Raw genomic sequence first — 247,974 nt, 5'->3', positions numbered from 1 at the left:
TTGTTTGTTTGTTTGTTTGTTTTTGAGAGTTTTTGTTTTGTTTTGAATTTTTTCACTTTCTCTTTCTTCTCTTTTTTTTTAAAGATTTTTTTCATTTATTATTATTTTATGGTACAAATTTCTACCTGCATGTATGCATGCCTAGTGCTCTTGGAGACCAGAAGAGGACGTAGCCCCTGGAACTTGAATTACAGATGGTTTTAAGTGTATGTGAGTGCTGGGAATCAAACCCTCTACAAAAGCAGTATGCTCTCAACCACTGAGCCATCTCTCGCCAGCCCCATTCTTTCCACTTTACCCTACCTCCAAAAATTCATTAAGGAATACATTTTTCCTTTTTTTTTTTTTTTTTTTTGGTGGGGGGGGGCGGTGTATACAACATCTCACTGTGTAGCCCTGGCTGTCCTGGAACTCCCTCTGTAGACCAGGCTGGCTTCAAACTCACAGATATCAACCTGCCTCTGCTTCGAGTGCTGGGATTAAAGGTGTGCACCACCACCGCCCTGCCACTTTTCCTTCTTAATATTTAAAGAATTTTCTTCTTTCTTCCAATAGTATCCCTTTCCTAGACATCAACTGTAAAATTCAACATTATTTTATGCCCCACATCTTAAAAAGCAGTTATAAATGTGATTATAAATATGGTGCATTTTCTTAGCCTTAGAATTTTTATTTTAGATTTATTGAGAACTTGGGTTTGTCTGCAGTGTAAATTTTATCTCATCTTTGGGCATTCATGCAAAGGAAAATAGAAAATAACATAATAACGAAACACCTACAACTTTACATTCAGAGGCTTTTTTTTTTTTTTTAACAGAGGCTCTTGTAGCCCATGCTGGCTTCAAACATGATATGTAGCCAAGAATGACCTTGAAGTTCTGGTCCTCCTCCTTGCACTTCCTAAATGCTGGGATTACAAAGGTGTGCCACCATGCCTAGCTTCTGAGGTGTCCTTTTGCATGCTAGCCAGTCACTCTGCCAACTGAGCTACATCCCTATCCCCCAAAGACTAGTTCTCACTGATTCACATTTTTTATTCAGATGTCCACATGTTAAGTCTTTGGTGATGCAGCATTTCCTAAAATACTAAAGATAGCCCTCTTCTCCCTCTGGAATTTTCTTTCAAGCCTCTGGCATTCATTTTTAAGTTTTGATGCTCATGAGGAAGTATGACAAATACAATGTGAGTACTACCTGACTAATAGCTACAGCAAAGCGTTCCAATTTAATAGATGCCAAAATGACAAAGAAAGAGGGAAGGGAAAGGAGGCACCCTAGAATCAAGCCTGTGTCCAACCTTGTGACCAGGGCACCTCTCTAAATACTATAATCAGCATACATGACATTTATTCTCTTTTTTAAAATTGATACTTTAAACTCTATTTTTGTTTTGTTTTTGTTTTTCAAGACAGGGTTTCTCTGTGTAGCCCTGGCTGTCCTGGAACTCACTTTGTAGACCAGGCTGGCTTCAAGCTCAGAGATCCACCTGTCTCTACCTCCTGAGTGCTGGAATTAAAGGCGTGCACCACCATGCCTGGCTCTTAGATCTTTTTGCCTCTTGGAGGATTTGACTTGGTTTGGTTTTCTGAGATGGATCAAGTGATACTCCCACTTCAGCCTTCCAAGTGCTGGGATGACACTAATGGGCACTTTAAAAATATGTTCTTGAGCTAACAAGAAAGTAAACATGGTCTAAAGACCAATGCAAGTGAAAGCTGATACTCCTAGAGGCAGCTGAGCATTGAGCTTGAGCACAGTGGCCTCACAGGGTGCCATTGTACCATAGGAAACAACATGAAGGTCTTCCTCAAAGTTAGAAATCGAATAGAAAGTCCCTACATGAGGCTGGAACCCCTATATTGGCAACTAAGACAACTAAGAGCTTTAAAGTGCTGGCACTCATGTTCTGCAATTTCTGCAAAAGAAATTATTTGCAAACTAGGTGCCTGCTGAAGCGCTCGCGCTCTCTCTCTCTCTCTCTCTCTCTCTCTCTCTCTCTCTCTCTCTCTCTCTCCCTCTCCCTCTCCCTCTCCCTCTATGTCCTTTTGAATATTTGAATTCATAACCTCAAACTATGTTTTTAATACTTTTGCCTGAAGTCCCTGTTTTAGTCACCGTTGAAAGCTTTAGCATCTCCTCTTCCTAAAATCAACATGGCAAGAATTTCCAAGTGGTCTGGGGTTGACAGAACCCAGCACCAGCAGGAGTGATGCAGACCTCCCTGGAGAGCTCCCTTGCAATGAGGCCCTGGGGAATTTCCACAGAGACAGTTCCAAGAGGAATAAATTGTGGTCATATGCTGCAAACAAATCAGGGAAGAAATGCCAAGAATCAGAGAGGCAGAGACAGGAATTAAGGAAATTAAAAAATCATGCCAAGCAGTTCAATGTCTGAGTAATAAAGTATCTGAAAAGGAGAAAACAGGATATATGAGAAAAGGAAATGAATGGATATGGAATTAATTACAAAATAAATGCAATAGAAGCTTCCAGAATTAAACAAGCCTTTCCAGACTGAATAGTGGGTTCTAGCCACCACAGTGAAAGAAAAAGAATCACACCAAAGATGCATCTCTCTGTAATCTCAGAACAAGGGAGGAACACAGGGGCTTAAAATCTTTCAAAAAGAGAATAAAAATGGAACAGGAAGAGAATGGCATCGCAATACAGGAAAACACAGTTGCTGGCTATTTTAAGGGTCACACCAGCTTCCAGGGGCTAGAGAGATGCTCAAAAGATCAGAGCACTGGCTGTTCTTCCAGAGGACCCAGGTTCAGTTCTCAGTGCCCACACCGTGCCTCCCAACCACCTGTAACTCCAGGGCCAGGGGATCTGATGCCCTCTTTTGGCCTCCACAGGCACTGCACACACATACACATACATACGCAGAAGTGAACACACCTTCACATATACATAAAATAAACATTTTTACCTGGGCAAAACAATTACTAACCTAGAATTCCTTGTTTTTTTGTTTTTTTGTTTTGTTTTGTTTTTTTGAGACAGGGTTTCTCTGTGTAGTTTTGGTGCCTGTCCTGGATCTCACTCTGTAGACCAGGCTGGCCTCGAACTCACAGAGATCTGCCCACCTCTACCTCCCGAATGCTGGGATTAAAGGTGTGCACCACTGGGCTTAACCTAGAATTCTATAACATCTCAGGTATTAATAAAGGTGAGAGGAAACTGGGGCTGGTGTCATATGCCTGTAATTTCACCACACAGGAGAGACTGGACAAGAGCGTCATTTGAAGCCAGAAGGTCAAATCAGCACCACGTGCCCTGACTAGATTAAGAAAAAGTACACCCTATGATAGACAGTCCCCACACAAAACACTAATGAAGTATCTGACATGCTTAGGCATTTGAAAGCTGGTTTGATTAGTTTTCCATTGCCATGACAAAACACCATGTCCAAGGCAACCTATAAAAGAAAGTATTTAATGTGGGGGCTACTGTGGAATATTACTTTAACTACGCAAAGATGTGTTACATTTGTTTAATTCTCTAAAGATATGTTGCTGTTTTATCTTGCCTGCCTAAGGCATCTGATTGGTCTGTTTTATCTTGCCTGCCTAAGGCATCTGATTGGTCTAATAAAAAGCTGAATGGCCAATAGCTAGGCAGAGGAGGGATAGGCAGGGCTGGCAGACAGAGAGAATAAGTAGGAGGAGAAATCTAGGCTCCAGAGAGAGAAGAGAAAATGAGAAAGAGAGGAAGACACCGGCTACCAGACAGACAGACATGGAAGAAGCAGGAAAGTAGGACATACAGAATGAAAGAAAGGTAGAAAGCCCTCGAGGCAAAATGTAGATGAAGAGAAACAGGTTAAATTAAGTTATAAAAGCTAGTGGAATAAGCATAAGATAAGGCCGAGCATTCATAATTGGTAATAAGTCTCTGTGTCATGATTTGGGAGCTGGATGGTGGCCCAAAAGGAAGCCTGCTTCAGGGGGCTCACAGTTCCAGAGGGTTAAAACGACAATCACAGCAGGAAACTTGGCAACAAGCCAGCGAGACCTTACATTGGCCCACAAGCATGAGGCGGAGATAGTGAGAAAGCTAAGTCGGAATGGCTGGATTTGTTAAACCCCAAAGCCCACCCCCAGTGATACACCTCCTCTAACAAGGCCAAACCTTCAAATAATTCCCAAAGAGTTCCACCAACTGGGGACCAAGACATGAGCCTATGGGGACCATTCCCATTTAAGTCACCAGAGAAACTAACCTGAACAAATGTTCCACAGATCTTATAGGGTATAACTTGAAAAGAAATAAGGCTAATCTTCAAAAAAAAAATCAATTATGGTGTTGAGTACACAGCTCTAAAGAGACAGAAGCTGCTGAAGTGGGAGAATTACAATGTACTCACGTTAATCTCTCTCCCATCGCCCTATAAGGTGGTTTCCCACGACTTTTTCTTCCTCTTTGAGGTCTTTCCTCTCACTGGTGAGCAGCCCTCACCGTTAAGGTTTCAGTAGACACAAGATCCACCCAGAACAAGGACAGGGCTACACCATGACTAATGGGAAGGTTTTCCAAGTTCTTTTCTTTCTTTTCTTTTTTTTTTTAAAGATTTATTTATTACGTATACAGTATATGTGTACCTGCAGGCCAGAAGAGGGCACCAGATCTCATTTCAGATGGTTGTGAACCACCATGTGGTTGCTGGGAATTGAACTCTTAACCTTTGAGTCATCTCTCCAGCCCTGATTTTCCAATTTCTTAAGGCAAAATGTGAGTGCGAGTTCCTCAGCCTTTTAAACTGGCGTTTAAACTGCTGAGGAATTCTCAGCAGGTAAAACTGGACTGTCCACTACAGAAAAAAAAAAAAAGAAAAAGAAAGAAAGAAAGAACAGTCGGACGAAATTCCAAAGAGAAGAAGCCTCCACACAGTCAAAGCGCATCAGGCCATCACCGGTGCATCTTTTGCAGATATGATGGCCAAGAGGAATCAGAAACCAGAAGTTAGGAAAGCTCAGCGAGAGCAGCTCTCGGGGCTGCCAAAGACGCAAAAAAGTCCAAGCAGGCATCAAAGGAGAGAGCACCTAAGCGGAAGGCTTGGAAGATCTCTGCTCCCGAGTTAGAGGAAAACCTTCATTAGGTAAATCAGAGTTCCAAATAAAAATACATCTGTGATACAATACAAAAACAAACAAAACAGCTTTAGAGCATCATTACTCCACGGAACACATCTCAGCTCAAATTAGTATTTATAAATGCCTAATCATTTCAACACTGCTTGCTGATTTAAGCCAAAACAATGATATAGTAAACTGAAGAGATGTGGAGTGAGGGAGAAGAGGAGAGGGAGGTATAATCGAGTATCTGGCAAGATGACTTCTTCATGTAGGTCATCAGCTCTCTCTTCTAAAATCCTACCTGGGGCTGGGGAGATGGCTCAGCAGATAAAGCGCTGACTGTGTGAACATAAGAGCCTGAGTTCAGATCCCATCACCCACATAAAAGCCGGTGTGGCGGCATACGCCTGCAACCCCAGTGCTGGGTCTGCAGAGACAGGTAGATCCCGGGCCCTCAGTGGCCAGCCAGGCAAGCCAACTCAACAAGCTCCAGCTTCAGTAACAGAGGTGGAAGAGCCGGGGGTGGTTGGCACATGCCTTTGATACCAGCACTCAGGTGGCAGACACAGAGCTCTAAGAACTTAAGGCCAACCTGGTCTACATAGAGACTTTCTAGGCTAGCCAGGGCTACCTATACAAAGACCCTGCATCAATAAATAAATGAATAAATAAACAAATAAATAAATGCACAAATAAATAAATAAATATTGGAAGACTGAGGAAGTGACTTAGCAGTTAGAGCACCCTGGCTGCTCTTGCAGGGAACCCAGGTTCAATTCCCAGCACCCATGTCACAGCTCAAAACAGGCTGCAACTCCAGTTTCAGGAGATCCAATGCCCTCCTCTGTACTCTGAGGGCATCAGGCACACATATTACATACGTGCATGCATGCAGGAAAACACTCATACACACACATAAAAATAATTAAATCTCAAAAAAAAATATGTGTGTGTGTATGTATAGTGGTGAATCATAGAAAAGAACCCAGTGTTTGCCTCTTAATTCCAAGCATGTATTCATGGCACCCATGTACACACACAAATAAAACCATACCTGGATAATCTGTAGAAAATATAAAGAACCGTGAATTCCAAGAACTAACAAGAGACATGGGAACGCCCTGGGAAGGCCGCTGTAAGGGCTGGATTGTGAACTGCTGAGTGTCAGAATGTCAGAATGTGACCTTCGTAGGAAATGTCACTAGTTGTACTGAAGTCGAATTGGAGGAGAGTGGGCCTCTAGCCCAACAGGACTGGCGTCTTCATAAAAGAGTGAGATTTGGATACAGATACACACACACGGGAAGATTGTCATCTGGCCATGAGAGCAGAGACCAAAGCCGTGTGTCTATCAGTCGAGGAGTAGCAAACCACCAAAGCTAGCCCAGAGGCGTACAGTCTACCTCACAGCTCTCAGAGGGAGCTGACCACTCATCTTGACCTCTGACATCTAGCCTCTGAAACTATGAGACAATAAATTCCTGTTGTTTAAGTCATCCGGGCTACAGTTGTTTGTTACAGCAGACCCAGTAACCTAATACAGCCATCTAGAACTGAGTGTGTAATGTATAAAACCAACCAATGCTATATGTATACATTACACACACCGATGAGATCAGTGGTGGGAATGCCAAAGGGGCTCGGGGGGTCCTAGATATTACACTTGTTATAGATTCTGACACAGCTAAGAAAGCATACAAGCATATAACTATGAAAGTCTTTTGGAGCATGAATGTCCCCAAAGGCAAAAGTAGAATATTGGAGCTGGAGAGATGGTTCAGTGCTTAAGAGCACTTGTTCCTTTTCCAGAGGACCTGGGTTCACACAGCGGTTCACAATCACCCTCTTTTGACCTCTTTGGGCACCAGCCACACACATGTCGCACATGCATGCAGGCAAAGGACTCTAACACATAAAGCAAAATAAATAAATCTAAAAGAAAAAGAAAGAAAAAAGTAGAACATCGTCTATCTGAGAGACTGAAGATGCAGGATGGCTTACACTGTCATTCCAGCACTCAGGAGGGAAAGGCAGGAGGACCAGAAAATCAAGACCATCTTGGCTAAATATATCAAGTTAGAGGTTAGCCTGGGGTACCAGGCATGCCACCTATCTGAGAAAAAAGGAAAATGAAAAGAACCAGATCCTGTTTCTGTTTTCCATTCTGTACTGTTTTAAAATCCCGTGTTTAAGACAATGAAAACCACACCACCTGTAAGTAATCACAATTCATTTTCTTTACTTCCGGTTTTCATCTAAGTAGCACTGACCAGTTAGCAATGTCAGGTGGTGTGAAGGTCAACTGCAGAAGTGGGCAGACATTTCTTCCTGAGCATAAAGAGATCACACGCCCTGGAATCGCACGTTGCCAAGCTCTAGGATCAAACTTTCACCAAGTTAAGAAAAGTTCCTTCTTTTCTTTGTTCAACATCTTGTGGTTGCTGTAATTCTAAATAGGAGTCAGATGCTTACAAGTTCCTTTCCTACAATGCATTGGTAACTGTGGTGAAATAGTCACTTTTTGTGTCAGGAAGCTATTCAACGTCTAAAACCAGTTGGACATGATGGCACATACCTTTAATCCCAAGACTTGAGAGACAGAGGCAGGCAAATCTCTGAGAGTTCAAAGCCAGCCTGGTCTACAGAGCTAGTTGCAGGACATCCAAGGCTACTCTGAAAAACTTTGTCTCAAACACACACACACACACACATACACACACACACACACACACACACACACACACACACACACACGCACGCACACACGTGCGCACACACACTGTACACAGTTTTTCTAACTGCCCTTCCACTGGTTGGGTCACACTGACACATAGGTACACAACCTCTAGGTGTGTACGTTTTAAACGCCCCCAGCCCTAGTACTGGGGATTGAACCTAGGACCTCACACATAAGCAAGAACTCTACCACTAAGCTATATCCTCAGCCGACACTTTCAAGTTGTGTTGAAGGTAGAGAGATGGCTCAGCAGTTTAGAGCATTTGATGTTATTCCGGAGCATCCTCACCAGGCAGCTCACAATGGCCTGAAACCCCAGAACCAAAAGTTCTCCCTGTGGGAGTCTAGCTCCAACCTGTTCTCACCTATCAAAGGGTTCTTGAGTGGAGGAGAGAGGAATGAGAAAATATTAGGTAGAAAAATGGACCTAGATGATGAGGGGAAAGACAGAGACACAGGATAGCTTCGGGAGGCCCTGGGTCAATACCCAACATCCCAAAGATTTCTTCAAAAAGGCTTTTTATAATATGCCAAGGAGAGAGACAAAAGACCTCCCCCTTGCAAGATCAAAGCACACTGGACAGCCAAGTGTAGACCCTGGCCAAATCATCTCCTTACACAGCCCTGCTGGGTAAAGCAAGCTCAGATTCTCTGACCATGAGTAAGGTCTCACCAGATAACTTCTGTGAGCCTCCACAAATCCCACAGCTTCCTCCGGCTTCTGCAGAGACCTGCATACATCTAGCAGACTTTCACAAAGGCACACACATACACAAAAGTAAATGAAGGAATATTTCTTAAAACTGTGTTATTTATGTTTCAAAAATAAATAAATCGGGGCTGGAGAGACGGCTCAACAGCTAAGAGCACTAGTGGATCCTCCAGAGGACCCGGGTTTGATTCCCAGACCCCACGCAGTAGTTTATGACACTTCCTAACACCAGACCCAGGGGATCCTACGCCCTCTTCTGACAGCCAAAGGCACTTGCATGGTGCACGGACAAACATAGGGAAAACACTCATACACATAAAATAATAAACAAACCTTCCTAAATTTTCTATACAGTTGATTTTTTTGTTTTGGTTTTATTGTAACTGGATTTTTGTTTGTTTGGTTTTATGCGTTGCTGAGGATCAAATCCGGAGTCTTGTGTATCCTAGGCAAGAACTCTACCAACTGAGCTACAACCCCAACCCTATTAAATAAATCCTCAAAAAAAAAGTTGTATATGTCTATGGCACACAGCATGATGTCTCAAAGATATGTACATTGAGGGTAGCAAACACTAATAATAAATGGCTAAATTGAACATTGCCTCACATATCTGTCTTACTTACATTTCTATTGCTATCAAGAGACCATGACCAAGGCAGAGAACATTTAATTGGGAGAGTGCCTATGTTTCCAGAGATTGAGTCCATGAGCATCATGGCAGAGAGAATGGCAGCGGGCAGGCATGGCCCTGGAGCAGTAGATGAGAGCCTACATCTTATCCACAGCAGCAGGTAGAGAGAGAGAGACACACATATACAGGGCCTGGTGTGGGCTTCTGAAACCTCAAAATCGACCCCCAGTGACACACTTCCTCCAACAAGGCCATACCTCCTAATCCTTTCCAAAACAGTTCTACCAGCTGGAGACCAGAGTTTGAAACATATGAGCCCATGGGGACCACTGTCATTCAAACCATCAAAATATATGTATCTTTAAATTTTAAAATTACATTATTTAGTGTGTGTGTGTGTGAGTGTGTGTGTGTGTGTGTGTGTGTATCTTTGTCTGTGTCTGTGTGTCTATGTGTCTGCATCTATGTGTCTATGTGTCTATGTGACTGTACGTGTCTGTGTGGTCAAACTCTTTTGGGAAGGATTAGGAGGTGTGGCCTTGTTAGGGGAAGTATGTCACTGGGGGTGGGACTTGAGGTTTCAAAAGTCCATGCCAGGCTCTGTATCTTTCTCTCTCTGTCTGCTGCCTGTGGATATGATGTAAGCTCATTGCTCATCTATATGTATGTAGTAGGTAGCTGTTCTAGCTATGACCTTGAAACACCACCCTTAGTGAGGTAGCAGGTAACTGCTACACCTGCCTATGACCTTGAAGTACGTGCCCCTTAAGACCTGGGGTGCATGTAAGCAGTGCCCTCTTCACTTCCTCATGGTTTGGATGCTGGGACTAACCAGACAGATTTTAGAAGAAGATCAGCATGGGACATACCTCAGCTTTCCCGGACCCTACAATAAATACCCTTGATGTAGTGAGTTGCCCCCTAATAAATTCCCTTACTCAATAAATAGACTCTGCGGATTTCACGCATTATATGTGTGTGTATGTCTATGTATATTTGTATTGAAACACTGTTCATATATATGTTGATATATATATGTTTATATATTTATATATATTTTGAGATATTCTTTTTGTTTGTTTGTTTTTGTTTTTGTTTTTCGAGACAGGGTTTCTCTGTGTAGTTTTGGTGCCTGTCCTGGATCTCACTCTGTAGACCAGGCTGGCCTCAAACTCACAGAGATCCACCTGGTTCTCCCTCCCAAGTGCTGGGATTAAAGGCGTATGCCACCACTGCCTGGTGAGATGTTCTTATATATGTATATATAGACAATATTCATATGTGTATATTGTATATATTCACGAATATATACATATAAATATATTGTTCATATATATATAAATATTGAGACAGTGTCTTGTGTATCCCAGGCTGGCCTCTAGCTCACTGTGTATCCAAGGATGCCCTGGAACCTCCTGAGTGGTGGATTACTAGTGTGTAATCATGTCCTGTTTACTCAGTGCTGTAGAATGAACTCAGAGTTTCCTGCAAGCAGTCTATAATTTGAGCAACATCCCCAGCCCAACCTGACATGTTTTCTTCATTTTTGTAGTTAGAATGTAAAACTATTCTCATAGCAATCAGGTATGGTGGCACACCTGTGTAATCCTAGCACTCGGGATAGAGAAAAGAGTTTAAGGCTAGCCTCAGCTACATTGTGAGTTCGGTCAACCCACTCAGCCACTTCCACAAATCTGTTGCTATTAACTTGCAGGGTATCTTCACACCATCCCTGGAGACCCCTGTGAATGTTAAAACCACTCCCCACCCCTTCTCACACCCATGGCAGCAGCAACCAATCCACACTCCGCTTCTGTAGATACGTCTATTCTGCACATTTCAGTGGGACAAAATCTTCAGAATTTGGCACTTTATGACTGTTTTCCTTCACCTAACATGTCCTCACAGTTCATCCACGTGGCATGTGTGGGCACATCACTCTTTTGGTAAAGGAATAACAATTCATTGTGTAGTTGTATAACATCTTGGTTACTTGTTTACCAACTGATGAACATGTGTCTTTTTTAAGGATTACATTTATTTATTTGGAGGGCTGTGTAGTGGGTAGCTGTTCCAGCTTTGATCTGGAAGTACCACCCCTACAGAGGTTTCGGTAACTGTCATGCCTACAAGGCGGAGCCGAGACAGGACCCCCGAAGACCCGAGATCTGGATGCACCGGCTCTCTTGGTTCCTGAATCCTGATGAAGGAGACCGAGCAGAGTTCTCCAGAGAACACCGCGGGACTGCGCTACATCTTTCCCAGACCCTGTAACTTATCCCTTCACTTGGAAATTACCCCATAAAATAAACCTCCCTTTTAACTACATGGAGTGGCCTTAATACTTTCACCAATATCTGGTGCCCAACGTGGGGCAAATTCCAAAGGCCTGAGTAGCTTCCACCCTCAGCCTCTTCTGTGGCTGCTGTGGCACACTTTCCACACTTCCCTGTCTCTTCTTTCCTGTAAAATCCCACCCCCACTCCTGGGGACCAAATGTTTATAACCAGGGAGCACCTCCACGCTTCCATTCGAAAAAGGGAGCAGCTAAGTCCCCAGACCTGCGGAAAACCGCTAGGAATGAGACGTCCCCCCTCCTCCCTGGAGCTCTCCAGGCCCTGAAGCTCCAGGGAGTCACAGGAAGAAATGCCTTCTGCTGCCTCCTGCCTGTGCTCACTCGGCTCCTGCCCCCAGCTGCCGCCAGCCAAGGCCTTCAGCAGGACCTGCTTTGGAGCTATACCAGCGCCTCCTGCTGGCTGAAAAGCGCTACTACACCCCAAGGTAAGATAGGCAAAGCAGCGTTTTACTTCAAATAAGAGTACTTGATAATTTTACACCTTAAAACTAACAAATTTTGAGTAATTCTTGTAATATGGCCGACAACATTACCTCACAAGAATTTTAAAACCTTTTTGCCTGTATGATGAATGACATTTTCCTGGAAATATATGACCTTTCTAAGGCATATCTGGCCTGTACCATTTTGGCATTTACCATAATAATTCACACAGTGTTCAAATACTGGTTTAATAATAAGAACAAAGATGAGTCATTATTGGGACTGATACAGGCTTTAAAAGATGGCAATGAAAGCTTACATAAAAAGATTCTCTGGAATCTGCTAAACAGGATTTACAAAACAGGCTTCTTAGTCTGGAATCTGCTAACTTAGTACAAGAACTTCAGTCCATGAATAATAAATGTATAGCCAAAATTGACTTTATTGATAATAAATATGAATATTTAATGGATAGAACAATAATTCTCCAGAGTGAAGTTGTAACTACTCAGACACTATATAAGGAAGAAAGATTATCATTAACTGATAAGATAAGGTCTATGGAATCATGTGTTTCAAAAGAACATAAAAAGTTCCATGATTCCATGAGAAATCTGGAATCCCTTGCAAGAGCAGAGATTCACTCCCTAGAACAGACCCTAGGTGCTCGTTTGCAAGCCCTGGAAGAAACTCTCAGTAAACATGACAAGGGACCTAATAAGCAGAAGGGCAAGACCATACAGGTTGTAACATCTCCAAATGGCTCTCATACAATGCCTTATCCTGTCATCATCCATGAGAAGCCAACAGATGATGCACACCCTGAGCCATGTATGACATATACATTACAACCAATTTCAACAAAGGATTTTAAAAATATAAAGGAAGCGATAGCTATGTATGGGATACACTCCACATACGTAAGACAGATGTTAAATTCGTGGTCTACCTCACATAGAATCATTCCAGATGACTGGCATCAGTTAATTTCAGCTGTTCTAGAATATAGCCAACAGTTACAGTGGAAAAGCTGGTTGAGAAAAGAGGCAAGAAATTTAGAACAACAAGGTAAACTCAGAGATTTTGAGATCTCCCAAGATCAAATACTGGGTGAGGGACGTTTCGCTGACAGGAATGTACAAGCCACTTATGATGAGCATACACTATCTCTATGCCATACAGCAGATCTAAATGCTTTAAAAAAAATTCCAGAACCAGGAAAACCAACTGAGGTATACACAAAGATATTTCAGGGACCGCACGAACCCTTCACTGATTTTTTACAAAGGCTGAACACAGCTATAACAAAAGCTGTGTCCGATAAAGAATTAAGAAAAGTATTAACTGAGTCCTTGGTGTTCGACAATGCTAATGCTGAATGCAAAAGAATACTTACACCATTAAAGGTCAGATCAGCTCCTTTGGAAGAATGGATTCAGTATACTAATGGTGTTGAGTCTCTTAACTACAGTAATGAGGCTTGGATAGGAAAGACAAATCCCAGAGGTAAAAAAAGCTCATCCACCCATGTGACATCTCTACAAGTTTTAAGAAAAATTTAACAATCAAAGGTTGGGGTAGGGTTCTGTTTTTGTCTTTCCAGGATAATGGAAATACCCATCTTCCAGAAATCATAAGGCCTTGGATATCCGGATGTCTACAACAGAAAGAAAGAATCTATTGGTACCAATCTACACAGGGTAAAATCTCACTGCCTAACATCTATATCTCTTTCAATCTGGAAAAGTTGTGGCTCCAATTCATTTATAAACCAAGCTGGCTTTGGAGATGGAATTGGCTCACTCCTTCTCTGAACCCAAACATATTGCTAAAAGAAAAGGCTGAGAGATTCTTCAGTCCGATATCAGAAGAGCCCTCCAGTGTGGGACAGAAGGAAACCAATAAAAGGGACCATTGTCTTCAAGATTCTAGTTCTCTCCATGCTTACTCTTGATTTCTTGGAATCCTTTCTTACATGTCATGTCATCTTTAAATCCAAACTTTCCATTCTGATATATTAATAATGTTCAAGTTTTTCATGGTAAAAAATAAGTTTTTCCAATAGCAATCTCTGAAGTCTCCGAAGGAAGATGGGGCCCCAACAACAACAACTCTACCCAGTCCAGAATGATGCCATGGTACTCATCATCATACTACACTTCTAGCCAGAATTTCAGACAATCTTACCCATTACTCTGAGACTTGCTGCAGAATCCACAGTTAGTCTAACTGAGACTTAACTATCTGAGCTTTCTTACAGGACCCAACAGAGATACCATCACCCCCTAAACAGCAGGAAGCAATTCTAAGAAAATGATGCCCTTTATCCCAAAGGTTTCATATTTCTCAGGGTTATGGATGATGGTTATAGGGTTGGGAATGGAAAAAAATGTTAAACTCAGTATTCTCCTTGAAAAGAAAAAGTGTCTCAAAAAACAAAAAACAAAGACAAAAAAAAAAAGAAAAGAAAAAATGGAATGGATAGGTATAAGATATTATGGTAGATTATTGTATACACTAGTAAATTTAGTAAAACAGCAGCCTTAGATAATTTGCACCGGACAGTGGTGGCAACATGCCTGTAATCCCAGCACTCGGGAGGCAGAGGCAGGTGGATCTCTGTGAGTTCGAGGCCAGCCTGGTCTACAGAGCTAGTCTAGGACAGGCTCCAAAGCTACAGAGAAACCCTGTCTCGAAAAACCAAAAAAAAAAAAACAAAACAAACAAAAAAAAAAGATAATTTGCACTGTTATGGATTCTTATATGTTGATACTAAAATGTAACTATTTTTATATTGCTGTTTAAGATAATTTGTATATTGATACAAATGTAAATTTATATCTGTCATACTGTATGTATATTCTACCTCTGTTTAGGATATTTGGTATATTGATATATATTTAGGATTATTGTCATATTACACATTGCACTATACATTCCTACCTCTGTTAAAGATATTTTGTGTACTGTCACAATTTTGAAGTCATTGTCCTTTACCGTACATTTGCTTACAGACTGTTTCCTTGTTTACATGAAGCCTTAGTCCTTAGGTTATTTAGGTAGATAAGACTTATAGATTTATAGTCACCTATGCTTGTCATCTCTATAGTTATGTTAGTTAGGTTATCCAGATTTACAGATACATAGGTCAGATGGACAGGTAATCTTCAAACACTTCATGGACCTAGAGAATATGACATTTAAATGACTTAGAATTCTGTTGATGTGAGACACAATTGCTCCTGGCAGCACCAATTTGATCCCGAGAGAATGTTGGGCTTCTAAGACATTTACATTTGGAAGTTTGTCTTCTTGGCACAAAATGGCCTACTGGGCAAAGAACTGCCCTTGCCTCGACTGCTGACAGTATGAATGCTGTCCTTTCTGGACAAGCGGGACACAAGGAAAAGTGACTACTGAACTCTGCCAAGACAGGGTAAGATGGTCTTTCAGAATTCCTGCTTCTGAAAATGGTCTGTCAGATACTCTAGGCCTGTAGCCAATTTGAATGCACCAACAATGCTGAGAAACATTAGGTGACTGTCCAGGCTGCCAGCTGTTTCTGTCTACTCTTGCAAGACTCCTGAAAGTTGCTTGCATCCATCTTTCATTTTTCAGGTATCATTATATTCCTTCTCAGGTTTTTGATGGGATTGAAGACTAGCAGTTATAGTTACAACTTAGTATATATATATATATATATATATATATATATATATATATATATATATATATATATATATATATAATCTTAGATAGAACATATTAAGTATTAGATTTAGGTTCTTTAGGATAGAACACCTTTTGGTGTTACCTTTGTAACATGCCATTTACCTACACTCCAGACTTCTCTGGATTTGAGTATGTGTCTCTTGTTTGATATTGTTCATATTGGTTGTAGTTCCATCTTATCTAGGTCATTATCCCTTATTACTCCTGGACAACATTTGATAATCATTCTTATTGTATATAGTCTTGTATTAGGTTAGAACCTTCTTGTTTAGACAAAAGGGGGAGATGTAGTGGGTAGCCATTCCAGCTTTGATCTGGAAGTACCACCCCCATTGAGGCTTCGGTAATTGTCACGTCTACAAGGCAGAGCCGAGACAGGAGCCCTTAAGACCCAAGATCCGGATGGGCTGGCTCTCTTGGTTCCTAGATCCTGGATGCTGGAGGAGACCGAGCAGAGTTCTCCAGAGAATACCGCGGGACTGCGTTTTACCTTTCCTAGACCCTGTAACCTATCCCTTCACTTGTAAGTTACCCCACAAAATAACCCTCCCTTTTAACTACGTGGAATTGCCTTAATAATTCTTAATAATTTTCTGTCAGCTTAGTGGTAGCCCCTGAACCTACTGATATTTTAACTACCATCTGTGCCCCGAGGCCCACGGTCAGCACCCTTCTACTCAGACCATGGTCTGGCAGGATTCAGGTCCTGCCGGCACCGACTGGGCTGCGGCCACCAAATGTAGATTTTAACTAAGTCTCTATCATTCTATTTACAAATAAAGACTCAAGAGTCAGATGTTGGGGTGAAAACCTGCTATATCAGAGAAGTCGAGAAGCAACCAGCTGACCTTCCTTTTTGGCTGGAGACCCAGCAAGAAAATGTCTCTCCTCTAGTCCCAAACCCAAAAGACCACGAATCTCTAAGTCTCCCCCTCCTCCTTCCGGTGTGTCTCTTGGGTCCTCTGCACTCTCTATGGCTAATTTTTGTCAACTAGTTGCTGGCTCCGCCCCTTGATCTAACTTTATTAACACAGTCTCAGAGTTTCACAGTGCAATAGAACATCCCACAACGGGGGCAGGCATGCGCATGTGGAGATCAGGAACCAGTTTTTCAGCCTATTTATTATTTAAAGTGAATACATAAGTTTTGGAATGACTCCTCTCCCATATCATTCCATATATTCTTTTTTTCCTCCGAGACAGGGTTTCTCTGTTGTAGCTTTGCACCTTTCCTGGAACTCACTCTGTAGCCCAGGCTGGCCTTGAACTCACAGAAGTCCGCCTGCCTCTGTCTCTCGAGTGCTGGGATTAAAGGCGTGCGCCACCACCGCCCATCAGGAACCAGTTTTTGAAAGTTGGTTTGACGAGGGACCGGTTCCAGGAATCGCCGCAGGCTTACTTCAGACTCATTATGTATCTGAAGAGGACCTTGATCTCCTGCTCCTCCTGCCTCTACCTCCTGGGCACTGAGATCACAGGGCTCTGCTTGACAGGTAGACATTGGTTTGGTTCATCTTGGGGTTGTTTTCTTTGACTACCGTGAAACACACTGCCGCAAACCTCTGTGCACTTGTCTTTGCACAGACGCGGTTTTGACTCTCTTGTATGACCCCTAGGAGTGGCATTACTGAATCGCATGTAACTCTGTATTTAACCTTTTGTGAAACTGAGGATTTTCCAAAGTGGCCACATCATATTACTAAAATGTTAAAAGTCCTTTAGTTTTCTTCATGACCTGACTCTTACCTCCACCTCTTGGCCTAGCTTTAGGCACACAAGGTAGCTCCACTAACAAATACCACTCACAGCTTTGCTATGCATGCATTGGCTCCATGCTATTTCTCACCTCCGGGCCACTCTTCTACATCCATTCTTCTACATCATTTGCCTGAAAAGCCAGTTACCCTCCACTCTGCTCTTTTTTTCTCTTTCTTTTTTTTCTTTTTCTTTTCTTTTTTAGGTTTTTTTGAGACAGGGTTTTTCTGTGTAGCCCTGGCTGTCCCTGGAATTCACTCTGTAGACCAGGCTGGCCTCAAACTCACAGAGATCCGCCTGCCTCTGCCTCCCAAATGCTGGGATTAAAGGCATGCACCACCATGCCTGGCTTCTAACAGGCTTTCTTTTGGGCCACCAACCAGCTCCCAAATCATGACACAGAGACTTAATGCTAGTTATGAATGCTCTGTCTTAGCTTAGGCTCATTTCTTGCTAGCTCTTATAACTTAACCTGTTTTCTCTTTATCTACGTTTTGCCTCGGGGCTTTTTACCTTTCTTTTTTTTGTATGTCTTACTTTTCTGCTGTCTCTATGGCTGCCTAGCAGGCGGCTGCCTGGCTTCTGTCCCCAGTCTGGCCCTCTCTCTCTCCCTTGTTCTCTTCTCTCCTTCTCCCTTGAGCCTAGATTTCTCCTCCTACTTATTCTCTCTTCCTGCCAGCCAGGCCTATCCTTCGCCTGCCTCTCTATTGCTGTTCGGCTTTTTATTAGACCAATCAGGAGCCTTAGGGAGGGAAGGTGAGATAAATTCAACATCTTTACATAAGCAGATGTTCCACAACACTCCTTTAACATTCCTTTAAGATAATGTAGTGGTTGCCTCCTTCAGGAAGCCTTCCCTGCCCCATTTCCTGCTCCCCCAGGTGGGAGGGGGCTCATGCCTGCTGCATCTATCTACTTATCCACTGAGCTCCTAGCACTGGGCCTTTCCAAGATCTACTCCAAGTACCGTGTCTTCAGCAAGTACCATTTTAGGGCTGAGGATGTACCTCAGTGGTAGGACACATGCCTAATACATGCAAAGACCTAGGTTTAATCCATAGTAACTCTGGCGCATGTACACATACACACACACACATACACAATTTCTCACCCCCTTTAAAAAAAACAACTGTCTCATGCAACTCTACTTTTCCTATGCAATTACCATATTCAGCTGTGTATCTTGTTTACATACACCAGAAATAAGAAGTCTATTTGGAGGCAGAAGATTGTTTTGCCTTTGTGGTTTATTTTCCTCTACGATCCTTACACACAATGATTCAGTGTTTATTGAAGGAAAATATTGTACACTGTTCCATACCAAAAACAATACAGCTCTGTGCTTGAAAATGAGACCTTTTGTATCTTACAGCAGGAAGAATTTTACACAGGCTTGTGGAGTTGAATCGTTAACTCACTCTTCACTAAGAAGCATAGATTTTATTAAAACATTTTCTTCTTCCTTTTCTACTTTTTTTTTTTTTTTTTTTTTTAAAGATGGGTTTCACTGTGTAGCCCTGACTGGACCAGAACTTGACATGTAGACCAGGCTGGCCTCAGATTGACAGATCTGCCTGCCTGTGCCTCCCGAGTACAGGGATCAAAGGTGTGTGCCACCATGGCTGTTGACACCATCCCTTCTCAGTCTTATTTTATCAAGCCTCGTCACTTCCATCTTCGCCTCAAGTCTTTAAACAAGCCCAAGAGAGACTGAAAAATAAAACCTGTGCAAACAGAACCTCAGCTGGGGCTGGAGAGATGGCTCAGACGCTAAGAGCACTTGCTGTTCTTGCAGTGGCCCCCATTTGGTTCTCAAAAAAAACCTCGGATACTAACTGACTCAGCAAATGTGAGAGAAGCTATCTTAGACATGCTAGCCCCAGGGAAGCCCACTGCTGAATATGGCCTCATGACAACAAATCCGAATTAACTAGCTGAACAAGAAAACCCAGAGAAAATGAATTTTTTTCAGTCACCATGTTCAGAATGGACTGCTGTGTAATAAAAGATCATTGAGACAAGACTTAACAATTTAAATAAGATAACCAACCACTCTAAGCTGGGTGGTGGTGGTGAACCCCTTTATCCCAGAACTTTTGAGGCAGAGGCAAGCAGATCTCTGTGAGTTCCAGACCCGCCTGGTCTACAGCGATAGTTCCTGGACAGGACAGCCAGGGCTACAGAGAAACCCTATCTCCAAACCCCGCCCCCCTCCCCCCCCCAAAAAAAAAAGAGTTCTAGGCAGCCTGAGCCTGAATTAGAGTGAGAGACTGTGGTCTTTGTATATATACACACACACACATATTATTTTTTACTAATTCACGTTTTGCTTACATGTATGCCTGCGCACCATGTGCATGTCTGGTCTCCATGGAGAGCCTAGGAACCTTAGCTAGACAGCTGTGGGTCCTCTGGGAAGATCAGCTTCTGGAAGATGACTCTTAACTGCTGAGCCATCTTGCTGGCCCCCAGACTCTAGCCCAAAAAACAAAATAACAACAAAAAAGCTTGCATGAAAAAAAATAGATGCAAGAAAAATTCCCTGGATTACCTTTCTGTAACTTCCAGACTTCTCATTTTTATTTTTTAAAAAAGTATGAAAAATGTCATAATGAAGCTGGGCATGGTGCCACAAGCCTTAAATCCCAGCACTCAGGAGGCAGAGGCAAGTGGATCTCTGTGAGTTTAAGGCTAGCCTGGTCTACATAGTGAGTTCCAGGACTGCCAGGAGTATGTAGAGACCCTGCCCCCCAATAAACAAACAAACAAATAAAAAAAAAGAAAAATGTCATAGGGAATTTTTTTTTGCAATATATACAAACAAAACCAAAATCCAGGCAGAGGTTATAGGTCACTGTAGAACAAATACCTAGTATATTCAAGATCCCAGCACTGTCACACACGTAAGTCTCTTAAAGAGGCCCACTCATGCTTTCAAGTGTTAACTTCATCTGAGCACCTCTCTCATAATCCTGGTGCTTATGCCTGTATTAAAGTATCTTGGCCCGGCAGTGGTGGTGCAGGCCTTCAACCCCAGCATTCGGGAGGCAGAGGCAGGTGAATCTCTGTGAGTACAGAGGCCAGTCTGGTCTACCGAGTGAGATCCAGGACAGGCTCCAAAAGCTATATGTGTCTTGAAAAACCAATATATATATATAGATCTTTATTAAATGCCAATTTCTTTTCTGAAAACAAACAGAAAAAAAAAAAAAAAAAAAAAAAAACAAGCATGGTAGCACACACTTGTAACCCCAGCATTGGGAGGTAGAGACAGGAGGATCAGGAGCTCAAGCATAGCCTCAGTATATAGTTTTAAGTTCCAGGCCAACCTAAGCAATATGAGACCTTATATCCAGAAAACAAATTAAAAATAAAACCACATACGGAAGTCCAAGATTCATTTCATCTCTACTGACCAGTTTTTGTAGTTTGGGATGAGGCTTCTGATGACTAATTCAGCTTCATATCCCATGTACTCACATGCACTTGCTATCTACTGAAAAGGTGAGAAAGGCCAGGTGTGGTGGCACACACACATCTGTCTCAGCACTCAGAGGACAGAGGCAGAAGCAGGAGGATCTCTGAGTCAGAGACCAGCCTTATCTTTATAGTGAGTTCCAGGCCAGAATTAGTGGAACCCTGTCCCCCCAAGAACTTCTTTTTTAAAAGGAGGAGGTATTTGGTTTGTAGAGTGCTTGCCTAGCATAGAGGAAATCCTGGGTGTGATCTTTAACACTACATAAAACTGGATGTGGTTCAAGGTCATCCTCTGAGACACTTCTCTACTCAGAGAAGTTAGCCTAATTTGATGAGAGCAGTACAAAAGTGTGATTCCACTTTCCCTTTTCATTTGGTGTGGCAGTCTTTAGAAACAACAGCATCATTACACTTCCAAGGGGCTGGGTAGCTCAGTGGCAGAGCATTTCCCTAGAATGAGAAAGCCCCTGGGTTTCATCTCTAAGATTACTTTAAAAGCCGGGCAGTGGTGGCACACGCCTTTAATCCCAGCACTTGGGAGGCAGAGCCAGGCGGATCTCTGTGAGTTCGAGGCCAGCCTGGCCTACAAAGTGAGGTCCAGGAAAGGTGCAAAGCTACACAGAGAAACCCTGTCTCGAGAGAAAAAAAAAAAAAAAAAAAAAAATTACATTAAAAACAACAAAAAATATATGAAGGGCCAATGTCAAAAAGTGTCAACAATCAATGATTCTAATTGTTGTACTTCTAAAGACCAAAAGTATGACTGGGCTGCAGTAAGTAAGGTCTTAACAGAAGACCCTAGGACTTAGGATGAGACAGACTCAGTCTGCATGAATGAGTAGAAGAAGCAGTGTGAGGAACAGACAGTGTGCATATCACATTCCAAAGAAGGCTCATTTTATTACAGAGAGCACACTGAGCTCCTTCCTCCCAGGGTGGGTCCTGATCTGCTCCTCCAGGGTGACAAGTGTGCCTCTCCCGGAGTCCCCAGTTCTGTTCTAGCGGTACTTCCCATGCCGGTTAAAGTGTTTGTACAGGTAGCTGATCCGTTTGTTAAGGTTGTGCAGGTCATCGAAGAACATCCTGCTTCCCACCATTTTCTTCTTTCGGATGCACCGCTGCAATTCATTTCCCCTCCAGCCTCGGAGCCAGACGGGGCCCTTGATCAGTTCTTTCGGGTGCTTTTCGAAGTTCCCTGTAATGTGAGAGCACATGTTAGTTGACAGAGAAGAGTAGGCAGTCGAGGCCGGCTCAGCCTTCAACCCTGGGTTGCATCTCCCTGAGCAGAACTGACGGACAAGGCACATCCATAATAGTACAGAGTCCAGAGTCTTTGGGCTGCAGAGATGGCTCAGCAGTTAAGAACACGTGTTCTTAACTGAAAAGATCTGATTCTCAGCACTCACATCTAGAGGTTCACAACTGTCTGCAAGGCCAGTTCTAGGGAGCCTGACACCCTGTCCCTGCAGGCCTTGCATGAACAGGACACGGTACACATACGGCCACACACACACACACACAAAGGAATAAAGACTTTGTTGCCAGAATGTTTGGGGTTCAAATACTGACGCTACCATCCTTATCTTTGGGCGCTCAGAACATCGCACAACTGTGTTAGTACGACTGAGCACCACACTCTTCTCTGTAACTCGGACTGGTCTCGCCTGGCTTAGTCTCCAGCTTCTGCCACCAAGCCTGCCCTGAGCACCTTACTATTCTCTACGCAAATAAAAACAAAAGAGTCAATACAGCATTATGGCCCTTCTGAAATTAGGAATCGAGTCCTACCCAGGATTCCGATGTTGTCATAGACACCGAACAGCGCCCTCTTCTCGTTCCAGCGATCAACCACTCTGGGGGATGGAGGAGTAAGCCTTGCGCCGGCCAAGAGTGGAAGCCCTAGGAGTGGAAGGGAGAAAGAATGACTCGGCCCTGCCTACTAACAAGCGGTTCGCGGGTCGTCTCATTTACACATTAGCCACTTACCCTGAGAGAAGTTTCTGCACGCCAAGGGCATCCAGCCCCACAGGCTCCTACCTGCCACCCAAGGGAGACTCCCTGCCATTACTCTCGCGCCTGTCCACCTCGACAGGGCACCAAACCAGCCAGGAAAACGGGGACCACGTGTGAATTTCAAAGACAAGACAAGGGACACAGCCTCAGCCAGGCCTCACACGGGACTGGCAGTCAGAGAAGCCATCCTGGGCCTTACCCAGAGAGCTTCCGGAGCAGACCCGCCTTGGCTCGCACTGCCCGGGCCACAAGCCCCGCCCTTCAAGTTCCGCCCTCGCCAGCGCGCCCCGCGCGGGTACTTCCGGTTTCTCCACCGGAAGTGTTTTTAACGGCTGCGGCACGTTTCTTGTCGCAGAGTAGGACGCTCCCAAACCGAAACTCGGTAACAATAAAACCCTCTCCTGTGTCCTTGGGCGTCCTCCACCGTGAGGGAAGTGGAGGATGGGAGCCCGGCGCTACGGCAAGGTCCCTTGCACATCGCAACGGGGTTTTGGGGAGACAGTCTATTCTCGCAGTTTTTAGGGCAGGGACTTGAGCCTTGGTGACTGGCTGGGCGGCACACGGTAAAACCCGGACTGGACCAGACAGCCTCCCGGCCTGCAGAGGGAGAAACGGAGCCACCGCCACTCCAGGGACCGGCCACCGTAGAGATACCGGGGAAAGCGGACCCTGGAGCCACGCCCCCGCCCGCTTGCCCCGCCCCCGTGCTGTGATTGGCCGGCCTCTCCAGCCGCGTCACGATTGGCCTCGCGGCAGCCGTTGAGGTTTGAATCCGAGTTGCGGGCTCTGCGAGCTCCACGCCCGACTCCAAGGCGGGTCTCTGTCTCAGCCCGCCGAGGATTGGCTGGTCTCTTCGCCAGCTTGAAAACCATCTCGCTGTTTGGCGCGTATTGTGCACTAGTGTTTTCTTCCTTCCTTTGCGGCGGGTCGACCTCAGTCGAAGAAGCGGCGGGTGAGCGGGGTCCCGGGGTCCAGGTGAGGTGTAGTAGGGGTGGGAAGCGGGGAAGTGGAAGGCTGAGGAGATCAGGTCCGGGACATGACGCTGCCTTTGCCAGTGTGCGGTCGGCAGCGTCGTCGGCTAGGGATGTCCTTGAAATCCAATGTGGCAGTGAGTCTGACAGATCAGAGACGGAATGTGTGATGTGGGCAGATCGCATAACCTTACTACCCAGTCTGTAAATTTGGTTGTTTCGTCATACACCCCGTATGACCGAGATTAGGAGACTACAGAATCAGGCACAGGATGAGTAAAGATGTTAAATGTTCTTTAATCCTACATCAAGGACCCCCGGTGCTGAATGAGACGTTCTATAAGGATCATTTCACTTTAAAATGGAAACAATAAGGCTGTTTGTACACACTGATTGTCACTTAACAGTTCATTAATATGTAAATTTTTTTGCGGTGGTGGCGCACAGGCTGGGATTAAACTCTGTGAGTTCCGGGGCCATCCTGGTCTACAGAGTGAGATCCAGGACAGGCACCAAAACAACACAGAGAAATCCAGTCTCGAAAACAACAACAACAACAAAAATGTTTTGTTGAGATAGTCCTTGGCAGCTTAGTAGTCATACAGCACGGGCTGGCCTCTAACTCAGCAGTCCTGCCTCAACCTTCCAAGTGTTGGATTCATAGACATGTACCACCACACCTGGCTCTTTACCCATGTTTGTTTGTTTGTTTTTCCCCCAGAGACAGAGTTTCTCTGTGAAGCAGTCCTGGCTGTTTTGGGGATTAAAGGTGTGAGCCACCACCACCCAGCTCTTTAAGAAATTTTTTAACCCTTGATTCATTTGATCCCCAGAATAACACCATTTTAGAGGAGACCATGGGGACTCCATGACTTAGTGGCAGAGCAGTAACAAGAATTAGATTCTCATCTAGGGTTGCTCTTATAGTGGGGAGGGGGGGTGGTGGGAGGTGGAGGTCTCCTGTATCCCAGACCATGCAGTGGAGGTTAGCCTTGAACTCCATCCCACTGTCTCCTGAATATCAGGAACATAAATATAACCGTGTGCTGCTTTGCTTGGCTCTGATCTTGTATCTTACAAGACAATGTTAGTAGCTTGTTGTAAGGCTGAAAAACATTATATATTGAAAGTGGGGGAAATAATTGAACCAGATAATTTCTGAGGCTGGGTTTATAGCTCAGTATATTTATAGTAATAAAATAACTGCCTAGCATACAAAGATGCTGGGTTTGATTCCCAGTACCCCACCACCACCCAAAAATAAGGAGGAGAAGAAAGAAATGCTCTTGCCACATAATAAAAAATAAAACACTCTTAGATTTAGAGCAGTGGTTCTCATCCTTCCTAATGCTGCGACCCTTTAATACAGCTCCTCATGTTGTGGTGACCCCCAACCATAAAATGATTTCATTGCTACTTCATAACTGTGATTTTGCTACTGTTATAAATCATAGTGGGTTTTTTTTTGTTTTTTTTTTTTTGTTTTTTTTTTTTTTGATGGTCTTAGGAGACCCCTGTGAAGGGCTCGAGACCCACAGGTTGAGAACTTCCAGTTTAGACTGACTTTTTTGCTGTTTGGCTTCTAGGCCTGTGAACCGATAAGAGAAGGATGTCTCCCCAAAACTTTGAATTCCATCTGCCCTTATCTCCAGAGGAGTTGCTGAAAAGTGGAGGTGTGAATCAGTATGTTGTTCAAGAGGTACTGCCTGTCAAGCATCTTCCATCCCAACTTAGAGGTAAGACCCCATGGCTAGCAGTGAACTTGAGTAGACAAACATCCCATATGTAATTATTTCATTTCTGTTCTACAGCACTGTGATGCTCCATCAGGGCAGGGAATGTCTTTCCTATTCCCTACTTTTTTTTTTTTTTTTTGGTAGCAGTGCATGGAAGTCATGACACAGAATGTACTGGGCTGCCCTCCCCGGATTATTCAGGAAACGGTCTTTCTTAACCTAGTTACTCTAGTATTTTGTATTTCTACCCCTTACCATGCGCCAATGTCAAGTCCTGGTAAAATTAAGAATTGTAGGCTGGGGGCTGGAGAGATGGCTTAGAGGTCAGAGCACCAACTGTTCTTCCAGGGGACCCAGGTTTGATTCCCAGCACCCACATGGCAGTTCACAACTGACTGTAACTTGTGTGTGTGTGTGTGTGGCGCACAGATATGCACGCAAAACACCAATCTGCATACGATAAATGAGGAAAGTTTCAAAAAAGGAGTTGTAGGCAGTGATGGTATTTGACTTGCCTTTTCTTAGGAAACACTCTTGAATCTGGACCAAGAAGTACAATAAAGGAGAAACAGCTGCAATAACACACAAAATAGTCACTTGTCACCTAACAAATGAATGTGGGAGATGCATTGTGAGAAGCCTGTTGCTAGATATTTGTTATTATGAAACCTCATTATAGAGTATACACATACAAGCTTTTAAAATGGTGTAGCCTACTCCACACCACATGCCTAGTGTACACAAAGCCCTAGGTTTAATCCTCACCACCAAATAAAACCAGATGTAGTAGGGCACACCTGTAATCCCAGCACGTGGGAGGCTAAAACAGGCGGATTGCTGAGAGTTCAAGGCCAGACTGGACTACAGAGTAAGACCTTGTCTCCAAAACAGAAATCAAAAACACAAGAAAACATAAGAGACAAGGTATATGAGGCTGCTGTTAGAGTAGCGCAGCATTAGCATTTTATAGTAAATGTGTAAGTAGGAAGACACCCTACATAACCAGTAGCACAGTCCTTTATTACCAAGAATTATATACTGCTCATAACTGTGCCACACTTACAGGATTTGAAGTGTAGAGTGAGTGTGTTTGCACCACAACAATGCAAATATTTAATGTTGTTATAATGCAAATAATAATGCAAATGTAACAGTGCCTACCACATCACTAGGCAATAGGAAGTTTTCAGCTCCATTGTAACCGAGTAGGAATACCATGTAGGTGGTTCTTCATTGACAGTGTGGCATGTGATTGTATGCACCATGTAGTTACCTCCTGAAGTCTATGAAAGACTAAAAACAACTTGTATAGTATCAGTCAGACCCCACAGTGCCTCTGTACTTCTTGGAACTGGTTCACACTGGGTTGCTCTAGAGCTACATATAGACTGAAGCTACTGGAGCCAGTCTGCCTGGGTTTGACTCCTCTGCCACTCTGATCTTAAACAAGTTATTTCTCTGTGTGTCTCACTTTTCTAGAAAGTCAGGGAAAACACCCCAGTTCATGTGATCGCTGACAACAACAGAGTTGCTTAGTGACCCCAGCTTCTCTCCTATTGGAGGTGGCAGCTCCTGGCTTTGAAGTTTAGAAATGGGAAAAGGCATTTCTGTCTTCTGGTTTTCTTTTGTTTTTCTAAATTTTTTGAGACAAGGTCTCACAGCCCAGATCAGTCTCTAATGAATATGTTGCTGAGGATGGCTCTGAACTCCTGGTTGGTCTTCCTGCCCCTCCTTCTCATCTGCTGGGTTGGTTTCTTTTTTTTTTTCAGGATTGGGGATTGATCCAAGGGCCTTGCACATGCCAGATAACTGCTTTACCAAGCTACATCACCAGCCTCCTTTTTATTTGTTTTGACGTGGTCTTGCTAAGTTGCCCAGGCTAGCCTTGAATTAACTTTGTAGCCAAATGAGGCTTTGAGTTTTCGATCCTCCTGCCTCAGCCTCTCTAGTGGCTGGGACTATCCACCAGAATGAACAGTGATCTGTCCAGTGCCTAGAGTTTGGGTTTTTATAAACTGTTCTCCTATACAATGAAACTCCACCAAGAACTGTTGATTCCAGCACTGGGCCAAGGAAAGTATAAGGTAAACCTGGACCACCTTGTGGTGTGAGGAAGTACGAAAATGCTCGCTTTAGCAGCAGCACATGTGCCAAAGTTGGGATGAGACAGGAAGAAGCATGGCCTGTGAAACGTTCCATGTTTTTATGATAGGAATGTGGTGAACATGACTAAAGTCATGATATTTGTGTGTGAAAATGTAATGTACCAGGTGTGGTGGTGCACGCCTTTAATCCCAGCACTTGGAGAGGCAGAGGTGGGCCAACCTCTGTGGGTTCAAGGCCAGCCTGATTGATATTGTGAGGCCTTGTCCCCCGCCCACAAAAGAAGAAAATATAACCAAACCTTTGTACAATGAATATTGTACAAAGGAAGTTGGAACAGCTTTGGAAGTAAGGCATTACTGAAAGAAAAGGAGCAGAAGCCAAAGTATTTCCAGAGCACAAGGCTGTGATGAAGGAGTGCCTAGTGAACAGTTTAATGCATAATTAAAAGGGAAAGAGACAGCTTGTCTTTGGTGATAGGAAAGAACAACACTAAGGGACATTTAAGGTCTTGTACATGATCACCTCAGCTCCCCTCCTTTTTTTGAGAAGATCTCACTATGTAACCTTGGCTGGCCTTGAACTCACAGACATCAGCCTGGCTCTGCCTCCTCAGGGATGGGATTAAAGGGATAGACGCCCACTTGGCCCTCAACCTATTCTTACATAGGACTCATATAAGTAGGTATAGAAACAGTAATGGAAATAGAAAATAACAGCAAATACCAAAGTAATATTTGTGTCAGGCAAGAAGAGAAGTCTGCAGGTGCTCACCTTTACAAGAATGAGATTAAAGCAAGAGTAGCATCATTTCAAACTTATTTTCTACAAGAGACCGTCACAGAGTTTAACAGGATACATTCTAAGACCTGTGTCATTGGGCAGTTTTGTTATTGTGTAGACATCATAGAGCAGATGGCTGCTACATCACTGACCTTGTCATGTGTACAGTCCTTTGTTGACTGAAATAAGTGAGTGGTATGTAAGGAGAAAAAAAATCTTACACAGTTAGTGTCAGGGTTAGATAGCGCCTCTTTGCTTGTGGTTTTGGTTTTGTTTAATGGCAGGGTCTCTCTGGTAGCAATTCTTGTTTTGTTTTGGTTTTTTCCCTGACACAGGGTTTCTCTGTGTAGCCCTGGCTGTCCTAGAACTCACTTTGTAGACCAGGCTGTCCTTTAACTCACAGAGATCCGCCTTCTGCCTCCCAAGTGATGGGATTAAAGGTGTGTACCACCAACCCCTGGTGATAGCAACTCTTAATCCTCCTGCCTCAGCCTCCTGAATTGCTGAGGTTATAGCTATATGCCACCACATCAGACTGATCATCCACCTTTTGATATAATAGATGAGCCAGGTAGTGGTGGTGCATGCCTATAATCCCAGCACTCCAGGAGACAGAGTCTACAGAGAGAGCTCCAGGACAGCCAGAGCTACACAGGGAAGCCCTGTCTTAAAAAACAAAAAAACAAAAAACAAAAAAAACCTAGATCATGAAAGATAAAGATTGAAGATTCAGGAAACATGTCAACTAAACGCCTTCTGCATAGAAGTAGAATTTACCAAAATCCTGTCTTTCCTCTTAAATTAAACAGCGCCCTTCATTTTCTAGCCTTTCAGTCTGCTTTCCGAGCTCGGGGACCCCTCGCTATACTGGAGCACTTTGATACAGTCTACAGCATTTTACAGTAAGTGAAATCACAACTGGTGCTTCTGAAAGAACTGCATCTCTGATTTTTGCATGTTAGTTTTCAAATTCCAGATTATAGGTTCACTGATAATTGGTTCTGGGTGCTGATATCCATAGTGAGCGTTTATCCAGCTTCCACCATACGTATTTGACAGTGTCGCGAGTATTTTCACGTGTTCGATTCCTTAGATCTGGTCTATGAGAATGGGTTCTGCAGGCTGCTGTCTCACTCCCACACTTTCTTTCCCTCATAGTCACTTTCGAAGTATAGATCCTGGCCTCAAGGAAGATACCCTGGAATTCCTGATAAAAGGTGTCTGTGGGTCTGGGGGTAGGGGCTGGAAGGTGTTTGTTATGGTTAGCATTTCCTACATTTTCTCAGCCATGTGATGATATCAAGGCTGTTGTGATTCAGTTGGTTCGGCTAAGTCCAGGGACCTCTGATCTATTCAGGTCTGTAATCTTGGTGGTCGATACAGAGTAATGTACGTCCACTGTAAGGGCGGACCAACAAAAATTTTCCTACTTTGGAGTCACCTCACTCGAGTAGGGTGATTCTGCAGTTGCCAGGAGAATTGTGGTAACTGGAATGAAAGTAGGAACAGGCTGTATTCAAGATACAAGGGTCAGGGGTCCCTAAGGACTTAGCTGTGTCATAGCCACTGAGAGATGACACACAGATCTTTGGTAATCTGATGGCTACAAGTGCTAAGTGTTTAGAAGTTGGGGTTCGTGAGGAAAGTCAATGAGACCAACTCCCAGATTCTGCCCCTCACAGTGGTATCCTGCCACTCCCAGGAACTTCCATCCATCCTGGATGATGCAACTTTGAGTGTATCAGATAGAAGTGCCCATCTAAATGCCCTCAAAATGAACTGCTATGCCCTGATACGCCTCCTGGAGTCCTTTGAAAATATGACCAGCCGGACAGGCCTCATCGACCTGGACGTGGGTGGGAAGGTAAGTGGGAGTGCTGGCCCATTTTATATGAGGGGTAAGAACTGATGATTCTAGGATGCTTACTATTCTTGCTTGGGGTGTAGGAGGAAGTACTCAAGTGCAGATCTCCTTCCTGACAGTAGTTCTTGTGCGTTCTAGAACTTGTAATCCTCTAGGGTACTGCCTAGCCTTGCCTTGATACTGGATAGTGTGGGCACACAGACTGTGATGATCTTTACTCTCTGACCCCCACCCCCACATGTCTATATGATCACTTTAGGGGAAGAGAGCCCGGGCGAAGGCAGCCCTTGGCTTTGACTGGGAGGAAGAGAGACAAACAGTTCTCCAGCTTTTAACACAGCTACTCCAGCTGGACATTCGTCACCTATGGAACCACTCCGTAATTGAAGAAGAATTTGTCAGGTAGGTAGTTAAGACAGCTGCAGATGACCTTAAGCTCTGAGGAATGAGGTCCTGTTGCTAGATACATCTTTTTTTTTTTTCCCTTTGTTTTGTTTTGTTACTTTGTGAGATAGTGTCTCATTGTGCAGCCCTTGTTACTTTGTGAGATAGTGTCTCATTGTGCAGCCCTGTCTGGCCTGGAAGTCTCTAGGTAGACAAAACTGGGTTTGAACTCCCAGAGGTTTACCTGCCTTTGCCTCCCAAGTACTGGGATTAAAGGTATGTGCCACCACAATGAATTTCTCATTGTTAATACCTATATTTATGGAATGTACTTACTAAGAATCCCCTAATTGTGTGGTGGGTATTGTTATAAACCCTTTATATTTCAGAATAGAAGGCAGTTTGGGGTGGTGGTTGTTGTTGTTTGTGCTTTTCGGGGGGAGTTGTTTTTTTAGGCTGGTCTTGCTGTGTAGCCCAGCTGGTCTTGAACTTACTATTATAGTCCAGGCTAGCCTAGAACTCAGTCTTGCCTCAAACTTCCCAAATGCTGGAATTATAGCCATGAGCTACCACTCCTGGCTGGCAATGTTTAAAATAAGGAAAATATGTGGCATGTATTGTGATATATTAATTTGGAGCAAAATGAAGGAAGGGGCTAGGAAATTTGGTGGGGAAGAGTTGTGATTTTTAAGTCAGCTGTCCCAGCAGGGCCTCTTTGAGGATCCAGAGGAAGTTAGTTAGAGATGTGCAAATACACGGAACAGAAAGAATAAGAAGAGGAAGAGCCAATCCAGAGACCCTAAGGAGGGAGCATACCCAGCAGGCACCTGTGTAGTCCGTCCTAACTAGGGAAGCTTGGCCTTAGCTTAGGCTTGTTCTTAAAACTTAAATTGATCTATATTCTGCCACATGGCTCGTTACCTCTTCTCAGTATAACAAGTTCCACTTCCACTTAACTCTGTGTCTGTCTGGTGAAACTCGCCTCCCTCCCCTCATTCTTCCCAGAGTTCCTATCTCTGCCCGGAAGTCCCGCCTATCCTCTCCTGCCTAGTTATTGCTTATTCTGTTCTTTAGTAAATCAGTCAGAAGGTGCCATAGGTAGGTGAGGTAAAACAGCAACACATCTTCACACGATGTGATCAAATATCCCATGACATACCAGTAGTAGTGAGGTCTGAGTGGCAGCTGAGAGAGTGTGAGAGTCAGCTGCCGGGTCAGGCCACATTGCAGGGCCTGAGAAGCCACATAGTAACTTTGATCTATACTCAGAGTGTCCGATGGGGCCGCTCACAAGCAGGGCTGTGGGGTTATGTAGCTGTACTTTCATGGCGTCATTCTGATTATGGGATAGAAATAGACTATAGGAACAGCAGAGGAAGGAAGAAACCAGTCACCGTCACCAGTTCCGGTAATCGAGACAAGACCATGGAATGGCACTGGGGATGGATTCTTTTTCTTGTGTTACAGAATCTGCTGACAGATTGGGTACGAAATATGAGGGAGGTGCAGTCAAGGATGGCTCTCCCAGGGTTGTGGCCGGAACATTTGGAAAAAGGAGTTGCTGATAATGGAGGTATAGGGAGATTGGGGTTATTTGTTTGGCAGGGAAGATCAGAAGTCCTGCTTTGGACATGCAGCTCGAGCTGCTTGTTAGACATCTGAGTAATGTTAGATTCAACTATTGGAAGGAAAGCGTGTGTAGGCTAAAGAGACACCTTTGGGATGTAATGGTGCTTAAATCCTTGAAGACTGAATGAGGTCACTAAGTGAGTAACTTGGAGAGAGCACAAATCCAGGACTGTATACTACGGTACTCCATGGCCAGTAGAGTGAGATGAGAGGAAGCCAGAGAGTCTGAGACAGGGGTCCAGAGTCTGGAAGCCAAATGAAATGTGTGTTTGAAGGAGAAAGTGACTAGGAATGGTGGCACATGCCTAGATACCAGAACTTGAGAGGCTGAAACAGGTTTGCCAAGAGTTCAAGGCCAGTTAGGCTCTACTGTGAGCAGCCAAAGCTACATAGCAAGACCTTGTCTAAAAAATAAGTAGCCAGGCATGGTGGCACACACCTGTAATCCCAGCACTCAGGAAGCAGGGTCAGGTGTCTGTGAGTTCAAGGGCAGCCTTGACATAGAGACTTGGGGTCATCCTGAGGCCTGTCTCAAAATAAATAGTGGCTGGGGAGGTGGCTGAGTGTGTAAATGCTTACCATACAATCATGAGGACTTAGGTGTGATCCTCAACACCCGTGTCCAAACCAAACATGGCAGTGTTGGGTAGGTGGAGACAAACAGATCTCCAGGGCTCGTGACCAGCCAGCCTAGTCTATTCAGTGAGCCCCGTGTTGCAGTGAGAGTCCCTGTCACAAAAACCAAGGCAAACAGCTCCTGAGAACTGAACCCCAAGGTTGACCTCAGGCCTCAACATACACGTACAGGAACACACACACACACACACACACACACACACACACACACACACACACACACAAAACCAAAGCGAAAGTAACAGTTACAGCAGATGTAAATGAAAAGTCTGTTAAAGACTGAACTGACCATTTTTAACAATGAGAAGTCTTTACCTTGCCCTACCATCTTGATCATATATTCTGGTTTCTTGTTGGCATGGTAACTGGCTGAAATTTGCTAATCCAAAGTAAGAATCCCCTCAGGATTGCTTTCTCTAAAGCATCTTGATTAGACTGGAAGAAACCTTGATCTTGGACATAGTAGTGACACAGTGAGTGAGGGGCTGCCGGTGACTTGACTCCAGATAGCTGATGTCTTTCTGTCCATCTTTTTTTTTTTTTTTTTTTTTTTTTTTAAAGTTTGGTTACTGGCTGTTGCTACCGGCTTTTGGAGAATCCCACCATTAGTCACCAGAAGAACCGCCCCACCAGGGAAGCCATAGCACACCTGCTTGGGGTGGCCTTGGTCCGTTACAATCACATGCTCAGTAAGTTGCCTTCTGCCTTGCCCCTGCCCGGGCTCTGCCTTTCCTCCCTGAATGCCGCGTGTGGGTGCTTCACAGGTGCGACTGTGAAGATCATCCAGATGCTGCAGCACTTTGAACATCTGCCGTCTGTACTGGTGGCCGCTGTGAGTCTGTGGGCCACAGACTACGGAATGAAGAGCATAGTGGGGGAGATCGTAAGGTGACGACGACTCCTCCTCCTCCTCCTCCTCCTCCTCCTCCTCCTCCTCCTCCTCCTCCTCGGAACTCCCATTTCTCCCGGGGCAGGGTGGTAAAGGAAGGTTAGAGGCCCTTCCTCCACGGGATGATGGATTCCTTCAAGTGTTAGCTGCCTGTCTTGGCCTCCCTTGTTGGGAGCTCGCTAGTTGAGCTTTGTCATCACATCTGTGTTTTCTCCCCGATAGAGAGATTGGGCAGAAGGGTCCACAGGAGCTGAGTCGAGACACAGCCGGGGCCAAGGGCTTTGCAGCTTTCCTCACTGAGCTAGCAGAGCGAGTCCCAGCTGTCCTCATGTCCAGCATGTGCATTCTGCTAGATCATCTGGATGGAGAGGTAGGTAGTCCAGGGAATCACAGATTTGTCTAGGGGTTCTAAGCCCATTATTGAAATCAATCTCTCTCTCTCCACTTTAACGTGGTTCTGGGTAACAACCCAGGGACTTATACATGCTAATAAGCACATGGGCTAAAAGTTGAAAAATTTGTTTCCTTTAAAAAATTTTTTTATGATTTTATGTGTAGGAGTGTTTTGCCTGCATGTAAGTTTGTACAGGGGAAAAGGGCAGAGACTGACACTCACGGTTGTCCCTTGAGTTCTGCAAATGTTCCGTGGTGCCTGCGTGCTCCCACACAAACACACACACACACATCAAACATATATACACAACAGAATAAGAAAGAAAGGGGGCTTGCCATGTAGCCTAGGCTAGCTCCCAAGTTCCAGAATGTTAGGTGTGTTACCATGCCTAGCCAAGGTTCATGTTCATTTTCTATCTCTCTCCCCTCCTCTCCCCTGCAGTGTCTTGCACAGCCTAGGCTCGTCTCAGTCCTGCTGTTTAGCCAAAGCGGGCCTTGAATTCATACCTCTACTTTCCAAGTGCTGGAATTACAAACTTGTGTGCCCACACCTGGCTTCAAGGTTGTTTCTTGAGAAAGAAAGTAGCTTTCAGTTAGTCAGTGGAAGTGTACCCTGGAGCCTGAGACCCAGAAGGCTGAGAAAGGAGGATCCTAGCCTAGGCTAGAAAGGAAGACTGTCCCCAAAATAGATTTTCACACAAAGAGACAGGTTGTCTAGATTTATCACTGTGGAGCCCTTTATGAATCTTGTTTTATATCACTTGAGTTGTACGGTTTTGTGCAGTGGTAGAGGAGATGACCATTGCACACCTGTCTAGTGAGAGTGACCCAGCGTTGGTTCCCAGTCCCACCCAGTCCCTGGGATGGAGCCTCTTGCCCCCATCCGGCTAGCATCGCTCTCTACAAACAAGGAGCTTTCTCAGCCAGCCTGGCTGTCCCTCTCAGTTCCTGACTTACCTGGCCCCTTCCCAGACTAGCATGGGGTTCCTGGGGAAACGTCAAAGACAGTCTATTCATTGATCTAACTTTCCTTAACTTCTTGTGTGAGACTCTATTCTCTGACTCTTGGCCTAGGTGGAGGGAGTCCCCTGCCCTGTTCTCTACCAGATTACATAACAGACTTCTTGGCACCGAGGCTGATCTGTTCTTCTGTGTCTGTAAGGAGTAGGAAGGAAAGAGAATGCTTATTCATAAGGCTCAAAGGTCTTATTGTAACGAGTCTTTCTTTGGACCATCAGCTCCCAAATAATGACTCGGAGACTTATTATGAAAGCTTGGCCTTAGCTTAGGCTTGTTTCCAATTAGCCCTTAAAACTTAAATTAACCCATATTTTTTAGTATATGCTCTGCCACATGACTCGTTACCTCTCCTTCATACCACCCATCCTGCTTCCTCCGTGTCTTGCTGGCAATTTTTTTCACATGCCTAGATTCCTTCTCCAGTTCCTCTCTCTGCCCGGAAGTCCTGCTTTTCCTTTCCTGCCTAGCTATTGGCTCTTCAGCTCTTTATTAAACCAATCAGAAGGTCACAGTATGATCAAATATCCTACAACATTTTATGACTTCATATAAAGGATAATAAGAAATGTTTCTCAAATGTGCATTGATGGATAGATCTGATTTTGTTTTTTATTTATATTATTTGCCGGATATAGCACACATCTCTAATCCCAGCACCCAGGAGGCAGAGGCAGGTGGATCACTGTGAATTTGAGGCCAGTCTGCTCCTTATACTCCTAGGCCAGACAGTGCTTCATAGTGAGACCCTGTCTCAGAAGAAAAACAGTTATATACTCACTCACACGTGTGTGTGTGTGTGTGTGTGTGTGTGTGTGTGTGTGTGTGTGTGTGTAATAGGTACAAATGTGTGTGTGGAAGTTGGTTCTCTCCCTTCATTGGTCTTGGGGATTGAACTCAGGTCCTCAGGCTTAGTGATATCTGAGATTACCCTTAGACTGTAAGTGTGATGTATTTGAAACATAGATGTATTCTACATTTAGATTTCATTTTCATCCCTAAGATACTATGTGTATATAGATATACAAAATCCACAATACTGTGTCCCAAGCATTTCAGACTAGGAATCACCAGCCTTTGATTTGGGCTCTTATTTTCTTGACAATCTCTGAGCATACAAATCCTCTTGGGACTCATCATCTTCCTGTGACCCTGGAGACAAATACCTAGGCAGTTGGCCAGGAAAGTCACAGCCTATTAGTACAAGCAATCATAACCTTGACAAAGGGCAGAGGAGTTGAGGGAAAGAAATGTGCGTATAGAAGGAGAGGTTTGTTCCAACTTTATGTCCCTCTCTTAGAATTACATGATGCGCAATGCTGTGCTAGCAGCCATGACCGAGATGATACTACAGGTTCTAAAAGGTGACCAACTAGAAGAAACGGCCCGAGAAACCAGAGACCAGTTCTTGGACATCTTGCAAGCTCATGGCCATGATGTTAACTCCTTTGTTCGAAGCCGTGTTTTGCAGCTCTTTACCCGAATTGTTCAACAGAAGGTAAACAACCCTCTCTCTGCTAAAACTTAATATTTCTCTGTATACTTGCCAAAGTAGAGAGAGAATCTAGCTGAGCATGTGGCATGCCTGTGACACCAGAATTTGGGAAGTAGGAGAGTCAGTAATTTAAGTCATCCTCAGCCACATAGAAAGTTTGAAGATGGCTGGGCAATAGGAGACCTTGTTCAATTAAAAAAGAAAAGAAGAAATGTTTCCCTTTATTTTTATTGTATGTGTATGGGTATGTTGCTAGTTTGCGTCTATGTACCGCATGTGTACAGTACCTGTGGAGGCCAGAAGGCCTCTTCTTCCCTGGGATTGGAGTTACAGACAATTGTGAGCTACCATGTGGGTGATGGGAATTGAACCCAGGTCCTCTGATAGAGCAGCCAGTACTCAAAACGTCTGAGCCATCTCTCTAACCCTCCAAAAAAAATGGTTTTGGTTTGTTTGTTTTGTTTTTTAAATAGACAAAGAATCTGGTAACTGCCCCAAGGAAGAGTCTAGACTTGAGATTCTTACTAACAGTGATAAAAGTCTGCCGGGGGGGGGGGGGGGGGGGGGGGGGGGCAGGAGAGATGGTTCAGTGATTAAGAGCACTGGCTGCTCTTTCAGAGGTTCAATTCCCAGCAACCAAATGGTGGCTCACAACCACCTGTAATAGGATCTGGTGCCCTCTTTTGGCATGCAGGTGTATATGCAGAGCACTCATACATAAAATATAAATAAATAAATAAATTTTTAAAAAATAAAATAAAAGTCTTACCTTTCCAAGGACAAGGTACCTGCTCCAGTTAAGGACTACAGTGTGGTGCTGCTCACATATTTTATAATCCCACAGAAAAGCCTCTTTAGAGTGAGTGAGTGGCTTAATTTAAACTCACAGCTGTGTCCAACCCTTGGACATTGAAACTTGACATTGTCATCTACCAATTTCATACCCACAAACAATGCAAAATGAAAAATTAAGTACAAAGAAAAATCACAACAAAATACCCTACTTTAAGTAAGGTTAGAATTTTGTGTGGAGCCACTGGAGGTGGCCCGTAGGCCGCAGTTGGGTGGTGCTAGTTTGAGCTGGTTCTCCTTCTGCTCATCCAGGTGCTCCCCCTGACCCGTTTCCAGGCAGTGGTGGCCTTAGCCGTGGGACGCCTAGCGGACAAGTCGGTGCTGGTGTGTAAAAATGCCATCCAGCTGCTGGCCAGCTTCCTAGCCAATAACCCCTTCTCCTGCAAGGTGAGTAAACATGGTGCGTGCAAAAGAGGAGTGACGTGGAAACAAAGATGGAAGGGTGTCACCTAGTGACATCATATGCATCCTACCTTGACAGCTCAGTGATACTGACCTTGCTGGACCACTGCAGAAGGAGATCCAGAAATTACAAGAAATGAAAGCCCAGAGGCGAACTGCAGCTGCTTGTGAGTAGCCACTGCCCCGGGAGTCTGTCTTGCTTTCTCCCTGAGGTCACAAACCCTGAGAGAGACTAAACAGACTCCCATTCAGCTGCAGCCCTAGACCCGGAGGAGGAATGGGAAGCCATGTTGCCAGAATTGAAGTCTACCCTGCAGCAGCTTCTAAAGCTTCCCCAGGAAGCGGCAGATCAACAAATCACTGAGACAGAGACTGTGGAGGAGGTGAAAGGACGCATCCGACAGCTGCTGGCCAGAGCTAGTTACAAGTACGTGAAGGAAAGACTAGGGTGTTCTCTGCAGGTCTGTGTAGACAATTCTTCGTTGGGCTGCCCGCTCACACACACACACACACACACACACAAAGACAGACTTATTAATTATGAATGCTCAGCCGATAGCTTAGGCTTGTTTCTAACTAGCTCTTATAACTTAAATTAGCCCATTTCTGTTAATTTACTTTCTGCCTCATGGCTTTAGTACCTCATCTCCGTATTGCCCATCCTGCTTGCTCTGCATCTGGCTGGCAACTCCCCATCTTCTTCCTAGCACCCCTCTTCCCCGAAAATCCTGCCTAGCTATTGGCCGTTCATCTTTTTATTAAACCAGAGTGACACATCTTCACAGTGTACAAAAAGATTATTTCACAACAAGTCTGTGTGGATTTAAAGTTAACCTTTGAGAGACTTATGATGAGTCCTTAAAAATGCTTAGTACTAAGCCAGGCGGTGGTGGCTCATGCCTTTAATCCCAGCACTTGGGAGACAGAGGCAGATGAATCTCTGTAAGTTTGAAGCCAGCCTGGTCTACAGAGTGAGTTCCAGGACAGCTAGGACTATAACAGAGAAACCCTGTCTCAGGGGTGGGGGTGGCGTGGGGGGGAGGTTTATTTAAGTATGCTGCTGCTGGAGGTGATAGGTATTTTTCCTCTAGTAATGTCTGACCAAATGCATACTCCACAACTGCCTTTCTACTCTTAAATGTTTTAAAAACTACTCAGGAGCCCAGTCTCTGGCACAGGCCTGTAATCCAAACTACTTGGGAAGCTAAGTCAGGAAAGATTACCGAGGCCTGCCTGAGTATCTTAATGAGATTCTATCTCAGAGTTTAAAGAAGCTGGGATGTGGCAGTGGTGGAACACTAGCATGCACGAGGCTCTTGGTTCAATCCCCAGGGCCCGATAAGCAAAACAAAACAAAAAGCCTCTCCCGGTCCTGGAGGTCTAGCCTAGTGGTAAAGCATTTACCTGGTCTGTTCAAGGCCCTGCATTTGGTTCCTAGCACTTCACAGACAACTGAGTGAACCTGGTGTGATGGTGTGTGCCTGTAACCCCAGCTAAGTGAACCTGGTGTGATGGTGTGTGCCTGTAACCCCAGCTAAGTGAACCTGGTGTGATGGTGCGTGCCTGTCACCCCAACTAAGTGAACCTGGTGTGATGGTGTGTGCCTGTAACCCCAGCTAAGTGAACCTGGTGTGATGGTGCGTGCCTGTCACCCCAACTAAGTGAACCTGGTGTGATGGTGTGTGCCTGTCACCCCAACTAAGTGAGCCTGGTGTGATGGTGTGTGCCTGTCACCCCAGCTAAGTGAGCCTGGTGTGATGGTGTGTGCCTGTAACCCCAGCTAAGTGAGCCTGGTGTGATGGTGTGTGCCTGTAACCCCAGCTAAGTGAACCTGGTGTGATGGTGCGTGCCTGTAACCCCAGCTAAGTGAGCCTGGTGTGATGGCGTGTGCCTGTCACCCCAGCTAAGTGAGCCTGGTGTAATGGTGTGTGCCTGTAACCCCAGCTAAGTGAACCTGGTGTGATGGTGTGTGCCTGTCACCCCAACTAAGTGAGCCTAGTATGATGGTGTGTGCCTGTAACCCCAGCTAAGTGAGCCTGGTGTGATGGTGCGTGCCTGTCACCCCAGCACTCGAGAGGCAGAAGCAGCAGGTTTCTGCAGGTTCAGAGCTAGCAAGCTCTAAACAGCAAGGCTTCCTCTCAGCCAGGGCTTTGTAGTGGAACTTTCTCTCCAAAGGTGAAAAGGGGTGGAGATGTGGCTGACGTGGTGGAGAGCTCACCTCAGCTACGAAACCCTGCCTTCAGCCCCCGCACCACGGACCAGTTGTGGTGCCACCTGCTGCCCTTTTGTTTTTCTTGACAGACGTGAAGCCCAGGAGCTTGTGTGTGTGTGTGTGTGTGTGTGTGTGTGTGTGTGTTTGTAAGAGTGGGCATAGCGGTACAGCATATGTATAGATAAGAGGACCACTTTTGGGAATCAATTCTCTCTTTCCACCATGTAGGTTCTAGGAATTGAACTCTAAGGCATTAAACTCTGTGATAGGTACCCTTTTCTGCTGAGCTATGTGGCTAACCCTGGGTTTGTGATTTTAAAAGCTTAGAAAAGACCCAAGTTCCTTGAAGACCACAGTAAAGGCTTGGTGTTTGGGACCCGATGCCCAAGTAGGTACTGCTCAACTTTTTAAGCATGAGACATCCCTTTTCTTTTTGTTTTTTTGAGACAGATTTCTCTGTGTAGCTTTGGAGCCTTTTCTGGAACTCACTCTGTAGACCAGGCTGGCCTCGAACTCACAGAGATTCGTCTGTCTCTGCCTCCCAAGTGCTGGGATTAAAGGCGTGCCCCACCACCGCTCAGCCATATCCCTTTTCTTTTTTTTTTTTTTTTTGGTTTTTCGAGACAGGGTTTCTCTGTGTAGCTTTGCGCCTTTCCTGGGACTCACTTGGTAGCCCAGGTTGGCCTCGAACTCACAGAGATCCACCTGCCTCTGCCTCCCGAGTGCTGGGATTAAAGGCATGCGCCACCACCGCCCGGCTCCCTTTTCTTTAGGGAGCTGCATGTGGGGGCTGAATGGAATCATGAGGTAGGATCCCTTACAAGGACTTCAGTGACACTCTTCTGGGTGCTGAATTGGTGACAGGCTGGTGTTCTTTCAGGCAGGCTATTATTCTGACTCGAGAAGCCACCAGCCACTTCCAGGAGTCTGAACCCTTCAGTCACACAGAGCTAGAGGAGAACAGCTTCCTGAATCTCCTGGGAATTATCTTCAAAGGTAATCCTTTCAGTCAGCAAGCACAGCCTTAGGCTGAAGGAGGCTCGGGAGGGGGTTGACACTGCCACTCTGGAAGGGGAACAGCCCAGTGACAGGGCACCTGTGTAAACTAGAGAGGTCTGCAGGAATCTATTAAGAAATGAACCAAAGTGTTTTAGAACAGGTTCTAATTCATCCCTTCACATTGTTGAAAGAGATAGCCAGGGATGTTGGTAGCCCCTGGACTCCCCACATATATCTGAGCAAAACTGTCCTGTACGTCTCTAATTCCTAGGCCCTGCAGCTTCCACACAGGGATCTCCTGGGGACCCAGTCCCAGGGCTGATGGACAGTAAAGAGTCTCCCAGTGTGTCCGAGCCTGAGGGATCGCAGAGGAATGACGAGCTGGTGAAGCAGGAGATGCTGGTGCAGTATCTGCAGGATGCCTACAGCTTCTCCCAGAAGGTGACAGAGGCCATTGGCATCATCAGCAAGATGATGTATGAAAACACAACCACAGGTAAGCCTGACTCCTCTTGAGAAAGAGCTGGTCTTGGGCTGGAAATCAGCCCTGCCCGCTCGAATTTAGTGATGCCCACGCCTTTATTATTCTTGGTTTTGGGGTTTTTGTTTTAGTTTTTGTTTTAGGGAGCTGAGGACTGAACCCAGGGCCTTGAGCTTGCTAGGCAAGCGCTCTACCACTGAGCTAAATCCCCAACCCCGTGTTGTATTTTTAAGATCTTAGTATTTTATCTCCATGTGTGTGTACCACATGCATGTTTGATGCCTGCAGAGACCAAAGAGGATTCAGATCCTCTGGAACTGGAGTTAGGATTTGTTGCGAGCCACCATATAGGTACTGGTAAATTGAACCCAGGTCCTCTGGAAGAGCAGCAGCAAGTGCTCTTAACCACTGAGCTATCATCCAGCGCCTGATGGCCTGCACCATTAAAGTCAGGGAGTGTTTACCACTGTTAACATTTTACAGTTTACCTAGTTTAGCCGTGTCGTGAGAAGGCATTGTAGCAGTCATTCTTGGGGACAATGACAGTGACCTCCACAATCATGTTACTGTGCTAACAGGAGTTCTGTGGGTAGTGTGATATTGGTCAAGTAGATGGGTGACATTTTATTTGTTCTCAGTGGTGCAGGAGGTGATTGAATTCTTTGTGATGGTATTCCAATTTGGGGTGCCCCAGGCCCTGTTTGGGGTTCGCCGCATGCTGCCTCTCATCTGGTCTAAGGAGCCCGGTGTCCGGGAAGCCGTCCTTAATGCCTACCGCCAACTCTACCTCAGCCCACAAGGGGACTCAGCCAGGTTCGTGGGCTTCCTTGTCTTCACAAACTTCCTGAGGTCAAGGTCACCTTCGAGGGGTTTCCTAGTGTCCTGAAGGATGTTCTCCTAGGGAGGTCTCAACTCACGGATGGTCCATACCAGCCAGGCTCAGTGGATCTCTGCTGAGGCCTACTCCAAGCACTTATCTAACCTACCGGCCTGTTTGCTGAATCCAGCTTCCCAGTCGTAGTGACCACTGATCTCTGCTGTTCCCACAGAGCCAAGGCCCAGGCCTTGATCCAGAACCTGTCCTTGTTGTTAGTGGATGCCTCGGTCGGGACCATTCAGTGTCTTGAGGAAATTGTGAGTCTTCTGCTCTGTTCTCTTCTAATTCAGCAGTTACAATTAGTTACAATCTGTTTCCTGTAAGCAGAGATCTATTCAGCCCCAGGAAGAGACTTACTTTCTTGTTTATTTGCTACATAGTTGTCTCATGTGTAGTCCAGGCTGGCCTCAGACTCACCGTCCTGCCTCAGCTTCTCAGTGTCCAGATTCAGGCATGTGCTGCGATGCTCAACTCACCAATAGTTGGCTTACAGTGAAAAACACAAAACACAGAAGATGTAGAGTCGGGGCACACGTGACACTAACAGCAGTGATAACACCTGCTGCTTCCTGTGTGCTGGGCGCTGTTCTTAGCACCCGGCCACTCCGGAGTCAGGTCGAATGGGGCTCTGAGGGAGACTCCAGGAGAGGCTCGGCAGCTTGCCTGGCTGCAGCCTTTACACTGTGCAAGCTCCAGGAAACATCTTCAGCCTCTGTGCTGTAACCGAGAGCACAGAGCTGCTTACAGTAGAGGTCAGGGACTTGGCCATCAAGGTGGTTGGTACTTGTCAGCATGGGTCGTGGAAGTTCAGTCAGATTGGGAGAGAGAAAGAGAGGGAAGCGGAGGGAGTTTCTGACAAAAAGCAAAGGAAGTCCATTGTCGCAGCCAGAGAATGAAGAAGTTTGTGTTCTGACTCAAAATCGTTATCTGCAGAAGATAAACAAGTTGGGAACATGGGCTGATAACTTCCAGTCGGAGGGACCAGCTGCTGGCCTGGCCTCCTGATTGCTACTTTTGTTCCTTCCTGGGGAAAGAGAGGGAGGGACTGGTGGTGGCAACCACCTTGATGTTTCCCAGGCTGCCTGCTGCTCAGGACTTGTACAGTAGGCAGAGACGAGCTGGAAGCAGATGCTTTGGGGGTGCCGTGCCTGTCACACACGAGGCACCTGGAGAGCTCTGGACAGGGTCGAGGTGCTGCAGGTGAACAGCAATGACAGGACAGTCCGGAGAAACCGCCAGGGACTGGGCGACAAAGGGAAGGCACATGTAAAGAAGAGGGAGTTGGCATTGCTGTCCTAGACAGTTTGACCTTGTTCTCACAGTCAGAAAAGTGACTAGAAATATCCAGAGTGCCCCACACAGAACTCAGAAGTTGGTGTCACTTTAGGAAGTGTAGCCTGGAAGAAAGACATGATAGAGAATGGAGCGAGAAGTACCCCCCAACTCCTGGTGGACATTCGCGTCCCTTCTCTTCTGTTCCCAGTGTTGGCTCTATCCAGGTCTCAGGGTTGTCTTCAGATTAGTAGACCAACGGGGAACTGGTCTTTTGAAGCTGAATTACTTTTCTTTTCTCCTCAGCTCTGTGAGTTTGTGCAGAAGGATGAGATAAAACCAGCAGTGACCCAACTGCTGTGGGAGCGAGCCACGGAAAAGGTCCCCTGCTCTCCTCTGGAGCGCTGTTCCTCTGTCATGCTTCTTGGCATGATGGCACGGTGAGGCTCAGCCCCAGGAAGCAAGTAGAGTGGGAAGTCGTAGTCAACCCGGTTGAGCTTTCTCGGGGTCGGCTGCCTGGGTGAAGAGAGCACCTGCCGGCCTGTGCAGTAGACATCGTCACTGGCATCCGGGGACCTGGCCTGAGTCAGGCGTCAGGCTCTAGGAACCCCACGCGGGTCCCGGGACCTTCCTGCACTGCCGTCGTCTCCCATGGGATCCTGCCCAGGGCTGCCTTTAACTCCGTTTTTCTTTCCCTAGAGGAAAACCAGAAATTGTGGGAAGCAATTTAGACACGCTGGTGAGGGTGGGGCTGGATGAGAAGTTCCCCCAGGACTACAGGCTGGCCCAGCAGGTGTGCCTTGCCATTGCCAACATCTCAGACAGGAGGAAGGTAGGTGATGTGGGGTGGTGGCTGTGGCTCAGCTGAGGAGATTGGAGAGAGAGCCTCTTGTCTGCATTCCCCACCCTGGCATTTTGTTTTCTTCACAGCCTTCCCTGGGTGAACGTCAACCTCCCTTCCGGCTGCCTCAGGAACACAGGTTGTTTGAACGACTTCGAGAGATGGTCACAAAGGGTAAGCTATCCAGAAGGGCCTGCAATCAGTGTGGCTGGGTCCTTTCGCTGCAGTGATCAACTTCTCCGCTCTCCAGGCTTTACACATCCAGATCCCCTCTGGATCCCATTCAAAGAAGTAGCAGTGACCCTGACCTACCAGCTGGCAGAGGGCCCTGAAGTGATCTGTGCCCAGATGTTACAAGGCTGTGCAAAGCAAGCCTTGGAGAAGCTTGAGAAGCACACCCCTGAGGAGGACCCCAGTGAGTGGGCAGAGGTGTGATTGCTCAGGGGCGGGGTGGGCAGCCAGTGTCTGGTGCTTTCCCTAAAGGGTGAGGAGCTGCAGCCCACACTCGTCTTTGTTCAGGCTGATGTTGGGCCGGTCACTGCCACGTGTCCCACCTCACTCCTGTTCCCAGTTTGAGCAGCACACGAGTAAGGGGTGGACCTGGGAGTTTGGTGGGACTTGACTAGGCCTCTGCTCTTTCCCTTCCCTCTACATCAGAGGAGACTGTCCCCAGGCTCCCCACATACCTGCTGATGAACCTGCTGTCACTGGCTGGGGATGTGGCCCTGCAGCAGCTGGTACATTTAGAACAAGCAGTGAGTGGAGAGCTGGGCCGGCGGCGAGTTCTTCGGGAAGAGCAGGAACACAGGACCAAGGAGCCCAAGGAGAAGGTGAATGAGTGGCGAGGTGATGGGCTCCTGCCCCAGCGTTTCCTAGCCAGCGTTTCATAGCCTCACCTCAGGACAGTGCTTTCTAGGGAAATCTCTGCTTCTGTATTACAAATGAAGAACCTGCCTCTCTGTTGATGCTCCCCTGGGGAAGGTTAGCATCACCCAAGACGGCACGGTCTATCCATGCTCATCCAGTAGGGGGCGTTCGGTTCACACAGACTGACCTGTATACCCTAGTCTAGGTAGAGGCCCCATCTAAGATAACAGACAGATACTGTATGTTTGAACACACATGTAACACCCCCTTCTTAATCAGTGTGTTACTAGCCTGTCACCTGGTGAGACCCTGTGTCCTCTCTGCTAAAGGCATATTTGTCTTGTAGACAAATAAGACAGTCTTGCAGCAGTGGGGTCAGGTCAGACACAATCCAGTTATTTACCATTTACAGTCAATTATGTTTTCAGACGAAGAGGTGTAGAGACCTGCCTTGGCAACTTAAAAACCTACGAGGGGACCTTCTTCACTTCTGAATTCTTTCTCTCTATGGACATATTTGGTACTTCTATGGATGGTTTTATGAACTTTATCTTTAGATCTCTTCATGCAAGTGAAGTGTTATGCTAGAATCAAAAATGATCTCTTGTGAGTAGAGGGATGGCTCAGAGTTAAGAGCACTTGCTGTGCTTGGAGGGCCTGAGTTCAGATCTCAGAACATACATAGGCCACTCAGCCATCTCTAACTCCAGCTCCCGGGGAATCTTCATACCCTCCTCTGGGCTCCGTGTGCAATGCACACATGTGGTACACTTACATACACACAGGGTAAAACACTCAGACAAACAAAACAATTGTTTAAAGTTTGTCTCAAAGGAGGGGGAAGTGACACCCGCCTTTATCCCAGCTTAGGAGACTGAGGCAGGCAGATGCCCGTGAGCTCCTGGTCAGCTTGGTCTGCATAGAGAGTTTGAGGACAGCCAGGGCCACATAAGAGCCTGTCTCAAGAGAGAAGTGATGGCCGAGACCCCCGCTTCCCTCCCTTCAGAATACAAGCTCTGAGACAACTATGGAGGAAGAGCTGGGGCTGGTCGGAGCCACTGCTGACGACACGGAGGCAGAGCTGATCCGCAGCATCTGTGAGAAGGAACTGCTGGACGGTAAGAAGGATTGCTATGTGCCCTTCTCCCCAGCCCATACAGCCTGTCCAAACCTGAGCTGTTCCTCCAACAGGCAATCAGGTCCTAGCTGCCTTTGTCCCACTGATGCTGAAGGTCTGCAGCAACCCTGGCCTCTATGGCGACCCAGACCTCTGTGCGGCTGCTTCGCTGGCCCTCGGCAAGTTCTGCATGATCAGGTAGGCCCAGCTGCTTTCAACTCCAGGAAGACGAAATGACGCAGCTTTCCTGCTTCCCTGATGATTCTCTCTTTGCCCTCAGTGCCACTTTCTGTGACTCCCAGCTTCGTCTTCTCTTCACCATGCTTGAAAAGTCTTCACTCCCCACTGTCCGGTCTAATCTCATGGTTGCCACTGGGGATCTGGCTATCCGCTTCCCCAACCTGGTGGATCCCTGGACTCCTCACCTGTATGCCCGGTAAGAGATCGCTCGCTCGCACACCGGTAAGAGTTCTCCTCTGGACTCCATTAGTGCAGTGAGGCACAGCTCTTCCCCTGGCCTCTGGCAGTGTCTTCACTATCTGCCAGCTAGTCAGCCTGTGCAAGCGGGCCCTGAATGGACACTGGAAGTTGAAGCAGCCTTCTAAAATCTTGTCTACAAGCCTTGCATTGTCCTTGACTCCAGCCTTCCATTCAAAATAGCCTTGGAGCTGCTTCTAGAATGGCGTACTGTAGAACAATAGATCCTTGCATCGGGCCTTCGTGTCGGTCTTAAGGTATAAACAAGAGCTCTGGATCTCGGTGACTAGAGCTTTTATTCCTAGCCTCCGAGACCCATCTCAACAAGTGCGGAGGACGGCAGGCCTGGTGATGACGCACCTGATCCTGAAGGACATGGTGAAGGTGAAGGGCCAAGTCAGCGAGATGGCTGTGCTGCTCATCGACCCTGTGCCTCAGATTGCTGCCCTGGCCAGGAACTTCTTCAATGAGCTCTCCCACAAGGTGAGACAGGCAGCTTGAAGCTTTCTGCAGAGGAAGTATATAGGTCAGCTCCCCGCCCCCACCTCATCGTCTGGTCTCTCTCTCCTACAGGGCAATGCAATTTATAATCTCCTCCCTGACATCATCAGTCGCCTGTCAGACCCAGAGGGTGGGGTGGAGGAGGAGCCCTTCCACACCATCATGAAGTATGGCTTTCTAGATCTACAGGGATGTAGCGTGGTATGGAGTATGTGTGTGTAGCACACAGACTTAGTTAGGAACCAGACACTTTTAATCAGCTCTGGTTGATTGGTTGGCTGGTTGATATCATGTGCTGAGAATGAGGAAGAGTGAACTCAGGGCCTTGCATATGCTGGGCAAGCATTCTTGCCTCCGTCTTCAGCCCCAGGTACATTTTAGCTGACAGCCTTCCAAAACAACTTGACCTCTACCATCTGCCTGTTTCCCCTACGGGATGATAGTGCTTGCTCCAGAGTTCCTGAGGCTCTTAATAGGGTAGGTCCGGTCCCCAGTGTGGTACGCACACATTAGCCATCACTAAATAGCAGCTGTTCTTATCTGCGTTCTCAATACACGGAAGGGGACTAGAGGAACGGTGGCAGGCCATGGCCAAGAACATTCTTCTAAAGCAAGGACAGAAAAGGTGGGGTGGGGTGGGTGGGGTGGAGGTGGATTCAGTATAGTAGTTGAGAATAGAGCTTCCCTGGCCAGTCAGTGACACACTCCCCTCCTCACAGGCAGCTCCTCTCCTACATCACCAAGGACAAACAGACTGAGAGCCTGGTGGAGAAGCTGTGTCAGCGCTTCCGCACAGCCCGGTATGCGCTGTTTGGGGAGGTCTTTCTTTCCTCTGAAGAGTGATGCCCTGGGACCGAGGGAGACTGAAGGGGAATATGTACATGCGTCATAAAATCCCCCTTTGTGCAGAACTGAGCGGCAATACCGCGATCTGGCCTACTGTGTGTCCCAGCTGCCCCTCACGGAGCGCGGCCTCCACAAGATGCTGGACCACTTTGACTGCTTTGGAGACAAGCTGTTAGACGCATCTGTCTTCGGTTCTTTTTTGTTGGTTGTGGGCAAACTGCGTCGTGGGGCCAAGCCTGAGGGCAAGGTGAGTGGTGCAGGGTGCTGGCCCTCTTGGGTCCCTGTGCAGTAAACACAACCTCTCTCCCGGAGTGCTGTGGGACTCTTAACTTCCTGCCTTGCTAGCCGAACCACAACCATTTAACCAGAGTGACTTGAGACCAGATCTTTCTATGTCCAATTCCCAGTCCCCTTTTAAAGGCCATTTTCTTTTTTAGATGTATTTCTTTTTATTTCATGTGCATTGGTGTTTTGCCTGTGTATATGTCTGGGTGAGGGTGTCAGGTCCCTGGAACTTGAGTTACGGACAGTTGTGAGCTGCCATGTGGGTGCTGGGAATTGAACCCAGGTCTTCTGCAGGAGCAGCAAGTGCCATCTCTCCAGCCCCTGGTAAGAGCCAATCTCTACTTGAGACATGGTCCTTCTGTGTAGCACTAGCTGGCTTAGAATCTGCTATGTAGACCAGGTTGGCCTCGAACTCACAGAGATTCCCCAGGCTCTGCCTCCCTTGTGTGGGTAGTAAATGTACCCTACATGCTTGGCACTAGATTTCTTTTTTAGAGTAGTTTCATGTTTAAAGCAAAACTAAGTGAGTAGAGTCCCCGATTGCTCCTGTCCCAATACACTCATGTCCTCTACCCCATCAGCTCTTGTCCTTGGGTACTGTGGTCTTACAGTCTACATCGACTGGAGGAATGAATGAATGTGATTAACTGAATGATTGACAGATCAGTACTCAAGTCCACAGTTTTCACTGAATACATACTTGTCACTCCATTGCCGTATTGGACATTTTCACTACCCTAAGACCACCTCACCCCTGTGGTGGGGTCACTCACCATATATACTGATTTCAGATTGGCCTCGTCCACTTAGAATAAACATTTAAAATCTATTTCATTTATTTATTTATTTATTTATTTATTTGGGTTTTTTTTCGAGACAGGGTTTCTCTGTGTAGTTTTGGAGCCTGTCCTGGAACTCACTTGGTAGCCCAGGCTGGCCTCAAACTCAGAGATCCGCCTGCCTCTGCCTCCCGAGTGCTGGGATTAAAGGCGTGCGCCGCCGCCGCCGCCGCCGCCGCCGCCACCACCACCACCACCACCACCTGGCATCTTTCTGTTTCTTTCATAGCTGTTTTTAAACTGAGAGATAATGTTTCCAGCCCTGTTTTTAACCTTTTTCCTCTAGGCTGTCATAGATGAATTTGAGCAGAAGCTTCGGGCCTGTCACACCAGAGGCATGGATGGAGCAGAGGAGCTTGAAACTGGCCAAGGAGGCAGCCAGAGAGCCCTGTCTTCCAAGAAACCCTCTGCTGGTACGAGACAAGCCCTCATGGGGCTCTCCACAAACGGTCGCCATCTTTTATCTTTTTCCTTTGGGGTTTGTTTTGTTTTTGAAATCATGTCTCCCCGCCATTTCCAGTCTCCAGGCAGCAGCCTCTGACCTCTGTAGATTCAGACACTGATTTTGTCACACCTAAGCCCCGACGTACCAACCCTCGTCGTCCAAACACTCAGCAATCCAAGTCCAAGAAGAAAGCCAAAGTTGTCTTTTCCAGCGATGAGGCCAGTGAGGACGGTATGAGCCCCCCCCCCCCCCCCCACAGCTGCTTGCCTTGGGGTCTCAGCAGGGCTTGCCTGGTGTAGATTCAGTCTTCCTGGTAACATCTTCCCCGCCGTGCAGTTTGGCGGACTTCCGCAGTGTGCTCGCAACTCTGTTTATTTTTAAGAACCGTTTTGCACCATCTTTGTGACTCTGCTTTTGTTCCTATAATTCTTTGAACAGAGCTTTCGGCGGAGATGACAGAAGAAGAGACACCCAAGAGAACCACCCCCATCCGCAGAGCGTCTGCACGGAGACACAGGTCCTAGGAGTTGTCTTCCCCTCGCCGCATCCCTGCCATGCAGGGTATCTATCTCACTGATGGTTTTGCATTCAGTTCCTCCATGTAAAAATGTGTGTTGCCTCCTTGTTTTTAACCTGTCAATGGTCTGTGCATTCAAGGCCTTTCTCTTAGAGCCCATCTGCGTTCACTTTCCAAGACACACTTACCAATCACTGTTTTCTAGTGAATAAATGTTTTTATATACTTTTAAGCATTCTGTCCTATCTGATCTCTGTTTCATCTTTCACCTTAGCCCAGATTCAGGTAGAGAGAGAGGGTTATCAATCCAGAGAGCAGATAAGCAAGCCCAGGCATCCTGAGGCTGTCTCTGGATTTTCTTGTTCCCAAATTGCTTCGTCTTGAACAACTGGACAGAGTCCACTGTAGAGAATTACATGGTTTCTAGGTTCGCATACGCACTTCTCAGCCTCGGGGTACTTTGTACGCAGAAAACATTTGACAATACCCAGAAACCTATTTCTGTCACAGCCTTGTGGGACAGGGAACTGCTCTAAGTACCCAGTCAGTGAAAGCCTTGCAAGGATGATGCTAACTAACATCCTTCATGCATAGGTCACCCCACAACACAGCACGTCAGCAGTGTGCTCTAGATCGAGGGTTTGTTTCTTCCGTGTGCCCCGTCCCAGAAGACTGGCAAATGACTTGGCCTGGCTGATGGCGGAGATCATGAGCCCCCCCATCCCCACCCCCAGCTCTGCACTATGTAATGGGTCTGCAGGAGATCCAGGCCCTCAGCTGCAAGCCATGCTGTGTGCTGCCCACCCTCCCCAAGCCCTTAGTCTGCTGAGTCACTTGGAACAGGAGGCACACTGATGTTTCCGCTGTCATGACAACAGCACATTGCCTTAGAAATGCGCGCGCGCGTGTGTGTGTGTGTGTGTGTGTGTGTGTGTGTGTGTGTGTGTGTGTGGTGGGAGAACAGTAATGACATGATGGGCGTGAGGAAAAGGGAATATGGCACCTCAGAAGCATACTTTAGGGTAGGGTAGGGCAGGGCCATGGAGGGGCTCCTGAGACCTGGTGGGAAAGGGTTAATGCTGCTCATGGAGCTCTGTTGGAAGGAAGACAGAAAAGGACAAGGCTGAGTCTCAGAGGCCTCTGCTCCCCACAGCACTGGGACCACTCCCCGTCTCCATCCTGTTCACATAGCCTGCTCCCCACAGCACTGGGACCACTCCCCGTCTCCATCCTGTTCACATAGCCTGCTCCCCACAGCACTGGGACCACTCCCCCTCTCCATCCTGTTCACATAGCCTGCTCCCTGCTCATGGAAAGCCTGGCATGGATCACACAGCTGCCAGTCACAGCCTTGGCTCTGGGGCCCCAGAGAGGTGGGGCAATCCCAGAAGGGCAAGGAGCCAGGAGTGGATTTGGGGTGCAGCCCAGCGTGCTCCCTGCCTTTTAAGCAAAGGTTATCACCAGGCCAGCTAAACTTAGCAATTAGGCTCTTCAGCTAGAAGAGCAGGGGGCTGTCTCAAGTTGCACCGGCCTAGCAAAGAGGCCCCAGGATCCCCGTCCTGCACCTGCTGAGCTTCCCTAACCCTTCCAAGCGCTCAGAACCCACCTTTTCCACCCTCCCTACACTTCCGAACAATGAGGAATCGCTTTTCTCCTTCCCACTTGTGGGAAGGGACTGGGGGCCGGCCTGTTCCGGCTCAGGACATAATACCTCCCCTTCCACATGTTCCCCTCTGACCTCACCCTGCGACCACGAGGGCAGCCAAGAAAGGAGAGTCCCTGGCTGCAGGGCCAGCAGGCACGTCCCAGGACGGGGAGGGACTTCCGCCCTCACGTCCAGCTCTCCACCCTGGGGCTGCAGTGGGTGAAAGGAGCAGTGTCTCCTGGCCTGGGCGGCGCAACCCTCAGGTTCCGAGGAGGGACACTATGGGCGGCCTATTGGCCTCCTCCAACCCAACCCACAACCAGGATACTGCCCCCACTCCGGGGGCCCCAACCTAGGCCTTAGCTGGTGAACACAGAGAGGTGTTTGTAAGTCTCAGTTACCAGGTCTCCAGGCTGTAGGGCACCCCGATCTATGGCGTAGGGACCGCCCCTTCAGGCCTCTTCCCTAGCCTCCTTGCCCTTACAGCCCAGTCCACAAGCCAGGCCTCAGGCCCAAGAAAAGGAAGCCAGGAAGCCTGGGGGAGGGGGGCTGCGAAGGGCCCCCGCAGGAGGCAAGGTAGCCCCTCCCGGGCTGTTTCTTCTGCTAGCTTCTTATTTTGCCTGTGTCACTACCGAAGAACAACGAGGAGAAGATCCCCAACTTTTCCGCAGCCTTTTCAAAAGGGGGAGAGGGTCGACGGTGCAGCTGTGGGCAGCCCCTCACTTCTGTTCCATTTCCCCCCTTCCCGCAGCTCCCAAGGTCCTCCCATCATATTCGGGCCGCAACTTTCAGGTCCCTGGGCCCTGGATGTCCTTGGTGCACACTGCTCGCCCTTAAGTCCATAGTCTGTATTCCCTCAGCCCTATCCTGGGATCCATCACCGGGTCAACTCCCCAGCCGGTCAATCTCAGCTCCCCTCCCCCTCCCAGCCTGGAGCCCACACGTTTGGTGCGTGCACATTTCAAAAACGAGGCGGGTCCAAGAAGAAGGGGGGGAAAAAAAAAACCGAGAGAGAGCGGCCCAGCTACTCGCGGCTTTACGGGTGCACGTAGCTCAGGCCTCAGCGCCCTTGAGCTGGGACTGGAGGAGCGGGGCGGGAGGCGGGGCGCACGTCATAAGCTCCCCACCCCCACCCCGGTTCCTATAAATACGGACCGCAGCCCTCCCCGGTGCTCTCTGCTCCTCCCTGTTCCAGAGACAGCCGCATCTTTCTGTGCAGTGCCAGGTGAAAAACGCAGAGCGGGCCGCAGGAGGCCGGGGACCGTCGGAAAGCGGGAAGGGGGCGCGCGCTGTCCGGGTCTGGGGGCGCTGGTGCGAGTTCCGCTGGCCGAGCCCGGGCTCCGCATTGCAGGGCTGGAGGAGGACGTGATGGGGCGCACGGCGGGAATGGAGGCGGGGAGGGGGAGGAGGGGTCGCCTGGTGCACCGTGGGCCACGCTGATCTCTCTTGCTTCTCCCGCAGCCTCGTTCCTGAGACACGATGGTGAAGGTCGGAGTGAACGGGTGAGTTCGGGGCTGGGCCAGGGTGGGGCTCCGGGCCCCGTTCCGTTGCGTGTGCAGGTCTAGCAGACCCGGGGCTTTGCAGTAGCGTAGGGAGGTGGATGGGTGGCCGCCGCATCCAAGGAGACCTCAAGGTCAGCGATCGGACGGTCCATGGCTCCTGGCTGTGGCGCCGCACGGAACCCCGCTCTTGAGGGGATGAGCAGCCCGCAGTCTATGCTAGGACCACCCCACCCCCCGCGCGCACGCCTGCTCAGGATCCATCTCCTAATCCCCTGGCTGGGGCTTCTTTCTTTACTTTCGCGCCCTGAGGAGTCACGTGTCAGGAGGGGAGCCCCTCCCCCCCATCGCCCCCTTCCTCCTGATCGGTGCACCCGGCTGCGAGGTGCACACGCCTTAGCGCATCACCTCCTCAGGGCTTCCCTTAGGGTAACTGGCCGCCGCCATGTTGCAAACGGGAAGGAAATGAATGAGCCACCGTTAGGAAACCTTCCATCGGCCTTCCTCCTCCCTAGCTTGTGACTAACCTTCCCGCCTCCTCCCTCTGCCGGGTGGAGTTGCCTCTGTCCTGTAAGCCAGGTGATGCAAGGCTTCCGTGCTCTCAAGAGGGCTTCTACCTCACAAGCCGTCTCATCTTATTAGCCTCGAAGCAGCCTCAAGCCTGATTTTCCTCGGGCATAGGATGCATTCATTTTTGTAGATTGTTCTCCAAGAATCCAAGTGGACTTGAGGTCCCTTGCCCTCCTAGCGCCAGAGGTGTGGTAGCCGTGGCGTAGGGCGCGGGGTGGGGGTGGCTGAGTCATGGCGGGGTTCCAAAAAGAAAATTTCCACCACAAAATGGCTCCGGTGGTAGCAGCCCCTTCCCTCCGTAACCTCCACTTCCCGTCACAGCCTAACACTGACCCAAACCCTATAGGCCAGACTGTAAAGGTCACTAAGAGGATTGGGTGTCTCTGAACCTCGGGATCCTGCCCTTCTCCTCACTCCATTCCCCAGAAACCAGATCTCCCCGCTCCACCCTAATCTGAGGTTAAATTTAGCTGTCTGACCTTTCTCTCTCTGGGGTCTGAGCTCCTCCACCCTGTCGGCCCTACACACATCTGTTGCTCCTGCTCCTGATTTTTAGTTAGGAAAGACAGGTGTTTCGCAAATTCCAGCCCTGGGATTAGGGGTTGGAAAGCCCACTGGTTTTCTCAACCTCTTTCACTTCGGGGGAGGGACTTGGAGGAAGCAGGTGGGCTGGCCCTGCCCCGCTCATCCTGACCTTTAACCTTGCCCTTTGAGCTTGGGCTGCTGAGTGCACAAATCCTTCCTGTCCAGGGGTGTAGCCTGAAGCCGGGCCAGGCTGGAACAAACTTCCCAGGGCATGAGTGGTGGGGGTGGTGAATGCCTTGTGCCCAGACGGGGGCACACTGCCACTTCCTAGAGACTTGAAGTGACTGGGGTGGGGACAAAGCTTTGAGCCTAATCGCCTCTTGGACAGGAAAGGAACCTCCAGTTTATGACTGCTGTAAAAGCCTCGGGTGCTCAAGGAAGATAAAATTAGACCTCGTGGGGCTTCCTAGGCAAGGAGGCCTTCTATATTTGGGTTCTGCGTCTAAGCATTCAGTCCTGAATCTCAACAAAAAGTGCTCTGCCTTTGCTGTACCGCTGTACAGCAGACTATGTTTCTCAACAACCATGGGACAACTGTATTCTGCCTTCTCAAGAGTGAGTTCGCCCAGTGCTGACTAGACCCACGAGGAGTTCTCTAACCCCAACAACTCCCCTCTCTTTTTCTTGCCTCTCAGATTTGGCCGAATTGGACGCCTGGTTGCCAGGGCTGCCTTCCAGTCTGGCAAAGTTGATATTGTTGCCATCAATGATCCCTTCATTGACCTCAACTACATGGTGGGTACTGCTCCTGCGGTGGATGGGGGCAAGCTGCTGACAGTCCCTTGATGCCTTCCGCCTCGTTCTTCCAGGTCTACATGTTCCAGTATGACTCCACCCATGGCAAGTTCAACGGCACAGTCAAGGCTGAGAATGGGAAGCTGGTCATCAACGGGAAGGCCATCACCATCTTCCAGGAGTATGTATGGGGAGTGGACGGGATGCTTTGAGGTGCTTAGTATGGGGTGGAACTGTCCAGTCCATGACACTCCTGTCCATGACACTCCTGTCCTGCTCCCCACCTGCAGGCGAGATCCCGCCAACATCAAGTGGGGTGAGGCTGGTGCCGAGTATGTTGTGGAGTCCACTGGTGTCTTCACCACCATGGAGAAGGCTGGGGTAAGTGAGCGGAAGGCTGAAGATGAGGGGAACCCTTCCATTTAGTGTGGCCCAAAAAGGAAGGACTGGGTCCGAAATCGATTTCTCCTACACAGGCCCACTTGAAGGGCGGGGCCAAAAGGGTCATCATCTCCGCCCCTTCTGCTGACGCCCCCATGTTTGTGATGGGTGTCAACCATGAGAAGTACGACAATTCACTCAAGATTATCAGGTAAGGATGTCGAAGTGGACAGGCAGGGGTGAGGTTACAGGAGGCAGAGTCTCATAACTTGCCTTTTCTCTTCAGCAACGCTTCCTGCACCACCAACTGCTTAGCCCCCCTGGCCAAGGTCATCCATGACAACTTTGGCATTGTGGAGGGACTCATGACCACAGTCCACGCCATCACTGCCACCCAGAAGACTGTGGATGGCCCCTCTGGGAAGCTGTGGCGTGATGGCCGTGGGGCAGCCCAGAACATCATCCCTGCATCCACCGGTGCCGCCAAGGCTGTGGGCAAGGTCATCCCAGAGCTGAATGGGAAGCTCACGGGCATGGCCTTCCGTGTTCCTACCCCCAATGTGTCCGTCGTGGATCTGACATGCCGCCTGCAGAAACCTGTACGTATGGGTCGGTTGGGGGTTGTCTCTGGTGTAAGGGTGAGGCTGGGGCTTCGATAATCATCTTGATTTTTGCCCTTAACAGGCCAAGTATGACGACATCAAGAAGGTGGTGAAGCAGGCGTCGGAGGGCCCACTAAAGGGCATCCTGGGCTACACTGAGGACCAGGTTGTCTCCTGTGACTTCAACAGTGACCCCCACTCTTCCACCTTCGATGCTGGGGCTGGCATTGCTCTCAATGACAACTTTGTGAAGCTCATTTCCTGGTATGTGGGGATCGGCTTTTGAAAGTAACATGGGGTTTGGCACCCCCTGGTGGCTAGCTCAGAAAAGAAACCCTTCCTAACTGTCCTCCCAATGCACTCTAGGTACGACAATGAATTTGGCTACAGCAACAGGGTGGTGGACCTCATGGCCTACATGGCCTCCAAGGAGTAAGAAGCCCGCCCTGGACCACCCACCCCAGCAAGGACAGCAAGAGAGCCCCTCGGCTGCTGAGCAGTTCCTGTCCCATCTCAGCCCCCGATACTGAGCATCTCCCTCACAGTTTCCATCCCAGACCCCCAGAACAACAGGAGGGGCTTAGGGAGCCCTACTCTCTTGAACACCATCAATAAAGTTCACTGCACCCATCTTCCTTGGTGTCTCAATCCAGGGTCGGGGGAGGGAGGCTGTGACCTAGCAAGGTTGGGAAGGCTTCAGAGCTGCATCCTAAACTCAGGCTACCTGTCTGGAACAGGAGAAAACCACCTGACCTGTCTGGCAACATGAGGAATAGGGCTGACAGGGGACAGGAAGTGTGTATGGTCTTTGAGCCCTGGGTTGACTGCATCAAGTTCCAGCACTGTGTCTTTTATTTGCAAACAAAGGTTAATTATGCCCAGCTCTCAAGGTCTCCAGACATCAGATTAGGTAAAGCTGGAAGGATGCCCAATACAGTAAAAATGTATCAGTAAAGGGATGTGCCTGCACCATGCAGCCTGGGACAGCTGAGCTTGTAGGCACTCTGGTTCAGGGGCAATCACTTGTAACCAGTGCCTCATTGTGTGTTATGAAGACATCAGGCCTCAGGTGAGGCAGTGGTGGTGGATGCCCAATCCCAGAGTGGGTGGCAGAGACAGGAGGATCTCTTGAGTTCAAGGCCAGCCTGGGCTGTTAAGAGAAGCCCTGTCTCAAAAAAACAAAATTAAAAGTACATCAGAAAGTGTTTAAAACAGTGACACGAAGGTGCTCAATAAATACTCTTCATTACTTTTTTAAAGATTCCAGAGACATCTGACTTTGTCCCCTACTTTCCAAGGTCAGGGACATCTTAACCTGTTGGTTTTGTGAATGATAGGCACTCCCTCAGCTGACCCCTGGAAAAACAGACCCTGAGCACACATCCTCGTACAGGCATCAGCTTCACCTCGGCAGCGGCTCCCCTCAGGACTCTACCCTCAGCCCAGGCACCAAGTTCTCTGTGTGGACTTCCCAAAGGGAAAACTACGGAGCCACGCTCCCTGGATAATGGGCAGGTGGGCAGCTGTGGGCACGTGGACACAGGACAGAATGCCAGGGGCCCGGCCTCCTTCCGAGACCTCACTAGGAAATAAATTCTCCAAACGTACATGATGTGTAAACCCTCAGGGACTCCCAGATGAATCTGCTTCCCAGCAGTGCCTGGGCCAGTTAGCACCAGTCCAAAAATCCAAGATAGCCGAGGAGAACAGGCAGGTCCCGTAGTCACATTCCTCACAGAATGGAGAAGGGGGAATCACAAGTGTTCTGGCAGCATTTCAAAGATGGAAAAGTAGCAAATAGCCACATGTGGAGAAGGCAGGAATGCCCCATGATGTGACAGGAGTTGTCCAGGAGGGGTGGGGCCCAGCCTAGCTCCAGACACCCCGGGAACCCTGGGGAGGAGGCAGCCCAGGGAAGGAGCACACAGCCCCGGGGCCAGGCTTCATGCAGTGGCACAAGACAGTCCTCTGCAGACCCACAGCCCCGCCTCAGTGAGCTCGAGGGAGCGAGCCAGGCCCTATCTCATGGAGCTATCAGATGAGACATCCCGATCGGAGTCCTCGGTTTCATTTGGCGGTGGCGGCGGCGGGTCGCTAGGCGGGACCGCAGTGAAAGCAGGAGACTTTCTAGGAAAAAACACCAGATGTCACCGTGGGCAAGCAGGAAGCCTAAGGAGGCTTGCATGCTCGCCTTCTATGGCCTTATCTTTTGGGGTACAGCTGGATGCCAGGCAGGGAAGTGGGGTGGGAAGTCTCGTCCCTATTCACCTCAATGGGGAACAGTTTCCCTCTTATTTTGGAGGCTTTGAGAGAGATCAGAAAATCTCAAGTCACAGCATGGAGGTGTTCCCTGGGCCCACAAGTACTGATACTAGGGCCCAGCTTCTTGTCCAGCTGTAATGGGGTGTGGGGGTGGGGACTCTCACTATGTTGCCAAGGCTGACCTCAATCCTCTTGCCTCCAAAGTAGCTGGGATGATAAACAAAGGCCATTAAACCCAGTAAGCACGCACATTATGCCCAGCTTAATGTAATTTAGTGGCATGGGCTGGGTTTTTTGTTTTGAGACAAGGTCTCAGTATGCATTCCTGGCTGGCCTGGAACTCTATACAGAAGAGAGACTGGCCTAGTACTTGTGGTACCTAAGCACCTGGATGACAAATGTGCACCACCACACCTGGCTCACTGTGGTGCTTTAGATTTTATCTGCTGTTGTTGCTGTTTGTTTTATTTTGTTTGAGACACGGCTTTGCTATTGCAGTCCAGGACAGCCTCAAACTCATGACAATCTTTCTGCCTCAGCCTCCCGAGACTGGGATGGCAGACACGTACCACTATGCCTAGCCTACAGATTTTTTTAAATATAATTTATTTTTATTTTGTGTTAATTGGTGTTTGCCTGCATGTATGCCTGTGTGAGGGTGTCAGAAGCCCTGGAACTAGAGTCACAGGTGTGAGCTGCCATGTGGATGCTGGGAATTGAACCCAGTTCCTCTGGAAGAGCAGCCAGTGAGTGCTCTTAACCAATGAGCCATCTCTTCAGACTCCAGATTTTTTTAAGTTCTCTCTCTCTCTCTCTCTCTCTCTCTCTCTCTCTCTCTCTCTCTCTCTCTCTCTCCTCTCTCTCTCTCTCTCGTGTGTGTGTGTGTGTGTGTGTGTGTGTGTGTGTGTGTGTGTGTGTATACATACAGGGCCTCACACGCCAGACAAGGACTCTACCACTAAGCTTTATTCCCCAAACCCAATTTTACTCTTACACAGGGTCAAATACATAAATCATGACCTCTGACTTTGGACAGAAACCTGCATCTCTTCGTTCCTGGCCAGGTTTCGGCTCTTAGACAGTTGGGGCACTAGCAGGCTGCATCTGCCGCCAGGGCAGGGAGAGGAAGTTATGGGCCACACCCACAGGTGACTCCCAAGGATAGCTCCACTTGAAGATGTGACCTGGTCACTGCCCACAGGTCACCAAGGCTCTGTCCCTCCCTTCTTTCCTGGGCAGGGCACATGGGCCCAATCGGGGCAGGTCCTTACCGGTCCCCTGACTGTGTGATGAGTCGGCGGCAGGTCTCCATCTGCACATCCAGGCCCCGCTTCATGCTGCACATCTCCATATACTCATGCAGATGTCGGTTCATGTCGTTCTTGGCCGTGGCCAGTTCCAGCTGTAGTAAAATAGGGCAGGGCAGGATGAGGAGGTTAGCAAGCCCTGGGCAGACAGTGGATTAGAGCACCAGCTGGCCCCTGGAGGCCAGGCAGCCATAGCTAAAAGCTTGGACTTCAAAAGAAACCAAACAGATGAGAAAACATCAAGTAGCCCATAACTGCCTGTTTCCCTAGGATATGGGGGAGGACCCAGTTAGCGACAATCTAACTCCAGGCCCTCACTCTGGCTAGGCAAGGGTGCTCAGGACAGTGCTCCACACTCAGCCTTTTCCTGGGAATCTCTACACTCTCCTCCGCCCCCAGAATCAGTTCGATGCCTGAGTTCTTGTTAAGAGATCAATTAAGAGCATAGTCTAGTGAGCAGCACACCCATAACTCCAACAACCAGGAGCCGAGGCAGGGGGATCTTGATTTCAAGGGCAGTTGGATATAAACCTAAAACCTAAACAGTAAAACCTGGTCTCAAAAAGCAGAAGGAAGCCAGGCACGGTGGCTCACACCTTTAGACCCAGCAGGGGAGGCAGAGACAGGCAGATCTCTGAGTTCGAGGCCAGCCTGGTCTACAGAGCGAGTTCCAGGACAGCCAGAGCTGTTACACAGAGAAACCCTGTCTTGGGGGGGGGAGGAAAGGGGGGTAAGATGGGGGATAGGACAGGACTAGCCAGATGGCTTGGCAAATAAGGCACCTGCTGCACATGCCTGGCAATCTGAATTTGACACCAGGGACCCATATGGTAGAAGCTTGAACCAAGTCCAAATTGTTCTCTGACCTCCACACATGCTCCATGGCATGTGGACACACACACTAATAATAAAATTTAAATTTTTTGTTTTTTCTCTGTGTAGCTTTGGTGCCTGTCCTGGATCTCACTCTGTAGACCAGGCTGGCCTCGAACTCACAGAGATCCACCTGCCTCTGCCTCCCTAGTGCTGGGATCAAAGGCGTGCACCACCATTGCTGGGCCCCAATTTAAATTTTTAAAAAGTGTTTAAAGGTGTGGAGAGGCAATAGAGCTCAGCTGGTCATAGGCTTGCCTAGCATGCAACAAAACCATAGGTTCGAGCCCCAGCACCACATTAAACTGGACCTGGTGACATGTGTCTGCAATCCTGGCACTAGGAAGGTGAAGGCAGCAGGATCAGAAGCTGAGGCTCGGCCTGGTCTATAGCAACTTTGAGGCCAGCTCAAACTACATGAGAGACTGTCTCCAAAAACAGAAACAAACAAAACAGTCAGCAGATGCACCTCTGTGAGAGAACCTGCTAGAGTAGGTCCTGGCTTCAATTCCTACAACTCCCCAAGAGAAAAACAGAGGGTAACAAGGGAAGCGGTGTTGGTGTGGACAGGGCGGAGTGGACTCCGCTGGCATGAACAGAAATAGCGGCCTATGGGATGCCTATGCGATGCCTACGGGATGCTTTGCTCCTGCCTGGTTTCTCCGGCTCAGCTCACCCTGGTCCTCTGTGTGATAGATACACTGGCCTTCCTCACTGACTCCTGAGCTGAGTTCCTTTAAGGGTAGGCAGAGTCCTGCTCATCTCTTCATCCTGCAGCCAGCAGCCTCCCTCAGCTGGAGCTAATTCACTGTGAAGTAGCCCAAAGACTCACTGTAATGGAAGAAACCTGGATTGCTATTTATTAGCGTTTCACTCCACTTCATTTTCTCACTCATAACCCATTCCCCCACACAAGAGAGACGTCCATACTAAGTGATTACAAGGTAGATCCTGATTTCAGAAGGTTGGCACGGAAGAAACGGGGTCCCTGCGTCAAGAAGTCTCCCTCCCAGAGCTGACTCTGCAGCCAGGTTTGGAGGCAGAGAGAAAAAGCAGGCTGAGGCGGAAACGTATCTAGGCCAGGGACAATCTGCTGCCTCTCTTTGTTTGGGGTACAAAGGCCAGGGGCCAGAAGGGGAGAACCAAGCTGCCGTGGGGTGATTTGCTTGGCTGCCTGAGAGCAAAGAGAAGGCAGAAGAGTGGCTGGGAAGCGTGTGACTAAGCAGGGGGGAAGCCACCCGAAACAAATGTGAACTGGGCAGCGGGTGGGAATGGGCAGACAGAAGGAGGAAATGGGCCACAGCAGCAGACAAAGGGGACAGCCAGGACACTGGCATTCTGGGTCATCTGGTGGACAGCTGGCTTGTAAGCCATGGTGGAGATGGCTTGAAAGGCATGCTTGTTCCCACAGCAATCTGTGCTCCCAGTGAGAAAAATATGATACTCCAGGTCAGAGATCAGCTGCCACACACACACACACACACACACACACACACACACACACACACACACACACACACGCATGTGCGCTCTTCCTCAGGAAGATTGCAGGGGACAAGGCTAGAACCTACTATTCTAGGAGACAGAGGTGAAGCAAAAATGGTCTCTCAAAGCAAAAGCAGCACCACCAACGGCAGTCTCTGCATGTCTGTCCATCACCCTAATTCACACACTGAAGGGGAAGGTGCACATTCCAGAGGACGTCTTCAACAAGTCACCCCAAATTCCAGACTCAGCGTGGGAGATCAGAGCAGTAGAGGTAGATGGGAGAGATGGAGGGGCTGGGGCCATGGAAGAAGCTCCCACCCACCGTCAGCTTTCCCATCTAGTAATGGGGCTGCTCTACCTCAGTGACACTGACATCAAGGGTCGCAAAGACAAAGGTATTACAGATGCCCCAGGAAGACCCCAGTGCAATGCTGCCACCAAACCCACCAAGTGAACTTCCTTCACCTTTCTCCTCCAGCCATTCTAGGAGAGGACAGAGGTCATACAACTTAGAAAACAACTTCAAAACCATGTTTCCCCTTCAGAATTTTTTTTTTTTAAAGACAGGGTTTCTCTTTGTAGTTTTGGTGCCTGTCCTAGATCTCACTCTGTAGACCAGGCTGGCCTCGAACTCACAGAGATCCGCCTGGCTCTGCCTCCCGAGTGCTGGGATTAAAGGCGTGCGCCACCACTGCCCGGCTCAGAGTATTTTTGTAAGACAAGAATTATGTAGCCCAGGTTGGCCTCAAACGTGTTATGTAGCTGAGGATGATGACCATGGACCTCTGATCCTCCTGCCTCTACCTCCCAAGTGCTGGGACTACAGGCTCACACCACCACACCCAGTTTCATGTGGTGCTGAGATAAAACTCGGGGCTTCATGCATGGTAGGCAGGCACTCTACCAACTGAGCCGCAGACCCAGCCCAGGATGCTCTTTTCCGTCTCACCAGATCATGTTTACAACTAGGCATTTGTGGTCCAAGGGATGAACCACAGGAGAGCGGCAGCCCTAACCGCTGTGCTAAGACCCCTGCCTGGTTGACGGCACGAAGAAACTGAGCCTTAAATCCACCATCCCAAGGAGGTGGGCACAACCCAGGGAGGGAAGGGGCAGTAAGAGGGGTGTAGAGAAGATGGGAGAAGGTCACTTGTCCCCAGACAAACCACAGCTGGTGACAGAACACTGGCTGGGCCTCTGAGACTCAGAGTTTTCTGGAGTTAGAAACAAAAACCCTGATTTTGCTTGCGATAGTGTGGCCATTTGATGTGTGCTGGGACACTGAGAACACAGGGAAATAACTTCCAAAGTTCATTCTCAAAATGCAAACCGGGGGAGACCTACAGGCCTGGGAACACACCGCAGGGCTTGCAGGGAGGCTGGACACACAAGTCTCCTGCGTCATTCACACATCCGAGTCTAAGACACAGTCCTCACACAGCCCCACCCACCCACCCACCCAACCCTCCTCCGCAGTGACCTCCTCCCTACAAACAAAACTGCCTGCGGCTCAGCAGGACGGTTCGAGCCCCAGCTCTATCACCATTTTTTTAAAAAGATTTATTTATTTATTATGTATACAGTGTTCTGTTTGCATGTGTCCCTGCAGGCCAGAAAAGGGAGCCAGATCTCATTACAGATGGTTTTCAGATACCATGTGGTTGCTGGGAATTGAACTCAGGACCTTTGGAAGAGCAGCCAGTGCTCTTAACCTCTGAGCCATCTCTCCAGCCCCTGTCACCATTTATAAAGGACTCCCCCAGGCTCAAAAATGAAAAGGGAGACTCTCTCCTCCAGGAGCTCAAGGGCTGAGCAAAGAGGGCTGGAGTCCCTCTGAGTGCTAAGTGCTTAGGGTGTTCCTGGTAATAAACAGTACACGCTTTGGCATGTCAACTTGCCAGATTCTGTCCTAAGTGCCACGTGTCTCGCTCTATCTGATCGTCCTAATAACCTGGCCTGAGGGGAGAAATACGCAATCTCCATTTGACAAATAAAGAGGCAGGCCCGAGCTTAGCATGGCAGTGAACATCTGTAACTCCAGCACTCAGCAGGCTGAGGCAGGAGGACTGCTTCCAATTTGAGGCCAGCCTGGCTACATAGAAAGACCCTGTATGGGAGCTTAGAGCACTCCCTGCTCTTGCAGAGGATCTAAATTTGTTTTCCAGCACCCATGTCACAGGCTCACAATCAGCTGTGAACTCCAGGTCCAGGGATTCTGACGCCCTCTTCTGGCCTCCAAGGGGGCACACACACGCAAAGTAAAAAAGGTGACACAGAAAGGAAAAGGAGAGAGAGGAAGTGTGTGCCCACAAAAGCATCAGAGAGCCGGTGTCAAAGAATGAAGAGAAATGAATGGAGGAGCTAGCCGGGGTATACCTCACTCAGCGAAGTGAGCTGGATGAGCATGGAGACCTGAGTGGATCCCAGAACCCACACGAGAAAAGCTAGACCGTGCAGTGCACACTGTAATCTCGAAGCTGAGAAGGCACAGACAGATGGATGCCTAGAGCTCCCTGGCCAGGCAGCAGAGCCTACTCAGCAACTTCCAGACCAGTGAGAGACCATCTCAATGTTTTTTTAAAGTTAACCATACCTAAAGAACAATACTAGGTTTGTCTTCTGGCCTCTACACACATGTATGCACATCTGCACATGCAAGTGTGCACACACACACACACACACACACACACACCACCACCACCACCACCAGCAGCAGCACCAGCACACAGTGCAAAGCTGAAGTGTTATAGCTCATGCCCATAATCCTAGCAAATGGGGAGTGGGGAGCAGAAGGACCAGGAGTTTGAGGCCAACCTAGACTACAAGACAAGAACTTGTAAATAAATAAATAATAAAGCAGGTACTCAGAAAGAACAAGGGAGCCAGGCTCAGGAGGCAGAGGCAGGTGGATCTCTGAGTTCTAGGCCAGCCTGGTCTACCGAGTGAGTTCTAGGACAGCCAGGGCTACATAGAGAACCTCTGTCTCACCCTCACCCCCAAAAAACAAATTAAGAAAGGAAAGAGAGGACAAAGGGCTGGTGGGGAATGGCTCTGCAGGGAGATCACAAGCCACCAAGCCCGACAACCTGCATTTGATCCCTGGGACCCACACGGTGGAAGGAGAGAACTCACTCCCACAAGCTGTCCTCTGACCTCCACACACATACATGTTCCCCCTGCCCAATACATACATACATACATACATACATGTAAACAGAAAAGAAGGAAGACAAAAGATTTGTTCCAGGTGGTGATGAACAGGATTCGAACTCACATCTATCTGCCTCTAGATCCTGAGGTCTCCAGGACCCACTAGAGCTACCACAACTGGGGCGGGGGGTGGAGTGGGGGGGGGGGCGACACTCCTGTCAAAGGTCTTGGGGTCCAACAGTGAGGAGGCCAGCAGCACACCTGCAGCCTGGCCTGTGAGCCCCGGGAACAGAGTCTCCACTGCCGACAGACACCCTTACCTCTATCTGGTCAATGGTCTCCTGGTACTCCTTCTCCCGGGTTTTGAACAGAGACTCTGTGTCTTTGATGACCTTCTCCAGACTGTCCTCCTGCTGCTGGAGAAAGGGAGGCGAGGGGCAGCCAGCCAGGGAGGGGCAGGATAGGGACATTCCATGGGCCAAGGCGGGAAGAGAGAGAATGTCTGGTTAGAGAAGACAGAGGTGAGAAAGGATGCAGACAGGAAGGGGAGGAGCCAGGGGGAGACAAAGCCACACTGGGGACGGAGCATGAGAAGGGGAGGCAGACAATGTGGCAGGGCACAGAGGCAGAGCCTGAGGGGCCTGAGGCCAGGAGGGGAGGTTACCTCTCCCTGGGCCTCTGTGGCTGCCATGGCATAGCCTGAGAAATCCTCCCAAAGCAGCAAGGTCTCCTCAGTCTCCTCCCAAGTCAGGCTGTCACAGTCGTCCTCAAAATCATACTCCCTCCTAGAGACAGGGAACCCGTGTGTCAAGAGCGGGCGCTGGGGCCTGTGAGCGGGCACAGGACACTATGGGAGCTCCGGCCTCGGGGGACTGGGGCACATCTGGTGAGGGCAGCTGGGATGGACCTGCAGGCTGGCTTCAGGGGCCTTGGGGGGGAGCTGGGGTGCATCTGGTGAGGGCAGCTAGGATGGACCTGACATCCTCTGGACTCACAGCTGGCTGAGCATACGCTGCATCTCCTCGTTGATGCTGAGGGCTGTGCTCTCCTCCTCGTCCCCCTCAGGCTGGCGGGGCCCATCACTCTCCGACAGGGAGGTGTCCTCCTCCACAGCAGCCTTGCGCTCCCGCTTCCGCCCCCCCATGGACGGGACCTTAATGGGAGACAAGTGTAGAGACTACAGAGGCGAGGCCGGGTGCATGAGGAGAGGGTGGGCAGGGAGGCCGCAGGGTGGAGCAGGGTCAGCAGGAAGGGGCAGACAGAGAAGAGACACAATTACATGACAAGAACAGAAACAGGAGAGTCACTAAGACATGGGCAGACACACACAGCTGGGGCGGGGCTGCGGACGAAGAAGGAGAAACAGAAAACAGAGCAGTAAGATAAGGAGAGAAAGGTCTTGTGATGACTACATTAAGATGTGTTTAATGGGGGCTGGAGAGAGGGCTCAGCAGTTAGGAGCGCCGGATCCTCTTCCAGAGGACCCGGGTTCAATTCCCAGCAGCCACATGGCGGCTCAGAGCCCTCCATCACTCCAGTTCCAATGGAATGCAATGCCCTCTCTGGCATCCTCAGGCACGAGGCACTCATGTGGTAAAATACCCATACACACAAAACAAATCTTTAGAAAAAGAAAAAAGATGTTTAATGGCTACCGAGGCATGGGGCTGTGTTTAGTCTTGAAGTCTTTCTCATGAAAGGACTCAACTGAAAACAGTTCTGGGCTTCGAGGAAGATAAGAGGGCTCAGGAATCACAGCCAGATCTGGACGGCCCGTGGGAGAAGGAAAAGGAAGAAAAACCAACGGGGAAGAGACTGAAATGGGAGGATCGAGGAAGCGGAGGAAGAAGACATCTGGTTCAAGAGCCCAGTGGTTCAAAACTGGGGGGCGGGGGTGCTTAGAGACAGGACCGGGACAGGAAGCTTGCGTGAGGTCACACTAACCAGCTTCTTCTATGGAGAAAGCGAGAGAAGAGATAAGAGGGACAGAGGAGAGAAGCAGAGGAGGGGGAGGGGGAGATGGAGTTAGAGATGGCTTCTGAAACCCCTCTCCTGAGGCTGTCCCTGCCTCCCAGCCTAGTCCCACCAAGGGCCCCAGGGGCCAAGATGTGTCCCAGAGGTGAAGGGCAGCAGGGCCTGAGATCCAGGCCAGCCATGACAGAGCTTCTCCACCTGCCCCGCCCCTGGGAGCTGCGGGCAGCAGGCCTCTCACCTGGAACATCTGGATCATATCCTCGCAGTTGCGCTGCTGGGCCAAGTCACAGAGCTTGGCTGTGATGTCGATGCGGCGGCAGATGTCCATGTCTACCTTCATGGCCTTTTCCTGGATCTTGGTATCCAGCTCTGTCAGATTCTGTACCAGGAACACAGCGAAGGGTGAGGAGACACCCAGCACCCCCCGTGGGGACAGATAAAGCCTCAGCAAGATCTTCATCCTTAGTAGCACACACTGTCACCTCCTCCACAAAGTCCCTGACCTTGCTGGATGAATGTCCCTTTTCCCAGGGGCCCACCCTACCACACTTGCACATCCACAGGGCAGCTCATGATACCCGTCCCTCAGGCAGTACAGACCCGGGAGGCCCTGGCTGGGATGAGCAGAGCCTCCCTTGAACCAACCACAGTTTTTTTTTTTTGTTTTTTTTTTCCCGAGACAGGGTTTCTCTGTGTAGCTTTGTGCCTTTTCCTGGAACTCACTCTGTAGCCCAGGCTGGCCTCGAACTCACAGAGATCCGCCTGGCTCTGCCTCCCGAGTACTGGGATTAAAGGCGTGCGCCATCACCGCCCGCAACCACAGTTTTTTATCCTCCTGAAATGTAAGACCCCAGAGATGAAAGATACCACTGGGGTAAGAGTGGACAGCCAGGTGGTGGCGCACGCCTTTAATCCCAGCACTCGGGAGGCAGAGGCAAGCAGATCTCTGTGAGTTCGAGGCCAACATGGTCTACAGAGCGAGTTCCAGGACAGCCAGGGCTACACAGAGAAACCCTGTCTGTCTCGGGGGGGGGGGGGGGGGGGGGGGGGGGGGGTGGAGAAAGTACTGGACAGTGACAATAGACACGGGTCTCACCTGTCCGGCACTAAGCGCCAGGCAGAGGCATGATCCTCCTCAAGACAACCCTGAGAAGACTTTCTTTCCCCTGGCTTTCCACATTCCTCAGAGAGGAGGTGTGGTGGGGAGGAAGGCTCAAGGCCACACAGCTAGCGAGTGGCAGAACTCACAAAGGCAGCTGGTTCCGGAGCTGCGCACAAATGTTTTTTTCTTTTAACGTACTTCATGCTGGCCTCAAACCCCTCATCTTTCTGACCATTCTGCCTCCACCTCTCAAGTGCTGGGATTACGGGTGTAAGCCACCAGAGAGCACAGAGCTGTGCTTTTACTAACTGCTTAACAACCTCTTGTCATGGTGAGGCGTCTCTGTCTAGAAGACAGCGGTGAAGAGCAACAGCGGGACGGGACACTGACGGCAGGGCCGGCAGACCATCTGAGGGTCCCTGAGAGCCAAGTGGGAAGTCGGAACTCACGTTACTCATGAGTCCCTTGAAGACCACCAGCTCGGCTTTCAGTTGTTCTACCTTCATGGCTAGCTCCTCTTGGCAGGCATCGGCCTCTTGGGCCTCCTACAGCCAGGAGGAAATGAGGACATGATGTCAATGTGGGAAAAGGTACGGGAGGGACAGGGAGGGCCCAGTGGTGCCCCAGGGGAGCAGGGGCAGTAGGGTGGCCACCCTCACCTCCTGGAGCTCATTCACTCGCTCTTGCAGCTGTATCCGCACTGTGTACTCCTCTTCCCACCTGACAGACATTAGGAAGGGGGAGAGAACACAGCCTAGAGTCCTCCTGCCGCTCCAGCTCCTGGCCCTCCCTCTCAGGCCCAGGCCTCAGACCCCAGGTCTGGCTCCCTGAATGGGAATTTGTCGAGACAAGAATGTATGCGGCAGCCAGCCAGAGGGCAGCTGCAGCTGTTGGGCGGCTCCGAACTTCCTGGCAAGGGCTGAGATCACCAACTGCCTGCCCAGAACCTCCGGACCATGGACCAGGAACTATATTTAAGAACAACTGCCACCACTTTGGCCCTCTGCAGTACCCATCCCCACGTGGGCCCAGTTCCGCCAGCTGTCTGGCTGGACTCATCCCCCACCTCCTTCCCACACCAGTCCACCGGGTCCCCCCCTCAGCCCAGTCTCCCACCTTCAGTGGTACAGATCCGGTCTCCCGCTCCTGCCCGCACAGAACAGAGCTTGTTAGCCTGCTGGGTACCATTTAAACCTGCGAAAGCATCTGCAGGACACAGGCTGGATCAAGAGCTGCTCAGCAGCCTTGTGGGGGGCAAAGTCCTTCCCCACCCAGCCCCTTAAAGTGAGCTATAAGAAGGTCATAGGGCTGGCGTGATCCGCCCCCCCAGCAGCATGAAAGAAGTGGCCATCAGAAGCTAGGGACTGCTAAGCAGTCACACCCAAGGGCCAGGGAACCAACCAGAGTGTAGCATAGCATCTCAACACAGAGTTCAAACCAGAGATCGTCAGGAGCTTGGAAGGCACACCTGCCATGGGGCAGAGCCTACGGGGCAGTACCCAGGGCTAAGTGCGCACTCCATCCTGTCACAGAGACGGAAGGTGGGGCTGCTGTTTGGTCCTGTAGGTTCAGAACCCGAGGCCAGCTGAACCAGCAGCCGGACTCAAAGCCTTGGTGCATGAGCTCATCACTTCTGGCTGTACTCTGCATGGAATGCTTCTGGCCTCAGAAAGGAGGGCAAGGGAGCTGAAGGAGAAGGCTCAAAATGAGCTCAGTGGGAAGGAGGCGGCAGAGGGCAGCCTCTGCAGTCAGGAGGGCGAAGCTCCTTGTGGCCCTTCCCTCCTCTCCTGCCCCTCACCCTCTCGGCTTCCACGTCTCTGCTCACCCATGTTCTGCACTCACAGCCGCACTGCAGTGTTCCTAATAATAACTCCCCAGATGCCCCTCCCAGTTGGCTGGGGGAAGAGGCGGCCAGCCTAGCCACCACCCTGCAGCTGACCATGCAGCTCAGCTCTTGGCCTCCCTCACCCTCTATCCCCTTCCCTGTCCCCACCCCACCCCCCATATCTGCTTCTCCTTTTGTCCTAGCAAAGACAACTCTGCTGGCCTCAAGCTACACACTTTCTTAGATGAGCCCTTCGTCTCTGCTGGGTCCTGGTTTCTTCATCTACAACGCGCAAGTGTGGGAAGTGGCCTCCTGTGTGCTAGACCCTGTGAGTCTCTGGAGAAAGACCACAGGATGACAAGAGGTCAAAACTCTGGCCAAGATGCATGAGAAAGGGGCAGAAATCCTACTTCATAATGAACTCAATACATCCAAGTAAAACATGAGAAAGTTAAGGCAAGATGATGATTAATGAGCTAGATCATACAGGATAAAAAGTCTGAAAATGACTCGTCTGGATGCTCATGAGGACTCTATTTGCTCTCCACCCAGACACACAAATGGGTGTGGTATGACCTCCATCCAACCCTCACCTTTTTTTTTTTGCAAGGTTTCCATATCGTGGGTAGAATCTGGGCGATTTCTGTACATCCTACATTTACCAGGAGCCCCTCCTGCAAATAAACCCTATCTCTGAGTTGAAGAGAAAAAGCAGGGGTCATTCTTATGTTGGAAAAACTGAACCCCAAGAAAAAGGTCACACAGGATAAGGAGCTGGAAATAGGACTTGGGGGTGGGGCTTTGCTCCTGCCCAGTTTCGTACTCAAGCACCCCATGTCCAGGCTAAAGATGGGGAGCTCAGTGTTGCTGTGAGCCCAGAAGGCAGGCAGGGGCTCTGGGGTGGTAGGGTGTCACGTACCTTCCACGTCTAGCCACTGCACAGTAATGTGCTGCAGAGTGATGAGATAATCAATCCCCAAGGAATAACTCTTTGCTGCCCTGGACAGCTGTACCAAGGACAAATGCTCTCTGTTTTAAAAGATGCCCTGGAGAAGAGCAGCTGTTCCTAGGATTATGGCAGAACTCTAGAATGGTCAGTGTTCCATCCTGTGTTAAGCTCTGTGGGGGCAGAGGCAGGTGCAGCCTAGTTCTGGGTGGTACCTAGATGCTGGGACAACTGAAAGCCTAAAGACAGTTATAACATGGGCCACAGTCATGGAAGCCAGCGTGAGGACTGAACTTCAGAAAGCCTGCTGATGCATGTAATCGGGTGGATGCTAACAGGTTACCAAGCCCTGAAGGTCATTCCAGACCCAGCACTGTGTTCCTAGGGCCTCCAGATGGTCCCCACACACAGCTAAGCAGATAGCAATCCCTGCCACCCTGTCCTGCACAGGCAGTCCAGGCTAGCCCCAGAAGGGTCACATTAGCTAAGAAACCCAAGCCTGGGCCTCCCTGACTGCCATCCCCTTCCTCCTCAACCACAGCCTGGTCAGTTTTCAAAGAACTCACTCTGCCTGTGATCCCATCCTATCGCCTGGTTACCAGCCACCCAGTGACTCCTCCTGGTAAACAGCGGGCACTTCAACGTGACATCCCTTCCTCCTAACTTTTGTGCCAACCTGTTGGGGGCGGGGTTCCTCTCAGAAAGCCAAACCTTCATCCTCGGAACACACTGGGCTGGCCCTGAGATACTCCATTACTGTAGGGGGTGCCCATGCCCCCACCTTTTTCTTCTTCCATCCCCCTGCTGGCTCCTCGGTCATGATTCGGGGCCTCCCTACCAGCCCTGACAACTACCACCCCTTCTCCCTGTCCTACGATATCTGTACTTTCTTTCTCTTTCCCTGTTTGCCTGTTCCAAGCAATGCCTTTAGGTTCTGGAGCCTCGAGCCTCATATGGAACCAAACAGAGCCCTGGGCAGACACAGCCCCTTCTCACTACCTCCTTCCAGTCCCACTTAAGTTACCTCCAAAACTAAAGCTACATCCTTCACCCCAAGCGTGGAGTTTATATCCTGAAACTGCCCCAAGGTCTGAGACCGGCCAGAGAACAAGACCACAGATGCGGTGCTCTCTGGGATAAGTCTCCCTTTCACACCACACAACACCCCACAGTTAGCAGAGTCATGCAAACACTGCAGCCTGCATAAGACGGGGAGACATGCCAGACGAAAAGTATGAATTCCCAGTGTTCTTCTAGAATGCTTCTAGTCACGAGTCTGACTTGAGAATTGTCTGTGGATTCTGGGGCCCCTGCATCCAATTCCTTCCAAGCTCCTCACTATCACAGCAGGAACTTTATTCTTGTTGCCATGATTCTTGGGCCCCCAGTTCTCTGGTCTGGGAACCCATCACTAACTCCCTGCCCCGTTGTGTCTATGTGAGTCATGTTTCTTGAACCCTGTCCCTACTTTCCAGGTCCCTACCTCCGCTTGTACTCGTCCCGCTCCCGCTTCACTTTGGCCAGCACGTTGTACAGTGCGCGGATCTCGGGGGTGATGGTGTCGATCTGAACGCCCACCCCGTCAGGGTGTACCCACGACAGGCCAGGCCCTTGCACAAGCGTGGGTTCCAGTCCCGGTCCAAGCCGGCGGGCGTGTGAGAAGGACCAGATGGTGCCGGGCATGAAGCGGGTCGACGAGGAGAAGGAGGTGGAGGTGGAGGTGGAGGTGGAGGAGGATGAGTGGCAGGCCGCAGAGGATGCGAGGGGTCCGGCTGGCGAGCGGGCGGGGGAGCCCAGCACCCGCGCTGACGGGGGGCACACGGCGGCGGGCCGGGAGCTCAGGGGCAGCCCCAGGGGCCGGATCGGGCTGATGAAGCCGGTCTGTACCGCCTGGTCGCGGCGGGCCAGGCCCCGCCTGCCCTGCTTACCCTCCTCCAGAGCCTGCTGCAGCTGCTTCTCCAGCAGCCGGTTCCGGCGCTCTAGCTCGTGCACCTTGGCTAGGAAGCAGCGAAACCGGAGGTTCAGGGTCTTGAGTACGTTGATGTTGGAGCCCAGGTCGTTGCGGAGAGCCATGGCCGCAGGGGGCGCAGGACCAGGCCCCGGAGGCGAATAGGCAGCGGGGCCCGCCGAGGCAAGCGGAGCCGGGGGCAGGTCCCCTCCCCCGGCAAAGTGGTCACCTCCCAGAGGGTCCCCCAGCGGCTCGGCCAAGCCCTGCTGCTCCTGCTGTAGGAGGAAGAGATTGGGACCGAATAACGGATTCATGGCTGCGCCTTCTGCTGGGAGATGGAGACCAGTGCAGCAGAGGGTGAGGACAAGAGCCAATGAGGCGCCTGCGGGATACGAGCAACCAATCAGAGAGCCCGGTAGGAGGGCAGAGGTCGTGAGGGCGGGACCAGAGGAAGCCAATGAAAGGCCCCCACTAGAGGCTTAGCCCTGGACCTTTCCGGGTCTGGAGTCAACACACAAGGAAGCTGACTAGCCCTTCTTCCCTAGGGAGCTAGCCACTGCCTGAGATTCCAGATCTCTGGTACCTAAGGGGCACCAGTGGTGGAAGACTTCCCTAAATCCCTACTGTCTTCTTCTCCCCAGCACCCTAAACCTGATTCTACGGCTTTTTCCCTGGGAGACCAAGAAACGGAAGGAGGCTATCATTGACCTTCCATTTAAGACATGCCCAGCTGTTTGTCTCAAGATCCCAGGCCCACCTTCCTAGAAGCCGCCAATACCCAGCCCCCTAAAAAAAGACAGCAGTGACTAGGGTGGAAAGAGGTATTAAATTTCATATTTATGCAGAGTGGGGAGGCCATGATTGCAGAAGGATGTAGGCGTTCCACCCGGAGACAATGTGAGTGAGCCAGCAGTCTAGTTTCCAAGTCCATTAGGAGAACAGTGGCTGGCCACTGCCCTTTGTCACAGATTTCCTCCTCTTTGCTGGTGGGGGCCTCGTGGAACTGTGGGGAGAGCCCGTGGGGACTGAGGGCCCCTTGGCGGCACCATCCTCTTTTAGGGAGGCAGCTCTCTTGGCAGGCTGCTCTGCTAACTGCTTTCCTTTTCCAATCTTTTTGGTTTTCCCAAGGGACTGACCACAGTCCTTAAGCCGTGGGGCGGGGCAACTCTCAGAGCCTGAAGGCACAGCAGGGGTTTCCGGGTCCACGCCGCTGGGAGGGGCTTTCTGCTTTGGGAGGGCGGCCTCCTTGGAGTCCTTTGACTTAGGTCCCCTTGGCTTTAGCTTCCCAGCCACCTTTGGTTCCCTGGTCACCCCAGCTCTTCCGTCAGGCCGAGCACTCTCCTGGGCCCTGGCAGACACTTGGGCCTTTGGGACAGAAGGGACAGTGGGTTCTGAGCCTGGCCCTCTGGAGAGGCCATTCATCTTCTGGGAGGGCTTTCTGGAGTGCTGCGGTCTCCATGGCTGCTGCTGTGCCTTTGCAGCTCCCCCAGCTCTCTTGGCCGGCTGACTACTGTCCTCAGACATGGGGGTGACCTCACCCTTCAACTCAGGCTCTGTCGGAGTAGCTGCTGCTGCATTTCCTGAGGTAAAAATTAAAGAGAAGGTTTGATCATTAAGAAACAAGGAGGTTGTGGGGGGGGGGGGGGGTGATGGTGCACGCCTTTAATCCCAGCACCTGGGAGGCAGAGGCAGGTGGATCTCTAAGTTTGAGGCCAGCCTGGTCTACAGAGTGAGTTCCAGGACAGCCAGAGTACAGAGAAACCTATTTTGAAAAAAAACAAACAAAAGAGAAAGAAAGAAAGGGGTTTATTTTGGCACCTCTAGACCAAGAGCTTCACACATTAAGACCCTGCTTTAGGTACCTAATGTTAAGGGATCACTGCCTAGTCTCAGCCAAAAGGTTTTCCTAGGAAGCTGCGCCCCCTTGAGGGCAGTATGTAACAAGAACCTCTGAGGATGAGGTAAGTCCCAGTCTCTAAAACAAACCTAAGGTTTGTTTGTTTTTGAAATCCCAGTAGACAGTTCTCCCCATCATGCATTTTCATGCAGTGCAGGAACTAAGACCGCAAACTCACCCAGAAACCTGCTAGTAAGTATCAATGAGAACAGTATCAAAACCTGCTACTTCTTAGGTTTCTCTGAGACTAGGTCTGGCTATGTAGCCTTAGTTGGTCTTGAACTCACTACAAAGAGACCAGGCTGGCCTCAAACCCAGAGATCTGCCTGCCACTGCCTCCCGAGTGCTGGGATTAAGGGCGTGCTCCACTACCGCCACCACCACCGCTGCCGCCGCCGCCCGGCTGCCTTTGCCTCTTAAGATGTGCTGTTTCTCAAGGTTTTTGCTCTATGTTAACTTCTGTAAGGAACCTTGTTTAAAAAGGGACAAAAGGCTATGGTGCGGCTGAGAGACAGAGCACCGACCCGGCATGCACTGGGTCTGCAGCTACCAGAAATCACACACTGTATTCAGATGCTCTTTTTGGCCATCTTCCAACCAACACAAAGCTCAGTCCTGTTCCAGAACTCCCCACCTCCCCTGAGATACAGGCCAGCATCAAGATGGCTGAGAAAACAAACTGCAATCAGGGGCAGGCTCGGAGAACTGCTCAGGGTCCTGCAGAGCCTACCAATCCAGTGCAGAGATGCTGGGCCAGAGCTGTAGACAAGAACCCTGAGCCAAGAATCGCGAGAAACCACCACCCGCAATGGGAGCGCACTGAGGCTACACCAACAAAAGACCCCGTCCATCTTAACCTGCTCAAACAGGCAGGACTCGGGGCCAAGGACAACACGGCCGGATGACAAGGTGTCATCCAAGCACACAGTGGCCGGGTTAAAAAAAAACAAAAAACCAGTCCCCCGCCCCCTCGTCACCTGCAGCCTCTAGAAAAGTGGAAAGCAGGTGGGGAGATGGTTTAGTGGGTGAAGTGCTTGGTACGCAAGCACAAGGACCGAGTTTGGATCACTGGCACCCAAGTGGAAAAAAAAAAAAAAAAGCTAGGAGTCAGAATTGCAGACGGATCCCAGGTGATCACGTTCCAGACAGCAGTTTAGCTTAAAAAACAAAAAACAAAACAGTGGAGTGAGGTGTGTGATTCAGGGGGTGGGGGGATGGCTATGAAGAGCTACTCTTAGGAGCTCCTGGCAGCTGACTGCGGTTGAGGGTGGAGTCAGGGTTAAGGGATGAGGCCGAGAGGCTCCTCAGGCTCCAGGAGACCCTACATGGAGACGGCCCCACACCCATCCACACCACAGTCAACCCTACATGGAGACGGCCCCACACCCATCCACACCACAGTCAACCCTACATGGAGACGGCCCCACACCCATCCACACAGTCAACCCTACATGGAGACGGCCCCACACCCATCCACACCACAGTCAACCCTACATGGAGACGGCCCCACACCCATCCACACCACAGTCAACCCTACATGGAGACGGCCCCACACCCATCCACACCACAGTCAACCCTACATGGAGACGGCCCCACACCCATCCACACCACAGTCAACCCTACATGGAGACGGCCCCACACCCATCCACACCACAGTCAACCCTACATGGAGACGGCCCCACACCCATCCACACCACAGTCAACCCTACATGGAGACGGCCCCACACCCATCCACACCACAGTCAACCCTACATGGAGACGGCCCCACACCCATCCACACAGTCAACCCTACATGGAGACGGCCCCACACCCATCCACACCACAGTCAACCCTACATGGAGACGGCCCCACACCCATCCACACAGTCAACCCTACATGGAGACGGCCCCACACCCATCCACACCACAGTCAACCCTACATGGAGACGGCCCCACACCCATCCACACCACAGTCAACCCTACATGGAGACGGCCCCACACCCATCCACACAGTCAACCCTACATGGAGACGGCCCCACACCCATCCACACAGTCAACCCTACATGGAGACGGCCCCACACCCATCCACACCACAGTCAACCCTACATGGAGACGGCCCCACACCCATCCACACCACAGTCAACCCTACATGGAGACGGCCCCACACCCATCCACACAGTCAACCCTACATGGAGACGGCCCCACACCCATCCACACCACAGTCAACCCTACATGGAGACGGCCCCACACCCATCCACACCACAGTCAACCCTACATGGAGACGGCCCCACACCCATCCACACCACAGTCAACCCTACATGGAGAAGGCCCCACACCCATCCACACCACAGTCAACCCTACATGGAGACGGCCCCACACCCATCCACACCACAGTCAACCCTACATGGAGACGGCCCCACACCCATCCACACCACAGTCAACCCTACATGGAGACGGCCCCACACCCATCCACACAGTCAACCCTACATGGAGACGGCCCCACACCCATCCACACAGTCAACCCTACATGGAGACGGCCCCACACCCATCCACACCACAGTCAACCCTACATGGAGACGGCCCCACACCCATCCACACAGTCAACCCTACATGGAGACGGCCCCACACCCATCCACACAGTCAACCCTACATGGAGACGGCCCCACACCCATCCACACCACAGTCAACCCTACATGGAGACGGCCCCACACCCATCCACACCACAGTCAACCCTACATGGAGACGGCCCCACACCCATCCACACAGTCAACCCTACATGGAGACGGCCCCACACCCATCCACACAGTCAACCCTACATGGAGACGGCCCCACACCCATCCACACAGTCAACCCTACATGGAGACGGCCCCACACCCATCCACACAGTCAACCCTACATGGAGACGGCCCCACACCCATCCACACAGTCAACCCTACATGGAGACGGCCCCACACCCATCCACACCACAGTCAACCCTACATGGAGACGGCCCCACACCCATCCACACCACAGTCAACCCTACATGGAGACGGCCCCACACCCATCCACACAGTCAACCCTACATGGAGACGGCCCCACACCCATCCACACAGTCAACCCTACATGGAGACGGCCCCACACCCATCCACACCACAGTCAACCCTACATGGAGACGGCCCCACACCCATCCACACCACAGTCAACCCTACATGGAGACGGCCCCACACCCATCCACACCACAGTCAACCCTACATGGAGACGGCCCCACACCCATCCACACCACAGTCAACCCTACATGGAGACGGCCCCACACCCATCCACACAGTCAACCCTACATGGAGACGGCCCCACACCCATCCACACAGTCAACCCTACATGGAGACGGCCCCACACCCATCCACACAGTCAACCCTACATGGAGACGGCCCCACACCCATCCACACCACAGTCAACCCTACATGGAGACGGCCCCACACCCATCCACACCACAGTCAACCACACATGGAGACGGCCCCACACCCATCCACACCACAGTCAACCCTACATGGAGACGGCCCCACACCCATCCACACCACAGTCAACCCTACATGGAGACGGCCCCACACCCATCCACACCACAGTCAACCCTACATGGAGACGGCCCCACACCCATCCACACAGTCAACCCTACATGGAGACGGCCCCACACCCATCCACACAGTCAACCCTACATGGAGACGGCCCCACACCCATCCACACAGTCAACCCTACATGGAGACGGCCCCACACCCATCCACACAGTCAACCCTACATGGAGACGGCCCCACACCCATCCACACCACAGTCAACCCTACATGGAGACGGCCCCACACCCATCCACACAGTCAACCCTACATGGAGACGGCCCCACACCCATCCACACCACAGTCAACCCTACATGGAGACGGCCCCACACCCATCCACACCACAGTCAACCCTACATGGAGACGGCCCCACACCCATCCACACAGTCAACCCTACATGGAGACGGCCCCACACCCATCCACACAGTCAACCCTACATGGAGACGGCCCCACACCCATCCACACAGTCAACCCTACATGGAGACGGCCCCACACCCATCCACACCACAGTCAACCCTACATGGAGACGGCCCCACACCCATCCACACCACAGTCAACCCTACATGGAGACGGCCCCACACCCATCCACACAGTCAACCCTACATGGAGACGGCCCCACACCCATCCACACCACAGTCAACCCTACATGGAGACGGCCCCACACCCATCCACACAGTCAACCCTACATGGAGACGGCCCCACACCCATCCACACAGTCAACCCTACATGGAGACGGCCCCACACCCATCCACACCACAGTCAACCCTACATGGAGACGGCCCCACACCCATCCACACAGTCAACCCTACATGGAGACGGCCCCACACCCATCCACACCACAGTCAACCCTACATGGAGACGGCCCCACACCCATCCACACAGTCAACCCTACATGGAGACGGCCCCACACCCATCCACACAGTCAACCCTACATGGAGACGGCCCCACACCCATCCACACCACAGTCAACCCTACATGGAGACGGCCCCACACCCATCCACACAGTCAACCCTACATGGAGACGGCCCCACACCCATCCACACAGTCAACCCTACATGGAGACGGCCCCACACCCATCCACACCACAGTCAACCCTACATGGAGACGGCCCCACACCCATCCACACAGTCAACCCTACATGGAGACGGCCCCACACCCATCCACACCACAGTCAACCCTACATGGAGACGGCCCCACACCCATCCACACAGTCAACCCTACATGGAGACGGCCCCACACCCATCCACACCACAGTCAACCCTACATGGAGACGGCCCCACACCCATCCACACAGTCAACCCTACATGGAGACGGCCCCACACCCATCCACACAGTCAACCCTACATGGAGACGGCCCCACACCCATCCACACCACAGTCAACCCTACATGGAGACGGCCCCACACCCATCCACACCACAGTCAACCCTACATGGAGACGGCCCCACACCCATCCACACCACAGTCAACCCTACATGGAGACGGCCCCACACCCATCCACACAGTCAACCCTACATGGAGACGGCCCCACACCCATCCACACCACAGTCAACCCTACATGGAGACGGCCCCACACCCATCCACACCACAGTCAACCCTACATGGAGACGGCCCCACACCCATCCACACAGTCAACCCTACATGGAGACGGCCCCACACCCATCCACACCACAGTCAACCCTACATGGAGACGGCCCCACACCCATCCACACCACAGTCAACCCTACATGGAGACGGCCCCACACCCATCCACACCACAGTCAACCCTACATGGAGACGGCCCCACACCCATCCACACCACAGTCAACCCTACATGGAGACGGCCCCACACCCATCCACACCACAGTCAACCCTACATGGAGACGGCCCCACACCCATCCACACAGTCAACCCTACATGGAGACGGCCCCACACCCATCCACACCACAGTCAACCCTACATGGAGACGGCCCCACACCCATCCACACAGTCAACCCTACATGGAGACGGCCCCACACCCATCCACACAGTCAACCCTACATGGAGACGGCCCCACACCCATCCACACCACAGTCAACCCTACATGGAGACGGCCCCACACCCATCCACACCACAGTCAACCCTACATGGAGACGGCCCCACACCCATCCACACCACAGTCAACCCTACATGGAGACGGCCCCACACCCATCCACACAGTCAACCCTACATGGAGACGGCCCCACACCCATCCACACCACAGTCAACCCTACATGGAGACGGCCCCACACCCATCCACACAGTCAACCCTACATGGAGACGGCCCCACACCCATCCACACCACAGTCAACCCTACATGGAGACGGCCCCACACCCATCCACACAGTCAACCCTACATGGAGACGGCCCCACACCCATCCACACAGTCAACCCTACATGGAGACGGCCCCACACCCATCCACACCACAGTCAACCCTACATGGAGACGGCCCCACACCCATCCACACAGTCAACCCTACATGGAGACGGCCCCACACCCATCCACACCACAGTCAACCCTACATGGAGACGGCCCCACACCCATCCACACCACAGTCAACCCTACATGGAGACGGCCCCACACCCATCCACACAGTCAACCCTACATGGAGACGGCCCCACACCCATCCACACCACAGTCAACCCTACATGGAGACGGCCCCACACCCATCCACACCACAGTCAACCCTACATGGAGACGGCCCCACACCCATCCACACAGTCAACCCTACATGGAGACGGCCCCACACCCATCCACACCACAGTCAACCCTACATGGAGACGGCCCCACACCCATCCACACCACAGTCAACCCTACATGGAGACGGCCCCACACCCATCCACACCACAGTCAACCCTACATGGAGACGGCCCCACACCCATCCACACAGTCAACCCTACATGGAGACGGCCCCACACCCATCCACACCACAGTCAACCCTACATGGAGACGGCCCCACACCCATCCACACCACAGTCAACCCTACATGGAGACGGCCCCACACCCATCCACACAGTCAACCCTACATGGAGACGGCCCCACACCCATCCACACCACAGTCAACCCTACATGGAGACGGCCCCACACCCATCCACACCACAGTCAACCCTACATGGAGACGGCCCCACACCCATCCACACCACAGTCAACCCTACATGGAGACGGCCCCACACCCATCCACACCACAGTCAACCCTACATGGAGACGGCCCCACACCCATCCACACCACAGTCAACCCTACATGGAGACGGCCCCACACCCATCCACACAGTCAACCCTACATGGAGACGGCCCCACACCCATCCACACCACAGTCAACCCTACATGGAGACGGCCCCACACCCATCCACACAGTCAACCCTACATGGAGACGGCCCCACACCCATCCACACAGTCAACCCTACATGGAGACGGCCCCACACCCATCCACACCACAGTCAACCCTACATGGAGACGGCCCCACACCCATCCACACCACAGTCAACCCTACATGGAGACGGCCCCACACCCATCCACACCACAGTCAACCCTACATGGAGACGGCCCCACACCCATCCACACAGTCAACCCTACATGGAGACGGCCCCACACCCATCCACACCACAGTCAACCCTACATGGAGACGGCCCCACACCCATCCACACAGTCAACCCTACATGGAGACGGCCCCACACCCATCCACACAGTCAACCCTACATGGAGACGGCCCCACACCCATCCACACCACAGTCAACCCTACATGGAGACGGCCCCACACCCATCCACACAGTCAACCCTACATGGAGACGGCCCCACACCCATCCACACAGTCAACCCTACATGGAGACGGCCCCACACCCATCCACACAGTCAACCCTACATGGAGACGGCCCCACACCCATCCACACAGTCAACCCTACATGGAGACGGCCCCACACCCATCCACACAGTCAACCCTACATGGAGACGGCCCCACACCCATCCACACCACAGTCAACCCTACATGGAGACGGCCCCACACCCATCCACACAGTCAACCCTACATGGAGACGGCCCCACACCCATCCACACAGTCAACCCTACATGGAGACGGCCCCACACCCATCCACACAGTCAACCCTACATGGAGACGGCCCCACACCCATCCACACAGTCAACCCTACATGGAGACGGCCCCACACCCATCCACACCACAGTCAACCCTACATGGAGACGGCCCCACACCCATCCACACAGTCAACCCTACATGGAGACGGCCCCACACCCATCCACACCACAGTCAACCCTACATGGAGACGGCCCCACACCCATCCACACAGTCAACCCTACATGGAGACGGCCCCCACCCATCCACACCACAGTCAACCCTACATGGAGACGGCCCCACACCCATCCACACAGTCAACCCTACATGGAGACGGCCCCACACCCATCCACACCACAGTCAACCCTACATGGAGACGGCCCCACACCCATCCACACCACAGTCAACCCTACATGGAGACGGCCCCACACCCATCCACACCACAGTCAACCCTACATGGAGACGGCCCCACACCCATCCACACAGTCAACCCTACATGGAGACGGCCCCACACCCATCCACACAGTCAACCCTACATGGAGACGGCCCCACACCCATCCACACAGTCAACCCTACATGGAGACAGCCCCACACCCATCCACACAGTCGTCAACCCTACATGGAGACGGCCCCACACCCATCCACACAGTCAACCCTACATGGAGACGGCCCCACACCCATCCACACAGTCAACCCTACATGGAGACGGCCCCACACCCATCCACACAGTCAACCCTACATGGAGACGGCCCCACACCCATCCACACCACAGTCAACCCTACATGGAGACGGCCCCACACCCATCCACACAGTCAACCCTACATGGAGACGGCCCCACACCCATCCACACTACAGTCAACCCTACATGGAGACGGCCCCACACCCATCCACACAGTCAACCCTACATGGAGACGGCCCCACACCCATCCACACCACAGTCAACCCTACATGGAGACGGCCCCACACCCATCCACACAGTCAACCCTACATGGAGACGGCCCCACACCCATCCACACAGTCAACCCTACATGGAGACGGCCCCACACCCATCCACACCACAGTCAACCCTACATGGAGACGGCCCCACACCCATCCACACAGTCAACCCTACATGGAGACGGCCCCACACCCATCCACACAGTCAACCCTACATGGACTTGGGGAAGCAAAGCGGTGGCAGGGGAGGACTTAAGAGACCTGATCTAAAACACATTATAGGAATGAGCAAATATTTTTTAAAATATTCTTTTTAAGTAGGGGTGGGGGCTGGAGGGATGGCTCAGAGGTTAAGAGCACTGGCTGCTCTTCCAGAGGTCCTAAGTTCAATTCCCAGCAACCAATGAGATCTGATGCCCTTTTCTGGTGCGTAGGCATATGTGCAGGCAGAACAGTGTATACATAATAAATAAATAAATCTTTAAAAAAAAAAGTAGGGGTCAGCCCAGCAGGTAAAGGCACTTGCTGCCAAGCTTGAGTTTGATCAGGACCCACATGGTGGAAAACAGAGAACTCCCAAAAGTTATCCTCCGACCTTCATAGGTGTACTGTGGCATGCACATGCCCGCACACATATACACACACAAAATAAATAAAATGTAAGTAAGTAAGGTGGAGAACAGAGGCCAATGCCTTGAAGTTGAGCTCCAGCTTCCCCACATGCACGTGAGCACACCTCCACCACACATGCATCACACTGCATACACCACATACCTTACATTTAAAAAAAAGAAAAAAAGACAGGAGGAAGAGGAAAGGTGGGGAGAGCAGAGCAAACTACCTGTGTGGGGCTGGGGGATAGAGTTGGAAAACTTCTTGAACTTGGCGATAAAGAAACCGTCCATGTTGTGAGTGTGAGGGTAGAAGCGTCTCGTGGAACGCAGAGTGGGGTGAAAGCGCCTTTCTCGAAAGCGGGTAAAACCTTCCTGGCCAAAGTCTAGGCCCGTGGGCACCAGCCGCACATTCCTCTTCTTCAGGGCATAGTCTACCACCCATTCATTCTCTTCCACCTGCAAAGACAAAGCAGGAGGGATGGAGCGGGTCTGAGAGCGCAGTCAACAACCCAGCCTCCGCGGCTCTGCCCCTGCAGTGATCTCACCATAATGGAACAGGTACAGTAGACCAGGTAGCCCCCAGTCTTGGAGGCAGCGTTGACCGAGTCAATTGCACTGAGCAGCAGTTCCTTCTGAAGGTGGGCACAGCGCAGGACATCCTTCTCATCCTTGTTAGTCTTCACAGCAGGGTCCTTGGAGATGACTCCTGTGCCACTGCAGGGAGCATCCAGTAGCACTCGGTCAAAGCCCCCCACCACCTTGGGGAACTGGCGCCCATCGTAGTGGCTGATAATGGTGTTGGTGACTCCCAACCGATGCAGGTTGCCCACCACACTCTTGAGCCGCTCAGCATTGGCATCATTGGCAAGGATCACTCCTGTGTTCTTCATCAGCTGAGCTGTGGGAAAGCACAAAGAACTCAGCAGCAGCTCCTCGGTCGAAAACACGCTACCTTCCCTCCAGCCCAGAGCCCACAGGCTAGCTCCTCCCGGCCTATCCAGCCTGCACCAGCCGTCCAGTGCACACCCACAGGTCCCCACCCACAGGTCCCCACCCACAGGTCCCCACTTCTGCTGACCAGCTTTCCAGCCCTACACACAAAGTTACTTTTCTTTTCTGAGACAGGATCTCATCTAGCCACGGCCAGCCACAAATCTGGAGTACTGGGATTACAGGCTTACATTACCACAGCCAGCTCAAAGTGCCAAGGGCTTCTAGAGGCATTCTGTGACCTTCTGAAGCCAAGCACGGTAACAGCCAACCTAAGCACAATTAACTACCCAAGTCAGCCAAGGTCAGATAGAGGGTTATTAAATAACAGCTGAACCCGGAGCCTAGATCCCAGAAACTGCTCCTCCCTTTCTGCTGGATGCAAGCATACCAGCTGGACCAGCTTGAAGGGCTCTCCAACACTGTGTTCTCTCTAAAGCCAGCCTGGTGACACCCACCCAGCCTGCCCTTTTCTTACCTATGTAGCTAGTCTTCCCGCCAGGAGCACAGCACATGTCTAAGATCCGCTCATGCTCCTGGGGTGCCAGGGCCATGACAGGTAACATGCTTGAGGCTCCCTGCAGCATATAATGCCCAGCCAGATACTCAGGAGTAGCGCCTGTGAAAGGGGACCGCTGTGTGAGATGCTGGCACAGGGACGGAACAGAAGGGCTATTGGCTGGGGACACTTACCAATAGGCACGGAAGAATCATACACCACAAGTCCAGACTTTGACCACTTTCCCAAGGGGTCCAGATTAACTCCACGATTGATGAGAGCCTGAAAAAGGGATGAAGATGTCCAAACCAAGTATTCTACCCAGAAAAGAGCTAGGCATGAGAAGCTGGTCCATGCAGGTCCATGCAGTGCAACTCAACACACCCACTCAAGACAGCCGGCAGATCTTCCCTTCCTACCATCCACCTGCCCCTTTGCCTCCAGTTCCAGGACGGATGGAACCCAAAGCCTTGTCAAGGTTGAACAAAGGGTCAACCACTGAGCTACTCTAGCCCTTGTCCTTCAAGTCCCTTGTTTTGAGACAGGGTACTGCTATGTAGCCTGAGCTATCTTGCCTCAACCTCACAAGTGCTGGGATTATTGGTGTAAACTACCAGAACTAGCCACACCCCCAACTGGAGATTGCTATGGAATAATCAATCCTTTTGTACACTGTGGAGATTTGTCACTGTGATTGGTTTAATAAAGAAGCCGACTGGCCAATAGCTGAACAGGATAAACTTAGGCGGGAAAGCCAAATTGGGAATGCTGGGAAGAAGGGTGGAGTCTGAGGAGTCTCAAGTAGAAACAGGGAGAAGCAAGATGGACAAGCTGTACTGAAAAAGGTACCAAACCACATGGCAAAGCATAGATAAGAAATATGGGGGGCTGGAGAGATGGCTCAGAGGTTAAGAGCACTGGCTGCTCTTCCAGAAGGTCCTGGGTTCAATTCCCAGCAACCACATGGTGACTCACAACCACCTGTAATGAGATCTGGTGCTCTCTTCTGGCTTGCAGTCATACATGCTATATACATAACAAATAAATAGATAATAAATAAATAAAAAGAAATATGGGTTAAAGAGTTAGCTAGTAACAAGCCTGAGCTATTAGCCAAGCATTTATAATTAATTTAAGCCTCTGTGTGTTTATTTGAGAGCTGCTGGCAGGACAGAAACTTCTGCCTACAGGGGATTGTGGCTAGGGCTTGTGCAAGCTAAAGCTAGTGCTCTAGCCCTGAGGCACACTCCCAGCCCCTTTGCCCCACTCCCCATTTTTCAACCCCAGGTTTCTAATTCAGTCAAGTACATTCCATATACACAGACTACCACCTCCTGTTAAATAAAATAAAAACTACAGCCAGGCAGTGGTGGCGCACGCCTTTAATCCCAGCACTTGGGAGGCAGAGCTAGGCGGATCTCTGTGAGTTTGAGGCCAGCCTGGGCTACCAAGTGAGTTCCAGGAAAAGGCACAAAGCTACACAGAGAAACTCTGTCTCAGAAAACTACAATATACAAAACTGGAGAGATGGCTCAACCATCTCCATTGAAGAGGATCTGGATTCAATCCCAGCACCCACATGGTGGCTCACTACAATTCATAACTCCCAGGCATTCATTCACATGGTGAACATTAATAAATAATATACAGGCCAGGCTGCAGTGACACACGCCTTTAATCCCAGCACTCGGGAGGCAGAGCCAGAATTCAACTCTGTTGAGTTCGAAGCCAGCCTGGTCTACAGAGCAAGATCCAGGACAGGCACCAAAACTACATGGAGAAACCTTGTCTCGAAAAACCAAAATAAAAAATAAAAATAAATAAAGTACATAAATCTTTAAAACAAAAAAAGAACAGTATACAATATAGCGCTGATTTTGGAAGCAAAGTCTTTAACCTCGGGGTACGATTAAAATTATCTATGGATGTGTTTTACTGGGGGCAAGAATCAGTTTCTAAGCTTCTTGGTGACCTTCCTCCAATTCCTTAGAAAGCAGCAGTTCATCCAGTCACAGAGAACAGAGGCTGCAAAGACAAGGTCCTACTCTACAGTGACCTAGGCCTTCAGTCTATCAGGCCTCCCACAGCTTGCCTGCTGGGACCATGCTTATAACAAGACATACTTAGGTCTGAAGAACCCACCCAGCCAGGACTGGGCAGCCCAGCCAGGACTGGGCAGGGTGATCCCCAGATGAGCAAAAGTTGGTCCAGTGCTGGATTAAACGACACCGACTCCTCACCTGAGCAAGGTCTCTACGACGGGTTTTCAAGGTGTTGGTCCGAAGGGTGATTGGCCGGGGCACCTCATTAGCTTCTAAGAACTCAATCAACTGCAGTGGAGACAGAGCATGGAGACTGAGGCAAGAGAACCATGGAGCTGGGGGCAGGGCTAGATGCCTTCACACCCCTCAACAGCAAGAAAAGCAGAAGCAATGGACTGGCAGGAGGGTACCTCAGACAGAGGGAAGAGCTCCATGAGCTTGCCCAGCAGGAAGTCTCCATAGGAATAGTAAGTGGCCAGATCCTTCTGAAGCCGATTCAGATACTCAGAACGAGACCGTCCTTCTTCCCGCTGAGCCCCAAAATTCCGAAGTACCCCCACTATATCCTGGATCCGCTTGTGAACGCGCTGCAGGTCTGGAGCCTGGGCATGTGGGCCCATTGAGGAAATGTTACCTCAAGTCATCGAGAAACCCGCCCACGCACCTTCCTCCCACCCTCTCTGCACTCCAAGGATATCCTGCTCCATCTCTCCAGCAGGGGGCAGCACGAAGGCTTCCTCATCTTCCACATTAATCTGCAAATCCTCCTCTGCTTTGTCATCCTTTCGGGGACTGGACTCAGCGGGGGCATCATCATCTTCCTCTTCATCAGTCTCGTCTTCACTCCACTGGCCCCTAGAAACAAGGCCAGGAACAGAGGTTCAAGCCAAAACAGACACCTCCCCCCTCAAATCTTCCTCCCCGAAGCTGCTGCCAAACTCACCCAGCTGCAGCTTCCCGGGCCTTCTGCTTCAGAGCAGCTCTCTCAATGGGTAACAGCTGCAGAGAGAGAAGGGCTGGAGACAAGGCTGCCTTGCTCATCCCCTCACACGTCCTTCCCATTCATCCAACACTCAGAAGCAAACAGAGAAGCTAAAGACGAGGAAGATGTGACACAGAAACTAGCTTACACAGGGATTTCCTCTTCAGTTTTCAACACAGGGTTTCTGTGTATCAGCCCTGGCTGTCCTGGAACTCACTTTGGAGATCAGGCTGGCCTCAAATTCACAGAAATCTGCCTGCCTCTGCCTCCCAGGAGCTGGGATTAAAGGCATGCACCACTAAGGGCCAGCATTCCTTCTTAGTTTTTAATTTTAGGAAGATTTTATTTTATTTTTTTTCTTGGTTTTTCGAGACAGGGTTTCTCTGTGTTGTTTTGGTGCCTGTCCTGGATCTCACTCTATAGACTAGGCTGGCCTTGAACTCAGTGATCTGCCTGGCTCTGCCTCCAGAGTGCTGGGATTAAAGGCGTGCGCCACCACCGCCCGGCAATTTTAGGGTTTTTTTTTAACTTGTAAATGTTTTGCATGAGTATGATGGGTGTTTTGCCTGAAGGTCTGTGCAGGAAGAAGCCCTTGGAGACCAGGAGAGTTGAATTCCCTGGATCTGGAATGACAGACAGCTGTGAGCCACCATTTGGATGCAGGGAAACAAATCCAGGTCCTCTGCAAGAATAGCCAGGGCACTTAACTCGAGACACCTCTCCAGGTCCTTTACTTTTTAAATTTTGTTTTGCCTGCAAGTATTTCTGTGTACATTCCATGCATGCAGTGTCCATGGAGACCAGAAGAGGAGGACATTAGAACACAGAGAACTGGAGTTACAGATGGTTTTGAGCAGCCTCGTGGGCATTGGAGTCAAATCTGGATCATCTGTAAGAGCAGATGTGTGCTCTTAACCACTGAGCGCTCTCCAGCTCCAGGTGTTTGTTTGTTTTTGTTTGAGACAGTCTTACCCTGTTGTCCAGGCTGGCCTCAAACTCACAGCAATCCTCCTGCTTCAGTCTCCTAAGTGTGGGGATTACCATGCTTAGCTCCTTATTTCTTTTGTTTGTTTGTTTATTTTTTTGTTGGTTTGGTTTTTTTTTTTTCTCAAGACAGAGTTTCTCTGTGTAGCTTTGGAGCCTGTCCTAGATCTTGCTCTGTAGACTAAGCTTCGAACTCAGAGATCCGCCTGGCCAGATCTGCCTCCCAAGTGCTGGGATTAAAAGCGCCACCGTCGTCCAGCCCTTATTTCTTTTGATTGGCTATCGTGTGTGTGTGTGTGTGTGTGTGTGTGTGTGTGTGTGTGTGTGTGTGTGCGTGCAGACAAGGTCATGCACACTTACACTCTAGCATTCAGGAGGCCAGGCCAGAGCATAGAGAGTTTGGAACCAGCCTGAGATACACAACAAAAAAGGAAATACCTCATGCATAAAGAGAACACATGTTCTTGGGCCTTGCTTTGACATATTTTCTTCTTGAATTACTCTGCATATTACTCTATTATCTTGTATACAATGTAAATCACATTTCATTTCCAAGTGTTTCTTTTCTTTCTTTCTTTCTTTCTTTCTTTCTTTCTTTCTTTCTTTCTTTCTTTCTTTCTTTCTTTCTTTCTTTCTTTCTTTCTTTCTTTCTTTCTTTCTTTCTTTCTTTCTTTCTTTCTTTCTTTCTTTCTTTCTTTCTTTCTTTCTTTCTTTCTTTCTTTCTTTCTTTCTTTCTTTCTTTCTTTCTTTCTTTCTTTCTTTCTTTCTTTCTTTCTTTCTTTCTTTCTTTCTTTCTTGTTTTTGGGGACAGGATTTCTCTGTGTAGTGCAAGCTCTTGCTGTCCTGGAACTAGCTCTGTAGTAGACCAAGTTGGCCTTGAACTCAAAAGATCTGCCTGCCTCTGCCTATTGAGTACAGGGATTAAAGACGTGTGCCACCATGCCTGGATAAGACTTTATCTTTTTCTCATGTAGTTTTGGTGCCTGTCCTGGGTCTTGCTCTGTAGACCAGGCTGGCCTCGAACTCACAGAGATCCACCTGGCTCTGCCTCCTGAGTGCTGGGATTAAAGGCATGCGCCACCACCGCCCGGCCTAAGATTTTATCTTACTTTTAACTACATGTGTATGTGAGCATCTATGTGTGTACATGTGCACATGGTGCAGATGCCCAGAGGCCATCATAGGGCCTTTGATCCCCTAGACTTAAGAGTTACAGGCTCCAAAGCTACACAACAAAAACAAACAAAAGAAAGTTACAGGCAGCTGTGATCAGTCCAACAAGTGCTGGAAACTAAACCTAGCTCCAGTATTCTTAGCCACTGATTCATCTCTCCACCAAGCTACAGTTAGAGGCCAGACATGAGAGAGGCAAGCCTAGTCTACACAGTGAGTCCCTGTCTCAAGTAAGTAAATATTTTCACAGACACGACAGCCAATGTTAATTCACCATGTGTCTGAGCTGTGGCCCATTTACGTGCTGGAAGTTTCCTGGGTTTGGCCTTTATGATGCTTTCTGCAGAGGGCAGTGCTGTACTCTATACAAGTTTAGATGACTGCCTCTTCTGAAATACGCACACTCACCTCCTAGTCCTATGATCACTGGCACTCCAGTAAATAACCCTTCACCCACATTATATACCACCTCCCTAACAATAAGCTAGATAAAAAGAAAATCTTTTTTCTTTGGCAGAGTCTTACTATACTGTCCAGGCTGCTCTTGAACCCCTGGGCATCTGGCCTGTGCCACCTGAACAGAAACTTTTCAGTGCTCGGTTCAACTATCAAGGCCTCACCTATCAGGTGAGTGCTCCACTACTTCAGCCCTGCAACAACTGCTTTATTAAAAAATGAGCATTCGAAGGCCAGGCAGTGGTGGTGCATCTCTGTGAGTTTGAGGCCAGCGTGGTCTACAGAGCAAATTCCAGGACAGCCAGGACCACAGAGAAACCCTGTGAGCAGCTGACAGACAGTGCTGTGCTTTCAAACTTGTGAGTGCTGACAGAAAGCACAGAGAACCACAGCCTTTACTCCACGCTACGGGAGCCTGGACGCACTGGAAAGAAGCTAAAAAGCAAGCTAGACGTGGTGGCACACGCCTGAGATGCCAGCACGTGAGAGGCCAGGGCAGGAGGACTACACATTCTAAGCCAGCCTGGGGACTGAAAGGCTAAGAGTCAAAGTCAGGCACAGTGACATATACCTGTAATCCCAGCACTGAGGGGCCAGTATAGGATAGCTGTAAATTTGAGGCCAGCTTGGGCTCTGCAGTGAGAGTTCAGGCTAACCAGGGCTACACAGCAGAACCTTGTCTCTAAACAACCATCAAACTGTGTGTGGTGGCATACACCTTTAATCTCAGCACTCAGGAAGCAGAGGCAGGCAGATCCGAGTTAAGGAGCTAGCCTGCCCTACACAGTAAGACCCTGTCTCAAGCTAACAAAAAGATCTACCCGAGAATACAAAGAAGTGAATCTCACCTTTCCCTCCTCATCCTCCAGCTCAGAGTCGGCTCCATAGTCATCCACCATATCAGCATCACTGTCCTCAGAGCCCCAGAGGTCCCCCTGGTTTGCCAGACCATCTTCCTCAGAGTCTTCCTCCTCATCCCCGTCACTGTTAGTTGGTGCTGGGCGCTTCTTACCTCGAGCCTGGTCTGCTCCTGAAAACAGTAAGGGTTTGACCAATCCTGGACAAATGGCCATCACATTCCCTGCCCCACACCTCTGGAGCCGGTACTGAGAAATGACTTCACAGTTAAGAGCACATATTCACTCTGCAGTGGACCCGAGTTCAGTTCCCAGAACCCACACCTGACAATTCACAACTACCTGTATCTCCATCTCAGGTTGATTCACCCATACATACACATAATTAACAAATAAAAAAAATAGGGCTGGAGAGATGACTCAGTGGTTAAGAGCAGCTGTTACTCTTACAAAGGACCCAGGTTTGGTTCCCAGCACTCTCATGGTGATTCACAACTATCTGTAACCCTAGTTACACCTTCTTCTGACGTCCATGGGCGCCAGGCACACATGTGATACACGTCCATATACGCAGGCAGAAACACTCGGGCACATAGGATAAATTGAGACAAAGTTTTTAAAAATTAAGTAAGATAGCCGGGCGGTAGTGGCGCACGCCTTTAGTCCCAGCACTCGGGAGGCAGAGCCAGGCGGATCTCTGTGAGTTCGAGGCCAGCCTGGGCTACCAAGTGAGTTCCAGGAAAGGCGCAAAGCTACACAGAGAAACCCTGTCTCGAGAAAAAAAAAAAAAAAAAAAAAAATTAAGTAAGATAAAAAAATAATCTTAACAAGCTGGGCAGCGGCGGTGCACATCTTTAGTCCCAGCACTCGGGAGGCAGAGGCAGGCGGATCTCTGTGAGTCTGAGGCCAGCCTGGTCTACAGAGTGAGTTCCAGGACAGCCAGGGCTACACAGAGAAACCCTGTCTCGAAAAAACCTTAACTGGGCATGGCAACACACACCTTTAATTCCAGCACTTGGGAGGCAGAGGCAGGGGATCTTTGTGAGTTCCAGGCCAGTCTGGTCTATATAGTGAGTCCAAGAACAGCCAAGGCTATACATTGAGATCCTGTCTCAAACAAAAATAGATCTTTAAAAAAAAAAAAAAAAAAAAAAAAAAGGCCTTGTGTTTTTCCTTTCATTCTAGAAATGCTTAGCCCTATCCAGGACCCAGAAGATTCCTCACACAGCAACCAACTCCTATTTCCACTCACCTTTTGACAGCTCTCCAGGCAATGTTTTAATCCCAGGAGACTTATTTGGCTTAGGGACGTCAACAGACCTGGACCTCCTCTTGGCTGCCCTGAAAAAGATACAGAAAGTGAAAACATGGGAACATGCTTCTAGGTTCTGCCACCTCCCACCACGAGGAAACATGACAATGTACAACTAACCCTCTTCATCCATGTATCAAGCAGCTCCAATTTTTGCTAAGCCCGGGGAATCCACACTCACCTCTTCCGAGCACGACTGGACAGCCTCTTGAAATTCTCATCACCAGCTGTTTTAAAAAAGGAGCAGAGTAGGAGTTGATTGGAGACACACAAAATAGGAGCAGGAATGTAATTAGGAAGAGAGTTCCTACACTAAAGTGTGACAGAATTAGTGATGTGGCTCAACGGTAGTGTGTGTGCTTGGCATGTGCATGCCCCTGGGTTCACCCACGGCATCAAGACAGACAGACATAAGGTTACAAAGTACAGTCAAGGTGTGTCACTTCATAACACTTTCCTAGGAGTCAAGGCGAGCTGCGAAGGGCGGGATGATGGTACAGCCTGAGCCAAGAGCTGGAAAAGCCCTGGGTTCCATTCCCATCACCTCCAGTAAAGGAAAAAAAAGAGGAGATGTAGAGGCGATGAAGCAGTCATCTATCTGACCGCTCAGCAACCAGGTCCAAATAGGGACAGTTTGAGAACAGCAGAACCCCAGAACCTTTTCTGCCCTTTCCTTTATTCTCAGCTTATTCAGTTATCCACTACAGTAGAGTTTAACTTTGGAATTGTTATTTTTTTTATACTCTACAAGAAACCACAGCCCTTTCCACTTAATAACTGTGTGCAAGACACCTGACTCCTCAGCATCCGTTTCTGAACAAAGCTTCTCTCCAGGACTCTAAAATTCGATGAAGCGATGCCATGTGTCCATAGGGCTGAGGATCTCTTTCATGGGCCTGGGACTGGCCACTACTTCAGTAAACCGCACCTTCCGTTCACAACCGACCACCAACTCCATGCGCAGTCTTTTCTCCCCATGCTTCACCACACAGGACTCAGACCCATGCTTTCATCCCTTCTTCCAGACAATTCATGACTGGCCTGTCCCGTTCTCAACTCTTGCTTGCTAAAACCAGGCTCGACAAAACCTTTCTAAGTTCTTCATGAGAGCTCCCTTTCTGGAAACGGAGAACGACACCTCTCCTCGCTCAGCCGGGTACCCGTGCATCTACCCTACCTTCCAACACGGACGACTTATGTTCTGTCCTAGTAACTCACATCTACGCAGCAGGTGAAGGCGGACGCGCAAATGGGAAGAGGTTATGACACAAAATGGACTAAAGGCTGGGCGGGGTCTGGGAGCTACGACCCTCACCTGCAGGCAAGAATCTGACCAGTTCGGTCTCTGCACCCTTCTGTTTTCGGGCCTTTCGGCCGGGCCCACGCTTCTCTTTCTTCGTAGGGTCCAACTTACGCCCCATGGTACTAAAGCAAAGAAAAACCGGAGAAGGCGGCGTTACGGTGCTGAAAAGGGAACGCAGGCCGTAGACTTGGCGACATTACCTGCGAAGGGGTACCACCCGGCCCAGAACCTGTGCTCGCGACCCCTGACGGTCCTCTCTAGGCACTCCCACCAGACCCAGACCCAGGTCGAAACCCTGTTCCGGGAGCCTGCAGACGCACCTGAAGCCTCCGCTTGGCTGGACCCGGGTCCTCTAGATGTAGAGCCTCCAGCCAAGGCCCGCTCCACGTGCACTCAGGGACGAGCTCCCAGGCAGCACACCGACAAAGTGTATCGCGCACGCGCAGGGCGCCCCGCCTCTTCCGGCCGCCGCACCGGAACCGACCCAATCCAGGAACAGGCGCGTCTCCGGCTCCGGCTGTTCAGGGAGGGAAACGTGCCTCGGCGGGCTCCTGCTTACTCCGCCCTGCCGCCGAGCGTCGGCTTCTCTCCGCGGGTTCCAGCTTAGGACTCCCGAGGCCGCCGTGCTCCTACCTAGACCCGCAGCACGGCCTTCGCCCTGGCAATCTGCGTATTGCCTTAGATCTCAGGATCGCGAGGTTCCACGTCTCCGCCCTCCTGTTCCCCAAGTTTTAAATAGAGCCGCTTTCCTTACGGAAGCCAATCTTCCTCTCCTCGCCGACCCTCTACACATCGCATCGCCAGAAATACGTGCTCGGCCCTCCTTCAGTGCTGTACTAGAGTTGAGAACTTCCCAGGCTTGGGACATGGCTCAGTAAATGAATGTGCTTGCTGTCAAGTCTGACAACCAGAGTTGGTTACGGGATACACCCATACTGTGAGCGTCGGGAACCAACTCCTGCAAGTCGCCCTTTGACCTCCACGTGTACAGCAGTCCTCCCTCAAATATGTTATACAAAATATAAACTATAAGCCGGGTGTAAACTATAAGCTGCGTGGCGGTGTGCACTCCTTTAATCCCAGCTCTCTGGAAACCGAGTTTGAGAGCAGCCTGGAGTTCAAGGACCCAGGACTACACAAAGAAACCCGATCTTGAAAAACCAAAAACAAAAAGACTAGGAAAAGTGAATAACTAAAAAGGGCATGGTAGGACACATCCTTAATTCCCACACTCAAGAGGCAGAGGCAGGCGGTACTAAGTTCAATGCCAGCCTGTCTCAAAAAAAAAATTCAGACATGTGTACATGTATGTATGTTCCCGTGTAGCATGCTTGCTTACAACTACCAAGCAGGTAATTACTTCATTCAGGACACTGTGGGAATAACTTGCTCCAGGTCAGAGCCTACAAAGGGATGGTGCAGTAGTCTCCTCCTCAACAGGCAGCACCTGGCACCCCCACTCACTCACACAGAACCAAATCACTAAAATACAAGGAAACTTTTATTTTCAATTCTCATCAAGAAATTTGTTGTGGTTTTTTATGCTTTTGGTTCTTTTCCTTTTTTTTTTTTTTTCCCAACTTTATTTAAGCCGCTCATTGGCTGGAGCCGCTGGGTTCCTGGTATGAAAAAGATGCCAACAGAGGTAGCTGTGTCTCGCCCAGGGGCCCGGCCCACTCTGAATACCCCCCAAAAGGAGAAAACACAAAGTAAACCAACAAAATAAAACCAAAAAGAGGAAGAAATTCAGATCATTTTCTTCAAGCCTGGCAGAACCCACAACAGTTTGTAACAGGCGCTCGCTTGCTCGGTGGAGAAGCCAGGGTCCAGAAGGCAGCCAGCCCGCAGCTCCTTGCACATGGCGCCCTGCTACTGCTGCTAGCCTCTCCAGCAGGAAGGGCACCGGTGCCTGCACTCCCTCCCTGCCCCTAGTGCATAGGGCTGCTCCTTTACAACTCAGACATGGGCAGAAGGAAGGCCAGATCTCTCCAGCCCCCAGGGGGCAGCCGGGACAAGAGAAAGTGAGGAAGGTCACTGCTCTGTGGTGGAGGTGATAGAATCACTGGGTCTTCACTGCTGCTGGGCTACCTAGAGGGAAAAACAGCCAAGAGTCAGAAGAGGAGCCCAGGTACCCCTGATGCCACGGGAGGCAGCCAGTAGGAAAGCCAAGGACACAAGCGAGCACAAACTGCAGTGGCTTTGTGGGAAGAGCTACAACTAAAATAGTGGTCCTACCTGCTGTGGGGGAGGTTCTGGTGCCCTGTTTGCCAGGCGGCTGAGAATGTTCCGCTCTGACATCTGTAACCTCACAGCAACTGGGGGGATGCGGGCAATAGTAGCTGGGAGTCGAGTCACATCAGCTTTCATGTCACTCAACAGTTCCTCCAGCTGTTTCAGGACTGCAGGGGAAAAAAAAAAAAGATGTCGTGAGCTGTGGTAGTCAAGAGCACAGTGCCAACCTAGAGGACCAGCTGCCCCACCAGCATATACCAGGATATGCTGTTGCCTCTTGACACTCACTTAACCTGGCCTGGCCCAGACTCCGGATTCCTCACATTCTAGTTCCCAATTGGCTTTTGTTTCACATGTTGCCCAGGCTAGGCCTGGAACTTCTGAGCTCAGGTGACATTCCTGCCTTGTCTCCCACCATAGCTGGCTGACTCTGATTTTAGAGGCACCAAACCCTTACAGATCATCATCCCTTCTACTGTCTCCATATGTTTTTTAAGGTTGGCCTCAAACTCACTGTAGCCAAACATGACCATGATTTCCTGATCCTCCTGCCTCCGCCTCCCTGGGCTGAGATCACAGGCAAATGCCAACACAGGGCTTTATTACTATTTCTTGCAGTTTTTATTCTCAGCATCAGGGGTCAAACCAAGGGGCTGTGCTTCTCCACTTGACAAACTGAATCCTATGATCTCTTCTTCTGCACGCATGCCTTTCTACTTCCTGGATGTCTCCCACTACCTTTACGACACCCACCTTTTCCTCATTTCACCCTCCACGCCCTCATAATGTTTTAATTAGATATACAATGTTGAAAGGGGTCTAGAATTTGAAGAGATCTAAAAATCTCCTGAAGTCACCTCTAAAATATTCCCAATGACACTATTATTCAAGAACTTGAGTATACTAAGAGTTCAAAGAGAAAACTGCTGTCCTTGATTCCTCAGCGGGAAGTTAGGGGTGTCGGTCGGGGAGGGGAGAGTGGAGAGGGGCTGAAGGAGCAGGAGGCAGGGGAGCCACTGACGACCTTTGTGTAAGACTGCATTGGCTGGCTTATTTCCTGCCATCGACTCCTTGGACAGGTGCTGGTGACTTTCTGCCAAACACTCCACCTCAGCAAAGCGAGTGTTCAGGGCCATCGACGGGTGAGAGGGGTCCTCTGACATGTTCAGGTAAGCGGCCCTGCGAAGCTGCTCCTCGATCACCAGGGCTTGTTCTAAGAGCTGCACAAGAGAAAGAGGAGAGAGGGTGGACTAATGGCCACGTTCTCACTGACGGGCCTCTCAGCTCACCTCTTCTTCCGGATGAACAAGGACCTGGAAAGAACTTCCACCCCTCCCCCAGGTGGTTCACAGTACACCATCTCCTTCCCATTTGGAGGGCCACACTTTCACAGTTCCTTACTCTTTAGATCCTCAGAGAAATCCTAAAAACTAAACTTAGAAAAGTAAAATAAATAAGACCACAGGTAATTTCCCCTGCTAGAGATAATGTTAACATTTTGATCATTTCTTCCAAAATTTTTCTGTGTATACATCATTTACATAATTGAGGCACATTATATTCAAGACCATGTACATCTAAGTTATATGCCAGGCACTTCCTTTGCTCTTCAAAACTATTGGGGTGACAAGTTTCATTTTGAATTTTTTTGTTGTTGACAATGGTGGCGTGCATGCTTTTAATCCCAGCACTTTCTGAGGCAGAGGCAGGTGAATTCTGTGAGTTCAGGGTCTCTGTGAGTTCGGGGCCAGCCTGGTCTACAGAGAAGTTTCAGGACAAGCCAGAGCTACAAGAGGAGATCGTCCTAAAATGCCCCGCTCCCCCATCCCATATGGATCTCTGTGAGTTAGCCTGGTCTGAAGAGCTAGTTAAAAGACAGTCAGGATTACAAAGAGGAACCCTATCTCAAAAAACCAAAATGTTGGCCGGGCGGTGGTGGCGCACGCCTTTAATCCCGAAAAGGCAGAGCCAGGCGGATCTCTATGAGTTCGAGGCCAGCCTGGGCTACCAAGTGAGTCCCAGGAAAGGCGCAAAGCTACACAGAGAAACCCTGTCTCGAAAAACCAAAAAAAAAAAAAAAAAAAAAAAAAAAACCCAAAATGTTTGTACTTTGACAGGGTTTCAGGTAGACCAAGCTAGCCTTAAACTCACTATATAACCTAGGATGCCTTTGAACTCCTGACCCTACCTCTACCTCCCTGAGTGTTAGGGTTACAGGAATATGCACCATGTCTAGTTTTGAGGGACAAGAAACAGAATATTGCTGTGTTGTCCAGATTGGTCCTGAAATTGTAGCTCTGGAGCTGAGCAGATGGCACAGCACTGAGGAACACTTGCTAGACAATCACAAGGACTGAGTTCAGACCTGGGCCCTATGCGAACAAGCATGTAGCCCCAGCTCTCAGAAAGTGGGGCAGAGGGGAGACAGGGAGGACCAAGTTCAGATGGAGACCCTGCCTCAAAGGAGTAAGAGGGCGGTCTGAGAGAGCACCAAAATGCCTGTGTTAGCCGCCCTGGACACCCAAACACACTTGTGTGTGACACTTACAAGAACACACATAGATTACAAGTAAGTAAATCTGAAATTGCCTCTCAAATACCCAGGAGCAGATGGGACTGCAGGCAAGGACCACCACCACCACTACCACATCTATCCAAACTAGCTTTGTCTTTTGAGGCAGGGTCTCATTCTGGAGCTCTGGATAGCCCTGGAACTCACTTGTAGATCAGGCTGGCCTCAAACTGCCCACGATCCACTCTCCCAAGTGCTGGGATTTAAGGCAAAAAACAAAAATAGTTTTGTTTTGTGGCACAGTAATCTGTCCTATGTAGACAGGAACTGTATCAATCAGGTTATCTGGATTTCTTAAATAAATAAATAAATAAATAAATAAATAGCAAAGTCTCATAAACCCAAGCTGGCCATGAACTCATGATGTTAACAGTTGACAACCTTAAAGCTGGCTGGCTTGGAACTCACTATATAGACCATGCTGGCCTCAAACACACAGAACTCTACCTGCCGCTGCCTGAGAATGTTAGTTCTTAAGTTATAAAAAGTATCCACTGAAGGTTCTTGCCCCCAGGACTGAAGATCAAACTCATGGCCCAGGCAAGTCCTGTGTAACTAAGCTACACACATACCCAGCCTTATGCACTGTCTAGCTGTTGTTTCATTTTGTTTTAAAGGCAGGGTTCCTCTTGCCATAGCCTTTTTGTTTTGTTTTGTTTTTCGAGACAGGGTTTCTCTGTGTAGCTTTGCGCCTTTCCTAGAACTCGCTTTGGAGACCAGGCTGGCCTGGAACTGACAAGAGATCCTCCTGCCTCTGCCTCCCGAATGCTGGGATTAAAGGCGTGCACCACCACCATCCGGCTGCTATAGTCTCTTAACTAGAATTACAAGCATGAGCTACCAACTGTTTCCAATGCTGTTCCCATTGATTCTTACCAGGGACAAAGGATGTTAGGAGAACGGGCCTGTTTTCATGACTTGTGTAAGTCAAGATGTACCAATTTATGCCCAAACAGGCATGTACTTCCAGTCTATATACTACGTTTCCCTCACCTGCTCACTCTCCCTGGCCCCAGGTTATAAGCATTCCAAAGATTTAGCCTTGGCTTTTAGAAAGGGTTGTTTAAGACAGATCCAGCTGTGGCCCAGGCTAGCCTCAAACTATTTAGGTAAGGATAACATTGAACTCCTGATCCTCCTGCCTCTGCCATCCAAATGCTGAGATAACAGGCATGCTTTGCTGCAGGTCTTTAAGTTGTCTTAGTCTGCCCTGTACTTACACTCCTAAGTGATGGTGGCGGGCACCTGTCACCACACCTAGCTGCTGCCGTTCTTTTAAACCTTTCTGAGCGACGTCTGCAGTAGCAGACAGCGCCACTATGCAGGTAACTGATGCCCTCAATGTGCCTCACAAACACTGAGGGTCTGGAGCCAACGGGGGATAGTGGTATAGAGATATGGGATAGAGAAATGCCAAGCAACTTTCCTCAATCTAAACAAGCTTCTGACTGCTCTCACATGAGCACCTTTCTCCCTGACTCAAGCTCAGTCAGTTACTTTTGGGTCTTCTTACTATGTACATCAAACTCAGCACTCATGAGTTGGTGAACTCTGGTCCAGGGACCAAATCTTGCTCATGGCAAGTTTCGGTATAGCCCAAGAGTAAAGAATGAAGTTTTATGTTATAGATAAATGGCTGTCCAGAAAGTAAGAAATAATACATGCTACTTTTGAAAATTACAGGAAATTCCCATTTGAGCATCCACTAATAGAAGCTTTACTGAAACTAATTGATATGTCCCTTGTTTCCACTGCTTCAATGACAGAGCTGTGGATTTGCAACAGAGGCCATGAAGGCCCACTCAGGATTAATCACTTTCTCTCTACCCTTCCCCCGCACCATTTTGCTTGTTTGTTCCTCGAAGTCCTGGAACTCACTCTGTAGACCAGGCTGGCCTTGAACTCAGAGATCTGCCTGCCTCTGCCTCCAGAATGCTGGGACTAAGGCTGCACCACCACTGCCTAGCTCTCTCTGGCCCTTTAACAGGAAAGTTTTGCTAACCCCAGAGTAAATCACAAAACCCAGAAATCCTTTGATGGGGTTTTCTTATCTTTAACCTTTACATGAACAGAACCAGCCACAGGTCAGGCTCTTAATATCTTACAACTATACGATAATTATCATCTTGTCAATGTTTTCATTTCCTTCGGTCCTATCCAAAAACCTTCAAAGATTGCCTATGAACTAGAGGAATAAAACCCACAGTCCTGTTTCTTTACCAAGACCTACTGGCCTTCTGGTACTGGCCTACTGGGCTCTAGCTCTTAACCTCTTCCCAACCTACTTTCCACCAACACTCAACACAATTACTTCCTAAAAATCCCTCTGTTCCTAACCAATAATAATCTCTATTGCTTCTATCAAGACTTTTAAAGTCATTCATGAGCTCCCTCGCCAGCTGCCCTGTAGAACTTCCTTAGGGCATTCAGTAGCCTCCTCCCCTAACACACACAATGGTATCTATATGAAACTAAAGGCTGGAAAACAAACACCTTGCTTATCTGTCCTTATGTCTCTGTGCAACTCACTGCTTAGTATATAACACCTAAAGGTAAACATTTATTAGTATACATTTTCTTTTCCCTGAAATACACTCAGCTTAGGAGACTTATTTCCATGGTATCCTATTGATAGCTACATATAAGATATACTCAGCCGGACGATGATAGCGCACGCCTTTAACCCAGCACTTGGGAGGCAGAGGCAGACGGACCCAGCCTGGGCTACAGAGTGAGTTCCAGGACAGGCTCCAAAGCTACACAGAGAAACCCTGTCTCGAAAAACCAAAAAAAGATATACTCAATAAATAGCTGCTGAATACTCTGAATGAGGTTGTCTCAGTGAAATATTGAAAACATGATTCACTGTGTATCTTCTCTTTGCACCCAGCCTTCCCACTCCTTATCCAACAAATATTATGACCCAGAAAAAAGGGACCCTAGCCCACTAACAGCCCTACCTCCTCAGGGATCCAATTCAATCCCTCCCTAACTCCCAAACACCCCAACCTACAGAGTCCCCATCAAACCCACTGAACTAGTCTGTGCCACTCAGGAGGTACAGCTACAACTCTTATACAGCTCAATAAATTTCAACTCTGTGTGTCTCTCTTTTGTTTCTTGTTTGAGGCAGGGCCTATGAAACCTTGGTTGACCTGGATAAAGCTCGCTATGTAGACTAGGCTGACATCAAACTCATAGAGATCTGCCTATGTCATTCAGTCTCCAAGTCTATACATCTTGATCCCTGCATCTAGTCACTTGGAAGCAAAGTCATGAATACAAAAAGACAAACTATAGGGCTAGGAAGACGGCTGGGTTAAAAGCACTAGCTGCTCCTGCAGAAAACCCTGATTCAGTCACCAGCATGAGGAGGGTGGCTCACAACCTTCTGTAACTCCAATCCCAGGAGATCTGATGCCCTCTTCTGACCTCTGTAGGCACCAGACACAGACACAGTGCACAAGCATGTGCAGACAAAACATGCATACACGTAAAATAAAAAAAATATGGGGGGGTGGGGGGGTGGCACAAGTGTGGCTCAATGAATAGACCCCCTTTACAGAGCCTTCAGCAGAGACTTTCAGGTCACATTTGTCTCATTCTGCTCACCTTAAATCTTCGAGCTAGAAATTTATTCTTGATCTCTAGAAAATTGCCACGATTCATTTCCCCCTTGAAAGGCTCATTGAGGATGGCATACCGTGGGTCATTCTGGATATCCTGCCATCGGGCATAGCCATGGCTATTGGGGAAGTGCTCAGGAAAATCAAAAGAAACAAGAGCCTCAGGCTAAAGCGTGCACCTAGACCCCGGTCTGGACTCCGACAAGGATACTTTATAATGCCAGCCAGCAGCCAGTAGTCATGCCGGCGGTGCCAGATCTCATATGTCTTCTTGGTGACTGTGGCTGCCCGCTCCTCGTTCTGCCAAAGGGAGTGCAATTCTGAGAAGGAATTGAGAGGAAGGTTGGTGAGTGGAAAAAAGGCAAACACCTGTGAGAATTTAAAAAAAACCACTTAGGTGTGCAGGCAAGGAGGAGCACACCATATTCTACAGACTGAGCCCCAGGCTAGCCAGGACTACATAGTGCGACCCTATCCCAAAAAACTCAACGACAAAAAAAAAAAAAAAAAAAAAAAAGTTATCTTTGTCCCCTGTCCTCCATCCATCTCAGTATGGTCCAGTTCTAGCTCCCTAACATAGAACCCAGAGGGCAAACAACCAATCATAGCACGTCCCACTACACACAGGTTTCACCTCAGGTCCCCATTCCCATACCAGTGAAACCCCCGTCTGCAATGTTGAACATGAAGCGCTGTTTGACGTTTTTCTTCTGCTTCTCATCACTAAGATCCTTGGGGGTTTCTCCATTCTGAAGCATTACCTCCTTTTTCTCTTCTTCCTCTTTCTTCTCTTCTGCAGGATGTGACAAAGAAAAACATCAGGCCCAGTCTGAAACCCACGACTCTAGCCCTTGCCCACAGCACTGCATGCTCCACCCATCTACCTCCACCTCCACACTCAGGTCTCCTAGACCCAGGGAAAGGGGCCAGCTCTCTAACAACTCTATTTGGGAACAGTCAGTCATTTATCTTGGAATAAGCTGTCTACAGTAACAGGTAATGAAGTGGGGGTGGTTATGTGCTTGCTTCTGGTTTTAGTCCAAACAACAATCAGCTTCTGTACACACTGACCTTTGTCTTCCACCACGATAGGGGTCAGGTCTATTGCAGACTTCTCCTCTACCTTGTCTGTCTCAGCAGAGCCTAGAGAGAAGAAGGCACTGAGAATACCCTGAAGAAAGACAACTGCACTCTGCCCTCCCCCACACACACCCCCACAACTGCAACAGTGTTACACGTCCACACTGCTATGAAGAGAGTTTACAGACGTCGGAGGCTAGGATAATTTAGAAACAAGGGTCCCAGGTTATCACTTCAGAAGCCTAGTGAAAGTCTAGAACTACACAGCAACCTGGAGTGCCTATAGGAAATCCGTGTGTACCTTTGGGCTCCACCTCCATAGGCTCCTCTGTCCTCTCCTTCACCTCTGCCTTCTCCACTTTCTCCTCTCCCTCAGGAGGTTCAGCAGGAGCCTTTTCATCCTCAGGGGCAGGGGCAGGAGCAGGAGCAGGGGGCTGTGCACCCTGCAAAGGAACAGAAGACAGAAGGTGAGGCAAACGGGCCTGAATCTCAAGACATCTGATGTCAGCACAGCATCCAGCCCCCCTCTCTCTTACCTCCGCAGTCACCTCAGGGGCTGTAGAGGTAGGCTTCACCTCCTTCTCTCCTTCTGTGCTCTCTTCTTCTTTAAGGCTATTCTCCTCTATTTTTATCCCATCCTCTGCAGACCAATGGAAGACAATCAATTAGGAAGGCCCTAGATCAGAGGTCATGCTGTTTGTCTCTTCCTAAATTGTCCTCTCGTGCCTTTAAGAGCCAGCCCTATTCTTAGGACAGCCCTCCTAAACGGAGAGGGAAATTGATGTGTGTCCTGCCAGACTGCCCTGTTAAGACTGAGCACAGGGGAGCAGAAAAAGGCCCAGGACACATGTTTTAAAAAGGACAGAAATGACATGGCAGGCACTCACCAGCAGGTGGCACAGGTGCAGGAGTATTGGGCTGTGTGTCCCCTGGTGTGGAAGGGGTTGGAGTCTTTGGAGAGGGTGAGCCTGGCTGAGACATTTTCTTGCTTTCCTCTACTTCAGCCAGTTCGGGCATGCTCCAGCGCCCGTTCACATGCTCAAACTCCTGAACCTATAGCAAAGGACGGCAAGGTCAAGACTCCTTTCCAGATGTGGGTTACTTTCCTATCGGCCCCTAATTTCTCTAGAAATCTTTAAAAATGAAAACAGGCTTGGGGCTCACCTTTTTTCGAATCAAGGACATGACACCAATCCTAGTAAGAACGTGCTGCCGAGACAGGCCTTCACGGGGGACACCATCAGCAAAAGTTTCCGCCCCATCTGCCCCAGGCTCACATAAATGCCGCATGAAGAGTGACACATAAGCCCTGTGGGAAGGGAGAGGACACAGTTCAACAGAGAGCCTGTCACACAGTTGCTGGCCATAACATGGCTCCATCACAAGGTAAGGCCTACAGGGCCCTGGAGTGCTGGTCTCCGACCCACACTCTAACCCAAGCTCTTCAGGGAAGCCAGGAACACAACTCTCAGAACAACAGCTTCACCTGCCAACTACAGCTAGCAACACCCTTTCCTTGAACAACAGGGGCTAGGCCCTGGCTCCATCTTGTGTGCCTAGCCCTCAACTTACTTAAATTCTTTCTCTGACTTGCCTCGAAGATCTCTCACAAGCCACTGAGTGGTAAAAGCATCCTGAGGTGGCATGCCATATCGCATAATTGCATTAAGAAATGCTTTTCTCTGACGAGCATTAAAACCAAGTACCTAAGGAAAAAGAAGCACCATAAGAGGAAGCAAGTCTCCTCCCACCAAAGACCACTGTGTGGCCTTCTCTCACCCCCTTTCACCCCACCACAGGATCATACGGTACTTACTTCAATATTTCCACCAACACGGGCCAGCAGAGGAGGTAATGGCTTATCTTTATCATTCCGCAGGCCCTTGCGACTGGGCCTGCGGGGAGCTGGAAGAAGAGACAGTGAGTGAGTGACACTGATAGGACAGTGAACAATTGAACAGCCACAGAACTGGCAAGATGACGTCACTCACCTTCTGATCGTTCATCAAAGTCTTCATCACCTTCCTCTGAGGCCACTGAGTAATCGGACTGGTTGTCGGACTGGTCGTCCTGCCAATCTGGAGGGAGAGAGGGCAGATGAGCGGGGCCCACTGCTCTAGTGGAACGGCCCGTGGGTGGGGGGCGGGGCCGGCCACACACACCTCGGTCCTCCTGGGAGCCATCATTGTAGTTGACCTGTTTACGGATTCTTTTTCCTTTGCCCAGATTTCGGGCTAGATCTTCTTGCTGCTGCTCATAATGGTGCCGCAGCAATTTCTCCCAGTAGTCAGGATCCACACTTTCTTCCTGTTTTATGATTTCCCGTTCTACCTCCTCTTCCTCCTGGGACAGAGGGAGGGCCAGGACTCAGGGGTGCTGAAGTCAGCACCACCAGCTACCCCTGGTCCTCACAGTTCCCATTCTGCTAGCTCCTTTGCACGGCTGGACTTGTAAACACTCGGTGTGCCTGCTTGAACCTAAAAACTTGGAAGAAATTTAAGAGACAGGACATGGCTCCTCAAAAGGTTATGTGTAGATTAGCAGTCAGCCTGATTGAAGAAAAATGTGAGAAGGAAAAGTATTATGATGAAACAGAATGAGACACTGTGCAGCTTCTATCCCTTCCTACTGGCAACACCCAGAAGCAGGAGAACAAAGAGGAAGAAGGTTAGCACCTTAGCCGGAAGGATGGAGGGCTTCCCAAATACTGCAAGAGATCTTCAAGACAGCAACAGGCAAAAAACATTCTGATCTTAATTAACCTCAGAAAAATTATCAGCTGCTTGAGAAATTAAAAAAAAAAAACAACACACACACACACACACACACACACACACACACACACCCCTTCCCCACATGCATACATACAGAAACACACTCAAATATTTTCAATAGCTCTCCAGGTTTTTGAGGAGTTTATTTTGTTTTTTGAGCTGGGTTTCTCTGTGTAGTCCTGGCTGGCCTTGAACTCATGAAAAGTCATCTATCTACCTCTATCTCCTGAGTGCTGGAGATTAAGGTTTGTGCCACCACTGCCCAGTTTGGATCTCCAAGTCTTAATACCCAAGTACAGATTCTTTTCCCCTTGGACACTTCAGAAATACTGATTACATACAAATACTGGGCTGAGTGCTTGCTCAGCATACACAAGGCTGTGGGTTTGACCCCCGGAATGCATAAACCATGCACAGCAGCATGTGCCTATAATATTAGCCCTTGAGAAGTACAGCCAGAAGAATCAGAAGTTTAAGAACAACTTTAACTACAGTGAAGTCAAGGCCGGCTCAGAATATGTGAGACTATGTCTCCAAAAAAAAAAGGGAGAAGAAGCAAAACCCAAGTTCTTCACGACAGAGTAAAACCATTCTTCATAGCCTAAGTACAAATAAGCTAAATGTCAGAGCTGGCCCTGGGACCCACATCAGAGAGAACCAACTTCCTGCAACTTGTCTTCTGTCCTACACACATGCACACACGCATGCGCACACACTCTCAAATAAATGTCAAAAGAAACAAACAAAATGACTACACAACTAAATTACAGAATAGGCTGGTCATCTCTAATGAAAGAAAACAAAATCTAAGACTATGAAACTCAAATACCCAAAAGTTATAACTTCCTTTAAAATTTTTTTATTTTAGCCAAGTGGTGGTGGCACATGCCTTTAATCCCAGCACTTGGGAGGCAGAGACAGTCGCATCTCTGTGAGTTTGAGACTAGCCTGTGAGTTTGAGACTAGCCTGGTCTACAGAGCGAGAACCAGGACAGGCACCAAAACTACATGGAGAAACACTGTCTCAAAAAACAAAAAACAAAAAAAAAAAACAAAAAAAAAAGTTGACAGAAGAAATTTTCATTTTAGTATTTTTTTTTTTCATGCATTGGTATTCTGTCATGGGCGTCAGGTCCCCTGGAACTGGAGGTGCAAATAGCTGTGAGCTGCCATGTAGGTGCTGGGAATTGAACCTGGGTCCGCTGGAAGAGTGGTCAGTGCTCTTAACCACTGATCCATCTCTCCAGGCCCCCATTTTAGTATTTTTAATTTTTTTTTTGTTTGTTTTTGTTTTTTTTTGTTTTTCGAGACAGAGTTTCTCTGTGTAGCTTTGCGCCTTTCCTGGAACTCACTTGGTAGCCCAGGCTGGCCTCGAACTCACAGAGATCCACCTGCCTCTGCCTCCCAAGTGCTGGGATTAAAGGCGTGCGCCACCACCGCCCAGCTAATTTTATGTATATGTTTTGCCTGCACGTTAAGTCTGTGTGAGCCTGGAACCCAAGGAGACTAGAAGTCAGCATCAGAACCTCTGGAACTGGAGCTACAGATGTTTGTAAGCTGATGTGTGTGTATAAAGAATCAAACTCTGAAGAACAGCCATCGCTCTTAACTGCTAAATCATCTCTCCAGACACTCCCTCCACTATTTGTTATATAACTCCCCAGCAGAAAGACAGACAGACACATCCCAAGCATGGTGGTGCACACCTATAATCTAAGCATTTAGAAAGATGAAGCTGGAGGATCACTGTTAAGTTCACGGTCACCCTGGGTAAGACAGTTACACACAAACCCATATGTACATATTATGTATGCGTATGTATATATAACACACACACACACCGTATGTATATAACACACACACACACACACACACACACACACACACACACACACACACTCTGTGCTCTCGAGTCAAAGTGAAAACAATTGTCCCCAGAAGAGAACTAGGCAGGACAGGGTGGAGGAGAGATTTTTTTTTCTTTTGGATTTTGAACCACGTTTGCTGTATGGCCTGTATGTGAATGGAAAGTGGTGGAGCCTCCATGGTACAGACCTGGGAAGAAGAAGTCAGATCACTGGAAACATGTATTGAAGGAGATACTAGACAGCAGTCTGTTCTCTCTGCTTCTTTACTGCCCTCTGAACAGTTTCCTCAGTACATATGCCCTGTTAGGATAGTCCTGTTGTCCATAAGCAACAGGACCTGACTATCTACACCAAAGCTCCTAAAAGATGTAAGACAAAACAAGCTTTCTTATCCTTTTCCCTCCCAATCCGGTTTTTTGAGATAAGGTCTCACTTTGTAGACCCAAGAGGCCTGGAACTCACTATGTAGACCAGGATGGCCTTGAACTGTTTGCCTCTGCTTCTTGAATGCTAGGATTAACAGCATGCACCACCATGGTGGGCTCAGCTTTTTCTAAACTGATCATCACACACCTATAAACTCAGCCCTCAGGAAGCTGAGGGAGAAGAATTGATCTGGCCGTTAAAATAAAGTTTTGTGCATAAAGTTACAAGCCTTAGCTCCTTTTTCTTAGCCACTACAGAAGCTGAGGCAAGAGAACCAAAAGTTCAAGGCCAGCATGGGCAATTTATAGAGGGGCTGGGGATATGGCTTGGTTGGTAAAGTGCTTCCATAGCATGCACCAATTCTTAGATTCAATTCTCAGCACCACATACAACCAGATGTGATGACAGATGCCTGTAATCCCAGCACCTGGGAGGCAGAGGGAAAAGGGTCAGAAGATCAATGTCATCCTTAGCTGCCTAAATTCTATCTTGGGATACATAAGACCCTGTCCCAGGCGGGCAGTGGTGGTGCACACCTTTAATCCCAGCACTCAGGAGGCAGAGGTAGGCAGATCTTTATGAGTTTGAGGTCAGCCTGGTCTACAGAGTGAATTCTAGGACAGCCAACCCTGTCTCAACAAAAATAAAAAGACCCTGTCCCCAAAGATATTTTTTTTTTTTTTTTTTTTTTTTTTTTTTTTTTTTTTTGGTTTTTGAGACAGGGTTTCTCCGTGTAGCTTTGCGCCTTTCCTGGAACTCACTTGGTAGCCCAGGCTGGCCTCGAACTCACAGAGATCCGCCTGGCTCTGCCTCCCGAGTGCTGGGATTAAAGGCGTGCGCCACCACCGCCCGGCCAAAGATATTTTTAAAGTACACAGTACTATGCATAATGAATATACATAATAAAAATTTTAAAAGAAAACTAAACAAAAATTCTTTTAGTACGAATGAATGTAAGTCAGTAGTAGATTAACTGCTTAGCCCCGGGTTCCATCCCCAGCAACTCCACCTTCTGATTAAAAGGTCTAAAAAGAAATAAATACCCAGGTGTGGTGGTAGATGCCTTTAACCCAGCACTTGGAGGCAGAGGCAGGCAGATATCTGTGAGTTCCAGGCCAGAGCTACATAGTGAGGCCCTGTCTAAAAAAGGAAAATAAAGTAAAAAGAAATAACAGGCATTAATCAGAGAAGACCACATACACTTGCATAGTCACTATCGTAGATCGGCCCTAACATGTGCTGTGACAGGCAATTGCTTCTACAGAATACTCTCTGCTACTGTAAGGAATACGATCTCCTACCAGAAAAACGAGTTTTTGCTTGAATTTACTGCTGATTTATATAAAGTTTCCCCCAGTTACACATCCCCTACAAACAAGCCGGTAAGAAAGCGCAGAGTACTTTTCCATGTGCACAAAGCTCAGGTCAATCCCCAGCACTACATATCAGATGTGGCAGTTACACATGTGGCATAGGCCTGTCATCCCAACACTCTGAAGGTAGAGGCAGGAGGATCAGAAACTCAAGGTCATCCTCGACTACACAGTGACTTCCAAAACAGCCTGAGATATATGGGACCCTGTCTTAAAATCCAGAGACAGACAGACAGACATTGTGGTTCACATGTATAATCTTACACTTGGGAGGCTAAGGTAGGAAGATCATGAGTTCAAGACCAGGCTGGGATACATAGGGAGATCCTGTCTCCAAAAAATTGCAATAACAAACTGGGCGGCGGTGGTGTACACCTTTAATCCCAGCACTCGGGAGACAGAGGCAGATGGATCTCTGAGTTCGAGGCCAGCCTGGTCTACAGAGCAAGTTCTAGGACAGCCAGGGATACACAAAGAAACCCTGTCTTAAAAAAAAAAAAAAAAAAAAAAAAAAAAAATTTTTTTTTCTTTTTCTTTTCTTTTTTTGGTTTTTTGAGACAAGATTTCTCTGTGTAGTTTTGGTTCCTGTCCTGGACCTTGCTCTGTAGACCAGGCTGGCCTGGAACTCAGAGATCCACCTGGCACTGCCACCCGAGTGCTGGGATTAAAGGGCAGTCCACCACCACCCAGGAAAAAAAAAAAATTAAATAATTAAAAAATAATAATAATATAAACAAGGAGGAAAGAAAAGTCCCCATTAGTGTTTGATTTAGGACCCTTCAAAAACCTAACCTAAACTAGGTGGTGGTGGTGGTACACACTTGGGAGGCAGAGGCAGGCAAATCTCTGTGAATTTGAGGCCAGCCTGGTCTACGAAGGGAGTTCTAGGATTCATGCAACACAGGCCGACCAGGGCTGTTATACAGAGAAACCCTATCTTGAAAAACAGGGGAGGAAAAAAAAATAAAAAAACAACAGCAAAAAAAAAAAAAAAAAAAAAAAAAAAAAACTAACCTATCAGGCAGAACGGATCTTATAGCCCTATGCAAATCACTAAAAAAAAAAAAAAAAAAAAAAAAAAAACACAATAATCCTGCTAATCAAGATCTGCTAGACAAGGGTAAGGATATGAGTCAGCTGGACAGAATGCTAGCCCAGCATGCAAGGAGCTTTGGGTTCAATCTCCATTACCACGTAAACCAGGCCTGGTGGCCCATGGTATCAGTACAAAACTTGGAAGATGGAGTCAGGTTATTCTCAGATACACAGTAAGATCAAGGCCAGTCTGGGATATCTGAGACCCTGTCTCAGAAATAAAATAAAACAAAAAAATAGTAATAAAAATTCTGCCAGATAGTCAGACATGATATGGTGGCCAGGAATGGTAGGTGGCACATGCCTGTAATGCCAGCACCTGAGAGGTAGATGCAGGAGGATCAGGAATTCAAAATCAGCTTAAGCTACATAGAGTTCAAAGCCAGTCTAGGCTTCAGCTAAAGTAACACCCAGGCCTGTAATCATAGCAACTGGGATGTTGGTGCAGAAGGATCCAAAGTTTGAGATCTATGCTGAATAACAAGACTTTGTTTAAAAAAGAAGGGGGGCTGTGCGGTGGTGGCGCACGCCTTTAATCCCAGCACTTGGGAGGCAGAGGCAGGTGGATCTCTGTGAGTTCCAGGCCAGCCTGGGCTACCAAGTGAGTTCCAGGAAAGGCGCAAAGCTACACAGAGTAACCCTGTCTTGAAAAACCAAAAAAAAAATAAAATAAAATAAAAAAGAAGGGGGGAAAAGGCTATACTATCAGAAGACTGCAAGAGCATCATCATTCTGATGAGAAAGCATGGTGAAGACATCAAAAATCCATGCCAACCCAACCCTTCGTCAAGTGGTTTAAAGGGAACCAGCAAAGAAAGCAATGTTTTTAAATTACTTAAGGGAAGAAATATATTACAAAAACCTCACACATTCTCTTTTGGTAGTTTTTGCTTCCTAGTGTAAAAGATCAAAGGGGGAAAAGGAAAAAGGGAAGAATTCTCACCTTTGAAAAAAACAGCTCATTATTAAAGTATGTATCCATCTGCTTTTTCTAAGGTAGCATTCAAAAAGGTGTATGAAGAATTAATAAGATACATAAAAGTAAGACTCTAGGAGAGTCTATGCCGGTTATGTGAAACCTGGCTGTGTAGCTCCTGACAGTCAAGGCAAAGATGAGAATGGAAATTGAGCATGTTACATTCTTTCTTTTCAAGGCAAAAAGATGTTTTCCTCTTGTTTCAAGTATCATTATGATCTCAATTCCAATTTTCAGACCAATCACCAAGAACAGCATTGCCTTGGACTCATACTCACCCCCATTTCTTCTTCCCGTACCACATACTGGGCCACTTTGAACGAGCTCAAATACTCATTCATGCCCTGCAACTCTGTGTCTTCGGTCTCATCCTGGTTGCGATCCAGCAGCCGTTCAATGGCCTTGTCATCATAATGGATGACACTGCTGTCTTCTCCCTCTTTGTTGTCTCCGCCTGTCAAGAACCAGGAACCCACAACCCCCAGTCAGTTCAGCTGCAGTAGAAAAAGCAGTTTCCAGCCGGGCAGTGGTGGCACACGCCTTTAATGCCAGCATTTGGGAGGCAGAGGCAGGAAGATTTGAGTTCGAGGCCAGCTTGGTCTACAAAGTGAGTTCCAGGACAGCCAGGGCTGTTACACAGAGAAACCCTGTCTTGAACAACAACAAAGGGGGAAAAAAAGGGAGGAAAAAGCAGTTCCCATGGAACCTCTGCTATCAAAAGTACTTCTTCCCTACCCTCTGAGAAGCCAAGTTCCACCCAAACTTTAAGCTTCTGATTAGCTCACCCCCATCTGTGGCTTCATCCTTGAATAGTTCCTCAGTGCCAAATTTGAGGATGTCATCGAGCTCCTGTTTGGACATGGAGCCGGTCTTGGAGCCCAGCCCAGGCCGCACCACCAAGTGGGTCAGCATCATCTTCTTCTTTGCCACCTGCGTGATGCGCTCCTCCACTGACGCACGGGTCACAAACCGATAGATCATCACCTTCTTATTCTGCCCAATTCGGTGGGCTCTACTAAAGGCCTGGAGTTGATCAAGCAGAACCAGCAATCTTATGTCCTACTGACTTTCACAGAAAACAGTCATACTAGACAGAAGCTGAAGCTAGTCTTCCCATAAAATCGCCTTTGCAGCTCTCCCTCCAGACCTCAACCTCTTATCACATTACCCAAAATAGGTCTATAACTACCCCAATTCCCAGGCTCATAAGATAATGACCTTCAAAAAAAAAAAGAGAAAAAGTCTGTTGTTTCACTCATACTTAAATTTCGAATCATAGAACCCCCTTCTGCAGAGTGGGGACTGCTGGGACCTCCTAAAGCTGCGACTCTACTCACCTGAATGTCATTATGGGGGTTCCAGTCAGAGTCATATATGATAACTGTGTCAGCAGTGGCCAGATTGATCCCAAGGCCCCCAGCTCGAGTGGAAAGCAAGAAGCAGAACTGTTGAGCACCCGGTGCTAAGAAACAGAAAACACCATGAGTTCTCTACTGAATTCCAATAAATAAGTAGAGAAGGAAGGTAAGAAACAGCTTATAAAAACACCAAACAATTGTCATAAAGGATACTGAAATCAGCATCAAAGTTTACAAACAATATTAGCATAGCTCAAGTATCTGCCTCAAGAGATGTATGAATTTCAATGAGAAAAGTAACTTTACAATGGAGAATTTTAGCAGACACCACCTCAACCAAGTGACAAATAATCACCAGAAAGGATAAATGCAAACATCACACACAATATCACATGTGACATTCTTGTACATGTATTTTTCAAAAAAAGAGGCTCTATATGAAATAACTGACCAGAAATTCCAAATATCAATACCATGAAGGAAGGGGGAGGAGGAGTGAAATGTCAGTTAACAAGCTTCTTCCTATGGGGCTGGAGAGATGGCTCAGCGGGTAAGAGCACTGACTGCTCTTCCAGAGAATACAGGTTCAATTCCCAGCAACCACATGGCAGTTCACAACTGTCTATAATTTCAGTTCCAGGGGATCTGACACCTTCACACCAATGCACATAAAATAAAAGTTTAAAAAAAAAGAAGAAGCACCAGCAGCTTCCTATCTAACTACAGTGTAAAGAGTAGGATCTAATTGTGCACCAGGGATTCGACCCTCAAACAGAAAAAGAACATGAGAGAAAAACGGACGACACTCAGGATCTACAGTTCACCTGACAGTATGACTCAATGTTAATTTCCTTCTGTTGGCAACTGTACCATGTTAGATTTTGTTTTGTTGAGTTTTTTGGGTTTTGTTTGTTAGTTTTTTGAAACAGGGTCTCATGTAGATCAGACTGGTCTTAAACTCTGGATAGCCAAGGATAACTGAACTTCCTGTCTCCACATGTCTCCACTTCCCCAGTGCTGAGATTACAGTTATGTGTCACCACACTTTATGTAGGCTGGGGATGGAATCCAAGGCCTGGTGCATGTTAGACAAGCATTCTACAGTTGAGTTACATCCCCAGACAACCCCATGTGTGCATTTGTGTGTCGGGATACGAGAGTGCGCTCTCCAGCACCCACATGGAGGTCAGAGGACAAAGGCAGTCTTCTCCTTCCATTATGTGACTCCCAGACACAGAAACTCAGGTAAACAAGCTTGGCACGTCTACCGACTGAATGTCTCACTGGCCTTTTAAAAAAGTATTTTTAAATTACATTTATTTTGTGTATGTACATGCATGTGCACACATATAGTCAGAAGACATCTTGCAGGAGTTGGTTCTTTCTACCATATGGGTCCCAGGATAGAAATCAGAGACATGCTTGGTGGCAAGTACCTTCGCCTGCTAGTCATCTCACTGGCCCTTTTTCTCCCACTTCCAGACAGGGTCTCCTGTAGTCAGGATATCCTTGAATTGTTTTCATATTTATTTTATTTGAGACAGAGTTTCTCTGTGTAGCCCTGGCTGTCCTGGAACTCACTCTGTAGACTAGGCTGGCCTCAAATTCAGAAATCTACCTGCCTCTGCCACCAGAGTGCTAGGATTAAAGGTGTGTGCCACCACTACTCGGCTATTTTTAAATATTTTTTCATCTTCATTTTGTGTGCATGCCTGTTTCGCCTTCATGTATGTCTGTGCACAGCATATGTGCACTGCCGGGATAAGCCATAAAAGGATGTTGGATCTCATGGAACTGGAGTTAAAGAGTTATGAGCTGCCATGTAGGTGCTGGGAATCAAACCCAGGTCCTCTAGAACAGCCAGTACTCTTTCCAGCCCCACTGACGTACCAAGTGCTGAGATACATGCATATCCCTCAAGCACTGTAAGTTGCTATTATTAAGTGCAGCAGGCTAACTCTGTATTTTTTACAATTTTTAAGTCTAAAATATTTTAAATAACCAGGACTACACAGAGAGACCCTGTCTCAAAAAAAAAAAAAAAAAACCTAAATAAAATTTAAAGGTTGGGGGAAGGTGTAGTTGTATTTACTGAGACAGACGAGTCTTATTTGAGCTTCAACAAATCTGATCCTCGGGGTTGGAGATAAAGAGCATTCTCTGCTCATAGAGGACCTAGGTTCAGTTCCTATCAGGTAGTTCATAACTCCAGGCACCTCTTTAGGCACCTGTACATACATGATACATAGACAAGTAGGCACACAAACATGCATATAAAAATAAATTTAAAGCCGGGTGGTGGTGGCGCACGCCTTTAATCCCAGCACTCAGGAGGTAGAGCCAGGCAGATCTTCGTGAGTTCGAGGCCAGCCTGGTCTACAGAGCGAGATCCAGGAAAAGCGCAGAGCTACACAGAGAAACCTTGTCTCGAAAAATCAAAAAGTAAAATAAAATAATTTTAAAAACAAAACTAATCTGAGCCGGGCGGTGGTGGCACACGCCTTTAATCCCAGCACTCGGGAGGCAGAGCCAGGCAAATCTCTGTGAGTTCGAGGCCAGCCTGGGCTACCAAGTGAGTTCCAGGAAAGGCACAAAGCTACACAGAGAAACCCTGTCTCGAAAAACAAAACAAAACAAAACAAAACAAAAAAAAAAAAAAAAAAAAAAAAAAACTAATCTGATCCTTCTTTCAGCCTCAGGATATAACAAGGTTAGAGAAAAGCCCCCTTTTAAGCAGAAAGAACAAAGACTCCAAGAGGAAGGTCAGAAAAATCTCTTAGATACAGTCCAATTCCTTCTTCAAAAGCTTTACTCCTCCCCATCAATGACCAAGACCCCAAGAACTACTGAGTAAACAGGCGCACAAGAACAAGCTGGGGTACTGAAGAGATGGCGCAGCAGTTAAGAGCACTGGCTCTTCCTCCAGAGGACCTGGATTCATTCCCAGTATCCACATGGCAGCTTACAACTAGCTCTAATTCCAGTTCCAGGGGATCCAATGCCTTCTTCTGGCCTCCGCAGGCACTATACGCCTATGGTACATAGATACACATGCAGGCAAAATACCCACACACAAAATAAAATATAAAAAACAAACCAGTGGGGCCAGTGAGATGGCTCAGTTAGGTAAAGATGTCTTGATAACCTGTGTTCAATCCCCAGGATTTCACATGGTAGATGGAGAGAACCAATTCCTATAAGATTTCCTGTGGCTGGGCGGTGGTGGCACACACCTTTAATCCCAGCACTCGGGAGGCAGAGGCAGGCGGACTGTGAGTTCGAGGCCAGCCTGGTCTACAGAGCGAGATCCAGGACAGGCACCAAAACTACATGGAGAAACCCAGTCTCGAAAAACCAAAAGATTTCCTGTGACTCCTACATCTGTGCCATGGTACACAAGTGTGTAGACACAGTTGCAAGCATATACACACTTTAAAAAAGAATAAAGTGATCGTTCCAGAAACACAAGAAAATGGGGCCAGACAGAAGGCACAAGCCTTTAATCCTAGCATTTAGTTAAAGACAGGTCCACCTCTACATTTGAGTCCAGCCTGGTCTACATAGTTCCAGACCAGCCAAGGATATGTAATGAGACCCTGTTGCTTTTACAGAAGACCTGAGTTCAATTCCCAGCACCCACATGGTAACTCACAACCCTCTGTAACTCCAGTACCTGGGCACACACACGGTACACATACTTACATGCAGGCAAAACACTCACACAAAAAAAGTAATCTTTTTATTGTTGTTGTTGTTGTTGTTTTGGGGTTTTGAGAGAAAGGATCTCGCTACATAGCCCTGGCTGTCCTGGAACTCATTATGTAAACCATCTGGCCTTGAATTCACAGATATCTGGCTGTCTCTGGCCCCTAAGTACTAGGATTAAAGGTGTGCCCATCATACACACATATATATATATATATATATAGTTTGTTTTTTGAGACAGGGTTTCTCTGTGTATCCTAGATGTTCTGGAACTCCCTCTGTAGACCAGGCTGTCCTTAGACTCACAGAGATCTACCTCCTGAGTGCTTAAAGGTATTAAAGGAATAAAGATATGTGCCACCACCACCTAGCAATAGTATTTATTTTTTATTAAAAAAAAAAAAAAAAGAAAAGAAAAGGATTGCCTGGAAATATGCCACTCTTCTCTTACCATTGAAGCGGTCAATAGCCTCCTGACGCATGTTCCCAGTGATCCCACCATCAATACGTTCATATTTATAACCTTCATGTTCTAAAAAATCCTCTAGCAAGTCCAACATCTTGGTCATCTGTAAAAAGGAACAGCTTAATTATAGAGCTGTCAGGTGATAACTCTCTTCTCAGTCACTAGAGCTGTCCCACCACTGTCTCCAAAGTTCTAGTTGGGCCCACATACCTGGGAAAAGATGAGTACCCGATGCCCTCCCTCCTTAAGGTTCTTAAGCATCTTCTGTAGCAGCAACAATTTCCCAGATGCTCTGATTAGGGCACTGCCATCATACATGCCATTAGGCATCTTAGGGGCTTCCTGGAGACAGAAGCAAAGGAAAATGGATTAAAGAAGCCCACAAGGAGGAGTTAGCAACCCAGGGAGGACAAAGAGGTGGCACAACTTACCATTGCCGCCACAGGGAAGAGGTAAGGGTGGTTGCAGCACTTCTTAAGATCCATCACCACATTTAGCAGGGAAACCTGGTTGCCACCACCTCGAGCATTAAGTGCTTCAAAATTCCGTGTGAGAATATACTTGTAGTACTTCCTACATGAACAAGATGCAAGGACACGTTGGACTCCAGTCTTTAAATGACTAATGATGCAACCCAACAGCCTGAGATCATCTTTCCAACCTTCCTCACTGTGGAGCTAAGCTAACAAGCACTAGCCACACGGTCGTTAAGACACTGGAAGGTATAACTAAGAACTACAAACTCCAGCTCCCAGGTCTCAAGTTTCTTCAGGCTCTGCCTGCTCCTGTCACCAGATGCCTAGGAGCTATATGGGAGAAACCCTTGGCAAAATGACAGATGTCTAACTGTATTACAAGACTGAATTTGTGCTTCTACACTTCACACTCACTTCTGCATAGGGCTCAGCTCCACACGCACAATCAGTTCTGTCTTGGATGGCATATTCTTGAATACATCAGCTTTGAGCCGCCGCAACATATGAGGCCCGAGCATGTCATGTAGTTTTTTAATCTGGTCCTCTTTAGCAATGTCAGCAAACTCCTCCAAGAAGCCTTCCAAATTGCTTCAGGAAAAAAAGAAAGTCATTGGAGAGGGAGAAACGAAGGAAGGAAAGCAATATAGGAGATGGGCAACAAGAAGAATTAAGATAATCATGGACTGACTATGATAAACACACTTACTGGAATCTCTCAGGGGTGAGAAAGTTGAGCAGATGAAACAATTCCTCCAGATTGTTTTGTAGTGGAGTCCCAGTGAGCAACAGCTTGTGCTGTAGTGAGTAACCATTCAAAACTCGGAAGAACTGGAGGAGAGAGATGAAATTCAAGAAATCAGGGCACCAATGTATCTCTACAGAATCCCAAGCTGTTTCACTGTCCAGTGAAATTAAGTCTCTTATGGCTGGCATCATTCTTAAAGGCCTGGCCACAGAACTGCTACCACAGGTAAGGAAGGAAACAGACCATTTTTCCTTTCTTCTCTACGTAGGTTTCTTTCAAAGAGATGATGCTCCCAAAAGACTAAAACTGGAGACTATCACCTCCCTCCCTTCTCACCTTAGACTGATTGTTCTTCAGACGATGGGCTTCATCCACAATAAGGCAGGCCCAATCAATAGAACCTAAGATGGCCATATCAATGGTGATCAATTCATAGGATGTCAGCAGAACATGAAATTTCACAGATGCTTCTTTCTGCATAAAGATGAGTTGATTATTTATTACTGGTCCACTCCTCCAATATCAGCACAGCCAGGGACAGGTGGGCTTTCCCTGCTCCCAGAGTTACCCTTCTGCCTTACCCAGAGACCTGGTGAGGCAGCAAACTAAGCCCAAACCAGTGACTCCCTCTCAAACAGTACCCTCTTCCTCCCCACACTGAGATACCTTCATTCGGGAGGCCTTCTTGCCACCACGAATGGCATTGTCTTCAAAGGAGAACTCATTCTCCCTGATGATAGCACGGCTGTCCTTGTCACCCACATAGGTTACCACGTACATATCGGGAGCCCACATCTCAAACTCTCGCTCCCAGTTGATGATGGTAGAAAGAGGAGCACTCACTAAGAAGGGGCCTTTGGAATGACCCTAGGAGGAAGAAAGCAGGCAGAATCAGGGCTAAGAGCCCATCATCCTAAACACGACTCCACCTCTCTCCCTGACCCTCAGTGAAGCTGAGGTCTGACACCTGCACCCCTGCCCCACCATCGTTCTCCTTTACAAAAGCTGTCTGACCCTCTCTTTTCCAAAAATTAACAGCCCACCTTGACAATGCCAAACTCATCCACCAAGACTTTCCCTACCACTAAGTCCACCCACAATTCTGTTGACCTCAAAACACATGCATTCCATATCCCCCAGGACAGACACACTAAGTCTACCATGGCTCCACTCCCATAACAGTCCCACTGTAGGGTCTCTCACTGGCTAAGAGCACAGGCTCCTCTTGCAGAGGGCCCCCGTTCAGATCCCAGGACCCAGATGATAGCTCAGTGTGTCCAGTTTCCGGCCTCCACAAGCACTGTACACAGGTGGTGCACAGACATACAAGCAGGTAAAACACCCACACAAATACAATTTTAAGGAAAAAAAATTTCCACCGCCAGACCTGTGTCTTCTTGTCCCTCAGCAGTGTTCAGAGTGAAACTACCTTCTTCCCTTCCTCCCTCTCCTCCAAGCACAAGAAAAGAATATAATCACAAAACACCCACACAAACACTAACATCTCTGCCATTCTTACCTCCTTGTAGAGGGAATAGAGAAAGACTGCGGTCTGCACAGTTTTCCCAAGGCCCATCTCATCAGCCAAGATGGTATCAGTACCCTGAGCCCAGGAGAAGCGCAGCCAGTTTAAGCCTTCCATTTGGTAGGGGTGCAGAGTGCCACCTGTGGCATCCAGGTACTCTGGCTGTCGCTCATACTTCACTGTTGGCTAAAGGATGAGAGAGAATACAAGAGCTGGTGAAGAATTGAGGAAGACAGTGGCTACTTCCTCCTTCTCATGTCCTCACTAGATTTTTCCCCCCGGAAGCTAAAAGAAAAACAACAACAAAACCCTTAAGGAAGCCAGGCACGGTAGCACCTGCCTATAATGCTCCTACTTCAGAAGCTGAAACTGAAGAACTGAGTTCAATATGAAAACCAAGGGCTGGAGAGATGGCTCAGTGGTTGAGAGCACTGGCTGCTCCTCCAGAGGACCAGGGTTCAGTTCTCAGCAACCACATGGAAGCTCACAGTCCAAAATCTGACACCCTCATAGAGACATACATGCAGGCAAAACACCAATGTTATTCAAATAATAAACAGAGCACTAAAAAATATGAAAATTAAAGACTCACTAATAATACACTAATTCCGCTAGATCTGCAAGGGAGCTTGGTGTGATGGTGGGACACACCTGTAATCAAAGCACTTGGGAGGTGTGGAGACATGAAGATCAGGAGTTCTAGGCCAGCCTCAGCTACAAGAGACTCTGCCTTTCTCAAATAAATAAATAAGCCCTTGTGTATAAGACCACTCCCTAGATAATGCTTTGTCATCATATACAATCTCTTCTGTGGGTTTTTCCTAATGGTGAAGAAAGAAAGAAATCACAGTGTTTTCTGATTTACAGACCTGTGCAGAGGGAGCATTTGAGCTACAGCCATCTGCAGGATGACTTGGAGCTGCACCATGAGACTGCAGCAGGCAAGACACACTGCCCACCCAACAAATGATGTCCTTCCTCTGCCACTCCAACTCACATCAACAGTTGGGGTCTCCGGAGGCCTCTCCAGTTTCCGAAGCTTCACTTTCTTGAGCTTCTTGCCCGGCCGTCCTTCCTCACCTCTCATTAACTCCCTAGGAATGAAACCACCACAATGCCAAGGGGTCCTCTCAAGAGAGCACCTCAGCTCTTTCCTCCCATTGCCTACCTGTGATTCCAGTAGCTCTGCTTGAACAGGTCGTAGTCCTGGATCTCCACATCCTCACTCTCCCAAGATGCCTGATCATAGGGTAAGTCTCGCCACTTGATTAAGTAGTGAACATGGCCCTTCTTGTCCACACTACAAGGTCAATAAAGAAAAACTCCTCAGAGCCAGAAAGCAACTTTCCTCACCTCCTCAATCAGCCTTGCTCTTAAAAACTGACAAAACTGGCCGGGCGGTGGTGGCACACGCCTTTAATCCCAGCACTCTGGAGGCAGAGGCAGGTAGATCTCTGTGAGTTTGAGGCCAGCCTGGGATACAGAGTGAGTTCCAGGACAGGCTCCAAAGTTACACAGAGAGACCCTGTCTCGAAAAACTGGAAAAAAAAAAAAAAAAAAAAAAAAAAAAAAAACAATAAAACCATTCTAAATCTGCCAGAATCCACGTGTATTCAGAGCCTCAATAATATCTGTCTTTGGATCACTAATCTCTCTCTACTTTATACTCTCCTACGGACCAAATTCCAGGACTTCGTCACTGAATTACAGAAGAATGTCTCCTGAGCGCAGTAAGTCAATGGCAATGTCCACTCTCTTAGCCCCTTTAGTGAGAGCCCCCCGTGGGTACACTACCTCCAGGGAGCCAAACAGGTACCTGTGGTTGAGGATTCGGTGGATCATCATCCACTCTGGCTTTATTCCATAGCGATAGAAGCGCTCTTCCATCTCTGCAAACTTAGGGTCCTTGTTCTTTCGCTTTCGGCTCTTCTCTTCATCTCCACCGAAGTCCCCAGAAGGTGGCTCGTCCATATCATTCTTCCGCTGGTAGTTTCGGAACATCACCTGACAGTGCAGCTCCAGCTGGGAGCAGAAAGAGATAGTAAACCACCCTGGAGCTCCTCCGGCCCCTACTCACACGGCTCTTTTCTCACTGCCTCTGCAGGGTCGCCCCACATACAGCCTGTCCCAGGCTTACCTGCAGTTCTGATACCCAGGAGCAGTGCCAGTAAGACATGCCTTGCCATTTTACAAAGAACTGTCTCTCCGGCCGCCCCTCCAAGGGTTTCGGAGAGGGGGTATTAGGATCAGCATCTGGAGGCCGAGGCACTGGTGTGGGAGACGGTGGCTGGCCCCACTTCCAAATTAGGATCTTCTGCACTTTGCCCTTAAGAGCTGGACACTGAAAAAGAGACCAGTTTCTCTCAATTAAAAAGTACAGGGAGATATATGAAATTCCCCAAGAATGAATAAACAGTAATGTTTATGGGTGAATGGGTAATAGCACTTGTTGCACAAGGATGAGAACATGAATGAAATGGCTAGCATTTGTAGAGATGAGACTTGCTGGTCTCCCAGAGCAACCAGATTTGATTCCCAACATTCACATTGTGGATAACAACCATTTGTAACTCCAGTAACAGGAGACACAATACCTTCTTCTCTCATTGAATACACATAGTGTGCATACATACATACAGCAAAACACCCATCATAAAACAAATCCCCAGCACCCACATAGAAAGCCACACAGTCACATACACCTGTAACCCCAGTGCCATGGGAGCAGACCCAAGGATCACGGGAGCTTGCTAGCTGCCAGCCTAGCTCCAGGTTTAGTAAAATTTATTTAGTAAGATTCTTTTCAAAGGAATAAGATAGAGTAATAGAGTAGAACACTGCTGCTCTCCTGGCCTTAGGCACACAGTGGCCTGGACCCCTGCACATACATGTGCATACACAATACACATACACACACACACACACACACACACACACACACACACAGACACAGACACACACACAGACACACATTTACTTTTCAGATATAAGTCTCACTGTAGAGCCCTAGCTGGCCTGGAATTCAATATATAGACCAGACCGACCTTAAACTCACAGAGGTCTTACTGCCTCTACCTCTGCTAGATAATTAATGTACCATCATGCCCAGGAAATAAAATTAAAAACTACACAGGGAGCCGGGCGGTGGTGGCACACGCCTTTAATCCCAGCACTCGGGAGGCAGAGGCAGGCGGATCTCTGTGAGTTCAAGGCCAGCCTGGGCTACAGAGTAAGTTCCAGGACAGGCGCAAAGCTACACAGAGAAACCCTGTCTCGGAAAAAAAAAAAAAAAAAAGAAAAAAGAAAAAAAAACTACACAGGGAGCCTGGTGACCTACGTCTTTGACACCAGCACAGGGGAGGCAGAGGTAGGTAGATCTCTGTTCATTGGAGACCACCCTATCTGTTTTACACAGTGGATTTCAGGCTAGCCAGGGCTAAAAGTGGGACCCTATCAAAAAAAATTTAAATAATTAAAAACAAATTAGTAGACAAGCCCACAACTTTAATCTTGTCAATGAGTCATTAAGACTTCATTTCAAATAAAACCTAACTCCATGACCCTCCCTAGGTAAAGAACACTAGAATTTTCTCTCCCTTTCTGGATATCATCAGAGCTTAAAAAAAAAAGCCAAGGAGCTATACTTTAAACAATAACCCAGAATAGATAGGCATAGAAAATTCACAGAACGAGAGCCAAGCAATTCTCCATCTTAAGCAACTTAAAGGCAGTAAGTAAATAGGCTCTCGAACAGCCTAAGTTACGAAGAATTGAGGCAAGACATCCAGACTAAATGAAGCTGGGCACAGTAACCTGAGCTTTACTCCTAATACTCAGGAAGATGAGGTAGGACAGCATGAGTTCAAGGCCAGCTTGGGCTATATAATGAGTTCCTTGACTCAAAAAAAAATATTGCAGAGCTTGTGTACAAGAGCTAAGCTATGGGACCACCCCAGGTGTTCATCAACAGAGGAAGGAAGAAAATGTGGTATATTATACAATGCAATTCTTTTCAGCTATAAAGAACAAGGCTATGTCACTGACAGGAAAATGAATAAGAACGGCAGTCATACAGGCAAATGAAGTCGGTCTTACAAAGTCTAGTTCTCTCTGATCTTTGAGTCCTAAATTTACCGATACAGAAAATCATGTACGTACAGAGGACATAAAAGTAGATACAACACTATTAAAGAGGAACAAAGAACTGATGGGAAGGGGAAGGGGAAGAGACCTCAGTGCAGCAGGCAGGCAGGAGGCAGAGGCAAGTAGATCTCTGAGTTCAAGGCCAGCCTGGTCTACAGAGTAAGTTCCAGGACAGGCAGGACATATATAAAAACAAAACAAAACAGGGTCCTGCAAGAGTATCAATTGCTCTTAATCCAGCTCCCAAAATTAAAGTTTTTAAGGACAAGACCACGTGTAGGGGTCACACCTATATTCCCAACACTCAGGAGATAACCATGAATTGAAGGCCAGCCTGAGCTATACATATAGTAAGTTCAAGGCCAGCCTGGACTATGTAATAAGACATCACTTCAAAACACCAAAAAGGAAAAAAAAAAAAAAAAAGAAAGAAATAGGAATGACTGAAGTAGAACAGTACTTCATCCTGCTTAAAAGGACTGCCAGGGCACTACCTCCTCTATTCAGTTAACTCTATGTTTACACAGGAGATGGTGTCCCAAGACTAATTGAGAAAAAAAAGAAATTCCTGTCTCAGCTAGAAAATGTGTAGGTCTCCAATGACCCTGCCCCAGCCTCAGCCTCACAATGCCTACAGGAGAGCAAACCCTGTGCTATTATGGGATACTGCGCCCATCTCCCACCCTCGCTCCCGTCACTTACAGTACAACGGGGACAGAGCCATTCGCCATTTGGGATCTCTGGCAGCGGGGGGTTCAGGCAGTGGATATGGTAGGAAGAAGGGCAGGTGTCACAGCATAGCAGCTCCCCGCCATCTTTGCAGACTCGACAGAACTCCATATGGTGGTCATCTTCCTCTTCTGGGTCTCCCCCAACCTCTTCAAGAATCTCCTCACCCTCAGAATTGTCTTCTTTAGCCTCCCACTGGATGCCCTCCTTCTCCTGAAATAAAGAACCGGAGATCAGATTATTACCACCCACCCCCACCCCAAGCCAGAACCTACTAAAGCCATTGTGCCTTTAGATGTTTCTCAAAGCTGACAGCCAAGGACATTGCCATTTCTATTTCCACCCAGGCCCAAAGAAACTCATCCCCCCACCCTTGCCCTTAGGGGTACCTTCCCAGGGGTCCCAGTAGCCAGGTACTCACACAGTGTGGGCAGCTCCACTTGCCCTCGGGGGCCTTCTCCATGTCTGGGTCCAGGCACACCATATGGTAGGCTCGGGGACAGGTGTCACACAGGATGATCTCACCGCCTTGCTGGCACACCTCACAATAGTCCTGGTGGTCTGTCTCATAACCATCCACAGCAGTCACCTCCTCCTCGCCTGGGCAAGGAAGAGGGAAAGCCCAATTATTAGAACAAAACCTCCTCCCCCACCCTTATCTCCTAAGGGAGATTCTCCCTGGCCATTCCCACCTTGTCCCATCCCCTAAGCACAGAAAAGAAACACACCTTTCTTTTTCTTTTTAGTGGTCCGGAGCTTCTTGCGGCTCCGACTACTGCGGCTGGTAGAACCATCCGAAACAGAGTAGCTATTGATGCTGGCATCATCGAAGTCAGAGTCGACATCTAAGTCATCATCCTCACTCTGGAAAAAACGAGAAAACAAGGGTTTTTTAAAGCCCAGGCCAAGGAAAGAATGGTAAAGAACCCCAGCAAGAGTTGCCCAGAGGGAGCCTGGTCACACGTGCCTGAGGAATAATACCCCACATTCTTATGTACCTGACAGAAAGCAACATCCTTCTCCACCACACAGCTCCCTCTTCCCCCAGTGGGATGAGCCAGGCTCTCACCGAGGATCTCTTACGCTTGGAGCCGAAACCTCCCAGCTTGATTTTCAGAGGAGCTACTTTCTTGGGTTTAGGCTTCTTGGCATCAGGCACTCGAGGGCTGCCTTTGGGCTTCCTCCGAGCATTGGGACCTAAAGTCAGGATACAGCCAAATGTCCATCACAAGGCGAGTGATGGGAGAACCAAGTCTTCACCTAAGCTTGCTCAACTCTGCCTTGCCTTCTAAATCTGAGGCTCACCCCTGCCTCCTGCCACCTCCCTTAGGGGCGATCCAGCATTCCTATGCTGTCTTTAGACTTCCCAAGCCCACCCTGGACTCTTCATTCAACTCCATTCACCTTTGCCCTCCTTGGTCTTGGCCTTGCGGATAGGCACCTCCACAGGGGGAGGGGGGGGTGCGACTTCAGTAGCCGTCACCATGCTCTCCACCACAGCCACAGCTGCTGCAGCTGCAGCCGCCACCGAAGCTCCAGAGCTGCCCTTGAAGGGGTTATTGGTACTGAATTCCCTCCACTTTGCACCCAAGACCATCATCATCTTGGAGACAGCAATCTTGGGGTTTTTAGCAGCAATTAGGGGTCTGGTAGAGAAGTGGACAAGAATAAGAAAGACGGCCATGTATAAAAATAAAAGAGAAAAGGAAACAAAAAGAAATTCTAGAAGGAATCTCCTCCCTTTCCACATCCCAAGATCCTCCTGATTTACCGGACAAACTGGCTGAAAGCCTTGTAGTTGGTGAGGGTACGGTAATCTTCCTCTGAGAACACATGGTCAATGTCTTCCATGCCCCAGTCTTCCAAAAGCTGGGCAGATGATTTCGGTTCCTGCAGAGAGAACACAGTCAAGAAGAACCTGCCTCCTCCTGCCCACACTTGCTAAGAGAATGCGAGTTGAAACTATGGCTTGCAAGAGCAGGGTACAGGAGACCTAGAGGAAGTACTCGAAACTCCACGGAGAGATAGATGGGGTTCTAAAGGGCAGGAATGTATCTGAGAACAAGGGGCAGGCTCTAGCAGGAAAGAGGCCAGGACAGAGGTCTAGGCACCTTGGAGTCATCATCATCCTCCTCCTCCTCTTCCTCCTCCTTCCGCTTGGACTTGCTCTTCTTCTCTTTCTTAGGTCCGAGCTTCTTCTTCTTCTTCTTGCCAGGGGTATAGTCACTACCTTCGCTGTCTGACCGCAGAGCGACCTCTTCCTCCTCCTCCACAAACTCGGGCCCCTCCCCAGAGCTGTCCCCCAGCTGCCGGCACAAGAGTAAACGCTGGAGCAGGGAAGGGGAGAGGGAGACGACATACATGCTACACACATGCTGACCTCAGGACAGTCCTGAGCCCATCCCAGGACCTGACCCACGGCTCCAGAAGGAAAAAGGCCCTCAGGCCCACAACCGTCTTGGAGCACCTCCATCTTTCTCTCACTCCCCAGAACATTCAGTCACCCACTCACCTCCTTTTTTTGGCGCTTGCTCTTAGGGATTTTAGGGTCTCGAGGTTTCTTAGGCTTTTTTTTCTTCTTGAGCTTTGGAGTCTCCGCTTCTGATAAATCCTCCTCTGGGTCTTCTTCATTGTCTACACACATTTGGCAAAGTGTGGCAGATGAGAAACAGAGCAACAGCGAAAGGTGAGGACCTAATCCAGAGGGTTAGACTGTCTCTCCCCACCTCTCGTCCCAGATTCCCCTGAAGAGAAAGAACTGTTACAGTAAGCACACAGAAGGGAGCGGATGCCCAGGCACAAACACAAAGAGAGCTGTAGATCCCGACACAGGCCTGCCAGGCTAGAGCAGGCCCACCTCGGGCAGCTGTCCAGGCCCCTAGCTCCTCTCATCACTGTAGCCACCTTCTGTGTTCACCACACTGCTTAATCGAGCTGCCTGGAACTCAGCAAGTAAGAGAACTGGATCCAGGTCTCCCTCAAGTGGCCAAACAGCCCATAGGACAGGGGTGGGGGAAGCATAACCAGAAGGCACTAAACACAAACTCCATCCTCACCCCTCCACCCCAGATCAAATACCAGGTTCAGGGTCTAAGAAATCACACCAGTATCAAAGCCCTTCGGGATTATCACTGTTCAAAACCACCAGAGTTTCCAGTTCAACTTCATATCCATTCCCAGTCTCCTTTCTCCATCTCTAGCCCTACTGTTTCTTCCCAGCTTTCTCCTGGGTCAGGCGACTCCTCTCCCTAGGGGCCCGGAATCAGCCCAGCTGTCACCATCTCCCCTTCCCAACCCCCCTCCCATCTGGCTCCACCTCCTTCTCTGGCTACAAGAACACACAAAGCCTGGGTAACACTGGGGCTCCTGGGCAAGGATAGGTAGAAAGGGGCAAAGAGGGAGAGAGCTGCCAGGGAGCTTTCTTTGTACCAGACATGTACACCAGCTCCCAGTTCCCTCCTCCCTCTTCTCGCTCTCTTCCCAAGCCACCCCCGCCCAAGAAGGGGGGAGTAGGGAAGGGAGGAGAGAGAAGGGAGCGCCTCACCCACTGAAGAGAAGGAAAATGGCTCCTGACCGCAGAAGCCAGCCCAGGGCACCCAGTGCCAACATAGGACAGACAGGAAGTGGCGGGCAGGGGGTGGAGCCGACAGAAGTACACAGAGCAAAGAGTACCCTCAAAGAAAACTTCCCAAATGATGACCTGGCCCCAGGTCCACAGCTAATGATCTCTACACCTACTCAAGGATGACACAGTTTGTAAGAGGTCACCCTGATGTCCCAGGCAAGCAAACCAAGACAGCACTATTTGAAAGACTGCATTCCTCACTCAATCATCATTTTTTAAGACATTACAACCAAGATTGAACAAGGGCTCAGTGGAGGTTATCAAACCCTATGACCTTCTTCCCTTGAAGGTCTCCAAAAGCTTTAGCTTGAGGAATGGAGCCCACAACCAGTCTCGAAGCTCAGCTCCCTCATCATCCAACAAGAATATTATCCAGCATATAGAGATCATGCTGAGACTGCACAAAAGTAGTAGGACCAAGAGAACAGTGGCTAACGACATGTTCTCTTCCATTCCACACACACTCTTAGCTCATGAGCCCCAGAAGTAGCCCTAAAATGACTCTAGTTCTGCCCTTCTGAAGTTAGACAGATCCTAAGGCTGTACAAAGCACCACAGGCCTCCCATTTTCACACTTCCCAGGATCAAGTCAGAGGTTAGGAGGCCCCTCTCGTTCCCAAACAATCATTTTCTTAAGGGCTTCGCCCCCATAACCCCTACACCACCCCTTAATCTGCTACATGTCCCTTCTTCATCTTGCCTAGAGCGCAGAGATAAGGACAAGTCCATGGAGGCAGAGAAGACACCATTCCAGGCACATACAACCCTTAAACTCCTCGGGCAAGTCCCATGCTGAAATGGCAAGCGACCACTGCACGAGATAAGAGGGAGATTTGGGAAAGGGGCATTTTGGGTGTGTCAAGAGGAAAAACTGGGTCATGCTACACATTGGGGCAGAGTTCACACTGAGCCTGAATAGCTCACACTCAACTTGGGAGGGAAGCCCTAGACCAACGGGTTACTGCCCCTCACGAGGAGTATGAAGGAAAAGTAAGCCTTCCCCCCCCCCCGCCCCCCCCCCCCCCCCCGCCACCACCCCATCAGGGCACAGAAAACTGCAGCCTTACACCTAGATGATGAGATGCAAATCTAAGTCCCTCACCCCTGCGGCCAAAGATATCAAGAATATCAGTTCTCTTAAATGGTCTCAGACTGAAATGAAAAATTCTAAGTTAGAAAATGTCAAATTTGCTGGGCAGTGGTGGCACACCCCTTTAATCCCAATGAAGCAGAAGCAGGCTGATCTCTGTGAGTTGGAGGCCAGTGTGATCTACAGAATGAGTTCCAAGACAACCAAGGATACAGAGAGAAACCTTGTCTCGAAAAACCAAAAAAAAAAAAAAAAAAAAAGCCAGGCGCACACCTTTAATCCCAGCACTCAGGAGGCAGAGCCAGGTGGATCTCTGTGAGTTGGAGGCCAGCCTGGGCTACAGAGCGAGATACAGGCACCAAAATTACACAGAGAAACCCTGTTTCAAAAGGGGGGGGGGGCAAATTTGAAAAAGCATTTCTCCTGGATACCTCAAAATTGAGTTGGATCTAAGGAAAAGGCAGAAGTGAAAACTATGTCATAAAAAACAAAAACAGGCCAGGCCATGGTGGTGGTGGTGAATGCCTTCAAGCCCAGCACTAGGGAGGCAGAGGCAGAAGGATCTCTGTGAGTTCGAGGCCAGCCTGCTCTACAAAACAGACACCAGGACTGTTACACAGAGAAAATCTGTCTCGAAAAAAATACAAAACCAAAAACAACCACCACCAAAAAGCCCGGGACCACCAGGCTCCAGAATAGGGTGGGGTGGGGAGCATAAAGAAATGGTGCTGGTGGGGAGGGGCTGGCTTTTTTTCATTTAAATTTTAATCTTTTTAAGTGAACTAGAGTCAAATAAACCAATAGGTGTATTAACAAGGGACTCTGAATAAGGAGACAAGAGAAGATATCCACTTATAAGCATGACATCAACCATCACTTGAGGACAAGCACTCAGGCAGGCTGGTTATAACTCTACGGGTTTAGCCAGTCAAGGGAGCCACCCCAAAACACTGATAGTGCAAACCCTGTAACACACCCACACAAACACCTCACACCACCAACCCAGACCCCGAACTACCTCAGTGACCCAAGCCTCTAGGAAAGAAGCCAGGAGGATTATGTCCACTCCAGGGGAGAAGTCCCTTCCTTCCCTCTGCCTCTCCTTACTAGGCTACTGCCCCTCCCCTAGTCCCCCAATCCCTTCCCCACTCAAAAAATTCCAATAATCTGCCTAACTCAAAGTTCTCTAGATCCGGTAAGGAGCGAGATTCAAACTTCACACTCTTGAACAGCGCAGAAAACCGGTAACTGATCACAAGCTAAAAATAATCGGACAGAGAACAACCAGCACTCCGGCTTTCTTTTCCGCGAGATCCCAGATGCCAGGCTGGGCTCCTACAACAGAAATCTTAACTCACCCCACCATGTCACCACCAGAGTCTCCGAGAGAGTCCCAGCCACCTGCACTCCTAAGAACCCGCTCAAGGTAATGCCTGCTAACCCAGAGAGCTCCCTCAACTGGGAACTGCGGAGTATTCCAGACAGCCTTGAGTACAGCCAGCTTACATCTGGGTCCGCGGTGCCCAAGAGGCACATGGCTTCCACCTCCCCCCCCCCGCCCCCGCACTCCCCCCCTGCACAACCCACTAGAGCTCCGCAGAAGAGAACCACTCCCTTCGGATGCCCCTCCGCCCTGGGCTCCCTACACAGGAGGAGACAAGCAGCGCACCCAGCCTCACACAAGTCTCCAGGAAAGATCAAACACCTCCTTCCCGGCCTGGGCCCTCTGGGAAGATGTTACCTGGATGGGGTGGGGGCAGGCTGTTGTTCAGAAGTGCATCCATATCCTCCTCCTCACTGCCCGCTGAGCAGGGGGACGGGGAGCCCAGGCCCGACGCCATCCCCTTCCGCTCCCCGGCCAGGGAATTGGCCCAGCTGCTCCTGCCTGCGGCCTGGGGCCCTCGACACTGGCCCGAGTCACTGTGCGGGGGAGGGGGGGGGGAGAACAGTGAGTGACGCGCAGTCCCCCTCCCCCACCCGCTCTTTCCGCCCCCCCCCCCCCCGGCCCTGCCACCCTAGGCGAGCACCCGAACCACTCAGGCTGAACTTAGTTCCACACTCCTCGGGGACAGCCCGGGAGCCGGCTCCCCAGCAGAAGCCCCCCCCCCAGAAGCGGGAGCGATGCCCCCCCCCCGCGCCCCGAGGTCAGGCTGGTGCATGGTGGGGAGGGGACAGGCTGGGCTAGACTGAGCCCCCCGAGTGACCGGGGAGGGGGACCCGAGCGGCGAGGCGCAGAGGGGGTCAGGGGAGGCGGCCGGTGCCCGGGGACACAAGGTCACTTGGGGGTGGGGGGGGCGCCTCTCGGGGCCCGGGGAGGGGCCGGTCCCCAGACAGGGCAGCTCTCCAAAGGCTGTCCTCCGGGACAACCCGGGCTCTCTTCCGGAACGCCGGGGACCGGGGGGCGTGGAGGCCCGGGCGCTCCGGGGTCCCCGCGAGTCGGGACCCCGGCGGAAGGCGAGCTCCCCCCCGAGAAGGGGGCCGGGCCACGTGTCCCGGGGGGCCGGCGAGCGAAGGGCGAGGGGCGGGCGCCCGGCATTGTGGGAGGCCGGGCCCGGGAGAGGGGCGCGGGGAGCACGGCTCCCTCAGGGCAGGGCGCCGCCTCGGGGCAGCCCGGGCGCCTCAGGGGCCGGGGAAGGGGTCCGCGCCCCGGGCCGGGGGCCGGCCTGCGGGCCGCGGGCCGCCTGAGGACGGGACAGGTGACGGGGTGACCCCCCGGGATGGTGTCGGGCCGTGAGGGACGTCTCTCCCGGAGCCTCGCGCTCCCCTCACCCGAGAGCCGCCTCAGGTCGCGCTGGGTCTCGCCGGTGTCACTCCCGCTCCGGCTCCTCCTCGCCGCGGCCGAAGGGGGGAAAATGGCTCCGGCTCCGGCGGCGCCTCTTAAAGGGCCCGAAACACCGGCCGGGAAATCCCACCGCACAGGCCCCGCCCCCCCACGGACAGCCCATAATAACCTCAACCAACTCCAACCCCCCCCCTCCACTACCGCCACCCTCCTCCCTAGGTCTCCCGGGCAACCCCCGCCCCCTCGTCGCTCAGGCAACCATTGGCCACGCCCCCGTCGAGCGCGCGCGCGCGTCACCCGGGCAACCGCCCACCTCCTGGCCATCCCATAATACACACGGACACCCCACATACACACACCCCGCCCCCAACACTCCATGCATATATATGCCCGGGGGCTACTGACATAGAGTGCAGACCTTTCACAAACTAAACCTGCTCCCCACCTCAGATATCCCATAATAACCACTCTTTGCCAACTTCTTCACTCTTGGCCCTACTGCTAACATCCCATAATAACTCGTTACCCCTCCCTCCCCTTGGCCATCCCATAATAAGCACCCCTCCCAGCACTTCAGCCTCATATCCCATAATACTCAACCCCATCCCCCACTAACATCCCATAATAACCACCCTTCATCCACCCCCAGTTTGATATCCCATGATTGTCAGAAACTCACCCACCCCACACTACAACAACGGACACTCGGCCTCCTCCCACGCACATCCCGTAATAATCAGTCTCCCACTTTCTGTACTGATAGCCCATAATAGGCAACCCCCTAGAGCTGCCCTCAGCCCCTGCGCACAGGGTCTAGACTCTAGATGCTCACATCACCACCCCCAGCCCTCCTAGTCTCCTTCTAGCTCCATGGCCCATAAATTACACTCCTCCCTATCAAAGAGAAACTCACTAATGACCAGCCGCTCTGCTGTCACCCCACAATGGGCATCTAAAGCTCCCCTCTCCTAACATTGGGGAAACGTCCCATCATTTACTCCATCTACTCGGACATCCCCTAATTGCAAGAAGCCCATGATACCAGAATATTCCCAACGCAACCCAGTGCCACATCCCATAATACTTCTGCTGCACTCCACCACCTCGCACAGGTCTTCTGGCCAGACATCCCATAATATTCACAACCTCCCCCATCTCTACAAGTTGTCAGTCTCTCCCAACACCCAAGAGCAGAGAGGGTGTGGCAAACTACTGACTGCCCTGTCCCCGCCCCCATTAGCACATACCTTATTCCCTTTCTGGGCAAAAGGAGTATTCTGGCCAGAAGTCTCTCAGTGTTCAGCACCTTGGGCTCCCTAGCTCACCATCTGCAGACACTCAGGAACAGAGGGCCAACCTAGAGCCCCATCCAGTCCAATCAGAACCCAGGATTATTCTAGATGCTTACCTCCAGCTCTGAAATTTTGTGTAAAATCAAACAAATAATATGCTGACTAGATGAAAAACTTGCATCAACTTTAACTGACCCAGAACATCCCATACGATTATAAACCCCCATCCAGTAACTATTTCTCAACATCCCGGAAGTCCTCTCCACTGCCTCTCTCAAGTCCAGGCAGTCCCTATGGATGGATATCCCATCATCACCTCGTGAACTGAGGGTCCTCTATAACACCAAGCTCTGAGCCTTGCTCTCTCTCTACTCACTATTACTCGTGTTCATTCAACATACTTTTGACAGTACTGAGCAAGGTACAAGCTGGTACAACTGGCAATGCAAAGACACAGGTGCCTTCCTGCAAGAAACGTAAACAGCTGGGAACGGTGTCACATGTCTGTAATCCCAGCACTCAGAAGGCAAGATGATCAAGAGTTCAAGGCCATACTCCCCTACACAGCAAATTCAAGACCAGCCTGGGCTTCGGTAGAAACAAGTCTCAAATAAATATTATTATCAACACCCATGCTCTACCCAACTGGGCTAACAGGGCACCAGTAAATCAATACTTTTAAAAGAAGCATTAGGGTTGGGGATTTAGCTCAGTGGTAGAGCGCTTGCCCAGCAAGTGCAAGGCCCTGGGTTCAGTCCTCAGCTCAAAAAAAAAAAAAAAAAAAAAAGAGAGAGAGAGAAGAAGAAGCATTAAACAACCAAAGAGACCATGATACAATATAAAAGTATCTGGTCAAAGAATTACTGCTCACCACTATTTCCTAAATGTCCTGTCGTAGAAAACTGAATGAATCCAAACTTAGCTCTCAGAAGAGATCACATTCCCCCACAGAAGTCTGGGGAGGTGGTCCCTCTAGGGCAGTGGTCCTCAATCTTCCTAATGCTGCGACCCTTTAATACAGCTCCTCATGTTGTGGTGACCCCCAACCATAAAATTATTTTCATTGCTACTTCATAACTAAATTTTGCTACTGTTATGAATTGTAATGTAAATATCTGTGTTTTCTGGTGGTCTTAGGCGACCCCAGTGAAAGGGTCATTCAGACCCCCAAAGGGGTCACTACCCACAGGTTGAGAACCACTGATCTAGAGAATTTATAAGAGAAGGGTTATCAAGCTAATCTCCTGCAGGGTCTGATGATGCATACCTTCCAACCCTGCACTCTTGAGGCAGAGACAGGAAGATCCTGAGTTTGGGGGCATTCTGGGCTAAAGTGGAGACTGTCTGAAAACAGCAACAAAGATATCACCTAGAGCTGGAGTTGTCACTCACTAGTAAAGTGCTTGCCTAGGGTGTGCAAGGCCCCCGGGGTTGATCCACAGCACAGGAGAAAAAAGGAGTGGGAGAGGCCTCAGGAGAGAGGAGGAGAGAGAATGATAATCTATCTCCTGGCTGGTCCCTGCATGCTAAGGGATTGTGATTGGTAAGCAGCATCCATCCAGTCAATGTTCCTAACGCTGAAATTCCATAACATTATCATGTGTCTCCTTGAAGCACATCACTGTGCCACAATTGCTACCCTCGTTTTGTTTTTACTTGTTTGCTTGGGGGGTTTTGTTTTTGTTTTTGTTTTGAGATAGGGTCTCTTGTAAAATTTTAGTTTGTGTGTGTGTGTGTGTGTGTGTGTGTGTGTGTGTGTGTGTGTGTGTGTAGGAGGTGGGTGCTGGGAATTGAACTCTGGTCCTCTGCAAGAACAGCATGTGCTCTTAACCACTGAGCCATCTCTCAAGCCCATTAAACCATTTTGTTGATTTTGAGACAGGGTTTCTCTGTGTAGCCCTGACTGTCCTAGAACTCACTCTGTAGACCAGGCTGGCCTCTAACTCAGAGATCCGCTGCCTCTGCCTCCTGAGTGCTGGGACTAAAGGTGTTTGACACTACACCCAATGGTTTTTTCGTTTTGTTTTATTTTGAGATAAGTTCTCTCTTTATAGTCTGGTCTCAAATCACCATCCTCCCATCCTCCTGCTCTGTTTCCCAAACCCTCGGATTATACATGTGGACCACTACACACAGCTTTTTTTTTTAATATGTGTAGGAGTAATTTTGCCTGCACATATGCCCATGTACCATGTTAATACCTTATGTCCATGGAGGCCAGAGGAAGGCATCAGATCATTTGCAACTGGAGTTACAGGTGGTTGTAAACTACCATGTGGGTGCTGGGAATGGAACCCAGGCCCACTGGAAGAGCAGCCAGTACTCTTAACCCCTGAACCATCTCTCCAGCCCATACCTTGATTCCTGAATACCAAATTCTGTTCATGTGCAATGTCCTACATTTTTTTTTAGTCACTCCCCAATTATTATATCCTGAGGCCTCATAATACCACCGATTGCTCCCATCCTCATTTTGTTGGGACCCGGTCCTCCACTCCACACCCAGAATTAAAGAAATCAATAAATACAGGCATGGTGTGGTGGAGGGTGTTCCTAACATCAACACTTGGGAAGCAAAAGCAAGTTAGTCTCTGAGTTCCAGGCCAACCACTTTCCCCTCTTTCTGGGTTCCAGAAACTGTGGCTGTCAGTGAAAACCAGTATCCCAGCCCCACTGTCTCCACGCCTTTCCCTTAAGCCAGAGCTGTCTTCCTCTGCTCTAATCTGCCTGTTTCAGGAAGAGCAAAGACCTGTGGGAGCTGGACAGGTTGAAAAGGAAGCGGAACTCCCTCACCGGAAGAGGCCTTCCTGACCCCACCTGGAAGGCCCTCATGCTGTGTGTCTCCTTGCACTGCTCACTTCACCTCCCTAGAGAAAGAGCCCAACAGATAACACCCTCCTGTGGCATTCAAAGGACTGAATTAGTGAGTGCTGGAGAAGCAGCAAAGACTTTACTCAGAAAAGGACAGTCTCCTTGCTCCCAGATTACCAGTGATGCTGGAAGTGTTGTTCCATCAAATCCTGTGAGGATAACCATGAGCATTACACATTTAAGTGTTTTCTTTTTTTTTTTTTTTTTTTTTTTTTGTTTTTCGAGACAGGGTTTCTCTGTGTAGCTTTGCGCCTTTCCTGGAACTCGCTTTGGAGACCAGGCTGGCCTCGAACTCACAGAGATCCGCCTGGCTTTGCCTCCCGAGTGCTGGGATTAAAGGCGTGCGCCACCACCACCCGGCTTAAGTGTTTTCTTACCTTAAGACTAGGTAGGGTCTTAAGACCTTAGGTCTGGCATGGTGGTAGACCTTTAACCCCCAGCACTCAAGAGACAGGTAGATCTCTGAGACTGAGGCCAGCCTGGTCTACACAGTAAATCTAGGCCAGCCAGTGAGACATGGAGAGATCTTGTCTCAAAACAAGCAAACCCTCTTGAGTTCTTGCCAAAAGCTCCCACCATCATCTTTGAAGTTCATGTTTTCTTTTTCTTTCTTTCTTTTTTTTTTTTTTTTTTTTTTTGGTTTTTCGAGAAAGGATTTCTCTGTGTAGCTTTGCACCTTTCCTGGAACTCACTCTGTAGCCCAGGTTGGCCTCAAACTCACAGAGATCCGCCTGCCTCTGCCTCCGGAGTGCTGGGATTAAAGGCGAGTCATACCGCTGCCCGGCGAAGTTCATATTTTCTATTTCCAAAACTTACCTGAACTCTCTGGACCACCCTCTGGCTGTGTTTACTGTGGTGTACTGGCCATTCCCTCCACCCCACAGGCTTCCATAGTCTCCCTCATTCAAGCGTCTATTTATTTATTTATTTATTTTGCATACAGTGTTCTACCTGCATGTATTATGTCAGAAGAGGGTACCAGATCTCATTATACATGGTTGTGAGCCACATGTGGTTGCTGAGAATGGAACTCAGGACCTCTGGAAGACCAGCCAGTGCTCTTAACCTCTGAGCCAACTCTCTAGTCCCTGTTTTTTGGTTTTGTTTTTTTTTTTCATTTTGTGTGTATGTGTGTATTTGTTTTGTTTGAGACAGGATTTCTCTGTGTAGCCCTGGCTGTCCCAGAACTCACTCTGTAGACCAGGCTGGCCTCAAACTCAGAGGATCCACTGCCTCTGTCTCCTGTGTGCTGGGATTAAAGGTGTGCACCACCATGCCCAGCTAGGATGTGGCTCTTTTAAGACACTATAATGTAGGTATCCCTCCTTTCAGGAAAGCTGTTCCTTCCTACATAGTGCTGCTGGATACAGATTAGGTCCTTCTATCCTCGTTTTCCTACATCTTCCCTATCTCTGGAGCTCAAATTCAGTTGTGTAATAAATATCCCCAACTTCCCAGATCCCACCTCTCCTATGTACACCACATTACCACAGTGATGGGTGAATATAAACTAGGGAGGGTTTACAAGTAGGGAGTCACAGGCTCTTGCCTACGATTTGAAATATTGGTTTCCTTCCTCTAGCACACCCCCAGTCCTTCCCTCACCTCCCACCCCTCCCTGACACCAGCACAAGAAGGTTCAAATCCTTCCCTGTCTTTATATTCAATCCTCCGTTTTAGGTTTTTATGTCATGTGTATGAGTGTTGGCCTACGTGTGTGTATGGGCACCATGTGCATGCCCATTGTGCAAAAGGAACAGAAGAGGGCATCATAGCCCCGGGAACTGGAGTTATGGTCAGTTGTGAGCCACCATGAGGGTGCTGGGAACTGAACCTGGGTCACCTGCAAGAGCAGTTTCTTAACTGCTGGGCCATATCTCCACCCCCACTTCCTGTCTTTTCGAATGCTGGGGAGGTATAGGGTGTGTTTGTGTGCTGCTTTTGAGGTCCTCATGCTTCTATACCCCCCTCCCTTCTCTGCCCCATGTCACCTCCTCGATCAATTATAAATAAGCCACTAACATGATTGGCCCACAGAGACTAAGGATGGTATAATCTCCTAATTAATGCACCCAAGGGGGCAGCCTCTCTAGCCAGTTATCTAGAATTCTGTTTCCACCCTATGGTATACAAGAACCCGGAATAACACCCTGAGGAGGTTATCCTGGAGTTTTTAGCACACAATCTATGGTTCCTCTCCTCACACCTGCTTTGGGTGGATGAAGAAACCGCTCAGTGATCTCAGGGGCTAGTGTTCCGCACTGACAGAAAGGATTTGTGAAGACCAGATAGCTAGACAGGATGCAGTCCCTGTCGGGCTTGGGGAGTGGCATTTGTCCCTCAGGAGCCCACCCAGCCTCTACTTCTTCGGTGCTCGGCTTTCTGTGTTCATCGGCTGCATGCGCGCAGTCCCCAGGCTGGGGAGGCACAGGTGGAAAGGAGTACTTGAGCACCTAGCCCGGGCGGGCGCTCTTCCGGCACCACCCCGCATGCATACCCTGTCCTCTGCACCCCCAAGATGTGAAGAGGACCCAGGTGTCCCAGGCTTTGGCTCGATGGAGCCTGCCCCTGGGGCCTCTTCCAACAGCTGTCACCAAAGAAACCTCTCCAGCCAGTTACTCCTGCCAGGCCTCAGGTCTGGCTCCAGGGCTCACCCCACCCTCCTCAGCCTTTCCCTCCCTCTTCCTTCCTCTCCTCCCCCCCTCTCTGCCCTCCCCAGAGCTTTACCTACCCAGGACAGCCCCACCCAGCTGTGCTGTGTCCATCCCATAATAATTCTCCTCCCTAGCCCCCACCCCTCCCAGAAGAGAGGCGGCCATCCCATAATAGCCACCCACAAGAGACATTCCGCGGTGACCGCCCCCTCCCTGCAGAGCTGCTGGGAGCAGCCATCCCATAATAACCGGCCGCCTGTTTTACTGGTTACGGCTGTGGAGGGAGGTGGAGAGGAAATGGAGGGGCGGGGGAGGGGAGAACCAAGGGCCCCCACTTTGTGAACCCCAGGGAGGAAGGGAAGGAGAGTGGCATAAGAACCTGGGGGTCAAAGGTGACATGCAGGTGGGAACCACTGACCACCACAACCTTGCTGGGAGGCTTTCTCCCCATTATCCAGGAGTTACATTTTCCCCTCCACAGTCCGGAGGTGGCTGCTAGACAGGGCAGATGCCTAGGCTGGGCTGAGGTGCCCAGTGTGGAGGGGGGAGTGGCTGATGGTGTGTGGGGGTGAAGTGTGTAGGGAGATGGATTTCAGGTGTTCCCACTGGGCTCTTGAGGGAGGCTGACCTTAGAACGGTGAGGAGAGTAAGGGGTGAACTGGGGGGGGGGGTGGAGAAGAGCTCCTCAGGCCCTCCCAATTCTGCACCACCATCCCATAATAATCCCCCAGCCCCCCTCCCCCTCCCACACACGACATCCCATAATATCTTCTGGAGAAGCAGTCCCCGCAGTAGGTACAAAGAGCTATCCCATAATAAGCTCCCCCACCCCCACTCATCACCCCCCAACTTGCCCCCCCTCAGTCACATGCAGCCGGTGCCATCCCCCGCTGCTCCCCCCTCTGGCCACCGAAGGCCTTGCCAGCCCATAATACTCTTGCCTCTGGTCGCAGGAGGCCTCCAGCCCATAATACTCCCTTCCACCACCACCCCCCCTTCCCGCCCCGCACCCCTTCCTCCCGCCTCCAGTTGGAGCCGGGCCTCACCAGCCCATAATACTCCCCAGTCTCCTAAGGCTGTTCCAGCCCATAATACTCTCCCTGTCTCCTAAGGCCTCTCCATCCCATAATACTGCCAGACGCCTGACCTGTGGGCCAAACCCCAGCCCGTTCCACACATGGAGGCTGTGTCAGCGCTGCTGGCCTCCCTGCCTGTCCTTCCTCCCTCGCTGGGTCGGAGCTTTCCCTCCAGGGCTGGCGCTGCCCTCGGGGCCACGGGCCCCTCTCCCAGCCCCACCCCGGGCCTGCCTGGCCCTTACTTCCCCTCCAGCCTTCTCCCTGGCCCCCTCTCCACCGTTGGCTCCTCATTCTGTCTGCCTCCCCTGCCTTTCATGCACTTCTCCACCTCCATGTTAGTCCGCAGGATTGGACATCAGCCTCATGGGGAGAGAGTGCCCCCAGAGGGCAATGGGCCAGCCACTGCCCCAAGGCTGCCTGCTTGACCCAGCACCATGGAAACGTGCCCAGCCTGCCTATGGCTAGTTCCCCTGCCTAGTTCTGCTCAGTCGCGGGGCTCGTCCGGACGATGCACCTGGAGGCCTTGCTATCTCTCCCAAGAGTACCGCCAGCAACCCCAAAGCCCTACATAAGACCTTGGTGGAAGGAGCTCCCGTTTATGGGATTTCTAAAGTGCTTTTCAAATTTCATTGGCCCTCCACCAACCCAATAAGTAGATACTATGAGCCCCATTTCACAGGGGTGGAAACAGAGGCTCACAGAGGTTAACTGATCAATGTCACATTGCTAAGAAGTGACAGCTGATATTACTAGCCAGGTTTGTTTGATTCCAAAGTCCTGGAAGCCTTTGGTTTTCTCTAAACCCAGTAGGAGAAACTTCCCTTTCCGGTTCGAGGAAGCAGCTGGGACAACTGACTTAGCTTCTGGTCTGTCTTTAGGGCCTGCTGAAAGAGAAGGAAGGCCGGTGTGGGGTTTACCTCTCTCCTTTCCCAGTCTTCACGGAACTCCCTCCAGTTGGCAACCCTTCCTTGCAGTCTTTCCTGTGAGATAGTGCAGGGCCAAAATGGAAGCGGCTCTGCCATCATTTGGGATGCTCACCTAGGTCCTGATTCTCCTGAACTGTATCTCAAGATTGATGATTGCTCCTACATCCCAACTCTGCTGGCCTTGCACTAAAGGAGGTAGACTTCAAGGAACTTAAGAACCAAAGAACCATCATCCCCTCTTGCTGTGTTGGTGGATGTCACAGAAACGAGTACATCTCAGACTTGGGGAGAGGGTCATGGCCACCTGCAAGCAGTCTAACCCATTCTGTGTGCCACTGACGAAGAAAAGCTACTGCGGACCGTTCCGTGGGGGTATGTTTGGGCAGTAACGCAATTGGAGACACGAATGAGTCCAATTCTCAGCCCTCACTCAGCCACACTGTGTCTAGCGCAGGGGTTCCAAGGCAAGTGTAAAGTGAGGACTCCAGGGAGCCAGGACCCGCTAAGTGGATGAGGATGGTGGAGAAAGATCTGAGAAGAGCAGCATAGAGACCATGAGGCAGATTCAGGGTGAGACAGGACAGCAGAAGAGCTAGGTGGCTTCTGTGAGGAAGGGGGAAGAGGAAACCAAGGATGGCTGTGTGGCATAACTTCCTGGGCAGTGCAGCACACCCCAGACAAAGAGCCCAGGAGAGAACTTAAGTGTGGAGACCACCAAAGTCCACCTTGGTGAACCACTGGGTTTTGGATGAGGGGTCACTTACAGGAGCAGAACTGACTCAAAGACAGCGGCATCACCAAAGCCACCCCAGCATGATGACAGCTCACAAAGCTGGGAACCTGGAGCCCACTGCACAGCCTGCAGGCCACTCAACAGGCTGGAGAGTGTCCCTTCACGTGACTTGGTTGGTCTAAACCTCCTCCAGCAGCTCAGCTGATCTCTGCGTCTTTCAGGTAGCTGGCTTAGCTTGGTCCGAGGGTCTTTAGAGCTTGGTTCCATTTAGTCCTTCTCAGCTTTTGTGGCTTACTGTGACAGGGAGAGGCCTAGTGAATCTGGTCAGGTTTTAGGGACTTCCTGAAACTAGTTTGTGTTGTTTACTTTCCTGCTTAAGGAGCTTCCCTGCAAGGTGGGATGTTTCAGTCCCAGAGAAAACTGTTACACCCAAGATATAACAGAGGTAAGTAGTATGGGCTGGCAAGGCCTTAGGTAGCCGAGGGAAAGTGGCTGGGAATGGTACTGCTGCATGTGACTGAACCGGGTGTTAAGTTTCCTAAGGCTGGAAGTGGAGTCAGAGTTTGGGAAACAGAGACTGAGCTGAGCCACTTCCTGCTCCTGTGACCTTTAGACCTCAGATTCTCCAGTGTTTCCTCTGCGAAAATGGGGCTAGTCATATTCATAACTCAGAAGCCATGTACTAATTAAATAAGATGAGGCCCCCTAAAAAAGCATGGTGGAGTGCGGCAGTGGTGGTGCATGCCTTTAATCCCAGCACTTGGGAGGCAGAGACAGGAGGATCTCTGTGAGTTCAAGGCCATCCTGGTCTATAGAGTGAGTTCCAGGACAGCCAGGGCTATAAAGAGAAACCCTGTCTTGAAAAAAGAAAAGCACAGTGGAGCACATGTGATCTTAACACTTCAGAAACTGAGACAGGAGGAGCCGGAGCTCAAAGACAGTCTGGGATACCGAGCAAAAGCCTGTCTCAGAACAGCAAGCCAGATGGGTAGTGGTGAGCATCTTTAATCCCAGCACTCAGGAGGCAGAGGCAGGAGCTCTGTGAGTTTGAGCCCAGCCTGGTCACATAGTGAGTACCAGGAGAGCCAGCGCTAAGTAGAGAGACCCTGTCTCAAAGAAAAAAAAGAGAGAATTATAAACATTATACTAAACTCCTGGTGCACAGAAAGTTTATTTGCTTATATATTTGTTGATAGACAGGGCCTTTTCTGTCTTTCTTTCTTTCGTTTGTTTGTTTGTTTGTTTGTTTGTTTTTCAAGACAAGATTTTTCTGTGTAGCCTTGGCTGTCCTGGAACTCTGTAGACCAGGCTGGCCTCAAACTCAGAGATCACCGGCCTCTGCTTCCCGAGTGCTGGGATTAAAGTCCTGGGCACCACTGACTGGTCTGGGTCTTGTCTTATGGCCCTGAGTTCTAAACCCTCCTGCCATAGGTGGCAGAGCAGTCTGGGACTTCGGGAGTCTGCTGTCACAGCACTTCTGCTGTCAGAATAAGAGCTCCTTCTGTGGAGGGGAGCAGGACTCTTTTGTCTCAACCCTTTAATGCTTTCTTTTTTCCATACTGGAGGTGGAACCCAAGTCTGTGCACATGCTTGGCAAAAAACTGTCCGTAGCTCCGTTTATTTTGAGACAGTCTCACTCAGTTGCCTAGGCTGGCCTTGAACATAAAATCCCCCTGGCCCAGCCTCTGGAGTTGTCCACATCTGGCGATTGCTCTTATTTTTGCCTAAGATTTTTCTCCTCCTTCTCCTTGGAACGCTCCTTGGTGTTAAATGGGGCAGGCCCATAGCACAGGTGCAGGGGGTGCAGGTGGGGTGGGGGGGCACTAATGACAGATATCTGGGCTGTCGTAAATCTCCACAGCCTGTTACTTGTAGGGTGCTGTTCTTTCCCGATGCCTACAATACCTTTTTGTTTTGTTTTGTTTGAGGCAAGGTTTCTCTGTGTAACAGTCCTGGCTGTCCTGGAACTCGCTTTGTAGACCAGGCTGGCCTTGAACTCACAGAGATCCACCTGCCTCTGCCTCCGAGTGCTGGACTGGGATTAAAGGCATGAGCCACCACCCACTGGCTACAATGCCTCATTTATCTAGTCTTGCCTCTGTTCTTGAGGTGGAGAAATGTCTGGAAACAGTTCTGGGCTCTGACACCCTAGGTTTCAGGTTGGAGACAACCTGCTTCTGTCTACTTCTGCGGCCTGAGTCCACTTCTTCCACTGCAGCCCTTTATCTCTTCTGTAGACCTCCCTACCCGATTCCCCACAGTTCTGTCCTACAAGTGTGTCTATGCGCACACCTCACTGGGCAGCCCTCAGGGGCTCCCCTAAGTTAACAGCCAGTGCCGTCTCTACTCCCCTTTATCTTCGTCTTACAGTATAGTTCTCGTTCACCCAATGGTCCTCACTAGATAGCCAGGCACTTGACAAGATCTGACTGTTCATTTAACGAGTCTTTATTGAGTACTTCCTCTGTGCGAGGCGCTGTTCTAGATGCCAGTAAATACATCAGTGAACCAAGCAAACAAAAATCCTTGTTCCCCCTGCCAAGGAGCTTACATTCTACCTAGGGAGATGGAAGAAGACAGATAATACATACAACAATTAGAATAAATAAGTAAGTTGTATGGTCTGTTAGGTGATACATGCTGTTTTAATTACTCTGGAATCCGCTCAATACCTGAATATAAAAGCACTCCTTTTCAGTGTATTTGTAGTGCTAGAGATCACACCTAGGGACCTGCAGATGCTGCCCTCAAACGCATGATTCTCCAGCCTCAGTATCCACAGGGCTGGGGTTATAGGCATGCACACATCAGACCCCTCAAGTTACCTTTTTTTTTTTCTTTTTTGAGGAGAGGGTCTCACTACATAGTTCTGGCTGACCTGACTATATAGACCACTCTGGCCTTGAACTCACAGAGATCTGCCTGCCTCTGCCACCTGAGCACTGAAACTAGAGGCCTAGGTCCCCACAGCTCAGCTGGGAACTTTTTCTTTGAGACAGTCTTGTGCATCCCAGAACTCAATATGTAGCTGAGAGCAACCTAGAACTTCTCACCTTCCTGCCTCTACTTCTTCCTCCCTCCCTCCCTCCCTCCCTTCCTCTCTCCCTCCCTCTCTCTCTTTCTTTCATACAGGGTCTCTATATAGCCCTGGCTGTCTGGAATGCTCTATGTAGCCGAGGCTGGCCTGGAACTCAGAGAGCTGCCTAGCTCTGCTGCTACAGTGCTGGGATTAAAGGGGTGTGCCACCAGGTCTCCACTCCTTGGGCGCTGGAATTACCAGCATACAACAACCAGGCCAGGTTTATGTGGTGCTGAGTTTCAAACCCAGGGCTTTGTGCATGCAAGGCAAGCACTCTACCAATTGAGCTACATCCACCCCTTCACCCCCACAACTTTTGAAGGTTCTGTTGAGCTCTTTGTGGAACGCAATGTCCTGAGATTCAGCCAAAGAGGGTTGATGCCGCTCCTACTCTCCTGTCAGGAAGAGCACAGACCTTGGGTCCTGAGGAGCTGGGGACAGATGCTGACCGCAGGCCTTCTGTAGAGCAGCTGGTGGTAAGGGCCTGGTGGGCATCCCGCTTCCATCCGCCTGGACCGAGAAACTAGCCAGCCACCGAGGAAGTGAGGGTAGTTCCCTGGTTTGGCCACCAGGGGTCATTTTACCACTGTAAATCAGCAATCGAAGCCCTCCTAGAGACACAAAAGGCCCAAATCTTAACTGAGTCCTAAGTGCTTGGGAAATCTCTCTGTATTGGAAGACACAGGGACATGATGCTTCTAGGACACATACACGACAGTTCTCAATGTCAGCGTCTAAAAATGTCACAGCATCAAAACTCCGCAACCCCTCCCAGCAACCCAGCGGCTCCTTGGGGAAGGAGGGGAGAACACCATTTGCTAGCCTCCCGCTTGCTAAGCAGACAGGCACTTCCTATCCTGCCATCTCCCTTTTTCCTGCACAGTCTTCTCCTGGCAAACACTGCTGCCTTTCCTTCCCCAGAAATGCTCCACCCTGGCCCTGAGTGTTGGTGTGTCTGGCTTTGTACCCGACCCCCAACCCCCACTCCCCACCTCCAGGCTGCTGCGCTGGTAAAGCCCAAGGTAATGTTACATTTGGTGTACAGTTCCAGCCTGTCCTCCAGCAGGTCCTGAGCCGGAGGAACCACAATTAGCAATCAGTTGATCAATGCCCTCATCCCAGAGTCAAAAATACTGTCCTAGAGGAAGTTAGACGTGAACTCTAATACTTTAGAGCAAGTGATCTCAAAGTGTGACCCAGAGACCAGGTCTCTGAGGAAGGCCTCGAGGTCAAAACTATATTCATAATACTAACATGTCCCTTGTCGGTTTTCACAATCATTCTCTCACCAGCATATAGGGAAGCTTCCAGAAGTTTCCTGAAATGTGATGACATCACTGCTCTCAGTGAAATGGAGTGTGTGCCTCTGTATCTCCATGTTTCAGAAACACGTTAACCTTGATTTATAACATGGCGAGCATCACAAGACGAAAGAACAAAAGCTCTTCAGGTCCCTCAGTTTGGATAAAGGGATCAGAGACCAAACAGTTTGAGCATTGATGCTTGATGGCAAAAATGTTAGGGGTCAGAGAGGAAGAGGGGAGTGAGAGGAGACAAGAGGAGGTGTGAGGAGAGGAGAGGGGAGACAAGGGCAGGGAAGAGGAGAGGGGGGGGGGCAGGGAGGAGGACCAGGAGGACAGAGGGGGCATGGAGAGAATGAGTGAGGAGAGAGAGAAGCAGAGCATTGGCTATGTAGAGAGAGCTTTCTCGGAAAATACGAATTCTGTAAGATATTGACAGCAGCTGGGCATGGTGCACATGCTTCTAATCCCAGTCTTAGGAAGTGCGGAAACAGGATCAAGAGTTCAAAGCCAAGCCCCGCGGTGGTGGTGCATGTCTTTAATCCAAGGATGCAGAGGCAGGCAGATCTCTGTGAGTTTGAGGCCAGCCTGATCTACAGAGCAAGTTCCAGGACAGCCAGGGCTACACAGAGAAACCCTGTCTCAAAAGCAAAACAAAACAAAACAAACAACACACACACACACATGCACACACACACACAAAATTAAACAAAAATGAGTTCAAGGCCAGCCCAGTCTGTAGAAGGGGTGGGAGTGGGAGGAGGAGATGGGAGGAGAGAGGGAGGAAGGGAGACACAGAACGGAAGAGGCCCAGACAGTGATAGAAGGAGAAAGGACGACTAGAAAAGGCCCAAGAACTAGGGTTTTCCAGGGACTCAACACACAGCTCTGCCCTTCCCCAACCTCCTCATACTGGGTGTCAAGCCTAAACTGTTACCAGTCACAAAACAGGTCAGTGCACATCAAATAAACCTTTGTATCATGCCTCCCAGCTGTGCAGGGTGGGCAAGTGGAAGCGAGGGCTGGTGGCCTGGCGGCCATGGCCCTCAAGTCAGGACGGAAGGCAGCAGGTGGGGCTGGGATGGAGTTCAGTGGGAATGTGGTGGCCCAGCATGTACAGGCAGCGGGTTCTAGGTTCTGAGTTTTCCTTTGTTTTTGAAGATGACAGATGACCTTCTGTGCCGTTGATTGACCAAGGTCAGGGGATCTTCAGTTCTCCGACCGATTACCTCAATCCGGGAGAGCCATCTTCTGTTCCACGTACCAGCTCTTAGCCACGGGCATGCTCACTCCATGGCTTCCTACATACCTACATACTGGAGCAGGGTCCTCTGCATAAAAGCCCGAGCCCATGGCTCTCACCGGCAGCACTCTATCTCCTCTACCCCTGCTTACACGCTTGCTTTCTTCTGCACACTGGGACTGGGATGGCTTCAAAGTCCAAGTTCCCAGCCCACCTCCCTCAAATGGACACCCTAAGCCTTTGAGGGTGGCCCAAGCCTACGCTAGGACACTGCGTCCTTTCAGAGGGCTGAATCCTGGGTGCACTGGATGACGGGCGTTCCCAGATTGGCGGGCTGGAGTAGACCCTGACTGGTGGCATCCAGCCCAGTGTTTTGGGTGGTTTCTGAGGGTGGTTCGGTGAGCACCCCTCTAGCCCCATTGGTAGCCAAAGGCCTGGTATGGAGCGGGGTGCCCAGGTTGCGAAGGGTGTTTCGGAAACCCTCAGCACTGAAGTAGTACACCAGCGGATCCAGCACGCAGTTGGCGCCGGCCAGCAGCACCATCACCATCAGCACACCGCGCACCTGATCGCGGGCCTGAGGGCTGGATTTCACCAGGTCGGCTCGCAGCAACCCATACACTGCCAGCGTGGCGTTGTAGGGCACGAAGCACAGCAGGAAGATGACGAGATTGATCAGCAGGAGGCGCACGGTCTTCTGTCGCCGCTGGCTCTGGGTGGCGTCGGGCCTCGCCAACGTCCAGAAGACCCGGCCCGACGAATAGACGACAGCGGCCAAGGGCAGCAGAAAGCCCAGGGTCTCGGCCAGCAGTAGGAGCGGCAGCAGCCCGCCCTTCCACAGCTCATCGCTGAAGCTCTCGAAGCACAGGCTCACGGTGATGTTCTCGTGCTTGCAGGTGGACGGGCTGTGCACGCGGACGGCGGGCACGGCGAACAGCAGGATGAGCGCCCAGACGCCCAGGCAGAGCCGCCGCGCCACGCGGGGCCGCCGCAGGTGGCGCAGTCGCAGCGGGTGCACGATGGCCGCGTAGCGGTCCACGTTGATGAGCATCAGAAAGATACAGCTGCCGTACATGTTCATCTGGAAGATGGCGCCCGACGTCTGGCACAGGAAGTCCGGGAAGGGCCAGTGGTGCCGTGCGTAGTAGGAGAGGCGCAGGGGCAGTGACAGGGTGAAGAGCAGATCGCTGGCTGCCAGGTTGCACATGTACACGCTCACCACCGAGTTTACACGCAGCACACGCACAAAGACCCAGAGAGCCAGAGCATTGAGAGGGAGACCAGTCGCCAAGACCAGGCTGTAGACCACCATATGCAGACGATGTGTACCCCGATAGTCACGGCACTGGGGCACAGAGCTGTTGGTAGAAGAGGCGTTGGCTGAAGAATTGGCAAACATCGTGTCCAAGTGGGAAGAGAAACTAGGCTGAGGCATCATGGGGAATACTAAGGTCCGAGCATGGCGTTCACCTCCAGGGTGGTAGCCTGGTGGCTATACAGAGTCTGTCCCAAAGCAAGCAGAGGCAAGACATGGGAGTGTGGTCTATGACCTCAGGGGCAGATGGTTGGCCAAGGCTGGACGCCTTTGGGGCCACAACTTCAGCTGTGGAGACCTGGATTTGGAAGGCAAACCAAAAGTAAAGTTACTAGAGGCAGAACTGTAGTCTAAATGCTTACCTAACCTGACTGGCCTCTTTTCTCAGTCTCAAGGCTCTTCACTCCATCTTTCCCCATCCTTCAGCCACACTGGCTTTTTCTTGCTCCTCTCTATCATCCAGCGCCATGCCCCGTTCCTGCAGTCATGGATTCCAGGCAGGCTATGCGGGAGTGCTGGCTTTGTCACTTGCCTAGCTTTGTGACCTCAGAGAAGTCATTCTCTCTGAATTTCGCTTTCCTTATCTGGGTACATGTGAAGGAGTTTGCCCTCTACTTCAAGACACTGTTTGGACATTAAGTAAGATTAAAATGCTTCATTTGCAGTTCTTAGAACCTGCCTCCCCTCCTTCCCTTAAATGCTCACTGAATCCTTAGAAGGTTCCAGCAAGTTCCGGCAATGCACAAAACAAAGGCCTTGTCCCACCCACCTACTTCACATTCCATTAGAGGAAAACCAACAAACCACACAAATAGGTCTGACTAGTGGGGAGAAGGGCTATGGAGCCAGGACCGGTGCCCTATTATCTAAGGAATAAAGTTCAGACTCTCAAGTCCAGAACAAAATCCCAGTCCTGTTCATCATATTCACCTTTTCCCTTGTGGGCTGGGTTTGGTCAGAGAGATCCAGCTGGATTCAGCTTGACTGACCCAGCCCTCCATTTCTTCATCTGTAAAATGGGAAGAAGAATGTACTGGTGTACTCCAAGGCAGTTGCCATCAGCCTTGGCCAAAGGCACATTAAGAGCACTTTAGCATTTCCTTCAGAAAGGTGGGGGAAGGCCCCAAGGCAGTGGTTCTCAACCTTCCTAATGCTGCAGCCCTTTAACACAGGTTCCTCATGTTGTGGTGACCCCCCACACACAACCATAAAATGGTTTCATTGCTACTTCATAACTGAAATTTTGCTACTGTTATGAATCAGAATGTAAATATCTGATATGCAGGATATAATATACTACCCACAAAGGGGTCATAACCCACAAACTGAGAACCACTGCCCCAAGGGCTGAGCTTCCCCAGGTACATCTTGTGTGAGCCCTCCTTACTAAGCCATGCTGCACTCCTACGAGAGAACCAATTGGTGTACCAAGGACAGCCAAGAGGTAGAAAATGGACAAGGTAGGGTCTTAGGGCCTCGCCTTCTTCATGTGCAAGAGGTCACAGGAGTCACCTCTCAATTCCTGCCTCATATACACACAATTGTGCGTGTATGTGTGTGTGTGTGTGTGTGTGTGTGTGTGTGTGTGTTAGAATAAATATAACTTACTCTTTGCAATTTTTTTATTTTTGAGACAGGGTTTCATATAGCCTAGGCTGGCATTGAACTTGCTGTGTAGTTGAGGCTAGCCTTGAACTCCTGAACCTCTTGCCCCAACTTTCCAAGTGCTAGGATTATAGGTGTGTGCCACCATCCTTAGCTCCATTTTTACTTTTTAAATTTTATTTTGCTTTTCTTTCTAGAGACACAATCTGACTATGCTACCCAGGCTGGCCGGCCTGAGTTCTAGGGTTGGAGATCTCTCTGCCTCAGCTGGGAATGCAGATGTCTCTCACTGCAACCGGCTCTAACAGCATTTTATTTATTTTCATTTTGAAAGAGATTTTATTTTAAAATGCTTATCTTTAAATTTTATGTTTATGAGTGTTTTGCTTGAATGGATGGATGTGCATCACGTGTGTGCCTGGTGCCTCTGGAGACTAGAAGAAGAGACATCGGGCTCCCTGGACCTGGAGTAACAGGTAGTGAGCAGCCACGTGGGTGGTGGTAGCTGAACCACTGTCCTCTGCAAGAGCGACAGATGCCTTTGACCTCGAGCCATCTCTCTGTCGTTTTGTTTTGTTTCAAATACAGGGTTTCCATGTGTAGTTCTGGCTGTCCTGGAACAGAATCTCTCTGTGTAACCCTATCTGGTCTGGAACTCACTATGTAGACTAAACTGGCCTTGAACTCACAGAGATCCTCCTGCCTTTGCGTCCCGAGTGCTTCTCAGTGTGCACCACCTGGCTCTCCAGGTCCTTGTTATTATTGTTTTAATTGTGTGTATTTGTGTGGTGTGGTGTGTGTGTGTGTGCATTCAGTGCAGTGGCGGAGGAGGCCAGAATCCAGGATCTCCTGGAGCTGGAGTTAAAGACAATTATGAGACACTGACATGGGTTCTAGGAACAAAACTCAGGTCCTCTGGAAGAGCAGCCAGTGCTCTTAACCTCTGAGCCATCTCTCCAGTCCCAAGGCCCAGCATTTCAATAAATAAATTAGCTTACGGCACTAAGTTGTAAGCCTGACTATATCAAATTTATGGGGGCTTTATTTGTTCTCTCTCCAGCAACCAGCATCTCCAGATTTGTCGGAAGCATAGTAAAACAGTTAAAAGGGAATAAATATTTCCTCCATAAAATACCAACTTCGAGAATGAAAATGCAGTCAGCCCTCCATGTGTGGGTTCCGTGCATACAATATATGTTCAAGTAACCTCAGAGAAAATAAATGTTTTTAAAACTATGCATCTGAGCCGGGTGGTGGTGGTGGTGGCGGCGGCAGCGCACGCCTTTAATCCCAGCACTCGGGAGGCAGAGCCAGGCAGATCTCTGTGAGTTCGAGGCCAGCCTGGTCAGGCACCAAAACTACCCAGAGAAATCCTGTCTCGAAGAAAACAAAAAAACAAAACAAAACAAAACAAAACAAAAAAGGCTAAACCAGGGGCCAGAGGAATGGCTCAGTGGTTATAGCACTTGCCACTCTCGCAGAGGATGTGGGTTGCCAGCACCCACACGATGGGATTACAGCTCCAGTCTCAGGGGCTCCAATGCCTTCTTCTGAGGTCCGTGGATCTCAAGCACACACGTGGTACACATACATATATGCAAGCCAAACACTCACACATGACATAAAATGAATAAATCTAAAAATGTTTTTAAAGGCCAGAGCAGCAGGAGTTTGAAGCCAGCTTGGGCTGCAGTGTGTGTGAGGCCCTGGAGAGAGGGAGAGGGAGGAAGAGAGATTGTTGCATCTGAGCCAGGCTTGGTGACCCTGTCTGTAAACACAACACTTGATGGCCAGAGGCCAGCCTGAGCTTCATGAGACCCTGTCTCAAGAAAAGGTCAGGTGTGGACCCTCACACTTGTAATCCCAGCATTTAGGAAGATTGTCAAGAAGATTGTCTAGGTTACAGAGTGAGGCTTTGTCTCAAAAGCAAAGCCAACCGAACAGATTTCATCTAGCTGCTTGGGATGCTGAGGCAGGATTATCACTTGAACACAGGAGGTTAAAAACAACTGTGGAAACACAGAAGGACCCCATCACAGAAAAAAAAAAAGTGTCTGTCTTGAATATATATATATATACACACACTTTTCCCTTGTCATTTTTCCCTCAAAAACTACAGTATGGAAGCAGTTACAAGGTCTAGCATGGTGGTAATCACAGATCTCAGGAAGCTGAGGCAGGAAGATCCCAAGCTCAAGGCCACCCTGGGCTATAGAGGAAGACCCTATATCAATGAGTTCAAGGCCAGCCTGGTCTACACAGCAAATTTCAGGATAGCCAGAGCTACATGAAGATATTCTGTCTAAAACAAAACAACAAACAAAACACAAACCTTTTTAAAAAAGTATTTGCTGCTTTTCAAGAGGACCTGGGTTCGATTCCCAGCACCAACATGCAGCTCACAACTGTTTGTAACTCCAGTTTCAAGGTATCCAATGCCCTCTCTGGCTTCCATGGGCAGTGCACACATGTGGTACACAGTCACACATGCAGGCAAAACATCCATACACATAAAATAAAAATAAATCTTAAAAAAAAATTTTAAAGTAGGGTGTGGGGCACAGGCCGGTAATTCCAGAGTCTGAGGCTGTACAATAGGCTGGGCTTATGTAGGGAAATATAATAGGCTTATATAATATGTAATATATAGGATTATACAGGGAAACCCTTTTCAAAACACAAATGCAGGAGGGCTCAGTGTCTGCGTGCGTGTGTTCATGCGCATGCACACATACAAAGAGAAAATGGAATAAAAACAACAAAAATTTATTTATATTGTATTGCATGGGTTATAAGCAACCTAGAGATAGACAGTTTGGGGGGAGAAGGGGAGGACACAGGGTCTCAGGTGACCTAGACTGCTCTAAAACTGAGTAGCCAAGGGTGGCCTTGAACTCCTGCTCCTCCAGCTTCTATCTCCCAAGTGCTGGGGTTACAGGCAGGTAGTACCTGACCTGGGCTTGGAGACAGACAGGACAATATGTGTATGATCTACTTCTCCAAAAAACACTGGCATCTGAAGGGGTCGGAGATACTAGTATCCCACAGATACTGATACTGGTTACCAAACCAGATGCCACCCCTCACCCCGTGTCCTCTGCCAGCGAGTTCTGCACATACCCTGTGCTTTCAGGCCTCTGCCTTGGCAGGTGGGTGTCTTCAACCTGGAATGTCCTTCCTCTCATTCGATACCAGATGAACCCGGTCATTTTACACGAGGCTGTTGGACCCCCTTCCTGTCTCTGTCTTCCTCAGCAGGGCAGCTGTGGCTTAGCCCCTTCCTTGTGCTACCCAGGATCTGAGCTACACAGACACGGACACCTCAGCTGTTCCTATGTGTATGGTGACAGCCGGTTCTTAGGAGGAGGGGCTTCAGGCTTCATTCATCTTTGTCACCTCAGCACCAATCAGGCGGAGTGGGAAGGTGGCAGTCACCGTACCCCAGCCAGGCTACACATGTAGTCTCTAATCCTCCCCACAGTTCTTTCTTTTTTCTTTCTTTCTTTCTTTCTTTCTTTCTTTTTTTTTTTTTTTTTTTTTTTCTTCTGGTTTTTCAAGTCAGGGTTTCTCTGTGTAGCCCTGGCTGTCCTGGAACTCACTGTGTAGACCAGGCTAGCCTTGAACTCACAGAGATCCTCCTACCTCTGCCTCCCAAGTGCTGGGATCAAAGGCGTGCGCCACTGCCGGGCTCTCCCCACAGTTCTTTGAGTTCTCATTGTTATAGGAAAGAGAACAAAAGCACAATGCTGGTCTCTGAGGAGAAGAGGCACAACCCAAATCTCGGACCGCCCAGCTCCAAAGTCCAAGCTGTCGACTACAGCTCCCAGCAAGAGTGAATAGGAGGTTTGTGAATGGGTACTGCATAGAGTACCTGGTCTTTTGTAATTGCCCATATGAAATCTATGCCCATGGGTAACATTTCATTTCCTCATTTGTCCAATTGACATTCATTTCAATAACCCACTTCCTTTTCAATCTTCTCAGCATACTGGTAGCATACACCCATCTCTCTCCCATACACAGATCTGCCTCTTTACAATTTTCCCCGAAGTACTTAAGCACTTAAGCAGAGCAGTGTACATTCCTGAAGTCCCAGCTACTCAGGGGGCTGAGACAGGAGGAACTCAGGAGTGAGGGCCAACCTGAGCCAAAAGGGACACCTGGACTCCAAAAGAAAAAAGCCATTTGGCTTGGTACTTTTAAATGCTTTTAACCCTCCTGCTGTCTTTGTGTATTTATCCTTTCCCCCAACTAGATGGATGGTAAAGCCCCAGGGTGAGGATCACATTCTTAGACACACACTTCAGCCCTGCACCTAGGTCCCCTGAGTGAATCTCTTTGGCCACTTGGAAGGAAAATGGTTTCCATCCAGCAAATTATTAGCTTATTCTTAGTGCTACAGTAACTGCCTAACCATTACCACGCTTCTGCCCCTGCTCTTTACTGACTCCCGGGACACCAGGTCTCTGCACAGGCCTATGAAAAACACTTGCATTACAGGGTTTCAGGAAGGGAGCTGGGGAGATGGCGGGTGAGAGCGTGTACCCCTTCTTGCAGAAGACCAGGGTTCACTTTTTTTGTTTTGTTTTGTTTTGTTTTGTTTTGTTTTGTTTTGTTTTCCGAGACAGGGTTTCTCTGTGTAGCTTTGCGTCTTTCCTGGAACTCACTTGGTAGTCCAGGCTGGCCTCGAACTCACAGAGATCCACCTGGCTCTGCCTCCCGAGTGCTGGGATTAAAGGTGTGCGCCACCACCGCCCGGCTCAGGGTTCACTTCTTAACACTCCTGTCAGGTGACCCACAACTCGGCCCTCCAGCTCCAGGGGCTACAACACCTCTCCTCTCAGACACATGTATATACATTATTTTACAAATTAATGGGGCTGGAGAGATGGCTGAGTGATTAAGAGCACTGACTGCTCTTCCAAGGATCAGGGTTCAATTCCCAGCACCCGCATGGCAGCTAAAATTGTCTGTAACTCCAGTTCCAGGGGTTCTGACACCCTCACACAGACATACATGCAGGGAAAACACCAGTGCACACAAAATAAAATTAAATCACTAAAAAAATTAATAAAAATAAAAAAATTCAAAAATCCAGTAACGATTTATAAGCAAAACAGCAAGAACTATCTTTAACCTTACAGGAAGAACATTCTAGATACTGAGTGCAGAAATGCGTTCTTTTCAAAGAATGTCAAGTCTTTCTGCTAAAACAAGTTTCAAAGTTTAAGTAAATCAGAATTCGAAAGACTATTTGAGCTGCTACTTAAAGGGAAATGGTGATGGTCTCATTACCCCATTCCAAAGAGAAGTTCTCGGGTTTCGTTACAGTGAAAAAGCTACCTCTTTCTAGTGGAGAGAAAGGCCAAGCTGCCAAGGTCCCTGCCTGGCCCCGTACCCCATTCTGCTCCTTCGCTGAGCCCTCGCCAGGCTCCTGGCTCAGGAGCTGTATGGGCCCAGTGCCGGGCCAGATGGTAAAGACGGGAAAAACTGCCAAAGAGGAGGCAAACAGGAAATGGAGACAGGGGTGTAGGTGTGGGGGAGAGGTAACACAGACCCTCTCCCCAATTCTGCCTGAAGAGGCCATGCTTGCAGGGAGATGGAAAAAAAAATCGATGTAGCAGCTACCTCCAAAAAGAAGGAACAGTGGAGTTTCGTTTCACCAGCTAGGAGGGCCATGGAGGCTTACACAGCTTGGTAACATGGACACTCACTGATGTCACATAAGCACATCATGACACACATTTTCATACACAGACACACGGAGGCATGCATACATTAGCATACAAATCGGTGTCTGTACATGCTGTTACATTTGCAGAGCCACATGGGCCAGAGAAGAAAGAGAAGCCCTGTCCCCTGCCTTAGGGAAAATCTTAAACAGATGCACAGAGAGCCAGGTTCCTTCGGAAGCACATGCTCATCCAGATGTATGCAGAAATACCTCAGCCCACAGGCATGGAGAGCCAAAGAAACCACGCTCCACATAGAGGAACCAGAGGCACAATGCTTTCCACCCTTACCCTGCTCAAATCAGAGCAGGCCAGTTGCTCAAGGTGTCTCTGTTTTTGGGATCCCGTGTGCGCATCTGGGGCCCACGTTCCTTACCTCCTCAGGACCTCTGGAACCTGTCCCATTGCCCTCTGAGCTGGGCAGGGTGCTGCTCTTAGCTGAGATAAGAGAGAGGGGCAGGGCTATTTTCTGCCACCGGCAGGAAGTAAGAACCCAGAGTAAAGTGAGCAGGAGGCTAGCTCATGATTGCTGCTCCCCGCTCCACGCGGCTCCCCATGCTCTGCCCAAGGGGCCAATGCGGAAGATCACTGCAGACTCCACAGTGAAGACAGGAAGAGGCTGCCCACCACTGTCTCTCTGTTCCCCCACCTTGCCTCTCACCCGGGCAACAGATGCCTTGCTCCTTGACTCCCATCACCAATTCACATCTTTCTGCCTTCTCCACAGGGCCAAAATTCAGGTCTTTGTGCCCACGATTATCTCTGGGATAGCCTCAGGTCATTTCTCAGCCAAAACACAGGAAATAGCATTCCTCTTTCTAAGTGTCTAAGGGGCCAGTTAGACACTTCCTCTCTGCTTCTGTTCGAGGTGGGGGTGCAGTGGGAGGCAGCAGGTGCATCTCTCCCCTGACAGGTTTGGGTGCAAGGGTGACCTCATATCCCTTCACTAAGCTGCCCACGGAGCCCCTGGGTATGCTGAGAACTCTATCTTAGGTTGTTAGTTCTGTCCCAGGCTCAGGTGTGCAGGTACATACCTGTGATGCCAGCACTTGGGAGGCAGAAAGCAGGAAGGTCACCACAAGTCCCAGGCCTGGTCTGTACGGCCAGGTCAGACCAGGCAAGGAAGCCCTGTCCACCGGGGTGTGCACACTTTTCTACATAGTGAGTTCAGGGCAGCAGAATTATATGGTAAGACTTTCTCTCAAAACAAAGCTAAACTCAAAGGCGTCTTCCAGGCCTTCCTGTGCACAGGTTAATCCTGCCAGTCAGCTTCTCCTGAGACTGAGGGCCAGGGAAAAGACGAGAAGGCCTATGGTTTGGGGAGTTCAAAGCGAGGTCACACAGCCTAGAAGGAGACAGAGTCTGGGGTCATCAGAAAGACCGAAGAGGCCTCCTGTGGCCCAGGTCACAGAGATAGCCATCCCTTGACTTCAGGCCCCGGTATCCTGCCTCGTCACTGGGGTCCTGTCTTCTCGCTGCCCAAGGCTGCCCAGATTGTCCTCTCTCCACCGAAGCCTTTCTCGCTCTGCCCTTCCAACATCGTCGTCTTCAGCCTCAGTCTCCCTCCCGGGCACAGCGTTCTCCCTCCCTGCCCCTGTCCAGCTCTCCTCAGTGGGTTCCCCTTCCTCACCCCTTTCTTCCTTTCTCCTTGAGATAGATCTCACAACGTATCTCTGGCTGACTTGGGATTCATGACAATTCTCCTGCCTCAGGCTCCAGAGTGTTGGGAATATGACCATCCTTCACAATGTTTTTCTGGGAAAGACAGAAGTCAAAGGTGGCCCAGAGCTCAATAATTCATTTCCCTGATGTGTAGATGGCAGCTCACCCGCCTCTCCCTCCACCCTACCTTCCAAAGCTAGAAAAACAGGAAAGAAAGTCCCAACCCCAAAAAAGTCACTGCCATAGGCTCAGCCCCACGCTGACCTGTGCCCTGTGTGCGTTTTACCCTTGCTTCAGGCCCGACAGGTCCTGCCTCTTCTGAACAACCTCCTGGAGCCTTTTAGGCTGGCTGACCTTACTCTGAACTTCCATCATACCACCAGCCTCAGAGGCCCACACCCTTTGTTTTTGATGCTGGAGATGAACCCAGGGCCTTGTGCACACTAGGCAAGCGCTTTGCTTCCCAGCTACACCGATATTCCCATCAGCTCTCCCCTCTTCTGTTGTCTCCTCCTTGGCTTATTATTATTATTATTATTATTATTATTATTATTATTATTTTGTTATTGTTTATTTTATTATTATTTTGTTTATTATTATTAGTTATTATTATTATTTTGTTAGTATGACCTTGGACATAAAAGGTCTCTGTGTCAATGGGGTGCACACTGGGAGGAGTAGGGTGGCGAGAGCTGGCGGCATCAGACAGCACAGACTGAGCTGGCCTCTAGTGTCGCTGGTTGTCTGGGAGGTGAGGTTCACTGTCACATTCCTTGCCTCCATTTTCCCCAGGGCTATGACTTCAGTTTACCATAAATGAAGCATTCTGGAAGGACGAGTCTGTGAGTCCCTTTCTTGTCATTGAGCCCCCAAAACCATAGGCAGCAGGCAGGCAGTGGCCTGCACAAGTATGGCAAAGGTCCCAGACAGCCTTCCACAGGTTCCCCCACATGCACAATGGCTCATCCCCCTGACCCCCTTATGCTACTACTCATCAGCCATATTCTGTCAAAACCTTGGGGACAGAGAGACCATACAGCCCAACACCCTTCTATTACAGCATCTCAGGCTGGGGTGGCGCTTCCTCAAGACCCATGAAATATAGCTGGAAGGGCTGGGGGAAGATTTCTAGCATTCACAAGGCTCTGGGCTTAATCTCTGGCACAGCAAAAAATAAATTAAGTAGATCTGAGAATCGTGGCACACTTGTGTAGTTCCAAGTATCAGGAAAACTCATAGGATAGGGGGTCCTTTGAAGTTAGGAGTTGAAAACCATCCTAGAAAGCATGAGATTTCACTCCCCCGAAGGGTCAGGAGCCTGGGGATGAAGCTCATCAAGTGGGCGGAGTGTTTGCCTAGCATGCTCTGGGGTTAACCACCAGCACTTGCAGAAATCTGGTGTGGTGGTCCATGGCTGTAATCCCTGAACTCCAGAGGGAGAGGGAGAGGGATCAGGCCATACTTAACTTATACTCATTCCATCCCCAGCACCAAATAACCAAACAAAGCACACCTTGGTGGCCAGGGAGGGCTATCTTTCCCAATCAGCTCATTAGCCAACTTTAATCAGTTTGGCTCAGTGTCTTCCAGGTTAGGACCTGGCCCTGCAGGGGAGCAGACCTCAGAGAGCTCAGGGTCAGCATGAGAGCAGGAGCCTAAAGCTTTAGAGGAAGACCCTAAGGTGGCCCACAGTGGGGCTTCAGACCTTCGGGTGTGTCAGGCATGTCGGCTGCCTCTTCAGGCTCCCTAAGGAAAGATCTATCCACAGGGCACAGCCCCGTTTTCCTTTTCACTTTATCCAAAAGGGTTCCCCAGAGCCTATGGCCCACCCATATTCCCCATCCTCACTAGTGTCCCACATTTCTGGTGGCAGCCCCACGCGTCACACCCCCGTACCTGTGCTCTGTGGCTCTTCCTCTGCCGCTGCCCCAAGACTGCTTCCGCTGACACTCTGGGCCGGGCTGGGCTGGTAGGACCTGCTCCTGGGCGGGCCTGACACACCCACCTCACAGATCTCAGTATATCCCTCCCAGCCCTGTGCACTCACCCAACCCCACAGAGTCAAAGAGGAGCAAAGCCTTGACCACAGGTACCTTCATAAAGAGGTCCGAGAAGCAAGTCCCAAGAGCTGATGAAAACCCAGCCCTAACTCTAGTCACTCAGCTCCCCAACTATGGCTCATAGACTTGCAGTTTCCGGGAACTCTAGGTGACACACCTACCCACGGATGCCTGATGACTAACCCTCCCCCCCCCCCCATGCTGCTCTCACCTGTCTCCTCCCTGCCTGTCCCTCTTCCTCTCTTGGGTCAGCTAGGTGGTTTAGTTCGTGTGGCTTGTGGTTGTATCTTCCCCTGCCTGGGGCTCATGGGCATGCCAAGTGCTCTCCCTCTCTGCCAGCACACACCCAGGTCCTCCATCAAAGCGGTGGCCTGTCTGGATGCTTCCTCCTCTCCCTCTGTCTCAGGCTGGGAACTCCTGGAGGCAGGGAGCCTATGGTGGTTCTTGTCTGCATTTTTGGGGCTGAGCACAGCCCTTCACTACATAAGCAAAGGCAGGGATTTTTTTTTTTTTTTTTTTTTTTTTTGGAGGTAGCTGGAAAAGGTATTATGGTTAAATGAGTTTGGCGAACACCAGGCAAAATGCAGCATTAGCATTCTGCTGAATGATAAGCCATGGGTCGATTGCTCCAGCTGGTTGAGGGTGCATTATACTAATTGTATTTTTTCCTTCCTGAGGATTGAATCTAGAATCTCATCTGCATGTTAGCAGGTGCTCTTCCACTAAACCACACCCAGATCTGCTATTTGGGGCATGTTTCAACTTTCTGTTTTCTTTTTTTGAGACAGGTTTTATTATGTATCTCTGACTAGCTTAGAATTCACTATGGAGACCAGGCTAGCCTTGAACTCACAGAGATCCTCCTGCCTCTGCTTCCTGAGTGCTGGTGTTAAAGGTGTACACCACCATGACTGGCAATCTCTTGATTTTTTTTTTCTAAAGAAATTTGATGCTACAGAAAACCACATTGATGACAATGTAAAGATGGATCGATGCTGGTGAGCCCAGCCCCAAAGGATACAGCTACAATACACCTCCTGCATCTAAGGTTCAGGGGACATCTGGAAGAGGGGCAGAAAGACTGTAAGAACCAGAGGAACAGGAAGTCCAACGTGAGAGTGTGTCTTCTGGAAATGACAGGGAAACTTCACCTGTGGTACCTCAGCAATGATGACTGCCTAAACAAGATCTGAACAATACCACCACCGAGGGAACGCCCACCAGGAGCCCCACCTCTAGTCAAAGAACTGCTGGCCACTAAGGACCGCTGGGAGAGGAAGAATTAGTCTTTCCCCGGGATGAGCCCCTTAATTACTTAACCAATGCCAAATAGTCAGCCCCGAAACTATATACACACAAGCAACCCGAAATGGACTCAGCAGCTTGTGTGTGTGTGTGTGTGTGTGTGTGTGTGTGTGTGTGTGTGTGACAATAACAGTCAAAGAAAAAAGCCATTAATTTGAGAGGGAATGAGGAGAGAACATGGGAGGAATTGGAGAGAGGAACAGGAAGGGGAAAAATTAAATAATTAAATTTTAATTAAAATAAAAAATAAATTTAAAATATTTTTATATGTGTGTGTTTGAGTGTGTCTATGTGTGCAAGGCACATGCAGGTGCTTGTGAAGGCTGGAAGATAGCATTAGATCTTCTGAAATTGGAGTTACAGATGGTTGTAAGCTACCAGACATAGGTGCTGGGAACCAAATCTGGGTTTTCTGCAAGAGCAGGAAGTATCCTTAACCACTGAGCCTTCTCCCTATCCCTCTAATTTTGTTAGTTTGGTTTTTTTGAGACTAGGTCTCTCTATTATATACATCTCGCTGTCCTGGAACTTGCTATGTAGACTAGGCTGGCCACCTAGTTTCTGTCTCCTCAGTGCTAGTGGTTAAAGATGTGCATCACCACACCCAGCATGTAGCCCAGGCTGGCCTGTCTCTACCTCTCAAGTGCTGGGATAACAGGAATATGCCACCACACAGTTTTTTGGTTTTTGAAAATGTTTTTTATTTATGAAGGTATGTATGTGATGTGATGTGATATGATGTGATGTGATGTGATGTGTGTGTGTGTGTGTGTGTGTGTGTGTGTGTGTGTATGATGTATGTGGGCATGTGTAATCATGTCATGGTACCTGTGTCAACATTGTGGAGTTGGCGCTCTCCTTCTGCCTTTTACATGGGTTTTGGGGATTGAATTTAAGGCACCAGGCCTGCTCAGCAAATGCTTTTACTTGCTAAGCAATCTCTCTAGTCCCCCACAACTACTGCCCCTCCCACTTTGGGAAATAGGTTCTCATGTAGCCCAAGTTGACCTCAATCTATGCAGCCACAGCTGATGCTGAATTTCACATCCTCCAGCCTGCACTCGGATTAAAGCATGCCCCACCACGCCCCATGGAGCTCAGGGCCTTGTCCACGCTAGGCAAGCACTCTGCCAAGTGAGCTACAGCCCCAAGCCCAAGTTCTGTTTGTGCCAATTCAAATGCTGTTGATGACTGTTAGCCCACAGAAGGGACTCTACAGCGTCCCCAGCTGTACTGCCTTGTGAGTGTCCAAATTATTCCAGGCCAGTGCCAAAGGGACACTTGAAGGTGCTCATCATTCAGACCATCGGGCAAAGCTTGTACGCCCAGGGCTTCTGAGCTCCAGGATGTAGTTTCAGTTTCTCCCTCCTCGTAGAGGGAAGTACAAGCTACAAGCTATGTCATACCTTCTGGGGTTGATGTACTTTCTGGCTTTGGCCTTGAGAATCACATACTCACATGTGAACTCAGAGATGAAGGCCAGCATACCCTCTCGGCCCTTTCCACCCCTGCCATCTCTGTCACAGCCCCCCCCCCCCTTTTTTCTTTTTTTTTTTTCGAGACAGGGTTTCTCTGGGTAGTTTTGGTGCCTGTCCTGGATCTCTCTCTGTAGACCAGGCTGGCCTCGAACTTACAGAGATGTGCCTGGCTCTGCATCCCGAGTGCTGGGATTAAAGGCGTGCGCCACCACCGCCACCCAGATCAGTCACAGCCCTTTCAGTGCAACTCCTTGACCACTTAGGCCTGTGGCTTCTCGTGGGGCAGGATGCTTCCTCGGTGCCGTTCCCAGGAAGTTCTCCTGCAAATGGGAGTCTGGAGGTAGATTTCTAGGAGTGAGGTGGCAGTGCTGAGGGTAGGGATCGCACTAAACAGAGCCCATGGGCTGAAGATAAACATTTTATTTGAAGGTATTCTTCAAGGCACATGCAGCTCCCATCATGGACCTCTCTGGGACTGCTGTCCCAACCCAAGGGAAATGTGAGCAGGGGCCAGGTCAGAGGCCTGTGGGGGGCACCTGGAGGCCGACTGGCAGATGAGGTCTGAGAGCGATGGAGAAAGCAGTGGAGAGGCAGGGCCGGGGTGGGGACATCACAGACCCCAGCTCATCCAAACTGGCCTAGAGCCAGAGTGTTAAACTCCTGGTTCCACCGGAGGATAACCTCCTCACTTTTAGCCGGGCTCAGCACGTTGTAGTTCTCGTTCATCATACATCTCATGCGGTACACCTACAAAAGGATCATGTGTGTATGGAGCATGAAGTGAGGAGGCTTGAGAACCAGGGGCAGGCGCTAGAGGGCAGAAAGGAATGCAAGTGGGGCTTCAACAGTTCAACCTCCTTCAAGACGGAGGAGGCCTAGACTCAGGAAGCAACTTACCGTAGCAGGCTACCTGATGAGTAAGGCTGGGAGGCTGAAACTCAACATCCCGTTTTCAGGCCAGCTAAGGGTCTCCCGCTGGGTCCTCAGGGCCCATCCCTCCTTTCTGCATCTCCCCTGCCCACTCCTGTCTGAGAGGGCCTGACTCACTCCAGACTAGGAAGAGGAGGAGGCACCATGTAGAGGTCTCTGCCTCACAGATGCAGACAGGGAACTGTTTCCACAGCCCAGCTTCTGGAAGAGAAGGGCTCAGAATAGACCCTCCCAGGAGGGTCTGGGACTGGTAAGGGGTGAGGACAGGGTAGGGGCTCACCTTCCGATTCTGGTTTTTCATCAGGCACTGTTGGCTTTTGAAGGAACAGTAGTTTGGGTACTGGACATAGTCTGTGTCACAAATCTACACCAGGAGCCAGGGAGAGGGACAGAATATCAAAACCCTGACGGGACACCGCTCTCTCAATTAAGAGTCATGGCAGTCCTGGTGGGCCAGGGCCGTAGAGAAGCCAGCCTCACACAGCTGGGCTGCACCCCACTGTACCTCCTTTTTCCTGCTCCCACCCTCAGTGCTGGGTTCCTGGGAAGCAACCAGGTGGTAAGGGGAATCAGGAGTGCCCTACTGGTCAGCTGATTGGGGGTATAGAAGGAGGTAGTTAAGGGTCCAGTGCATGAGTGGCCAAGGGCTTGCTTAGTATACATAGGCCCTTGGTGCCATGCCTAGCAACACACACACACACACACACACACACACACACACACACACACACACACACACAGAGGTGAGAGTATATAGAACACAGGAAGGGGACCCAGCTCATGGTCCAATTATCAGGAAGCCTGTTGATCTGTTGATGATGGGGGGGGGGGGCAAGGCGCTCTGATAAGGGACAGTGGGTCAATCATTCTCCTGTAGACCTTGCCTGCTGTCAAACCATGGTGTGGGATAGGGACCCGCTCTCAGCAACCATAGTTGACCAACAACTCGGAGGTGGTAATTTGGGGGTGAGAGGAAATGTGCTGATTTTATTGATGGGGAAAGCACTGGACAAGACGGGGAGAAGGCTTCAGGCTGAGCCAGGGAGGCAGGTTCCACAGGGCTGGGCAGAGTCGAGGCTTTGACTGTAGCAGTGAGGAGAACTTGGGCCTGCAGTGACTTGACCAATGCCACTCAGCAAATGACTGGCTGACCCGGGGCTAGAACCTCTATCTCCACCTCACCTCCCAGTCTGCAGCCTTCTCCTGGGACAGGGCTCCTACTGCTTTGCTGAATGTGACCCTCATTTACTGGGGGAAGGGTCCACTGGAAGAATGGTAGGAGGCCACTATGGACTGGGTCTCAGAGCCAGGGTCGCAAGCCCAGGCTTTCCAGAACACGTACCTAGGAAGAACTGGGAGTGGCCGAGGGGGCTACGGTTGAAGAAAAGGGTCTGACCTTCGTGGGGAGATCCCCATCCTGGAAGCTTAGGAACTCAGCCTTGAGCCATTTGGAGACTCGTTCATCTTCACAGCCCTTCATGGCAAGCCGGTTACACCAGAAGTCAGAGCTCAGCCCTCCATACATATCTAGCCCACCAAAGCGGCCTTTGTCTGGGATCCTCGCCTGTGGACACGAGGCATGTGAGAGGCACAGGCCTCTCCACCCCCAGGCCGCCTTCCCATGTTCCCTTCAGCTTTCCCACCGCAGGCTTCCCGGTTGAGGTACCTGGTTGCCGGTGGATATGCTCTGGGATGAGAGGAAGGGGCTGATGAAGGGTATCTTGTGGGAAGCATCACAGTGCTGCCTCAGCACGTTGCTCTCAGCATGGCACTGCTCCAGCTTCAGGGAGCAGAATGCACAGAGGGGACAGGCAGCTGTGTGTCGCCGTCCAAGACTGTCACAGACCTGGGACAGGGGTTTGAGTGAGAGGCTGAGTCGTGGCAGGCTGCCCTTCTCTTGCATCAGCCCCCCAGAGCACACAGCATGACGGTTGATGTTTTTGTCCTAAGGCCTTTCGCTAGGCTTTTCTGCCCTGTCCTCCTTCCTAAGACTCCCTCAGGGACCTCCCCTCAGCTCTCAAGTAAACTTCATCTGCAGGTGGCATCCTCATCTTTATTACCAGCTCTGATTTCTTCCCCAAGCTCCAAATTCTCCTTGCGAGGTAACTCACAGGCATCTTACATGGGGGAAGGGAATCGTCCTTGCTTAAGCAACCTGAGAAGGACTGTAATTCTCTTCTCTATTCCATTAATGACAGTGCTAATCCTATTTGCAGAGGTGACAGTGCTGGCCAGCAGAGGCAGGGGCATCATAAAATGGAGTCCTGCCTAAACTACTTGGCAAGACACTGCCTAAAAAAAAAAAAAAAATAAGCAATCAGGGATTTACCCTCTTGGGAGGCAGAGGCAGGAGGATCAGGAGTTCAAAATCCTCAAGTTCCAGACCAGCTTGGCCTACAGAGATCCTTTCTTTAAAATCAAAATAAAAAACCCAGTCAGGCACGGTGGCACATGTCTTTAATCGCAGCACCCTGGAGGCATTGACAAGTGGGTCTCTGAGTTCCAGGCCAGCCTGGTCTACACGGTAAGGCACTGTCTCAAAGTCAAAAACACCAAATAGATGTCATTAAGCCCATAAGTACTAACAAATAACATTGGCACTTACTCATGCGGAGAGCGAGGCTCCAGGCAGTTAAGAACATTGCTCAAAGCTGGACATGGATCCAGGTCTTTCCATCTCTCAGACCCACTCTCCATCAAATGCCTAGTTCCAAACCTGCCAGATCCTGTAAGCTCTTTCAGAGTGGGGTTACCCATCTCCCAGCTGAGTGCTGGTCCTGAATGAGTGTCATCAGCATAACCAGAAACATCTGGGCCAAGCACACCTTCAGTGAATCCCACCATCACCCAAGGCGCAGCCTGAAACAGGGTGTGGGCTCCTTCTCAGCCCCTGCTTACCCTGTAGCAGCTGGCAAGGGAGATAGCAGCATGACCCTGACCCCAACCCTTTATGAGTTTTCCCTTTCCTGCAACATTAAATGCCTCAGGTGGCATCCGGACTTTCCACTCTATCTTTTGACTCTGTCTTCGGCTACTAGGTGCTCAGTAAAACGGACTCTGTTCCCTTATCCAAACATACTACCCTGAGTCTATGACCTCTGAATTCACATGTTTCCAAAAAATGTCTCTCCAGCACACCCTTTCGTAATACTGCGGACTCCACACGAACCTCCCGCGTCAGGCTCAAGCTCCTTCTGGCCAGAAAATGTGTTCATTCTGAGCTCCTCACGAACTTTCAGGTCTTGCTTTCTTTCTGCAGAGCCTTTGTGCGTACTGCTCCCTCTACTAAGAACCCTGCAGCAGCGGGCCCTCCCTTTGCCTTGCTAACTGCCTGCAGGTCTCAGCTTAGACTCCAGTTCCCCTAAGAACATTCGCTGATCATTGCAATCGTGCAGAGTGGCCTGTTCACGACACCACCTGCTTCCTCGGCGCTGTCCCCTTGTCCCCTTCACAGTGCTGACCTTCGCACAGTGCCCAGCTTCACTGGTTGTACCAGGCATCAAATCCAAGTGCCTTCCTTGGACATGAAAGCACTCTCCCACTGAGCACGCCCCAGCCTTATTTTTCCATCTCCTTCTCCCCAGCTAGTTTCCGAGAGCGAGCAAGCATTGAATCTGCTCTGCACACGGCCAGCGTCCCAGGTGTCTGGCAGACAGTTGGTGCCCACTCAGTGTTTGTTGAAGAAACAGATGAATGAATGGTAGGTTGGCTCTCAGTGGTTGTTTGCTAAATTGTACTGTTTCAGAATCAAGGAACTGTGTGTGGTAGGGTGCACCTGTACACCCAGCTACTGACTACTACCAAGGCTGAGAAGAGGCTCACTTGAGCCTAGAAGCTCCAAACCACGCTATGCAACAGAGACCTTGCCTCAGTCAGTAACAATGACAGCAAAGGAGCACATATCTTTCTGGGCATGGACTTGCTAATTGTGGAAGAAATGTCGGAACCGGAATCTTTTTACAGACTCCCTCAAATGCTGTGGTGGTAGTCTTGATTGTCAACTTGACTAGGTCTAAACTCAACTAGAAGGCAAGCCATGGGGCACTCCTGTGAGGGACTCCTTTGAAGAGACTCTTTGAAGTGGGCAGAGCCACCCTAAATGTAGGATGGGAACTCAGATGAAAGGGAGATGGGAGAAGGAAGTTTTCCTTTTCGTCCCCTGGCCTTCACTCTTGCTGGCAAGTCCATCTATTCTCTGCTCTCAAAGATGCATTCCTTACTGACATTAGAACCTACTTCTTTGGGATTCCCATGTAGACTGAAGACCAGAGCTGCTGCTCTCCAGGAACCTTCCTTGCTTCAGTACCTGATTGGGACTGCTGAGACGTCAGCCTCATGGATTGAACGACGACCAGATCCTTGGCCTCTCTAGTGTGAGACAGCCATTGCGGGACTACCCAGACCACATCATCTAAGCCAATCCAATAAGTCCCCTCTCAATATATCCATCCATTCTACTGGTTCTGTCTATTGAGAGAACTCTAATACAGACTATGGCACCAGTCCCCATGGTGACAATTACCACCTGATGGCAGGTGGCATTGTGGAAAGCGCAGTGTGTTTTCCTTATTTGAATACTTAAGGATTGATTTTCCTTTCTTGTACATAATTCTTCTGGTGAAATCATCCATAGACTTGCAGAATGCCTTATCCACCACCGTGGTACTGCACACAGCTTTGCTTCCAATCAAGGAACTCACTTCTAAGCCAGAGAAGTAGTCAGGCGGCCTGTGCTCATGGAATTCATTGGTCTTACCAGGTTTTCTACCATCCTGAAGAGAGCTGGCTTGATAGAGAGATGGAATGGGCTTTTCACTTTTTCAGTTTTGTGTGTACGGATGCTCTGTGTGCGCGTATGTCTGTTCACCACTTGGTGCCCTTGGAGGCCAAGAGAGGGTGTCAGATCCCCCTGCAACTCGAGTTACAGATAGTTGTGAATCACCAAATGGGTGGTGATTAGAATTAAACTTGGGTCCTTTGGAGGGCAACCAGTACTCTTAACCACTGAGCCATTGATCCAGCCATTGATCCAGGAATGGCTTTTTAAAAGACAGTTACAGTGCCAATTAGATGGGAGTAGCCTAGAGGACTGGGGTAGTGTTTTCCAGAAGACTGTATATGTTTTGAATCAACCTCCAATATACACAATTATTTCTTCTATAGCTAGGATTCATGGTCTAGGAATCAAGGAGTGGAAATGAGGATGGTACCACTTACTATCACCTCTAGTGACCCACTAGGAACATTTTTTTCTTCCTGCTCCTTGGACTTTTCTGCTCTGCTAGCCTAGAAATTTTGGTTCCATAAGGGGGAGCACTCCAACCAGGAGTCACAAAAAATATTACATTTCATTAGGAGCTAAGACTTCCAACCTGGCCACTTTGGGCTCATGATACTTTTAAGCCAACAAGCTAAGAAAGGAATACATTTTTAGGAGGGGTGGTTGATCCAGACTACCAAGGGGAAATGGCTTCCTTCTTCACAGTGGAGATAAGGAAGATTATGTCTGGAGTGCAGAAGACACTTTCAGGCTCTTGTTCTCAACCTTCTTCCTAACGCTGCGACCCTTTAATACAGCTCCTCATGTTGTGCTGACCCCCAACCATAAAATCATTTTGTTGCTACTTCATAACTGTAATTTTGCTACTGTTCCGAATCATAATCTAAGTATCTGATATGCAGGTTATCTGATATTCGACCCCCCCCCCAAGGGATCATGACCCACAGGTTGAGAACCACTGCTTTAGGGCATCTCTTGGTGTTAAGTTAATGCCCCAGTGATGAAGCAGGACGACAGGATCCAAACCCTCAGGGATAAAGGAAAGGGTCACCCTTCCAGGAAAGAACCAAGGCCTTCTGAGGTGCTTCCGGAGGGGAGGAAATACAGAACGAGCAGTAGAAGAAGGTAGTTACAAATACCAGCTAAGTTCATGTGACCAGTCACAGAAATGAGGATTGTAACCGATGTGCTTCCTGTCCTATTTTGTTAAGAACATGTTTGTGCATAGATACACATATATTAAGCAGACATTTGTTTTCTTTCCTCCATTTCTTATCATGTAATGCAACACCCACTGAGATAATATCAGTGTTTAAGTACTGTAAATATATATTATCATATGTAAATTATGGGACACTAAAACACTAAGCATTCCTCAAGGGATTTTGCCACCTATTCTTAAATAATGTGTTTAATCATATGTGGGGTAGTTATATCACATGTAGGCAGAATTATAATTGTCATTTTTTTCATGTGGAAATTGAGCATGACATGAAGAGATTGGGTGTCAATTGACAAGGGGTGAATTTCTGATGGTGAATCTTGGTTGTCAACTTGACTGGATTTGAAATCAACTAGAAACAAGCCACTGGGGCTCCTGGGAGGGATTTTCTTGACCAGATCATTTGAAGGGGGAAGACTGATCCTAAATGTGGGCAGCACCCTGCAGTCTGATGGGAGAAGGCGGCTTTGCTTTTCGCCTGCTTGCCTTCACGCTTGCTGGCAAGTCCGTTATCACGCTGACGCGGCATTCCTTTACTGATTTTAGAACAAGCTTCTTCAGGCCTCCAATGTAGACTGAAGACCAGCAGCTCTGCAGGAATCCTCAGGCCTCCAGCGCCAGTCTGGGGCTGTTGAGACATCCAGCCTCACAGATTAAGCAACTACCAGATTCTCAGCCTCTCCAGCCATTGTTGGACTATGTGGACTGTATCATGTAAGCAAATCTGGTAAGTCCACTTTTACTATATATTCATTCTATCAGTTCTGTTTCTTTAGAAAGTCCTGATACAAATGGTTTCTGTTATACATTGTTTTTTGGGAACTGGGGATTGAACCTAGGGTCTTCTGCACGCTAGGCAAGTGTTCTACCACTGAGCTCCATCCTCAGCCCCGTTTACTTTTTTATTTTGAGACGGGGGTCTCACTAAGTTCTATTCACTCTGCTGCCCATTCCACAGAGTGAACTTGTGACTCTTCTGCTTCAGCCCCCTAAGCAGCCGGGACTATAGCCTTCACCACTAGACCCAACAGGAAGAGGTTCTATGAACCTTCTGAAAAGAAAAAGAGCCGAGTCTGAGGCGCAGCTAGGTACTGAAGATGCTGAACGGGATTCAAGGGATGGCTTACAGCCTGAAGACTTGAAGAGCTTAAGGATGCATTCAAGACCAGGCTGGCTTCCAGACTAGGTCTTCAACCTTCCTCCATGGTGGCTGGAGATGTCCTTCCAAGGAATCTCTTCAACTATGTCTCATGGTTTCCTTGCCCAGCCCCCTCACCCATGGCTCACACAGTGCCAGGCCCATGGGATGTCCAGTGGCATGTATCCATTAAATAGCATGGTGGACATACCGAATCCCCGAAGCCAAGGATCTCCTCCTCCATGTAGCTCCAGGCCTTGGCTGTGGGAGTCATGGTGCAGGTATTCTCCATAATGGAATAGCATAGCACCATCATGGTCTCCGTGTGGGGCAGCTGCAGGAGGCTGCAAGAAGATAGTACAGACTGGTGGGGATGGGCTAGAGGGGGGTGGGGTAGAAAAACCACATCTACTCTTCCCCTCCGCTAAGCAGTTGGTCTTGGTCATACGCATTCAGCATGCTTAGCAGAGGACTTCCATCCTGCAGTCTGAGAGGACCTTGGACCAACTGCCTACTTTTACAAATGAGGAACTGAAGTCCAACATGGAGAAACAGTGGCTGGAGAGATGGCTCAGTGGTTAAGAGCAGTTGTTGCTCTTCTAGAAGACCCAAGTTTGGTCCCCAGCACCCACTCTTGTAGCTCACAACCACCCATTTACTGTAGTCCCAGGGGATCCGGCGCCCTCTTCTGGCCTCCATGGACACCTGCACACATGTGCATACACACACACACACACAGACATACACACATACACCTAAGTAAAAATAAAATAAAGAAAGAACAACAACAACAAAATGGAGAAATAACTTTCTGAAGGCTTTAGTGCTAATCAAGGCCAGAGATAAGACCAGAACCCAGGGTGGGGCTTAAAACAAGGGTTGGCACAGAACAGGAGGGGCCCGCCATTGCTAGCTCTGCCTGAAGCCTAAGCAGGTCTGAGTGGGTCTGGAGACCAAAGCTGGTAAGTGGGCTTCGCAATTCCAAAGAAGGCAGCAGGGACGGCAGGGCCCATGAGGGGGTCACAATCTCCTGTACCTGCCAGTGCTTTGGCTTCTCCAGGAGTTATCGTACAGTTCATTCATTTCGTCCATTTCTTGGGCTGACCGAATGAGCTCCTGGATGTTCTCCATCATCAGTGGAGCAGAGTCCACTTCTCGGACCCGGGGAGTAAAGGAGGAAGGGTTGGGAGACAGAGACTCTGACTGAAACTTGGGCTCCGAGTAGGACTGCAGATTGGACACTGACTCCAGGCCCTCCTCTGTCCCCTGCCCCTCTTCCTGCTTTGTCTCCTCCTCCTCTTCCTCCTCCTCCTGCTCCTCCTGCTCCTGCCCGTCCTCTTGTTTATGATCTTGTACTAGCTCCTGCTTGTGCTGCTCCTGAACTTGCTTGTGACCGCCCTGCTGCTCCTTGCCGCCCAGGGACAAGGACGACTGAAGCAGCTCCTCCACGTTGTTGTTGAGCCGCTCAGGCCAAGGCTGGAAGGCCTGGCGTTGTTCTGTGGCTGCAGCGAGGTTCGGAAGGGACCAAGAGAGAAAAGAAGGGATCAGACTTCCTCCCCATGGAGAACTACATCTGTCCAGCCGAGGCTAGACTTGAAGTAGTCCAGCCTCGGCTACCTCCTGAGCTTGAGGCTACATGAGGCTGGAGACCCTATCTCAAAGACAGTATCAACACAAGTTTTTACATTTGCTTGTTTTTCAATCAAGAAATGGGGGCTGGAGGGTGGTTGGTATAGTGCTTGCAAGCACGGAGACCCCAGTTCAGCCCTTAAAGTCTGTATAAGGGCTGGGTATGGGAGGGAGGGCTGGAGAGACGGCTCAGAGGTTAAAAGCATGGACTGCTCTTCCCAGAGGTTCTGAGTTCAATTCCCAGTAACCACGTGGTGGCTCACAATCATCTCTAGGGAGAGCTGGTGCCCTCTTCTGGCATGCAGGCAAAACATGCAGACAGCACATCGTATACGTAATAAATCCTAAAAAAAAAAAAGCTGGGTCTGGGAACATGTGCCTATACTCTGAGTGCTGGGACGGTGGGGACAGAAGGGTGTTTACAGGCTGGCCAGTCAGCTCCAGGTTTCAATTAATTACTATTACTATTATTATTATTATTATTTTGGTTTTTCAAGACAAGGTTTCTCTGTGTAGCCCTGGTTGTCCTGAACTTGCTTGTAGACCAGGCTGGCCTTGAACTCAGAGATCTGCCTGCCTCTGCCTACCAAGTTCTGGGATTAAAGGCATGAGCCATCACCACTTGGAGTTACAGACAGTTGTGAGCTGCCATGTGGGTGCTGGGAACTGAACCCAGATCCTCTGGAAGAGCAGCTGGGGCTCTTAACCACTGGGCCATCTCTCTAGTCCCAGCTCCAAGTTTCTTGAAAGAATCAGTCCTCAAAACTCAAGTGGTCTAAGCTGGACATGATGGTACACACCTTTAATCTTAGCATTCTGGAGACTGAGGCAGATCTTTGTGAGTTCCAGGGTAGCCTGGTCTACATAGTGAATTCCAGGCCAGCCAGGGCTACATAGTCAAACCCTGTCTCAAAATAAATAAATGTGGTGACTGAGGAAGACATTCAGTGTTGACCTCTGATTTTCACATACATGTACACACACACACACACACACACACACACACACGAACTATTTGTACATAGTCAACAAACTAAAATCAAAATTAAAAGATATTCCCATAACGAATATGTTGGTGGTACATGTCGCCTCTCTACTTGCCTTACAAATGTACTTGTTCCCTAGAACAAATGTTACCTTTATCCATCTCACCTAGAGAATACCATGTATTCTAAGGAACTAGCAACTAATTCCTTCTATTTGAATGAGGGGGATCCTAGGAATCAAACCCAGAGCCTCATATATGCTGAGCATATATTCTACCATTGAGCGATGCTCCCAGTTCAAATACTCTCTAAAATGAAAATATTAATTACAAAAGGCCTGGAAGGTTTTTATTTTTATTTTCATTTCACGTGTATGGTTGTTTTGCCTGAATATATGCCTGTGCATCACATTCATGCAGTGCCTGTGGAAGCCAGGAGAGGGCGTCAGCTCTTCCAGGCCTGCCCTGTGAGGGCTGGGAATCGAGCCCAGGTTCTCTGGAAGAGCTGCCAGAGCTCTTAACTGGAGATCTGAGTTTGAGGCCAACCTGTCTTCGGGACTAGGAAAAGCAGATTCTGACGAAGGCCTTAAGTGATAGTGAAGAAGCTCTGAGACAAGAGAGCCTTGACTTATTTCACGCAAAGCAGAAGCTTCTCGCTCTTCTCCCCAACTCATCACTCTTACCGTGAAGGTTTGACACCCCGAGCCCTGGGCACCGTGGTTTCCCAACATGGGAGGTCTCACCTGTGGCGTGGGATGCCATGGGGGATGTCATGGTGGTGGCAGGGACTTCTGGGGGAGAGTCTATCTCCTTGAGAGTGTTGGGTGAGAGGATGGAGACTGGCTGGGAGCATCGGACCCTCTGCAAGAAAAGGAGGAGAATGGGAACGCCTTTTCCCAAGAGCAGCCTCCCCAGCAGGGTCCTCCTCAGTCCCCTGCCCAGCAAGTCACAGCTTTCACAGCTCCTGGGCAGGGATGAAGGAACACAGTTCCTCTAGGGAGCCTGTAGTCCTAAGAGAGGGCGTTTGTTTAGTCCACGTGCCTGCCTTCACTCTTTCCCAGCTGACTTAAATAAAAACATGGATCCTTTGATGCAACGGAAGGAAGGGCATACATAGCTCTGCCTCTCCCCAGAATCTCTTCTCTCCTTTACTCAGAGCAACAAGGGTTGTTCAGCCCATGTGGGCACCTGAAGTGAGACCGTACTCACCTTGGCAAACTGACAGGGAGATGAACTAAATGATGCCCTTCCTGGACACCTTCCTCAACTCCCCACTCCCACAGACTCTACCTTGGTTCCGGATCAACAGATCCAGCCTTCCTCACCTTGGCGTAGTAGACGTGGTTGGAGCAACGATACTGAGCAAACTGGCAGAAGGATTCAAACCAGGAAGCATACGGGAGGTCAGAGCAGACAGCACCTAAGGAAGGACAGCACCCACGGAGAGTGGCTACAGGAAAGCCTGGGCTGCGTCAAGGTCTCCACGAGTGGAGAACAGGTTCTGGGGGGAGCTGCCAGCTGTGTCCCTGCCCCCTCTATGAGCACGAAGCTTTTGCCCTGAGCCTAGTGGACCTCTGGGTGTCTAGGTTTCCCCCCCCCCGGTCTGGCCCTCACCATCTGGTACCAATCCGTGGTTTTCATATTGGTCCAGCTGGACGAGAGTGGGGTTCCGGCAGCCGTGAGTTGCACGGAGGCGGCAGGTGGTCTCTGCCTTCCAGGTTGGGGTCAGCAGGGCGAAGAAACGTTCATATTCAGTGGATGAGAGAGGGCTGCCTGGAGTGGAGGCCGAAGATGAATCCTCAGCTGAAAGAGGTGTTACAGGCAGGAGCCGCACTGCAGGGAACGGGGACAGACGAGAATGGACCTTACCCCCAAACATACTCCGTGTCCAGTGGCCAGACCCAGACTAGAAGTAGACGCCCATGAATTAAGAACTGGCATGTTACATGTAGTGTGTGGCTGTCGGGGGAGTGGGGGGTGTCTTGGGTGATGCCTGATAACTAGGGTGTCCCTAGAGATTTCTAGGGACAAGAGATAAAAGTCCAACCTTTCCCAAGCCAGGAAGTGGTCCAGTTCTACCACATGGAGACAGCCGTCTCAGAACCCGTGAAAAAGGGCTCCCAGGAGGCAGGGGCCTCAAGTCCTTTGGGAGCATAAGGAATCCCCGGGGAAGATCCACCCGCGTTTTCAGGCCAGGGCAGCCTCCGTCGGCCAAGCCTCGCCTCTCACCTTCCAGAAGCAGCAGAAGGAAGCCAGCAGCTAGTTCCATCACGGCCCGCGAAGATCCACCCGTGTTTTCACACCAAAGCAACCTCCAACGGGCCAAGGCTCGGAGAGCTGTGGGTCTCGGGCGGCTAACGCGGAGGCAGGAGGCGCGGCTGCTACGTCACAAAGGTGAGGGCGGGGCCAGGCACGAGGTGAACTCCTGTGAGCTGCACCAGTTGAGGGCCTTGGACCCAGGGCCGAGCCACGGGCTGCACAGCCCTTCCAGTCCCTCTTCAGCAGAGTAAGCCCTCTGTTGCTTGGTACTACTTGCTTTGAATTCATTTTCGCGCTGCCGGGAATTGAACCGAGAACCTCGCTTCTCCCACCACAGAGCTAAAACCTCACTTGGCCGTAAACCCAGAGGGTGTGTATTAACACCTCTTTTACAGACAAAGAAGGTGGGCTTAAGGAAGCAACGTGCCTAGTTGTATGGAGACTTAGCTGCTGAGTCTAGGCAGCACCCTGGGCAGCAGGGCAGGACTGAAAAAAAGGCAGGGACGACCTGGCCAGGAGCTATCGAGGACACCTCTAGGTAAGAAACAGACCCAAAGCCCGGCGGCGGTGGTGCACCCCTTTAGTCCCAGCACTTGGGAGGCGGAGGCAGGTGGATCGCTGTGAGTTTGAGGCCTGCCTGGACTGTTACACAGAGAAGCTCTGTGTGTGTGTGTGGGGGAGGCCCAAAGTTAAAATGAAAGCAGGATCAACCAAGGTGAACACACGTGTAGAATGGTTCAGTGGTCCACGTTTCCAAGAGAAAGGTGACCAATACAATTAATTCATTGGGGGATGGGAAGCAAATACTTATTTTATCTTTTGTTTTTAAAAGAAATCAAGCTAACACTATCACAGCACACACATATAACGCAAATACATGATTTATTGGAATTAAGTGAAAAGTGTTTCACCGAGAGCAGATGCATAATTACAAAGTTCTGAGTCCCCCGATGCAAGGCACCCCTCCAGGTGGAAAAGTTGTGGATACCACAGGACAAGTATCATTATGGTTTCACATCTTGTCCTACTTCTGGCAAGCCATCCTCCTGCCTCTCATCCAATCCAGAGGATGCAGAAAGAATGCTAATCACATGTACGGAAACAGTCTCTACAATAAACACAGCAGGCTAGCATGGATAGCTTTTATTTACCTACCCCAGGTCCTTTTACATGTGAGTTATCTGTGCTCCACCTTACCCTCTCCCACTCAAAGTCAGGATAAATCCCCGGGTCACAGAGGAAGGGGGAATCACTCATCTAGGCCAGAGCCCAAGTGATCTACAAGATCCCTCACCATGGAAAAAAGAATGAAGAAGTTTATCCTACCTAGCCCCAGTAGGGGAAGGGAAGATGGAGGAGCCTGGGAGAGTGCCTACCCCACTGCCCCAGTCCTTAAACACAAAGCAAGGGAATGAAGAGGACCCTCCCTCTGAAATACAGCACCAACCTCACCACGGAGGCAGAAGGACAGTGAGTGGGATTACTTCCCTCTGAAGGAGAGAGTGGAACGGAGCACATACCGTCCGTGGCTGTGGCACCCTCCCTACCGGGGTTTGGATGCAGCCTCAGCACCAGGAGTGGGGGAAGGGAGAAGGAAGGACAGGACTGCACTGTCGACATCTCCCTGGACCCCCAGTGCCCCGGCAGAGGTGCTCCTCTCTGTCACTAGCCCAGGGCAGGGGGATTCGGAAGAAATCTGGCATGAGATCCAAGGAAAGCTATTTCTTCTTTCGTTCTTGGGAGCAGCGTGGGCAAAACCTAAAAACCGGCAAAGAGCAGGGCAAGCAAAAGTAAGTGAAGCCTGTGCTCTCCCAGTCAGCCTTGGGGCAGCCCGACTAGCTCCTGCCAAGCCGCCACTTACCATTTCCCCCTAGGCTTGGTGGTCAGCCCCACACAGGCGAAGTGGAACCACTCGATGGAACACTGGAAGAGGAAGATGGAACACAGCAGTCAGGGGCCTGAGCTGGAGGGGAGAGGAGCCAGCTGCAGACTCCTGAGAGGGCCCCTTTACTCCAGCCTTTGGAAACTTCCTGCAAGTCCCCAGGCAACCCAGTCTGACCACTCTCCTATCCTGCACTCCCTCTCTCCAACTGAATAAAGTGCCTGCTCCTTTTATTCATGCCCTCGTGCCCCTCGGAGCTCCTCCCCCAACCCTGAGGCAAAGGGTTCTCACATCTGGGTTGTCACAGCCAATCATCTCTCCATAGGAGACCTGGTGACAAAGGCAATATGTGGGTTCGTTGGGATCCACAGGCATATCCAACACATCAGAGGGGTGGACACTGCCAAAGGTCACTGAGGGCATCCCATACTCAGGACTTCTGCATGCCAAGAGGAAGACAAATGTCACCTGCAGGAAGGGAAGCTACCACCTGAGCTCGGAGGTGGCAGGAGATTGTGGTGAGGCAAATGACAGAAGGCTTCTTCTCCACCCAGCAGACACCAAAGTGACAGAGTTACTGGCACAGAGACAGGGAGAGCGGCAAGAGGCAGTGCTGCTGGGAGGTGGGCGTCCTCTATGTACTCACGTGCGCACAAGTTTTAACTTCTTCTGGGCAGCCTTGGGGGCTTCTTCATCTGAGTTTTTCCCTTTGGAGCGGGCACGGGCAGCTTTTTTCTCCTTCTGAGTCCGGCCTTCTAGGAAGAAAGGGTAAGCCGGAAGGCCAAGACAAAAAGATGGTTAAGTCCTCTGGGCTCCTGTTCCAGGTGACACTGGCCCCTCGGAGCTGGAGCTGGCCCCACCCCCTCCTCACTCTTTTTGCCTTTGCTGGAAGAACTGTCATAGTCACTCGACTCGATCTGCTTCTCCTTCAGATCAGCCTCGAAGCGGGCCAGGTCCGTGTCCAGTCGCCGAATGTGTTTGTCCACCTGTGGGGAGGAAGACGGGAGAGGTCCAAGACTGTTTCCAGGGAAGGGAACAGCTAAGGCAGACGATGGCTCTTCCAGACCCCAAACAGATCCCAACACAGCTGAAGGAGGGTCTAAGAGCCTGAGGATTAGATGGGAGATAGGTGGGAAGCCGTGAACAGGGCCATACCATCTCATAGGTCTGCATGGCAAGCTGCACCTTGTCGTCACCAAATTCCTTGCATTTGCCATAGGCCTCCTGGATCTGTCTGAGAAGGGCCAGTTTTTCCTCGGAGCTCAGGCTGCGGGCGCTACTCATATATTCAGTGGCCAACTTGTCAATTTCAGCCTTCAGGTCTACAACAGAGACAGAGGCCTGGGTCACAATGGCCCCTGGTGGCTAGATGAAACATACTTCTTCCTCTTGTTCCTTGGACCTTTTCCACCGGCCATCAAGACCTTCCAACTGAAATGTACTGAACGTTCACAGGTACTGTGCCTTGTATTCGGGAAATGCAACACTGAAATTATCTGGGCCTTTTCTGGTATGTTTTGAGACAGTGTCAGTATGTAGCTCAGGCTGGCCTTGAACTTGGGATATCCTCTTGCCTCTGATTCCCTAGCGCTGAGATTACAAACATGTGCCACTGTGCCTGGCTGAGACTGTCTGAAAGTGCCTTCAGGGTGCAGAAAACATGGCTGCCAGAGTTGGAACTGAAGCTACCAGAGGCACTGTGGGACTCCCAGCCGTGTACAGGTTAACACAGGTGCACTTCTGATGACAGTTCAAGACGCTTCTTTGCAGGGCTTGCTTGCTGCTTGCCTCATGAGTTCGGTTCCAAAGGCCACCTTGTTTCTTGTCTTAACCGCATCCCCCAACACTGACTGCTGCAAAGCAGGCTGAGTCACTTACTGCTGCTGTGGCCTCCAGGTCTGTCTCTCTCTCTGAGATAGGGTCGTGCCCAGGTCGGCCTCGAATTTATGATCCTCCTGCCTAAGCCGCCATAGTGCTGGGTCTGAAATTTTAACATTAGGTCCTAATTCCTCCAAGGAATGCTGCTTCTGCATCCTTACTGTCCATCCTACTTTTTTCTTACTGTTTTTTGAGTACCAAGTCTCATTCTGTAGCTCAAGATGTCTAGAACATACTATGTAGTCCAGGCTGGCCTAAAACAGAAGCAAATTCTCCTGCCTCAGCCTCCTGAATGTTGAGATTACAGGTGTGAGCCACCATATCCAGCTTGCTCATCTTTCTTTGCTCATCAATTGCAACTTGCTTACAATTCTTGTCATTATTTTTTTTTCTGTTTGTTCATTTTAGATATTGCTCGAAACACCTTAATACTAGACAGAGGGCTGGCGATGTCCCAGAACACTGACCTGAAGATGCCTACTCCCTGACATTAGTCAGGGCTCATATAAATATCAATGGGAAGAGGCAAAAGACTGTAGCACAGTGGACCACCAGACAATGGGGAGCATCTGGGAGCATGCTATGCTCATACTTCACTGTATGCCAGGCCTTTAGCAGACGTGGGAAAAGCACAATTCCATAATCTCCAGCTGGTCTCTGAGCATGGACTCAAGAGTTAGAATTTCATTACAGAGAAATCCAGCTGATTCTGACCATCTGGCAGGCAGCTGTCAGTGGCAGATGTTAGGTAATATTCACTTTCATGAAGAAACTTAGCCAGAGTTAACTTAAGACATGGCTTTGCATATCCTAGCCCATTACCTCTGAACATGGCTACGCAGAATGAAATGTGAGACTTACATATCCTTCAGTAGGTATCAGGGCACCTTCAACTCAACCTTAAAACTGGTGCAGACCAACCTGAGCATTGCGGTGGAGCCTTCCTGAGGCTCCAAATGGACACCTCAGTGTAGTCAAATCTGCTCCGTGTCCAAGGCCTGAGATAATATCTAATGCATGAGTGAAAGAATACAGTATAGAGCTCCTGATGGTAAGTAATGCCTTCTGTTTTCTTTCTCTTGCTTGGATTATTATTGGTTAGTTTTATTATTAATTATTCATTTAGAGAAAAGGTCTCTCAGGTCTCATGTATCCCAGGTATACCTTAAACTGGGAATGTACCTGAGGATGACCTTAAAAAAAAAAAAAAATCCCCCCTTCCCCCACAATAGGGTCTCACTGTGTAGTCCTAGCTGGCCTGAAACTGGAATTCAGTATGGAGACCAGGCTGGTCACGAACTCACAAAGATCTATCTGCTGTGCTACCATGCCTGGCCCTTCTTTCTTTTCTTTCAGCAAAGTTCCTGTCAACGAATATGAACTGTAGTCTAACACCCTGTGTATTTTATGATAACATAAACAACGCAACTGAGGTATAACCTGTGGTTATCATGCAGACGTAACCAACAAAAATGGCAGCAATGTCTAGGGTTGGTGTCTTGAATTTTTGAGGAAGGTACAAAAATCATAGTAGCTCTGAACCTTACTTGCTTATTTATTTTGTGTGCATGATTTGTATGTGTGTGGATGAATGTGTAGAATCACTTCCAGGTGGTGGTCAGAGGACCAACTTCCTAGGGGGTCTCTCCTTGTACTGTGTGGGTCCTGGGGATGGAATCTGAGTTGTCGGCTCGGCAGCAAACACCTTTACCCATGAGCTGTCTTGCCAGCTCAGCAGGTCTAACTTCTTGAGGCACTGTCTCAATACTCCATTTGATGTGGAAAAGTAGAAATGAGGATGACCATTATCTTCTTGTAAGAATTCCATGAAAGACAGGCTGGAGAGATGGCTCAGTGATTAAGAGAACTTGCTGCTCTTTCAGAGGACCTGGGTTCAGATCACAGCACCCACATGGTGGCTCAGAACCAGTTCCAGATATCCGATACTGTCTTCTGACCTCTTTGTGCATCAGGCACACACATGATGCACAGACATACATATAGGCAAAACACTCATACCCCCCCACACACAATATAAGTCACAGTCCTCCAGATTATACCAGAAGGTATGATAACAGAAAGTAGGAAAATAAATGATGATCAACAAGAGCCTGTTATTCTGTACGTACCCTCTGTCCTTTGGTCTAGGTCCCTCATGAGCTGAAAGTTTCTCTGTAATTCAAACGGGAGGTTTTCAATACCTGGGAAGACAGGGAAATATAGTTACTGGATTATACACAGGTCTTGGCAAGTGGCTCTACCACTGAGCTACATCCTTGGCCCTAGAGCTCCTTTTAAAATGAAGTTCAAGCTGGAAGCAGCAGGAGGCAGAAGAATTAGGAGCTCAAGTCAGCCTCAGCCATATAAGGAATTTGAAGCCAGCCTGGTTTACATTGTTTTGTTTTGTTTTGTTTTGTTTGAGACAGCCCTAGCTGTCCTGGAATTCTTTCTGTAGCCCAGGCTGGCCTAAACTCACAGAGATCCACCTACCTCTGCCACCCGAGTGCTGGGATTAAAGGCGTGCGCCACCATGCCTGGCTTAAGATGCTGTTTAAAAGGAAAAACAAAATAGAACAAACAGACAGACACACAAAAGTAGAGTGCAGGGGCTGGAGGGATGCTCAGTGGATAGAGCACTGGCTGTTCTTCCAGAGGACCAGAGTGTGGTTTGCACTTCCCATGCTGAGTGGCTTACAAGTGCCTCAACTCCAGGTCTGGCGGGAACACAGTGCTGCTGGGCTGCAAGAGGACTTGCACTCATGCATAAACAGACACCATCCACACAGATGCATAACTAAAAATTAATTTTAAAAATCATTTTCTGAAAATATGTCACTCAACATTAAAAAATGAAGTGCAGTTCAGTTTCCCCTCATTTGAAAGTGGATTTTTTTTTTTCTTTTTTCTTTTGGTGACAGGGTCTCTGTAGCCTAGGCTGGCCTCAAACTTGTTACGTAGCAAAGGATGAGCAAAAATGAATTTCTGATTCTTGTATATCTACCTCCCACGTGTTGAGACCTAATAGTCCTGTATCTATATGCCAGGTTTATGCAGTGGTGGGGATCAGACCTAGTGTCTCCTGCATGGTAGGTAGGCACTCTTAACATGCCAGCCCTGAAATGATGGATCTATCTGTGAAAGATTCATTTGCATTTTCTCAAAAGAGAAGCCTCGCCTATCTGTGTCACCATCCCATCCCCCTCCTCTTTGGTGACACTCTACAAACCAGTTTTCCCACTGTTTTCAGTTTCCGCCGCCATCTTCTTCGCCCTCAACTTCAAAGTCCCACTCTAGTTCCTTTCGGACTCATCACGGAGGCTGCCAGCTTCCAGTGACTCCGTATGATTGCGTTCTGCACTTCCCACCCTGCTTATCTCACTCAGCCATGCCATCTCTCTGCTCTGCTCTGGCCTGGTGAGCGCCTCACACTCACCAGCAGCTTCCCAAGAGCTCTGTCTTCCTCCTCCCACGCCCACCTTACCCACTCGCCTGCTGGATTTCTGCTCGTTCTTCAAAGTTCAGCCCAGAACCTGACTTTCCCAGACTCTGATAGGCTGTCAAGGTTGTCTAGCTATGCTTTTAGTAGTTATCCAACCATAACTAAATAATTAACATAGTTACTCCGCGTCTGTCTCCCTAACCTTCCAGGACAGATACATGTCTGTATCAATTTTAAATTTTCCTTGTGTTTAGAATTGCCATGTATACAGAAAGTGCCTAGCGAATACTTGAATAAAATGCATTATTAGCTAAGCCTCCCCATAGAAGCAAAATTTCTTCCTACAATTTAATTTCCCCCCTTTGGTGATGAAGACTGAACCTCAGATGCAGGGGCTCGCACTTGCTAGGCAAATGCTCTACTGTCACATTTTTTTTGAGACGGGGTCTCATTATGTAGCCCTGGCTGGCCTAGATCTCACTACATGGATCAGCAGGTCTCAAATTCAGAGATCTTCCTAAATTCTGGGAACAAAGGGATGTGCCACCACACCCACCGAACTTTTAAAGTGTTTCTGCGTAGCCAACTCACACTTTAAAAATGTTTCTACTACACCAGGCACGGTGTCACATGTTTACAATTCTCAGCACAGGGAGGTGGAAAGAGGACCTAGAGTTCAAGGTCACCTTCAGCTGTGTATCAAACTCGAGGTCAACCTGGGCTACATTAGACACTGTCTTAAAAACAAAAAAAACAAAAAGTTGCTACTATTGTTTGAACTTCTCAAGTCTGCGGGCACCAGTTCACTATGATTACTTTAAGTCACCAGCACATTACCAAAATCAAATGATCCATCGTTTATCTTCCTCTAAAGAAAAGTCTGAAGCAGTTGGTACTACCTTCTCGATCAAGTGACTTACTTCCTCCTAGTACTGCAAATACTAAATTATAGATCTTCTGGTAACTTCAACACTGATGTCTTATCCTTTAAATGCTGTTTTCTTGAGATTTTGTCCATCTTACTTCCTCACTTTCTTTTCCCTAAAGAATCTCACTGTCACAGACTTTATGCCTATGTCTAAGGCAAAAATAAATATATTGCTATGACTCCTGAATCTCCTACACTGCTGTCGCTATCGTTTATCTTATTTTCCAAGCAGAAGAATTCACCTTGATTTTTTCCTTCTCTCTCTCTCTCTCTCTCTCTCTTTTTTTTTTTTTTTTTTTTTTTGGTTTTTCGAGACAGGGTTTCTCTGTGTAGCTTTGCGCCTTTCCTGGGACTCACTTGGTAGCCCAGGCTGGCCTCGAACTCACAGAGATCTGCCTGGCTCTGCCTCCCAGTGCTGGGATTAAAGGCGTGCGCCACCACCGCCCAGCCTTTTCCTTCTCTCTTAATAAGGACATCATCCAATCAATCTTGTCACATTTAATATCTACAAGTCTGTCCTCTAAGATCAGGTTTGCATCTCTGAACTGGGCTGCTATCATAAACTGGTCATTACTTTTCCTTTAATAAAATCAATACTCTATATTAAGACGCAAACATCTTAGTTTGGCGTTTAATCTACTTCCAGACTATTTCTCACTTCCCAGTCTCTCTCTCTCTCTCTCTCTCTCTCTCTCTCTCTCTCTCTCACACACACACACACACACACACACACACACACACACACACACTTCATTATATGAGAACTGGATTTTGCTCACGAAGTAAAGCGTTCCAGTGTAACAACTCAAGTGGTCGTCCCACTCCATCCACCTGGCCACTCTGGGGACATAAATGACTAAAGGAGACTAGATCAAATATCTGCAGCCACTCCAAATGGCAGTGATAACGACCCTGTGCAATTTAGGAGAGAAAAATATACCCCGAGGCCAGGGACCCTAGACGAGAGAGTCAGGAAATGCCTTCCCTGCTCCCCGTAACCCTTCAAAGCACAACCCTGACCCCACCGGGCAGCTCCTTCCCTCGTCTACAACAGGAGCGAGGCCTGCATTGCCCCTGCCCCGCCCCCTCCTTCTTCACCCTCGAATAAATCCTCCCACGGAACCCTTTCCCAACTGTGAGCTTCAGGCCCCCAGGACCTCAGAGCCATAGATTCTGTCAACCCGGATCCTCCACACCACTCTATGACCCATGACCCCCTTCTTCAGCCGGCTCTTACTGTCCAGATAATGTTCCAAATACATCCCAGCAGCCATCTTGAAGCAAAACAAAGCAACTTCCGATCCGCCCCGGAAGTGACTGAAACCAGACAGGCGCTGGAGCCATTCTTGGAATAGATCCTTTCCGTACTTAAAAGAACTTCCGCCCTTACTATACTATCACCCCCAGACACATCCGCCCGACATTGAACCTTTTTGCATGGCTAGTCACGATCGCCCACAGCGAAGCTGCTGTAGCCTGCTTCCGCCCTTAATAGGACGCCAATATGTTACTGAGACAGGTATGACATCACGCAAGGTCGCCATTTTGCATTCTCTAGCAAACTTTTTCCTTCCTAACAGGCATGTTTGGTAAATGGGGGAAGAAACTGTTCTGTCTGGTATTCTGTAAATCCCTCCTTTCAGCAAGTAGGGAAAACAGCTATTTTATTTGCTTATTTTGAATTTGATCATCAAAGCTGAAGCAGGTAGTCTCTGAGGCAGATGCTTTCTTCTGAAGTTGTCAGGCTTTGCAAAACGTAACCTTTTGCACTTCTGTTCACTTAATTTTTTTTTACAACACAGGGTTTGTGTAGCCCTGGCTGACTTCCAATTTAAGAGATCTGCCTGTCTCTGCCTCGACAGTGCCGGAATTAAAGGCGTTTGCCACACCAGGCTAAGGTTCCTGTTCTTTATACTCAACAAACATTCACAAAGAGCACAACACTCATTGATTTTGCCGTTGTGCTATTAACGGGAGATCCCATGTTTTTGTTTTGTATTTTAATTTATGTATGATGTTAACATGACTCTGAAAGGACTGGGTCATCAAGGTTTATGACTGCTAGACCACCTAGACATCAGCCATCCCCCTAGTCAAACGTATCATCCATTGTACAAAAGTGAAAGCCTGGCAGGTTGCTGCTACCTTAGGGAAACAACTCAAACCCCATAACATAATAGTGGTGGTAGATTCTTGAAGATAGCTGTCACCTCTAATTCATACATCTTTCACAATAATTACACCACACAGCATACTTTTAAAATTTTAGCTCCCTTTGACCAAATATGTAAAGATGCCCATTTACTACTGAGCATAGATGCTAAAGCAGGGCAGTAGGACGTAGACCCCATTCTAATTACAAGAGCATGCTGTTGGGATAACTTTATCCCTGCCAGCTCTTTTCTCTATACGAGAGTAGCAGCAGGCAACATTACCATTGGGTGGGAGTGGGAATGAACATTCACCCACAAAGGTACTTATTCCAATACTTGTGATGGAAACAGGGTCGTCAGAGACTCTGAGTCAGTGAGAGGAGAAAAAAAAGCATCAAGAAGCTAACCAACAAAGGCATACTGAGATACTGTCCTGGATGGCTAGTCCCAAATTAAATGGGACTTACTTATCCACATCACTAGATAATGGCTGTTGGTCAGTTCTCAGGTCTGAGAACTTTGTCAACTTTTCCAGTACTGTATGAAGGATTTAATCTTCATGATGCAGTCTTGGAAATTAGGCCGAATCCTTTCATGGTAGACTGTGAGAAGTCTTAGGTTTCTTGATCTGTCCAGCACAACCGTCTTCCACTGTACGGTGAACATGATAACCATTGTATCATGGGAAGCTCACTGCATTTTGCATTTTCTTCAGTCCTAAGCCCAGTAGCTGGTTATGGTTTCCATCACCGGAAACCTCTGGTCTTAGTCACTGCAGTTTAATGAGACACACACATATGTACACAATGCCCAGTAGAATTTGGACAAAATAGGAAGGCATGGGTAGTGCAGGTCCTTTGAAGAGGCCATACTTCCCTGCCCCCTTTTTTTGATGTGTGGAGGGCAAAGAGTAAGGAATATAGTTGTTTTGTTAAATGAAACCTTGCTCTCACCACGGATGTAGGCAAGCAATCCCCACGACAGAATTTGTACACAAATGTTCCTAAACTGGAAGTGGCTGAGGATTCACACAGGGGCTTATCACACAAGCACTCATTCTTCACACATTCCAGTTTAAGTACTTAATGCTGTCCTGAATATCTCCCCAAATAGGTTTTCCCGCGCTAGCTTACATCAGTAGCTCACTGCTCTCATCCTTAAACATGAATTTATTTCTATACAATGTTCTAAAAACACCCCTTAGTTTGTACATAAGAATTTTCATTTTTAAATTGCTTTATAACAACTGTATAATTCCTGATTATTTTAATTTTCTTTTCTCTGAAATCTGCCGTGATTTAAAAAATTAAAAGGTAAAAGAAAATTAAAATGCCATGGCCAGAGGACAAGGTGGAGAAAAATAAGACAAAAACAAAACATCAATATGAAAATTCTCAGAGATAATGCATTTATAAACACAGAAATGGTTACAACAAAGATGGCCGTGATGAGCAGGTATATATATATATTTATATATATATATTTATATATAAATCCATGTCTGGCATCTGACCGTGGCACCTAGGGAGCTAAGTCCAGTCCTTGTGTGTGCTCTGACTTCTCCCTTCTCTGCAATAACCTGGCTGGGGTTTTGCAGAGAACACAGCTCCCACAGCTCCTTGGACTGGGGTGGTGAGGCGGAGTATATAGGCCCTTGGTTGGTAGAGAAGGAAGGAGACTTAAAGGAAAAATCATAACCCATACTCTTATACCACCCTTGGTCACCTGGGGAATCTCTGGCACCTTGGCGACCATGTATCAGCTACTGTCCCCCTTACAAATAAAAAGGTAGTCACCACCCAATAGGAAGTGAGACCATGTAAGGGAAAGAAAATGGCTCACAGGGGTCAGGCCACGTGCAAAACCTGTTCTTTTACAGGTAAGCGTAGAACGGAAGGCTGGTTGCGTTTAGAGCTTCCTTTTCTGTTATCTGCGAGGCCAGCCGCTAGCCTTCTATTGGCCCCAACGTTGAGGATGAGAAGAGAGAAAGGTAAGTGCCCACACTGGACAAGATGTGAGGTCATAGCAGATCCTCTCTCAAGCACCAACCCCCAGTTTTAAAAGCTCTGCTTGGATGGGGCTGTTGGATAACACTATCAGCTCAGGATTCCTTTGTCAATCAGGAGCAGCTGAGATTAAGGATGGTTATCTTGCGAAGGAAGCCATGCCTGAGGACCAAGGAGCTGGAGACAGGACTTGTCAAGGAAGAAGAGAACTTTCCCAACAAGCGGAGTTGACATAGGAGGGACTAGAACTTCTTCTCCCTCTTCCCAGTGGATGGCAGTACGGATCTCTAAGAGCTGGCCAGGTGCTCCACCTGGATGGTGCTGGTGGTGACAGTGAGGCAGATGTCTTTATGATGCTCTGCCGTCTTATAGGGGGTCAGGTCAAAGGAACACTGGGGTGGAGGGTTCGGGTTGCTGTCCCCACCACCCCCACCTTGGGGAGCTGCCCCAGGGGACTGGAAGTGTGGTGGTTGTGGAGGTGGTGGCTGTTGCTGCTGTTGCTGCTGCTGTGATGCCTGGGAAGCCTGGGCTTGAGCTTGAGCCTGAGCCTGAGCCTGGGCCTGGGCCTGGGCCTGGGCCTGGGCCTGGGCCTGAGCCTGGGCCTGGGCCTGGGCCTGGGCCTGGGCCTGGGCCTGGGCCACTGCCGCCGCCGCTGCCGCCGCTTGCACTTGTTGCTGAAGATCAGGAGGGTTGTGTTTGCGCATATGTTTCATAAGGTATGTTTCCTAGAGAGACGGTAAAAAGAAGTTAAGATGAAAGAAAGAGATGACCTGCAGGTATCACTCTGGGCTCTTACTCTGTAATGGCTGTAAAGGGTTATTCTCGAGTGCAGTAAAGGACTGGGACTTTTAGAAGTCACTGTGGACACTGAGCTGGCAGAGAGAAAGTTCTTTTTCTCAACCATCTCTGAGTGAAGCCATTTGATAATCTTGTTCTAGAATATCACAGAAAATACCCGAAACCTTTCTCCATCACAAAAGCTCGTTTTATATGACTAATGAAGAACCACTGCTTATGGCGTTAATTATCTCTGAATACTGACTCTTATCTACTGAGCGAGAGAGAGCAGGGGCAAGTACATGACAAGCCATTCACCAGCAGACTTCCATCAGGAAGGGACACAGACCCGGGAAGGGAAGGTAGCAGGCACTTACCGATGTGTATGCCCGACTACAGATTGTGCAGGTATACACCTTGGCGTGCTTCACCGTATGTGTAGATAAGTGAGCCTCTAGTGAGGCTGCGTCTGTGTATGCTCGGTGACAGTTGTGGCACTTGAAGGGTTTGTCTTTGTTGTGCTGCCGTCTGTGAGACTAAACAAACGAGAGAAACCAAAATGAGTACCGTTCCTTCCTTGGCCTTCATGGTGGGAGAGCCCAGGGTGAGCAGAGGCCATCCTAGCTTCCCTTTCTACAAGAAGGCAGTACAGAATGCTCTGAATGGACGTCAGGACCAGTGGCTAAGGGGGAGATGTCTACCATACGGCATGAACCCAGAGTCCGGAAAGTTACGACAACGACGACGACTTACACCTACCTGGTCTCCCTCTTCCAGTGGCTCTTAAAGGGGGTTTGGAGGCTACCTGGCCCTTTTCAGGGGCTCACATAATCAGAACTCTTCAAAATACCGAGACAGGACTGAGGAGAGAGTCAGTGGGTAGAGTGCTTCTGTGTGTTAAGAACCCCACTTTACACCCTCAGCATCCACCTAAGAGCTGGGTGTGATGGCATGCACAAAGAATCTCAGTGCTGGGCAGGGGCGGAAACAGGAGGATGCCTCAGGTTTACTGCTCTAGTCAAGTATGGTGAGCTCTAGCTGCAATACGAAAGTCTCAAAATGAGGCAGAGAGCTACAGAAGCAGACATCCAAGTGTTACCTCTACTCATGCTTAAACAGTCATAACATAGCCACACACACAAAAGCAGACATGTAAGTGTTACCTCTACTCATGCATAAACAGCCATAACACAGCCACACACACAAAAGCCAAGTGTCTGCCTCTGCACTCCTGTTCTCTCATGTTAGACTGACTACATCAGGTCAAAGAGTATGTTCACTTTTAGCTAAGCCAAAGACTGAAGAAACGTGCAAAAACCCCGTTCGGTCATTGCAGCACACATCTACAATCCTAGCACTTAAAAGACTGAGGAGTTAGGATGACAGGTTCAAGGCCAGTCTGAGTTACACAACACACCGTTTAAGTATTTAAAAAAAAAAAAAAAAAAAAAAAAACAACTCACAAGGACTGGGTGTGTTGCTCAGTGGCAGAGTGCTTGCCTAGAGTGGGCTGTGAGGGGGGGACGGGACCTCACAAAATGTGAAATAATATCATTCTCCCATTAAATTCCTTTAGTGGGATTTGGGAATATTTATTTCTATTAATGCTAACATGCAATTGTTTTATATATTGTGATTACTTTTTTGCTTTGTTTTCTGAGAGTTTCATGTAGCCCAGGTTGTCAGCTGTTTTTGCACTTTTTTTTTTTTTTTTTTTTTTGGTTTTTCGAGACAGAGTTTCTCTGTGTAGCTTTGCACCTTTCCTGGAATTCCCTCTGTAGTCCAGGCTGGCCTCGAACTCACAGAGATCCGCCTGCCTCTGCCTCCCGAATGCTGGGATTAAAGGTGTGCGCCACCACCACCCGGCTGAACATTTATTTTTATATACATATTTGTACAGGTGCCTGGGGAGGTCAGAAGAGCACTGGGTTCCCCGGAGTTGGAGTTCTAGGTAGGTGGTGGTAAGCTACCTGATATGGGGACTCTAAGCTCAGCCATTTCTCCAGACCCTAATTTTCTGTTTCTGTTTTCTGACTATGTAGTCCAGCACATGCCACCATTCCTAGCCACCTACGGGTCCTGTTTTTGTTAAAATGTGGTATTGCACTCTGAACCTACTACAGCCTGGCACATGTAGGCAAGTACTATTAGTGAGTTACGGAATCAATCCTCCTTTCCTTTAAATTTTATTATTGTGGGTGTACCTGTCATGGCACATGGGTAGAGGATAATGGATACCTTTTATGAGTTAGTTCTCTATTAGTGAGTTACGGAATCAATCCTTCTTTCCTTTAAATTTTATTATTGTGGGTGTACCTGTCATGGCACATGGGTAGAAGATAATGGATACCTTTTATGAGTTAGTTCTCTTCTTGCACTGTTGGCTCTAGGGGTCCAACTCAGGTAGTCAGGCTTGCATGATATGTATGTTTAACCACTGAGCCATCTCATCAGCCCTTAGTCTTTTAAAAACAGTATTTTGGGTGTGTGTTCAGTTGCACATGCATGTGGCGGCTAGTGACAACTTTGGTGTCACTACTCAGGAACCCCCACCTTGTTTTCTCATTGGCCTGGGGCTAGCCAATGTGGTCAGGATTGCTGGCAAAGAGCTCCAAAGACCTGCCTTTGTCCACTTTCCCAGTGCTGGGGGTAACAAGCTCATACCAAAACTACTGTTTTTTTTTTTTTTTTTTTTTTAAATTTATTTATTATGTATACAGTGTTCAGCCTGCATGTGTGCCTGCAGGCTAGAAGAGGGCACCAGATCTCATTACAGATGGTTGTGAACCACCATGTGGTTGCTGGGAATTGAACTCAGGACCTCTGGATGAACAGCCACTGCTCTTAACCTCTGAGCCACCTCTCCAGCCCTTGTTTTTTTTTTAAAGTAGGATCTAGGGATCAATCACACCTTCATGTTTGTGGCAAGCACTTTACTGTCGTTGGGGAGCTAACTCCTCAACTCTTTTATTTTCTTAAATGTTGAGAAACTGTTATCATTAAGACCTGAGCTCATTTTGTACCACAGCCAGGCCCTGAACTTTGGATCCTCTGCCTCAGCCTTCCAAATAGCTGGGATTAAAGGCTAGCAGGTCTAGCTTCACCTCAGTAATTTTAAAGAGAATTTAGTTCTTCTGAAAACCTCTGAGAATCTGTACTAGCCAAATGTCACTCCCAAGTCTCAAACTCAAGGTCTTATGTGGAAACCAGATACTCACCTGCAGATTGGAGAGTTGTGTGAAGGCCTTCTCACAGCCCGGGTGTGCACATTTGTATGGTCTATCACCGGTGTGGATTCTGCAGAGGATGAAAAAAGGAGTACGGCCATCAGCAAGGTCACTATAGATTAGCTCCGTACCAGACTCAGGTTCTTCAGGTTGTCTCCTGAGGAAGCTGCTCAGATGCACCTGCATGAGGCACTAGCTTTAGCTCCTCTCTGACCTGGAGTGGTTTCAAGTGCCTGATTTCTGGTCACTGTCTGTAGCACTGAGCTCAAGGAGAGCCTCATTGTGCTGGGAGAAAAGGGACTGAGGCCTCGGCATCCAGGACACAGGCAGATCATGATTTGGTATATAAATCTGCTCCTACAGTAACCATCCCGCAGTGAATGTTCAGAAACAAAAGGTAACTACAATTGTAAGGAAAAAAGAAAAATACATAACACTTCCTCCTTGGTCCCCAGAAACTGTTCCTTCAACCTTGAGCATCATAGCCAGAGATAGTTCTGAAATCAAAGGACAAGTTACAATGATTGTTGAAAGTAGTGGTGACATTAGTGGAAACTCATGGAAATTCCTAGGGATTTTTTCCCCCAGTTTAAGCCCTTACCAACAGGAAATCCTGAGGTTAGAACCAATCTAACCTTCCCTACACCACAGGGAATCTTGAGCTTATCTACTAAGATAAGCTCAAGACAGGAGGATGTACCAACACCTGCTCCTTTTCAGGGACTTCAGAACCATCTGTGATAAAGCCTCAAATGTATGAAGACAGTAAACTCAAGACAGTGTCTGATCACTTTTGGGTAAGAACATCACATCCATAAGAAGCAGGGTGAGATGGCCAGTTGCCAAGAGTCTGGACTCCACTTCATCTTGAGGTATCACCAAAGGAAACCATCAGCTCTTCTAGTGTCAGACTCCCTTCCCCTAGTAAGGCCACAGTGATGGATCAGATGTGAGAATCCTCTTGATGAAGTAGGAGCTCCTTCAGGTGGCTTTCAGTTCTCAGTTTCCATTTGTGCTCTACTCTTGGACTACATTCCTTGGACTCTTGCTTGTTGCTGTGAGTGTGATATCCAGGCTGGTGCCAGCTTATAAGTGATTATGTCTCCCACTCGTAATTAGTGTCTTGAGGGCCAGAAGGTCTTCTGAAATCGAATGTCTCTGCTTAGCACCAAAGAAGAAATCTGGTAAGATGTGTGCTTGGTATTTTCAGGGAGGAAAGTGAAGGAGATGGTCGTCTTTGTTCCAAGTTTGTCTCTCTTTAATCAATCAAGAAATACCAAACAATCACTGTGTCTTTTTGAAACGGTTTGTGCTCCAGAAAGGTTCTCTTGGCATCCAGTTCTTTCCTCTCTGTTGCCAGTCATATTCTCCTCCAGCCAGGTCTCACCTCCAGCCAGGTCTCTCCCCCGCCCCCCGCATGCGGGTGGTTGTGTGTGTCCGGGGCGGGGGTTGGGGAGGGCATGCCAGCGGGGCGGGATCAGTAGCCCGCCCCTCTCCCTTACCGTGTGTGCTGCTGGAGGTGGGAGAGCTGGCGGAAGGCCTTCTGGCAGTAGGAACAGTTGTAGGGCTTGGCCCCCGAGTGGATTCGGAGGTGCTGGGCCAGGTAGGAGGTGTTGGCGAAGGTCTTGGAGCAGTGCGGGCACTTGTGGGGCTTGATGGTCTCCGTGTGCATCTTGGAGTGAATCCTGCCGAAGAGGAGAGGAGGGAAGGGGGGAGGAGGAAGCAGTTCGACACCACGGGCTCAGCTCTCTGCTGGGTGAAATGATGTTGCTTGACGGATGAGAGCACCCCCTCCTCCCTCCTCCCATCAAGCTCCGGCTGGAGAGGCTAATGAAGAGGACACCCACGTCTAGGTTGTTGCTGACTGCAAGTCGGTGGCTAGAATGGCAGTGAGATGATGAAGAGCTGCAACCCATGGCTCCTGGTGACCTTACAGTATTCAGTCTTGTCAACCCTGGGCCTCTTCCTAAGGTTGCACACTCACCACAGTTACCCTGTTTCCAAATAGCAATTTGAACAGAGGCCAATACCGCCTGTTCCCCATGGACCTGAAGTTGAATGCACACCATGGCTCTGAACTGAAGCATATAGTAAAAGCGGGGTCTGCTCTGTAGAAGATTTCCAAACAGACACAGAGAGAAACCACAAAAATTGTTCCAGAGTTGGGGACCGGAAATCACAATTTTCAAGGCCCCCACACTGCTAGGATACATAGTTTAATTTTCAGACAGTAACAAGAGAATAAGATTTCCAAAGGCAAAGGAGAGAACAGTTGGCACAGGCCACATGGCCTTGGGAGTTTTATAGCCAGGTAGAGGTCAGAGCAGCCTTACCGGGTGTGCTGCTGCAGATGGGAGAGCTGGCGGAAGGATTTCTCACAAAAGTTACAACTATAGGGCTTGGCCCCTGAGTGGATTCGGATGTGCTGGGCCAGGTAGGAGCTGTTGGCGAAGGTCTTGGAGCAGTGCGGGCACTTGTGGGGCTTGGTCTCGGTGTGTGACTTGGAGTGGATCTGCATCTCCGACTTTGAGTAGAAGGTCAGTGAGCACATCCGGCACCTGGCCAAGCAAGGGCAATGTTAGAGCCTTTCAACCAGGAGGTGCTGCTGAGCCTAACACCTGCCAAGAGAAGCCCATCTAACTGACCCCATCTCCGATTCCAACTACATGGTAAGGCTTGTAGCTTTTTCTTTTCAAAGAAAGGGTCTCATGCAGCTCAAGCTGGCCTTGAACTCATGACCCTCTTATTTCTTACCTCCCAAATGCTGGGATTATAGCTATGTATCATCATGCCTGGCCTCTTATTTCTCTTTATTGCCTAAGCTAACACAGTGTCAAGCACTCAGAAATACCCAATAAATGCTTAATAAATGACTAGATACCCTGAGTGTACAAAAATAAGCATTCAACCCTGGTAAGACAGGTAAATATTATGATCTGGGTGAATACAGAGCAGTGGTTCTCAACCTTCCTAATACTGTGACCCTTTAATACAGTTCTTCCTGATGTGGTGTCCTCCAACCACATAATTATTTCACTGCTACTTCATAACTAATTTTGCTACTGCTATGAATTGTAAATGTGTTTTCCAATGGTCTTAGGCAACCCCTGTGAAAGGGTTGTTTGACACCCCCAAAGGGGACTGACCCACAGGTTGAGAACCACAAACTTCTCCAGGTAACTCCCACTCCCAGCTTCTCCATGTTTATCTGTCCCGTTGTATTTTCCAAGGCCCCCCCCCATGCAATAATGAAGGAAAACTGATTAGATTAAGACCTTCCATCTCCAGACAGTTGTCTTCTCAGTGACTTTCCCTACTTCCTTTTTGTAGTGACGGCTAAAGAGATGGAGATGGAAAGTACCAGAACTGTTTGGAGGGGCTTTCCCAACCCATATCTGATCTCTACCCCATAGCTGATGTTCCATTAATCACCTGCCCTGCTCCCAGTCTCAAGCCAATCAAATCAGACCCACTTTTGAAACAAGCCAAGGTAACGGTTAGTAGTAGATTATAATCCTTAAAACTTAACAAGAAAAAAGAATTGAAAAGTAATGACACTCTATGCTAAACCTTTCCTTTTTCTTAGCACATGGAGACAATGCTGCCACCCCTGGGTTAATGAACAGCACCTGAATACCCTTTTTCTAGTCACCTGACTCAGTGGATGCTTCCTGTTCTGACACTACTCAACAATATCAAATGAGGAGGTCTCTCTCAGAGTTAAGCCATATCCTCTTAGACTTTGCTGAGTACAAGCTTTCTATACCTGAGTTAGAAACAGCTTGCCAGGGCACACTGTGAGTTAGCAGAAAGGGAGGTGGTCTGAAGCCAGGCCACGGGGGTAAGCTGCTCTCCTCTCCACCTTATCTTTGTAAACTGGGCATCAAAGGGTATGGGATGATGATTCTTGCATTCTTTTCATTTCAGAAGAATGTTTTGAAAATAGCTGTGATCGAGACTAGAACAAATTCCCTCTGAGAAAATGGTATCACTGTTGTGGTCTCTGTATTAATGCTTTCACTAAGATCCTAGTGACTGATAACCAATTTTCAAAGTCTGAAGAAAACTCTGACTACCAGTTTATCAGTCATTGGCTATCGAATGAGACACCCAAACACTGCAGGAAAGATCAGCATGGTCCAAAGTAAAGAGTCAATGGGAGTCCAGACACCCGGCTCTAGTCCAACAGAGTCAGTTGCAGGTTGCCCGTTAACCTACATCTCAGTCTTCTGCTCTTTAAAATGAAGATACTCACTTTTGCCTCTAGAAGGGCCAGCAAGCACCCAGGACCATCAAAGGTAAGCTAAATGTTCTTTATTAATAAAATGCCATTATTGCTAACAGTCTCAGTTTTGATGGGTGAGCCGATGATGATGCAAGTGTTTTACAAAGATAAGGTTAGCAACTGGACATAATGCCACTTATAGGACACTGAACTAAAGTTACCAAATCAGTTCCTTAGATAACTAAATTTCTCAGTTCAGGTATAACGTGTTCATTGCTTAAAAAATGTTTTAAAGTGCTGGGGCATGAACCCAGGCCTTGCCACACACCAGGAAGTGCTCTACTAGAGAACTGTAACCTCAGCCCCAACACACTGGAATTCAAATAGTAAATTTAATCCATACATTTTCATTCAAACCCCATCACCCCTGAAGTGTAAGTCAATTATGAAACAGAAAATAGTCCTAGCACTCGGGAGACTAAGGCAGGCCTGCAATGGGCTTGTACTCCAGCTTGGGCTCCAGTGAGAGACTCTGTGTTAAGAAACCAGAAAGAAACCAATCTTCAAAGCTTTAACTAGAGACGACTCTGAAAAACTAACTGAAACCAGACTGACAAACTGGCTGCAATTACACATGCCTGTCATCTCAGCACTTGAGGAGAGGCAGGACAATCCCGAGTTCAAGGCCAGCTTGTCTCAAAACAAAACAAAGCACTGGCAACAGAATAACTAGTCTACAAGGATTCTAGGGTATGATGCCAATGCCAACGGTCAGATGGCCATTGTGACGACCAGGACTGCTGCTCAAGACCGACAGGGACGGGGTAGGCCCTTTAAAACACCTTTGTTTCTACTCAAAATAACCTGGCAGGTATTCTCCTAATTCTGTAAAAAGGAACCCCAACACTCCAAAAACCTTTGTCAAAGGGCAAGCTATTCACTATAATGCCACAAACTAAGCCAACCCCGTAGTCCTGGCACTAGAAGTATTCCTGCAGAGGCTGTCTGTCTGTCTACCTGCCAGGTAAAGGTAGACAAAACTTTCTAAGTACTGACATCACACCGTAAGTGGAAAATTCCACATGTTACTTCATGGTACAGAAGGAAGTCAAAACACAGGTCCACTAAAAATACTATGAAGAATTACCTTTAGGCTACCTATATAAGGTATATTTGAAACAAATTAATGCCTTTCTTTTATTTAAAGCTTGAATACAATTTTATTAAAGTTCAAAAGAAAAACTGCAGAGAAGGCAAGCTGTAAAGTTTGGCAGATGCCTGAAGGATGGAGATGGAAAAGAAAGCCATGCCTTTTTGAGGTTCAGCCACAGGACGGCCCAGCAGATACATGGGTTGGATAAACTTCAGACAAAATGTGAGAAAGTCCAGAGTGTCAGGGAGAGCACCGCTAAGTTTAGCCACTATCTGGAGAGAGGAAGTTGCACCTTTCTGAGTCAGGACTAAGATAGGCTGGCAGACCCAACAGAGTCTCACAGCAGCACCACAGCAACTGACTCTATTTTTGGTTTGAGAGGCTATATAGACCAGGATGGCACTGAACTCCTGACCCTTCTGCCTCAGCCTCCCGAGTACTGAGATTGCTGGTGTGCTCCAGTCACCACATCCAGCTTAACAAATTTCCATGATCAGATTTGGGCCCCATCCCCAAGGTATCTCATTATATATGTGCAAATATTCCAAAATTTGAAAAAAAAAAAAAAAAAGCCAAAGTCTCAACCACTTTTGGACAGGGAATATTTAACCTGTATTTTAAAACTCTGGGAGCCCTAAGAAGTCAAGTAAGTCCTTTACTGTAGGGTACTGGGTGGTTAGAAATCTGATTCAGGACAGCTGTGGCAGTGGGAAGGCAAAGCTAGCACCGAACATCATTTAGTCCATTACTTCAATGGACACCATGTGTACCAGATACAGTAAGAATGGTAGGCAATACAAGAATGGCCTGGGATTCAATAATCACTTTGAATTATTATCCCAGCTTTTTCTTTCTAAGATGCTGACAACAATTTAAATGTTCAGATTTCCCCTCAAATTATTTTCATACAACAGATCAATCTGACTGACCTTCCCATTTATTTCACAGATAAGAACAAAGCCTTCGAGCTAAGCTAACTTGTCCATAGCAACAGCACCCAATTCCTCCAATACCCAGTCATGCTACTGACAACCAGGACAGAAGTAGTTCACATACACAGGCACCAAAATCAGGACTCTTTTTTGTTTTTGTTTGAGACAGGGTTTCTCTGTCTAATAGCCCTGGCTGTCCTGGAACTCACTCTGTAGACCAGGCTGGGCTTGAACTCAGAGATCCACCCGCTCTGCCTCCCGAGTGCTGGGACTAAAGGCGTGCACCATCACTGCCCGGCTTCAGGATTATTTTTTAAGTTCAAATGCACAATAAGAAAGAAAGCCAGAATTCTTTGTGATTTAGAAGATTCTTTTGGACTTTAGAATTTTAAGTTTCTGAAGGAATATTTTTCAACCAGGATATAATTAGTCACAGAACAATTTCAGGGTTCCCTTTAATCAAGTGTGGAGGCTTTCAAGAATTTCAAAAACACTGAAGGTAGAACATCCTAGAAGGCTTCCTTCCAACTGGGTATTCACAATTCTTTATACATATACATGGAAATATTCATACATAGTTGGGAAATTCAGAATAATTTTAGTGTGGAGAGAAAAATGAACTGGCAGAATTAAGGGCCCTAGTTAACCAGAAGGGCTGCCTCCACTACTTCAACATGTCATATAAATGCATCTCATGTCACAATGACCTCACTTTAAGCAAATACATTAAAAAAAAAAAAAAAAAAAAAAATTCCAGGTATCTACGCAATCAAGTTAAAAGGGATTTTCATTTCAACTGATATAATAAAAGAATGCCTTTAAATGAATCAAACTTGTCAGGTACCTTTATAATATGGTATGATGTAAACATTTTCCAGGAACACTTATTGTATAAAGTGGGGTACACCTGTAATAATAAAGCTACAATGAACTTCTGAATTACAGCTGGAATTCTGCAGTGCTCAATATATTCTGCATAGCAACACCGCCCTCTTTTTCACGTAGAAAGAGGTATTTAAACAGTGTACTTGTGGATACTCTCCATAGAACTATACAATTCAAGTAAATAATGCTAAGTAATGATTAGTTCTCATCTTTCTGAACTTCCCAACATTTTAAAGATTATCTGTACTCCCAACAAATGGGAGGCATACAAAGAATTCTCCCCATTTTACAGATGAGGAAACTGAGGCGCAGAGAGGGGGAAAGGACTTGCCCAGGGTCACACAGCAAGTTCGTGGTGGAGCCGGGAACTGAATCCATGAGCCCAAGGCTCTGTCCATTTCCTGTGCCGCAGTTCCCTTCGCTCCTAAAATGGGAACAACATTGCCCATCTCGGTACACTAAGGACAGAACCAGTCTCCCAGCCATGCAAATCTGCCCCTGTCTATATATGTCAAAGCTGTGATAAATAACCCATTGTGCACATTGGGACCAAGTCTCCAAAACCCACTAGGGACTCTGACAGCTCTCAATGAGATTCAAGTTGTTTCAACATTCAAAGGGCAAGGATTTCTCTGTACACAGTGCCACATGCAAATATGCATATGCTCTTTTGGAGGGGACAACGGGAAAGAAAGTGGAGGATCAAAATGACTTCCGTGAATTGGAAAGTGAGCAAACAAGTCATTTTATAAGAATACTATTCCTCCCATCCCAACCATGCAGGGGCTAATGGGCTCAGTGCTCAACACAGCCCAAGAGCTGGCGGATGGCACAGGGTTAGCTAAGGTGCTTACCAGAAAGATTTCTTGAAAATAAGAAACAGAAAGGAAAAAAGGGAGCTGCAGACATTGGAGCCCAGTCTGAAGCTTTATTACAAGAGAGAAACTCTCCTGTCACTCAAAAATCCGTTAAGGAGCCTGGCAAGCTGAGTTTTCAAAGGGGCAGTGGAACGAGGGGTCTAACAGCTGCGAGGGCCGCAGCTGCACCTTCCTATCAGAGCACAGGGCACCTGGACATGCAAGTGGCGCTCAGGTGGACAGCCGCTGAGAGCAGAGCCCGACTTGGGGCAGGACCCAAAGAAGATAGGGGAGGCTCGAAACAGTGACCCTCAAACCCATCGTGCCCCTGGCTTTGAGTCCTACCTGTAGGTCTTGCCATCTTTCTGATGGTCATCGTCATCGGGGGCAAGGACGTAAGGGTCACTCATCTCAGGAAGCCCTGATTCCAGCATCCGCTTCTTCTTGCGGCCCCGAGGAGGTTTAGGAGGAGCCACATTGCCACCTCCACCACCACCTCCGCCTCCTTCCTCAGTTAGGGTTGATGCTACCTTCTTGGAGAGGTCAGGGACCACCTGCAGGGCTTGTGAGCCAGGGGGAAGAGCTGAGACAATCATGGGAGCCGAAATAGGGAAGGTCTGAGCTGATGAGGCTGTGGTCACAAGAGAGCCTGAGGGGGATGTGATTACCAAACCAGGACCTAGGATTGGCAGAAAAAGGAGATGGGGTCATGCTGTTCACCTCTGACCTAATCTACTTCATTTCCCCCAGATAGTTGTCTAATTAACCCCGCACCACCACCCTCCAGCCCACTACAATACAGGAACCCCCAAACCCTATACAAAAATAATGGTTTCCTAACCCCTGTCCCCAGCCCCCCTGGTAACAGTGAAATTTACCCCTTGATTGACTCCCTTCTCTTCTCCACCTCTGAGAACAGGAGACTCCTTGATTCAGAGAAGGAAAGAATGTCACCTCCTCAAAGGCAGGGACCGCATCTTCTACTTCTTTGTATCCCCCACAATGCCTAGCACATTGCTAGGTACACAGTAGGCACTTAATAAAAATCTGATTGAGGAATTAAACACATACCCCACTCCCCATGTCCTCAGAGCCCTCCAGACTGGGGTACTGATCAGGAGAGATCAACACCTCAGATTGGAGAGAAGTAAGGGCGCTTACCTGCAGTCATCAGTCCTGTAGATGGTACAGGGACCACAGTAATGTTCTGGGTGACAGATGCCTGACTGTGCGGGGTCAGCTGTTCTGACTTGGACTCTGTGTCCATGCTAATGCCAGAGGACAGAGACACTGAGGCAGGCACTGTCAGCAAAGTGGGGTAGTGAGGTGGCGCCAGTCCACAGCCCTTTTCTGGCAAGAGCTGATCCTTCATCTTGTTGATGAACATTGTATTTTCAATCTAAAAGAAAAGGAGGGGAAGAGGAGTACCCTCTTCAGACTGAGCAAGCCTGATTTTTGTCTGCTCCATAAAGACGTTCCATTGTCTTCTCCTTGGAGATCAAGGAACAAGGAGTTGATTATCTGTTTCTGGACAGGAGCCAGACCCAAATACTACAGAACTCTCAGTGATAATGGACTCAGTGGAACAAGGTGTGTTTTACTTTGCTTCAGCTTCCACACAGTAGAAGCATCACGAAGAACTCACTTCTCAGAGCTGAAATGAATACTGGGAAAATAAAACACACACCACTTACCTGCCCTGAGACTGTGGGGATAGAAGGCCAGAAGTATGGGTTAGAATTGAAGTGAGACTCTTCCATTCTACCTGAAAAGAGACAGAGCACCACATCACACCTGGGAATAACTACTGAATGCTAGTAATGGAGCAGAGTAGGTGATGGAATTCTGGTGTCTAGCACCTGACCACATAGTTGGGAATTAAGTCATGATCTCAATGTCTAGACCAGACAAAGTGGCACTGGGCTGTAATCTCAGCACTCAGGAAGCTAGAGGCTAAGGCCAGTGAGGACTACTTACTGAAACACTCTCTAAAAATAACAGATGAATAGAAACAACCACTGAGCAGTATGGCCTACCATACTGTTTTTAATGTTTATGACAAAATTTATGTGCATCTCATTGAGTCATAAAACGTTTGCCAAACTTCAAAAAACCAGAATTGGTATTTCACTTTGAAGAGAAATGAAGTTATGGAAAAGAGATGTACCTATGGCCACACACAGCAAATCATTCATAAGCTTGGAAACAGCCATGTTATCTTTAATTGTTCCCTCTTTCATTACTTACATCCATTTTCCTTGAAAAAAAGTTTTTTTTTTCTCTCAGATTTCCAATTAACACATGTATGAACTGCAATTCTACACAGCTTGAAAAGATTTCAGTCTGGCAGGAACCTGAACAACTCAACAGTTCAAGCTAGCCTCCAAATGGTGATCCTCCTCCTTCAGCCTCCTGTCTATCTAGGATTATAGGATGCACTTGCACACACATTTTTTTTCTCCCTCAAGGTTTCTCTATGTAACAGCTCTGGCTGTTCTAGAACTTTGTCATCCCCCACCCCCACCCCCCAAAAAAACTAAAGTAGAAAAAAACAAAGTAAAACAACTACAATTCAGTACAAAATCTAATTTCCTAATCTGATCACCTCACTCTGGAAGGCTTCATTGGCAGTATGCTTGGTTAAGGGCAGCTGCCTAGACCAGGAAAGACCCTCCAAGAGGGTAGGTAAGGAGTTTGAGGTTGGAGGGGTGGCTTAGCACCTGTCTGGTATGTGTGAGGCCCTGGGTTTGATTCCCCTACACAAGGGAGGTAGGGGACACAGAGAACGGTGGCGGGCCAGAATGATGGCTCTGCAGGGAAGGGAACTTCTGCACAGGCCTAGGAACCCAGTTTCCCACCCACTTCCCCCTTTGGTTTTCCGAGTCAGGGTTTCTCTGTGAAACAGTCCTGGCTGTCCTGGAACTCACTCTGTAGACCAGGCTGGCCTTGAACTCAGAGATCCTCCTGCCTCTGCCTCCTGAGTTGCTGGGATTAATGGCATGCGCCACCACCACGCGCCACCACCACCCGGCAGGACCTAGGTTGATCTCTGGAGCCCATGTAAAGTGGAAGGAGAGACCTGATGACACAAAAGTTATATGCTGACTGACCTACCTAAACACACACACACACACACACCATGGTATGCATGCACAGACATACGCATGTATACAATAATAATTGGGCTGCTTGTGGAAACATCTTTAATCCAAGCGCTCAGGAGGTAGAAGTAGACAAACCTCTGTGAGTGCCAAGGTAGCCTGGTCTATGTAAACAGTTGCAGGCCAGCTGGTGCTACACAGTGAGACCATATGTAAAAATTAATAACTAATAAGAATAGTGGAACAGAAAAAGGAAAAGCAGGAATACACGCTGCCACCAAAGAATAATTTTTTTAAGGAGAAGGAAATGTCAAGTACCCTAATTACATGTTAGAATCCATGTATCAAATTATCACATTATCCTTCATAAATATGGCCAATTAGCAAGTATCAACTAAAAAACACCAGGCTGGGCGGTGGTGGCGCACACCTTTAATCCCAGCAACTCAAGAGGCAGAGGCAGGTGGAGCTCTGTGAGTTCAAGGCCAGCTTGGTCTACAGAGTGAGTTCCAGGACAGTCAGGACTGTTTCACAGAGAAACCTTGTCTCGAAAAAAAACCCACCACCACCACCAAAAGACACTGTGCTGAGTCAAGAGCAGCCAGCCAGCTTTCAGGAAATGAAGGAAGGGTTGTGAGCACAAGTGAAGCCACTTCCAAGGAGGACGCGCTGGGGCTGATGGCAGACACCAGCCTAGAGAGACAGTGAAGCCAGTAGGCTGACTCCAGAGAGTGGGAAACACTTCCAACAAACAAGTCCAGGCAGGAAAAAAAAAATGTTTTTCCCCTTGGGACAGGATCTCCACGTAACCCTGCCTGATCTGAAACCTGAGATGTACGTCAGGTTGGCCTAGAACTCACAAAGATTTACCTGCCTCTGCTTCAAGTGTTGGAATTAAAGGCATGTGCCATCATACCCAGCTTTCTCTAATTTTTAATTTTAAATTTTATGTGTATAAATACTCACTTGAATATATGTCTGCATCATGTGCATGCAGTGACCTCAGAAGCCAATCCCCTTGGGACCAGAGTTACAGATGGTTTTAAGCTGCCATAGGGATGCTGGAAATCAAACCCAGGTCCTCTAGAAAAGCCAGTGCTCTCTTTCCCCCATCCCCTCTTTTATTTTTTTTTAACGAGGCAGGGCTTTTCTGTGTAGTTTTGGTGCCTGTCCTAGTCTCGAACTCACAGAGATCCAGCTGGCTCTGCCTCCCAAAAGCTGGGATTAAAGGCTCGTGCAACCACCGCCCAGCTTTTAAGGAAAATGAGAGGGGTCACGTGGGTCCTTTTTTTTTTTTTAGCCTGGTGTGATCAGAAACCAGATGGCCTGGGAATTGAACCCGTGTCTCCTGGAACATCAGTCAGTGCTCTTAACTGCTGGGCCATCTCTCTAGTCCCTTTTCTCTTTTAACCCCCCCCCCCCAACTCCAGACAGGGTTTCTCTGTGTAGCTTTGGAGCCTGCCTATCCTGGATCTCGCTCTGTAGACCAGGCTGGCCTTGAATTCACAGAGATCCGCCTGCCTCTGCCTCCTGAGTGTTGGGATTAAAGGCACGCGCCACCACCGCCCAGCTCCCCTTTCAACTTGCCAACCTCTGAATTTCTTAAAATCTACAAAAGGATGAAACGTATTTCAGCCAAGGACAGGAATGTACCAAATCTGTGGCTTTGACAGCTTCACATAAGGGTCAATACTAAATGAGCAATGCCAGCCAAATTCTGGTCCTGAGTTACAAAAGTCACTCTAGGTATCCCCAGGGGATTGGTTCCAAGGCCCCTTCCCAATGGATACCAAAAGTACATGTTCAAGTCCCTTTATTTTTTTTTTAAGATTTATTATTTATTATGTATACAGTGTTCTATCTGCACATATTCCTGCAGGCCAGAAGAGGGCACCAGATCTCATTACAGATGGTTGTGAGCCACCATGTGGTTGCTGGGAATTGAACTCAGGACCTTTGTCAGAGCAAGCAGTGCTCTTAACCTCTGAGCTGTCTCTCCAGCCCTCAAGTCCCTTTAAACTACTGAAGTGTGCATGCTCAATCACATCCATGGCACATGTATGAAGGTTAGAGGGGTTCTTATTGGAGTCACTTCTTTCCTTTCGAGACGAGGATGCTGGGATTGAACTCAAGCTGTCAGGTTTGGCAGCAAGCACCTCTACACCCACAAGGCATCCTTTTATAAAATGACAGAGCGGGCAAAAAAAATAAATGTCCCACATCTCTGACCTCCGCATGTATACTGTGGCATGCACATGCCACTGCACACTATCACACACACACACACACACACACACACACACACACACACACACCCCAAATGTTATAAGAAATGTATTGGTAACCTCACACATATTTCCCCAAAATAATATGAATGTTACACACTTAGTTGTTGTACCATATTCTTTAGGAAACAGTCTAACGCTTCTTCATGTTCAGAAGACAGTCATCTCAGGCACACCCACACAGCACACCAGCAATGGTGTAACATTTCCTAGTGAATCTACACATCTGGGGGCCAGCTGAACAGTAAGACTGTGAGATTCTTTTGATGCTAACCTAGCTGACCTTTTATATAAAGGAGTTCCGGGACCTCCTAAGGCAACAGAAACAATCTGATGACAGTTTAAGGGATCCAATCTGGCTAAACTTTCGGGGGGCAGTGATCACCTATTCTACATTGATGTTGTCCCACTGCCCTTGACATCACTCAAATGTTATTTTGTACTGATTTGAATATAGTGGGCTCTATATGTATAAATTTTCAAAAAGATGCTAGAAGCTCAAATGTCAACCATAACCTTTGTCTTTCTCCTCTTCCACTGAAGAGAAAGAAAATAGAAGACATGTCATTGGGCACGGTTTCGCACACCTTTGATCCCAGCACTCAGGAGGCAGAGGCAAGTGGGATCTCTCAGTTCAAGGACAGCCAGGGTTACACAGAGAAACCTGTCTCTTAACAAAACAAAACTAAACAAGCGAAGAATGGTGAGGGACAAAGGGAGTGAAGTAGAGAATTCGGCTGCAGAATAAAAGGGAGGTCTAATTTTTTATTTCTCCCTAAAGAATAAAAGAAGCAAATGTATTGTAGATATGAAAAATTCACAAGAGAAATCCCAAACTAACAATGTCCCCATAAAGGATCCGTGAAAACGAGAACACAAAGCTTACACCCATTCCTATTTTCCTTAAGCAGAGAGAGCTCCAAGACTTCCTAAGGGGTTCTGAGACTACTTCAGTTCTGGGAAAGACCCTTCTACAATGTATAAAAGGACAAAAAGCTCTACAGGACCACTACCATAGGCAACTGGAGCTATCTCCCACTGCCATACAAAGTCACGTGGATGTAAGCAGCAGCAGCATTGTTTATCATGTTCAAGACTATTAAGAATATTTTTCTTTTCTTTTCTTTCTTTCTTTTTTTTTCCAAGACAGAGTTTCTCTGTGTAGTTTTGGTGCCTGTCCTGGATCTTGCTCTGTAGCCCAGGCTGGCCTTGAACTCAGAGAGATCAGCCTGGCTCTGCCTCCCAAGTGCTGGGATTAAAGGCGTGCGCCACTGTGGCTGGCAAGAATATTTTTAAATGGCGTGCTGTGGAATTTATTCCTTTACACTGTGTAAAGATATGTCAATCAATTGGTTTAATAAAAGCTAAATAGCCACTAGCAAGGCAGGAGGTATAGCAGGGACTTCTGGACAGAGAGGGGTCTGGGAAGAAGAAAGGGGGAGTCACCAGCGGTCACAGAGGGAATAGACATGCAGGAGAGGTAAAAGCCATGAATCACATGGCAACACGCAGATGAACAGAAATGGGTTAAGTTAAGTTAAAGAGCTAGTGAGTGCCAGGTGATGGTGGTACACATCTTTAATCTCAGCACTTGGGAGGCAGAGGCAAGCAGATCTCTGAGTTTTAGGCCAGCCTGGTCTACAGAGTGAGTTCCAGGACAGCCAGGACTGTTGCACAGAGAAACTCTGCCTCAAAAAAAAAAAAAAAAAAAAAAAAAGATAGTGGGACAAGCCTAGCTAAGGCCAAGCTTTCATAATTAATAGTAAGTCTCCATGTTGATTTTTTGGAGCTGGATGCCCAAAGAAAAGTACAGTGCTGTAGCCTATAATCCCAGCACTTGAGAAGCAGAGGCCAATCTCTGGGTTTGAGGCCAGGGTGGTCTATAGAGCGAGTTCCGGGGCAGTCAGGACTACACAAAGAAACCCTTTCTCAAAGAACAAAACATCGCCGGGTGGTGGTGGCGCACGCCTTTAATCCCAGCACTCGGGAGGCAGAGCCAGGCGGATCTCTGTGAGTTCGAAGCCAGCCTGGTCTACCAAGTGAGTTCCAGGAAAGGCACAAAGCTACACAGAGAAACCCTGTCTCGAAAAACCAAAAAAAAGAACAAAACAACAACAACAAAAAGTATTGGCTGTCAGTATGTATGTGCATATGTGCAACAGTGCACACGTAGAGGCTGGAGGACAATTCTATGCAGTCAATTCTCTCCTTCTACCTGACACGGGTTCTGGGAACCAAACTCAGTCTCCAGGCTTGATTGGAAAGTACCTCTACCTGGCTGAATCAGTCCTCAAGAAAGTGATAGAGGACCTTACAATGTATACCATTTAATCCTGACAATTCTAGATGGGTGTGAGCTACCGTGTGGTTGCTGGGAATTGAACTCAGAACCTCTGGAAGAGCAGCCAGTGCTCTTAACCTCTAAGCCATCTCTCCACTCACCTGACAATTCTAAAAAGCATGGATTGTTACTTTGATTTATGTGTGTGTGTTTAACAATTTTTTTTCTTTGGTAGGAGTGGTGACACATGCCTTTAATTCTAGCACTCACGAGGCAGAGGCAGGTAGATTTCTGTGAGTTCAAAGCCAGCCAGGGCTACAGAGTAAGACCCTAACTAAAAATTCTTTATGTTGTGTGTGGAAGTTACATACATAATACCACACATGTGGAGGACAGAGGACAACCTACACAAGTTGGTTCTTCCCTTCCACTGTGTGGTTTCTGGAGGCTGAACTCAAGTTATCAGGCTTGGCAGGGCATGACTTTACCCACTGAGCCAACTGGATGTCCTTGTTTTTGTTTGTTTGTTTTTGAGATAATGTCTCATATAGCCCAGACTGGCCTCTACTTCCCAAATGCTGCTGGAATTAAAGACATGTATCGCCAAGCCCAGCTTCTGCTTTTTCAAATAATGAATCTGGAGGACAAGTAATTAAACCAAGGCGGCAGCAAGGAACAGGTTTAGGAAAGGGCTATGCTAGGTAGGGAGTACACTCCTATGACACCAAACACTTGGGGGGGGGGCAGGAGTTGCAGATCACCCTCAACTGCACAGTAAATTTAAAGTCAATCTGGGCTCTAAAATACCAGTCTCATCCAAAAAAAAAAAAAAAAAAAAAAAAAAAGGCAGTTGAGTGTGTGGTTCATACCTACTATAGTCCCAGTCCTCCAGAGGGAGTTCAAGGCTGCCATGAGTCTGAGGTCCACGAGGCCCTACCTCTAGCTGAGGTATCATTGGCAGTTAATGGCTGCTGGAAGATGGGGAGCCATTTTTCTTCAGTAAACAAGCCCACATTCACATTCATGCAATCTTAATTAAACTCAGTGAGACATAGGAAGAAAAAAGACATGAAGTAGGAACAAAGAAGGGGTCCAAAGGGAAGGGAATAAGAAAGGGTAATGGGGGCTGGAGAGATGGCTCAGAGGTTAAGAGCACTGGCTGCTCTCCCAGAGGTCCTGAGTTCAATTCCCAGCAACCACATGGTGGCTCACAACCGTTTATAAGATCTGGTGCCCTCTTCTGCACTGCAGATAGAACACTGTATACATAATAAATAAATCTTTTAAAAAAAGGCAATTGGGGATGAATATGAACAATATATATAACAATATATATATTACAATATATATATATATTACACACACGTATGAAGTTGTCAAAGAAAAAAATTACATTAAACAAAACAAAACAGGAAGCAGGGAGTGGTGGTAGAGGCAGGCAGATTTCTGAGCGGGTGGCCAGCCTGGTCTACAGAGCAAATTCCAGGACAGCCAGGACTGTTACTCAGAGAAACCCTGTCTGGAAAAACCAACCAAACAACCACCCACCCACCCAAAAGCGGAACTAGAGAGCCAGCTCTGTGGTTAAAGCTCTTGTGGAGGACTCGGGTTCAATTCTCAGCACCCAGGCATCAGCACATAACCCCCTTTACACCCAGTTCCAGGGCTGCTTCCAACATTGCATGTAAATGGTTCACATCCATACATAGAGGCAAAACACTAATACACGTAAAACAAATCTTGAAAACACATGTGGGAGCACAAGCGCACGTGTGCATGCACACGCACACACATACACACCACACACAGTAAACAGGCCCATAATCCCAGCACTCTATAGGAAAGGAAGACTGCATAAATTCAAGGCCAACCAGGCCTACATACTGAGACAATGTATCCAAAAGAAGGGAGAGATTCTGGTAGAAACAAAGACCATACAAATGAAGTAACACATTAGGAATGTGAATTGATCCAGGCACTTAAATTAAAAAATTGGGGGGGGGGGGGGGCCGCTGGGGAGATAGCTCAGTTGTCAAAGTGCTTGTCACACAAGCCTGAAGATTTGAGTTCAATCCCCAGAACCCACACAGTGGAAGGACAGAACAGACTCCCACTATTTATCCACTGTCCTCCACGTATGTCGCACACACGCGCGCGCGGTCAGCAAGTGTGACCTGAGAGTAGTACTTGTCAACCCAAGGCACACAGGCTTTACAATGTTTTATTTGATGTGTTTGGGTGTTTGTCTGCATGTATGTCTTTGTACCATGCACATGCTTTGTATCAACGTTGAAGACCCTGGAACTGGAGTCACAGATAGGTGTGAATTGCCATGTGGATGCTGGGAATTTAATCTGGGTCCTCTGCAGGAGCAGCAAGTGCTCTTAACTGCAGTGCCCTCTCTCCAGCTCCCCAAACTTAAGGTTGCTTTATGTTTTTGAAACAGAGTTTCTCTAAGTAGCCCTGGACAGCCTAGAATTCACTATGTAGACAAGAGTGGCCTTCTTCTGCCTCCTAAATGCCGGGATTAAAGGTGTGAGAAAAAGAAATAGTTTTTGATAGCAAACTGACATTCAGTTTAAGATCATATTCTCATGAAATTTCACTTATATATTCACTTATATATACTCCAATATAATTTATTTTGGAATGGAGTATGAATAAAAAGGCCAATCTTTTTTTTTTTTTTTTTTTTTAATGGTTTTTCGAGACAAGGTTTCTCTGTGTAGCTTTGCGCCTTTTCCTGGAACTCACTTGGTAGCCCAGGCTGGCCTCGAACTCACAGAGATCCACCTGGCTCTGCCTCCCGAGTGCTGGGATTAAAGGCATGCGCCACCACCGCCCGGCCAAAAAGGCCAATCTTACCCAAGTGTGATGGCACACACCTATATGCACAGTACTTGTGGGAGGCAGAGACGGGGGATCGAGAGTTCAAGGCCATCCTTCTCCTTTGCTACATAGAGTATTCAAGGCCAGTCTGGGATACATGAGACCCCGTCTCAAAAAAACAAATAACCAAGGACTAGCAGATGGCTCAGCAGGTAAGGGCACTTACCTGACAATCTAAGTTTGGTCCCTTATTCCTACAAGGTAAAACGTGAGAACTGGCAACTACAAGTTGTCCTCTGATCTCTGCACAGGCACAGCAGCACACTCAGGCACACACACACATACAATAATGAAATGTTAAAACAAACTTGCCGGGCAGTGCTGGTGCACACCTTTAATCCCAGTACTTAGGAGGCAAAGGCAGACAGATTTCTGTGAGTTCAAGGCCAGCCTGGTCTACAGAGTGAGATCCATGACAGCTAAGGCTGTTACACAGAGAAACTGTCTCAAAACAAAACAAAACAAAACCCAATAAAACAAATCCACACAACCTATAATCCAGCACGGATGGTGCAAGCAAGTGACATGAAGCACGCTCTATTCCCACTGACATGCCTGCTGCTTCCAAGCATGCACCTAGTCTCATGGTGTGCACCTATGGTCAGATGACCTGAGGTAGAGAAAAACAGAGCCTGGTTTACTGATGGTTCTATATTCTATGCAGGGACAGAGAAGTAGACAGCTGCAGTATTATAACACCTTTCTGAGACCCCCTAGAAAGACACAGGTAAAGGGGAGTCTTCACTGTGGTTAGAACACATGGTCATGGGCTGTAGCCAATGGAGTAGTGATGGTCAGGGACTTGGAAAGAGATGAGAAAAACATCTGGGAGAAAAGGCATGTGAGTAGATCTCTCCAAATAAGTGAAGGATGTGAAGATACTTGTGTCTCATCTGAGTGTTCATCAAAAGGTGACTTCGGCAGGAGTCCAATCATCAAGTAGACAGGATAACCCATCTGGACAGTGAGCCTCCCATACCCCCATCCTGTCACTGCCCAATGGGCCTAGGAACAAAGCTGCCATGGTGGCAGACAGAAGTTACGCATGGGCTTGACTACATGGACTTCCACTCACTGCTGACCTGACTACAGCTGCTGCGCACCCATAGTCACCATTCCTGGGATTACCAGCCAGCGACCTGGTGGCAGGTTGACTACATCAGACAACTTGCTTCATGAAAAGGAAATCGCTTTGTCCTTACTGGAACAGACGGGCACTCAGATATGAATTCAACTTTCCTGCTTCTGACAAAAGTGCCATCTGTGGAACTACAGAATGCCTTGTCTATCGTTATGATATTCCACGTAGCATTGTTTCTGAGCAGGGAACTCACTTCACAGCCAGAAAATTGTGACAGTGGGCCCATGTTCATGGAATCCACTGGTCTACCATGGTCCCCACCATGCCAAAGCAGCTGGCCTGATCATATGGTAGAATGACCTTTTGGAGACACAGTTAAGCACCAATTAGGAGGCTAATTAGGTGGAAAAAAGAAAAGTTCAGAGTTGAGGGCAAGAAAGACAGCTTGAAAGATGGCTTCATGATTAGGAGTGCATACTGAGCCTGGCGTGGTGGCACACGCCTTTAATCCCAGCACTTGGGAGCCAGAGCCAGGCAGATCTTAGTGAGTTCAAGGCCAGCCTGGGCTACAAAATGAGTTCCAGGACAGCCAGGACTGCTACACAGAGAAACCCTGTCTTGAAGAAAAAAAAAAAAAAAAAAAGATTGTATACTGCTTTTGCAGAAGATCCATCTTTGGTTCCTAGCACTCATGGTAGGTGGCTCTGGGAGGATCCAATTCCTCTGGCCTGAGTACTCACATACACATAACCACAAACATACACATAATTAAAAAAAAAAAAAAAAAAAAAAAAAGGTTCAAGGTCATCCTGGTCTACATAATAAGCTTGAAGCGAGCCTGGGATACATGAGACCCTATCTCAAAAAAGTAAATTAAAAACAATAATTAAAAACAGGGATACAGCTCAGTTGGCAGAGTACTTGCAAAGCATGCAGTAGGCCTGAGCTGGATCCCCATACTATAAACTGGGCGTGGCAGTATATACCTGTAATTCCACAGCTGGGAAATTCCAAGGAGGAACAGAAGGTCAAGGTCATCCTTGATTCTAAACAGCAAGGCCAGCCTGGGATACATGAAACCCTGTCTCAAACAAAACAAAAAAACCCTATTTTTTAAAGTAACAGAGAGCCAGGGCTGAAGAATGGTTCAGAAACTAAGAGCACTTGTTCTCACAGAAGCCTCAGGGCCAGTTCTTAGCACCACACAGTGGCTTACAACCATCCATATCGCATCTTCTCAAACACCAGGCATGCACATGGTACAAATACATACGTACATGGGGGTAAAATATGCATACACATGAAATAATTTTTTTGTTTGTTTTGTTTTTTGAGACAGGTTTTCTCTGTGTAGCCCTGGTTGTCCTAGAACTCATTCTGTAGCCCAGGCTGGTCTCTAGTTGAGAGAGATCCGCCTGCCTCTGCCTCCCAAGTACTAAGATTAAAGGCATGTACCACCACCACCTGGTAAATGCTTTTTAATTATAAATAAATAAATAAATAAATAAATAAATAAATAAATAAATAAATAAATAAATAAATAAATAAATAAAGTAACAGAGGGCCAGAGAATAATGGCCAAGCCCTAGGACTCACATAGTAGAGTGAATAGACTAAGTTCAGTCCCTAGGACTCACATAGTAGAGTGAATAGACTATGACAAAATATGTTTTGAACTCCGCATGTGCTCTATGATGCATGCCCCTCCCCACAAAAAAAAAGTAATACATTTTAAAAAGTAAATAAATAAAACCCTAACCCACCACTCATCACGGCACAGGCTTTTAATCCCAGCACTGGGGAGGCAGAGGCAAGAAGGTCTCTTCTTTTGAGTTCAAGGCCAGCTGGTCTCCACATTTCCAGCCAAGGATCCATGGTAAGACTGTCTCAAAATAAAATAAAGAGGCATTTCCAATAAATAGGACAGCCCAAAATCAGGCACTTAAGAACTACTGCTCACAAAGCATAAATAGTCAGCTGTAAAATGACATGTGAGAAAAAAGCTGTAATTTGTAGGACACAGTAGCTCACACCTATAATCTAAGCACTTGAGAGGCTGAGATTGGAGGACCGTTATGGGAGTAAGAGGCCGGCTCCTGCCATATACAGCTCCAGGCCAATCTGGGTACTGAGTGTGACCTTATCTCAAAAACTACAGACAACATGTTTTTGCAGGTGAAAGGTGCTTGCTGCCAAGGCTGATTGATAACTGTAGCTCCATCCCCAGAACGTACATGGTGGAAGGAAAGAACCAACTCCTCCAAGTTGTCCTCTGACCTCCACATGTGTGCTGTCTCACATCTGTACACACACACACAAAAAAAATGTAAACAACAAAAAGCTATCTATACTATCCTTTTCCTGGTAGGTTTTCCTAAATCCATATATCCCTTGACATGAGATCAGCTGCAGAGCCAAGAATGATGGCCATGGCTAAAATACAATGCAAATGGTACCCCAGATGCCACAGCACTCAAATTCTTATTGGCCTGCTATCTTACCACTCACTTTCCCCCTTATCTATCACAGAGAAAATCTCCCCAAACTACTCGACATTCTCACAACCTAAAGAAGTCTACTGATATAATGGGGGAAACCAACTCTACACAAAACATCTCTACCAGTGTGTGGTTTTTTTCTCCCCAAGACAAGGTTTCTCTATATAACAGTCCTGAAACTTGCTCTGTAGACCAGGCTGGCCTCAAACTCAAAGAGATCCTCCTGCCTCTATCTCCTGAGTATTAGGATTAAAGGCGTGTACCACCAACGCCCAGCATCTACCTAAAAAAAAGGCTCTACCACTTTTAATGGTACTGATACATTTAAAAACAAAAAAGAAGCCGTGCCCCAGCACTCGGGAGGCAGAGGCAGGCATATCTCTTTTTGAGGCCAGCCTGGTCTACAAAGTGAGTTCCTGGACAACCAGGACTGTTACACAGAGAAACCTTGTCTGAATACAAAAAATAAACAAACAAACAAAGACAAGCTCAGTGTGGTGGGCTAGTGGATCTTTTAATCTCCAGCACTCAGGAGACAGACGCAGGAGAATCTTGGTGACTTTACTACTCGCCTGGCCTATATAGTGAGACCTCATCTCAAAAAGATAGATAGATAGATAGATAGATAGATAGATAGATAGATAGATAGATAGATAGGGAGCAGGAGAGATGGATAGATAGATAGATAGATAGATAGATAGATAGATAGATAGATAGATAGATAGATAGTCAGATACACAGACAGACAGCAGGAGAGATGACTCAGTAGTTAAAAGCACTAGATGCTCTTGCCTGGGTTCAAGACCCAGCATCCACATGGCAGCTCAAAACCACCTATAACTCCAGTTTCAGGAGATTCAGTGCCCTCTTCTGGCCTCCAGAGCCACTGGGCATGTAAGTGGTATAGATACACACAAAGGCAAAACAACCATACACATTAAAAAAATTAAAGGAAAAAAACCCAACAACCCCCACCCCAAACTATCATGATTAAATTAGCCCTTTCCTTTCCAGTCTCCAATCTCAGTGTGGTGATTGGCTGAGTAGGGCAAGGCTTGCCTAGCATGCATAAAGCCCCAGGTTTGATGCCCAGCACTACACAAACCTGGGTGAGGCCAAGCTGCTGACCCCAGCATTGAGGTGGAGACAGAAGGAGCACAAGGTCAAGTTCAGGCTTAGCTACAAAGTGAGTTTAAAGTCATCTTGTGCAACATGAGACCCTATCTTTTTTTTTTTTTTTTTTTTTGGTTTTCTAAGACAGGGTTTCTCTGTGCAGTCCTGGTTGGCACTCTGTAGACCTGGCTGGCCTTTAACTCAAGAGATTCACCTACCTCTGCCTCCCAAGTACTGTAAAGGCGTATGTCACCACCTCCAGATAAGACCCTACATTAAAAAATAAAGTAAAAAACAGAGCTGTGGAGAGAGCTCAGCAGAAAAGGCTGATTGCCATCAGGCCTGACTTGAGTTCAATCCCCAGAATCCACATGATAGGGAGACCCAACTCCCTCAAGTTGTCCTCTGACCTCGGTATGAATACAAACATACACAAAATAAATAGATATAAAATACAAATTCAAAAATTTACAAAAAATAGAAAGGATTTCTTATTTCAAAAGGAGTTATTGGAAGAAATAGATGTTAACAATGGGACAAGCACTCTCGCACTAGAGTTTTGTCCCTCCACCCAGCCCTTTATAGTGTTTCCAACCATCCAAAGGTAAAGGTGTCATGACCTTGAAGAATATGGCTTTGACTGACATGGTGAGGACCACAGGTTTATATTACTTGCAATTTTATCTAGTGTTTGTGTGTTTATGAAGGTGCACAGATGTGTGTTGATGCCTGTGAACAGAGGCCAGAGGACAACCTCAGGTGTCATTACACAGGGGCCATCTACTTTATTTTTGGATTCTGGGTATCTCACTGACCTAGGCCTCACCAATTTTGCTACACTGGCTAGCCAGTAAGCCCACCTGTCCCTGCCTCCCCAGTTGGAGGCCTATCATGCCCAGCTTTCTTACATGGATTCTGAGGATCAAACGTAGGTCCTTACGTTTGTATGATAAGCACTTTACCAACTGAATTATCTCTCCAGCCCTTTGCTGTTGTTTTTAAAGATTTATTTATTTATTTTAGGCATATGGGTGTTTCATCTGCATAGGAGAAGAGGGCATCAGATCCCATGGGACGACAGTTATAGACAGTTGTAAGCTGCCATGTGGGTACCGGGAATTGAACTCAGGTCCTATGGAAGGGCCACCAGTGCTTTTAACTGCTGAGCCATCTCCCCAGCCCCTATTGTTTCTTGTGGTTTTTAGCTGCTATTTTTCAACTAAAGAATCTTTCTTACTATCATGCTGAGTGGCATATGCCTGTAGTCCCAGCACTTGGATGGCAGAGGTACAAGGATCGCCTCAAGTTTGAGGCCAATCTGGTTTACTTAGTGAGTTCCAGGTTAGCCAGAGCTATTTAACAAAATCTTGTCTCCCAAAAATAAAATACAATGGTTTCACTATTAGCATCAGGTCTCATATTTTGATTTGACTTACTACTAGAGCAGACATGATATAATTTTATCCCCTTTTATTTCAAACTACCCTAGAAGCAGTGTTCCCCCTGAAAAACCTTACCTGACGTATCAAATTCTGACAATCCCATGTTAGAGTCTCATCACTCAACAGATCCACACAAACCCTCCACTGGACACTAAGAATGGGAAACACTCTCCAAACTTGGCTCTTCTTCTTCTTCTTTCTGTAAGCTACACCATAGACTACCCTTTTCAATCTGGGTCCTTGTGTCTCCACAGCAAAATAAACCTCTGACAAAATGCAAGCCCATTCACAGGTTTCACCTGAGCATTTCACATTTCATTCCTGATGAGTACCAGTGGCAAGGAAAGGTAACAAAGGTACAGTGCCAACTTTTTACATAAAAACTAAACTACAAAAGGCGGATTTTTTTTTCTCTAACAGCAAATACCAGTATTACAAGTGTTGATTACTCCAATAATTCTGTCACATTGTTAAGGAAAAACAAAACAACAACAAAACAAAACAAAAAACCCAAACAGTTGACTATGACCCCATCTCCTCCCAAATCATTAACCCAAGATTGTCTTACCCTCTCTCTCTCTTCCTCCTGACGTCTTATTCCTTCTCCTTTCCAGGGCTCCTGAACTTTCTGGAAACAAATTCTCCAGGTTACAGAGGCCAGTAAGGTGAGGCCACCAAACAACTGTAGGGACCCTCAGAAGTTCTTTGACTGTCAGCAATCTGGAAAGCAGGCAGCTTCCCCAGCCAACAGTCCAAGGATGGAAGGGCAGAGTCCCAGGCGGTCAGTGCCACTCACTACGTGGATAGAAGGGAAATAAAACCAGTTCCCCAAAACTAAGATGAATTCTGTCACCAGCATTTGGGTTTCACTCCTAGGCTCAGACACTTATTCTTCATTCCCCAGGGCTACAAGTAACCGGGAGTCAGAGAACAGAGGAGATGCAGGAGGGTCCCTGCTCCTGCGAAGTGGCTTTAGAAACCAAAGCTGAGGGTGGGGGGGATGCCCAAGCCCTTGTGTCAGGCACAGTGCCAAGTTCAGGCCCAGCCACTTCCTCTGGCCTCGCCCCCCCCCTCCACTTCTGTGAGGACTTCGCCCCCTGCCTACCCAAGGCCTTGTGCCAAGAAGTACCTCCTCCAACCTTCAGTGGTCTATATAGTGGAGACCCCCAGCTGTCCCCCTAAAACCTGCGCCCCCCTGAGACACCCAACTGGGTCCTTCCTCCCGATGTCAACTCCCACTCCTTCCTCAAAGACCGGTCTTTGGGACGTCCCTCCTTTGCCCCTCCAGGGAGCTGAACTCTGCCACCCACCAGACGGGCACCCGCCCCCTAAACCCCCCCCATTCCTCCTCATCGCCCGCTCCTCCACAACCACTTCCGGTTCCGGGACAGACACACTTACAGTCCCATCGCGGACCCCCCCCCATCCCGCTCACCCAAGGAAAAGGGGAGGGGGAGGAGCAAAGAGCTTGGCGCGCGCCGACTGCAGCGGCGCGAGACTCACCCGGCGGCGGCGGCGGCGGCGGCGGCGGCGGCGCCAGCGCCTGAGCCAGCGCGCAGCAGGGGCGGCGTTTGCAGGGAACGGAGGGAGCCGAGGGAGCGCGAGGGCCCGCGGGCCGCGGGATGGGGAACGGAAGGCGGGGTGCGCGGGCATGCACTGCGGGCGCCAGACGGACCCCCACACTCGCCGGGCTGCGCGCGAGACACCCGCAGGGCGGGGGCGCGAGGCGGTGTGTGGCCCCCCGCCCTCCCTCCCGAACACTCACCCGGAAGTGGTGCTGCGGCTCGTGCTCCCGGGAACCCCAATTCCTCCACGCCCACCTTCCTCCCTCCCCCCCCCCCCCAACAGCTTCAGTGAGGAGTCGTTTCACGGAGAAGGCGGGAGAGCCGGAAACGAAAAGGGGGGGGAGAGGGAGGGAAGTAGCGAAGGGAGGGCGGCAGCAGGAAAGGAGTGGGGGGGGGAGAGTTCAAAGACCGAGTCACTTCCGGGACCGGCGAGAAGACATCCGGCGCTGCTAGGGCTCAAGGATACTGAGGGCAGAAGTTACGACAAGTAAGGGCGGAAGTGGCTCCTACCCAGGGACCTGTAGAGCGATCGGTTGATGTGACGCCTCAGCGGAAGTGAAGGCGGGTTCTGTTACGGGCAGAAGCTGAGCATCCGAAGAGAGCTCCCGGGCTTCCGGAAGAGACTTGTGGGGAAGTGGGAGCGTGGAAGCTGGACAGGTTCATGAATTATGCATCAAGGCATTAAAGACAGTGCAGGTTCTCCTCGCCTTTTCTAGATTTACTTTATTTTTGTGGATATGTATATATCTGTGTAAGTGTGTGCGGGTGCCCTCAGCAGCCCACTGGAGTTACAGATAGCTTCGAGCTTCCCTGCCTGGGTGCTGGACCGAACCTCCGGTCTTCCGGAAGAGCAACAAGCACTCCTTACGGCTGAGCCATCCCTCAGCCGCATAGAGACGGTACGGATTCTTCAGACGGATCACTTCTGAGCTCATTTCTAAGGGTAATACGCAGTTTTAGGGAATTAACCTTTTTCCTTGGATCTTCACGAATGTCTCTGGTGAGCTAGGGTGGGGAAAGTCTCATTGCTTTGAATAGTCGAGGAAAGGTAAGAATGGGCCCATAGTTGTTTGAGGTACCTGCGTTAAGTGCTATCAACATCCAACCGGTCTTCCTCTGACCACACCGATACTCTATCTTTGCTTTGGTCTTTTCTTGTTGCCTCCACCCACATCTCTCTCTTCTTACCAGGTTTTACTTTTAAATACAACGCTCAGCGTACCTGATGTTGTTTACAGCTTACCTCCCAGCTCCATAAGGGCAAGGACTTTGAATTGCGCCCTGTGATATCAACAGATCCCAGAACTTAAACTGTTCAGTAAACTTTTGTTGCATAAATGAGCAATTCATTATGAACCATTGCAGGAGATCTTCCCTGATTGCTCCAACCCAAAGTTTCTTTTAAAATTTTATAACATTTACTGTGTGTCTTTGTCTTTTTTTTTTTTTTTTTCTCCTACAACAGGGTTTCTCTGTGTAGCCCTGGCTGTACTGGAATTCTGTCCGTAGACCAGGCTGGTCTCGAACTCACAGGTCCACCTGCCTCTTGCCTCCCAAGTGCTGGGATTAAAGGCTTGGGTTACTACTGCCGGTTATGTCTTTGTCTTTGAAACAGGATCGTACATAGGTATAGTTAAAGCTGACCTTGAATCTTTGATCCGCTTTTCTCCACCTCCTAAGTGATGGGATTTCTTAGTCTATAGCTTTTACTGTTGATTTTAGTTAATCTGTATATCTGAATCTCTAGGCAGGGAAGAAACTGTTCACAGTAGATACTGAAATAATATGTGTTAAGTCACAGGTGCTGCCCTGTAGAGGGGATCAGCCTCCTTCTATCCCGTCTTGTACCTTCCCTGAGTTGCTAAATTACTGGCAAGTAACAGCCCCAAGGCAGGATGGGACAGTGGGATGAACTTCCTAGATGCCTCCTTATATCCCATCTGCTTCCTTCACTAGCCTAGGCTCTGAGCCCCTACTCTCTCAAGTCTGTAAATGAAGTGATTCCCTCTGTTCTGCAGGTTTCTGGTGGTCTCCTGTACCAGCTGCCTCGGCTTCAATTGGCTGGTGTGATTAAAGGACATGATTACCAGAAATCCATCTCAGTACCAAACCCTGGGAAGATCTTAATATTTATTTATTTCGTAAATCTATATAGCCACAAGGGCAAACAGCATGATCTAGCTAGAATCTAGCTGAGCTCCGGTCTGTTTTGGCAAATGCAGAATTGAGTTTCCTCAGCGAGAAAGGAAAATTACTCTAACAAATAACTGTGATCTTATTCTGTAGATAATTAAAGAAAGACTGCCTAAGTGACCTTCTCCCAAAAGTCACAGCCAGGAATAGCAAATGACACCTTTATATATTTGTTAGTTAATTTGAGGTAGGGTCGCATTATGTAGCTTTGGCTTAGCCTGGGGTCAGGTTGACCAGATAGTTTTGTCTACTTTTTGAGACAAAATCTCTTGTAGCCCAGGCTGGCCAGGAACTTACTAGGATAACTTTGAACTCCCAGTCCGCTGCCTCAGTCTCCCTCCTCAGTGCTGGAGTGCAGACGTGAGCCACCACACTTTTTATTTGTTTGGGTTTGAGTTTTTGTGTATGTGTGTGTAAGTGGAGGCCAGTGGTCATTACCACATGTTTTTCTTAGTCCCTATGCTCTTTTTTTTTTTTTTTTCCTTTTGAGGTGGGGTCTCTTAACTGAACCTAAAGCTCACCAATTGGCTACATCGACTGGTCATCGGGCCCTAAGAGTCTTCCTGCCTGCCCAGTGCTGGAATTACAGATCTGAGCCATCAGACCCAGATCCTCATACTTACATCTCCCCAGCACTATTTTGTTGTTTGGTGTTTTGAGATGGTCTCACAGAGCTCAGACTGACCTCAAACTTACCTCTTAGCTAAGATGGCCTTGATCTCCTGATCACCCAAGCACTGGAATTACAGGGATAAGCTACCATGCAAAGTGTTTCTTCCTTTTTTATCACATTGGTGAGCCTGGCACTCAGTCTGTGTTGATTTCAGTGGTGAATTAGCAGGACAAGGGCTTATGTGGCTCAGTCATCATGTACCTGTAATCCCAGCATTCAAGTAGCTGTGGCACTATTGGAGTTACAGGCAGGCCAGCCTGGGTTGCATGGAGAAGGCTTTGCCTCCAAAAGAGAAGGAGGTGAAAGAAAAAAGGAAGAAGGGAGGAGAGGAAAGGAATGCGGAGGTAAAATAGTAACCCCCAACAGTCCTGGTTCTCCAGCTCTGCCTCCTGTACACACTCATGACCACTTCCTGAGCCTCCGTGCCTCTGGCATCCCACCCTCCCTCCTGCCTTTGCCGTAAGGAGCGACTTAAGTCCCCAGAACAAAGCTTCAGAGCAGTGAGTGTGGGACATGGGGGGGGGGCTGTTAATTTTAGCCTGGGGTTCTCCAGCTGGCACAGTTTCCGTCTTGAATCATTTCCACAGCCTGAGCTCTGCTAGGAGATCCCTCCTCCTGGGGCCTTCCCCATCCCCTGCTTTGGTGTGTGCCACAACGGTGCCCAGGAAAACCTTGGCTGCGTCATTTCATGGACTCCCTCAGCAGAGAGTTTGGTGATAGAAGATGACGCTTCCAGTCAGGCCTGTGGCATGTTGCCACAGAAACTTCCAGAAGAGCAGCTTGTTTTCTCTCCCCTCTATAACTCTTTATTTCCCCAAAGCCTTCTGAGGACTTGAGGATCCGAGTCACCCGTCGAGTGTTTGGAAAGAGGAAAATTAAGCTCTGTTCCCCAGAGCCTCATGCAATGTCATGGTTAGCACTGACCCCGGCTAGCACAACTCCTCTAGGCAATCCAGACATCCAGATTGCCTCCTTTCTCCCATCTTTTAGCCGTATGCCTTTCCATGGGGAAGAGAGCATTTAGGGAAAGGGAACAGGCGAGATTCCAGTATCTTTAATGGCCTGTTTAATTTATTTAAATTTAGGAGAACCACAGTCTAATCAGACAGCAATTAATTCCTTCTTCATTAGGGGACTTCGTGTGTGCCTTTTGCATATGGATGAGCCACAGGGTCACACTGTCCCTCTAAAGAGAGTTGTTGAAGGTGAGAGCAGGAAGCCCTCCCAACACGAGTTCCATGCCCTTCTGCACCAAATGCTCTTTCCTTCCACTCTCCTCTGGCAAGGGCTCCAGCCCTGTGGGGAAAGCTGGAAAGGTTAAGGAGGCTTCCCTCACCTTCCCCAGAGCCCTTCCCTAGCACAGCCTGTCAGCACCTCACCCTGCACCTTTGGTCTCCTCCCGGCTCTCTCCCTTCTTTCCCATCCCTCTGGGTTCTCTGGGTGCAGTGTGTTGACAGCCCTCCCCAGGAGGCGTGATTGCCTCAGACCTCTGCTGGTTGGTTCGTTACTCTGGCCCCCTTGCTGCTTTCCTCTGGAGCAGTCTGTCCTAAACACTACTGTTGTCTTGAGAAATACATTCCTTCCTCCCCATACTCATCATCATGTGCCTTAGGGGCTCAGCCACACCCCTCAATATACAGTGCAGCTCCCCAGCATCTAAAACATACATGCCAACACACACAGAGACATCCTATTTATATAAAACACATGGAGGCAGGTACAGTCCAGGCAGCCCACACTGCGCTCTTGGATACTATATTGTCTCCTACTTCCTGGGCTACCCATTTCCAGGGAGCAGGTGAGGCACAGATTGGGGAGGGGGGGGATGAGCAAGACCTAGGTGGTTACCACAGCAACAGAACCTAGCAACAGCTGAGAAGCTGATGTGTGGGCTTTACTAGGGCTGTTAAAGAGCCAAACCTAGAATTGGGACCTCAGAGGTGACTGATCCCAGCTGGGCAGCCTGTGTTCCCTCCCCAGACACACCCCTTGATTCCGCCCCCACACCCCAGCAAATGCCTTTCTCAGAATGGAAAAGCTAATGAGCTAACCACAGGGCTTCTGGTGCAGCATAGCTTTTGGCGGGCAGTTGTGGGTAGGGAAATGTTAAGGACCAGGGATGAAAATAAACCAAGGGCTGGAGAGATGGCTCAGTGGTTAAGAGCACCGACTGCTCTTCCAGAGGTCCTGAGTTCAATTCCCAGCAACCACATGGTGGCTCACAACCATCCGTAATGAGATCTGGTGCCCTCTTCTGGCCTGCAGGGACACATGCAGGCAGAATACTGTATACATAATAAATAAATAAATAAAATAATTTAAAAAAAAAAATTAAAAAAAAAAAAGAAAATAAACCAAATACAGCCCTCTCTCCCATGGCTCAACCTTTTTCCCCTCCATCTTTCTCTCCTTTTACCCTTTATCCCCTGTCTTAGCTGTCTTGCCCAGTGTGGTGACTCATGCCTGTAATCCCAGCACTCAGGAGGCCAAGGTGGGAGGATCTAGTATCAGCCAGCCTGGACTCCAGAGTGACCCTGTCTCCAATCAATTTGTCACTTTCTGGCTTGCCCATTGCCTGACCTAAGAAATGTCCCCCTTTTCTCTGTCCCTTTTCTCTTGGTCTCTCTTGATCCTCACTAAGAAGGAGCAAGCAAGCCACACTCCTGATGACAGTTCCTCCAGTCCGTCCCAAGTTCAGACGTCCATCAGCCTCCAGCTTCAGGTGACAGTGTAGTCTGGAGAAGTTCCCCATCTCCCTTTGTTTACCATCCTTCCTGCCTGCCAGTCCTGTGTGTGTGTGTGTGTTATAAGGCAAAACGGGACTTCACTATCTTGCAAAGGCTTTATTTGAAAATTTTGAAACTTACATCCCACAAGATTATCACCACGAGAAGAAAGAGATAATACAAAAATATATATCACAGCATAGGAGCCAGGTCGGAGGAAGGAGGGAAGTGGAAGAAACAACGAGAAAGGGAAGAACCTGAGGAGAGGAAAAGGGGGAGAGGCAGGAGAGGGAAGAGGGGACATGAGGGGACCCAGGAAGAGAAGGGTGGGTGTGGAGGCAGAGCTCTCAATGGCCTTGAACCAGCTGGCTTCAGTCCCTGGCAGCCTAGGTACAGTTAGGGAGGCCTTAGGGAAGAGTGGGGAGAGGAGGACTTGTTCAGGGGGCTCTGAAGTCCATAGAGACACACACAGACAGCCAGGACAGACAAGACAAGGGGCTTGGGAAGGAAGGAGGACATGGGAGTCCCTTCTCATGTGCAGCAGGTGACTCCCCCAAACCCATATTTCAGATGACAGAATTTAGCAGTTGGGCCTCACTACCCCGTTCCTGTCGGGGAGCCCTCAGAGTAGTGCCAGTGCCCTTGGGATGGAAGGACAGTGAAACGTAAGGCATGGAATGAGATGGGGCTGTGACAGACAGACGGCACGAGGAGCCCCTAGCTCGCCTCCCACCACCTCTAGGGCAGCATGCAAGGGCCACAGAAACTAGACCAGTGGGTGTTGATGAGGCAGAGTGAGCACTATGCCATGTATTGGGCCAGAAATGCACATCCCCGGTCTGAGATGGGCGCAGAGAATGCAAAGGGGGTACAACATGTGTCACAAGAGGGGGAGCTAGGAGCCAGCTGAGCAGACGTGGACGGGGACACGAAGCAGAAGAGCAGCATGGAGAGCGTGACTGTGTGCTATGGCCTGTGAGGGTGGAGGTGAGTGTGCAAGGCTTTCATGTGAATGTGCAAGGGTGGGAATGGGGGAGCCCCCAAACACTGGAGGGCAAACAGTTGGGCTTGCCCATGGGGTCAGTGAGTGTTCCAGGTGGTGTGCAAGGGCAGGAGCTGGGAGCCCCCCACCATGGTCCCAGTTCCCCACGGTTGCCCCCCCCTCAGTGGATGGTGGCTATGCCGGCCGCTTGGCCTCCTGCTTGGCAGCACCCCAACATGGGGGGGCATCACAGATTCACCAGGGGAATCCTGAGAGGAAGAGGGAAAGTGCATAGTCAGGAACCAAGGAGTAGGCTGAAGCAGAAGGAGAAGTCCAAGACAAAGGGTACTCAGGGTTAAGAGGGCAGAGCTTGACTTAAAGGGTGGCAGGGGAGTAGGACATGGCAGGGAGGGGCAGAAAGTCCCCTTCTCCCGGGAGAGGATCTGACAGCCCCCTTGAGAGGCCCAGGAACCAGGTCAGAAAGGAGAGTCATGGACTGCAGTAGGGAAGACCACCCACCCCGAAAGACCCACCGAAGGTCTGGAGACCTCAGTTGCCTTCCCTCCTCACCCTCCCATCCCATTGGCCCCTGCCCTCACCGGTTCAACTGGAAGGCTGGAGCCCCCTTGGGCTGGGGCATCCCAGGCCGGGGTCCCCCTCGGGGCTCCTCATGGTCAGGGGTGGGGGTAGGTGAGTCCCCGAAGGCCCCCAGCACAGTGACTCCAGCAGGGGACAGATCTGTCAATGGTTGCTGGCTCTCCTCCTGCCTCAGGGCACCTTGCTGCCCTGAGGGCCTCCGCCGCTTCTGGCTGCGGTCCCAGCTTGAGCATCAGAAGGAAAGAGGTCTTTCACACACTTGAGTACCCTCTACCTTAGGCCAGCACCACTGGTCAACCAGCTTCTCCCTCCCTCCCTCCCTCCCTCCCTCCCCGGCACCTCCAACTTCTCCACAGTACTGAAACTGTCCTCTGAGACCATGCACCCATCAAGCTACTCCTTCTGCTTCCCTCTAAACGATCTTCGGAGAGCCACAGGCTTAGTGCCCCTCCCCACCAATACAAAGCCCCTGAAAATTGCCACACTGATGCCCAGAGGAGCAATTCCTCTCCTCCGCAGGTACCTGGCAGATTTAGTTCAAGTTCAAAGTCAGCTAATGACTTGGGCACCTGAGTCTAATGATTCTCTCAGTAAAGTGTGAAGGACTATGTGACCCACTATTAAATGCGTACAAAGAAAGTTCCCGATTTCCTTCCTCCTCAACAGAAGTCCTCAGAAAGGGTTCTGCAGCCTGGTTCAGCTGTCTCTGTCTTGGAGAGCTGCCCACCAAAGTCCCCGGTATAGATAAATAACCCCCCCTCCCTCCCACTACCCTTGTATTTTTCTGGAGGAATCGGCACTGGTTTCTCTCAGTCCTCCTCCACTCCAATTAGTTTTTTTTTCAAGCTCTTCCCTTCATCCGTGATTTCCTCCTCCAGTGAAACTGCTGTCCTTGATCTTACCCTCTGTCTAGCCTTTACAAGCCTTCAGACATCCCTCTCCCCCAGCTTACCAAAACTTGAAGATGATGCCTGTAGCCACAAGGACGATGATGATGGATATGGTAATTGTCACGTAAAGCTGAGGGTCCACACCTGATAAGGACGGAAGACAGCGTTGGGGGGCCCGAGGCAGGCTCAGAGGAGGGTGTGGCTGAGTGCTGCCCAGCCAGTGCACACTGCCTGTCTACTCTGAAGACTCTCCCTCTTCTTATTTTTATCACCAACTTTCTCCTGAGCTGTCAGCTCTTCTACTTTCCCAAACATTACATGTACCAAATCTTACACATAGATGTGATGAGGATGAGGCTCCAAGGTCAGAGAGAACTATCCTCCTGTATAGAAATGGGGGTAGAGGTATCAGACGATCTTCCCTGGCCCAACCCTAAGCCACCATCCAGCACAGTACGTGCTAACACACTGCCTGGTAGTGACCTTCTTCCACGGCACCCCTCTACCTGGAATACCCCATTCTGTTTTTAAGGTCTATCTCACATGTAAATTGTTTGATCTGTCCTGATCCCCAGGGTGAAACTGTCTCTCACGTCTCTGTTTTCCTAACAACGTGCTGTAAGTGCTTCTTTTAGGGTGTTTATTATGTTGACTCATCCCCACATGTTTACACATCTGTCTTCAACAGTGGACCTGAACTCCTTCAGAGTGCAGGTAGCATCCCCACCTCTGCATCCTTGCCAGCTAGAACCTCGTGCATTGACTGAAGACACAGATAAGGACTCAGTTTCAGCCGTTCAGAGTCTTCAACCACCCTCCCCATCCCTACCAGCCTTGCTCACTCACCTTCCCCACGCCCTCCAAACAGGAAGGGCCTCAAGGTAGCAGGTGTTTCCCCAAGGATGAGCCCATCTCCATCATCCCGCATGGAGTCTGAGTTGGGGTGCGGGGTAGCCAGCCCATGTGGGGCTGCAAAACCATAGTCCAGGGGCAGAAATCCAGGATTGACCGAGTTGGGGTCCCCTCCATCCTCCCGAGATACTGTGGGACCCCACACAATAGCCCAGGGGTACTGAGATGAGGGAGGCCCCTCTTCAAAGCCTGATGGGGTGGCAGGAGGTGCAGTGCCTGGCGGAGCTTGCCGACGTGATCTTGGGACCCTTGGGGACCGGCTTGGTGGAGGAGCCCGCTCCCAAACACACACATGGCGCGGGGCTGAGGGGCCACCCCGGACGCAGGGGGGACGGGCTGGGGCTGGTGGGGATCGAGGGGAGGAGCCCTGCACAGGCGGAGGGAGGGGTAACAACAGCAGAGGCCAGAGAGGGAAGAGCTGGGACAGCAGCAGAGCAGGCCTATAGGAGGGAGAAAAAGCAGGTGAGGTCCAGGCCAGGGTGGGCTCGTGTAGAAGAAGGGCAGGCTCACACCAGAAACCTTGGGCCCCTCCCTCCAGGTTTCTCTGCCAGAGCAGGTGTGTGTTAGGAAGACGCTGGCTTCCTTTTGTCTCTTCCTAGGGGGCCAGTCCTCCAGAGGCCCTGAGTTGGCCTAGGCAGAGAAAGGGCCCAATCCCCCAGGGAAAGTGGTCTCCAAGCTCCCTCTGCTGGGCCAAACTTACCACATTCTGCACTCCGTATCTGAGGTCTTCCTCAGCTGTGACCCAGATTTTCGGCCTTTACTGGAGGAAAAATGAGGGTGTCACAGCCGAACCTGCCCTGTGTGCTCCCCAGCTCATCCATCCACCAATTCTGCCCCTTCATGCCACCGCCCCCCGCCCCCCACAGCACAGTTACCAGCCACGCTGCTGCTTCCCAGCATCCACTGCTTTGTAGCATCCTTTTAGGGGAAAACTCCCTAAAGTAGCCCCCCGCCCCACCTACAGCATCCCAGATGGGTTCCTGTTACCTCCTGGCCCCAATGTCTGTCTACTCTTGCCTCTTTGGCTTCCTTCCGTCTCACTTCCTCTGCCCACAGCTTCAGGCTTCTTGGATCTTAATTTAGAGCCAAGAACCTTGTGATTCCCTGAGCACCTACCGCTAGGGAGGGAGTTTGAGAGTGGGGGAGGGAAGGGGAAGTCAATCTTAGTGCGTGTTGGGGGGTGGAGGGGCACCGGAAGCCCCCTCACCTCTTGTAGGGCCAGGCACTTCTCTTGCGACAAAACCCAGAAGCTAGCTGCCTTTTCGGAAAAATGGGAGAAAATGGTAGGTGGGAGAGAAACTCCAGAACATGGTCTCTGTGCTGGATGTCTAACCATCCAAATGCACCTTCTGAAAGAAGGTGGAGCTCCAGGGAAGCCACCCCCTCAACTGTGGCTCTTCTGGGCAAAGTCCTAGGAGAGTCTGGATGGTTAGTTCCGAAAGGAAGTGCACAGTCTCCAAGCTGAGGGTGGTGAATCCCAGGGGGCTAGGGTCTCCAGAGAGAAGCATGTGACACCCTGTGTCTACTGGATTCCTAGTCTCTGTGTGCATGTTGAACACTACCAGAGAATCCGCGGGGGAGGGAAGGGGGTGATGGACAATAGGTGTGACGGGTGTGAAGGGCTGAAAGGGAAAAGGTTGCTCAAGAGTAGAAAGAAAGGTGAACAGCAGCTGGGAAGAGATGGCGAGGGAAGAGGGGCTGCAGAAGAGTCAGAGGACGCTGAAGGGAGAAGAGGACGGGGAGGAGAAAGTGAGCGAATCGGCAGGGGGAGGGGGAGAGGGGTCTGGTCAGGACAGAAGCAAAGAGAGAGGGAAAAGAAGCGATGGAGATCGGAGATGAGGGGGAAGTCATTGAGATAGAAAAGAACATGGTGTTGAAGGCAAAATCAGAAAAGGAAGGAACGGGAACGGGGTGGGGGGGAGGAACAGCAAAGATGGAGGAGTTAGGAATTGTTTCTTGAAATTTAAAGGGATATGGAGACAGAGCTGGAGGCCAGGTGAAAGCGAAGGGAAAGGAAAGAGATAGGCCTGGGGACTCGGTGAGGGAAGGTTAGAGAAGGGAGGAAAGAAATGGTAGATGAACCAGTGGAGCGGATGAGGGCCCAGAGACACCAGTGGTCCGCTGACAACAGGACCCACCTGCCCCTGTCTGCTACATCCCCCGCCGCCAACGTCCCCTCCAGCCCCTTCACACACACACCCCGTACCCCTTGGTCACCCCCTCCAGGAAGTCCGCAGTCCCGGAGCTGGTGCGCCACCCCACCCGCTTCGCGCTCCTCACCGACCTGTTGTGCGCAGAAGACAAACTGGGGGTGGGGTGGGGGAACAGGGCCCCATCCCTAGCAGAGCCCCCAAGCCCGCCAGTCCCACAGGCCTGCACTCCCTCCACAGGGCTGGAAAGCGGCGCGAACCAGGAAAAGATCAGCCATGGGATTCGGAGGGAGCACCCGGAGCGGAAAGGGGACCTGAGGCAGGAGGATGCTCGAAGCTGCAGGATGAGCTAAAGGCGGGATGGAGGCAGCCGCGGAGACGCTGACTGCTGCACCAGGAGGTTCGGATGAAGTCGGGACAGCGGAGGGACGCAGGGCACGGTGGAAAGGAGCTCTTGGTGGCTGGAGCCCGACAAGGGACCAGACCAGGAGGGGCGGGAGGCGAAGGGCGCGGAGCTGGCACTGGGGAGGGCAGGGCCCGCTCCCTCTGGGTGGGGGCGTTAGGTCCCCCCCCCCCCCTCGCTCACCTGCATGCCTGGCGTAACGGCGCGACGACTGCAGGCGCTCGGAGCTGCGCGGGGCTGGGGGGTCGCAGAAGCGGGTGGGGCACCGGGCATGGTCGGGAGGTTTGCCTGGCAGCGAGGCGCTGGAGCCGGAGGGGGGCGGGCGCCGGGGGCGCGGGGCGGCGGCGACGGCGGGAGATGCTCGCTTCGGCTGGGCTCGGCTGGGCTCGGCCGGGCTCGGCTGGGTTCGGCGGGCGACTAGGACCACTTGGTCTCCGCCTCTCCTCTTCGCGTCTGTAGGCCACGCACGGCTTAACCCGTCGCTTGCCACACTGCGAGCTCAGCTTTTGTCCCAGGTGCAGGCAAGGTTGAGGAGGGCAGCAAGGATGGGAGGCGGAGACCCCCAGTTCTTCGGGTTATGATGGCACGCTCCCCCTCTGCCTTAGGGTAGCTCGACACCCCATGATTTCTGACCGCCCCCCCCCCCCAAGCAGTTCTGAAATTCTGAGTCACCCATACATTTGAATTCCCAACTCTGGCCAGGGTGGAAAGGGATGGGAGTTCAAGACCATGGATGAGAGGACCAGGGAGGGGTAGGAGAGAAAACTGCATACACAAATTAGAGTGCTCCTAAAGCTTAATTCCCTGTTTCATTTTGGCCCTGCTATGTACTACATTCTCTTTGAAGCAACCCAAACAGTCCTTAAGTGGTTCGAGACCCATGTACTGTCCTTAGCTTTTCCAAGGATATCAAAATATCCAAACCACTTACTGCGGCTTACAAGGAAGCCCTGCAGGTTCCCATCTCTAGGTATGTCCGATTTTCTTTCCTAGGGATTTCTGTGTCTCCGCTACAGTGCAGCTGACATGTGTTCCTAGGAGGCAATTGGAACCTGCCTCAGGGCTTTACACCTGCTATTCCCTCTAGAAGCTTTTCCCTGGCCGTTCACGGGTGGCCCACACCAGTCTCACTTCCATCCAGTCTTCTGAGAGGCCTTCCCTGACCTCTTAAAACTCTCCTAACCGCCGGGCGGTGGTGGTGCATGCCTGTAATCCCAGCACTCGGGAGGCAGAGGCGAGCAGATCTCTGTGAGTTCGAGACCAGCCTGGTCTACAGAGCTAGTCCAGGACAGGCTCCAAAGCTGCAGAGAAACCCTGTCTCGAAAAACCAAAAAAAAAAAAAAAAAAAAGAAAAAGAAAAAAGAGAGAGAAAACTCTCCTAACCTAGGCCATGGAGGTGACTCAGGGGGCAAAGGTGATTGCCACCAAGCCTGACTACCTGAGTTCTATCCCCAGGCCCCACATGGTGGAAGGAAGACTCAAGTTGACATCAGACCTCTGAGCAAGACTGTGAGACACACACACTAAAGAAAAGTAATTAAAAAATTCCCGAGTCAGGCAGTGGTGGCGCACACCTTTAATCCCAGCACTTGGGAGGCAGAGGCAGGCGGATCTCTGTGAGTTCGAGGCCCACCTGGACTACAGAGTGAGTTCAAGGACAGTCGCAAAGCTACTTCCACCCACTCATCCTTCTCCCTAAATTACTCCCCCACCCCACCCTAACCCCACCAAACTTCTAGGAAAGCACACTCTCCTGTTTCCCTCCAACCTCCCTGCTGTTCTTTATTAGTCTTCCTGAGCTCTGACTTCTGAGGTGGTGGAGCCTCGTAGGGTTTAGTCCTCGGCCTTCTCTTCCCCTTTGTCCAGTGATCTCATCCAGTCCCAGGGCTTAAATACTCTGTAATGTCAGTGAGTCCTAAATTTATTTCCATAGTGCCAGACTCATTTGTCCAGCCACCCACTTGACGTAGCCTCTCCGATGGCTAATAGCCGTGCAAACCAAATGTGACTCAGATAGATGTTTGGAACTATCCCACCCCAATTCACTTCCGTCCAGGGCTCTTCATCCTGAGACAGGACAACTCCTTGTTGTTCAAGCCAAAAAATGTTTTGATTTCCAGTTCCTTCCCTGAATCTGCATCACCAGCAAGCGCCACAGCCTCCACCGTCAGCACATGGCCCTGCCCACCCTGTTCGAAAGATCTAACATCTTTCCTGTTAGAGTCCTGATCCAAGCTGCCATCTCACATCTGGAATCACAGGAGCTCCTTAGATGGCCCTTCATTTCTGTGCTCACCTTTCACAAAATGCTCTTTACAGTTACCAATAATATTTTAAAACCTGAAAGCTCTTCCCTTTTAAAATATTCAAGGGCTGGTGAGATGGCTCAGCAGGTAACCAAGCCTAACAACCCTGCCCTTTGATACTCAGGACCCACAGGGTGGAGGGAGAGAACCAACTCCCACAAAGCTGTCCCCGGACCACCATGTTCCAGCATGTGCGCACACACACACACACACACACACACACACACACACACACACACACACTGAGTAAGTACAATGTAAAAGCCACCAGTGTGTACTCCCTCACACACGATGCTTCTGCCACATCAGACTTCCTGCTGTTGCAGAGCAGCAGAAGCCAGTCCCTCAGAATCTCTATACTTTGAGTTCCTCTCCCACCAATGCCTCACTACTGTCTCTCTGTTTCTACCTAGTTGGCTCTTTCTTGACTTTCTGATCTCTGCCCCAAACCTAAAGGGGTCTCCACTGTGTCCTCGTTTCATCAAGGTTCCAGGGGCATCACTTTCTGGCCTGATTTCATACGTGTTTGCTGTTTGCTGTCTCTTCCCACATACACTTGAGAGCAAACATCTCATTCGTCATCTTCACCCTACATCCTGGCCGCAGTGCTCTGTCACACGGTAAACCCTCCATCTTCATTGCTTGGTGAACAGGGTCTGGGACCAAGCCCTGCCCGCTCTGGACGCCGTTCACGCTCCCCTTGCTATGCCCCTGCTTTTCCTCTCCGAGTCTCTGCTCTCATACACAGCCCTCCCGGTCAGCCCCCTCCTCTGTCCTTAGCACGGTCATTATCCTGGCACTCCCGCCTCTAGGAAGGAAGCCTGCTGCTGAGACTGGCAGCTCCTCTCCTCCGTGCTGTCCCTGACAGCCTTTCATTCCAAGTCACAACAGCAGGGAGTCAGTGAGATGCCCTCTCGGTGTCTCCCAGTGGCACATCCGATGAAAACACAGCTCTGGGGCCATGTGAGGGAGCTCGCACAGCTCCTGCCACCTCCTAGGCTCCCTGGGAGAGGCGCTAGTGCACTCACTGTAACCTGGTGAGGACTGCATTTATCAAATGAGTGCTCATTCACTATGATGCCTTGCATCGTGATCAATTATTTTTAATATTTTTTTATTCCTCTCAACAAATGTTTGTTTATGTGAGACAGTCTTATATGGTCTGGCCTGGCCTTGAATTCACTATGTAGCTGAGGATAACCTTGAACTCCTGACCTCCTGTCTTCATTTCCTTAAGTGTTGGGGATTATGGGAATACAGCACCACACCCAGACATCAGCAAAATTTTTTTTTTTAACATAACTACAAGCTGGGTAAGGCACTGCACCAGGGCATCCAGTGAAGAGTAAGAACTAAGTCACCACAGTCTTTGTGAAGCTTACAATTTGGTAAGGGAGACAAGAGCTATCATGTGATAGGCTCGGGGTATGAGTCATTGGTGGAGCACGTGCTTAGCATGTGCAAGGCTCTGGTATATATTACTGTTTCCGTACTCAGATAGTGTTCCCAGTATTTGTCTGGGTGAATTTCCTTCCCCAGGCTGGCTTTGAGCTTGCAATCCTCCAATCCCAGCATCCTGAGTACCAGTATTATAGGAATGCATCACCATGGCCAGTCAAATTTCCACATTTTCCTTTTTTTTTTTTTTTTTTTTTTTTAGGTTTTTCGAGACAGGGTTTCTCTGTGTAGCTTTGAGCCTGTCCTGGAACTCGCTTTGTAGACCAGGCTGGCCTTGAACTCACAGAGGTCTGCCTGGCTCTGCCTCCCGCCATGTTTTCTTTTTTAAGAAAATTTTGTGTGTGTGCCTGTGCCCTAGTGCATGTGTGGAGGTCAGAGGTCAACTTACAGAGTGGTGTCTCTCTTTCCATTAAGTGGGTCCCAGGGATCAAACTTAGGTCATCAGGCTTGGTGGCAGGTACTTTACCCACTGAACCACCTAGCTGGCTTCCTTGTCTCAAAAAATGCCCAGTGTCTCTATCTCAGCTGATGGTCTTGCTGCTTTATTAAGAAAACAGAAGGGCTGGAGAAGATGGCTCAGAGGTTAAGAACACTGGCTGTTCTTCCAGAGGTCCTGAGTTCAATTCCCAGCACCCACATGGTGGCTCACAACCGTCTGTAATGAGATCTGGCTCCCTCTTCTGGCCTGCAGACATACATGCAGACAGAACACTGTATACATAATTAATAAATAAATAAATCTTTAAAAAAAGAAAACAGAAGCCAGACGGTGGTGGCGCACGCCTTTAATCCCAGCACTCGGGAGGCAGAGGCAGGCGGATCTCTGTGAGTTTGAAGCCAGCCTGGTCTACAGAGCGAGCTCCAGGACAGCTAGAGTTACACAGAGAAACCCTGTCTTGAAGAAAGAAAGGAAGGAAGGAAGGAAGGAAGGAAGGAAGGAAGGAAGGAAGGAAGGAAGGAAGAAGGCAGAGTACCCTTTCTCACAACCATCCCCATCTTCCTGCACCACTGTCCTTCAGTAGACCCTGTCACCACCCAAAGTTGTCATTGCAGCAACTGTCCCTTCCTGTCCCTCTACTTGACTGTTGCCCGCAGTGCGCGGGCATGCTGACCTTTCTCCCACTCGAGGGGGCTTTCTCAGAAGACGTCTCTACTCACCAAGTCCCCCATTTCTCCCCTCCTCTTTTTCTCCTACAAACTCAGATCCAAAGGGTTTAGGTCTGTAATTCACTGTTGTTTTTGTAAGAGTCTCACTGCAGAGCCCTGGCTGGCCTGGACCACCCCATGTAGACCAGATTGGTCTCAAATTTGCAGATGATCTTCCGGCCTCTTCCTCACAAGTGCTGGGATTACAGGCAAGAGGCACCACCCCCACTCTGTAATTCATAGGCGTTGTGAATTCAGTTTATGGAATAGCAGCTTTCTTTATGGTAATTTCACGTATACTTCGTTTCGGTTGCTTCTCCTCCATCTGCCCACCTCTCTTGCCCCTCCCCACTGTTCTGCCCCTTCTACTTTCACATCTCATGTGTCCTATTATTCTCCCCTCCCCTCACTTAAAGCCTCCTTTTTCCTGTCTTATGGACCTTTTCTAGTTTCCTAGCATTTAGCCACATTTACTCCCACTACATGTACTTATTTAACAATTAGCAGCTAAGAGCCCCATCTGAGAGAGAACATGCAGTATCTGTCTTTCTCAGCCAGAGTTATCTCAATTAATACAATGCCTTCCAGTTCCAGTGATTTCCCTGTAAACTTCATACTTTCCTTTTTCTTTGTGGCAGAATGAAATTCCATTGTTTATTTGTACCACATTTTCTTTTTTTTCTTTTTTTTTTTCTTTTTTTTTTTTTTTTTTTTTTTTTTGGTTTTTCGAGACAGGGTTTCTCTGTGTAGCTTTGCGCCTTTCCTGGAACTCGCTTTGTGGACCAGGCTGGCCTCGAACTCACAAAGATCCACCTGCCTCTGCCTCCCGAGTGCTGGGATTAAAGGCGTGTGCCACCACCACCCGGCTTGTACCACATTTTCATGACCCATTCATCTATAGACAGACATCTAGGTTGATTCCACTTTCTTGATATTGTAAAAAGAGCAACCATGAACATGAATGAGCATGTGTCTCTGTAGCAGGATGCAGACTCCTTTGGGTATATACCCAAGAAGGTATAGCTGTTCTAGTTTTATTGTTTGGAGAAGCCTCCACATTGATTCATACAGTGACTGCTCTAGTTTATGCTCCTACGAACAGGGATAAGGTTCCTTTTTTCTCACGTTATTGCCAACATGTGTTGCCATTTGTTTTCTAGACAAAGCCATTTTGACAGGGGTGCGATGAAATCTTGTGGGATCTGGGGACTGAACTCAGTTCTTCAGGCTTGGCAGCAAGCACCTTTTACCCGTTTAGCTATCCCACCACTGCCCTACACGTATATGTGTGTGCAGGGGCTGATGCACACACGGAGTCCAAAGCAGGTTATTCGAGGTCTTCCTCTATCCATGTCCACCTCACCTCCTTGAGACAGGTCGGTCTCACTGAACCAGAAGCATTTCGGCTAGACTGGCTGCGCAGCATGCTCTCTCTGCTTCTCCCCTCCCTGCATCCCATCCCCCGTCCCCACTAGGATTACAAGCATAAATAGTCATACCTAAGTTTTTCTGTGGATGCTGGGAATCTTCGGTCCTCACACTCGCAAAACAAGCTCTCTTACCCACTGAGCCATCTCCTCAGACCCTTGAATACTTTAAAAATATTAATTGGCCGGGGCTGGAGAGATGGCTTTGCAGTTGGAAGCATTGGCTGCTCTTCCAGAGGACCTGGGTTCAATTCCCAGCACCCACATGGCAGCTCACAACTGTCTGTAACTCCAGTTCCAGGGGACCTGACACCCTCACCCAGACATACATGCAGGCAAAACACCAATGCACATTAAACAAATAAATACATAAATAATTTAAAATATTTGTTAACCAATTATACTTCTTTTTATTTAAAAAATTTTTAAATCAATAAAATGATTCCTAATGATATTCTAGTATACTCATAGATTAGTGCTTAGCTCAATCATCATCAGAGAGGCTTTCTCTGGCAGCTGATGGGAGCAGATGGAGAGACCCACAGCCAAACATTAGGTAGAGAGAGAGAGTCCAAATTGGAGATCTCCATCAGGCACCTCCCTTGGAGTTTGGGATCCTTAGGGATCCCTGAGGAAGGATTGTAGGAGCCAGAGGGATCAAGGACACCACAAGAACATGGCCCACAGAAACAACTAAGCAGGACTCATAAGGGTTTCGAGACTGAAGTGGCGATCATGGAGCCTGCACAGGGCTGTGCTAAGTCCTCTGTATATATGCTGTGGTTATTAGCTTAGTGTTTTTGTGGGACTCCTAACAGTGGGAGTGGGGGTGTCTCTGACTCTTTTGCCTGCTCTTGGGACCCTTTTTCTCCTACTGGGTTGCATCAGGATTTGTGCCGAGTCTTATTGTAACTTGTTATGCCATGTTCAGTTGATATCCCTGGGAGGCCTGCTCTTTTCTGAAGGGAAACTAGGGAGGATTGGATCTAGGGAAGAGGGATGTGGGAAGTGGAACTGGGAGGAGCGGAAGGAGGAGAACTGCAGACAGTATGAGAGAAGAATACATTTTAAAAAATTTATTTCTTCTATATGGATGATTTACCTGCACATATATCTGTGTACTCTGGTGCCTACAGAAGCCAGGAAAGGGCATGAATCCTTTGGAACTGGAGTTGCAGAGCCACCATGAGGGTGTTGAGAATCAAACCTGAGTCCTCTGGAAGAACAAGTCCTCTTAAGTACTGGGCCATCTCTCAAGCCTCCCCTTGTACTTCTTTTGATATTCAGTTTATTGGCCCACTTACACTTACTGATGGACAGGTTTGTGTGTGTGTGTGTGTGTGTGTGTGTGTGTGTGTGTGTGTGTGTGTGTGTAATATTTGCAGTTATTTATACATTCTAGGTAGACACTGCTTGTCTGAAGTATAACTGACAAAGCTGTCCTCCGATTCTATGGGAGAAAATTCCATCACTTTGTTCATCGTTTTGTTGTACAGAAGCTTTTAAATTGTATGTAATCCCATTTCTCGGTTCTTAGGGCTATCTCCTGTTCTATTGGGATCCCACTTGGAAATCTCTTGCCTGTGCCTGTTCCTGAAGTGTGTGCTTTCCTTTACCCAGTGTTTCCAGTTTAAGATTAAGGTCACTGTCCAGTTTGAATTGATTTTTGTGCAGAGTGAGAGGCATGGACCTCTCACCTTTTGCAGGTGAATGTCCAGTCTTGCCAACATCATTTGTTGAAAAGGGTATCTCTTTTTTCCAGTGTATATTTTGAACACTTTTATATAAAAAAAGAAAAGAAAAAGAAAAAGCCAGATGTGGTGGTGCATGCTTTTAATCCCAGCACTCGGGAGGAAAAGACAAATGGATTTCTGAATTCTATGACAGACAGGGCTACACAGAGAAACCTTGTCTCAAAAACAGCAACAACAATTAGGTTTCCATAACTGTGTGGGTTTATCTCTGGGTCTTTATTATGTTCCACTGTTCTACATGTTTATTTTTGCTCCTGCCCCATGCTGTCTCTGTCACTATGGCTCTGTAGTACAGTTTTAAGTCAGGTAATATAACACTCCTGACTGTGTTCTTCCTGCTTAGAGCTGCTTCAGCTATCCCCGGTCTTCAGAATTTCCATAAGAATCATAGGATTTTTTTTCAAGTTCTGTGAAGTATGTCACTGGAATTTTGATGAGGATTGCCTTGACTCTGTAGATTGCTTTTCACAGTAAAGCCAGTCTACCAATCCAGGAGCGTGGAAGGCATTTCCATTGTCTAGCATCCTCTTCTATTTCTTTTTCCATTGTCACAAAGTTTTTCTTATAAAGATTTTTACCTCCCATAATTCACTATTTTGAGTTGGTAACACAAGCACATATTCAAAGCAAATATAGAGTTTTTCATTTCCATTCCATCCATCATCCTTCAGGTCCTATCCCTGACCTCAGTGTGGTTCACTGTTTGTAGTCTTCCAAAGTTTCTTTCTTTTTTTTTTTTATTTTGCAATACAATTCAGTTCTACATGTCAGCCACAGGTTCCCTTGTTCTCCCCCCTCCCGCCCCCCTCACCTTTCCCCCAGCCCACCCCCCATTCCCATCTCCTCCAGGGCAAAGCCTTCCCAGCGGACTGGGATCAACCTGGTAGACTCAGTCCAGGTAGGTCCAGTCCCCTCCTCCCAGGCCGAGCCAAGTGATCCTGCATAGGCCCCAGGTTTCAAACAGCCAACTCATGCAATGAGCACAGGACCTGGTCCCACTGCCTGGATGCCTCCCAAACAGATCAGGCCTGTTGGGGACCGATTCAGGACAGCGGTGTCCTTACTTTATCAAACCTTACAAAGGCAGGAAGTTCCTGGCCTAACCTCGGGCTGTACAACTTCCTGGAGTACCTGCTAATCAGCCAGCTGCAGGGGCCTGGGACCAAAGTGACCTCACCCTCCTTTAGGAATTTTCCATCCTTCTCTCCGTGCTTCCCCTGTTCCCCCTCCCTGCCTGAAGCCCTGTTTATAAGCTTCAACACCCAGTCAATAAACGGAGACCTCGACGCAACTCAGAATGTCTCTGTCTTCCTTTACGCGCCTGGTCTCCTTTCTCTCTCGCCCCCATTGATCTTTCAGGAGGTGCCTCCTCGGGTCTCATCAAATAAACTGGCCCGCGGGACCGGGCAAGTGGCGCCCGAACGTGGGGCTCGAGGCACGGTGACCTGCCGGACGACGGACAACGGAAGGGGCCCCGGAGAGGATCAGGGTAGAGACGCCCGGACCGCATCACTCGTGCAACGCGGGAGAGTCTTGAGGTAAGTATGTCGTCCCATCGATCATGGGCAAAAATTTATCTAAAGAGGCTGTTTTTCTAAAGGAGATGAAAAGGTAATCTTAGGGAGAGAGAAATAAGAGTTAAGAAAAAGGATTTGATAAAATTTTTCTAATATGCAGAGGAGAAATGTCCCTGGTTAGTGATTAATGGACCAGGAATTCACCCTCTGACCTGGAACAAGGTTGAAAAAGATATTAACAAATTAATCAGAGATGGGGAAAATGTCCCCGATGCCTTTTTTAGTTTTTATGGACTTTTGTTTTGTACCGGTCGATCGATCGATTTGTACTTTGCAGGCTCTCACTGGGGCAGACGTGTCCGGACAGTGAACCTGGCGGCGAAGGGAGACGTCCCAGAGCCCTAAGGCCACCTCAGAGGTGACGATTTGGTTTAGGAGCATCTTTGGGTATCTTCCCCCACGGTGGGAGGAAGTGCCACTTTGTATTTTGTCCCGGGAATTTGTCAGAGCCATTTTGTGGGTTTTTTTGTATGTTTTGTTGTGTCATTGTTACTTTACTGTCTCTCCTTCTCTTCCAAGAAAAAAATTTTTTTAACTAAATGAAAAAAGGGGAACTGCTGCAGGCCGTAGGAATATATCATAAGAACTCAGCTGGTTATGGCAAAGTTACTACCTGGAGGAATCAGGGAATTCCTCCAGAGGAAGCCAAATCCTAAGGAGTTTTTGGTGTTAGTTGGCTTGTTATATATCAGCTGTATTCTGTTATAAAAATCATGTGTGCCTTCATAGTTTTCCCAATTGATTTTTCCCTAAGAAGGGCTAACAATGTGCACTGATCACTCTCTGGACACACACATTCCAGGCATTTGGAGAACAGCCCCAGGAAAGGCTTTCTCTGGAATCAGATATCTCCCCTAGCCACTTTCAAGGACTAAAGGAGACACCACCCAGGTGGTCACCCAACTTCCGAGGACTAACAGTGATAACCACCCACAGGCGAGTCTCCTGACTTAAGGTAAATTCCACAAGGAAACACCGCCCAGGTGGTCACCCAATTTCCGAGGACTAACAGTGATAACCACCCACATACAAGTCTCCTGACTTAAGGTAAATTCCACAAGGAGACACCGCCTAGGAGAGGTGGATGTTAAGTAATAGCTTTACACAGTTTAGCTTGGACCCTCCCTTTTATATACCGGGACTTCCAGGGCACAGAAAGAAAAAGAAAAAAGAGAATGGAAGAACTAGATGGGTAAGAACTTGAGAGGAACAAACTGAGATGGGGAAGAACTAGATTGAAAGGCTAGAAGAGAGGACTAGAGGAACGAGATGGAAGATGAGAAAAGAGCCAGATGGGGAAGAACAAGATGAGAAAGAGCCAGATGAGAGAGAAGGAGATGGGAGAGGAGCTGATAGGGGAAAGAACTAGATAGATGAGAACCTAGAAGGGTCAGAACTATATGAAGGAATTAAGATAGAACCTAGAGGTAGATAAATATAGAGAAATCAGTCAAGAAAGGAGCTAGACATGACAGCAGAATAGAAGCTGTGTAGAGAGAGAACTGTCACAGAATAATAAAGTGTATGAACAAAACAAAACACAACAAAAAAAAAGGTGCATGTCTGACTGACAGGGATGTGGAAGCCCCTGATGTCTGTTTGATCAAGGACAGAGATCCTCGAGTCTGGATTGTTTTTTATGTGATTGAGCCTGGAGGGTTACCTCTCCTCTCCCCCCCCCCCAGAGCACATCAGGCTGTCATTGTTCTTAGAGCTTTGTTGGTTGTTTTGTTGGGGCAAAGTTTTTTCGTGTGCCCTTGGTCTTGTGTGTAATGTATTAATTGTTCGCTTTGTTGACTTGACTGTGACGGACACTATGGGACAGTTCCCTTCTTCTCTACTAGACCTTTGCCTAGCCCACTGGAAGGATGTGTGAGCCACAATAGAGGGAACTGAGTTCCCCACCCCCACTCCCCGATTGAACTGAGATAAACAGGTAGCTCCTGCCAGGTGGGGCTTGCATACTGCAGGAGGGGCTTGCTAGCTGTGAATGAGGCCGTCATCTTAGTGCTGATGTTCCGGTTCTTGGATTGTCTGTGTAAATGTTATTTGTTTCTGTCTACTAACCTCCCTTATTTTCCTAGAGGAAGAGGAGGAGAGAGAGGCATAGCAAAGGCCACCTCCCTCCCTCCATAGCTCTCTTGCTATCAGGACTGCAGCCAGCCGGCTGCTCTCAGGAGGGTGGGGGTGCGTGCTCTCGGTACAGGTGGGCAAAGACGGGAGCTCTGGACAGGGCAATTGGGACTGCCTGCAATTGACAAAAACTGTGTGAACAGTAAAGAGAGAATCTGACCCTCCCTTCCTTCACTGTGATAACTTCAAGGTCTCTTCTGCCGGCCAGCAGCTTCTCTTGTTAGCCCTTCTCTGTCCTGATATTGCTTAAAAAGAAATGTTAAATTACCAGTTCAAGATACTGGGAAAATTATGCTTTTGTTTCCACAGGAAAAATAAAAATTTACATGGGTTTTGGTCATTTGAGTTCAGTGGGTTACAAATACTTGCCATCATTTAAGAGAATTGGTTTCAAATTATTGTTGGTTAAGATAAAAAATAATGTTTTTATAAAAAATTACTTGAGATATATATAAAAAAAATGAAACATGTTTCAGATTTCTTTGTCTTGCTATTCTGCTGTTACATTGAGACTCCAAAGGGTCATAGTTGTAAAAATGTCTGTCTACTCTACAGGTATGAATGAAATATGTGGCCACATGTATGTTTGGTTTTGAATGTCTGAGTTTGCATGTCCTTTGTGTTAAGCAATGCAAGTTAATACTAGTCATCTGGCTATTCAGATACTAGTTTAAAGCATAAACTGTTCTATTTAAAAAAATAAAAATAAAAAAAACTAAGAGGTATATTTGACTAATACATCTATAGGAGAACAAATTGGCCTGGTTATTGTTACCAAACAGAGATATTTTCAAGATTAGGCCTAGATTTGTTTGGCTCAGATACATTTAATAGATAATGGTCCTCAAACCTGTGAAAGATCTGATGAATATGGCATTTACAGTATTTGATAAAAAGCTTACTATAGCAAACAGAGACTCTGAGCTCCCCAGCTCCTAGCAATGACTCCCAAGTTCTCCAAAGAAGATATGAAACAACAAGAAGATGCCACCTGAATTGTGGACAATGCTGTCCTGACACCTGTCCTGCCAACACTATGAAGACTATAGGAGCCTGGGATGATGACAGTCTGGGTAATGGATAGTCTATGTTGTTTTTTAAATAGACTTAAAAGTCTGCACTCAGGTAAAGTTTATCCTTCTCAGATCTTTGATGACATTGATTACTAGAATAGCTATAGCTTTCTCAGCTTAGTAATTGATTGATCAATGGATTAATTAATTAAAGCTAATAAGTCTCTTTAAAAAAGGTTCTAAATATAGCCTTACAGATGCTTTTCATTGGGCCAAAGAAATTTCAGTCCAATCTATACTTGGTTCTCTAGATAGAAAAGACACTATGGATTTCAGGGCAAATTGATAATACTATAATTACTAAGACTATGGGTCTAAAAGTTCCAAATAAGTTCGTAAGTTTTAACTCCTGTTCCTAGTTTATATCTATCTCAACAGGTTTCCACTTGGCTGACAGATACATCCAAGCATCATTTGCTGGTGACAACCTACTGCAAATGACTATGAGCCCTGAACTTGCTGAAAGCTGATATGGACCAATTCAGCCGATATGTATACCATCTCTTCAGCTGGTCAATAAAACGTTCCCTCTTGTCTTTGACTAACATTCTGGCTTTCCAGGACCTTGATAACAACGTCCCAATGTCAGCAGGAAGTAATTATAGAAGAGAAAACATCGTCCCTGTTTCCCTCCCACCCTGGAATGTTAGATCAAAAGGGAATTTCTTGTCATAGGGAACCTGAGATAAAGTTCCAAGTTCCTTGAGGATAAGGAACTCTGTCAGCCATCATAAGGCTTTTGGCCCTTGTGCTTCTGCTAATTACTGTTGGCTCTTATATCACTGATGTCTTAACTAAATGATGATTCATGTCTGGGTACCACTAAACTGAGGATGCTAGAATTCCAATATCCACCTCGGAACCCATGACATACTTGCAGATGGCAAAAACTAAATAAGGGGAAGCTCGCTTTGCCATTGATAATGGGAAAACTCTTATGTTCTGGTCCAATTAGTCTCCGATATGGAATTCTTTGAGCAGAGAGGCAGATACACTCGAGAACCTGTGTCTATGACTATTGCCCTCTTGTTAGGTATTGGGGCATCACTGCAGGGATTGGTGCAGGAACTACTGCCCTCGTGCAGAGCAACCACCTTATGCAGTTACAAATGGCTATGACTACTGACCTAGAGGCCATAGAAAGATCCATTTCTGCTCTGGAGAAATCTTTAACCTCGCTCTCTGAGGTTGTGTTACAAAACATAAGAGGTCTGGATTTACTATTTTTAAAGGAGGGGGGATTATGTGCAGCCTTGAAGGGAGAATGCTGCTTTTATGCTGACCATACTGGTATTGTCAGGGAATTGATGGAAAAATTTAGGGAAAGGCTGGCTCAAAGAAAAAGGGAGTTTGAAAATCAGCACGGGTGGTTTGACCTTTGGTCCCTGGGCCTTTCAGCGGTTGACTCAGTTTATCAAAAATCAGATTGATTCGGCCTTACCATGACACGTCTCGATTCATTATCACAGAATAGATTCCGAGGAGGCCAGCCAGGAGCCCCATCAAGGACTCAGACTCAGTGTCCTAAGGCCCTATCGTCCCCACGGTCCTGCTAGAGGGTACTCAATGACGGGAATAGTACAGGGCCCACGCCGGAGACAACAGCATACAGAGGTCGCCCGAGACCGGCTCAACACGGCATGCTGCCGAGCGTGGGAAGCCCCCTGTGTAGCCTAAGACAGGGACTCTCTCGGACCACCCCGGTCACATGGATTTAGTCCATTTTTGAGAAAAGAGGGGGAACTGTTGGGGACCGATTCAGGACAGCGGTGTCCTTACTTTATCAAACCTTACAAAGGCAGGAAGTTCCTGGCCTAACCTCGGGCTGTACAACTTCCTGGAGTACCTGCTAATCAGCCAGCTGCAGGGGCCTGGGACCAAAGTGACCTCACCCTCCTTTAGGAATTTTCCATCCTTCTCTCCGTGCTTCCCCTGTTCCCCCTCCCTGCCTGAAGCCCTGTTTATAAGCTTCAACACCCAGTCAATAAACGGAGACCTCGACGCAACTCAGAATGTCTCTGTCTTCCTTTACGCGCCTGGTCTCCTTTCTCTCTCGCCCCCATTGATCTTTCAGGAGGTGCCTCCTCGGGTCTCATCAAATAAACTGGCCCGCGGGACCGGGCACAGGCCAATCAATTGTCTCACCCATTCAGAGGGCCTGATCCAGTTGGTGACCCCTCAGCCATTGGTTCATAGTTCATGTGTTTCCATTCGTTTGGCTATTTGTCCCTGTGCTTTATCCAACCTTGGTCTCAACAATTCTTGCTCATATAAACCCTCCTCATTCTCGCTAATTGGACTCCCAGAGATCCACCCGGGGTCTAGCCATGGATCTCTGTATCCAGATCCCTCAGTGGTTGGATGAGGTTTCTAGCACGACAATTAGGGTGTTTGGTCATCCCATCACCAGAGTAGGTCAGTTCGGGCTGTATCTCAACCATTGCCAACAGTCTGTTGTGGGGGTATCTGTGGATTTCTGTGGGCCTCTCTAGCACTTTGCTTCTTCCTATTCTCATGTGGTCTTCATTTACCATGGTCTCCTATTCCTTGTTCTCCCTCTCTGTTGTTGATCCAGCTGGGATCTCCCGCTCCCCCAAGCTCTCTTTCCCTCGACCCTCGCCCTTCACTACCCCCACTCATGTCCAGGCTGTTCATGTAGATCTCATTCCATTTCTCTGTCATTGGGCGATCCCCGTGTCTTTCTTGGGGTCCTGTTTTCCAGGTAGCCTCCCTGGTGATGTGAGTAGCAGTCCAATCATCCTTGTTCCACATCTAGAATCCTCCTATGAGTGAGTACATACCATGTTTGTCTTTCTGAGTCTGGGTTACCTCACTCAGGATGGTTTTTCAAAGTTTCTTAATGTATACAAAAGCAAATAGCGCTATAAAATCTTTTTGCAGGGGCTGGAGAGATGGCTCAGTGGTAAGAGTACCTGATGCTCTTGTAGAGGACCTGGATTTGATTCCCAGCACTCACATGGTAGCTCAGAACTATTTGTAACTTCAGTTCCAAGGGATCCAACCCCCTCTTCTGATCACTACAGGTACCAGGACATGCACGGTGACATTCATACATGAAGGCACATACATGAAGGCAAACAATCATACACATACACATAAAAATAAACCTTTTTTGTTTTCAGAGCTGAGGGTACAACTCAGAGCTTGCCTTAGCACTCTGGTTCAATCCTCGGTCTACAAAAATACCAATGTAGTAATAAAATACCAGATGTGGTAGTGCACACCTTTATCCCGTCACTTGGGTGGTGCATGGCCTGTGCAGTTTGGCCCTGGAACCCTGACTGAGATGATGAGGGAATGAAGAGAGAATACACACCAACACCGGAACAGAAAACCTGGGGTCGGGTGGGTTGTGTGCACTCTAACGAAGTGGCACCAGCTACCCAACAACCTGAGCCTCAGTGCATTTAGTACATGCAGCACCGGGGGAGGAGTTATGTAGCTGTAACAGTCTTAAATTAGAAACACACATCGGTAGCGAACTTCTGCCCTCCGGGGTTCTCCCATTGTGCTGTAAGCCTGTATTTAAGACCTCTTCCCTCCTTCAATAAATAGCATTTGGCATTAAAAAAAAAAAAAAAGAAAGAAAGAAAGAAACACAGAGCCAAAATGCAGAGTTCTTTTGGGCCTTGTGTAACCTTTGTAAATGACTCAATTTTCTTTCCTGGTTCCTCAACTCTGTCCCATGCATTCAAGGCTGCCATTCGACATAGAATTAGGGTTTGGATATCATATAAACATTGTGTTTGTATTGCAGCATATTGGCCTTCTCCAACAAGCTGATCCTGGGAGATTTGTATACCTTTAGCCCTCC

The 247,974-nt window shown here is 48.8% G+C and overlaps 11 protein-coding genes, 3 long non-coding RNA genes and 2 other non-coding genes across 46 annotated transcripts; 6 read left to right on the top strand and 10 right to left on the bottom strand.

Moving 5' to 3' along the window:
• Nucleotides 1–21,778: 21,778 nt before the first annotated feature.
• Nucleotides 21,779–23,589, bottom strand: Mrpl51 (mitochondrial ribosomal protein L51). The gene is made up of 3 exons (XM_059258625.1): nucleotides 22,890–23,589; nucleotides 22,692–22,802; nucleotides 21,779–22,098 (listed from the first exon to the last, which is right to left on the bottom strand). Exons 1-3 carry the CDS (start codon nucleotides 22,966–22,968, stop codon nucleotides 21,902–21,904), a joined length of 387 nt encoding a protein of 128 aa, XP_059114608.1. The 5' UTR covers nucleotides 22,969–23,589; the 3' UTR covers nucleotides 21,779–21,901.
• Nucleotides 23,224–50,878, top strand: Ncapd2 (non-SMC condensin I complex subunit D2). 3 transcript variants are annotated; one of them, XM_059258622.1, is made up of 32 exons: nucleotides 23,224–23,868; nucleotides 25,474–25,623; nucleotides 29,336–29,411; nucleotides 29,668–29,726; nucleotides 30,192–30,373; nucleotides 30,633–30,775; nucleotides 33,584–33,711; nucleotides 33,787–33,910; nucleotides 34,134–34,281; nucleotides 36,622–36,819; nucleotides 37,921–38,055; nucleotides 38,150–38,237; nucleotides 38,323–38,497; nucleotides 41,163–41,278; nucleotides 41,553–41,777; nucleotides 42,401–42,575; nucleotides 42,812–42,896; nucleotides 44,218–44,351; nucleotides 44,611–44,743; nucleotides 44,842–44,926; nucleotides 45,003–45,167; nucleotides 45,410–45,582; nucleotides 46,626–46,737; nucleotides 46,811–46,934; nucleotides 47,017–47,172; nucleotides 47,519–47,696; nucleotides 47,787–47,881; nucleotides 48,434–48,514; nucleotides 48,624–48,807; nucleotides 49,971–50,097; nucleotides 50,205–50,360; nucleotides 50,568–50,878. In XM_059258622.1, exons 2-32 carry the CDS (start codon nucleotides 25,497–25,499, stop codon nucleotides 50,651–50,653), a joined length of 4,173 nt encoding a protein of 1,390 aa, XP_059114605.1. In that variant the 5' UTR covers nucleotides 23,224–23,868; nucleotides 25,474–25,496; the 3' UTR covers nucleotides 50,654–50,878. The 3 variants fall into 3 exon arrangements, with proteins under 3 accessions (XP_059114605.1, XP_059114606.1, XP_059114607.1); XM_059258623.1 differs by having other exon boundaries at nucleotides 23,224–23,891; XM_059258624.1 differs by lacking the exons at nucleotides 23,224–23,868; nucleotides 25,474–25,623; nucleotides 29,336–29,411 and having other exon boundaries at nucleotides 30,212–30,373.
• Nucleotides 29,795–30,114, top strand: LOC131907568 (small nucleolar RNA U85). The gene has a single exon (XR_009378470.1). It is a non-coding gene; the product is annotated as a small nucleolar RNA U85 (small nucleolar RNA).
• A 2,866-nt stretch (nucleotides 50,879–53,744) lies between the features above and the next one.
• Gapdh (glyceraldehyde-3-phosphate dehydrogenase) lies at nucleotides 53,745–57,312 on the top strand. The gene is made up of 8 exons (XM_059258621.1): nucleotides 53,745–53,793; nucleotides 55,581–55,680; nucleotides 55,755–55,861; nucleotides 55,971–56,061; nucleotides 56,157–56,272; nucleotides 56,348–56,660; nucleotides 56,746–56,927; nucleotides 57,030–57,312. Exons 1-8 carry the CDS (start codon nucleotides 53,771–53,773, stop codon nucleotides 57,097–57,099), a joined length of 1,002 nt encoding a protein of 333 aa, XP_059114604.1. The 5' UTR covers nucleotides 53,745–53,770; the 3' UTR covers nucleotides 57,100–57,312.
• Nucleotides 57,313–57,492: 180 nt separating this feature from the next.
• On the bottom strand, nucleotides 57,493–73,897 carry Iffo1 (intermediate filament family orphan 1). 3 transcript variants are annotated; one of them, XM_059258620.1, is made up of 10 exons: nucleotides 73,074–73,897; nucleotides 69,479–69,539; nucleotides 69,269–69,364; nucleotides 67,956–68,096; nucleotides 67,688–67,696; nucleotides 66,739–66,920; nucleotides 66,408–66,528; nucleotides 66,064–66,159; nucleotides 60,197–60,327; nucleotides 57,493–58,790 (listed from the first exon to the last, which is right to left on the bottom strand). In XM_059258620.1, the coding sequence occupies exons 1-10, from the start codon at nucleotides 73,850–73,852 to the stop codon at nucleotides 58,682–58,684; spliced, it is 1,725 nt and encodes a 574-aa protein (XP_059114603.1). In that variant the 5' UTR covers nucleotides 73,853–73,897; the 3' UTR covers nucleotides 57,493–58,681. The 3 variants fall into 3 exon arrangements, with proteins under 3 accessions (XP_059114603.1, XP_059114600.1, XP_059114601.1); XM_059258617.1 differs by lacking the exon at nucleotides 67,688–67,696 and having other exon boundaries at nucleotides 66,739–66,896; XM_059258618.1 differs by lacking the exon at nucleotides 67,688–67,696 and having other exon boundaries at nucleotides 66,064–66,156; nucleotides 66,739–66,896.
• Nucleotides 73,898–74,345: 448 nt separating this feature from the next.
• Nop2 (NOP2 nucleolar protein) lies at nucleotides 74,346–95,655 on the bottom strand. Its single transcript, XM_059258616.1, has 14 exons — nucleotides 95,522–95,655; nucleotides 95,214–95,323; nucleotides 94,080–94,125; nucleotides 93,839–93,927; nucleotides 92,578–92,759; nucleotides 89,078–89,133; nucleotides 88,832–88,989; nucleotides 88,545–88,744; nucleotides 88,333–88,422; nucleotides 86,287–86,374; nucleotides 86,072–86,212; nucleotides 85,149–85,501; nucleotides 84,831–85,059; nucleotides 74,346–75,118 (listed from the first exon to the last, which is right to left on the bottom strand). Exons 2-14 carry the CDS (start codon nucleotides 95,317–95,319, stop codon nucleotides 74,469–74,471), a joined length of 2,388 nt encoding a protein of 795 aa, XP_059114599.1. The 5' UTR covers nucleotides 95,320–95,323; nucleotides 95,522–95,655; the 3' UTR covers nucleotides 74,346–74,468.
• A 1,284-nt stretch (nucleotides 95,656–96,939) lies between these two features.
• Nucleotides 96,940–133,991, bottom strand: Chd4 (chromodomain helicase DNA binding protein 4). 13 transcript variants are annotated; one of them, XM_059258606.1, is made up of 40 exons: nucleotides 133,855–133,991; nucleotides 132,827–133,005; nucleotides 128,883–129,004; nucleotides 128,482–128,697; nucleotides 128,142–128,260; nucleotides 127,775–128,016; nucleotides 127,440–127,567; nucleotides 127,099–127,234; nucleotides 126,792–126,970; nucleotides 126,344–126,583; nucleotides 123,636–123,839; nucleotides 123,315–123,520; nucleotides 122,667–122,798; nucleotides 122,496–122,592; nucleotides 121,493–121,684; nucleotides 120,640–120,840; nucleotides 120,310–120,447; nucleotides 119,935–120,056; nucleotides 119,643–119,816; nucleotides 119,184–119,325; nucleotides 118,963–119,094; nucleotides 118,738–118,855; nucleotides 114,561–114,685; nucleotides 114,009–114,246; nucleotides 113,502–113,677; nucleotides 106,874–107,051; nucleotides 106,703–106,789; nucleotides 106,528–106,616; nucleotides 106,284–106,417; nucleotides 105,876–106,020; nucleotides 105,599–105,764; nucleotides 105,248–105,351; nucleotides 105,013–105,154; nucleotides 104,703–104,774; nucleotides 104,287–104,424; nucleotides 103,843–103,951; nucleotides 103,618–103,750; nucleotides 98,455–98,653; nucleotides 97,437–97,600; nucleotides 96,940–97,289 (listed from the first exon to the last, which is right to left on the bottom strand). In XM_059258606.1, the coding sequence occupies exons 2-40, from the start codon at nucleotides 132,924–132,926 to the stop codon at nucleotides 97,272–97,274; spliced, it is 5,757 nt and encodes a 1,918-aa protein (XP_059114589.1). In that variant the 5' UTR covers nucleotides 132,927–133,005; nucleotides 133,855–133,991; the 3' UTR covers nucleotides 96,940–97,271. The 13 variants fall into 13 exon arrangements, with proteins under 13 accessions (XP_059114589.1, XP_059114587.1, XP_059114594.1 ...); XM_059258604.1 differs by having other exon boundaries at nucleotides 106,874–107,054; nucleotides 133,855–133,990; XM_059258611.1 differs by having other exon boundaries at nucleotides 106,874–107,054; nucleotides 126,792–126,931; nucleotides 133,855–133,990.
• Nucleotides 105,423–105,558, bottom strand: LOC131907559 (small Cajal body-specific RNA 11). Its single transcript, XR_009378462.1, has one exon. It is a non-coding gene; the product is annotated as a small Cajal body-specific RNA 11 (non-coding RNA).
• Nucleotides 133,992–149,113: 15,122 nt separating the features above from the next.
• Lpar5 (lysophosphatidic acid receptor 5) lies at nucleotides 149,114–150,728 on the bottom strand. The gene has a single exon (XM_059256905.1). It carries the CDS (start codon nucleotides 150,478–150,480, stop codon nucleotides 149,323–149,325), a length of 1,158 nt encoding a protein of 385 aa, XP_059112888.1. The 5' UTR covers nucleotides 150,481–150,728; the 3' UTR covers nucleotides 149,114–149,322.
• Nucleotides 150,729–164,604: 13,876 nt separating this feature from the next.
• Acrbp (acrosin binding protein) lies at nucleotides 164,605–177,277 on the bottom strand. 2 transcript variants are annotated; one of them, XM_059258597.1, is made up of 10 exons: nucleotides 177,113–177,277; nucleotides 176,498–176,656; nucleotides 176,209–176,303; nucleotides 175,627–175,744; nucleotides 173,306–173,771; nucleotides 172,481–172,613; nucleotides 166,796–166,975; nucleotides 166,526–166,693; nucleotides 165,410–165,493; nucleotides 164,605–164,946 (listed from the first exon to the last, which is right to left on the bottom strand). In XM_059258597.1, exons 1-10 carry the CDS (start codon nucleotides 177,150–177,152, stop codon nucleotides 164,824–164,826), a joined length of 1,566 nt encoding a protein of 521 aa, XP_059114580.1. In that variant the 5' UTR covers nucleotides 177,153–177,277; the 3' UTR covers nucleotides 164,605–164,823. The 2 variants fall into 2 exon arrangements, with proteins under 2 accessions (XP_059114580.1, XP_059114579.1); XM_059258596.1 differs by having other exon boundaries at nucleotides 176,498–176,716; nucleotides 177,113–177,276.
• A 5-nt stretch (nucleotides 177,278–177,282) lies between these two features.
• On the top strand, nucleotides 177,283–179,261 carry LOC131907401 (uncharacterized). Of its 2 annotated transcripts, none has more exons than XR_009378387.1 (4): nucleotides 177,283–177,389; nucleotides 177,538–177,680; nucleotides 178,583–178,932; nucleotides 179,017–179,261. It is a non-coding gene; the product is annotated as an uncharacterized LOC131907401 (long non-coding RNA). The 2 variants fall into 2 exon arrangements; XR_009378388.1 differs by having other exon boundaries at nucleotides 178,356–178,932.
• Nucleotides 178,008–186,566, bottom strand: Ing4 (inhibitor of growth family member 4). 3 transcript variants are annotated; one of them, XM_059258598.1, is made up of 8 exons: nucleotides 186,507–186,566; nucleotides 183,032–183,103; nucleotides 180,180–180,346; nucleotides 179,896–180,010; nucleotides 179,671–179,779; nucleotides 179,316–179,463; nucleotides 179,004–179,065; nucleotides 178,008–178,900 (listed from the first exon to the last, which is right to left on the bottom strand). In XM_059258598.1, exons 1-8 carry the CDS (start codon nucleotides 186,541–186,543, stop codon nucleotides 178,861–178,863), a joined length of 750 nt encoding a protein of 249 aa, XP_059114581.1. In that variant the 5' UTR covers nucleotides 186,544–186,566; the 3' UTR covers nucleotides 178,008–178,860. The 3 variants fall into 3 exon arrangements, with proteins under 3 accessions (XP_059114581.1, XP_059114582.1, XP_059114583.1); XM_059258599.1 differs by having other exon boundaries at nucleotides 179,671–179,776; XM_059258600.1 differs by having other exon boundaries at nucleotides 179,671–179,776; nucleotides 179,905–180,010.
• LOC131907403 (uncharacterized) lies at nucleotides 185,992–191,638 on the top strand. The gene is made up of 4 exons (XR_009378389.1): nucleotides 185,992–188,877; nucleotides 189,302–189,412; nucleotides 189,546–189,730; nucleotides 190,367–191,638. It is a non-coding gene; the product is annotated as an uncharacterized LOC131907403 (long non-coding RNA).
• Nucleotides 188,806–220,075, bottom strand: Znf384 (zinc finger protein 384). Of its 10 annotated transcripts, none has more exons than XM_059258585.1 (12): nucleotides 219,940–220,075; nucleotides 218,743–218,802; nucleotides 203,179–203,249; nucleotides 202,646–202,883; nucleotides 202,363–202,410; nucleotides 201,830–202,163; nucleotides 200,959–201,051; nucleotides 195,766–195,990; nucleotides 194,935–195,117; nucleotides 193,424–193,502; nucleotides 190,583–190,741; nucleotides 188,806–190,153 (listed from the first exon to the last, which is right to left on the bottom strand). In XM_059258585.1, exons 3-12 carry the CDS (start codon nucleotides 203,242–203,244, stop codon nucleotides 189,716–189,718), a joined length of 1,863 nt encoding a protein of 620 aa, XP_059114568.1. In that variant the 5' UTR covers nucleotides 203,245–203,249; nucleotides 218,743–218,802; nucleotides 219,940–220,075; the 3' UTR covers nucleotides 188,806–189,715. The 10 variants fall into 10 exon arrangements, with proteins under 10 accessions (XP_059114568.1, XP_059114569.1, XP_059114571.1 ...); XM_059258586.1 differs by lacking the exon at nucleotides 219,940–220,075 and adding an exon at nucleotides 219,280–219,524; XM_059258588.1 differs by lacking the exons at nucleotides 218,743–218,802; nucleotides 219,940–220,075 and adding an exon at nucleotides 205,552–205,658.
• LOC131907404 (uncharacterized) lies at nucleotides 192,929–197,775 on the top strand. Its single transcript, XR_009378390.1, has 2 exons — nucleotides 192,929–194,229; nucleotides 196,763–197,775. It is a non-coding gene; the product is annotated as an uncharacterized LOC131907404 (long non-coding RNA).
• Nucleotides 220,076–225,433: 5,358 nt separating the features above from the next.
• Pianp (PILR alpha associated neural protein) lies at nucleotides 225,434–231,548 on the bottom strand. 2 transcript variants are annotated; one of them, XM_059258583.1, is made up of 6 exons: nucleotides 231,449–231,548; nucleotides 229,413–229,472; nucleotides 228,647–229,152; nucleotides 227,863–227,944; nucleotides 226,913–227,134; nucleotides 225,434–226,582 (listed from the first exon to the last, which is right to left on the bottom strand). In XM_059258583.1, exons 2-6 carry the CDS (start codon nucleotides 229,415–229,417, stop codon nucleotides 226,561–226,563), a joined length of 837 nt encoding a protein of 278 aa, XP_059114566.1. In that variant the 5' UTR covers nucleotides 229,418–229,472; nucleotides 231,449–231,548; the 3' UTR covers nucleotides 225,434–226,560. The 2 variants fall into 2 exon arrangements, with proteins under 2 accessions (XP_059114566.1, XP_059114567.1); XM_059258584.1 differs by lacking the exon at nucleotides 231,449–231,548 and adding an exon at nucleotides 230,919–231,124.
• Between the last annotated feature and the right edge of the window lie 16,426 nt (nucleotides 231,549–247,974).

This window comes from Peromyscus eremicus, chromosome 3, assembly GCF_949786415.1.
Source record: "Peromyscus eremicus chromosome 3, PerEre_H2_v1, whole genome shotgun sequence".
NCBI classification, from domain to species: domain Eukaryota; kingdom Metazoa; phylum Chordata; class Mammalia; order Rodentia; family Cricetidae; genus Peromyscus; species Peromyscus eremicus.
The sequence above is the reverse complement of the archived record's forward strand: the minus strand, read 5'-3'. Positions and strand labels throughout refer to the sequence as shown.

Coding starts and splice junctions, on each gene's coding strand:
- Iffo1 (XM_059258620.1), bottom strand. CDS start 73,852: ATGAATCCGTTATTCGGTCCCAATCTCTTCCTCCTACAGCAGGAGCAG. Junction 69,365..69,478: donor GAGTGAATGAGCTCCAGGAG/GTGAGGGTGGCC, acceptor TCCTGGCTGTAG/GAGGCCCAAGAGGCCGATGC. Junction 60,328..66,063: donor AGACCATTGACCAGATAGAG/GTAAGGGTGTCT, acceptor ATTTTACTACAG/CTGGAACTGGCCACGGCCAA.
- Chd4 (XM_059258602.1), bottom strand. CDS start 132,926: ATGGCGTCGGGCCTGGGCTCCCCGTCCCCCTGCTCAGCGGGCAGTGAG. Junction 123,521..123,635: donor CCTGGGTATCAGAACTGCAG/GTAAGCCTGGGA, acceptor TTCTGCTCCCAG/CTGGAGCTGCACTGTCAGGT. Junction 105,155..105,247: donor CCCCTGAGGTGACTGCGGAG/GTAAGAGAGAGG, acceptor GTTCCTTTGCAG/GGTGCACAGCCCCCTGCTCC.
- Lpar5 (XM_059256905.1), bottom strand. CDS start 150,480: ATGATGCCTCAGCCTAGTTTCTCTTCCCACTTGGACACGATGTTTGCC.
- Ncapd2 (XM_059258622.1), top strand. CDS start 25,497: ATGTCTCCCCAAAACTTTGAATTCCATCTGCCCTTATCTCCAGAGGAG. Junction 41,778..42,400: donor GTATGAAAACACAACCACAG/GTAAGCCTGACT, acceptor ATTTGTTCTCAG/TGGTGCAGGAGGTGATTGAA. Junction 46,935..47,016: donor GGCAAGTTCTGCATGATCAG/GTAGGCCCAGCT, acceptor CTTTGCCCTCAG/TGCCACTTTCTGTGACTCCC.
- Gapdh (XM_059258621.1), top strand. CDS start 53,771: ATGGTGAAGGTCGGAGTGAACGG. Junction 55,681..55,754: donor TCATTGACCTCAACTACATG/GTGGGTACTGCT, acceptor TCGTTCTTCCAG/GTCTACATGTTCCAGTATGA. Junction 56,062..56,156: donor CCACCATGGAGAAGGCTGGG/GTAAGTGAGCGG, acceptor TCTCCTACACAG/GCCCACTTGAAGGGCGGGGC.
- Mrpl51 (XM_059258625.1), bottom strand. CDS start 22,968: ATGGCAGGGAGTCTCCCTTGGGTGGCAGGTAGGAGCCTGTGGGGCTGG. Junction 22,803..22,889: donor GTGCAGAAACTTCTCTCAGG/GTAAGTGGCTAA, acceptor TTCCACTCCTAG/GGCTTCCACTCTTGGCCGGC. Junction 22,099..22,691: donor TGACAACATCGGAATCCTGG/GTAGGACTCGAT, acceptor CTCACATTACAG/GGAACTTCGAAAAGCACCCG.
- Ing4 (XM_059258598.1), bottom strand. CDS start 186,543: ATGGCTGCTGGGATGTATTTGGAACATTATCTGGACA. Junction 180,011..180,179: donor CCATGCAGACCTATGAGATG/GTATGGCCCTGT, acceptor TCCTCCCCACAG/GTGGACAAACACATTCGGCG. Junction 179,780..179,895: donor TTCCAGCAAAGGCAAAAAGA/GTGAGGAGGGGG, acceptor CTTTCTTCCTAG/AAGGCCGGACTCAGAAGGAG.
- Pianp (XM_059258583.1), bottom strand. Junction 227,945..228,646: donor GTTTGGAGGGCGTGGGGAAG/GTGAGTGAGCAA, acceptor CGTCCTTATCAG/GTGTGGACCCTCAGCTTTAC. Junction 227,135..227,862: donor GGCATCATCTTCAAGTTTTG/GTAAGCTGGGGG, acceptor CTGATGCTCAAG/CTGGGACCGCAGCCAGAAGC.
- Acrbp (XM_059258596.1), bottom strand. CDS start 177,152: ATGGAACTAGCTGCTGGCTTCCTTCTGCTGCTTCTGGAAG. Junction 166,976..172,480: donor TCCTTGGCTTCGGGGATTCG/GTATGTCCACCA, acceptor CCCCTGTCCCAG/GTCTGTGACAGTCTTGGACG. Junction 166,694..166,795: donor GCATATCCACCGGCAACCAG/GTACCTCAACCG, acceptor TCGTGTCCACAG/GCGAGGATCCCAGACAAAGG.
- Nop2 (XM_059258616.1), bottom strand. CDS start 95,319: ATGGGGCGTAAGTTGGACCCTACGAAGAAAGAGAAGCGTGGGCCCGGC. Junction 89,134..92,577: donor TGGAGGATGAGGAGGGAAAG/GTGAGATTCACT, acceptor CTCTCTCTGCAG/CTGTTACCCATTGAGAGAGC. Junction 86,375..88,332: donor GTCGTAGAGACCTTGCTCAG/GTGAGGAGTCGG, acceptor TCCCTTTTTCAG/GCTCTCATCAATCGTGGAGT.
- Znf384 (XM_059258585.1), bottom strand. CDS start 203,244: ATGGAAGAGTCTCACTTCAATTCTAACCCATACTTCTGGCCTTCTATC. Junction 202,884..203,178: donor TCCCCACAGTCTCAGGGCAG/GTAAGTGGTGTG, acceptor CTTTTCTTTTAG/ATTGAAAATACAATGTTCAT. Junction 201,052..201,829: donor AAAGATGGCAAGACCTACAG/GTAGGACTCAAA, acceptor TTCCCATTTTAG/GAGCGAAGGGAACTGCGGCA.